The 216,353-nt window shown below is 38.7% G+C and overlaps 1 protein-coding gene across 1 annotated transcript; it reads left to right on the top strand.

Annotated features, from left to right (window-relative positions):
- The first annotated feature begins 47,553 nt into the window (after positions 1-47,553).
- Positions 47,554-181,363, top strand: LOC120443076 (transmembrane protein 132D-like). The gene is made up of 4 exons (XM_039620831.1): positions 47,554-47,635; positions 137,761-138,179; positions 139,066-139,643; positions 181,219-181,363. The coding sequence occupies exons 1-4, from the start codon at positions 47,554-47,556 to the stop codon at positions 181,361-181,363; spliced, it is 1,224 nt and encodes a 407-aa protein (XP_039476765.1).
- The last annotated feature ends 34,990 nt before the right edge of the window (positions 181,364-216,353 follow it).

Genomic DNA, 216,353 nt, shown 5'->3' with positions numbered 1-216,353 from the left:
TAAAGCTGTTTAACACAGGGATTTTGTTGTATGCATTTTCTGGCTGGAAACTGTCAGCTAACCAATAAAGTGAGGCCAGTCTGAGAGCAAAGAAAAAGTTTTGTGTTCCAAAATGTAAGCCTTTCATGCTTATTGTAAATTTACAGTACGCATCCACATTGCTTTCCTAAGATAAACTGGGAAGCTCTTCATCCGAGGCTTTCTAGGCACAGCACACATGTATGAAGTAAACAGGAGTGTGAATCAACATTTATGTTTAACAGCTTAACTAAAATATTTACCTCTGAGCTCTGACACAAAAACTACCAGCAACTAATAAGTAGTTGCCAAACGTTTATAGACCTAAATATTCTGAGCTGAGGTATACAGCTTATTTGAGTTTTATCTTCATCCACAGCCAATATGATATTACTAAATTAGCACTGGTGCTATAGCTTTCGATGTGAGATGAACAACTCAGCATACGAACTGTGGAAAAAAAACACCATAAAACAAACTGACACACTCATTGAAAAACAAAAAAATGTGTGTGCACGTGTGTGTTTGAGTAACTGTGTCTCAGCTTGTGTGTTTTGATCTGTGTAAAGCCAGTCATTTTGACAGACAGCTCCTTTAGAAATAAACTTGGCAGTTTAAAAGCTCCCTATAACCTTTATAAGTGTGAATGCTCAGCCCTGCCAGTCAGCCAAACTTCAAAATGTAGCAGTGAGAAAAATAGAAACAGGGAGGCTTGGTTAGACTCCAGTTCCTCAGCGTAGAAAGGCTAACAAACATCAGTGCTGAGGCTAATCAACAACAGTGCTAAGTACCATACAGTCCCCCAAGGGGCTCTGAGTTGTTTGATTTATCCCAACAGTCTCATAAGAGAGCACATCACAAACCAGGAAATGACTGTTTACCACCTGATGTTGCGCTTTACAGAGGTTGACTGTTAATTACCATCCACGAACCTTGTGAGTCTGTGTATCAGCTTGTTTGTGCTTCAAATAATGTGGTTGTAAAGTCTACTGTAGTGGGAACTAACACAAAGGTAGTTTTGAGTCCATTGGCTGGCGTTTACTGCTGGTTTGTGAGCAATTTTTGACAAAATTATAACAGCTTGATCATGTAAGGACATATTCATAAAACTTTGCATGTGTGAGATCAAAATGCAGGTCACCCTCATTGATGGGCCAGGCATGCATGTGGCAGTAAAACGTGTTTAAAATCCCACTATAAGCTTGACACACCTATGAAGGTTGCCCGCAGTATGTTATAGTTCTGAAGTTTACACAACAGATTCTAAGCTTTCTATCTTACTTTGGTATCGAGCTTAGACGTTCCATGCAACCGCTCATAGGTTTGCCGATATCATTGGATTTGACAAACATGAAGTTTAGTGGTGATCATAAGCTGATATTGTTAACTTAGAGCATAGTTTCTTGTTATTATGCTAAAGAGAGCTAACCACTGGGTCAAGTAACATATTTACTTTTTACAGTCAGGTCCACAAGTATTTGGACAATAAAGAAGAAATGATACTAATACTGACCTGGAGGAAGTCCTGGGTTGCTTTTGCAGTATGCTTTCGGTTATTATCCATTTGCACTGTGAAGTGCTATCCAGCCAGCTTTCCATCATTTAGCTCATTGTGAGCAGACAGTGTGCAATTCTCTGTATTTTTTATTATCTGTACAATTCACAATTCATCCTGCTACTTACAACAAGAGTCACATGATCAGTAAATACTAATGAATCAGTTCACTTTGGAGCCATGCATACCCATGCCACAACATTACCTCCACCATGTTTGACAGATGATGTGGTATACTTCAGATCACAAGCTATTCCCTTCCTTCTCAATACTTTCCTCTTCCCATCTTTCAGGAGCAAGTTAATTGTCAGCCCCCAAATTTTATAGTTATCATTATCTTCAGAAGTGTACAGGCTGTTAAGTTTTCTGACAAAACCTAATCAGGCCTTCCGGTTCTTTAGTGTAACATCATGATTTGTACCTGATAAACCTTGGCGGTGATTGCCTTCCTTCTTGTCATCCGCTGTCGTTATCTTCAGTGGACCTTCAGGCCTTTTGATATTGCTGAGCTGGCCAGTGCGTTTATTCTTTTTAAGAATCTAACATGTACCGCATTGTTGATTTGGTCACTCCTAAGGCTGATAGCTTTATTTTGGTGTTTCAGCCTAATGACTTCATCACATCAACATCTCTACATTGCAGTTGAACAGTGTTTCAGTGAACAGCTAGCAAATACGACTGGAACACCTGGAATGAACTGCAGATATTTTACCTGCTAAATTTGTCATGAAATAATGAGGGAATAGGACTCGCCTGTACACAAACTGCTTGTCAGTTAATTGTCCAATTATTTTTGAGCCTCAGAAAATGGGTGAGTATGTACAAAAATGACTGTAATTCCTAAACAATGAATACAATACTTTTGTTAAACCTCTTGAATTAAAGCTTAAAGTCTGCACTTCAGTCGCACATTGATTGTTCAGTTTAAAATCAAATGTGGTGATGTACAGAGGTGAAATTGTGTCATTGTGCAAATACTAACGGGGACTAACTGTATGACACTGAAATTAACTTTCAGCTGTAACTCTTAGAAAGAAAGCAACTCAGGTTGTTCTCCGGTCACAATACTGATTTATTTAAATGATAATGTTTAAATTTAATACTGATATATTATTTATGGTGTTAGAAGAAGATCCAATCTTCTGTGGGGCTTAGCTGCAGTATGTGTGTAGTTGATGTTTATGTGGTTACAGATTTACAGACAACATACATTATGAAAATCACAAAGATATGCTTTGTAAATGGTAAATGTTTGCACAAAGATTTGCAAACATTTACCTTGGTTTATTACATTTCTGAGGTTACATGACGAATATCACACAAAATGTTAGATCAATCACGCTATACGAAAGAAGAGCATACATTACAAAAATGGCCGTGTCTTACTTGGGAGGTCCACGTTTACTTTGTCATCCCATCTCACTTAATTTGTCTAGTCTATTCTAGTCTATTCTATTGTCTATATTCCCAATTATCCTCAGGTGACTTTGTTCATCCCTTGCTTCTCACCCCCACTGGAGACTTGTTAAATCTAAACTGCTCCAAAGGGACTTTCTCCTGAAAGGCTGATCACAACATCAATGAATATTCCACATGCTTGCACACGCATACTTCTGAACAGACTTTGTGGTGACAGAAATGTAGCAGAGACATGTTTGTTCTTGAAGTGAAAATGAAGCACCTCACCCAGTTTCTGTCATATTCATATATAAGGAATGGAAAGGAGCCGCCGTTTTAGGCTGATCAAAGGACAGAGGATCACCACGGGGAGTTGAGGAGAAAGGGAGAGTTTTATTTATTCTAAGTGCCTACTGTAATTCAGAAGAAATCTGGCAAGCAGGGATTCTGGAGGAAATGAATATTTCTTCATGTCCCGTCATCAAAACGACTCCATAGGTTGTTTTTTCAAGCTTGATGGGGAGCAAGTGAGGTGACATAGTTACAGAGTCACAAAGTCTTCATATCATAATAATAATAATAATAATATGATAATTATACCCATATGTTTCTGTGCCTTAAACCAAACCAAACTATATTGTCGCCCAGGTTGAAAGGTTGCTGTAAATCTGAGGTAGTTCTAAGCAGGGGGTGGATGAGGCTTCCTGTTTTCAGTTAATAATGTCAAAATATGACCAAATCACTGCTCAGCTAAACAAATGAATGAAACAAATAAGTGAAACACAGCTAGCCTTGAACTTGCAAACTTTTGATTTATCTTTAGACGCACGAGGAATATAGTTCTGGGAATGGCAATGTAGGTCAGGTGGTGGTAAATCCACCAGTCTGGTCCAGAGTGAAATATTGCAACAGCTATTTAATAGATTGCAATAAGATGCTATAGAAGATGAAGCTTTTAAACTGCTGAGATCTGCTTTTGTCCTTTCTAGCAGCAGAAATTGGATGGCTTTGATATTTATTTGTTTTAGTGTTTCTGTGGCATAACATTGAAGATGGGTGTAGTAATTTTGTAAAAGCTACTGCACATTTGGTCAACATGTTGGCAGGGTTAGGAGCTGGTGTAATCCCATTATAAGTGGTCTTTATACAGCTGCTAATGTGTTTAATGGGTATATACATTATAATTGCATTTAGATATCTTATAGGTGGAGCATAAAACCAGCAGGAGGCAGAAAGTATAACTGACTGGAAATCAGAACATGAACATTGATGATTTACAAAAACGGATGTGAATAAATCATGTTCAACACCTAAAACCACAACATTGATTATGTATGGCACAGCATACGTAATTCATACACAACAAAAAAACAAAGTATGGTTATAACCATATAATGAAAAGGAGAATTCACAATAGCCATCCATTAGTTACACAGTAAAAGTGACTTTGGCAATTAGTCTGCTTTCTTCCTGCTTCCTTTCCTGTTTGATCTTTAGATTTGTTTTCTCGCAGGAACACACTGAGCATGACTTTTATTTCATATTCACAGTCAATAATTTGTTCTAGAGGAGTCCCTCTTCCCTTCACTCTGTTATCTCCAAAAGTAATACTTTCATATCCCCCTGCAAGCAATTGAATTTCAATTTGTTTTATATGGTCAATCAATTGAGTTTGACACAGGAAGCAGCTAAAATGTAAAAGTGTCTCTTTTGAGACTCGTGGCTGTATAGAGTGGCTCAGATTGAGCTGAGCAGTTTTGCAAATTGCTTTCATATATTTTCTGATTTCAGATTGTCACATAGGAAATTTTTTTCTTATGTCCCCTAAAATAGTAATTTCTTTTAAAATGTTTAAAGGATATTTAATTAAATGTTACAGTCTCCATGGAACCTGGGACCTGTGAATCGCAATTTCCTTGTTCTCAAACTGTTCAAAAGCCGACTAGACACAATTTATTTTGTGCTAGAAAGGCCACAGGCATGAGTGTATATGACAGAGTGGGTAGGGGATTGTGGATGAAACAAAGTCCCAAATCAAACAACAGTAAAGGGGAAATGTATAATTTAGTTCAACCTATTTTAACCCGAAAGCTTATATTTCACTGTAACTGCCACCTTCATTTATTCTGAATAATCAATAAAGAAGTTAAAGGACAATAAGGTAGAATTATGCAGATGCAAAGCATGATGGAAGCAAAATGCCAAATGTTGATGGATTGATACATATTCTGTCTGCCCATCATGATGGATCGGTGCAACGTGGGGAACAACCGTGCAACATACAATGAATTGACAAATTTAACCTCTGTACATGACAACAGGACTAAGCATGGAGGACATTTGGTGGCAACAGGTCTAAGTAATGTTCATAATTTGTCACTTTCATTCCAAATGTTCATTTGACACAAAATGTGGTGTTTATTAAAAGTTTCTCTCTTTTTTTTGGTAATAATTAAGCTGATCAGGTCAGGGTAACCAAGACAGGCTGATATTGTTTTTGTGACAATGAATTCTATATTTAGGATTCTGTATAACAAAACTGCTTTTAAAAATCTATACAATGGTATATGGTGTATTGTTATTTTACTGAAAAACAGATGAAACATGTACATGTATCCTTAAACCTGATAACCTTTAGAGTTATTGATTTTTTTCCTCCCATGTCGGATCACATCTGCAAATCCAGAGAGAGAATACTGAGCTCTAAATGTGCTACGGAGCCGAGTATGTTATTACAAAAATGTGACATAATTTTTCAAGTTGTTTACTGTTAAAACGTTGAACAAAGTAAAGCTTTTTGTCTGCTAACTGAATCCTCTTGTCCAAGAACTCTGGCCTGCACTTGCTTTCAGCTTTTTGTGCCCTCACTGGCACTCAGCATTGACCTCTACCTCTACACCTGGTATCGTCTTCTTCATCAGCTCCTAAATTTGCATCGTGTTCCTTTCCATGAGTCACGTGACTAATTTTCTTTTGCACTACAGCTCTTGTAAGGATTTACAGAGCCTGGCAGTAGCCACAGAGGCACAAACATATTTTGAGGCAACTATAGCAAGTGGAAAAAAAATGCTGCTGTGTGCATATGATATAATTAGTTCCCAAGTTTTGATTAACTGATGAGCATGTTTTACACAGGCACGGTTTCTAATATAATGACAATGTGTTGTAAAGATTCCTATTTTATTTACTCTTTCTCGCTTCCTTCTCTTCCTCCTCCAGCTCCTGTAAGTCAGTTCTTGTCCTCATTTTCTTATCACCGACTGGCTCCTGTGTTACTTTGTCAATTAATGGAAATCACCTGGCACAAATGATTAAAGAACTGCGTTCCCTTCCACTCTCTTCATGTGGGGTGGCTTAGCTGAGCTTAGTAGTCCATGTAGTTAAAAGTGCCTTTATCTAAAAATAAAATGAGCACTGGAGCAACACTGGTGACTGTAGTCTTTACATTCTGATCAGACTGCCATGGTGATAATAACAATCACTTATTCTGAACTTCCTGTTTAACACTGTATTTGCCATACAGTGCACAGTCCTTTTCCTTTTCTGTCCATGTCTTTATATTATCAATTTACTGTCAATAAAAATAATTTTTAAAAATTGTTAAAAATCTGGTTCACACTCATTTTGTATGCACAGTGTGGTAAAATGTATTTCCCTTTTATTTAGTGTTATTCATATGATCCATTAAGATCTTTCTCAAGTCATGCTTTTGAAAATCATCAGTCATATTGCTTTTACCTTAAGTGTTCATTCAAGTCCTCTAGTTATTTATCTGAGTCATTACAAGGTGTATATTTGATAGTTTTTGCCTTTTGTTGTCTTTTCAAAACACTGACTGGGAAATTGTGAAAATGCATTCTCAACTTTAGCCGAGCAGTGTCCTTTTGACTATTAAAGAGACTGCAGCAGTTACTTTAGGTTACCTGAGGAGTAACTTTTTCTTACTGTCGCCTGACAAGTGCCTGACAGATAAAAGTATTCAATTTAAGTAGAAAACATCAAGGTATCCCCATAAGCGCTCTCAAGCGAACGCTGTCTGAGGAATCAGGCTTCCCGATGTTTCACTGCTGTTTTCAAGAGTTTCTGTTTTGCTCCCCTGCATCACTTTTAGTAATTTTAGTTGCCTGTGGAGCAGTGTTATTATTCTGGAGTCTTTGCACTTGTCTGCTGCAACTGCAAAGACTTTTGGTACCACCCACACCCTCGCTTGGTTTGTGTTAAGTACAATTTGCTAATACATAGTGCATTCATTTAAGCACCACATTTCAGTTTGCTTACTAAAATCAAAACCTCACAATGAAGTGAAAGGGGCAAAAAGAAAAACAATTAAGAAAGACGTCAGTGTGACCTTATTCCAAAATTAAATCAATTTTGAGAAATATTGAAATGTCTTTCATTCACTTATTGTTAATTTTATTAGGTAATAGTCACTGAATAGCATGAAAAAAATTCAGTGACTGCACTTTCTGCTCATGTATCCAAAGAGATCTTGTTTCTCTAAGGTGTCATGTAGCACTTGTGCTCAAATAAATTTAAATGGGATTTGAGATTCTTTTGGGCTATTTGGGTTGACTATCACAGGGCTGACACAGAGAGACACCTATAGCCAATAATCAATGAACCTAAAATGCAAGTCTTTGGACTGTTGGAGGAAAGTGGAGCTAATCCATCTTGATGCAAAATGATGGTGTAAAGAAACATAAATACAAACCAAACACAGGGAGACTGTAAAGGCAAAAAGGGGAAGAAATGAAAGAGAAAAAGATGAATCATATATGAAGTCACAAATATAAGTCAGGCAGGCTGAACGCCATGAACATTTTGATTTTTTTCCAATTCTACCCGTCAATCTTGCCGTCTTTTTGTGTGGGATTGTTCATCTGTAGGTGTCTTCCTGCTTTGTGAAAATAACCAGTACTCACTCTCTTCCTCTCACAGCATGATTTTTGTTATTTGAGTGCAGTTTGGGAGTGTGTATTTCTACCAAGTTTCCTCTCCTGGAGACATCATTGACTTTCTAAGTGCATCAGTTTAACTGCCTGAAAAATCTTGGCTCTCCCCTATGCCACAACAAAATCTGAAACTCAGTGTTAAGTGAGAGACTGATTGTTGGAGAAGATACAGCTCTGTTCTCTTTTGTGTATTGGAATTAGTTTGGTGAAAAATGGATAACGAGTCGGATGCATTTTAAATAGTTTTGCTAAACATTGGAAAACACTGTCAGTCTGTTTTTATTTCTGTGTGTGTGTGTGTGTGTGTGTTTACACTCATTGTACAATAATGCAAGATGGATGCATGCTTGAGGAATTATGATTATGCTTAATTACAGTTTCTCTTGTTCTGGGTAGGTTCATGAATGCTCAAAGCTAATTGAGCATTCAGCTTCAAAGGAAGTGAAGATTAGCAAAGTGAGATTAGTTTACGTGCCCATATTTGGTAAATGAAAAAGCAACCCCACACCATAACCTCCCCTCCACCAAACTTTACACTTGGCACAATGCAGTCAGACAAGTACCGTTCTCCTGGCAACCATCAAACCCAGACTTGTCCATCGTGTTTCCAGATTGACAAGCGGGATTTGTCACTCCAGAGAACACATCTCTTCTATTCTAGAGTCCAGTGGCAGTGTGTTTTCCACTACTGCATCTGACAGTTTGCATTGAAATAACGCTTGGATGCAGTTGTTAAACCATGGAAACTTATTTCATGAAGCTCATTATGCACTGTTCTTGCACTAATCTGAAGGCCACATGAAGTTTGGAGGTCTATAGCGATTGATCCTGCAGAAAGTTGGTGACCTCTGCACATTATGAGCCTCAGCATCCGCAGACGCCACTCTATGTAGCCTATCTCTTTGCAGCTGAGTTGCTGTCATTCCTAATTCCTGTGGACTATTTAGTAAGGAATTTTCATGACTGGATTTATTGCATAGGTGGCGTCCTATCACGGTACCACACTGGAAATCACTGTGCTCCTGAAAGTGACCCATTCTTTCACTGTGTCTCACCAGCTGTTTTGAGTTAATACACCTGGAATCTCAGAAAAAACAGAAATATGGCTGTTATGAGTTTTGCCAAAACTGGATCACTGACTTCTAAGATTTCACATTTGACTGACAGACAGATACAGATCTATTCAAGGGAGACAGCAGAAAACATGAATGAATTAAAAAATGAATGGCACGGGAGATGACAAAATGCAAATGATAGAAAGGCAGTGCTGAAGGAGCTTTCTGAGCTGCAAGTTACTTCATGTTGGAAGAAATTCAGGCAGAGTGAAGATACGCATCACTGCAGAAAAAAATCTTTCCAAAAGTGATGAAGAAAGTAGTCCATTATGTTTTTTTTTTTAAATGTACCCTTTTTATTTTGTTATGTAATACAAATCAGACTGTTACAAAAGTACCATATAAGCCTTGATATAATTGTATACATTATGGTTTGAGAGTAGGTGTCAACAAAAACCCTGAAAATAACATTTTATGGTTTGTCATTAGGCAAACTTTAATATGTCAGCAAAATTTAAGCACACCCACTCCACTTCTTGATAAGGTTTCTATTTCTGTGCAGATTAGTGTAAGTTACAATCAGATTATTATCATATTATTTGCCTCTTGTAACAAAGTCACTGGTCACTCCACATTTTCAGGACCTAGAGTAGATATAAGCAGCTTTCTCATAGTTAAGTTATGATCAATTCAATTCAATTCAATTCAATTTTATTTATATAGCGCCAAATCACAACAAAAGTCGCCTCAAGGCGCTTTATATTGTACAGTAGATAGCACAATAATAAATACAGAGAAAAACCCAACAATCATATGATCCCCTATGAGCAAGCACTTTGGCGACAGTGGGAAGGAAAAACTCCCTTTTAACAGGAAGAAACCTCCGGCAGAACCAGGCTCAGGGAGGGGCGGCCATCTGCTGCGACCGGTTGGGGTGAAAGAAGGAAAACAGGATGAAAGGCATGCTGTGGAAGATCTATCCAACTAGATTTTTTGTGGAAAAATACTATTTTTAATTTTGATTTCAGCTGGAGTAACCAGAAATGCCTTAATTATTAGCCCGAATTGGAAACATCAATAAACAAAATATATAACATACAAGACACTAATCTGCTGAAGATCGAGCAACCAGGCAGGAGGAAAAGCAGATGATCTCAGGGGAGGTTCATGAGTGTAGTGAAAGAGGACATGCAGAGGGGTGTTGTGCCTAAAGATGATACCAGGGATAGGGTGGGAGGCAGATGAACCCCTGTGGCAACGCCTAAAGGGAGCAACTGAAAGAAGATGAAGACAAAAGAATACATAATCTTTATTATAGTCATGTAAAAGATTTAATAAACAGACAAACTAGAGCTAGATACAAGACAAAAGACAATTGTTGTCTTTATTTGAAGAGTTTCAGTCAGGATTCAGAATTCCTAAAGTTTAGAAACAGCACAAATGAAGGTGATGAATGGTTTTTATTGGTGGACTCGTCTCATCTCAGGTTGGCTAGCTGTGGTGAATGTTTTTTTAGTAAACTGTGCACTGTGTTGGACTGGTGCTCAGTGGCTGCGATGCTCATGGTCAGAGTTAGGTTACATCAAGTGTAGCAGACAATATGCATAGAAGCTGATTATGCTTCAAATTATTAACTAAACCTTTGTACCAACTTTACACTCTCTAGTATAAAGGTAATATAGTATAAAGATAGTATACTGTGGGGGATGGAAATCAGCCAAGTTAGCATATAGGTTGCTGAATTCACTTGTGTTAATCCACAGAGACCAGGTCAGCTGATCACAGCCTTTACTGGAGCTCACATTTGAAATTTTTTATTTTTTACAACAGATATTAGGGTTCCCCCAACTGCCAAATCTCACTTTAACCCTTGACTGTATTCATTTTTTTCTGTTTAGGTGTGGAGGCAAAGTCACCCTCTACAATGCAGATAAGAAAATGGTTATTTTTTAAAAGCTTGTCTTTTACTTACTTGTGCCATACATAACAGATTCGAGGTGAGATTTTGAATGTAGATGGGATTAACATTTGCGTTCTCATGTACTAACATTATTTTATTATTATAATAATGCAATATTATTATATTATATTATATTATATTATATTATATTATATTATATTATATTATATTATATTATATTATATTATATTATATTATATTATATAAGGTTCAGTTACCTTTTCATAGAAATAGATGGTAGAATTGTCTAATTGTCTTTCAAGGACCTACTTTTTATTTACTCTTCTGTGGAACCAGTTTGGATTCAGGAGACAGACCCTCTCTACTTGTAAGATTTGGATTCTGTTTGATAAAGGTTATAATTAAGGGTTGACCAGATGACCCTGTACCCTCACCACAAACACATGCCCACCCCCACGCCCTCCCCTCGATTATGCTGAATAAAGGCCTGAGCTGCTGGGGGCTTCCCATGATATATTCAGTATTTCTTCTTCTACACCATTTTGAAGTTAATCATTACTCATTAATAAACTATGGCTCTCTTCCACAGTGTGGCTTTTGTCCTGTCTCCTACGCATAAACACCAACAAGTTACAGCACATGGCTGCCCCTCCCTGAAGCTGGTTCTTCTGGAGGTTTCTTCCCATTAAAAGTGAGATTTTTCTTGACAATGTCACCAAGTTCTTGCTCATAGAGAGTCCTCTGATTGTTGGGGTTTTCTCTCAATTTCTCTCTATTATTGCTTTACCTTGCAGGGTCTTTATCTTATAATATGATGTGACTGTTATTGTGACTGTTGTTGCTATATTAATAAAACTGTTTGGAATTTAATGAATCTATAAACACATTTGGTTCACACATGGAATATATGTTAAAACTTTTTTAGGATTGGTGTATCATAGAAAAGGACAAACATGACTCATATCAAGACAATCGTGATGACCTTCAGTGCTCGGGAACCAGCAGAAGTCTCTGAATGTGATGTTTTGGCTTAAAGCAGACTCGGAGAACAGACTCAAACAACAGTTGGTAGTTTTAAAAGGATTATTGAATGAAAGACAAGTGTTTGCAAAAAAACTGGTGAATGGCTGGTTGAGGTTGTATATTTTACAGGGCAGAGACTGGAAATCCTGCCAGAGAGGAGAGAGGATGTTAGCAACTGCCAAAGTGAGTACAGTAGAATATTGCTTAGAATTAAGTGTGTTTTCACTTGTTTGTTTCCTCAATAGGGGCTCTAGAGACGTACACAAATGGCAGGTGGGAATCCTTGAGAATGCAGGTGGAGAGTGGGCAGGCAGGTGGAGCACAGGTAAGTCCTTTCCTTGGCTGGGAATGGGAGAAACAGAATGAAGTGGGTAGATTTGGCTTGAGGTTCTTGTAAGACTCCTCAGTTAAGTGGAGAGCCAGATGGACAGGTTTCAGGTTGGGTTCCAAGTGGAAAAGATGGATACATGACGTTACAGACCAAAAGCCACAACCATTAGTAGTACAACCATATTCATGAGGACAGTCTGGTGGAGACTGGGTACACCATCCAGCCTTTAAACACCAGAAACTTGACTACACAATATAGAAATAGTGTGGAAGAGATGGCTCAAACAGGTGGACCTGCAAGACAGAGCCAGCCCAATAACCACCTAGAAAGGGTTAGAGAAGGCAAGAGAGAGAGAGAGAGAAATAAGGAGGAAAAAAAGAAGACCCAAACTATACTCTCTAAGGACCATATCAATGTCTACCTGTTATTAGTCTGGATAAAATGAATCATGTTGATTTTTCCCACGGTCCATTAGTGCAAATGCTCATTAGTCTGTGTCCTTGGTTATGAGATCACACTCCCAAGGAGATATAATTGAAAAAGAAACACTGAGAAAGGATTTCATCATACAAACAAACCTATTTGAAGTATCATTTTCCATTCATGATCATCAAGTTCAGTGGATTACACTAGGATAAAACATGCATCCTCAACATGTGTGTGTGTGTGTGTGTGTGTGTGTGTGTGTGTGTGTGTGTGTGTGTGTGTGTGTGTGTATATACACCTTCAGATAGATACACACAGAAAAAAAAGCTTTATCGGGGTAGCTGGATTACACAGGGATAAGGCTTGACTCTTGATATTGACCCAAAGACTAAACACACACACTGCATTTGCTCACCTTGTGTACACACAGCAAATACACACCCAGATATAGAAATAGGTGTGTATTCTTGTATACATTACGCAGTTCATCCAGATGCAGGTTATGTTGTATTCGATTATTCCATTGTCTCATCTGTCTGTCCTTGTCTTTTACTTTTCAGAGCTAAAACTTTCTGCACTTTTGCTACATCAGTTGTGTGCCACAGCATGCATCATAAAATAATGATGATTTGTTACATGTCTGGGTTTAAGGAAATTATTTATGTTTGGAGTTATTTGCAATTTTCACATGTTATTAGCAAGAAGTGGGACCCACAAATGCAAAAAAAACCAAAAATACATTTTTTCAGTGTAAGGGAATTGCAGAATTTAGGACTTAAACACAAGACTCTGATGTGGTCTGTTAGGGTTAAGGACAGGCTAGGGCTCGTTCTCTGTTTTCTGTTCTTTCTCCATCTCTTGATCTTGCCCTAGCGCTCTCTTTCTCCCTTTCTTTTTCACTCTAAGGTGGAGAGGTGGGTGGAGCATCTTTTTTCCCAAGCTTGCTTCTTTACACCTGCAGCTCATATCCCTCATCTGTACGTGCTACTTTAGGATCAGTTGTGGCAACTGTTCTCTCACAGATTGTTGGTCACTTTAGTGTTACTCCAGCCAACCTCCTGTGACTAAGACTTCTGTAACATTCTAAAAGTAATTCCTGGTTCTCAAAGTAATTCTTTGCTTCCTGGTAATTCCTTGAAGTTTCTGACTCACTCTGTGAGAAAGAGTTAAATGCAACAACTGGACCAGCAATGCCACAGCATATATGTTTGAGGTGAACAGAGTCTAGTTCTAGGGGGAAATAAACCAACAGATACACAGACTAACCACAAAGATACACAGTCTCGCAACACTAAGGGAGGTCTGGGAATAAACCAAGGCACATGGAATGAGATAAAAAACAATCCAAAGAGACAATAGATCAAACCTTAATTATTATTGTAAAAAAAAAATAAAGAAAATGCTAAACTGAAGGATATAAATTGAGAACTTAAAATCCTGGGTCCAAACCCTAGGATGATTATACTTTTTTTTTTCAAAAATATGAAATTTTCTAAGTAATACATTGCAGACAACTGCCTTACCTCAGCAGGAAGAGCGTGATGTGGTGTAGCACCAACAGGGGCTGCATATGTGTGCAATACTGATAAAACACTGTGTAAAAAATTCATGTGACTTGTGATTTATAATGCTGGAAATAAAGTCAAACAATTGAGATCTAACTGGACAAGCAAGGCAGGTTAATGCTTGTCCAATGAAATCTAAAATTAGCTGTGAGTAAAAGTCAAAGCAATTTCTCTCCTTGTATTTCAAAATAGCATTCTGTCATAAAGCATGCATCCTTTGCATCCTTTAAATTATTGCCAATTTGTGGTTAGTGTTTCTAGAAGCATGTTAAACTCTTTACTGCTTTACTCCAATTTCACTGAAATCGGTAGCGCTTGTAATTTTGAGAGGCAAGTCCATATTCTGATAACAAAAGCAGCTCTTTTTGATTGTTTACACATGCATGTGGACCAGCTCCTTGATGGTGATGGGAACCTTCATTGCTCCGGGATCAGTTATCAGAGCCGTTCCAAGCAAACATCTCCTTCCATGTCCAGTTTAATTAAACAGGTTAATATAAAATATATTTATGAACATGTTTATAGATTTATAAATATAGAGAATATGATGCATTACTGGTGATTAAACTGAATATTAAAAATATTTAAAATAAGCTCAGCCATAAAAATCTACACCAGTGATATAGATTCATATAACACTAACATTTTTCTAACTTTTATTTTTGATACAGTTTGCCAATTTTAAATGTGCCAATGCCAATTTTTCACGGCGTGGTATTGCTACATTAGCTAATGGTAAGTATTTTACAATTCTTCAGCCAGGAAGGAGTGGAGAAAAGTAAAGACATCCATACAAAGAATGTGGCAAGATGCATGAAGCTGTCAGTATATATAAAAATGAATAGGGAGCACATAATTATAAAGAGGTGTGTTTTTTCTCTGGTCCAAATTCTTGTTAAGCAATGAAGGAAACTGTGGTCTACACATTTAAAGTTGACAAACCTGGATTACTGTATCACTGGATACTAGATCACTACTTTTTGCTCTGCTAACAAATAAAAAAAATGAAAAAAATATCAATCTTGTCATCAAACTCCTTTTAAGAAATGTAAGTTTCTAAAGATATCAAACTCCTCTTTTCAAACCATGTTAGCTTTGGCTAAATTAGCACACTTTTACCGTTGCTTTATTCTTTCTCTACCAGTAAATAGGCAGGTGGAGACAGACCCTTCCGGGGTCAGAGTAATGGTGCAGCTCCACTGCCATTTTTTTTCTTTTTGCATTTTTGTCCTTTTATGCTTTCCATTTGTTTGCCTGTGAGCGCATGTAGGTTTGCAGTATGGGGATTACATCCATATTTGGTCTCTGAGCTGAGCAGGATGTGCATATTTGCATGAAATTGAAGGGAAGCATCAATGAGAAACATGATTTTTCACAGGTCTGCTTCTGCTTTAACCAGCATGTAAAATGCAGATATGGCAAAAAACATGCTACTCACTGAGGCATAGAAGTCTTATTAGCTTGCAAAATTGTGTTTTTAATGAAAATTTATGTGCAGCGAATATACTTTAAACTTGCCTTTTCACCCTTTTCTGTGGTTATTACTCAAGTTTTCACATCAGTAACCCAGTTTTATATAAATATTTATAAATAAAGAAATGTTGTGCAGCAGAAAATAGGAAATGCAGTACAGAACTTCAGCAATAAATAAAAAACAAAAATTTCTTTTAATTTTAAATAATAAACAAACACTGGTTTTAATGTTTTGGCTTAAGACAGTCTGTTTGTCTTTCTTCCTTATCAGCTACATGCACTTTCATCAGACATGCAAACTTTATTTTATTAGTGTTCAGATGCATTCAGTGCAGCATTTACAATCTTGTAAATTAAGTTGAGGAATAATTATTGGAGGTCTAAATATGGCAGCGATATTAATCTGCTTTATATAACACATCGTGAGCTCACTGTGGGAAGATCCTCACCTCAGCACTCCGAATGGGATTGTGGATCGATTTCATCTCCATTTAAGATATTAAAGAGGGCTAAAGAACCCTCACCTGGGAGTGTTTTCTCATCCTAATCAGTGTCTCTAGGGAGCATGGATATCTTTATGAATATCTAATATCTTGGCTGATGCTAATACGTCCAATGATGACAGAAACTAATTAAAGGCCAGAAAAATAGTTGAATAGTTGAAGGGTAACAGGGCATGTTGTTGTGCAATAGCACCATTGTAACACAAAACTACATTTTTTGGTCTTTTGATTGTCTTTGAGTTTTCCATACAGACCTCACTGATGATGTCTCATAACAGTTTCAGTGACTCCCATCGAGTAAAATGAAATATGCTCCCCCTCACAAACCCACATTGGTAGCAAATGCATTAAAAACAACAACAACTAAATAATATAATATTAATACTACTACTAGTGGCCACAATAATTCACTTTACATGTTTTATAGTCTACAGTTCTCATACAAATCAGTGATATTTCCAGACTGGCTTTAGGTACAGTATGTTTCAGTCGTAATGTTTAGGCTATGCTGATTCTACACTTTTTAAGAATTTAAAGAGTTGAGATTTTGTGGAAAAGCTTTCTTTTCTTTTCTTTTCTTTTCTTTTCTTTCGGTCTGTCTCTACCTGCCTCACTCACAGACTACCACACAGTTCTTGTGTCGTTTTCCTCAGTGACCTGCTACAAATGTATCCTTCTGCCCCCTCTCTAGGATTATCCTGAAGGCCATCCACTCCATTTTACCATTCACAGGCTGGGTAAAGGAACATGTTTAATTGCCTCAGAAATAACAAAGTAGACTAGGTCAGGTCTAAAGGGGCAAAGTTAGGAAGAGAAGCACCAGGAGGAGCCCAAGGAGAGGGTTTAAGGTTTTTATGGGATTTTACTGTTTAACACTCCTGTTCCCATGCCTATTAGAGAATGTGGACTTTTTCTGTCTCTCTTTTTTCCTCTACAAATGTGAATTATGTGTATTATTAGTATTTGGGATATAGACATACACTACATAGTGTAAAGATATGTAATAAATCATGTCAAACACAAGTGTTAGTGTTACTGCTGTCATCTGAACATTGTGTAAAGTATTAGAAACTTACTTTTAAGCACACTCATGTGAAAGGAAATTTTAAAATTAAAATTAAATTATGCACAAATTCCAATTTTTAAGTATGAGGACTAGAGCGATACTGAATGACAGCAAGATCAGGAAGAAGGAACACGAGAAGCTTGAGAAGGGCTCAGAGAAGAGGTGGAGAGGATGTGGAGGGTGAAGGTAACAGTGGTCCTAGTATTAATCGGAGCACTAGGTGCAGTGACTCCCAAGCTAGCATGGCAAGCATAGCAGGCAAGTGGCTCCGGCAGATCCCAGGAAGATCGGAGATCTCTGTCCAGAAGAGCGCAGTCCTAGGAACAGCTAAGATACTGCACAGGACCCTCAAGCTCCCAAGCCTCTGGTAGAGGACCTGAGCTTGAAAGATAGACCGCCTGCAGGGGTGAGAGGGGAATTTTTTTTTAATTAATTTTTTTATAGTAGTTGTACAGCTTTATGAATTATCCAACAAATTCCTCGTAATTTCCCCTGCAGTTTGAGAAGACTCACCTTCTGCAGTGGCTGCTAATCAACATTCATTGCAACTGCTAGATCTCAGTTACAAGAGCTCTTTAAATGTCAGCTGCCCAGGTTGATTGAAATATGCTGAAGGAAGTGCAGGACTTTTAAATACTATGTACCCCATGTTAAGATCAAGATCAGGAAAGAATAGCTACATTACATCTAGTTTAACCATATATAAACACCATAAATTCAGCCAAAAATACAAAGTCAAAGAAGTAATTTGTCACGCCCGGTGTGGCAGGCGTGTGGAGATTATAGAGAGGACCCAAAAGGCGGCAGCTCTGGTGCAGGTGAGTCTTTATTTACACGCGTGGGTACAAACAACAAAGGCAGGTGAACAAGAACTGAAAAACCTAAACTGGGAAGAGCTAACAAACAAACCTGAAACCTTGGGTCGAGAAACGGAGAAGCAGGGAGAAAACACGAGAACACGGAGGGGAGCAACACAGACGAACCAGCAACTAACAGAGGCAGACACGAGGTTTAAATACACAGAAGGATAACGAGGGAATGAGACACAAAAGGAGGGCACAGCTGGGAGTAATCAGACCTGACGAGACAGGGGAAAAGTAAACTGAACACACTGAGATAAGACAGAGACTTTTAAAGTAAAACAGGAAACACATACACGTAATGACAGACTCAAAACGCAGACTAAACACAGGGATACACTGGTAGAAAAGAATGAACACTAACCGAGGAAGAACAGAACCAAAATTACAATAATAGAAAACACAAAACGCTAGGTCAAAAGGACCCAGGATCATGACATAATTACAGCCACAGCCATAGCTTTAAACCAGGGGTCCCCAATCCCAGTCCGCGAGGGCCGGTGTCCCTGCAGGTTTTAGATCTCACCCTGGGTCAACACACCTGAATCACATGATTAGTTCATTACCAGGCCTCTGGAGAACTCCAAGACATGTTGAGGAGGTAATTTATCCATTTAAATCAGCTGTGATGGATCAAGGACACATCTAAAACCTGCAGGGACACCGGCCCCCGTGGACTGGGATTGGGGACCCCTGCTTTAAACCTTTACTGTGCTGTGCTCCCAGTAGGTGGATGTGTTGGCAACCTTTTGAAAATGGTAATGAGTAATGCATCATGAATACTGTTTCCTTAAACTAGTGTAATATATTTGAATTTAAATAGCACCACTTCAAGTGTTTTAATCATACAATCATACAATGATCTTAAGCATTTTATCTTCCTCACATCCACAGCCAGTTTAGAATCACCAGTAACCCTAACATGCAGACCTTTGGAGTTTGAGAGCAAGCCAGAAGGAAGGAGGAAACCCATTCAGGCAAACTTCATATTGTGATCCAAAGCACAACCATGCCACCCAAAGTAGACCAGGCCTACATATTTGTTTGGATAAGGGGAATGAAAGTTAATGTATGCCTATGTAAAATGTAATGCAGGGTAAATTTTGCAAGGGCAAAATGATATTCTTCTATGACAATTCAAATCATTCCCATAGAAAATCAATCTATCTATCTATCTATCTATCTATCTATCTATCTATCTATCTATCTATCTATCTATCTATCTATCTATCTATCTATCTATCTATCCATCCATCCATCCATCCATCCATCCATCCATCCATCCATCCATCCATCCATCCATCCATCCATCCATCCATCCATCTATCTATCTATCTATCTATCTATCTATCTATCTATCTATCTATCTATCCATCCATCCATCCATCCATCCATCCATCCATCCATCCATCCATCCCCTACTTGGTTATTTAGGGTTGCCAGGGGGCTGGAGGCTATCCCAGCTGTCACTGGGCAAGAGTACACCCTGTACAGGTTGCCAGTCTGTTGTAGGGCAAGAAAATTATAGTGTGAGCAGTATTTCTGTAGGAAATGCAACAGTTGAAGAGTACTTTGTGACTCTGTTTATAAACAGAGCTCAAAGGGTTAGTCATTCATGTTTCAGTAAAGATGACAAAAAGTCAGAAGTCTGACATATAAGTAAATAAGTAAAATACTGAACTTGTGTACATTTTTCTCTTCATATCTGAAGTCAGATTTGAAAAAAAAAAGCATAATTTCAAAATACAAAACCTAACAGCTTAAATTACTAAGCTAAGCACTAAACCATTCAAAGAAGCTAATAGCAGAGCAATAATAGTTCTTTATTTTGTATTACAAGTGCACACCAGCAGAGAATTTGCTCCTTCCTTTACCTTTTTCTGTGAAGTCAAGACTTGTTGAATTGCTATGTGCTGCACACTATTTTAATTTCCCAACTATCTAAAAGGGTGGTGATAGTGGAGGTAGATGGGGTGATGAGAGGTAAAAACTCTTTGAGGAATTAACTAATTACAGTATGATTGGTTGGTTGATTAACCAACTGCTGTTTAACTGATTAATTAACCTGATATTGGATTCACTGACTGAATAACAGATGGAACAACTAGCTGATAAAATGATCCTGCTGTCAATTTATCCAATCACATCTCATCAGCACATTAATCATCCAATTTGTTTTCTGCACCAAACAAGCTATGAAACTACATGCATCTAATTAGACACACAAATGCTACCTAAAGTGTCTTAATAAAGACTGATGAACATCTCATCTCCTAATGCATGCATAAAGTCTGACTGAATGTCTGTTATTAACACTAGGCAGAATCATATCGTCAGTGTTTACTGACATACACTGTAAAAAAAAAAAATTGTAATATAAAAGTATTGTACTGTGTATTTTACAGTTTTGTACTGTTTTTCTAGAATATCATTAAATTTACATAAATAGGCTGTGATTTCACATTTCAAATGTAAAATAACATAAAATCACTGTAAATGTAATAAAACATAATTTTCTTGTTTTTTAAATATATTTGTCTGTACATATGCATATTTAGATTGTTAAAATACATTCACAAATGTATCATAATTTCATAAATATTTGTCCGTTATTTGAAAGATTGAACTGTTAAATTGAAATGTAATCCTATGGAAAAATATATAAAATGATTCTTATAAACTTTTGTTACATCAAATACTTAGGGCGATCGTGGCTCAAGAGTTGGCAGTTTGTCTTGTATTCAGAAGGTTGCCGGTTCGAGCCCCGGCTCGGACAGTCTCGGTCGTTGTGTCCTTGGCTAAGACACTTCACCTACCACCTACTGGTGATGGCCAGAGGGGCCGATGGGATGATATGGCAGCCTCGCTTCTGTCAGCCTGCCCCAGGGCAGCTGTGGCTACAACTGTAGCTTGCCTCCACCAGTGTGAGAGTGAATGAATAGTGGAATTGTAAGGCGCTTTGAGGGTCTCGAAAAGCGCTATATAAATGCAATCCATTATTATTATTTAAACCAACTGTTAACTGTATATTTCTGTACATTTAAGTATTATTATTCATATTGCCACATTCATTGACCTTGTTTATAGGTAATTTCATTGTTTAATCACATTAAAATGTTCCTAATTTAATGTTTAAAAGCACTTGAAAAAGGCAAAATCCCATGTAAAATTAGGGCAACAAACTGTATTGTCATTACTGAAAATAACTGTATTTTTATGAGAGTTATTTTCTGTTATTTTCTGGTATTATTTTGGCGCCCCAGCTGCTGGAATATTACTGTTTTTTTAGGATTTTTTTTTTTACAGTGTAGTATAATATATATAATACATACGTACTGCTTTTACTTCAGGTATATGTCATTAGATACGACACTTTCTTTTTAACTAGCCATATGTTAGCCATAATTAGAAAGACAACGTGATTCACAAGTATTTTTTTTTTGACTATTCACATGTAAAGAGCAGTAGATTATAGAAGTAGTCCTCTACATGTGGAGATTCCTAAAGCATAGTAGAATATCATCTTATATTCCAATTTTCTTTTTGTTTTGTTTATGCATATGCTTGGAGAGCCATCTAGTTCATGCTTTAGGTGTTTAATTGTTCCCAATGTAAAAGCTGGCCTGTAGCAAAGCACGCAAGCCATAATTACATATAAAATGACACACAATGCAGAATTGTACACAACAGTTTAAATAAAAAATGAGAGCAGCCGAGAGCTAAAGATGTGTTTGCATGTGTCTGTGTTCTGTTTAGCCTAACCTTTTGTATTTCGCTGTGCTGATTTCCTACTTAACTCAGAAACACGAGTACCCCCATGTCCCTAAAGCACTTCACTGTGAGAGCTAACACACAGACACACATAGACACACAGCAGACAAAATGTCCTGTCCCAGGAGTGTAGGTTTCCTGTTGAGTGGGATTATACAAGGCGGTAACCATACTTCCATATTAATCTCTCTCTCTCTCTTTCGCACGCACACACACACGCGGGCATGCACACACACACATACAATATTATTCACTGAATATTCATTGCAAGCTGTTTCACCCGTGGTCTGTCCAAATGTGTGTCAGTTCGTGTGTGCGTGTAGACCCTAAATGAATAAATAAACAGGTAAGCCCCTTTCGCCAGATTCTCAAACCTACCCATTTAATTGTCTTTTGTTTTATTATTCTCTTTTTGCTTCATGTACACAAACAACACACAAACACACACTGGGATAATTAAGACAGAGGGCTAAGCTCCTGCATGTATGTTTTACCGTGTAAAACACAGAAAAAGGCAAAACCATGAGCTCTGTCCTGCTGTGTTTTCTTTTCTTTTTCGGTCTTTTTGGCTGTCTGTCTCTGTCTTTTTATACACATGCACATATACACAGACAAATATCACACAGCTGACCCTGTGCGTATCCAGCCACCTAAGACGCATACAAATACAAACTGTCAGCAGGGATTAAACGAGAGGAAAACTGCGGTGTCTTTGTCTGACATTCTACTGTATATGATGTACATCACTGAGTTTGTGTGTGCGTTTGAGTCTATCCCTATGTGTGTGGCTTGAGACAGTCCAGTTGGCTTCAGGTGGCAGACTGCCTGCCGCAGCTGTAGTGGTTTAACGGCTCTTACTGGAGGATTAGCGGCTCAGTCTGAGCCAGGCTAGCGGCCTTGTCAGCAGCAAACGTTTCACGACAGCAGGCAGATGACAGAACGGTCTGTTTTACTCCAGTAAGCACTCTCTAAAAAACAAAAACAAACAAAAAAGATAAGTTCGCCTATGGATTAGTGCAAAAGTTTAACCAACTTCTCTGACTTATTGTCAGAAGCCAACAAAAGGGCAAAAGAGATTGAGTACATAAATTAACAATATTTTAGTTAATTTATTTTAATGTTGCTTCTAAGGAATATCCACCTGAATACTGACTAGATATATGTAGGCGACACGCTTCTAATAATGTTTGAAATAATTAACAGTTTAATCAGCTTTGAATGATTAAGTGTGTCTTGGCAGGCTAGAAATTCAGCATTTTGTTATGAGGAAATGTCAGTTGAATATTAACAAGGTCATGGTTTAGCAACTTTTCTGGCCTTTTTTTATTGAGGCTGAAAAGATCCAGTGTTTCTGCTATGTGAGGAACATTTTACTGCCTTAATTTAGATCCACTGTTCCTTTAGATGCACAAAGAAGAGATGATTTTGTTGATTTTGTAGTATAGCTGTCAGCTGTCTATGTGACAATTTATCTATTATTGCTCATTTATTGAACAATAATATGCAGAAACTCAGAGATGTACAATAATTAACCCAAGAGGCAAAAGCCCAAGAGAAAGACAAAATGGGGCGAACATCATATACAGTGGTATATTGCTGTGAAACCAAGGACAGATTAGCACACAGCACACACAATAGACCAATATAAACTCCAATTTAAACCAAAAATAATTATATATTAAAAATGTGTTTCAATTGTCTTGAACAAATTGTTCTGATTTATGTATGCTAGCCTGAAAATATTATTTAGGCAGTCAATGCATAAAGTGCTAATGACTGTTAGTACTCTCTGAATTTTTCTCACATTAAAATTGCAGTAACTGTGGAGGTCCAAACAAAAGTTTGTTTCACAAGGACTCAAAGAATGAGGTGCTTATTTTTGCACTGCAAAGACTTTCACCCACAAGGCTAGAGTTAATGTCCTGTTTTGATACTGTCACTTTTTGTGCAATTTCTGGATTACTGGTTTGACAATATTTCATTAAAAAATATTCCTGTTTGATTAGGTTTAATTAAAAGAACTATTTGTTTAGGGTTTCATAATGTGGACTAAAATAAACCTTTTTCACAAAATTACCAGCATAAATGCTGACTACAAGCATGGCTGCTATTAAAATCTAGTTTTAAACATTGATGGTCATAATGACTGAGTTGATCAGTTATCCTGTTATGGTCATCTAGTTCCATTTCACATGTTAATTTAATTTTTTAAGTAAGCTTTTTATTGGGAATAACTGAAGTGTGGATGAACAATTTTTCTTACAGTAAACCCAAACTATTCTGATAGGCATACAAAAAATAGGCCACTGCAAAAAAGGTCAAATCAATCACTTTTTCATGGCATAGAAAAAAAGCCTAACTTGAAAAATTACTTTATTAAAAAAATAACATAAGGTCAAGTCCAATAAGTGCTGCAGGAAGGCATGGTAAAGAATCAATATCAGTAACTGCAGGGCATTGAATGTAGCCATCATTATTACCTGTGTTTTTCCTGCTTTGATGTACGAAAATGCCTGCAGTAAAAAACTGAAGAATTTGTTCAAAATAATTCACATTTTACCCAACTTTTTCAATTACCAAAGTATGAAAAAATCCAAATAAAGTCTAGGTGATAAAAACAGAAAAATAAGCAACACAAGACAAAAACTGAAACTAACGGAACATCTGGTGCCCGTTACCTTGTTTTGTATGGCTGCCTGATGAGGCGCAACCAGACGCCAAGGTAACGACAGACACCAACACCTCGTTAGGCCCTCGTTAAGCTCGTTAAGACCCCACTCGTTATGTTTCCCTGATAATGAGGCTGCTTGGAGGTGACTGAGCTGTGAAGGGATGTGGGAATGTATCGGGTGGCTCGCTAATGCAACAAGCTTACACATGGCCTTGAATAGAGAAGGAAAGCAATAAGGAAGGGGGACTCACGAGGCAGACAGAAGGGAGATCAAGTTAGAGTTCCAGTTCCAGTTGCTCATCTAAACTAAACTGTCTTTTACTCTTGAGCTTAATCTTTTTGGTGGTGCTTAATTTCACCAAAACTGAAATTCCACATCAATTCACAAGTCCTAATGAGTATGCTGCATTGCTCCGCCCCAGCTTTACCCATAGCAGCGGTTTATAGTTTATAGTTAAAAAACATCCATAATTCTGATGGCAAAAGAACCAAACGGGACAGGTTAAAAAAAATAAAAAAAAATAAAATAAAAAAACATCCATGTATGTGGCTATAGTCATGGTCCCTGGTCCTGTTTTGCTTATATTTCGTGTAGCTTCTTTATGATTTATAGTCCAATGCTGTGTTTTGAGTCTTCTGTTTAAGTTACTTTGACTTTCTGGTTTTATTTAGGTTGTATCAAGTTAATCCCTTTCCCCTCTTTAGTTATATTTTTTTCCCCAGTTTTATTTTAGTAGCCTTTTGTGCCTTGCCCTTTGTATTTAATTAAACTTCCCTTGTCTCATCATCTTTGATTAGTTTAACCCGTGTTAGTTCCCCACCTGTTCGCACTTAGCAGTATGTCTCCTAAACCTGTATGTCCTGTGTGCTTTATATTTTTTTCTTTATTGAATTCTTGATTCATTGGGTTCCCTGGTTTGATCCTTTTTTTTTCTTTCTTTTTACTCAGAGATGTTAAGAAAACTACCTTTTCTCTTGATATAAGAACTTTCATTTTCCCACCAGAATTAAGTGTTTTCCTAGAAAATTCTTGGGGCTCATAATCTAAGTAGGGAGTAAGTGCAATCTTTTTTTCATTTCTGTCCTATTATGAATAGCATAATTGGCATAATAATCTTATCATAATAATTATATCACACGGGGCATTAATGCTCTGTTGCATGGGTTTCAAAAATATCAACCCTAATAAATTAATCCACATATACCTGTTTTCATCTTGGTGAAGGAAAGAAAGATTGAATTTTCATAGTTCCTTGGTTTATAATTGTGTGCTTCTATCATTTCAGTTAAGTTGTTGGCTTGTGTTATGTGTCTGAAATACATATAATTGTTTCAACATGATCCATTTTACATAATTGGGCAAATGGGAATATACGTACACGCAGTGGTGTCCTTTGGAATGACTTGCAGGGTTTTGGGTATAAAGTCTCCTTTATACTTTTTAAAATTATTTCTGCAGTGCTGTGGTGTATTTTCTGCTGCTGGAACATTTTTATGGAAAATAGCCATTTTATTGTGTTTGTGTTTTTCTTCACAGATAAAAGTGAGGTAGAGACAGTCTGTTGTCTCATAGGTTATTCTTTTTATTTTGGCTAGTGTGGAGAGGTTTAAGTGTCCCCCTGTAAGTCACAGATGCATTCAATTATAAAGGCAAAAAGCAAACAAACAAACAAACACATCTTGAACAGACTACAAACAAAAGATTTTATGCCAGTGAAAAATCACTGCAGCTCGAGTAAACCAAACAGATGTCCTCTTCCAGGACTCACTGATTATACATGCTTAAGCAGGATGGTTACTTGGAAGTGAAAAAAAAGGGCAAAAAAACAAAAGCTTAACACCCATTGTATCTTTAATATGAATGTTGTTTTAATTTCTCAAATATTGGCTAATAGCATTTATTACGGTGGTGCACAGAGCCATAGAAGGAGTGTAGTCAGCTGACTCAGATGTCAACAAAGCCTCCTGTCAGTGCTTGGAAACAGTTCTCACATGTGATTGACATTTCTATTATTAGCCCTTATAGATAGGATTTATTTTAGGACTAGTGTTTAAATCTAGAAAACAAACATACTTTGTGTAATAAGAATGAATTCTTTAGAAAATAGTTTTAAAAAAATACCTATTAAAATTTCTAGATCCACATGTTTATTTTGCTTCGTAAATTTAGACCAGTTGGGCCACAAATACACAGGAAGCAACAAATTCTAATGTTTACAATATTTATAATATATTTTACAGTGTGCCCTGCATTGCCTTGCCTGAATGGGTTCACTTCAGGTACTCTAACTTCCTTCCACAGTTCAAATACATGTCAAGTCAATGTATTTTCACGCACATTTAAAAACAGCACAGATTGACCAAAGCGATATAGATATAGATGTCTATCTCTATCCCTAGAGATATACCTATTTATAGAGAAAGAGATATCTAAAGAGAAAGATCTATCTATATATATATATATATAGATACAGCTTAATCCATGACAACTGCTATGCTCCAGCATCCCACCATAACCCTGGATTAGAAAAATGGAAGACATGGATGGATGGATTCCCATATACAAAAGAAACAGGAAAAGAAAAAACAAATCTCTGCATTCTCTCTCAAGCGAATCCCATTCTGCTTCAAAAATGTTGAGATCCTGGCTCTGGAAAGGCCAATCCACCAGTGTTTTTCTATGTAAGTATACTTTACTGCATTAGCAGTCCATTTGGGATCCTTGTCTTTCTGAAAAGTAAAGCCATAGCCAATCAGATGCTTTCCAGATGGTATTGCACTCTGGATCAAAGCCTGATGATATTTGTCTGTGGTCATAATACTATCAGTTTTGACAGGATCCCCCAACACCACTCTGTGAAATCCAGCCCCAAACTGTGACAGAACTTCCACTGTATTTTACAAATAGCTGTAGATACTGTTGTACCTCTTCCCCTGACCTTTTATTTTTTAAGACCCGGTGGACTGATTTTTGCTCCAGTTCTTGTGTAAATTGCCATACCTCAACCCTTGTTTCGCTTCCTTAAGAATGCCTTGTTGACCAACCTTCAAATGAAAATTTCTGATGAGGCTTTTTTGGACAGTTGATGGATCAACATGGTCGGGTACAAGGACTGGAATGAAAATGAATGAAAAAGCACTGATATTCAAAGAAAAAAGATGTTCAGAAAGCCTGAAGAATTACTGGTCAAGCCCACTTTAAAAATATGAAAAAAGTTGGCTCCCTGGAGGCAAAATATGAAGAAATAAGAGGTGAGTCAGCACTGCAGTTTATGTTCATAATGAGCCTTGGAGAAATATGAATCAGTTAAATATTATGTTGTATGAGAGAAATTCATGAGGAAATTGTAGTATAAAATATGTCTCCCTGCTTGTGTATGTTAAACATCCATCCGTCCGTCCATTCCTCTATTCCAAAAATCCACCCAATCCATCCAAAATTTCAAAACATATTTAGCTTTAAAAAAAAAAAAAGCAAAAGCAAAACAAAAACAGAAGATAAAAGGTTTGTGTTATTCAGTTGTCATCCTGCACTTTTGGACAGTGTGGCAATTCAGTTGAGTAGTGCATAGTACATTTGTGATAAGAGTGTTTTCAGTGCAGGTCTCACTTTGGGCCTCGGCGTAAGTATTAATGTGAGTTTCTGTGTATTTGCCTGTGCCACTCTGTGGCATTGCAAACTGTTTTCATTGGTGTTTAATGTGTATATAAGTGTCTTTTTTCTGTGTGCATGCCTATGTGTGGGTGAAGCTGAACAAACAAAGCTAGTTTCCTCTTTGATTGTGTTCACAGTGTCAAGCACTCAGTCTGTAATTAGCACACAGACAGCCATCTGTCCAAACAACCAGCTCAACAATTTCTGTCCTGCTTACTTTCACTGATATCACAGCATCCATCCATCCCAAACTCTCTCTTATTTGCTCACTCTTCTCTCCATCTGCCTGTCTGCCTCACTCACTATACCTTCATCTCTCAGTTTCCTTGTCCCTCTACCTTGTTGTTGTTTGTTCGCTTTATAATTCCATCTGTATGTCTTCTTTTTCTAATTTCCAATCTTTACCAATCTTCCATTTGGATTAAAGAGAGCGAGAGAGAGAACTTTATCCAAAACATTAAATCAAACTTAATAGATTGATCCTTTCCTGCTCTACAGACTCTTTTCTCAACAGACTCTTCTCTGTATGAGGTTGCCGTCTTACAGCGAAGCTAAAAATCTGAAGAAAATCTAATTTATATTCAAGCTTAGCAATCTGAAAAATCACTGATATATTTCTTTCCAACCTTCTACATCAAACAACCTGCTTTGCACATTTAGAATTTCTGTGGCCTATGTAGATAGGAAATCAACAAAGACATAAAACATCTATTTTATCTAAGAGGTATTCTTGACTTTCGTTTTTTCAGAATGAAATGTTACATCTGTGGGGCTTATTTTAAAGGCACTTTGGAAAATGCTGTCAGCCCAATGCAAACTCTGTTCTTACTGCTGAAGGTAATCACTACATTCCCAGCTTACCTTTATCTTTGTTTTGCATTGTTTTTGCATTTGTGGACACTGCTGTGGTTTAGTTAAATCAAAACTACTCTGTTAGTCTTCAACCTGGATTTCTTTTTTGTATTATCTTTTCCTAAAGAAAACTGTTACAAGTTGTTTTGTTGTTGTTGTTGTTGTTAAAGGGACAGTTGAGGCTGAATATTTATCTCTCTGATCTAGGCAGTTTCATTTTACAGTGATTTCATTGTTTGAGCTGCAATTTTACACTTTTTGTTCACTCTCCATGCTCTCCTTCAAAGGTCATTTTACACAGATTAAAATGACATAGCTCAAGTTCATGGTTTAGAAGTGTATAGTAAAATTAACAAGCTCAACTCACATCGGTTTTATTTATATAGTGCCAGTGATCTCAAGAAACCTTATCTTACCTATAATGTAAAGACCCTACAATATCCCCATGATGCTGCAGTTCAAAATCACTTTTTGAATGTTTTTTAAATAGACTGCTCTGAACTCTTTCCTTTGTAGAACTCTTCTCTTAGTACTCTGCCTCCAAAACACTGATCATAAACTAAAGCAAATTATAACCAGTGTGTAAAAAGAAGAAGAAAAAGCTTCATATATCAATGCAATCTTGAAAACTAGTTTTCAAAAAGTAACATATTATAATAAATTGCAGTACTTTGTGAAATTACTTTGGGAATGATACTATAAAATGTACTTTTAACTTTGAATCAAAGATTTAAATAACCAGATAAAAACTATAGAAACTAATTTCCCTGCAATCTTCCTCACTGTGTTACTCTAATGACTTTAAATTAGAAGACAACCTTTGTTTAAATTTGCTCGACAAGCTTTTTTCATTTTTGTCTTAATTATGAGATATATTATCATTCTGTGATTGCTGCACCAATTTAGGACATCTGTTGTCAGCATATTCTCTACAGCAAGTCAATGTATATCATTGTGGAGGAAACTTTGAGAGATTTGTATAAAATGTGAAATAAATCACAGCAAACAGAAGGCAAAGAAAAAATCTGGCCGAATAATGTTGTGCCGATGCAGTTAGTAATTGCAGCTTTGGGTTCCTATTGCACACAAGAGCGCAAGCTCGCATAGAAACACACACAAATGCACACACTCATAGGGGAAATGATCCAATATGACAATAATGTGTTAGTCTGTGTTTCTGTGCTCCTGTGGGAGACAATCACAGCGAAATGAGTGTAATTAAGTTGCCAGTCGCTGTGTGCTTCTGTTGAGAATTAATATTTACTGGCCATGTTTGTGTGTGTGCTGTGTGTGCATGTGTGTGTTGGTGCGTATGTGTGCAGGTAAAAATTCATATTAGCATCTTCCCGATGAGTCACCTCCCACTCCCTCTCAGGTGGCAAACATCGGCGGCCTCCTGGGTAATCTGCCCAGCAAATTGGATGTTTGAATCACTATCCAGTTCAGGACACTGTGTGCCTGCGTGTGTGCGTTTGTGTGTGTTTGTTCAGATAAGTGAAAGCTTTCCAGCAGAATGTGTACATCTGTGATACATTGAAATTTGTGGTACCTTTCTCTCAGACTGATTTTCTCTTTTTGGTTCTTAACCCTTTTTTCATGCGTCTGGATCTATTTATGTGTAAGACTTTAATTGTGCGCCCGTGTTGTGTGCTTAAAAATCAATAGAGTGCTATTTACTAACACTGAGAGAAAGCAGTCATTATTAAAGTTATTTACTACTGTTTTTACAGAGCCTCTGCCTCGTACAAGATAAAGTCAAACTTTATACAGACTTTTGTTGTTTAGTGTCCAAGACACCCACATTATTGACTATCAATAGGATTTCCTTTAATATAAATGGTACAAAACTTTGCCTAACTACTAACATCTTGGTAGCTCGATTTTCACTATAAATAACTACAATATTTAACTATCTAAAAACAAACTTTTGAGAGTAAGTTATATGGTAACAGTTACTTGGCAACTTTAGATTCATAATAAAAATATACACTACTGTTCTCATTATAAATTATGGGTTAAGCACTTTCAGCAGAACATAGAGAAATTGAAATGACCTTTTCCAGTTCCAACAGCATACAGATGTATTTAATAATGCATGAATAATCATGATCCCAGCTCTCGCAGGGCGAAAGGCAGGATACACCCTGGACAGGTTGCCAGTCTATTGCAGGACTAACAAAGAAACAGATCACAATTCATGTTCAGATACCTTTTGCCAGTTTAGAATCACCAAGTAACCTAACAAGCATGTCTTTGGACTGTGAGAGGAATACTTGGAAAAAAAACTCATGCAGGCACAGGGAGGATATGCAAACTCCACACAGAAAGAGCCCAGCCAGCCAGTGGATTGAAACTCCACCAACACCTTCTTTGTTTAGATTAGTTTAGATTAGATTTGTTTGGAAGTTTTTATGTTAGTAGAGAGTGGAAGTAAATTTATTCACTTTCACTGATATCACAGCACCCATCCCAAACCGGGAATAAAATGCAGTGGTTTACACTGCATTTTACGAATTCCACTCTCCTTTCACTCAAATCAATAAAAAAAATCTATATTATCTATATCTTTATCTATATTTTCTTCTGTTTATCCATTTTATTCATATTTAGTTTGATAAGAGACACAGAGCAATCCTAATAATCCTAATATATTGCTACTTTTGGAAATGGTGTTTTCATAGAGTCACAAGTATGAAGCGTTCACTTAGAGGTCAGCGAAGGAAAATAAACCATCAATCCTTTTTTGCGGTATCTATTTAAAATGGCATTCATCGCAGGCCAAGTGGAGTTGAAGGACACTAATTTCTAAGGTTTTAAAAGGCCACTCAGCACAAGTTGTGCAAAGCTTGAAAATAGAAACTTAATCCCAATATTTAGTGAATTTACTTGTATACATAGAATCAGATGGCTGCAAAACATAACAGTAATTTATGTATTCATAGATGAGTAAAAACAACTTAAAAACACTGATTCTTCAATGAAGAGTGTTGTTACAGATTTCTGTTATTCTTTCAGTAAACAATATCAGCATGCCTTTGTGGTTTATGAGCATATACTACATGAAACATGCAGAGCTTAGGATGGCATAAAGAGAAATATTTAGAAAACCTTCTATGATATTGCTCTAAATCTCTTGCCCACCAAATGCACATTCGTGAAGTACTTCACACACACACACATACACAAACAGGCTTTCATTCAAAGAGTCGGGCCAACAGAGAGAATAGTGTAAAGACAGACAGACAGACACAGATTGAAATCAAAAACCCGCAATGGTGAATATCAACATTTGCTGACAGCAGGGCCTGGGAGCATTTTCTAAGGCTTTAAGCACAGAAATATCCTTAAAATGATATTGTGAATCTGGAGGGATTGCTCATTGAAGTGGTGAAAAGCCTCTCATAGTGGCTCCTCTCTGTGGTGCAGTCAAAATCTGGTGTCAAGATCTGAAAAAAAAAAAGCAGGAAGAAGACTTGGTGCATGTAAACTGCACCACACTGCACACAGTCTGAGACCTGTGTTTTAAAAGACTGGGGTTCTGGTGTTACGGGTACCTGCCATATGTTGATTTACTAACCACTTAGTAAATTTAGTAAATTTATTTTAATACTCTTTCACACTCCTGAGGCACTTCCATGAATTCTATATATATATTGTTACTGTGTTATTGTGGATGTATTAAGCCTGACTTGCGGCTGATTGGTTAGTTTTTGTGCTAAAAAGGATGGCATAATTTACATCTTTATAAATATTAAGGTGTGGGAGTTTGACAAATCTAAATGTTTGTGCTGAAACATGAGAGAAGAGGAAACTAATGTTGAGTATAAAAGCTTTTCATCAATTTCCTCAGAGCAAATGAAACCATCAGAGGAGCAGAACAGAGCATCTTAGTGAGTCATTTGAAGATTAACAGACAAATAAGTCTTTTATGCAATAAAGACATTTAAAATGAATGTATCGGAAAACATATCAGTGGGATTGTCATCTTGAATCAGCAACCACTTGAGTGTATCAGGCACTGTATAATGGTTTGTAAAAATAGCACCACTCAATAAAGACTTTCAGAGCCTGTTATATACGATGGAGATAGGTTTGAGGAACATTTTGAGAATTTAACCTTAATTCTGTACCGATAAAGTGTGTTGTAATATAAAGTATATAAAAATATAAAGCAGTCTGTTTGGAAGAATGCAGATCTCCAACACTTTAGCCATGACTTCATGATACAGTAGCTATCAGTGCTGGTCAGCTGGACTCTTTCTTTGTGGTGTTTGCTTGTTTTCTATGTACCTAGCTGGGACATGAAGGTAAAATAAACTAGGAGTTCATGAGGTTCTGGCATGCTTGCAACATATTTGTTTAAACATTTATTCTATTATCCTGAAATTTATTATCTGGCAACCTAGTTTATAGAATACCATATCATCACAGTGGAATAGGATATAATGTAATTGCATGCATACATGGATATAACTGAGAATAACATACAGAAATTGTAGATTATTAATAAAATAGAAAACAGAGGTAGTCCTATAGTATGACCTTGATTCACAGCTCAACATCTTCTGCCTGAGGAGAAAACCCCTGTTTTGTGCACTAGCACTCAACAAGCTTTTGTTTGCTTGGTCGGGATGTACTTTCCTGATAACATAAAGTGTCTATTGAAACCTAGAAAGATAGAACGAAAAGCCGAGGTAGTATTACCCTTGTTTTTCCTTTTCTTTTTTCCATACCTCAGTTCACAGATCTTGGTCAGATAACTTGTCCTCAGTTTTGGCCTCTTATGCACAGGTAGTAAATCTATCTCTCACTTTGGCGGTAATCTGCTGTCTCTCATCTTGTTACTCCCCTCTACTCTCCAGCTCTTTCTTCCCACCTATCACTTTCTCTCCTCCATTCCCAGCCTCCTCATCATTCCCTCCCCATCATCCTTACCTCCCTCCTTTTCCTGCACTCTAGTCTCACTTACAGTAATTGATAGTGCCTGGTGCTGTTATTTCATCCAAAGGGCCCTGTAAACAAAATCGTCACTGACAGAACCAATATGGAAATCGTGGGCAGTGAGACCACGAGTTATGGCCCGCATCATGGCGTGTGTGTGTGTGTGTGTCAATGTTAGCGTGTGCATGACACAGGAAGAAGAGTTGTTTTGTGCTTTTATGTTCATGAGTGTGAGTGTGTGTCTGTGTGTGCTTGCCAGTGACACTGAAGGGTAGTTCTTAGTTCTGCGTAATAAACTCTAGTGCAGGGAGTCATCAAGCAAGCGTGTATGTGTGTGTGTATGCTTTTGTGTGTGTGATGGGGAGGGGTCAAGGCCAAATTGACATCAAGTGGTCTAAATTAGCCCCACTTGTCTTCATTGATTTACGGTGGGTGAGTAAATTGCATCTGTAGTGGGAGAGAGAAAGTGGGGAGGAGCTCGGGGTTTCTTTGTAATTGATCTTGCCCTGTGTTTGTGGTGACAGATGCTGTACAGGAGACACAAGTGTTCCATTCTCTCATCATGGCCACAACACTCACATCTAACCTTTTGCTTGCTTGGAACATATACTTGGACAGGGGTTAAGGGATCTCTAAAGCAATTTAATTTATTACCAGTTGTAGCAAAAAGGCTGGTATTGTTTTCACCTTGTGAGTGTGTGTGTCTGAGTTTGCACAATCATAGCAAAATGTGGATTTGAGGACACCTTAAGCAATGGGAAAATGTATCTGTTGAAATTATCTTCAAGACAATAAAAAAAAAAAAAATCCACCCTCAACACTTTACAGGTGTGTAGCTGGAATGTAATTGTTTGAATTTTGAACAAGACTGGCCCATGGGTACTAATTGAAGAGCTCAGTGGGATAGCAGAAATAAACATGGTTAAAGCTTGGTTTCCATCAGTAATTTTTCCTTTTTATGACAACTGCACGACCACAAGTTGTATAACATTCCAATTTAAGTTGAATTAAGGCCCAAACTAAAGCATTATTAGACCTATGGTCACTAGCTGTCCTCTAAGCATCACCTCAGTTAATTCAAGCTGCTGAACCAGACTAGTGTAGGTACCATAGGGTGAGAAGCAGGGTACACCCTGGACAGGTTGCCAGACTGTGACAGAGCCAACACAGAGACACAGACAATCATTTACACTCACATTAACACCTATGGACAATTTAGAATGACCACTTAACCTAACCTAACCTAACTTAACCTAACCCCACTAACTGCAACTCTTTGGACTGTGGGAGGAAGCTGGAGCCCCCACAGAGAAACCACGCAGACACGGGTGGTTGCAAACTCCAGGAACTCCGGACTTTCTTGCTTTGAGGCAACAGTGCTAACCACTGTGCCACCGTGCTGCCCTAGTATATATTTATATACCATGTTTATAAACTGTATATATAGTATTATAGATACACTACTAACATGCAATGGCTGGCACCGCATCCATCTTTGAATGTGTCTTCAGTTGTAATCAGCACAGTTTTGTGAGTGTTTCTTGCATGGTTGTAACAAATAACTCTAATGAAAGACAGACATACACCTGCCAATGTACAAAAAGCACTTGATCCAGCTACAGCAGCCATCTCACTGATCACATTTTGCTGTGATTTAACGCATGCAATCACACAAAGTGAAAACAATACCCACAACTGGTAGCAGATGTTTATGAAGTTTTTTGTTAAAATCTGGAAAGGTACAATTAATGTTCCCTCTTCACAGTAAATGATATGCTACTGAACTGCTGAAGTGTACAAATGATCTTACTACACAAAGAATTATGTAGCCATTTAAAAGATATATTGCAGTAGACAGATCCTTTGTGTGAACGTGTGCACCTTTACTATATTAAAGCAAATTACTTTTGACAAGTGCACAGATTTTGGCCCCTTTTCTTAAAATCCACAAACATTTACAAAGACAGTTTAGCAATATAAACCATGTCTTTCCAATATAATTAATGTATTTTGTTTAAATAAGAAAACTATATTGTTATAGGGAAGGTGTTCTAAAGAATAATCTACAACCAATGACTATTATGTCGTTTTTCAATTTGTTGTGTACCATTTCTTTTTGTAGGGTCTTCTTCATAAAGTCCATAAGAAGAAAAGCTAGTCAGAGTAGCTGTACAAAGGAAAATGAACAAGGAAAATAGGATACTTTATATATGTATATTTGTAAAAGTAGAGTAAGAAAGTAGAAAAAATTAACTTATGGTGAGACTATTCGTGGCATAAAAGTATGCAGATAATGTGTTAGATTTGTGTTAGATGTTTCTAGCATGAATCAGTGCCAAATACCACATTACTTGAGCAACTTTACAATGTGCTTTAAAATACATAAATTTAAATAAGATACAAATGATAAAATGGAGACGTCAACAATACATAAATAGTACAAAACGGCAAACTTGAAATACAGGACAGCACAAACAGCACATAACAACAAATTTTCTAATAATAGTGCAATAAAATATCATTAAATATCAAACACTAGATATATGTGGAAGAAGTTCACTTTGTTATATATACTGGCTCAGAAATAAGTGCACTCATGCCTATATAACTGACAGTTTTTAGGCACTGGATGGTGAACCTAGAAAAAAGGTATTTTTAAATTAAAATTAAGACAAAAATTATATGACTAACATAGGAAATGATCTGTGAAACGATCTTTCCCTAGTCTCAACCTTAAATACTGTAAATCCAGATTACCATGGAAGAAATAGAGTATAGCAATAGCCATTACAAGCTGATACAATCAGATATTTTCACCAAAATAAAATAATAAAAAAAGTTGTGTCACTTATAGGTTTACTATCTATATATTTGCGACCTTCCAAATACATTAACTAAGACATTTTCTTCATTTTGTTGCTCTGAAACTTGATCTGCAATTAACTTGCAGCATTTTTAGCTACGATTTAATTGAAAATAAAAATAACTCTTGGGAGATAGGATCACTGTAACCTCTGCACAGTTGTTACTAAACTTTTCAGTTTATTCTTTGCGTGTTTTATTTTCCACATTTCAGGAGGCCATTTTTGTGCATGTGTATTGTGTATGTGTACAACTCTGTCCCATTTCAAAATGAACATGAGCGTTATGTCATGCATCACAGAGTTATTGATTTCTTACAGCACACACGTGTGAGCATGCTCAGACACATTACTGCTCTGATTTACCATGCCTGAAAGTCATCTTCCTAGGCATAAACGGAGCAATAGAAACTGGATGAGCTGAGACAGAAAGACATTCTAGGTGTCTATTAGTGCACCATGACAAGACACATATTAGCAACATACACAAATACACATACATACTCATTCCTCACCCCATCATCTCATCTCTTCCCTGACCTTACCTGAATAAAAGAAAAAAACAAACAACAGCGAAAAAAAATGTAAATTTCCAACACACTTCCTCACACTTTGTCTGAGCCTAAGCTATCACCACATATAGGCCCATGAGCTTACAAACACACACAGAGACACACACATGGCTGCACAACTCTAAGCTTGAACAATTCTCTTCACCAGCTTTAATTGGATTCTAATGTATTCAGTTTGGTCCAATGAGCAAAGTGATGGCTATGGTTTTCTGACTGGAGAGAGAGAGAGAGAGCAAGAGAGAGGAAAGGAGAAAGTGAGGATATTAGAAGTAAATAGGAAGCTTTGTCAGTTGTGGTCATCTTCCTCCACCCGCCAAGTGGAGTGTATCGTCTGAACAAGCTGTCGACAGGATTTCTACAAGAGCCATTTGACCTGAGAAAGAAGAGCACTCTCTGTATCAATCTCCTTTCTCTCATTGTCTCTGTCAGCCATTGAATAAAAGGAGGCAGGTTATGTCTACTGCAACAAACAAACCACCTTTACTGATACGCTCTAAAAAATACATTATTCTAACCCAAGATCAGCATATCGATTATAATATGAGCGTCTCCTCTTATTCTCAGTGCTTATTTATGTCTTTCGATTTGCTTTTAAGTAAATGGACTAGAGTTTGTACAATCTGGCCATTTGGTTCATAGAATAGTTTTAACTATTAACTCCAGAAAGAATTTTTCTTATAACACATCTATATAAATTGTATTTGGGCTAACAGTTAAAGATTATAAGGGATGTGGCTGCTTTGACTAACACGTGTGTAGCAGCACAGGTGGCTATAAATGAAAGCTGTCTACCATTAGTAGTTGCCTGTTGTGTCTCACCTTTACCATCTTTGTGATGTTGGTGCCTTGTGGAGCATTTTAAATGTAATTATAATAATATGGCTTACTATGTAGTTTCACAGATCATGAGTTGGAGAGGCCCAGCTATTTAACCCATGCTTGTAAGGGGTTGTCCCCTTTTGGAGATCATCCTGTGGGTCATTGACCTGCCATTGATCATGTGAGTCATCACAAGAGCCAAAGTGTTGACCCGCACTCAACCTTGTCTTGACCTCAGCAGGTTACATTGCAAGGTCTCCCACTGTTTCCATCCCTAAACCTTGGTGACGGCAATTACCCACAACTATTTTCACACCTTGCGTCACGTGATGACTCACATAAAAGGCTCTTGGATGAGAGGAGGAATGTATTTATTACAAACTTTAAGAAGTCTAGATGCCTTCTTTTTCTCAAGCTCATAAAGCAATACATGCTTCTTTTGACTACTAGGATCATGTGCCTCTATCTTACCCTATCCCTAGCATCCTGTTCTATCACACCAACTCTCTGCATGTCCTTGTCAGGGACCAAGCAGTAAGGCATAAAGGACACAGGTGTTTAATTTAAAAAAAAAGGGTTTATTGTACGGTTGCCCTGAGAGGCTAAACAGACTGCAACTTAAAAAAACACCAGCATTAGAAAAACGCTGCAAAAGCACACAAAACACAACGGAAAGAGGAAAAACGAAAACAGAAATAGGAAAAAACTGATTTCCAAAAGCACAAGGGACGTGTTTCTGGGGAGACAATAACCCGACGGACCAGTTGCAGGAACCAAAATATGCTAAGAATTGCACTGGGAGACACTTAAAAGAAGTGGAGGATGTATCGGTTTTGTGAGGAAAGAAATTATGAGAGGTAAGTGTGTTAGCCCAAGTATTAGCCTAAAAATCCATCATCAGTATTATATGAATCATGATAAAACACGCCTACCATTGTTTTGGGTTCCTGCAACTGGTCCGTCAGGTTATTGTCTTCCCAGAAACACTTCCCTTGTGTTTTTTCCTATTTCTGTTTTCTTTTTTCCTATTTCTGTTTTGGTTTTTCCTATTTCCTTGTGTTTTGTGTGCTTTTGCAGCATTTTTCTTATTGCTGGTGTTTTCTTAAGTATTCTTAAGTTCTTAAGTAGCAGTCCGTTTGGCCTCTCAGGGCCACCGTATTATTGACCCAAAAATATAAACGATAATTAACAAAGCCAAAAAACTTAAACAGTCAGACCAATAAAAGAGGTCAACTCAATAAACTAATCTCAAGATAACAATTAACGAAAACTCAAACAAACATAAGACAAACTGACCTCCTGGAGGGAACTTAAAATACTGGCTTAGCTAAACCAAATGACACACAAGGGGGAAAACAAAATGGCTGCCATATAACCAACTAATACAAAACAATTAAACAAACTTGAAACACCCCCCCAAGCAGTGAATGATGTGGTTTCATCCAATTAGGCTGTCAGCAGTACTTCAGCTCTCCCAGCCCTTTGCCACACCTTTTACCAGCCAGGAAGGAGAAGCCAAACCCCAGGTAACTCAAACAAACATAAAACAGAACTTTGACCTTGCAGTGTTACTATGTGTGCACGCCATATAAACATTGGAAGGTGTAATGAAAAATAAATAAATTTAATAAAGAAACAATATTGGACAATAAGTAGAATATATTTAAAGTAGTGACTGCAAAGCAAACTAAAGTGAAGCAACTAATGATGAGGTGTGGCGATTACCCTGTGTGGCTTCCACCACAGTCCTTCTTAATTATGTCTTGATGCACGCTTAATAATCCAGGTAAGGAAATCCCTGAATGCTGATTCTATTCATCTGGACATAAGTGGTTGAAGGGATCCCAGTGGTTTCTTTAGTCACAGGCTTAAGAAGTCAGTTGGATAAGTGATGAAACGCTTCCCTCACTAAAGACATTATGTCCAGATGAAAGGAATCAACTGTGTGGGTCCTCCTTCACGCCATCCATCAATCTTCCATTATCCCTCCTCTATACATTACCGAACCCTCTCAGACTTACTAAAATACATTACCATTTCTAAATCCTGCAGTTATTTGTAACCCATGTTACATACAGTGCTGCTAATCCCCTTATTATTATTTACAGTTATTGCTTATTATTGTCTATCTCTTCCTGGTAAGATCTGTCCCGGTAATGGGTCAAGTGTGTTGCAGCAAGACAAAGATATCCATTCAGTGCTACAAACCAGAAAATGTTGTGCATTGTTTTTACTTATCTTGTTGTTCCTTGTAGTGTAACATAAGTATTTAAAACGTTGTAGTGCTAGGAGTGACATTTGTAATACTAGATGCGATGCTAGCTGCTACCCTTACATACTTGGTTATACATGATGGATAATAGTTAATTTTATCCTTTTGGAGGAAAAGAAGTTGATCATCTCATGTTGAGAGCAGAAGATAGAATAAAAGTTCATTGTTCTGCACTGTTTGTGTAGATTGGTTTTTTTGAACCACTAGAAAGGATTCTGGATTACCACTGATGCCGAGCCCAGCCTAATGAGATTCTGGATGATTGTGAAATGGTGTGGCCAGCCATGCAATCGGATTATGGGAAATCTCTATAAAACTGAATCAAGCCATTTTTGGGATTTTGGATAAACCTGTGCACTGTTAGTCCTACCCGGGTAGTAGACAAAAAGGACTGCACATTGACAATTTCTTTTCAAATACAGCTGTTTGGGTCTCAACGAACAATAAAGGACAATTCAGACTGGGATTTTCTTATTTCAAGACAAGAAATGTCATGGTGAAAGGCAAATGTCCTGTGTATAGCCTCAGTATCTGCATATGGGTGGGAATGTAGGTCCACAAGTTGGCAGTGGACGAGTTAAATATCTATTTTGAGAAAAGCTGTTAGTGTAGCATATTCATGCTATTGATTCGGATATTAGTAGCATATCTGCAATATTATAGATAACAACCATGACTAAGAAAGACACTGACCTCACTGGTGCTAAGTGGCTGATGGAGATTGACAAGAAAAACTTCCTTTTAAAAAGAAGAAACATCTGGCACAACCGGGCTCAGGGAGGGGCAGCCATCTGCCATGACAATTTGGGGGTGATGGGAGGAAGACAAGACAAAAGACACAGTATGAGAAAAGAGTCAGAGATTATTAATAACTAGTGATTAAATACAAAGAATAAACACAGAGAGTGAAAAGAGGTGAGGGAAGAAGAAATAGTGCATCATGGAAAGCGCCCAGCAGCCTGTCAAGTGTTGGGGTGATATGACACTATGAAATCTTAAGATAAGATGGGACCTGGTTATTCAAGGTCTTTTATATGAAGCGAATATTTTAAATTTGATTCTGGATAAAACAGAGAGTCACAGATGATGACTCGGTGCTAAGATAGAAACTGATTTCACTTTTTGCCCAAAAAGTGATTTTACATTGTAGTACCGGATTAATTATCAGGGTCTGTATAAATAAAATTGAATTGAATTAAATTTAATGGATTGAACTTTGATATTGGCCCTTCAGTTCTAACAATAATCTTTAGTAGATATATACTGTATTGCCAATTATTCACTCGTCCGCTTTCACATGCATATGAGCTTGAGTGCCATCCTATTCTTAAACAATGGGGTTTAATATGATGCAGGCTGACCCTTTGCACCACCGAATGGCTTCAGCTCTTCTGGGAAGGCTTTCCACACGGCTTTTGTTTTTTGGAATTCTTAACTGAATTCTTAACCAGTGCACCAGGAGTGCATTGTTAGGTCAGATGCCAGTGTTGGACGAGAAGTCCTGGCTCCCACAATCCCAGTTCTAATTCATCCCAAAGGTGTTCTTTCAAATTGAGGTCAGGACTCTGTCCAGGCTAGTCAAGTTCTTCCAAACCAAACTCATTCATCCATGTTTTTATGGACCTTGCTTTGTGTACTGCTGAATAGTAACTTTGAAACAGGAAAGGACCATCTAAATTGTTCCCACAAAGTTTGGAACATTACATTTTACAAAATGTCTTGGTATACTGAAGCATTAAGAGTTCCTTTAACTGGAACTAAGAGGTCAAGCCCAGCACCTAAAAGGGAACCTCACACCATACCTCCCCTCCACCAAACTTTATACTTGGCACAATGCAGTCAGACAAACCCTTCTCGTGGCAGCTGCAAAACTCGGACTTGTCCATCACATTGCCAGATTTAGAAACAGAATTTGTCACTCTAGAGAACACATCTCCTCTGCTCTAGAGTCCAGTGGCAGTGTGTTTTACATCACTGCATCTGACGGTTTGCATTGCAAACAAGGCTTGGGTGCACTTGCTCAGCCATGGAAACCATATGAAATTTGGAGGTCTGTAACATTGACTCTGCAGAAAGTTGGTGACCGCTCTCATTATACAGCTCAGCATCTGCTGACCCCGCTCTATTTGGGTCAGTGTCATTACAGTCACTTTCATTTTGTTTTAGTATCACTAACAGTGGACTTTGGAATATTTAGTAGTGAGGAAAGTTCAATGGACTTTTTGCACAGGTGTCATCCTATCACAGTACCAAGCTGAAATTCACTGCACTCCTGAGAGTGGCCTGTTCTTTCAAAAGTATTTGTAGAAGCAGTCTGCTTGTCTAGGTATTGATTTTATATATGTATGGCCAAGGAAGTGATTGGAATACCTGCATTTAATTATTTGGATGGGTAAGTGAATACTTTTGGCATTATACTGTATATATTGTAAATCCATTGAATGGAAAAAAAAAAAGTGTTTAGGATTAAATGTGGGACTTCTATAATCCACAATGCCGGAACTCCAGCAACACTTTAGGGAAGAGGAACAACTTTATTGACTGACCAACGCGTTTCGGCTTGTGGGCTTCATCAGGGTCATAGTAAAACATTGTAGAAATTTGCTTAAATAAAAGACAGGAAACAGAAAAAAAAATCAAATTAACTCATCACATCTTCATAGATAGACCAGCTGATATATAACAGGTTGGTATTGGTAAATTGGTTAAGTCACGCCCAAGTAAATACTGGACGAGATCATTAATGATGGGGAAGACATAATCCTCACCTGTCTCAAAATAACACATGCGTGAAATACATAAAAAGAATATTGTGAATATACAAAAAAACAAACAAACAAAAAAAAACCCAAAACAAAACAAAAAAACAAACAAACGACCAAACAAAAAAACATAAAATGATTACAAAGGACAGCATTTAATTAATTAATTTATTTTTTAAAAAGAAGGTTGGTGCAGCAGCTACATTAAAAACAATAGGACATCATAACATGGAAACACATTTGTGGAAAGGTCCTCATTGCTGGAGTTCCTGAATTGTGAATTGTTTCATCCTCTCCATGCACCTTGGAAGTAGGTGAAGTTGTGCCAGAAATTTTTGCAGTGATTTCTGGACTTCTATAATCCAGAAATTTGACTGAGTGAGATACCTCATAAAAAAAAGCATGCTAATTTTGAATTTTATCCTGGATTCACAAGGGTTGCGACAGCAGCAACCATAGTCCATTTTACCTCTGTATTGCAAAAACTCTTATGTTAATGAAACTGTAATAGTGAGCAAACCAATTGCTGTACTTTTGAAAGCAAAACCTTTCCCGTGCTTGATACAAAGTTTAATCTGCTCAACAGTACATTGCCTCTTTGGATCTCTTTGTTTCATAATGCACCAAATGGCTGAAGGGTCTTGGCATCTGAACTCTGTTGCTGTAATATGTGCAGAATTTGAGCTGACTTTGTCTTGTTGAAATAAGCAAACCCTGTCACGATAAAGGCAATGAACCTTGTTCACTACGGCATCCTGCCATACTTCCATTTTTGTATATGAGATAACTCATTTACCTAACCCAAAAGTATAAGAGGAGGACGCCAGAAAAGGCATACCCTTTAAAGTATTTCCTCAGGACACCAGTTTAGAAAAACTCTTTTAAAAATACTGGTTTAATTTGCTTAATTTGAATTAGCAGTCCACGATCTCCAACAATAATTTCAAATTTGAGTTAAGTCAAAACCAGTATTGTCAAAACATGATTATTTTAATAATATGATAACTTTATTTTTGAGATATCTCTTTTGTGGTGGAGCACTTCTCTATGATCTTTCATTTATATACACGGAAAGCAGTTGGGAGATGAACAGCGAGACCCCCAGCATAAAAAAGAGCTATCATCAACACCAAAAGAAACATGATAGAAAGGAAGAGTTACAGATGAGGTGGGTTGCAAAGTGGCTTGCAGATGGAGAGAAACTGTAGGTAAGGCTAAAGCCGCTTAGTACAGTGCTACCTAACAACCTGAAGACAACAGTCATTAGTACTCATCTACTGTACTGGCCATGATTTGTAAATTTACACGAAGAAATGGAGTTCTTAAAATGATGAGCAAATTTTTAACCATCCTTCATATCAGTAAAATTCAGTCCTATATATGTATATATATGTATATGTATATATGTATATATGTGTATATGTATGTATGTGTATATGTATATATATATGTGTATATGTATACATACATATAGGCATATACATACATATAGGCATATATGTATGTATGTATGTGTGTATATATATATATATAATTGTACTGTTTAGGTGGTTTGCAAATCATTGCATTGTTTTACAATAGTACCACATTTTTGCAAACAGCAGTTGAAGTATAGTTAGTTAGTAATTACCCTTAATAATTACAGTGCAGTCTTGGTGATGAATGCCTTCCTTTTAGTGAATATTTCCTTCTCTTCCTAGATTTTATTTGTAATAGTGACAACTGAAATGAAGGAGAAGAGAAAAGTATTAATTTGCTCTCAAATTGCCCTGTGTGGGTGCTTTTTTTTATCAGAACACATTAAGATGATCCATCTTTCGTTATTTCTACAGAATGATCTTTTTAAACAGATTTTCTAAATTCTATATATTTCTTGTCACATCTGAGTTTATTATTCAGTATCAAATTTACTTTCTACAACCAGTGGGGGCCTCACTGGTATCCAGACATTGCATTTGTAAAAATATTACTTGTTTCTACCATATGCTTGCTGGGCTAATTATTTGCTTCAGCTGTAGCCCCAAGATGAATAGTTTAGCTGGAAAAAAAACAAACATAACTTGACACTATAACAGTAATTTAAAATGCACTGATTCAGTTCTGCACTAGAATGTAGCTTGGTTGGCAGTTGCTTGAATGCTGTGGATGTTACTGCCTTGTGACTGAGAGGCCAGAAAAATGTGTTTGGTTAAAGTGAGGGAGCAAGGAAAAGGACAAGTGGAAAAAGAGCATGTCGGATCAATGAAGCACACATGGGTAAGCACTGTGAAAGGAACAGACAGAAGTGACAGAGCGATATTTTATATCAGCAGCAGGGCTTCTTCAGTGATAATCACATGTAGGCCCACTGCTAATTAAAGACAGGTTAATGATGAATGGACAGCGGGGTCTTCCACTTGGACTTTCTTCTTTAAATGCGACACTAGGGGGGGCTGTCGCTCCTTCTTAGCGTATTGGCGTGTCGCTGGACAGACAAGCAGATAGACGGGCAGGGAGGCAGTAAGGCTCACGTAGGACTATCTCCGTCTCCGGAAATCCTCCCATCCTCTCCCTGACTGATTTGCAATTCAATAAGTCACAATGTCATCTCTTTAGCTTTTACACGTTTAGCTGACAAAGGGAACCAGGGATGCTGCCGTATGAAATATCATCTCGGACTCAAAGAAGACCCTAATGTTCTTTCTCTTCTCACTTGTTCATCCCTCCGTCCCGCCCGCCACACACACACACACACACACACACACACATAGTGGTCCTATCAATATAAAGTGAATGAGTTTTATCACAAGGTGCTTGATGGATCACATTCTGCAGTTGTACAAGCTGCCAGTTAAAGTGGTTGGTGCGCGCGCGTGCGTGCGTATAGGTGGGCGCTCGTGCGAAGTTGTCTTCTATCGATTACGGAGAGAACAGGTGTAGCGTGTGTCTTTGTATGAATAATGCAGGGAGAGACTTTGTGCACGCACTTGGCTGACACCAATACACACAAACAACGCGGAGAAATAGGCCTCTTCTTATGGGACATATTCATATTGTAAACTTTTTTTTCTTAGTCTCGTTAACATCAAAAGCGCCATTACTCTCGGATATAGCCTTAACCTGTTTCCTCCACACTGATGTGTTATTGTAGCTCACTTGCAGCTAGTTTTCCCGTGTTTTCATTATTATTGTAAGAGCAGCCAAATCTATGATCTTAAAGAGTTCCTGTGGTTGCAATGTGGGTATTTGTTCTTTACCACAATGACCCAGTATTAAGAAAATAAAGAAAAAACAGATTAATGCATCTTATAAAACAGTTCAGCAAAAAAATCTAAATAAAGTTCTATACACTCGATTGGTTACTTTACTGTCATTCAAATCTCCAAATCCCGCCCTTATCCCTCACCCTCCTCTGCCCCAGTCGCTGTTAGCCCCCCTTCTCCTCCTCTTCCTCCTCCTACCTCTGCCGGCTGGTGGAAGCTTCAGACCTCCTCTTCTGTCCTCTCCTCACTCCATCCCACGGACGAGTGTACACAGACTCTCAAGTTGAACCCAGACGCGCACACACAGACAACACTTACAGCAAGAGGACGATAGTCGGAGGAAAGGCAGAGAGGGAAAAGGAGAGCGGACGGAGCTGCTGCCGAGCGAGCAGAATTTGGATTTTAATTTAATAAGAGAACCCTAAATGACAGAGTTGTCTTTGCTTTTTACTGTTTCAAAGTCGACTGTGAAGTGCACTTTTTTATTTTTTTTCGGGACTTCGTGTGACCCTCTGGTGATTTTTTTTTTAAAAACTTTGCAAGAAAGAAAACTGCGAAAAAGGCAAAGAGAACAGCGCTTTAACCCTCAGCTTTAACCGTCCCGTTTGGATAAATAAGGCAGAGAAGCGCACTGGTGGAAAAAAGATCACTACGGGGAATTTCATTCATTCATCGGTTCTGGCTTGAAGGAGAGAGTTTTTTGGGGGAGGCGGATTAAAAAAAGAAGCCAGCTTGCACCGGAATTGCCCATTGGGGTGTTCCTCTTTATTACTGACTGAAGAAGGATTTATAGTTTACTCCAAATCTCATCTGCTCGGTGTCTTAGGTCAAGCACAGCGGGAGCGCAGTTTGGTGAAAATGAGATTGATGGCACCAATGCGATAGTAATCTTTCTGCGGGAACAAAAGGAGAAAGAAATATAGAAATTAAAATATTGCCCTGTGAATCCTTATTGAGAACAGTCGCTGGGGTTTTTATCGACTGGAGGGATGGAGACGATCGGGAGAAAGGGAGGCGCGCCGTTGGGGTGTCGCCTCTGGAAGACGCTGCTTCTTCTTCTGCTGTGGAAAGGTAAGAAATGGAAGTGCGAACAAAAACTTGTTGCCAGCTTTACTTACTGTCATTTCATTGTTCTGGGCTGGAAAACGGAATTTCCCGCTCGCTATTATTTACCTAGATATTTTATTTGTGGTCTCATCTTTGAAATACGACATTATAGGCAAAACAGCTAACTTTTTGTAGTATTTACAACAAGGGCATACATTATAATTGTATTTATATGAACTCTTTTTGTTAAAATGTTTCCTAGGGCGAGTAGATACCCTGAAGACGGTTAGAAATTGAGCTATAACAGTGAGGTGAAGTGAAACCAAACACAAAACTTAGTTACCCAGCTTTCTATCCTGCAAGGAAACAATATTAATAATAACTTAAGTATATTACAAGTGTCACACTGGACCAAATTAAAGTAATTCACACCATTTTTTGCTTTTTTACTGAGATGGTAACCAACGACAGGGGGTTATAGCAACATCACGATACTTGCCTAAAAATTCCCTGAAAAGGCAATTTCTCCTCTCCTAAATAACAACCGAATAGCCAATATTCACCTTGACGCCTCATGTATCCGCGCATGTGTGTAGAATAATAAGTAATTGAGTCCAAGCTCAAATGACAGATGCATTCTAACTGGTGCCACCTGAGACACGCGAACCCTGGCTAGTTGCTGACTTGCTCATGTGCCAGTTTGAGTTCTCTGAGAGGAAAGACCTGATGACTGAGTGTTTCCTGGACAAAACTATACTTGCTTTTCTATACTGGGGGGCGGGCGGGATCAGCACTGACTGTTTGCAAACATTTTCTGCTGCACACTTGAAACAAGTTGTAGAGGTTGTCCCTTGTTAAAAAAAAAGAAAGAAAGAAAAAAGATCTAAAGGTTTTTTTAATGACACGAAGTCCCTCAAACGGAAAGAAAATCAACCCCTCTGCCCCTTATAAAATGTACCCGAGTGTCGACGAACAGAGAAAACGACTAGTAATTGCCTTGCTCGCCTATGTTAAGTAATTGAAGTAAAAAGAGGCTATAATAAGATTCTGTCTTTGTCGGGAATTGGACACATTAAGAAAGAAGAGAGCAGTTAATATTTCCATTATCCAGTTAAGTGAATAACTGACTTATTTGCAGAACTCTTAAAAGCCCCTTTTTATAAATCTGACCTGACTCATAAATACCACGACACCCCACTTTAACTGGTCTTATAAGATCAACTGAATCCACATCGGAGGGTTCTTATCCACAGCGCCCGAAGTGCGCAAAGGATTTTCACTCTCGTGCTCAAGAGCACTTGTAAAATAGAGCTGAGGTATTATTAATTTCGCTCAGGTAACACCACCTGACTCAGAGGAGGGGAAAAAGGCAAGAAGCACAATCGGAACGAGGCTTTAGAATATTTTGCATTTAAAGCGTGGGCGCGATTTTACGCCTCCGTTTTAAAGACAAATGACAACTCATCGGCATTAGTATCACGTTTCCTCTGAGTGTCTTCTGTGTTTGTGCGCGCGGTCGTATCTGTGTGTTTTAATCAGCTCCGATCACTCACGGCTCACTTAGCAGTTAACAGTGACTGCGTTGTGCGCTCCCGAGCACGGTGGTCGCTGTGCTCGCGGCGCAAGGCGCACGGACTGGAGATGGCGAGCAGGGTCGACGCGCCGGAAAACAGCTGTGTCCCGCAAAACGGCTGAGTAACCAAACACTGAAATTATCTTAAAATTTTCTCCCCTCTTCTCCTGTAACATTCTCCCTTCTTCTCTTAGGGGAATGAAACGCAAAATAGTGTAGGGACAGGGACTGTCTGTGACTTTTGTCTGACAGTGCACGTTGCTCTTTGACTGCTTTTTAGTAGCTCTGTTGCTGGTTTGGATGGTCGTCAGTATTGCTCCCCCCCCCTCTCTCCCTTTCTCTCTCACTCTCTCTGTACAGGTTAAGGTCCACTGCAGCTCGGCTGTGGTTAAACAGTTTTCATTGGGCACATGGGGAAATCTGGCTCTAATGGTGTAATAACACACCTAAGGCTGTTTAAAAAGCAAAAGATTAACCTTGCCTTCACTCTATCTCTTTCTGCCAGTGCATTCTGCAGTTTCAGTACACAGTCAAAGTGGTTCCTTGGTGCAAGTGTTCCCTGTTCATTTGTTGCTACATTGGCTGTGTCAGCCTATGCTCGCATTTACAGTAGGTGTATGTCTGTGCCCTCCATTAGTCACATAGGCCCTGAGTCATCTGCATTTGTGTGTATGCCGCTGTCTGTCATACAGTAGCTGTGATCTGTAATACTTCACAATTTTCCACCTCCTCACTTCAGTCCCAGAATTAACAACTTTAAAAGACATTTTGCTCAGATGTGAGATAGTTTTCTGTTTTGTTCTAAGCACTACATGTCACATCACCTCCTAATTAGGGATATTTATTGTACCCAGATCTTCCAATATATCACTGTTTGTGTCACCCTTATGACTGACATTTCTATTTTCATGTCACTCAGTTTCACTGTAATTACATCATTGTGGTATTTCATCATCCAGGTCATCTCTAGGATGACATTGTAGGTTTGTTCAAACACCAAGGATCTGACAAGTGCCAGTTCAGAGGCAAACAGTTAGTTTGTTCTGGAAGATTCAGAGGCTGAAAAGTCACTGGGGGTAATGTCTCAGGTCTGTAATCTTAGCAGGAGGTCATGGGTGGGTGGTTTAGAAGCCTTACACCCTCTCATGCAGTGAGATATGGCTGATATTTTCTTTTTTTGGTACTTAGTTTGATGGGTTTTTTTTTTTAAAAATTTAGCTGCAAAAGCGACTGACGCTTGCATATAGTTTCACTGAATTAGCTTATGGTTTGTCGTAACTGTTTGGTGTAAAACTGAAACAGCTATGACAGCTGTGCTGAGAAAAACATTCAACTCCTAATACCACTTTCATATGAAATAACAGAAATCTTTTTTTTCTTTAATTACTCTTCCTATGCACTGTGCATGAGTTTGGGACGTCAAATCCAAAACTCCTTTAAAAAAATTAGTATAATTTGGTTTTGTGGTCTACTTCCTTACTGACTGAAATTTGTACTCAAATAGGTTTACTGTAGATGTAATGTATCATACAAATGCATAATTATTATTACACTGAGTTGGTAACTGCCCCACACTAATAAAAATAAAAAGAATTTATTAAATCTAAATATTTTACTTGGTCTTTTTGAAACTCTTCAATATCAGTATATGCATGGGCCCTGGGTTATACTGTTGATGCGTATTGAAGGAATATGCTTGTTTCTAATTGCCAGGCTGGGGCCATTTAAAAAGTGTAAATCAGGAAATCTCATCAGTCTCGCTCCACAGTTTCACTGACGTTAATGACAGCGAACTGCTCCTTTTCAGCACTAGTCGCTGGAATAGCTATGTGGCAGATTGTACTTTATTTGTCAAAGATGGGAGAAGGGGGGGCACTGTTCAGTATATATATGTGTGTGTGTATGTATGTATGTGTGTGTGTGTGTTTTGCCCAGTGTGTTTCACCCTGTGTACTTGAGTGTGTTTCGTGCTACACCGTTAACCTGTAGCAGAGTGTCAGCACTACGCACCATTACTCATGGAATACGGAGCATCAATAATTACTGACATAAAATCACTGACACATACGCACACCTACATGCACAAACACATTTGTTTTACTATCCCTATGGGAACTCTAATTCCCCAGCATTCCCTGCCACCTTAATTCTAACCCCAACCTAACCACAAGCTAAAACTACACCTTAAACCATTGAAACGCAGAATGGACCAGTCTGTCACAGAAGACACCAACACTGAGGTCCCCATAGTGACTCAGAGTCTGCATGGTTTGGTGTGCAGTCAGTGTAAAGACCCCACTTGCATATAAAAAACAGTCACGGGACTTCTCACCTTGGCCTTTCTATATGCTGCCTGGGTTCTTTGTGTCTCATTGTTGGTTTCATTCACTGACTGAATCATTCAGGCACGCACTCGCATCACTCTTTGCTGTGCACACAGAGACACTGTCACGCATATACAGCACATTCAAACACACCCGCACACAGAGGCTGCTTATTCTGTGAAAAATAAGCGACAGAGAAGATTGTAAATCAGACAAGGGGCATTTCAGAGATAGGAAATGTGAACTTGTAACATTTACTCATGAAAGCAAAAGGGTATATGTGGAAGGAAAAGAAAGCGTGAGATGTGAGTGCTACTTCTAAACGCCACATTGTTAGAAAATCATGCCACTTCAGTTTGAGCCTTTTTCACTTTGCCTCTCTGTCATACACATATGCACATGCTCACATAGCCTTTTTGTCATGGTGACAGTGAGAGGGTAGAGCACACACATACAGAGCGAGAGAGCGCAGAGAAGGTCACACAGACACTGAAAAACAAAAAAAGGGGTGTATTCGATGGAGTGGACACAAGACACTCTCCACTGACTGCCTCCTTTTTCTCAGCATTCATGAATTTAACTTTTTGGAGCTTTGTTTTTTTTGGAGGTGTCTTGCATGCTACAGATTTACTGAATCACTGCAGGGCTGCTGGTGTTGTTCACTTGCCTGTCATCCAGAAAGTACAGAATCAGTTAATATAACAACATATAGGATTTAATATATATATTTTTTGCACTAAGAAAAAAGATTGTTGGGTTGAACATTAATCAAATGCCAGTTTATGAAGCTGCTGAAACTTCAGATATACCGGGTGAAGGTTTTATTAATTCACTGTTTTGTTTCTTGAGTTGTCAGCAAAGACGTGTCACTACTATCTACATTTTATTTTCACCTTCTATTAGTTGTGAATATTTCTTACAATATATTGGGCCAACAATATTCAACACCACACAAAAAATAGACAGACTTCTGCCAGCTGGCAGGTTCAAGTGTTATTCGTCTTGTCATGTTTCCAGCATGAAACAAAAGCGAAAAGCTTAAGAATATTTGAATACTTGATGCCCTTTAAGCTTATTTTACTTTTACTTTTTGAACCCGATTTTATCACCGTTCATTCATATTTTGTTAATTATCCAAAGCCTAGAATGTTACTGAAGTGTGTGGGTTTGTTTTGTTTTCATCTTTGTCTTTCACAAAAGTCTTTCATTTGTTGGAGTTCGAGAGCATCCTCTCTGTGACAGACAGGGAGATAGGATCTTACCTTGTGAGTGTATTCACCTTTTATGTCACTTCATTCTGTATCAGCAAATCTCACCAAGAAGGATGCTGTTCTCTGCAAAGGGTATAGATATTTACACCTATCACTTACATGCACATGGCCACACACAATAAGACACACAATGTTTTTACGTTAGGCTTCTTGGTTACAGTATCTGTCTACCTGTCCGGTTCTCTTGAACTTCAAATTTGGGAGAACTGTTTAATAGGACCAGAAGAACAGACTGATTTCTCAGAGATACAAGCGGTCAAAGGGTTTGAAAACACAATATATGAAGAATAATGTGAAAAAACAACACTTAATAGGATAACTAATGAAATTAGAATATTTTATATCCAAAAGGGAGTAATTAGAGTTTCTTTCTAATGTACACAGATCCAACAGAATGTCTTATTACAAATAGAGTATCGCTGCCAAGATCAGCACTAGAAAATACCTTAAATACAATTTCTTCCTCAGTGTAACTCGCAGCATCATCTCTCTTCACATTAATATTTGTGTATGTGTCAGAGATGTCATACTTTGGTAGGCTGTAGAGAGAACGATGAAATTACTAAGACTAATTAGTGTCATAGCTTAGAAGGAAATTCTTAGAGCATGTTATTTCAGTTATTTGAATCAATTTACATTTATAATTAAATTTACAGCCTCTTAGTTTTTAGTTTCATGCATTAATGTCAGAAAGAGTATAGTGCAATCTCGTTGCTAGTATTCATCTTTTTTTGCAGCTTGTCTATTTTAATGTGAATGATAAGTAAATGTAATTCAACACAGAGACTGATGAATGCCGGAGTTTTGCTGATTGTATTTCACAAAACTCTTGCTGGGGTCAAAAAAAGCTTCAAAACTGCTTGAATTCAATCAGGATCAGTGCTTTTAGTTCAACTTTGGGAGACAGACACACACTCTACTTTTAAGATTATGCTTGAAAATGTTGTTTTTGATAAAGTGTATAGTTAGAGCAGAATTGTGTGACTCTGGAACATCCTTTAGTTATGCCTCTGTTGGATAAGGCTGCTGGGGAACACCATGATGCACTGAACTTTTTCTTTCTTTTACTTCCTTTTTTTAAATCCTCATGTAATTATATGCCAACACTGCATGTCATTAACTTTCATTTACTCTCTTCCATAGTTTGTGTAGTGTTTTCTCCCTCCCTGACCCTGGTTCTACTGGAGGTTTCTGCTTGTTAAAAGGGAGTTCGTCCTTTCTATTGTAGCCAAGTGCTCACAGAGGATATTCTGATTGTTGGGTTTTAGATTGTTGGGTTTTTTCTGTAATATTGCAGTGTCTCTATCCTACAATAAAACATCAACTGGAAGTGGCTGTTGTTGTGAATTAGTGCTGTATAAATAAAGTTGAGGCTTACATTCATTAAGGTCCTATAATTAAAAAATGGTTGAAACAAAGTTATGTAATATGTACATGTAATATGTATGTAAATACTATACTTGGCACTGGAGCAAAAATAATTTAAAAATTCTCCAGCTTTTGTTTGTTTTAAAGAATCAATTTAAAGCTCAGAAGGACCTATTGAATGGTCGAATAGTTTCTGACGCATCCCTTATTCACACCTATATTCAATATTACATCAGTTAAATCAAGAAAGAAAAATCACGTTTCTTCTTCACGCATCTATTTCTGTTTTATCAACTGCAAAACAATTAATGCAGGTGTTCCACATGCTTTCCTCATACCTAAATGATACTGCTAGTATGTGACAGCACAACAAGTCACTCTTGGCCTCAGCGTGGCTGTTTGAATCAGCTAAAATACGTTTAGCTTCCGATGTGGTTGGGAAACACTTCATCAAAAGTAGTTCTTTTCTAGTGTAACCCGGCCCTTATGGTGTCAGTGTGATGACTCATACAAAACAGCAGACCATTTCAAAGGAAACACTGATGGAAATAGCTGTGTGGGAAATGAAAAGAGAGTGAGAAGTTAAAATCCTTCGCACAATTTACTGATTGTCCCTTCAAAAAGTTGAAAAAAAGGAAAGATCAGAACCAGACCTCTTAAATCTGGCTTCTGAGATGTGTCTGTGTGTGTGTATACATTTAGAATGTAAACGCTGAAAGTAATACTGCTAAATAGAACTGGAGAAGGAATAAAAACTGAGGATTTGTTTAATGAAAACACACTAAGTTTTTTTTTTTTCTACTGATTTTTTTGTAATGATAGAATACAGATCATTGCCCATTCACCAAATCTTGAGGACTTATGTAATTGATTTTATTTGGCACAAGTTTTAAGCATCCGCTCTGTAAATTCAGCTCTGTACTTTCTATCGTCATTGGTAAATTCTGCTCTGCTGTTTATATTTTTGCTATTAATAGAATCCACTCTAACACTTATTGAAAGTCAGCTAATGAGCCTAAGTAGTTTTGAATAGTCCAACTTCCTCTGTAGAGGCCAGTGTGTGCTTGGTGAGCCTGCATTTCTGTGTATGCTCTGTGACCATGAGACGGCATGGGTTTCAAAGGCCTGTCGAGAGGTTTAAGGGTCTTGCTAATGAGCAAGTCATTTTCCCTCAGATTAGCATGAATAGCTGGACTAATTTTGTGTGTGCATTCCTGTGTGCATGTCTGTTTGTGTGTATGTGTGCGACAGCTAGTGTAGGTCTGGAAGTCATGTCTTGGGGTTTAAGGTTGAACTAATCAGCAACACATTTCCCCCTGCATTAGCTTCACTTGGCTGATTAGCTGCACACTCTGAGTGTGAAAATGTGCACATAAGAGAAGCTGGCTGATCATTATCCCCATGACACAATGACTCAGAGCAATCTAACAATGGATTAACATTAGCTCTCATTTCTCTCATTGAATTTTGATTGAATGTAATTTATTGGTATGTGCTGTATGGGTATGTGTGTTTGGGGCTTTGAAGGAAATTAAGTGCTAAAGTATGATAAATACGAGCAGCTGAACAGGTAGCCTTTCATTTCTCCGTTACGCTGACTGCAGCTTGTAGAATACAATCACGGTATGAGAAATTGGGTATGTCTTGAAGTACACTGGCATTCTAGGTTCTTTTAACTGCAATGATTCAGATGTGTGGCGTGCAGAGTTTGTCCTGTGTGTGCACGTCTTTGTAAAAATCTACTCCACAAATGTGCCTAAGAAGTGTAGCTAATGCTAGCTGATCACTGCTTAATAATTAAATGAAAACATGACTTTAATTAGTTGCTTGCTTTGACATAATCCCTATACTAGTAACATAAATAGCAGGACGTCTGATCGCTGCTAAAGATAACATAAACTCCAGTGGGCTAATATCGAGGGAGCTCCTCCAGAGAGGTTTCTCACTGAGATGTCATTGCAGATCATCCATTGGTCGTTTAAGCGGGAGGGGGTTGCGGTTGCTGTGGTTGCCACATTTTGAGCCATTGCTCCGAAGTAAAGGTTTTCAGCCCTTGGGAATGCTCTAATGGCCTTCGTCTGTTGCCTGTCTTGCCTGTTAAAAAGCTGCCTGTCTAACTGTTGTGAAAGTGTAACAGAAAAAAGTTTTAACCAATGCTGGAATTCCTTGGTTCCCTCGTAAAGCACCCCCAAAGTGTGACGTAGATTGGATTGCTGAGATGTCATGAAAAGTAAAGGGTAGAGAAACACAAACACACATTATGATATAAATCATGTGCCATCAGAGACTTTGCTTTGCCGTTTGCAATACCATCTCTGTGAGTTTTCTGGGAGCATTTGGAAATGGTAAATAACATTGCAAGTCAATAATCTGGATTTCTTATCAGTTTAATTTACTGCATGTTTTTGAATGAGGCATTGTTTAGGTAATTAACAGGCTGGATTTGACAGGTAATAGACATTTTATTGACTATGTTATAATGTTTGCTGATTTCAAATTTCATACTGTGTTAAAAGCTTCTGTGAGTAATCCTTCATGCTAGTACTTTGGAAGGCAAACTGAAATGAAAAAGTGTCGAAATTAACACCTTAACTGTGTTTTTTATGTTTGCATTCCTTCTACGTTTCTGCTTTCAATCAGAAAGCTGTATGTAGTTTTTCTTTGCAGCACTTTTGCAGCACCGTGCCACTACTAACACAACATTTACCTTAGGGAGCAATAAAGTTTTTCTAGAAATAACTTTTTTCATAAGGCAGGCAAGAAGCAGTACAATAATTTTCTGTTTTTCTCTTTTACTTTCCTTCCAACATCCAGTCTGTAAATCCATCATTCTTTCGTAGTCTCCTCTCAGTTTGTCAGATTTCTGCTTCGGCTCTGCAGTCCTCTGCTGTATTACTTATTCTAGTGATTGATTTCCTATCGCTTTTTCCTTCACTGAAGTGGTAGTATTTAGCTGGTGGTCCGCTACAGGCCCGAGTCTTTTGATGGCTAATCGTTTATTTATGTTCTTTCATCACAGCATTAATTTTCTGACAAACATCTGAGGAGCAATAATAGGAGTTTAATGGGGCAATACTTACATGAGGGGAAGAGACAAATTTCCTTGACTTCCTTGCTCTTTTTCATCTTTGCATTCTGTTTCTTCGCAGGCTTTAACGTGCAATTTTTGCTCATTTAAACATTTCCATAAGGTCATCAATCACTCTAACATTTTATCTTTTGGTTTCTTTCTATCTTTTGCTGCAGCCGTCTTAGATTTCTCCTGCCTTTGTCACATTCATCTTTTTTACTTTCTCTCTTACACTGCATTTTCCGTCATTACTGTTCTCTATTTCTTATCTTTCTCACTCCATCACATCATCTTTTGCTTCTGAGTTTTAGACATCATCTCCCCTTTTCTCCACCTTTTTCTCCCACCTTCTTTTTCACACTTTTGCACTTTTTTTTCTCGCGCTGTCTCCTGTCAATATTTTCCCTAGTGTCACCCTCTTTTTCTCCTGTTCCCTTTCTCCCTCCCTCTCCAGTTCTATATCTCCCTTTTTGAGTACCTCTTAACCAGTCCTTTGAGAGTGTGTGAGCTGCTCGGCCTAAATGATTTTCTATTACCGCCGCTTGTTAACAGTGCTCTATTTGATAAAGCTAATGAAATTGAAAACTTTCATCTAAGCCAAATTGATTTCGAACCTGAAACTGCATGTGGTGGGAAAAAAAACCCCCAGAAAGTGAGAAAGCGAGTGCATTGTGTTAGTGGAGCATGACAATCACTTTAGAGAGGGCACAGAAATCAATTAGCCTGTCTGTTGTTTTACTCTTGTCCTTGGGGAGACTAAAAGACCAAAAAGCGCCATCTTCAGATGTGTGTTGTGTATGAAACCAAGTACAGTGCTGGAGGTTTGACAGAGATTGAGAGAGTGTGTTGTTTTGTGCTTAAAGGGGTAATTCAATGAGCTTAAACATATTAACTGTGCTAATATGTTTGGATTTCATTTTACTCTTTTGTGTCTCCATCCAGACAGTCGACCAAGAGGTGATTGCTAATCCAAAGTATTCTAAACAGCAATGATTTGAAGTTGCAATTTTAATTAAAGGCATGAATGAAAATTACAGTTGTGAAACCACGATTAGATGGATCATATCCATTAGCTGGTGGTTAGCTCAATTCATTTAGGATATACAGCACCAGTTCACAACAACATCCTCATAACCCTTAAATGTTTAGAGCGCGCATGAATGCTCAACACCTGGATCAGCTACATCATAGTCATTGACAGATGAACTAAATAACGTTAATCATCTTGTTAAATGCAGTGCAATGTTCTTCATGAAAACCTGGTGATTTAGACATGTTATTTGACATGTATCACCAGTCCTCGCTGTTGCAAATACCAAGCCTCCTCCAGTGGCAACAGCAGTCTTCAACAGAATCAGTTTCCCACATTAGGAAAATGTTCCATTAAAAAATCTTTAATAATAGAACAAAGAGCCGAAGACTTTGACTTCCAAGCTTTCCAAATCTCGCTTTGATTGAGCGTCTGAAAAAAATTGCCCAAAAAAGACAGTATAACCCCCCAAACCCAAAAGCATTTGGTGAACACATCCCAGTTCTAGAAACCACAAGAGATCCCTGGAAACCCAGTGTCCACACCCTGATGGGACAGAGTTGTTTTGGCCTCTTAATGGGAACCCACTAAATAGATGTTTTCGAAAGTTATGTCTGATGGGTGCATTTTCCTTTGTGCCTATCCAGTCTCTCTTCCTGCATCACTGTGGATTATCCCTCTACATCCTCCACATAAAATGGTAAATAGCACTTTATGTGGAATGGCAAATGCCATAAGGCTGCCTCACCAGCTCGTGGGTCTGTAGCTGGCATGTCAACGGCTGTCTCAGCTGTATCGGGTGGGGAAATGTGCTCGTTAAACTGATAGATAACAGACTTACTTGAAATGGCTCTCTATAATTAGTTGTTCACCACAATTGAAAGTGTTCTTCTTACCAAATTTTCACACTAGGGGACTAATCAAGGAGATTCAAGGTTGTCACTAATCAAGGACAATCAAATTTGTATTCTTTTGTTGTAAAGAATTTCCCCTTTTACTGTAGGTCATTGTCAGAGCTAAAAAGAGCACGAGGCACAAAGTGAGTAAAATATAAAATTAGACATTCAAATGAAATGTCAATGTAAGTGATTATGTGCGTGTTTGTCTGTTTGTGCTGATAGCTTTTTGACAGCTCTTTACAGCGTGTGTGATTGCACAAACATTTTTTAATAAGTTTGTGTTCACAGGTGTTTATTTCTTTATTTGTTATTGTACGTAGAGTTAGAATGTTTGGCTCAGGGCGGCTGCAAACACTTGATGGGATTAGCTACAGTCTGAGAAAAAGGGAGGGAGAGAGAATGGAAATGGTTTGGAGGAGAGAGAAGCAAAGGGGGACATTAAAAGGCCGGGCCAGGCCACGATCTGGGCGCTGTGAAAAAATAGGACGCAGAGATGAAGAGAGTGAGTGAGAGAGAAATGAAAAGAGGATGAAAATCTAGCAGTGTGAAATAAGAGTTTTAGGGGGAAGAGAGTAAGATTGGAGTTAGATGAGGTGAGAAGAACAGAAAAGCAGTAAATAAGTGGAGAAAGAAGGAGGATTGAAGTAACAAACAAATTATGGGTCAAAGAAAAGGGGGAAAAACAGATGGAGCAGAGGTTAAAGAAACAAGGAGATGAACATACCTGGAAAACAAAGGGATAGAAGATGTGTTTGTTGAAGAAAAAGCTGTGGTTTGAGTGCAAGGGACAGCAAGATATTTAATATTTCATTCAGTGTTTCTCTTAGCCTGTAGGCCAGCATTACAGTGGAGATTTTCACTATTTACAAAACTCCCAGTGGCTTCAGGACTCCATCTGCATAATGTTTAACATGATCAACTCGGCTGCACTCTGCCTGTCAAAGAGAGACGTTGTAAGGACTTTGGGCATCAATCCCTAAGGCCTACTAAGAGGCTAGGGAGAGGGATCCAGAGATGGTGTAGTGGCAAGACTACACAGAGTAATTGAATAAAAAAGCTCATAAAATAAGTTACCCAAATGAGACTGCAGCTTTGTTTTCAAAACTGTAACCACTCGATCGTATGTACCTGTTCTTTTTAGAACATTAGCTGAACTCTGTCTTAATTTAACTATTTCTTACTGAAGTAAAAGATTACAGTTACTTGTGCATTAGCTATGATTGACAGAGCAGCCTACATGTTCATCAAGATGCAAACAAATGCCAGTGGTTTTGCTAAAAAAATCGCTGCATGAAAATTACTTAGAAGAGAACACTGACATCTCAGTGAGATTTGGCATCAGGCTGCGCTTAAGAAATGAACAATTAAAGCCGCATCTGTTGAAGATCACAGTGACAGCTTAGTGATTACAGACAGTGACTCACTAAGAGAGACTATACTTAGTGAATACTACACAGTCCTAGAAAATGTCTTGTTCAGGCTTTCTGGAGAGAATTATAAACCACCAATCTGACCTTTTTCCTATTTCCTATTGTTTCAGTGTCACATGAATTTCGGTTTCCTCATCGTTTTAATTTCCTTATGTTGTTAAAGTTCAGAAATTTCTTTCTAATGCCTGTTGCTTGTTAAACTTTTCACTTTAATGCGGGCTTTTCTGCCAGTCTTTTAGCATTCAGCCTTTTCTATTTGTTTGGATAAATTATGCACTGGACTTCAAGAAAGTGACAGTGACTAAATTAAAGGGAGAACTTCAATGTCCACTCTTTTTCTCTTCAGGCTTGCGTTAATTAACAAGGGGTTTTCATAGTACTGATAAAAATTATGTCTGGGTGGCATTATATTTCCTTCTAAGTGTATTTAATCTTGTAAATTAGAGGTATACATAACTCATTTTCAGGCATTGTGGTCGATTTTTCAGGCATAAATGAGATAATGAGATAATATGAAGGAGATGGCAATAAATTATTTTTTATGTAACTGTCTTCCTCAGTCATTTCTGTATTTGGACTTGCTTTTTTGTGTGTATTCTAATCTAGGAATACAATTATAGAAAAAGGTTGACAGGCACGATTTTCTTTGAATTCTTCATGAAACGATGGGTTGGAATGCCACTCTGACCCCTCTCCCTGAAACACAGTTGAGTTTGAGCGAAATCAATTAATACGTTTCTATTGAGGGTTAGCCAAAGTAATTGTTACCAGCTTTGATTTGTTTCCTATTTTTTTTATTTTTACCTAAATGGATGCCATTCGAAATGTCTGATCATTCACTCTCTACTCTACTGGTGGGCTTTGTCTTCTCTCTTTATTTGGAAATAACACTGGCTTTTGGTGTGTCTTTGGTTGTTTGGTTGTTAGGAGTTTCCTTAATACATTTTTCTAATAGAGTGACTGCCACCTTTAACCATCAAGGCCTTGTTGATCTTGTGGGAGCTTCTGTGTGTGTGTGTGTGTGTCTATGTGTGTCTATTGTTTGCTCCTTTAAAAGCATGGATTACCTTATTTGAATCCGAAGTCCCCATAGACAGAGTGTGTGAGTGGTTTTACCCTGAGTAAACTCCTGTGTGTAAAGGAAATGTCTTCAATACATTGACCAGCTCTTTGGTCTCTTGACTACTGAGCAAATGTATGTGTGCATGTGTGCGTAGCATGTTTGGAAGGAAGTTGTGTATCTGTGAGTGTGTTTGCTTTTCAAAGCTGTGTGTATGTGTGTCGGTGTCTCTTTTAAACCAACATTGCTGTGTGCTTAGTGGGAGTCTTTTCAGGACTTTCAGACTCCACTATTTGCTCAAGAGGGAGGAAGCGATTAGCACTGCCCGTTAACAAACCTCTTAACGAACCCCACTAATGAAACCTGAGGGCAGCTCTGGGACAGCCTCGGCATACCACCGTAATTAGACTGGCAAATAAGAGCTCGTTATGCAAACGAGTTAAAGTTAATCTGCATATCTTTACCTGAGACACTTGTGTTACACTGACAAATGTTTACCCAAAGGCACCGAGGAGAAAAAGAAGAGGGAGTGAAGAGTGGTGGGAGAAAAGGTGAGAGGACACGGAGGTCACAGGGATTACATAACAAACACGTTTAATGTACAATCAAGGATATGTTGGGGGAAGCCGTTCTGGAAAACAGTGGGGGAATTGTTAAGGAGTGAACGGCAGGTGGGGAGAGGGCAGGAGTTAGGAGAAAATAAATAAGTCAGTTTTCTATATTGCCAATTTATTGCCTATCTCAAGTAATGAACTGTTTATACAAAAGGTTGCACATGCATCCTTGTACAAAGATCGCTTGTGATTAATAGCTTGCTCAAATTCCCAAAAGAGCAGTTGTGTGGTTCTAGGTGACCAAATAATAAATGGCCATACAACTTTACATAAATTTCACACATTATGCAGCACGGTATTACATAAGCTTGGACTGAAACTTAGTTCAGACTCCATCCTGTCCTGCATTGGGTTGACCTATGGTGTGCTTTGAGGCATGCAAGACTTGTTGTGATTGGTTCTTGGCTGAAGTGCGCATTGTCCTGGCAGTGGTCTCTGGGGTTGATGGGTTTGACCTCTGCATGGCAGCAGGGTTCCTGATGGATCACTCGCTAAAGCCAATGCACACAAGACTGCTGTGGATTAGACACACTATATAATGTTCCATGAGTGTGGCCATCTGCTTCTGCGTATGGAAGTTTGAGTTAACTGAGAGTGTGTTCATGTCATCTGATACAAGATATATTTGAGGCCGTTTTTGTGAAATAATTTAGTCTATTCCAACAGGTCAGAGAATAAACAGTGAGGACCATGGTGTGTGAGATAGTATGATAGGTGCGCATTTCTGCCCATTTGTGTGTATTTGTGTGTCCAAGTGTGTGTATTTGTGCATTTGCTCATTAGTGCAGTGGTTCAGAGGCGATTACTTATCGTCATGTTTCCCAGCCTGCTGAGTTGTGGCACAGTCAGCAGCCATCTTTATTCCTCTCTCTGTCTCCACACACACACACACACACACACACACACACACACACACACACACACACACACACACACACACACACACACACCAAGCTACAGGACTTGTAGAAGTTATTACATGTCCCCCTGTGCTTTGTACACACAAAAACACAGTCACATGAACGCACCTTTATACCTTATCTTAAACCCCTTATGCCTTAACACAAACACACTGGCATGAACACACTGACCATTGCACACAAAGCACACATCTCTCCAACCAGCACACACAGATACACGCGTTCTCTGGCTGTCTCTTCCTCTCCTCTACCCCTGACTTTGTCCTTGTGACCTTGGGCGAACGTTGCCAGTGGCTGCTGCTGAGATTTCTGCATAGGGGGTTGGAGGGCGGATGGAGAAAGGCTTGGCCAGGGATCACACAACTTTCATCCCTCTATCCATCCGTTCGTGTGGCTGATGAATGGGAGAAAAGTTTTCCCTCCTCTGTTGACAGATGGCTGTGGAGTTTTTGGGGACTCATGAGGAGTTCATTTATAATGAAGCTCCTCTTTGGATTCCAGCCCCATCAACAACATCATTTATTTTCAAATTGTGCGTAAATGCAGTTTTCAAATAGTGACTATGACTGATTGCATACAAAGCAATTGTCGGTGTTCCAATTTTTGCTACAGTGCTGCTGAACTCCTACTGTGTTTAAGCACTGTCCAAAAGACGATTCAACTTTTCTCACTTTTTAGCTTTGTCGCTGCAGTGAATAATCTGGTAACTAGATAGTCATTAGTGGACAGTAATCAGAGAAGTGGAGGGTAATGGCAAATGAAAACAATATTCACAAAGGCTGCACATCACAAAAGGAAAACCACTTGCCATATGTTTGTTATATGCCATATAACTAATGTTGTTATTAGGTATATGGCATTTGTAATTTGCCATAATTTTTACATTACTTTCAGATCAAAATGGTTTAAAATACCAATAGGGAGAAGTTACATAGTTACACAATATTTGAAATTTTTGGTTTGGGGAAAAGTCTTTTAAATGCCTGCTCAGTGAAACATTGGGCCAGGTTTAGCCAAGTAAAGCTAAGTCATTCTCATTCTGATGGTATCAAGTACTACAGTCTGTCTCATTAAAATTCACTGCCTACTTTATAGCACAAATATGCACAGATATGATACGCAAATCTTTACAAAATAACAATGTGTTTTTTTACTTAACTAAGTATTTTGGTGCTTAAAAGCAAACAGCAAATGGAAAAAATGAATAAAATATACACAAAAGAAGTGAAAACAAAGCAGAACACAGTGAAAAGTCCAGAGCTCTCAAAAATTGACAAGACCTGCTGTCTCCTAAAATAAAATCAAATAAAAATGAGAAGTAATTTATGCCAGAGTTACCCTTCTCTCACCTTATGCAGAGTTTACCTCTCTTTCAAGCACAAATATTAACTGTTGACATCTAATATTGCCATGGCCAATGTGCCAAGCCGCAGAGGACACCGTGTGCCTGTGTCCAATGCCAGCAGAGTGTAAGAGAACGGCAGGGATGATAACACGTTGGTTAAGACAGAACATGTATCACTTTTTATTATTTTATCATTTATTCTTTGTTTGCAACCCTTACTGACCTAATGAATCTGTTACAATATGAAGAAGGGGCAGCTGCTGACAGTCTCAGTGAGACATTTTTTTTCCACTAATAAGGAAATGTTAGTGGAAACCAACAACCCCCAGTTGACAGCCAACATTTTTGAATAAGTCTAAGATGGCACGAACTGCAGAATCTGTGTCAAAATAGTTTGTTTTATTTTACTCTGCTAATCACATCGAAAGTTTAAGCCAGTGTACTCCTATTGCTGGTCACAAGCCTGGATAAATAGAGAGTGTTGTTTCAGGAAGGGCATGTGTAAAATCTTGGCTGAATATAAACATGCTGATTATAAAGAAAGTAATTTCCATACTGGATCGGTCAGGTCCCGAGTTAACAATGGCTGCTTCCAGTGCTGTTGGCTAACAGGGTGCCGTTGGAAACTGTGCTAGTGTTGGCCGAAGATAAAGGAAAAGGGGAAGGCATGTTAGAAGGTCAGGAGAGGGAGCGAAAGGCAGGAGTTGGTGGGTGAGAGTAGGAACTTAAATGTAGGGATCATGACTGGTAAAGGGAGAGAACTAGCTGATATGGGCAGGATGCACAAGAGTAGAAATGAGTACATCAGAGGGACAGCTCATGTTGAGCGTTTTAAAGACAAAGTTACAAAGGAAAAGCTGAGATGGTTTGGACATGTGCACAGGCGGGATAGAGGATAAATTCGACAAAGGATGCTGAATATGGAGCTGCTAGACAGGATGAAAAAAGAAGTCCACAGAGAAGATTTGTGCATGTAGTGAAGGTGGACATGCAGAGGGTTGGTCTGACAGAGGATGCTAGAGATAGACTGAGATGGAGGCAGATGATCTACTGTGGTGACCCCTTAAGGGTGCTGTCAAAAGAGGAACTCATCAAAACTGGTGGTAGTAGATGGAAAAAGTGCACTGTAAAGAAAAAGATGACGATTTTGTGTACAATAAAGGAACACCTAACCATCCCCATTGCAAGCAAGAAATTTTGATCATGTTATTGCAATTAAGAGAAGACGTCATTGTTGTGTTTTAATACAGCGAAATTTGATTGGGAAGTCTGACTAACCTTTACCATTGAGGTTATGTTTTTGGTGCCGTTTGTGTGCGTGTGTGTGAGTCTTTGTATAAAAATGACAGCTGGAAAAGTTTTTAATGGATTTTGATAAAACTTTGTGGGCAGATGTTAACGGTCCATTAAAAATTTGGCTTACATCCACCAAGGTCTTCAAGGGCAGCTCAATAATTTATTGGTTGAAAACTGACAAAAAGCCTTATGACTTCAAAACTATGATTCTTACAGGTGTGGTGTGTATGGCCAACATAAAGCAAGTACCACATAAATGTTTAAAATATCATGTCATATTTGACCTCTGAGCTCTCTAAGGTTATAGGGTGATCTGAAGGTCAGCACGATAATAATGCTATATAGAGCTATTTTTTAATATATAAGGAATAATATATGTCTATCCTAAATATCGTGTCCCTTTGGACCTCTGGCCTCTTCTTCAAGGTCAAATACTTTCATAAAAATGTCTTTTTTAGACAGCTGCTCAACATAACCAAACTAGGTAGTATTATTATTCATCAAATATAAACAGCATGTTTATGTCATTGCTGTGTATACATATTTGCATATGTAAAGTCTGCCTCATGTGTTGCATGGTGAATTTACTTACTTGCCATGCCAACTCTATGCCCCCTGACGTCTGCATTACTGAACTGTGGAAGGGGCTGTTACCGCACTGATCAGTTAGTTATGAAGTCAGGGCCTCAAGAGCAAGAAGTAGGATGGTATACTAACTTTTCATATTTCTTACTCTTCTCACAAGTGTCATTATTTTGTTTCACTTTGTTCTAACAACGAGGATAATATATGCCATCATTAACCACTTGTGTCATGCAAGCTTTTGCTCTGTTCATGTGAAATAATTTGCCTAATATTTCAATATGGAAGATTTTTATGCCACAAGCCTCATAGTATTTGGTTCCCTCTGTGCTCAGTTTAACATGGAGACAATTCATTGAAGTAAATATGCGACGCTACACATACACCAACTCAAACTGATATGCTGCCCGTATGTCTGGCAGCATCAGTCCACAGCCACAGCCTTATAGCCCACACAGCTGCTGGCTGCCATTTTGAGGAACAGCTGACATTTGCCTTCTCTCTCCATCAGATACATTACTGGGCATGGGCCTCTGACATTTCTGACTGTGTGTGTCTGTGTGTATGCACATGTATGTGTGTGTGATGAGTTACTTGGGCATGGCCCACTGACATTTTATTGGATGCTAATGGCATTCATCGTCGTGGCAGCTGGAGGGGAGGCGGGCACGGCTGTCCGTGTGTAAATGGCGCTTGTCGCTCACCTGTAGGAGTTGTGTGTTTGTTGTTAAATGTGTGTGTTTTTGTTCAGTCGTGGGGGAGGGCGCCGTGAGAAACGGATGGTACTGGATAGAGTCAGCATTTAGTGTATGTTTATGTGAATACAGGTTGTGTCTGTTGACAGGGCAATGTCTGTTTGCTTGTGTTTGTACCTTTGGGTGTGTAGTTATGTGTCCATGTGTGCTTGTGTGGGCAGTTAGTTGTGTGTGTGTGTGTGTGTGTGTGTGTGTGTGTGTGTGTGTGTGTGTGTGTGTGTGTGTGTGTGTGTGTGTGTGTGTCTGGAGGGCGGGGAGATAAAGGCGTCTGCTTTTTTCTGATAAGGACTCCCACCTCCACCTCTCTATCACTCTACTGTTCTACCTTTCTCCTCTCCATCCTTTCACAATTCTTCTCTATCTGCAGCTGTGGAGACATCACCACCTCTCTCTCACTTTGTGCACCTCTTCTATCTGTCGGCATACGTCTCTTCCAATACTCTAAACATGCATGAATGAAATGAAGAAACATCCACCCAGGAAAAAAAAAACGTAGCTGATTGGCAGAAATCAGAATGAATTTTATTGGTGCACCCACGTTTGCCACAAACCTCCAAATAAAATAATTTATGCAATATACGTGGTTTAAAATTCCAGCTTTTTAAAAGCTTCCACTTTGTAGAATTAGTTTTATAATAACATTAAGTTATGATGGTGAATACCGAGAGGCAGGTTTTATAAAGCTGAGCTAACTGTCTTAAAAATGTACCATCTGGTTTTCTGTTTCTCTTTTCTCTCTTCTCTCAGAGGTCAGGATCAGATGTAGTAATAGCTGATAAGGATTCAGCTGGAGATCTAAGTCAAGCAGGAGGGGTTGAACTCTGGCCCTCCTCTTTAAAAAAACAAAACAAAACCCCAAACCCTTCCTGTTCGCCCTTCCTTCCTTCAAGTTAATGACTCTAAATCTGACATACATATAGATAGACCACTGAAGGATTATGTTGTAAGTGTTGCTCTGCGGGGCACCAGACTGAGCCTGTGGTTCTACTGTCTGATCTCATGCTTTCTGCTTACTTTCACCTTAAACTATCTCATTGCCCTTCTGCTTAGTTTAAAATGTTACGTTAAAGCCCAGAAAGAAACGCATACGTCGGCTGTAATGTGTTTTCTGAGAACATGATTCATCAGTGTTTTTTCACAGGTTGGTGTAATTGAAATAAGTGCATTAAAAATATCTGTTTTTCTTGCTCATCCTGAGTAACACACTTAACAGCTCACTGCCTCTCTCTTTGCGTCGTTATACATTTTCTCCCCTCTCCTCTGCCGGGCATCTGTTCATTCCCTGCTCATTGCTGGAGGAGAGGAGGATCCCTCCATATGCACCTCCTTTCTTCCCTCCTCACTCTCCTGCCCTACATACAGAATTTTTCTTCTCCCTCAGTTTGTCCACTGTTTCAACTTTTATATTCCTTTTCATTTATGTACTCATCCTCACTCAAGCCACAGGCTTTCCCTCATTTTGACTTGTCCCTTTTTCTTTGATCATCTTATTGGCTGGATTTGTACCCATTTTATTTCTCTTTCTCTAGTTTCTTTCTTTCTTTCTTTCTTGCTATTGTTTATATTCCCATATCCCTTTCTCAGTCTTTCTTTCTGTCTCCCAGCTGGCTGTTTAAGAACTGTTTGCCATCTGATGTTCCTGTGAGAGGTAATTAAAGCCTGAATCACAGACTGTATGTGTGTATGTACGGCTGTGTTTGTGGGTAGATATGAATTAATTTAATAAGTTTTCTCCAGGCTGGCTGCAAAACTTTTGGGACAACCCACACCCCCAAAACCCCACTACATCACACATCCATACCATCAAGGGCTTTTCAGGTGTCACATCATACCTGAATTAATCATTATCCTTTTAAATTAAGCTGTACTTCATCTGCTTATTTAATTGTTCTTCTAAATTGTGTTAGTATGTTTATCAAATATATATCTTGAGCTAAAAATTACCCTAATATTACTAGTTCTTCTTACTAATCTTCTTTTTTTTAAGTTGTTTTTTACTTGACAGAAGTTGCCCTTAAATAATCACTTTTTTAACCAGTTGACTTTCCATCCGGGGCTTTTTGAGCGGCATCATCTCTTACAGTACATGTAGAATAATTAAATGTGTTGACAGTGGAAATGAAACAGTGTGAATCTAAATTTGAATTCTATTACGGCACTGCATGCAAAATGTAAACAAAGCTCCACAGACTTCTTTTAGACGTCTTTTAGACATGAATTTATTTAGATATAATTTTAATATTTCTAAAATTGAGAAATGAATTTTCATGCTGTTCTGCGAAACCAGAACTTAAATTACATTAAATTAACATGACTACATTTGCAATATTTGCGAGTTTGAGTTACACTGCCTAAATAATAAAAATGTAGGAACCACAGCAGAATAGTTGAATGTATTGCTGTAAAGAGAGCTGTATTGATGTATATATTGGTATACTGGAGGTATACCAGTGTATAGAGGTCTAAGTGAATGAGAATAGAGATAAGCTTTTTTGTTTTAGTTGCAGATGTTGGTAGAACTTACTGTCTTCTTGACTGGCATTATGCATAGTTTTGTTAGGTGAGTAATGACTACACTGAAGTACATTTGCATGCCCATGACACAAGCGTTTACTTTGAGTTTTGGACTCTTTTTATTATTTGCTTTTGTGCTTGTGTTTTCTAAATGGATGGCTTATGAAGACCAGACAGTTAGTATGTTTCAATAACTGGGGGCCATGACTTAATTCAGGACTTAACACTTAATTTAAAATTGTTAACCATGAACATGAATGGGATTATTTTTATCTATTTGAACTGAACTGGCTGAACTTGATGACACTGGCTGTCATTAATTTTTTTGTGTCTGACTCTTTCTATTCATCTCTGCCTCTCGTCATCTTTATTTCTTTGTATCTCCTAATCTCTGTTGCTGTCTCATCTCCCACATGTTTTCTTGTTTTCTCAGTTGCTTGTCTTTCTGTCATTAGTTCCATTTCAGCCACACCCACATAGCCGCTTTCCTCATCCATCACTCCTTGGCATTGGTTTTCTCCCTGAGTGTGTGTGTGTGTGTGTGAGAGAGAGACAATGAGTCAGAGGAGGATAGGCTGAGACAGAATGTGTCTGTGTTTTGTGATTCATCTGTTTGATGGCCGCTTTAGGTTTACTTTGAGATGAGAGTGAGTGAGGAAGAGAAACAGAGACAGTCATTTGAAGTGCGGGTTCCCCCATAGGATTATCTGATGGACTTCAAATGTGAAACTAATTTCACTTCTACATCACTGTATTTGCTAAACATGAATTAACAAGCTAATTAATGGCTGTTTTTCACCACCACTTTTAATCTTGTCCTTTATTTATCGCCCTTATTGTTGACTGAGCATTTTGAGCAATGCCGCGCTTCACATTCATCCAATTACACATGTTCACACCTGGGAGCTGCCCACAAGAACCATCGTGTCTGACTGTTCAACACAGAGCAGCTCCACTGGAACAACTGGTGTTAATTGCTCTAGTCAAGGATTTATCACTGGTAATTGTGCAGAGAGTTAAAGAGTCAGTCTCTTTCTCCCTTCAGTTATTTTTCAGCTGCTCTAGGTTTCAAACCAGCCAGCTTCAAGTCACGAGCTTGCTTTTAATGACTGATCTGTTTTATCTAAATTAAAAAAACAAAACAAACAAAACAAGTACTGTCATTTTGTCAGAAGGCATAGAGATCACAGAGTGACCACCAGCTATGTCAATTATGGGTGTCAAGATCTAACAGGCATTTTTTAAAGAGTGACAAAGTTAACATAAAGAGGCACAAGATGTGGTGGTGGGGCAAATCACAAGTTTGGCCACCAGAAAACTGACATCTCTCTATAACCAGTGGCTTTGCCGGAACAGGAATTGACCAATCCAACAGAACACCTAAGCAATTAATGTACTATGAACCAAGAATGCAGATCACTGATTAACTAAAATTTTGCTTCAAATAAATATGTTAAATCACTTGTGTCAAGTTATTTTTTCACTGCACGAAAAACTCCAAACTCCAAACTGCAGCCAAGTGTCTGCTGTTGTTTTGCCAAGCCATTAATGTGCTATTCAGTCTTAGCCACAATACATGTCTTAGTGCCCAATGTTTCCTTTCTACGCCCAAGCAAACAAAACAAAACAAAACAATACAGACATAACTCAGATAAAAGACACTGGGTATGCCAAAGAGCCAGGATGTGTAGACGTACCTGTACAGTATAGAAGGGACACATAGAGAGTGGGTGACACTTCCGTTGCACACTTTGATTGGGTTTTAAGTATGCGTGGTGATGAAAAGATGTTGCTGGAGGCTTTTCTCCACTGCAATATCAATCTATGTTGAAAGATTATATCCCTCTAAAATATTAGTATGAAAAATATTTAGAGATTTACAAAACTGTTGCAATTCCCAACTGCCGTTTGTTGAACCCTAGATGGAATCATTTTAGAGTCACTGACGATTGCAAAAGTAAGCAAAGACGAGAGAAGTCATGTAGAGAGGGAGACATAAAGAAGGAGAAATGAAAGAGGGATATGACTATTGAGATTTTAAGTGCAAAAAGAAGCTTGAGTATCAAGTGTCAAGGATTGAGGAAAGTAGGGGATAAGAGACAAGTAGAGGTGAATGGAAATATTCATAGTTTATTAATGTGATGTTCCTGCATTTGTTGGGAATATTTGAAGACCAAATAGCTTCTTTGACTACAAGGTTAGATGGATATAAAGCTGCCAACTTTTCAGCATCATGATATGAGAGTGGAAACATTCAACAGAGGAGAAATGGGTGATGGGAAGAAAAAGAAATGCAAAAACACAGGGGCTTGATTGACGAAGGGACTAGATAACGATAGACTATATACTGTATGAAGAAATAGAAATAAAAGCCTGACTTTCTTTTCTTTTTTTTACAAAAAGCACATAAGTACATCTATTCAAACACAAAACGTCCATCAGAGAGTCGACTACTGCAGACAAGTATCAGCACCATGGACAGCTCCAGGATCCTGGAACCTTCAGGGATAAAGGCCTATAATGCTTTAACATTATTATAGGCCAATATTGTTCTGAAAGCATTCGACCTACATTGTGTAAATGCATTGTCTTTTTTCTATGCTTGAATGAAACAAAAAACAAGACAAAACAAACAAAGAAAATCCGTCTGAAATGGTCAGGTTCAAGGACTGGACTAAAAATAGATGAAAAATCAGCCAGTGTCCAAAGAAAACTTTCAAAGACCTTCAGAAAGCCTAGAGAACTATTGCTCAACTTCAAATAAATAAATAAAAATAATAGAAACTCAGGCTCAGTAGAAGTAAAATGTAAAGAAATGAAAGTTGTCTCAAAACCTTTGCACATGTATATATAGTTCTTTGAATGTATGTGGGTTACATTTTGTAGATAAGAAACAGTTTGGATGCTCGTGTACAACGTGTTTAATATAATTGTTGAGAGGATCTGAAACTGCAGGAGACTCAGGCAGGGGAGGATGAAGAAAGGAGAAAGCAAAGGGAAGAAGCAATACAAAGAACAGAAGGTAGGGAGAATGAGATTAAGTGAGAGAGAAAAAAAATCTAGAGATACACTCAAGAACTGAGCGGGTGATATTAGCCATGGGTGAAAGTGAGGACAAGTACTTTTTCTCTCTACCCTTCTGTCGTTTACTTGGCAGAGCAGCTCCTCTGATTGTTCCAGTTTGGCAGTATCACTTTGTACTCAACCTCTCTTTTTCACTCTATCTCCAAGTTAATGTGGAAAAATAAAAGAGCACTTAGTGTTTGAAATTTATGACCAGACGAGAAAACACTTTATTTTTTTGGTTGCATTCGGCTCATGTGCACAGTAAGAGACTGGTGCCAGCAGGGATAGTGTTACATAATCAATGTGATAAATGTCAGACAACCAATGTCTGTTATTATGTTGATTATCTTTAATGTGTCTTTGGCACATTTTATGTGTGTGCTTTTGAAAACATTTCATTTCTTTAATTACTTCTTATTTTTCCCTTGCAGGACAGTAAAAAAACAACTGTTCCTTCACGGGCACACATATGTTGATGTATAGCATTATTGTAAATATGCTGAATTTTTAAAACATACATAGTTTTATTTCAGCCCATTTAAATTAAGGTCCTGCAAATAACACATTTTCTGACTTAATTCTCTCATTGTAAGTGGCCTCATCTGCTATTCAGTCTCCTATGTGTTTTCATAAAATTCAGTTGACTGTTACAACGTTTTCAAAGAGCTCCATGTCAAAGTCAACTGATCAAACCCACAGAAGTAACACAAGGTCAAACGTTGCTTTAGTATCACACACGGGAAAATGACTGCAGGCTATGACTTTTTGTAGATTTTTTTTTAATGGAGAGTATTTACTGTACATGTTTATGACAGTATGTGTTTGTACTTTTGACCTCTCCAGTGATTAACATGTTGGGCCTGTACTCTCAGTGGGGTGGAGAGATTGTGTGCGGATATGTGTGTAGTAAAGTACAACTGCAGGGAGCTGTGTTGAGGGAGCAGCTGTCAAGGAAGGATTGTGGGTAATGATGGCCATGCATCACTGTGTGTGTTCTATGTATGTATGTGTGTGCACATGAAAGAATCAGAGTGTGATGGCTTGGAAACGTTGTCTGCTCATACGTCATTCTTCCATGTATGCGTGTAAGCTGCTGGGTGCCTCCGGTTGTGTGTGGGCTTTGTGTCTGTGTGTATGTGTGCCTTTGTTTGTGTGTTTGTGAACCTTGAGTCTGACAGTCTGTCAGAAAAGCTTTCTAATTGTGGTTAAAAGATGGCAGGCCAGAGTCAGCCTAATTTATCATTCACCTAGTACACACAGACCTGCACACACAGATGCACACACACCAAAGTAGGTTATATGATTTGGCAGGTTTTTAAGCTGTTATCAGACAGCACACTGGTGTCAGAGGTGACTGACTTAGAGAAACACGCTATATGCATGTAAATTACCATTTATGGATCGAAATTTTTAGTCAGTTTAGATTTTTTTCTGCAAGACGAGAGGGTTAAGACAGACAGAGTGAGTGGAAAATAGAAATGGAAGAAATGGAAAAGGAGAGGAGAAAGCAATAAGAAATGGGGAATTGAAAAGAGGGTAAAGTTGATAGACTGGACAGAGTGAACTGAGAAATTAAAGCCTATAACTGGGAGAGAGAAAAAGACAGAAAGTATGAGTGGAAAACAAGACTATTAAGTAAAGAGAGTGAGAAAGAAAGTAAAGAGGCAAGGGAAACAGGAAAAAAAGGAAGAAATCATGGAAGAAGAGGTAGGACTGAAATGACATTTAGAAACAATAAAGAGGTAGAGAGGGGGAAACGTGTGAAGATGGAGGAAAGATAAGAAAGCAAGAAAAGAAAAAAGAGGGTGAAGAAGGGAAGAACAGGAATGAGAAGGAGTGTTAATTTGTGATGACAGTCTGAAAGCCCAAAGGAAAAAAAAAGTCTGTTTCTGACCCTTTCTTTTACTCTTTTGTCCTGCTACCCTTCTTCCATTTCAATGATTTGTTCCCTTATTTCTCCTCCAGTTTTCAGGCCTGTTGCTTTCTTTTTGTATATTTATACATTAATTTCTTCCGGGATCTGTCCGTGCATTTAGTTCCTATATGTTTGCCTGTCTGGGTTTTTGTGCTTTTTCATGTTTGTCCCTGCATTTTCATTATTTTTTATGCATGTGCATGTTTCCACTGGTGAAAGCTCTATGCGAGACAATTGAATTTCAGCACCTTACATTCACACTCTGTCTGCATCCAGATCACTGAGTTCCCTGCATAAAATGGGTCACATCAACTGAACACATGCATAAGTTCAAAGTTAGAGATAGCCAGTTTGTGTCTCTAGGTCACCACTACAGCATGGGTCAAGATTAAAGACTTCATGCTGGTGAGAGTTGTTCATCCCTGTGGCAGGGAAGAGAAGAGAGCAAGAAAGTTGTATGGCAGAGTTACTTTAAAGTCCTGACAATGGAGACATCCACAGGTCTGACTGGATACCTGCTGGGGACAACAAACTAATGGCACTATCTGTCTTTCTTTATCAGAGAGCAATAGAAAGTTACACCGGATACAGAACAACGTGTTTGCTGTCTGCATCTTATAATTACAGGTTCCCTCTCCCTAGATAGTTTTGGCTTTATTTGTCTAGGTTGTCAGATATTTATGTCCTAGATTTCTGCCTTGCCTCCAATAAAGTGGAGCTAAATGGAGTTTGCTTGCGGTGCTCAGGGCACTGAAAAATGACATTTGTAAAACGAAATGCACAGTCTCTTTCTAGCAGTGTGCTTGTAACTCTGGATAATTTACTAATAACAATTTTCATTGCGAGTGTAGGCATTGATGGATTATGTAGTAACACTGGGACGTTGTTATATGGTGGTGTTTAATTATTTCTATTGCATGCTTTCATTTCTGCCAAAGAAACAGTTCATTTAAAGTGACATTAAATAAGTTTTTTTGCATTAACTTATAATTGTGAGGTATAAAAGTTGATTGCACCATGTAATTGCTGTAGAATAATGACGTTGTTGTCCTTATGATTGGTTCGCTATAAGCCCAACTTTCACTCTGCAGTTCTACCTGCCCCCAGGTAAGAGGCCTTCTGGGATAAAGACACAAATAAATGAGTGTCCTCTGTTGGCACTGGAGATGTTTACAGCATATGTTCAGTCAGCTGATATGAACATGCATCTGCCATCATTTAAAACTCTGAAGAATGCAGAAAACATGACGTGACATAGGTTTTCTGAAAACACACAAAGCATCTCTCCCATTGAGACAAATACAGCATGTGAATTTGCAGAATCTGTAGGCAAGAGACAAGACTTTTGGTGTTGGAATCATTCCAGTTTCGATTTGTAGTCCACGTGTAGTGCATTTAATATTGACCAGTCACAACTGAGCAGACTCTTCATACATACAGGTGCACAGTCCCTGTGGAGTGCAACAGAGGGAAACTGTTGTTGCTACTGCTATTTTTTTAAGCTCTTACATATTTTTCTTCATTGACTATCCAGATATTCTAACTACACTGCAACCCCCAAAACATTGATTGTGTTCCCCAGAGCTAAGTTATCAGATGGTATTGTATGGATTTTTTAACTTTCACTAACCCCTGCTGCAATCACATATTTTCATTTTACAGCTATTGTAAAACCATTTTATGTGTATAAGAGTGTTTCCTATTTTTATCATTTTGGGCTTCAAACCTCATTGGAACAGGTGCAGCTATCATTTTGACAGAAAAACAGAGCCACCAGATACAGAACTGAAGAGAATTAGCTTTATTCTTGCCTTATTCAGATTCTCACAGTTGGACTGTTGTGTGTTGCCACTAGAGGAGGTCAGCTAATCCCCCGAGTGTGTGTGTGCGTGCTCCTTGTTTGTGTGTGTAAGATTTACCTGCCAAACTCTTGTCGTTATCCTTCTGTAGCAAAAAAGAAAATGACTAAATATATGGACAAAAAGAGGATGTTCACTGAAAAAGTGTGTGAGAGGCAAAATGCCCACAGTGAGACAGCAGAGATCTGGAAAAACAACAAGAGGAGTGAAGTGAATAGAGATGGATGGTAATAGAAGAGGAAAATGTGTTGATGTCAGTTATAAAGGGAATGCCCTGAGGTTGAAAAGGGGGTAGGTGGATAGGGAGAGAGCTTTAAGTGTCTGTGCTGACCACATGGGCTCAAAATGTCTGTCAAACTGTTTTTTTTCCCTAAAATGTGTAGTTGTGTGTGTCAGGGGTTAGTGGTGCTAGCGCAATCAGACTCGGATGCTATAGTGTGTTTACACATGTGTGTACTTGTGTGCAGATTGCTACAATCGCGGAGAGCTGCTGGACATGCCAGTGGACTGTTGTACATTGCTGCTAGATGAGGTTAACTAAACCCACACACGCGTGTGTAGGCTTGTGTGTGTAAGACAGGCAGCACTGTAGGGCATCACCTTGGCAGAGGTATTAAATCTTTTTCATCCTTGCCACAGGCTGTGGGGAGAACTTGGAGACGGATTTGCTCACACATAAACACACACATGCACATAATTGCTTTGTAGAACACATGCACACATGCTGAAACAGACTGAAACGTTTTGCGTACTATGAGACATACAAGCTTACTCACATGCCCAGTGACATTATTACAGTCACACAGAGACACTGTCTAACAGTCTTATGCTTTCAAACATAACATGCTTCCTAAGCTGTCACTATGTCAATGAGTCATCCACTCTGACTCACACAGCCAGTTGCTAGAATCCAGCCTTCCCTGTGTATCATTTGCAATATGAGACATGGGGATCTGGTTAAAAGAAAAAAAAAAAGTCTAAGTCTTATGTGGTTCTTCCTCAGATTTTATTAGCCTGCCTCTGGTTATTTGTGCTCATCAGTGTTGTAAACAGATTCACAGATGTTGTCATCATTGGAAGTGAAGATACTGAATGCTGCTTTACTACAAGAATAACTGTGTTGTTGTTTTCAGTTTATTCAGTTGTAAAAGTTTACAAGAGCCGGTCTGGTATTCTGTTTAAAAATAGTAGTTTTGATTGTCTTCATTAGTGCACATTGCTTACAGATACAACTATGGTGCATTCTGAACCTGACGAAGGCAACATATTTCAATTATGCTCAGTCGTGCATTTTATGTTGTGTAATAAGAGATAACTAGAAAATACTGCACATCGATTAAAAAAAATGTATGTGGAATGATCCCGCTGGGTTGGGGGAAAGAAGCTGCCTCAAAGGAAGCCAGTTCAAGTATTTGGTGTGATGGGATGGTGGAGCGGTATACTGGTACGGTGTCAGCAGCAATGCAGGCGTTGTACCAGATTGTCGTGGTGAAGAGAGAGCTGAGCCGAAAGGCAAAGCTTTTAATTTGCCAAACCCATCTACGTTCCAAACCTCACCCGTGGTCATGAAATGTGGGTAATGACTGAGGAAGTAAGGTTATGAATACAAGTGGTCATAATGAGTGGGCTCAATCTCAGACTTCTGGAGGAATCGCAGAGTTTGACCGCTGCTTCTGCATGTCAAAAGGAGCCAGTTGAGGTGGTTCAGACATCTGGTTAGGAAGCCTCTCTGGCGCCTCCCTTTGGAGGTGTTCCTGGCATGCCTAAACAGGAAGAGACCCAGGGCTAGAGCTAGAACATGCTCAAAAGAGTATAGTTCTTCTCTGGGCTGGGAATGCCTCCTTCCTTAAGGAGTAACTGGAAAGTGTGGTTGGGGAGGAGGATTCCTGGAATACCCTTCTTAGCCTGCTGCCACCAGAGCCTGACTTCAGCCAATTGGAAGTTGATGGATGGATGGATGGATGCACGGCTGTTTAAAAAAACATTTATATAACAATGTGCACACTTACGTGTTACATCCTATCAGGTCAGCATGGATTACTTCATATAAATAAATGAGAGCTGCATAGAAATTAATTAATTTGTGTTTTTGACATTCTTGGGATCACCTTAGTTACTCACAATGGGTGTTTTCTGGTTTTTCATATGGTTGTTGGGAAGAAGGTACTACTAACAAAGAAATGATGGCTATGTAAAATATCAGCATTTGTAACAAGACGGTAGAAAAACTGTGTTGCTCAAAGGACTCCCCAACATTCTCGGCAAAACCCCATTGCTCCAGTATTGTGTCATTTCTTGGATTACTGCTGAAGCTATGTGCGTGAATGACAGCAAGATGACATGACATTGCAAAGAAGCTTAGGCAGAGATTATGTCTCATATCCCCACACATCAAGATTATTCCCAGATATACAAAGTCATGTTATCTCCAGGTGCTGGCAGATCTTTTGTAGAAGTTTTTCTGCAAAAAAAAAAAAAGACATTTAAAAACTAAATCGAAAACTTTAAAACAAGTTTGAATCCTCTCTCCTATTCTGTTTTCTTTAACTATTTGTGCACATAAATCAGAACTGAATGATCAGCTTCTAGCCTGAAGCAGTGGTTAAAGTCTAACACTGAGGAAATACACAGCTTACTGCTGGATCCATTGGAATCATTTAACTGTTTAAATTCTTCCATTCAAACCAACTGCAAGGAAGAGCACCAATAGCTTGGCTTGGGTGCAACGGTATTTTTATTTCTTTATCATGTAATACATTAATAAGATAAATATTTCAAAGTAAGCTGAGGGTAAAGTTGTATTGTCTGTCATACAAAATGAAGTTTAAACCCAAATGTGATCCAGCAGTCATGACAAACAATCAAAACTTTCACTCTGCTTTAATCCTTTTCTCTGTTTTCACTATGCATATTAAAGACTGTTTAATGAGACAAACATTATGAGTGTCAAGTTTACACAGCTGTGCTAATAAATGCTGGATAAAGGCTTAGGATTTGGACGTTTACTGAGGATCCGCTAGGTCTTTAGCCAAATTTCTGTTAATTTGAGATAAAAATGCACATTTGTATTGGGGGAGAATTAATTTATTTCTGGGTATTTTCATATTAGTTTATTTATTAGTGTCCTGGTTAGCTGTCATGAAGCAATGGAATATATTAATATATTTTAGATGTTATTTGGAAAGAATGAGCTTGTTAGGATTTCTCAAATATGCATGCACACTCACATCCTGAATCCCTAGATATAGGATGTGGGTGCTGAGCTCACCAAACTGAAACAGAATGTCTCTCACCCTCTCTCTCACCCACTCTCTCTCTCTCTCTCACTCACACACACACACACACACACACACACACACACACACACACACACGCAAACAAACACACAGTCTCAAGAGCCAAAACACTGATGGATTTTAAGGATTTTCCATCAACTGAGCTTCCTGAGCTTCCTCCTACGCCTAGATGCTACTGTGTTTGTGTACGCTTGTGTGAAGCTTGACAGTTTGTTGGTATTATTTGGAGCAGTAGTGGAACCGAGTCGCATTGTTGCAGGGTCCCTTAGGAATGCATGTCCCTACCAGCACGCACATGCACATGCTCACACGCGTTCACACAGCGTCCTTGCTAACTGTCCCTGCTAACTGAAATGGCATCAAGAAAATTAAGAGACTGTTGAAATAATGAGAGATATTAATACAGTGACAGTAATCATTCTTTGGGGTCGTTTGGGCACTGTACACCACCGCAGTAGATTTTAAATCAAACCTTAATCATGTCAAACTGTGACGTGATTGAAGTATTTTAAAAAGTATTAGATTAACTATTTGCGAATTTCAACAATTTTATACATATTTCCACATTTTCAGCGGCTCAAAGTAATTGGATAATTGAATGAAAAGCGATGTATGCACATATAAAAATATGGAGTTGATTCCAAGCTTTAATGTGCATTTGGTAGCTGTGCAGTCCTCAATTTGAAGCCCAAAGACATGTTGATGCAAGTGAAGAAAGCTGAAAAACAAAAAACAAAAAACCTATCAGAGAGATAACACAAACATTTGGGTTCCTTACTTTTGGCCAAATCAAGAATCTAGTGCATTCTAAAAAAGGAGAAATGTGCAGTGCAATGAAAGTGGATGTCTGCAAACTCTTTTCATTCATTAAGAGTCCAGATTTGACTTTGCCAGAAAATATGTAAAAGAGCCCGCACAGTTCTGAAAACAACCAACCAACCAACCAACCAACCAGCCAACCAGACAACCAGACAAACAGACAGGAAGACATTCATTGACTGAATTTTTGTTTTTGGTTCGTCTAGTTACTAATGAGCCTCTAAAACTGGGGGACTACATCTAAAGTTTTGTTAAAGTCTTGAAAAATTCAGTCTGTACTTCAATCTCATTGTGATTGTTTGATTTATAATCCACTGTGGTGGTGGTGTCTTCCTCTTTTGGCTGCTCCCCTTATTAGTCGCCATGGTGGATCATCAAACCTCCGTCTCACCCTGTCCATATCCATCCTCCTCTGTCACATCTACCCTCTACACATCCTTCTTCACTACATCCATGAATCTTCTCTGTGGGATTTTATTTTCTCGCCTCGTGTTGCTGAAAATCTTTTTCTCTTTTTCTTAATGCCCTTTGCCTCAGTCCAAGTTTCAGCATGCTAACAAGTGGGGGGGTTGAGAAAGATTAAAAGGTGATTAAGACAACATTGCAGATAGTTTCTACCTGCTGGGTCTCCTCCTGTGTTATCAGAACTCACCTTCTTGTCTCCGCCTTTCCTCTCTGTTGCTATTTTTTCTCTTAGCACCTTTTTTTTTTCTTGCCTAATGTCTTCTTCCTCCACTTTTTTCTCATTTTCTTTCATCTCCACTTCCCTTTAGTCCCTTTTTTCATTTATTCTCATTTCCCTTTTCTTGTCGCCTCCTGTCATATGCTTTACTTAACTTTTTTCTCTCCTTTTTATATTCTACCTCCCTATCATAATTTCCTCTCACGCAAAGGCAGTGGTTAAAAAGGGAGGAGACACCACCTTTGTATATTTTAGTATGCTGAGCTGCTGTTGATGCTGCTGAGATTTTCTCTGACGCTTGTGGATGCTGGAAATAAGAAGAAGCCAGGAGATCCTGTTACGTACAAAAAGAAAAAATGGCAACGGTTGGTTTCAAACTACCAGTGAGCCTTTGACACTGTGATGGTACTGGCAGTAAACACTGTTAGAAACACTGTTAAATGTTAAAAAAGTCAGGTCACAAATTACAAAGTGTCCTAGTTGAGCACTCATTTAAATGAATTGCACACACTTTGAACAGGGTAACCATTTTATTAATGAGTTTGCATCTTTAGTAGCTGGCCTTTTACTGCTTGTTGTATTGCTAGCTTTTGCTCAGGAGGTCTGAAAGAAATGTGACAACGAGAGAAAATCAGACAGAAATGAGAGCCAACAGGAAGATAATCCCAGTAACAGACAACGGTGAATTAAATTATTACTACCTGTGCTACCTTTGTGTAAAAATTAAAAAAGGCAAATTAATGCAACTTACAAAAAAGAATTTTACCAAGGTTAGTATGAAGTGGCTGACCCAAGCTCATGGATATACAGTGCAATATTTAGCTGCCCTTCACATCTCTGCTTTCACTGCATGTTGAATATCTCTTTGTTTGGACTACACCTGGCAGCTATAGAATTCTGATGGTTCTTTTCTATTTTTAAGTATTTATAGGGAATATATATAACATTGGGTACTCATCAGAAAATTTAGAGATGTATAAGGTTACAACAGCCGCTGGCTAAGGCGCTACTTTGTTTGTTTATGAGAATATTTGTAGTAGTTCTTTGGATGAACAGTGAGGAAAGACAGCTTCTGAGAAAACTGACTGACAAACTCCATGAGATGCTGAGAAGAGATTATGAGTGAAAGGGGAACTTAGTCCTGAGAGAGGCAGATATGTGGATGCAAACACCGAACAACTTATCTCCGAGCAGAAGGAGATAGGGACAGGAAGACAGACAGTGGGTGAGAGACACAATCAGATTGCTGGAAAGAAAAAGGGGAGACAAATCCTGATGAGGGCAGTCAGAGCAATATAAAACAGATTTAGAAAGACAGAACTATAAGAGGCTGTGATGAATGAAAAGGAGCGGCGCTAACCAGTGAGGCATGTTGCTAATGTGTCCTGTGTTTTAGTGGTGTGCAGCAGTGTTCATGTGTGTATATTTGCTCCCACATGCATGTGTGCTCGTGTATATTTTTAGCACTGATGATGAAGCTCAGTGCATCTGGTACCCCTAGCCCTAGGGAGGCCAGAGGAGCTCCACACACTCTCTCACACATACTGTTTTACTTTATTTCTCTCACTTTGAGTCTTACAATTGCAATTATGACAAACACACACATGCATACATCCACCAGTGTCTAGCCTACATGTACACTATATACACTTAGATGGTTACAAACACATTTGCAAATAATACAATCATGTAGGCGAGCCATGCTTGCTCACACATGCAGCAGTATTCACAAAGTGCACAAAAATACAAAATACAAACACACACAGAGACAGTAACCCAGATTCACCAAGACAAAACATTCTAAAGGTGGAACAATATCGCTTTGTTCTCACTACTTTTGGTGGCCTTGTTGTCTTTTCTGGCCAATACAAGTTCTTTTTCTCTCTTTCTGAGAAATTCTTTGACCACAAGAAAACAACTTTTACAGGTTGGCTTCAAGGTCATCCTCAGTATCAGTAAAAAGCAGTGACTTTGGGCTTTAATGCTATGTTAAAATATTTCTGTTGACTAAAGTTATAATTAATATGACTTTCAGTATAACCCCTACCTGACTGGCTCTTTTGGATGGGTAAGCCAACCACCCGGAGTTGGTTTGTAGCCGAGCATCTCTCTGCTGCACTTATATTTCCTTGCACAACACTTGCAACATCTAGCTGATCATTATGCAGGTTCGTTGTCGGAGGGAATTTATGGCTTAGTAAGTGTCTGCTGCTTTGTAGACACATACGTCGCCTCCTCTGATCTGTAAGACAAGCTGGCTAAAAAACAAGAATGGAAACAATTAGCATCTGTAGCAGCCACCACATGCTGTTGCAAAACAAGAGCAACCCCTTCTAGAATAAGGTGTTCTACACGCTGAACCTTAAAACACTCACAAAGTGACGTTCAGAAATAGTTCCAGCTCATGATATTTTGATTTTATTTTGAAACAGGAAAGCTAAACATCACACAAAACTTTTGTTCTACAGTTTCTGAAGAACTTGCCATTCAAAAAGAATCTGTGACACACGAATATCTATGTCTGTCTCCACTTTGTCTAGGCCTTTTTCCACAGGAGTCATTCCTTATTCCTCTTTCCTGTTTCATTTTCCTTTGCTCTTCAGATTCAAAAATTAAAAATCTGTACAGTTTTGGACTCTCTGCTACAGAATATTGCAAAAATAGCTACATTACATATCGTACATTCATCATTGCAAGGATGCCAACATATTTAGGAAAGAAATTAATATTACTGCTCATTGTTTTACAGTTTATTCTGAAACTGCAATATGTGACAGCGAGGGGGATCGGCTCTCACACTACAGAAAATGTACTTGTCTCGTCAGCAAATTAGAAGCGCCGCACGCTTTCTCTTAGTTTCTCTAAAAGTGTCTCCTTTGCTTCACTTTTCCTCTGCTCTTCTGTCCCGAGTTGTTCCACCTTCACCCCGGCTTCTCTCACTTTTAGCTGTTAGCATCATCCCAAAGGAGGCAGTGAGAGAGAAACGGGAAGAAGTGGCGGTTGTAGGGAGTGTTGGTGTAAAAAGCAAACTGTCCCCGAGTGGTCCACACATCCACACACATGCGCACACACACACACACAAACATGAACACGTGCACTCGATATTGTATGTGTGCTTATTGCACTCTTTTCCCTTTGTGCTTTCGGTTCACTTGGGCTTTGAACATAGCAATGCTGTGACCTTCACACTGCAGCTTTTTAACTAAAAATTACAATGGGCCCTGCACCTTTTGTAAGGAACCCAAAATAGAGTGTTTTTTGAATGGTCTTAGAAAAACGGTTATGTTGGTGACTCTTAAGAATACACAGTTGATCTATAGGCTATCAGACATTTATGCTAGTCAGTGCCCACAATCAGGCAAAATAATGGCCAAAGCCCTAACTGCTGATTTATATGACTGAAGTTTTAGAAGTATTTAGACATTTTGGATAAAACACCAATTACCTGAGCTTATCACTTCAGTATCCATCCATGCATCTACCAAGCAGTGTTGGCTCATTAAAAACGCTGGTCTATGGGGCTTCAGTGATCCACTTTTATGTTCACTGAAGTACAATTTGTTGTTAAGCCAGCAAACCACCTACAGACTGTGGTTTGGCAATTCCGGCTCATTAAACTCTTTCAGTTCTATGCCACAAAATTAACTCTGCAGGACAGCTCTGCTTCATGTAATCAACACAGACTACCACTCTTCTTTTCACATATAAATTTCTACGTTCCAATCACTGTTTGTTTTTGTGACTTTGTCTTTGTGTGTGTGCCTTACCAGCATTTTTTCACTTGTCTGTAATGGTTTTGTGCTAGAGAGTGCTTACTGAATGAACAAACCCTTTAGGTTCATTTCGTTCAGGTGTGTAATATCTCTAGATTGTTGTTTGTTTGTTCCAGTTTCCAAAGTGAACATATAATCTTTTTCAAGAACATCCTGAAAACCCTATACTCACATTTTCATACCTTGTGTTACTGCATTTGTTTGAGCACATTTTAGTTACCTTAAAGTCTTGGCAGGCACACTGTTGGAGTAACTATAGCACATTAGGGTCAAATACTGCCCTTGGGTCAGATTCCACATGTGTCACAGGCATACTCAAAAGGAGTCATTTGGGTGCAACAGCAGAAGCACTAGATGCCAAGAAATAACAAAACTCTTTAAAGAGTGATAAAGTGGCTGGAGGGCTGACAGGTTTGTCAGCCAGGGGACTATGATCCATGTCAGGTTTAGGCACCAAAAAATATTTGATAAGGTTTAGGAAAAGATTTGGTTTGGGTTGTAATATGCCCCTTTTCGGCAATAATCCCGCACACTGCAACATTAGTGTGTTTAAATGGGATGCTAGAGGGTCCTTTTAAGCCTTCTGTGTGTGCGTCTCAGCAGACAGACCAAAGGACACTTTGTGTGTATTTCTTAGGCACCAGCAGCTTTGACAAAACACTAGTATTTGATGTCCTGGGAATGAAGACGGGCTCGTAATTGACAAAGAAACAAATCTAATCTTGATATGTGACAGAATTCAATGATTCAATGTAGATTATCCATGTGCATGTACTTGATACTTGTGCGTGCAAGAACGAGTTTATCCAGACATTTACTTCCAGTTTCTCTCAGTCTGTATCAGTATTGCTCCATGTCTCAGTGTGCCTGTGTGTTCACGTTTGTCAGTCTGTCTGTTTAGATGGATGTCTCAGCTGGCATAGCAGCGCAACATCACGGATGAGTCAGACAGGGCTGAGCGTCATTTTGACAGAGGGAGATGGATGAGGGTGGGGAGGGAGAAAAATTGTTGAACAGGACGCTGCCCTAAAATGAAATCATTAGTACTACTGTGTGATTTTAAAAGATGATTAGAACTCTGAGGTGTCATATTAACAAACAGTATGTTATTGAATGATGCAAAATATATATTTTTTAAATATTATTAATGACACTACTGCAAGCTACACATCGTCACACATTTTAGCAGCCTTAGAAATATGACTTAATGCTGCATCTTTGCTCAGCTCCTGCTGCACTTTAGTCTCATCCCTCAGAGGATGTACTTGGAAAAGTAATTTTTGCTTCTTCTCTGCTGTCACAAGTTATAAAATAATATCCAGTAACTACCTTGTGCTTACAAGGATTTCTTTTTAAAATATACCATCCTCCTTTGCAGCCTAATGTTTAAAACAGTCTTGTCTGCACTAGTAGAAGGTAGATGATAGATGCACATGATAAATGCAAGCGACCTCTACAGTGACTACCACTTAAAGAGAAGGACTTAAATTTCTCCTCAGGGGTTAAATGAATGTACATTTAAGTAACAAAGTATGTAAATAAAAATTGCCAAGAGTATTTGCTCGCTGAGGTCAAAACTGTGCATTAGTACTATATTTAGCAGTTTCTCATTTAAGTGCTGATTTCTATGCAACAAAAGAAAAAAAAATGTTACTAAAAGCAAGGAAAATGCTTGAGAGTGAATGGCAAAAAAGCTTTGTAGTGTTCACTGAGCTCACTGGGGAATCCATTTACAAAACCTAACATATACACCGACAACACGTACTGAGTTCAAATTTCCCAAACACACATGCGGTTTTCCCTCTGAGCTCTACCCTCCTTATCCCAGTGTTCCTCCTCCCCACCCATACATTACATCAGCTCTGGGAGGAGTGCCTGGTCCAATCTGGACCTCATATGGTGTGTGTGTGTGTGTGTGTGTGTGTGTGTGTGTGTGTGTGTGTGTGTGTGTGTGTGTGTGTGTGTGTGTGTGTGTGTGTGTGTGTGTGTGTGTGTGTGTGTGTGTGTGTGTGTGTGTGTGTGTGTGTGTGTGTATGACTGTGAAAATAGAAGAGGTGAGAGGAAGAAAGGAGAGGCTAAGAGCCAGATTTTAACACAACAGAGTGGATCTTTTGGAAGGTATTCTTTTACTTTGCAACATTACTGCAAGACTAGCTGGAGCTTCAGATCACACAAACATATTACTATGGCATTACAAATATGCACATCCAGAAGTAATAGTTTTTCTTTCTGACACGCTGCTGCTCTTGGGCTTAATGCCCGAGAGGTTCAAAGACTTCCCTGGTTGTTAAAAAAAAAATAACAAAAATATGTTTGTATACAAATGAACAGGACAAATGCATGAACGAGGACTACAGCGAACGCCCACAGAGTAAATGCTGAAAGAGCAGTGGGGCCCTGCTTGTAATGATATAGTAGATTCTGATATATTTTTCCAGCACGGGTGTCTTGTAAGCCTGTTTCAGCGATGCACTCTTAAAGCTAATATTTCCAGAGGGGGCTCTTTGGAAGTTTAAATGGAATAAATGCGTCTCATGGATCACTGAGGAATTGTTAGGGCCCAGGCTTATTTAAAAATGGGGACCAAGGGACTGCTCTGGAGTTCATAGTGAAAATCTGATAACAGCTTCTCACAGTTAACTGCGCCAAGCTGGTTTCTATTGTAAAATACTGGTACCAGTGGTATTACTGTTTACTTAAAAATTTGCTCTGTGAAAATATGATCTTTGTTTACAGTGTACTGTACAGCAGTGGATACAGTGATTCCACCGTGATTTAAATGAATGTAAGTGCAGTGTTTCTCAACCCAACAGCATTGCATTTGTTCTTATTTTTCTTAAAACTGTTTAGGTTTACTAAAAGTAGGGCCAGTGTGCTGTTATAGCTTGTAACAGCAGTCTGGTGAGGAGGAAGCGGCTAGCAGGTCCAGCGGGCATGTGGTGTGGAGGGTTAGGCAGTCGCCGGCGCCAGCCCGTTACAATGGTACGGTTTCTCTCAGAACAGATACACGAGCATCATGTAACGGCTGCCACTACACTCATGACTCAGCGATGCCATACCACAATATTAAGGGCTGTTACAAGCTCACCTGTTTAAGCTTTATTACAGGTTTTGCAGGAGCCTGCATTTTAGTCTGCCCCAAACCATTTCCAGTCTTTTTCTTAACTGTCTTATCAAAAAAAAGCTAGAACTGCCCTGAAAAACTTTTATTAAAAAAAAATAGAGAACCAAAAGTATTAACTCACTGTTACAAAAGTCATTTTATCCCTTCGTTACTGTGATTCAAAGCTTCTGAATTTTTTGTTGTAGTAACAGAGCTAAGATGCTAAAGTTGTGTTGCTTAATAAGCAAAGAGTGTTCTAAAAGTGTTCTGTTAGATTCAAGTCAGGGGAGCTATTCAGCCAGGTCACAGTTTGTACTGTTTGTTTCTTTGGAAAATCTATACTCCTCTTCTGCCAGGCTTCTGGAGACTGGGAATCATTACGTCAGCCAGTATTTTGGTGTATTCACAGGCATTTATGGTCCCATCTGTAAATGTCATCTCTCCACAACACCTTTTGCACTTAGCCCCACATCATCACACTCCACCTCCATGCTTCACCGTTTTTTTTTTTCCCCCTTGGCCACCATCCACAGAGGTCCTTCACACTGTCTGAGCTGTCACAAGAAACTCAGATTTCCATTGATAACCCCTGTGCCAAGTCTGAAGCACTTGCCTGTCTGCTTTCCAGTGTTATATTGTGCAATTGTCTGTGGCATCATTCTGGGAGGACATTCTTTGATTATAGAAACTATAGCTCATCCCGTACCTCCCGACTACAGCTGTGTTTTCATTCATGCGTTTTGGTAAAGTCTCAGTGACTTTTAAAAAATTTTTCTGGCAATGTCCATATGGCATATGACCAGATGGTATATGCACATATACAGACACTACAACTGAGAACGTTTTAGTTTGGTTCTTCACATCTCATTTTAAAAGAGTTCACTTGGGATTAGGATAACTTGAAATGTATGTATACTTCGTTTTGTTTCCGTAATGACAGACTTTCCAACTTGTGTTTTACTGACTATATTATATATATATCATTCTACTTATCAAGAGCTCATACCATTTTGAATCGTTTTATTTCAGTGACAGGGGTGTACTCACTTCCTTTGACTTGTTCTTCCCCCAAATGTAAATGTGACTCAAAAGTCCTCACTGATGTCACTTGTGAATTATAACCCACATTATCACAGTTATATATGCTGCCTTTCCGCTAACCCTCCCAAAACTATTAAAAAAAACACATAAATACTGTGTAGGTATGAATCTGAGATAAACCACCTTAAGAGCACGTCTCCAGATACAAAATAAGCTTGAGCCAAACAAATTTCCTCTTACTCGAAACCTAGAATTTGACCCCAAACAGGGTGATTCCAGGGTGCAAGTGAGCTCAGTATACTCATGTGAACACCTATAGTGTGAATTACTTTTTTACAGTGAGGAACCGAGCCATGGTATTGACAGAGAGGAAATAGAGTGCAGAGAAGGCCTTATACTGTCTCAGCATTATTTATGCATTCCACTTCTTTCACTGGGAGAGAAATATCTTCTCACATGTAAAGGCACAATGTCATATGATGCAGTTTTATGTATGATGCTCATTTTTCAGATCATTATAAATAAAACTAAGGCTATATTACTCTAAAAGGTGAGGTACTGACCTGCTTGTCATTTGCTTTTTAGTATTTAACATACCTATAAATTGGATTGATAGCGTATGTGCGCGTGTGTGTGTGTGTGTGTGTGTGTGTGTGTGTGTGTGTGTGTGTGTGTGTGTGTGTGTGTGTGTGTGTGTGTGTGTGTGTGTGTGTGTGTGTGTGTGTGTGTGTGTGTGTGTGTGTGTGTGTGTGTGTGTGTGTGTGTGTGTGTGTGTGCGCGCGCGTGTGTGTGCGCGTGTGTGTCTGTCTGATACATTGATGATGAGCTATAATTGGATAGAGTGTTTGATTTGTGGTGGCTGGGTGTTTCAGAGGAAGTCCCTTTCATCTTTTCATCACTCATCTAGCACATCTCTCTCCTCTTATATTGTCTGTCACTCTTTTGTTTTCCTTTCACTTTGTTTCTCCCCTTTCTATCACCCCCTCCCTCTCTCCCATCTCTCTCTCTCTCTTGCTGTCCCTTATACTCTTTCTCTCTTCTTCCTTCCTCTCCCTCTCATTCACTCCTCTCCTCATTCCCCCCACCTCCATCTCTCTCCTTCTCTCCCTCTCTCTTTGCAGCTTGCCTATGTGGGCGCGATCCTGTCAAAACCTACTGTGTGTTTGTGTGTGTTTATGCGTGTGTGTTTGAACAAATGTGTCAGCATGCCTTTTTGCTTTACGTGTGCATCTGTGTATTTGTGTTTGTTCTGTTTGCTGTGCATGTGCAATTTGATTTTGGTGATCTTTGCGTTTGTTCTCTGTAAGTATGTCAGCGTGCATTTATTCTCAGGTTTGGTTTGTCTGTTGCTGCTTATTATATGTACGTCTGTGGGTGAGTGTACATATTTATAGGAAAAGAAGATGAGGAAAAAAAGCAATCTATATATGCACTTTTTTCTTTTTCAGTTTCTGTACTCCACCCGATTTAAAAAATTATAATCAAAAACTTATTTTCTCAAAAATATATATATATTTTTTATCTTTATCTGGGAAAGAGGGAAAAGGAAGATAAAGGTGGCTTTTCTGATCAGTTTTTCTCTCAAAGCTTTGACTTCACTACACATAATCAGTGGATTCTTACATGCTTGTGCTTACTGACACACACAGACGAATACACAAAAACAGCTTTGAGATTTTCTTAGCTGCAGGTTCAGCTTTTCAAACAGAGACAAGTCAAGAGTGTGCCATCAAGTGCTTCTCACCCCACTCCCAACTGTTCCCTCCTCCTCTTCACTGTGGTGGAAAACTTTCTAAGAAGCACTTTTCACTTGGCATAAGAGTGCTTTGCCCTTAAAAGAAAGCTTTGTAGGAATTGTATTATTTTTTTTATGTGTGGTTTTTAACAGGGTGTCTCCTGTGTTTCAAAACACCCTCTTTCAACCTTTACAGCCCTAAAAATTACAGGAGAGCTATGCCCAATGGGGTCATATCATGCACATTTGCAGGCCTATTTCTTTTAGAGCTCTCGCCTCATATCTTTAAAAAATCTTGTCCATAATGAAGCTCTACGGTTCAACATCTGTTTGAAACAGGTTGGTTTAACTACAGCCTCTTAACTCCTTCTGCTCTTAAAATCACTCTGTTAAGACCAAGCTGTGTCTTCTACGTACAAAATGCAGCTAAAATTCATCATTCTTGGGGCATTTTAAAATCACACTGTACCTGTGGGATGAGGATAAAGTGAATTGTTTCATTTCAGATTTCTCACAGCTGTCCTATATCCTGAAAACCCAAGGTCGTTCTTTTCAGCCTTACAGCTTTGCAGCTGTTACTGGTTAAATTTTCAGTCTCTGTTTTTTCTTTCTTTCCCGGTGGTGTAAAACACAAATACATAAATAAATAATAATGAAATAAAAAATAAGTAATCATAACAAAGTACCGGTGTTTAAAGGCTGGAGCTTGATCTTTTCTGATTAGCCAGTGCATGGAAGCTGCTCCTTATAAGACTTCCATTAGTTATGACTATGGTATTTGATTTATTATTCTTGTTTTTACTTGAAATGCCAAATTAAATAAATATTTTATAGTAAAAACCTGATGTTAAATATACAATGTTCTGCTCTCAGCTGCCATCTTTAATAAGGACTCCAGTTGTTCAAACATATCTGCCTGTCAGTATCACTCAGCGTAGGCACGTACATGCAGCCGGCAAACCAGACCACCATCTAACACTTTCCTAACTGTTTACAAATCAGCTCTTTCTGCTCTGCTCCTTATGACCAAGTCAACATAAATGAAACATTTTCTCTGTATTGTCATAGTAACTTTATAAGTTTAGCTTGAGAGTGTAGTAAAATCACCAAGTGGGTTACAACTTTCATATGCTTAAACTCTTGTGTAAACAGTTGTTTTAATACTTTTTTTTACCTCTGAGTAACATCAGCAACAATCATCAGTGTGGCTGAAAAGTCCTATAGTAATATTACAAGCTAATAACAGTGACACGAATATCACTGCATTACTTCAGTATCTGATGTGATGAGGGAACTCCAAACTCCAAGAATACAAAAGAAAAGAAGAAAGAAATCACACCACTTTACCTTAACTCTTAATTCTAAATTGTTTTGTAAATCCTGCTTATCGAGACGGTATCCTAGAGTTACTTCAGTTCAGTTTCTCAGCAACATGTGTGATAGTAAAACTGCTCCACTATGCCAACTGTAGTAATATTTTAGATAATAAATGCTGTAAAACTAGTAAATGCCTGAGGGCTATATTATTTAGTTTCTTTTTTATAGGGACAAGTTTACAGTTCCCATCCCCAGTTGAGCTATTATAAGGGTGTGACTGGAAAACGGGGTTCTGTAACATGTAATTAATGTTGGTAAAGGCCTATTTTGAGAATGATAATCTTTTCCTGAACTTAATTGAATAGTTTAAGGTAAGTAAGTCAAATCGTTTCAAATTTAACAACAGAAGGGGGGGGGGGCACTTCAGTATTATATGCAGATTGCTTGGTAAAAAAACTACTTATCAAGTGAAAATGAAACAAAAGATGAAAATAAATGGTAAATGGCCTGTATTTATATAGCGCTTTACTAGTCCCTAAGGACCCCAAAGCGCTTTACATATCCAGTCATCCACCCATTCACACACACATTCACACACTGGTGATGGCAAGCTACATTGTAGCCACAACCACCCTGGGGCACACTGACAGAGGCGAGGCTGCCGGACACTGGCGCCACCGGGCCCTCTGACCACCACCAGTAGGCAACGGGTGAAGTGTCTTGCCCGAGGACACAACAACCGAGACTGTCCGCGCCAGGGCTCGAACCGGCAACCTTCCGATTACAAGACGAACTCCCAACTCTTGAGCCACGATCGCCCCTAATATAAAATAAGCCTAAAAAACTACCACCAGGCTAGACTCTGTGTGTCTTTATATCTTTGATGAGAAAGAAAGTCTGTGACACTGACACAGGCTAACATAGAAGATGAATTTTATGCATCTCCCAATTTTATAACCTTATCATAAAAAAGTGAAAGTAGTGTGGGAATAGTGTTGAAACTGTAGTGATAAAACACTACTTCCACCTGTTACTGCTTTTACTCAAAGAGAGACAGAGAGCGAGAGAGCTAATCACTAACCATGTGTTAGTAATAATGTGGTAATAGTTGGGTAATGTCTTGGATTTTATCAAACTGTACTACCAATCGGCAAGTAGTTAGCGAGTATTTGCAGACAAAAGGCAATCCTGGCAATCTTCTAAACCAGGAGCAGCACTTTGTTTCGCAACCAATTTGCAACCTCCTGAAACAGGGAATATACATGTTTTCCTTTGTGTGTGTGCGTGTTGCAATAAAATGCAATCTACCACAGTACCATCACTAACATAATGGCCATTTTATATTACAGAATAGATAATTAAGACACTTAAACAAAAGTTGTGTAATCAGAATAAAGCTAAGTCAAGTGAAGTAGCTTTCATTACTCAGCACTTAGATTCTTTTGGTCTTTTTTCTGATTACTCCCCATATTATTTTACTCCTTACATACAATGCAATGATTTAATTCGCCTAATTCAGACAATGTTAAGTGTGGAGACCAATTTTGGGTAAACAGGGCAAAATGATCCATTGTTTTATCCATCCATCCATCCGTCCATCCCCTTAATCTTGTATCCAATTCCAGGTAGTGGGGGCTGTAGCCTATCACAGCTGTCACAGGAGGAGAGGTGGCCAATTTACAATCACAAGTAACCTAAGCAAACCATGAATCTTATTTGTTGTAGTCAACCTTCATTTATATTAATATTTCAGCATACAGTATGTTGCGTCATGCTGCAATGTCACATGGTCATACAGAAAAAGCGATCAGGGGGCGAAAGGGAGAAAATCTGGTGGGATATGATTTTAATCCAGTGAGAATACAGAAGCTACTTCAGCTACAATCTTTAGGCACAGAAGTCTCATTTTTAAGAGTATTCAAAACTGCTACACCCACTACACATAGCCTCATCCAGAAGATAGGTTGTTCGGAAAGCTCAGGTTGTGCTCTTTTGAACTGCTACAAAAAAATGGATGTGGTTACTGGTGAATATTCTAAAGTACATCCTGAAATTATAATTACTTAGCTCTCCTCCATGTCCTTTCCTTCCCTGGCTGAATAAGTGGCTGAGCTCTTACATTAAAGCGTGCAGTGAGAGGATTCATTTCGCAAACAAAAAACCTCGTGACCTTCTCTCCACCTCTCACCATGCCTTCCTCTGTCACTGCACCATTCAGACTCTCATCCCTCCTTCCCCTCTTCCACTCTCATCTGGCTCGTATTCTGTCTATTTGTCTCACTCTCTTCCTTTTTTCGTGCTCTTGGATAATGTCACTTAAGCGGCCATGAATCAGTTATCTCTGTTTTATTCAACTGTGAGTGACCACTCATTTTGCTGAATGTGTTTGTGTATGCAGTACATATGTTTTTATCTATGTTAACATATTGCACATGTTGAATGAACTTCTAATTTGAGCAAAGAAACTGACAGACTGCTTTCTAAAGGAAAGGGCGAAGCTAAAAGTAGATATATATGCTGCATCATTTTGTTTTTAATGCCACAGAAATTATTTTAGCAAAATGTGTTTAGCTCAACAGGACAAAGGTATATTTAGGAACTATTTATATAAAAATGATATGAAAGAACTTGTGTTTGGATTGTAAATGATATGCACACAGCTACTTAGAGATAATTTCAAGAATACTCAGAAATCATAATAAACATAATCCTGCCAGTCTTACACACTATATGGACAAAAGTACTGAGCCACCTGCACATTACATGTATAGCATCCGTTCGGCAATGGAAACACTTAGCATGAAGCTCCCAGTGCACAGTTTTTGTGCGGATGTTAATGCCAGAGAGGGTTTGGAACTCTGCAGTTACTGAGACAGCAGAGCACTGGGAACTTACACACTATGAGCTTCAGCATTTTCTGTAAATTCAAATACTTTGTCACTGTCCGTCTAATGCTTTCACTTTGCAATAATACCATTTACTACCTGACTTGTTGCAACGATAGCATCCTGTTACAGTACCCCGCTCAAGCCCCTGAGAGCCATTCTGTCACAAATGTTTGTAAAAGCAGACTGCGTGACTAGGTTCTTCATTTTCAGCTGAAAAGACCTGAATTTAAAGATTAAGACATGTGGTGCAATACTTTTATCCATACTGTGTATGCACATTTAACATGTAACAATAAATAAATAAAGGGTCCAAAACAGTGAGAGAGAATGGAAAGAGAAATAGGCAAATAGTGAGACAGAATAAGGGAGAAGAGACATTTTTTTCTAGAGAACATAGAGATGAGAAGGATGGCCACTTGTGAAAAATAAGAACTGACAAAGATTCATTTTTAAACAGTGGCATAAAATGAAAGGAAAAGAGAGTGAGACCTTAAAATTAATATTTATTTTATAAGGACAAAAAAACAAGGGGGAGACAGGAGGTGCAGAAGGGGCTCCATGAACGATGTGACACACAGAAACTGGAATGGATCCAATTATATGGGATTGAGTGCAGGTTTATCAAATCAAGCAATTGATTTAGATAAGTGTGGAAGTGGTGGTTTTCACATAGGAGGGGGTGGGTGGTTGGGAGTCGATACAGAGAGTGAAAACTGTGAAAGGGGGAAAGGAGAGGAATAAGAGTGAATACCATAAGAGGAGCTAAAGCCATGCATAAACCACACCATTGTGACTTTAGAACTAAAGGATTTCTCTTAATATGTTTGTTACTTTTTTACACTTGCAATCACAATCATTTTTTAAAAAACACATACATTTCTGACAATATCAGAAGAATCGTGTACCTGTGCAAGAATCAGTCATTTCCCACGTTTGCTGTTTTCTGTCCCTTTCTGCTATAGGTTAAGGAGAGAGTGCTCACATGCCAATTTCTGGACATCACACAGACAGCACGAGGGAACTAGCAGGTTGACAAAAAAAGAGCTTAATTAAGTCATAACTTTATTAAAGATTCTCACATGCATCATTTTGCTGCCCATGCTATTGCATAAGTTGCATAAGTTCTGTATTTTAGATGAGTCAATTATATGTAATTTCCTTAAAAAAAGGCAACATATGATAAAAACCCTACAAGGATATGCCAGCATGAGGAAATAAAGAGAACTGGTAAATTAATCCGTGAAACTAACATAAATGACAGCTGGGAAGTAGAAATGAAGCAGCATCATTTACAAAGATTATGGATGTGTTGCTGGTATGATTTGATTATGTAATCCTATTGCACTACACTTAAATTTGCATAAAAGCAATTCAAGAAAACACGGCACTGATTCACTCTTCCTCTATTGCCAGCTGTTCAAAATGTTGCTAAAATTTTTCCACAATCTTGGATGGCAACATGACAAAACTCAGCAAGGAGGTGAGAGCCAGAAAGGGAATGAGACGCAGTAACTGAGAAGTGAAGTGGGAGGTAATTCTGTATAAATTTACTCTTGTAGAAAAAAGAGATCCTTCAAGAAAAAAGAGAGGGAATAGAGAAACTGATTAAACCCATTTTAGAGCTAACGACAGTATGACAAAGAATCTGTCTGAGATATACAAGAATCTGACATGAGAAACTAGTGACAGCAAGATCATTTATACGGATCTGTGGAGAAAAAAGTGGAAAAGTTGGCAAAAGTAATAATATGGAATGAATAAAAGTGATGATTTCTTCAGAGAAACCTATGTTGAATCGACTTGTTGGCCTTCTTAACTGCTTGTTCCTATACAACATTTCTATTATTAAAAAAATGTTTACTGTCTGTTTTAACTTAAACCGCTATTACTTTGCATGCACAGTGTGGACTGTCTGCTCTTGAGTGTTACTATTACAGTGTAATGTTCAAGAAGCAACATGAATAGTATTGTAAGTTTCTTCAGCTTTGCAAGTAACAAAAAAGAGAAGTGTAGGATCACGCTGAAGAGTCAACACACATTTTTAAAAACCCAGGGATGTGTTCTTGCCACTTCTCTCCCAAAGCATTTGTTGCCTTTATTCAAATACAGATCACAGCTTACAGGTGCCACAAATTATAAGCTAAATCTATATATACTTTTAAAAACTAAAATTAAATGGTTTTCCTACGTTTTTCACAAGAAATTACAATAACCTTAGCTAGTGAGTGAGATATGCTCTAAAACTGTTATCAAAGACAGAGCAGACTGCTCTCCTGCTAGGATGTGAACAACCTGCTGATAATCCACAACTTCATCCAGTTCAGTTTTAAGTCTACTATTTTGTCCTACTTAGGTTACACTTGGGCTCAGATTGAAAAGGCTGAGCAGGAGACATGCCTCGCTGTAGGGTATCAAGATTGGGACCAAGACTGTTGCAAACATTTGACATCACTACCTAGATAGCATTATGGCATAAACAAGTGCAGTCAACAAGTGAGATGGTGCTAGCTCTTTCTACACAGCTTAGTAATAATGTGGTAATAGCTGGGTAATGAGGTGGAAACAATATGGATGTGACAAGGTATCAACAATGATTAAAGCTGAGTAACATTACACTGAAATATGTGTAGCTCAGTAATGATGATCCAGAAAATATTTGTAATAACAACTGTATGCCCATGAGGCAACACCTATTAGTGATAATGGTAGCAGTATATAAAATAGTAAAAATGTTTATAAACACACTTTAAAGAGATGGTAACCTGTTGATAATAAGGTGATGCTGGGTAACGCTTAAGCATATTTGGATCATGTTACCATAGTATAATGTGGAACTTATTCTTATGTTCCCATGATTCTGCTTTGTTTGCAGGTACAGAAAAACTCCCATCTAGGATATATAATCATATCACATTTAACCATACAAGTATTCAAAGTTGTAGTACCTTCTAACAAGTAATCGGGCAGTGAACCTAAAGAAAAAATAAAGTAAAATTAAGAGAAGCCTCAAGGTCTCCATCAAAGACAACCTCCTGGTTAGAATGTAATATTACTGTAGTGTATTAACACAAACCTAAAAATTCTACATTACATAGTTTGCCATTTATATTTCTCTTCGCTCTGCTATTAAGCATTCATGAGGCTGCTTGAAGCTTGCGTGTCACATTGAGTATTTTCATATCTTGCAAACGGGGACAGTTGCTTGTCAGATTATGTCATACACTGATTGATGTATGAATGTGTTTGCTGCTGATTCTCCACTTTTAGCTGAGCAAGAGGTCTTTACGGTTCATGGAAAGAACTATTATCACTGAACCTGTGTAAATTCAATTGGACAATGACTTTACTTGATATTTCAAAGGTTAGATACACAGCATTTATGTGGTCAGTATAAATCAGAACGTGATTTATGTAAATAGAGATTGCTGAATACTTAATTGTATTCATTCCTTTGGGGTTAGAGGAATGTGCAAACTGCCCAAAGCCCCACAAACGCAACTCCTGCCCTTGTCATGGAATTGTAATGCTTTCTTTTGTTAGGCACAACAGTTTAAAAAAATTTGTGTCAACACTGTTACATTTATTATTATCCTGCCGTGATGCCGGGAAGTCAGGACTCAAAACTCAGACTAAGGAAAATTGCTCAGCAGTTAACAGAAAGTTTATTTAACAATGTGACAGTCAGAAAAAAACAAGGAAACTCAGGGTCTGGTTGGGGATTCTGGAAAGAAGGAGAAAAGAAAGTTAATAGGGGTGTTCCAAGCTGTAGGTAAAGATGGAGGATGACACAGTTACTTTTTTCAGTGCTGGCGGGGAGGGGGGCATTTACCTGTTCTCATTCCAGAGAACAGGTACATGGCAATGGTGGAGAGTGGGCAGTCAAGATGTGATTTGAAGATGACGGATTTACAGGATCCAAAATAGGGCTGAAGCAGTTTGCGCAGGAGGCAGTGCAGACGCTCAACGGAGGAGACAAACTGGAGGCGTGGAACTGAGCTGGCAGCAGGTGAGATGAACCGGAGAAGAAAAGGAATTATTCACAGAACAGGAACTAAAAAAAACAGCTGTTAACAGAGAGGCCTGATTACCGCCGCAGGGGTGAAGACGATCTGGCAGATATCTGCTGCGTACACTGCCCTTAAAAACAGCCAGCTTGACAAGGCAATGCAGGCCAGGTGTGAGGGGAAGTGATCAAACCTGAACTCCGCCCAAAAAGTGGACCCACTGTTGCCAACTTAAGGAAAAAAAAATGCTGGCCATGACATATCCTCTAGATCACGCAGGGTTAATAATGACTCACTATGGTGACTGCTTTTAGTTGACATGGTTGCATTCAAAAGACAGTATTTTAGGTTAGGATATATTGTCTAATTTGTCCCTACATATATTTTTCTACAAATCATCACTCTGTTGTATATTACTTCTGATTTGCTACAGGCCCATGCTGCCTTACGTCTGATTGACAGGCTATAGGCTGGAGGCGAGTGTTACGTCTAATCGTTGTAGATGACTACAGGCTCTTGATGGATGTCACTCTGAATTATTGCACCCAAGGTGATGCAGCAGGGCCAAGATATAGTAGAGAGGCAGCATAGTGAAAGCACTGATACAAATGCTTCAGTAACAAGAGACTGTTTGTGTTTGATTTAAGAGTGGTGTCTGTGACCAATCAGCAGCATGATTTAACCAAATGATTCTCAACACTTGCCTCCTCCTTACAGTGTGATACAGTATATGGGCCACTGTTGGCAGTTTATCTGGTTGCATTGCGTTAATCAGCTTATTTGCTGCTATCCAAAAGGGAGACAGCGGGCCTTTTGTCCAATAACAGTGCTGGGAAATCACAGCAGTACGCACCAGATTCCTCATTCTTTTTTTTTCCATCTCACTCTTTGCTTCTCTCTCAAGTTCTCCCAGCTCAACAAGAGAGAAGCAGCTCTTTTGCTACTTTTCTGTAGCGAGAAAGCTGCTGCTGAAAAGTAGATTTTGGAAGACCAATTGTGAAGAAATACGATGGATGGGCCCCCCCCCCCAAAAAAACGAAGGAAGGATAGCGGGATAATGATGAAAGCTAAAGCGTTAGTTAAGAGATGGAATGTTAAAAGTCCGGATAAAAGTGTAAAGAGAGGGTAAGTCGTCATTATGCATGTGTGTGAAGATGGTGGGTAACTCTACTTCTATGTGATTCAGCTGGCTCATTAGTCTAGACATAGGCACAATATTACATATTTGTGTGTGTGTGTGTGTGTGTGTGTGTGTGTGTGTGTGTGTGTGTGTGTGAGAGAGTGAGAGAGAAGAGGTGCACATGTAGGGAAATGAGATGAAAAGCCTTTACAAGCCATATTAGCAAGTGCCTTGAAAGCTAAGTGGCAGCTTTTGTACTCCTTTTTGAGCATATGCACGCTTACTCACACAGACACACACACATGCACACACACTCTCATACACATTAACCACGTTAGTCAGCTTTAATCACACAGCATGATAGGGATTGCGTGCATGTCTGCGTGCTTCCGCTAGGCCTCTTAATGTTGATAATAATGGACTCCTTTGCAGTAATAGATCTGTCAGTCAACACAATTAAAGAACCACACACACTTCTGTTTGCCACTTCGCATATTGCACTGGCACATGAACATGCACTGGAAAGCCAACACCATTGTGTCTTTATCAAGTCATCACATTTCCAAACTGAAGTGTGTGTTTGCAGCACTGTCACATTTAGTTTAATTGGTATAGTCAAATTACACACCCTGACACTTGCACATGCACATTTCTCTTGGAATTGTGCAAATGTAATGCTTGTATTAAGGATTAGGTCACAAGCTGTCACATTTTCTCCCGAGTTATAATTAAGGGTTATGTAATACAATGCTGTCAGACACACTATTAGGCTCACAAACTCAAAGAGGCATGCACATATAGGTAACCATACACTTTCACGCATAAGCATACATACTCCACAGAGCTGAAAGTAGACGTTCATGCAAAAACACATGCACAAGTTGTTGAATAGAGAGCGGATGTAACGCATGCTGCCTCTGGACAAGAGAAGATTGTGAATTATTGAGACGATGCCCCGAAACAAGTGATCACACAGTGCCTTGCACACAAACACTAATTAAAAGGGGGGAAAAACCACACATGTATTGTAACATGTACATCTTGTCCTTTAGTAAAACAAGCCCTCTGGTAACAGAGAAAACAAGCATGGGTTAACAGCTCAACAGTTGTCAGCTGTGCTAAAAGAGCTGCAGTAGGTTTTTCTTTTTTTTAATTATCCATTTGAATTTTAACACAATAAACTTGCATTACTTAACACTAATGTGTGAATAGAGCACAACAGTGATGGTGGCTGAAAATGGAAATTTGTACATATTGCATTCAAAGGCGCACATAGAGAAATAGATAACATCCTTTTCAGCCATAGGATGAAAAAGACCCAAATGGTTTGTCGGAGAACAAGAGTGAAATAGTGTAGGGGAAAAAAGATAGATGTATGAATAAATGGGATTTCGGTCCAAGCCATGGGAATATCGGGGAAGAGGGAAAAATGATGAAATGAGACAGACATGGAAATAGAAGCAGACATGGATAGATGATAATGGCTTTCCCCCTCAAAACTATAGCAATGAAAGAGAGAGGGAGATGAAAATGGATAGATAAATGATAATGTGACTTCTGTCTACTTTTAAGCCACGGGACTGAGCTTCATGTTTGCTGTGTAATGACTGACTGAAAGCTGCTTAAAGTATGCTAAGCCTAAAGCTACATCAGCTATTTACATTAACCCTGCCCATTAATGTGTCATTGTAAGTTAATATGTAGTCTTACAGCACACTAATCTGAATAATATCTGATTAAATAAACTCTTTAGTAGAGTTAAAACTGCAAATGCTACAGCAATTGCTAACATAAAATAATATCTAGTATGTCCAACTCAAACCTGTATAAGCCCAAAAGTTTGTAATATTGTTTTCTTTGGTCAAGTTTTGGAGGTGAAATCACATCCCTTCCACTGACCTTTTCTTCTAAGCTGTGAAATAAAACCTTTTTTGTGATTGTCAGTGACCTTCCAGCTCCAACTGCTTTCCTCACCATATGGTCTGAGAGAGACAGCAGAGTATGTAATAAATGCAGGAAATCCCACATTCAAAGTAAATATATCTGTATATTAAGAATGCATGGTCCTTTATTCATAAATGTTCAAGTTACATGCTTGCATGCCCTGTATTATTGAGGTTGATAGATATGTGATGTGTGTGAGGTGTGGTGTGTTGAAATCAGAAGTTAGAGGACAGTGAATTTACAACCTTCAGAATCCAGAATAACACTGATCCAGATATGCAGAGAAAGTAGTTGGAGAGATTTTTCAGACCTTTGTTGTACAGCCAGCTTTGCAGCTTTCCAAAATGACACTAAAACAGTAATGAAAAGCTTTCTACATTTAATTTTCTTTGAAACATTAAAGTCCTCATAACCAAACAACATGGTTAAGACACTGCCAGCGACTCCAAAATATATGTATAGCATGTACAAGTGATTTTACATATGCAACTTTTATACATCTATAGCAGGAAAACACAGAAATTGAGGATAGAATCAGTTCTACACCCAGTACATTCTCTGGTGGAAGAGTTTTAACACTTAACTTTTATCTCTTAAATCAGTTAGTTTTCAGTTCAAATGAAGGACAAGACAGCTATCCCTGCCTCTCTCTTAGTCTCACTACAAAAGAGAAATAAATTGCTTTTGAATCATTTAACAGAACCAATGGCTAACCTTAATTTTCTCTCTCAGATCCTTAGTGTTAATAATTTAAGTCTGTGTGTGTGGGTTGGGAGGATATAGCCTAGTATATCTTTGTCTCTCTGTCTCGTTTCATCTCTCCTATCTACAGTAACAAGTCATAAAGTTGATTTTTAAGTGGACAAATACTCATGTACTGCAGTGCTTTCCAATATATTCTATTAATATTTACAGATATTCATAGATTACTAATAAAACCCTTTCTGAGCAAACGTTCCTTTGTGAGCCAAAAGATAAACTTGTTTCATGTCGTGTCTGTTTTCACAGTTCACATCATTAAAAGGATTTAAAGGCATTTCTGCCTGACAACAGATTAAACATTTTAGATACAGCTAAACCTGCCTCATCATTTCTTGCTCCAGCCTGACGATGATCACACACATACGAGAGCAGTATTGATCGCCCCATTTAACACTTAGTAAGAAAATGGCTTTGTAAGATGCAGTAATCCATACAATTTTATCACCTTTAAATATTTACCAAATTGTACAATATAGATCTGTATTCATAATACTTTGGATCATCCAGAACTCTGGTGAAAAACAATTTACTGACACTCTCGAGAGGCCTGTGAGGTTTTGAATAAACAAGAAGAAACCCAAATAGGTCAATGCCCTAATTGTTTTTAAACAAGAGGAATGATATTCGAGCTACACTGAGCCAAAGGTTTACCACTTCATACACACACTCTTAAACAAGCACAGGCTTTTATGCGGCTTGACCGATCTCCGATTACCTTAATTAATGTTAGCTAGTTTCCCGTTTCTCACTCCACCGGGCTCAGAGCCAATCAGAAATCATGTTTCTTCCAAGTATATCTGATGAGTTGACAACACAATAGCGCTGCATTTGAGCTGTGTGTGCATTTTTCTGTTAGCGCGTGCATACCATGTGTGATTTTGCGTGTAGGTGTGAGCGTTTTTGTGTTGTTGTGACAGTATCTAACTGAGTATTTGTCCTTTGTGCCAGCACGCGAGGATGTGTTATGTGCATGTGTTTGTGTGTCTCCTTCCTTTTGTATTGCGTGAGCGTACATAAAACGAAGGGTAGGATTACCAGCTTGTTGTTGCATGATAGGATAGGATTACATGAGAAAGAAACAGGGGAAGGAGGAGAGTGAAGGCAGGAGGTGTGACAGGAGCTGAGATAGAGAAAGAATGAGATAGCTGGTGTGATAGTTAGTGGGATGAAGTTGAGTTTAAAAAGAGGTTGGGAGGCACTTTAGAATTAGAAAAAAGAAAACGGTGAAGCGAAGGGAATGCGACTTGAGCAAGGGAATAAATGTATATACAGCATGTGGCCAAGTTTTGAGGATGTGGTTTAGCTGTGCTAATACAGACGCAAGCAATAAAAGCCAAAAGGAGCTTCTCTAGATAAAAGCTATAAAGGCTGGGGAAGTGATTATCTTAGTGCGCAGCTTTTTCTTAGCTCCAGTTTAATGAACTCCAAGTAACAAACACTGAATTTTGGCTTTGGATTATCAGTGATTACAGAAGGTATAGACATCGCTTTAAAAGGCATACTGAGACTCACTTTAATTAGAATGACAACCAAATAGTGGGTATAACATTACTTAAAGTCCATCATGAAACAAAACAGCAATAGTAAAGGAAACGGTTGCACACCAACCCAAACTTTCACAAAACAGTGTGCACACATTAAATAACTGAATCATGATTTGCTTGAATCATTCAGTGTTTTCCAAAGTGAGCTGCATTGTTACTTGTTTCTTTTAACTCTTCCTTACTTTTCATATTTTATTCCTTCACAGTGTTGTTGACCCAGGCCCAAATTTCCTCATAATAAGTGTTTGTGTTGAATTTTGAACTAAATGTCTATTAATTAATCCTTAATTAATTCACCAATTTTAAAATATCTAGATTTTTCTGTTTTTTGGGTCACTTTTGGAAAAGTAACCAAATTTAAGACAAAAAGAATGACATTTAGGATATTTTACTGCTGTCAAATGTTTAAAAAAGGTCATATTTGACCTCAACAGTATTTAAGGATTAAGAGCATATTGGTAAAAAGTAGATGCCCATTTAGAAAACCTAAATGAAATCATAGTTTTACGATGGCATAGTTCAAAACTTAAGCTTCTTGCCAAATTTTAAACAACATACTTTACCTATACACGGTTGCCTATGAGATCTGTAAACAAATAATAATATGAGTCAAACAAAAAGCTAGTAATACACTGACTTATATTCAAAATATTAGACATATTGAAACCATCCAACTATTAATATCATATTCCCTAGTGTTGTGTAACCTGTAAGTAAAAGAGCAGCTATTGTGTGTTGACAGTTGTCTGTCTGGCTGCCTCAAAGGTTGATCTTGTTGTATAGGTCTATTAAATTAGGCTCTCTCCCAAAGAGAAACATGGATAACAAAATTAATTTAGACATATCGACCACTGCTTGGATCTTTTCTTTGTAATGCCAGAACATTTCTTGGCTGTATGCAATCTTTCCTTTCCTTTCCTTTCCTTTCCTTTCCTTTCCTTTCCTTTCCTTTCCTTTCCACACTGGAAGAACTTGAGCTTCATATGTTTCCCATCCCCACACATAAAATTTGGCATTTTGAAGTACAAACTTTTTACTCACGCTCTCTGTTCAAGAATAAATATTGTTGTGAAGAATTACAGAGTATGGCATTATTAAAATAAGGGTGAAAAAGCCTTTGGGTTATTAATGTTTGTTTATATTTGGGTGCACACGGGTTTCTGTTGGAGTGAAATGAATGCAGAGTGAAGCAATAAAGGTAGAGACGGCTGGTTTCCTGAGCGTTATGCTAATCAGTCACTTATACATTCATTCCACTGCCACTGTCTGCTCAGTGTCACATCCCAACTCACACACAATCAGACATAAATGCACATAAACACGTGGACTACCTCCGTTTTCATCAGTCTCTCACTTTGTTTCAGTTGTTTTTTTTTTATGTTAGTACATTAAACTATTAACTTCATGAGTTATTGAACAAACTCTTGCGGTCGATGACCCGAATCGCCACCTAGTCTCACGATCTCTTAAAAGAAAATATTTTCCACCAACGCTTGACAAAAAAGTGCAACTCAAATAATATAAATAAATAAATGTTAGCGATATTTGTTCGTACAAATGGGAGAAATGCTGTGAGGTTTCAAGTTGGTGTCCACGTCTACAATAACAGGACTAAAACAATCAACACCAGAGAAGCGTTAACAAGTAGGCTGACACACTAACATGCACTGAGCTTCACTTAATAATCAAACAGCTGTTACTTCTAAGTGACATCATTGCACCTGCAGGTGAGACACTGTAGTGACAAGTGAGACCGATCACTGCCTTTGTCACATACAGGAAAAGGTGAGACGTTAGAAAGAGCAACGTGTGATTGAAAGGAGTGCTTTGGGTGTGCATATGTGCCTGTGAGCTTTTTCTGTTGTTGCCATATTTACACATTTATCTGTGACTATGTGTCGGTCTTTAAAAGAATAAAACCGTTTGAATAATCTAAATCTAATAATCTAAAAAATACGCTCCGAAGATAAAGATGTCAGATAATTATATACTTTTGGCCCACAGTACTTAGCAAACCTAAATTAAAGATGAGGACAATAAACACTAGCAATGGCTACAGTGAGCAGGGAAACGTATCAATAAAACAAGAAAAAACGTGTTTACAGTAGTAAGAGTAGTAAAATTAAGGCTATCATTTAACCTGTAATAGTTTTATGGCCGGTGAGTTGTCATTTATGAAGCCAAAAAGCTCCTCCAGGATTAGTTTTTCTTTGTTACATCTCCTGATGGAAATTCTATGAAGGTCCAGGCTAGAGACTACCTGGATTGATAAGGTGCAAGTGCATATTTAAAGAGTATATATACACATAGAGTTTATTTGGGGTGTGGCACATGGGCATGAGCTTCTGTCTAATTTGAACCATTTGGATTTTTTAACATCTAGAAGATGTGTTGTGTCATAACAGCTATTCCCTCACTGACAAGGACAGCCACTACAATACACATGCAAAGTCCAAAGATCAATGCTAGTAACCCAAAGATTACCAGTTAGATGCTTATGAAGTTGTTTTTGCAAAGCAATTTAACTATTAGGGTCAAACAGTGTATATGTAGCACAGTAAACACACACTTGTAACAATGCAGCAAGCATTAGTGTGCTTGTTTTGTTTTGTTTGTTTGTTTTTCCTGCAAATGCATTAATATGAATGTGTGTGTGTGCTGACTACAGTAAAGTGCAAGTGGCATCCCATCCTTCACTCTGACCCCCCATCCACCACCCAGTACACACACATGAATACACTTCTGTGTAAGCACCGAGTGTCCCTGTAATGAAGTTTAATGACTGTAATGTTGGGCCAAAAAAGAAGGGGAAGGGGTGGGAAAAGGTACAACAACATTACCTGTCTGAACGTCTGGAATGGTTGTGTATTCAGGAAATAATACAGTTTGCAAACTATAGCAGCTGATGCAACTATTTCAGCATACGGCAGCCACAAATTGCAGGAAAACAAAAAGACCAACTAAGGGAACAGCTACTAAAAAAAATAACTTACAGCATTTTTCAAACAGTTTTAATTGATTTGATATATCATTGTGGAAGCATTGTGAAGCACCATTCCTTAGCACTTAAGAGAATTTAGCAATTCATTTTCTTGTGATTTTACATATTCAGTTGTTTTATTGAGTCTGATAATATGTAACTGTACTATCAATTTCTTAAATGAGCTGAGGAATCCTTCCTGGCTTAACACTGCACAGTCAGCAAGTCCAAAGAGCAACAACAACAATATTTTATCAAGCTAAATTACCGAAAGGTGAGCTGCACAGCGGGGAGTCTGATGTTAATGTGTATCTGCACAGTGGACACAGGAGAGAACAAGAAGTAGGTTAAAAACTCCCTTGCAGTAGCAAAGAGCCACAACTAACAGTGATGCTAATTAAATGAACATCAGTTAGAAGGGTAATTATGTGGGTTATAATTTAAAACATCTCAGTGTAACTTGTGGGAGAGAGAGCCTTTTTTTTTATTATCACTTTTTTCAGCTAAATAAAACCTTTAATCAAGTGAATTGGTTCTAGCATACTTTAGATGTACTGCCTATGCTAATACATTACTTCAAATGATACAGTAAGTGCTACTGACCAAAATATTGTGAGTGGAGAAGCAAAAAATGCATGAAAGTAGGGAAAGTGCTTTAGGGATAGACGGCAAACACTGCAACTATTTGACATGTATCACCTGGTGACAGGCAACCGAGGTCATTATTAGTATGCCAACCCATGATGTCTTGAATTTATTCATAGGTATGACCTCTTTATGAATGTGTATGTATGAATAAGTGAATCCCTCAAAATGATTGAGGTGCGACAACAGGTAGCAATGATTTTGATGGATGCATTAGTCCGCTGAGACTGTTTACAAATTGTTCTCAAACTGGATGACCTCAAAGAATAAAAAATAACTCTTTTTGGTAGTCTTCAAAAAGTTCAGTGATATATGTAAAATATACTTTGGGAAAAGGTAAAATAATTTCTCCTTGTTGAGGCTGAAGAAAAAGAAAATCATGCTTTCAGAGGTTTCCACTTTGATCCGTATGTGCCAGTGTGCTATAGCCCGAGGGACAGGGACAATGACAGAATGTCCTGCATTGCTATGAAACACTCTTGCCTAAATCATTACTGATCATGATAATTTTTTAAACTCAGTATTTTTTTGCAACGATTGATCATTTATGTGGTTTTGTTATGATATTGTCATAGTGTACTGTTTTATCAGCTTTATTTATAGAATCTAGAGGGGTAATTACATTAATATCCTTTTCACTGTGTCATTATATTTAGAGATGGGAGAGTGTGTGAACAAATAAAGCTAAATGTTCATAAGCAATAGAGAAAAAATGTTTTAAAAGAGGAAAATAAAGGGAGTCTGCATTGTGTGCCCTTCTGCCCCTCCTTTCTCATGTCCTGGTTGGAGGCTGCTTGTGTTTAACCTTTAGAAAGAAGCCAGTTAAAAGTGAGTCCCACAGGAAGCAGTGTGGGTGTGCACCACTAAAAGCAGTTTATTCCACATGCAGTCCACTCCTTTCATGAGTTTAGGCAGACCTTTTGTTTTCTGTGCTATTCTTTTCTTTGTCTGCTGGAATTGGTCCTGTTTTGCAAAGATTTGGCAGGAAACCAATTTAAATAAACAAACAAAAAGAAAACCTTAAAAATACTTGAGAAGCATCATAGTATATACTTGCCATTTTATTCCATTCTTCTATTATAACCTTCTCACTGTCAGTCTCTATTTTGCACTTTTAGTTTGCTCATGGGCTAAAGTGGTAGCCCAAAGTCACTCTTTAACCAGCTACTTATATTATTTCATCTCAACATGTGCCGCCTTTAAAATAGTGCTTGGCTGCCTGCCAAAGTCACTAGTTGAGTAGACAAGGTTTTTTTTACACCCACATCTCACCATCTGGTGGGTGTTCACTTCTAATTTCAATGGTTAATTAAAATCACAAACAAAAACACAATCTAAAAATTGTATAATAAGTAAAAGCGTGTCATTTGTTAAGGATCACATCTAATGTGTCATCCAATTACATGCTCACAAGATTTTGTGGTTTTGGTTTTATTAAATCAAAACCTATCATGCTGAGAAAGAATTGATTTTTATTTCAGTTTTTATTAAGAACACACCATAAAAAAGAGTTAATGAAACACAAAACCCCACTATAATCACTGAACAGAGCACAGTGCCAACATGCTTCAGTTCAGTAAGATAAAGCACAGAATCCGGAGTTTCTCATTCAAAGCAGTCACCAATGTTTCAGTATTTATAGGTAGAGTAAAGAGATGCTACATTATATGAGCACAGATGTTATATGGATAAATGAATCCTTAAATAAATCAGTAAATCAAGAGATAGAAAGAATGTGGATAAGTAACAGCTAAGATGACTATATGTCAAATATATATATATATTTGTGTGTGTGTGTGGTGGTTTGTGGCTCAGCTGCAGGTGAGGGGTGGAGCAGTGGGTTTAAGGTGTGGTGTCAGGGGAGGCTGACCCACACTGCTGTTCTTCATCACCTGGTCATGTCTTCCCTATTTCAGTAGGATGCCGGGACCTGACCACGGAGCTGTGCGTAATGAAAAAAGCATTCAGCATTCAGTCAACATAAGAGGAAGTAGACCTTCATAGATATTTGCTTTTCTTTTATACAGTCTGTCATGACCACCATGTTAATTCACATGTCTTGTCAATAAATGAAGCCGTAATGTAAGAATAGCTGAAACTCTGTGCAGCCATAGAAAATCAGGATTAAAAGGAGACAACTTGCCAATGGTGTTTGCTTTGAGCCTTACCATTCTCTCCTTATTCTTCAATCAAGGGTGAGGCTGTCTTGCTACTGTCTTTACAGTAAGCCAGGACTGTGAGAGTCATGCAGGTTTTGTACCACTGTTTATTGGTATATCATTTAAGCTAGTATTAAAGCACATACATTGCATTTGTTGTCTCTTTCTAACAATCATAAAAAGTTTAAGATACAGTATAGAAGCACACACATGAAAATCTTTTTAACGCACCTACTTCAACATACCTGCTACATAAAGACAATCACAACAACATGTGACAACAAACATTACAAAAATTACAATCAGGCCACATAATTAGGGTGACATGTATAAGCTAACAGCCTCAGCTACTGCAATAACACAAGGGTAACAGCAAGATGGGATAATAGTAAGCAGCAGACTTACTATTATGTGCTGGGGAAAGGTTGATGAATCGGCAAGTCTGTCTGTTCTGTCTCCCATAGATAATAATAATATTGTACATTAAGACGAAAGTGGCATCAGTATCATAGAACTTCAACAGCAGCTCTTTAAGACTGTTTTCTTGACTTCTGTTTAAATAAACAAGCCTCAAATTAAACAAGGTTATGTCAACCTTCCTTTACTGTAGACAGTGTTTAATTTCATGGTTTTGTTCAAATTAGAATTATTATAAACACTTACTTTTTATGTAAATAAATATGCATTATCCCTTCTATTAGATACCGTATTACCACTGATATATTCAACATTGCACAAACGGAGCAAACATCACGTTTAATGGTAAATATGCAAATTGAGATTGCAGTCTCCTTTTTTGTCATTTGTGTTTTACTACTGATCCTGTGATAAGTATCTTCAGCCTAATAATCAAATTCTTACATTACATTATTACTGTCATGCCACTGTATTTCTCCTTAGTAGCATTGTTATGAAAAATACTCAAATTAAAACAATGGACATAGAGGAAAGAAATGTGTGAAAAAGAAGGAGGAAAAACTGAATAGAGACACTCAAAGACAATGGATGGTTGATGAGAGAGAAGATTCAAACATTGGTTTAAAGTTGAATGATACTATTGAGTACATAGGATGCTCAAATATGACAATAGTCATGAAGATAATTTGTATGTAATCCATACAGGGACACGAGGAGCTTAGGAGCCAAACCAACTGATCTCTATTGATATATCAATAATTTCAAAGACAGCCTGGTTAAACTCTATTAGGTTTTTAATAATGTACATGCCCTTTCTCCTACTTTCACACCGCTTGCTGTGCATATATGGACACATCTCCCTGTGGCTCACCTAATTTTTTCCATTTTTATTCTTCTAAAATAAACAGAAGAATAAAAAATGAGTAAATTGGGAACATTAAAAGGTAGATTTGAAAAGATTAACGTTAACGTGAAAATGTTAGCCATACAAAAAAGACAAAAGGGTCAGCAAGACAGAATCTCAACATCTGACAGGCTAATGTGAGCTGTTAGTTCACACCTCTGCATAAACAGCTCGCACTTTGACACAGCTGTGTGCTTGATAGATGACCTTAGGTGAGATGATGATGAAGACTGAAGTGTCAACATGCAAGTTTGCAAGTGTCGACAAGTGAGTGTGCATCCATAATTTCACAGGGATGGAAAGATGAAAAAAAATGCAATGAGTCAAGATATTCATTTATTAATCAGCCACTTTGTAAATGTGTATTTTGAGTGGAAGTTAATATCTCTTAAAAGTTGATTGCTGAGATCTGTGTGTGTGTTCCATGTAGGGTTGATCTGAATTGTCCAATTTTACACCAACTTCCAAAATTTAGGTGATGAACAATTTTGAAATTCCTACTAAAGACTTTTTTTTAATCCTCCCCACCATAAGAAACAAACAAAAAAAGAAATAGTGGAGTTTTGAAATACTTTTAAGTGGGTGTGTGGATAGGTGTGGGTGATTTTGATGCAAGTGTGCATGAGTAGATGGATACAGCGATAAAAATAACTGCCGTTGTCAGAGTTAATTAAGTTTGTCCTCGTGTGGCTTCTGTAGCGATCGATGCTATAAGACAGAGAATGACTGATAAACAGGAATGTGAGACTGATGACAGCGGAGTGATGTGGGACAGAGAGGGACGAGTGCAGATAGAGAGAGGAAGGCAGATAAAGAGTCACCGTGAAACAACAGTGAAAACACGCCAGCAAAACTGAGAATAAATGAGGTAAAAACTGTCTGCATACACAGAGTGGGATCTCAGGGAGAGACGGAGAAGGAGGTAACTGTCAACTGTGTAATAATCCTCTGATTAGTACATCAGTCAGATTACTCGCACTCCATTCCGGTAATTAACTGTTGAACATTAATCAGATTGGCAAAACCAGATTAGAGTTGTAAACAGATTAGTGGGGGATTACAAGAGCATGCTGCACAATAGTTGGAAGACAGGACATTTTTCACATTGTATCTTTTTGAGTCACAGCCAGTTTTGTCATTAGACTATTCTAATCTATGTTTCTAGAAAGGTGTTAATCAAAATACATGAGCTGTTTGATCTATAAAGTTAGAGTTCGTGAATAATAAATGTGCATACAATTACATTGGAAATGCTCAGTTTTTCTTAGTGTAGTAACTTTTCTACATGAAAACTACAGTACTCTTGGTAGATGAAACTAAAGGACTATGAAGGTATGTCAGTTTACATTTCATTACTTCAAATGGAAAAATGGATAAAGATATAAAAATACATACTTAAACATGAGAAATTCTTGATTCTCGCATCAGAGACAGAGGTTTGCATCTGGATGTCAGTTTGCAGTTGTGGTTATGTGAATCCACATTTTTTTCTGTATTAAAGCAGAACATGTTTGTTCAAACGCTAACCAAGAGCTGCCACTGCCCAAACACAACCAAACAAAGATGGAAAAGTCATCCGATGTTAATATTACACTGCCAAATTGTGTGTGTATATATATATATATATATAGATATATAGATAGATAGATAGATAGATAGTCTGGCTAAAAAATGTATTGTATGTGAACATGATACTAATTTGTTAAATATTGATGTGACTTTTTGAATAGGCTACATTAACTATATGCATTTTTCTGTGTCTATAGAAAATGTAATCCAGTCACAGACACATTTCCAGCAAAAAAAAAAAAAAAAAAAGCTGTTGACATTCATTTGTATAGAAATGTAATTTTGAGAAAAAAAAGAGTTCAACAAAAAGTATCTACTACTACTAAAGCCATGGTCTAAAAATTGGATGCCTCAGTTACTTGTCAAGGGATCCGAGAGGAAAATAGTGACTCAGGGACCTTTTTTTTCCTGCTTTTTGAAAATCTTGTCTGTTCTTGTAGAGAACCAGTTCCCCTTAGTTCAGTTCCTTGGAATTGATAGTCTGCTTGCCTATTGATCCCGCTTATTGGTTCTCAGTGTATTAACAATCAGCTGATATCAGTTTGTCTGTCAGCGCAGTGAAGAGTCTACTGCATGGATATGGAAATTTTATTCATATTTTACTACAAAAAAGGAAAAGACTGCACTGGTAACGTGGAAACTGCATCCAGGACATAAACAACCACATTATGAAACTAATGTAAAGAGTAGTGACGTTACTTTCTCCTGGGAGTAATTAAGTAAGTGCATTACTTTTAAGAAAAGTGTTCTGTGTAATATCTGTCCTTGCCCATCTGGTGGGTTAGGACAGATAAGGAGTAGCTATCTGTTGTCCAGTTCTAATGTTTTTTTTCTCCCAGATTTTTGCCTACTGTAGCTGTAACACAGCAATTAATCCTCAACCTTTTAAATAAAGTTTTATTTTAACAGGTGTAAGGAGTAGTGGCACTTTGCGGAAAGCAGAAATCAATGGGCTTCAATTACATGGCCACTGAATGCTCTGCACTGCAACAGGATATAACACTATGTATTGATTTACTTCAAAGGTACATGTGATTTTTTTATTGCAAATCAAGTTGCATGGTGGTTATCATTAAGGCAAAAGAAGCACTCTGAGGATGCCTATATTGTTGCTTAACTCATCTTCAGTATTGTTATGTAGTTCATGATTTTTTTGCCCTTCCCATCTTCACACCGAGTAAATCTGTTGTAAACTGTTTTGTACCAAGCAAAAAAAAAAAGGCAGATAATCAAATGGAAAGTCATGCATGTGACAAGCAGAGTCATGTTTTGGTCAAATACAATACAAACTATTCTTTTTTTTAATTCAGTTGAAAATATATTTCATACAAAGCATAACTGTTTCTTAAACTTAACCATGTAGTCTTGAGTTTTTGCCCCCCCAAAATAAAATAAAACATTTTTTTTATGTAAAATAGGTTGTGTGTGGAAGTAAATGCTCTTAGATGAAAAGCTTACATTTATGCCCCAGCCACCATCACTTCAGGGATGCCTTTATGCATTTACAAAACAGAATTTTGTGATCATGCCTCAGATTATATTGCAACAGTTTTCTGTCTCCAGACACAAAAAAACCACAATGATTATTGTGTCCTTAAACACAAATAAATAAATGCAATGTTGGCACTAATTCTCCAACTGCTGTAATTCTGCGCTGGCTTGGAAATGATACGAGACTCCTGCGACTAAATCAAATTATCTGTGTCATTTTCAAACTCTGCCAGTTTGGAAATCCTGTTACTGTCTGGTTTTATCTTTAGATGAGACAGTTAATGTTTAGAAACCAGTATAGATCAGACAGTCTGGAACGATATTTACTGAACACCCAGAGAACAATTTAGATGAAGAACCGTCATTAATCCTGGAACTGTATCATTCCTGTTGAAAACAACAACGCATATTTCTGACTGATTATGGGTCATGTTATCCACATTACATTCACAGGTGGTAAAGTTAAGTTATATTTTTAAACATGTTCATTGCTGGTTATTGTTCCTCATTTGTCGTAGCAACGTTACGCTTTTTCATTTTTATGTTTGCAGAACTTTGTTCATAAACCAATTTTAGCTTTTTCGAAAAACCTGTAATGTCAGATAATATTGCTGGTAGACACATAAGGTTTGTGAAAGAACAAAGTTTCTTATCAATGGCAGCACAAAAGCTCAGATAAATGAACAAAGGAGGCTTTGGATAGCTGAGGATACTTCTGCTGATTAGAAGCTGCAGAGTCTGATTTCTTTTCATAGAAATCAGACTCTGCAGTCTTGGTCTGCACAAGACTGCAGTGATTAGTTTACTTCCTCATTCATCTGTCTTTGACCCTTTCTTTGTATTTTTTTGATAAGAATGTAAAATATTTTGTTACACCAATCTTGAATTTTTACTTTTGTTTTTTTTTTCTATCATGAAAAGCAGTCCATATTTGTGTTATTGTTTTTTATGATGATAAGACATGTTTTTTTTTATCACCTTAAAGCTGTGATCATTTTTCCCCTTTCCCACCTTAACTTTTCTTCAGTTCGTCAGGTCATATTGTTGTCTTGCCATCATGCTTGTCCTTCCTTTTCTTTTCTTCCCCTCATTAACTGACATTCAGCTTCCCCTCATTGTTGGTGTTCTCTTTTCCAAAGACCTCGACTCACCTTACCTCACTGCACACACACACACACTTACACAGAGAGTGAGTGTGTGTGTGGGACTGCTAAGCAAATTTGGGACATTAAGATGTTTTTTTTCTATACAAAAAGTTAAGACAAGTTCAAGAGATTTTTATTTCATTTATTTGCAAGTTTAACAAACAAACCTGTGCTTGCTGTTTGTTTTCTTCAAATTAGGGTTTGCCTATGCTGCCAGTTAGACATGAGGCTAAACTGGTGGCTCCCCCTAAAGTTATCTGTAAAGCAGGTCTGTTGGGTGCTGCCCATGAAAAGATCATATATGGCTTTCAAATGAATGAGCCTATTGTTGTATTTTTTTGAGAGGAACGTGTAGTTCACTTGTTGGTAAACCTCTTGGATGCTTTGTTTGTGCCTTCATTGCAGAATACAATGTCTAGTGTCTCCCATTCACACACCCCCACCCCCACCCCACCCAAAACAACTGTTGGAAAAACTACTGACCTACTTCAGAAAGTTCTGAAAGACACCAGATATAGCTAGCATGTTTTCAGAAACTTATGGAAGTTATATACTTGAATGAGAAGCTTGGGCAACATGAAATGTTGTGACAGTTTTCAAGTCAGCCACAGACTTTTATCTCCATTAAAATCCACGGTGTGGACAACGATGCAGGTGAGCAGCAGGCTGAAGCGAGTGATGCAGGTGAGCAGCGGCAGGCTGCTCACAGTGGTGCTGTTGACCACCAGCTCACTGTCAGTGATGCAGACGAACAGTAGGCCAGGAGTAGTTCTGGCAACAGCAACCTCCAAATAGCATGGCAACAAACAGTGGGGGACACAACCAGCATCTGGCACCTCAAATAACTGTAGGCTGTTTGATCTCCATAAATGTTGAAAATGGACATTTATGGAGATCAAACGGGATAAATGCTCAAAGATTACTCTTTGTCACAGTTCTCAGATATCAAATCACAGTATGAGCATCAGGAGTCATGTTCCTTATAGGAAAACCATTACATTTTAAATGAGTCCTTTTGGAAGTCAAGACCTTTCCATTTTTAATTCTGTTTTAAAGATGAAGGAGAGTAAATAAAGTAAGTAAACAAAAAGGCTTTTTGTAAAGAAGATATTGACTAAATTCAGAAAAGAAAAATCAATGAAAGCTCCTCTAAAAGCACACGCACAGTGACATGGGTGAAGCACAGAAGGTAATCTTCTCTTGGAAGGTTTTCACTGCCCTCTTTTCCTTCTTTCACTGGTCTGTATGAAAAATTTGAGAGTAGAAAATGTAAATATCAGAATGGAAAGAGATGGAGAAAGGGAAGCAGAGCTAATAGATAATAAACATTCTGATGTGTTCCTTTCACAGGAAACACACAGCTCAACAGACAATGAAGCCAAATCGGGAATAAGCTGGACAGGGCAGTTCTTTCTTAAGCAGAAAAAAATGTGTCTGTCTTTGTACACATTTCTGTTTGTACTACTTTACTTCTTTTATAGAAAATACATTTTCGTTATGAACTGAATTTTAACTCTGCAAATATTTACACAGTTATTTTACATTCCAAAGTCTTGACATTTTTTCTGAAAAGTTTTGATGGGGGAGAGGCATGCTAGGAAATACATTGTACATTGTACAAAATGCCCAGGACCCTGCTGACGTCAACTATCAAAAACAAGTGCTGTTTGGGTTTAGGCAAGCTTTCTTAGATGTAATTGTGCTAGAATTATGTTAAAGTGGCACGACGACTGAGTCTGCATGTTCGTTTGAGGCTTCAGGCAGGGACGTCCCCTTTCTTGAATGCTATATACGCCTCTTAAACCAGCTCAGGCAGGGTTGATCTTTGTGGAAGAAGAAAGAAGCACAGTGAGACTGTCAGCATATGCTAATAATGTTATAGTTTTTATAACTTGCTAAATTGACATTAAAACTCTTAAACAGAAACTATACTCTGCTAAGGTCAGCTGGTCAAAATGTGAATGTTTCATGTTGGGCGAATAGAGCAATAAAGAGGAACTACCATTACCAGCTGGGCTACAGAGAAGGGATGAAATATTTGAGTGTTTCAGAGAAGTGATAATTTCTAGAAAGGTCTATCTGAAAAACTCAGTGCTAGATTGTCTTGATAGACTGAGGTTGAGCTCCAGTTTAGGACTTTGACTGTTAACAACCTGGCTGTTTCTGTAAACTGGCACCATCTGAGTTTTGTAGAACCTCCAGCGACTCAAATCAAGAAAATGGAGAAAAAAAGGTTAATTTCTTCTGAGGAGGATGCCCCTGGACTATGTCTACTGTGCTCTTTCTACTTATATCAGAGGGGATCTAGGACCTGGTCGAGATTCAAAGACGCATGACATTATTTTGACTCCAAACCACACAGTACAATCTCTGTCAGCAGCAACACCCTGGTTTAAAATGGCTTCCATGCTACTTCACAGAGTAAAGGGCCAAGCAAATCACAGGCTCCTTTTTATTCTAGACCTTACTGTCATAGACTTTTCACCCACTTTGAGAACTATTTTAAAGAGACTGTTCTCAGTTCGATGGTAATATTGATGAGGAACCTCTACTCTCTGCGATGTCTGGAGAAGCTGCTGGAAGAAGGTCTTCCTGATCTCTTTAATGAAGCATTGGGGACTCATTCTGAAGGGGGCCAATCTGTTTTATTATCATTGTCCATTTGTGCCACATGTAGGAGCAGGATGAGGAAGAAAAAATTGTTATCTTTTCAAACACCTGAATTGTGTGCATTGTCAGAGGTGATGAAGAAGGCTCTGTACACTGTGGCTGTGCAAGTCTTCAACAAAAGCATCATTGGCTGGTGTCCAGGAGTCAAGGTGGTTTGGTGTGTTGGCGCTGTGTTTGTCTCCTAGGGGCAGCTGGAGGTCTTTGTACAAACCTCCCACAGAAAAACGCAATGCACATCTCCATGGGAGAGTAGTGATACATGACTGTTGAAGCTACAAGCAAGTGTGTGACACATACAGATTTAAAATAACAGTTCCTTTTTTGCCCAGTCAGGCTAAGAAAACATTCCAGCAACTGTGGATTGGCTGTCCCTAACTAGCTAACCATTTTTTCTTTGCTACGGCAGTGCTTACTGGTTTAGCAGCTACATTAGAAGACAGTGTTTGTATTTTTGGTCCAAAGTACTCTGCAACAGAACATAGGATGGTTTGTCTGATTAACTTTCTAATAGGCTGGGCTCACAGGAGCATCTGGGTCACTAGGAGAAATGAAATGATGGGGACAGCTATAAAAGCTGAACTTAGATTCAAGAGACTGGTGGGTGCAAACCTTAAAATAGAATTTGTAAACTATGAAATGGTCTAACATTGAAGAATTTGTTTATGAATTTGTTTCAGTTATGTTGTGTGCAATGTAATTGGAGATAGACATATTTTGTTTTGTGCATATTTTTTCTTGTGTGCATGTCAGATAGTCGTTGGGTTTGGTATTGGATTGTAATTAAGTTAAACTTTCCTCTTAGTTATGTTTGTAAGTTGAAAAATGTAACCAGTGATGGGTTTGTCAAAGGTCTGCTCTCCTCTCCTTTCCTCTCTTTTCTTCTCCAGTCCACTCTTATCCTCTACTCTCCCTTGCTACTTTGTTCCTATTGGTCCATTAAGTCAGTTGATGCTGCAAGTCCTTTAGCTCTTTTATAAGCAGCTTTTACAAGTTGGCTCACTGACTGTGGACCACTGAAGGATAGAATTGAATGGCACCAAGGCCCAATGGATTTATCCCTTTCTTATATTCACAGCCAGAAGATCCTGGCCTGACACACACAGACGCTTTTCTTCATAGCGCTGTTTTGCTTGAAATAACTTTTACTTTATTTGTTTATCACGCTAACTGGCTTCCGTGATTTGGAAACTCTACAGGTGAAAAAACAAAATCAGTTTTGTATTACTGTACAGCTTGTTTCAAATAAACAAAAGAGCCACCAAAACGAACAGTTCATTTATCTGCTCGTATACTATCTCTGCCACCTGTCTTAGAAGCTCATTACAGTAGCTCAGACAACTTTAAACCACGCCATATCCATAGCCATATCCACCCATCTTGAGTAAGCTTGGGTTTCCCACTGTGGTTGAATAAACCATTTGCTTTAATTTTGTATATCTGCTACTAGCAGACAAATACTTGTCATTGTTCAATAAGAAATGCCCATCTGAAATAAAATTAGTTGTTCAAAGCACAATGATCCACTGTGTATTTGGGAACTACTGTTTTACTGCCTATTATTGATAAGTGTTTTTCATTTTTTCCTGAAAGAAAGATGGCAGTCCATCTTTCCACTTGGAGAACATGCACACATTAACTTTATTAGAAAAAAATACTGTTCACATAAGGGTTTCATAGGCCCAAAAAACATCGACCCAATGTACAGCGTATTTCCTAGATAATATTGATAACATTTTAACAGACATAGCATCTGGTAGTTTCGATACCTTGTGTGTGGGAATGTAAGTCAGAATGAGTCTTGGATTTCCTACATGCCTTTCCTCCATTTCCGTCGGTGCTGCTGACTTCCTTTCTAAGAGGTCCTTTCTTTATTTTCCTCAGTCTCTCTTTTTCAGTTGTAGGGTGACCATTTGAAATTGCTCTTCACACCTTCCTGCTTCTTATTCCACACACTCACATTTACAGTGTGAAAGACAGAATACCCCCCCCCCCCTCCCCCACACACACACACACACACTCATCGACCACCCCCAAATCAATCCACTGCCCACCTGCAACTACCCAGCTCCCACACCTTTCACACAAGCAGGCAAAAACCCACAAACATGCACAGAAAAATAAATTCTCTGGCATGACAGTCGCAAAATTTACATTCACAATTCCCAAAGTCCTCTTCCCATCATCTTATCCATCCTTCACTGAATCTTTCATTCACTCAATCTCCCCCTGTTTCTCTTACTCCTCAAGGAGAGGCTGGCTGTACAGAGTGAAGGAAAGTGATAAGGAAATTGGAGAGGGGTGACTGTGTAAGTATAGTGAGAGTGGAACATGCTTTATGAACATGGAAGAGAATGGTGGCTAAGTCGTATTTCAGTTCAACTTTGACCAGTCATCTACTAAGAACTGCAGATACCATGATAACCACAGCTTTCACAACAGTCAAATACACCCAGATACACCATGTAGACTTCACATAGTAGTATGTATAATAGTACCTTATTAGTATTTGGAAAATAATTTTCCCTGCTGTAAAACTAACAGAAAAAATGTAATAAGGCTTGGTTATGTTATGATGATTAACCCACATATGACAGAATCAGTCTTTCTCCTGCTATCTATCTCTTTTCTAACCTGAAGGCCATTTTATAGCCACTGTTGTCTTCCTCCCTGGTAGTGCAAACTAAAGGTGACAATACAACTGCTGGACCTGTTTTGGTGTTATTTCAACTTGTTATGCACCTCTCAATTTCTCTAACCTGGCTAAGGTAATGCGGTCTCATTAAAAGTACTGCTGTCCGTTTTTGCTGCTGTTTCAATGTAACTAAACTAAGGCTCAGAGAATTTCAGATTGTACAAAGGGAGATGTTGTGACAGCTTTAAAAGATGCGATTTTGTTGTAGAAAACCTGGAAAAAAATCTCCACAATTTCTTTGCTTCTGATTTCGGCTACTTCTCCTCCTACACCAGAGCTGATGTGGAGGTTGCAGGTGTGTCTGAATGGTGACACATAAACTTCATGAAAATATTGCAGAATATTGTTTGGAAAGCTCTCACCACCGACATAAATGCTATGATGACATCATTGCATACGACTTGACCAATGCAGTGACCATAAGTAGGCCATAAAACATTGTATGGGCTATTTCACAGCAATCTGATATCACGCCAAAGCTTAAAATGGACACGCATGCTGAAGTTTCAGTACCAGCAGGGGGAGATAATATATTTAAATCCAAGAAGTCGTTAGGGACCAAGGAACGTATGAAGTACATTCCAGGATTCTTAATAGCTAGAAACTAATAAGCTACGCTGCTTATGTATATTTATATGTAAATGTGTTAGCAATGTCTGTTTAAATGCTTACCCGTGATTTATTTTAATGTTGGCTTGAAATAAAATATCTCCGTCTGTTGGTCCTGCAGCTTACTACAACGTCTACTTGCGTGTCCATTTCACGCTCTGGAGAGGCAAAGTGTGAAATGGACACGTTGGACCGACGTCTCTGCTACACGTTTTGTCATGATACTGGATTGTTCACAGAAGTATCTGAGAAGTAGTCCCAGGAAACAGCTTGGAAAAGGACAGATGCCTTCAAAAAGTATTTGCCAGGCGATTGGTTGAACCTTCTGTTTATTTATGTAAACTCACTTCAGTTTTTTTTTTTTTCTTTGTTACTGTGAATTGGCTGCATATCTTAAAGCCTGGCAAGATTCTCTTATAATCCTATACTATGGATCTTGTGAGAATCTATGTCTATAAAAAGGGCTAATGACAAAGACAGAGAAACGTGAAAACAAACTGAGAGGAGAAAAGTGATGCTGGGAGGTATACAGGATAAAAAAAAAAAAGTAAGTAAAAAAGAAGCAGGCAGAAAGTGAAAGGGGGTTACTGGATCCAAGCAAGTTGGATGGAAGGGTAGGGAAAGGGATTAGTGGTGGTGGAAAGAGATAGTAGTCAGACCATACCTGGGGAAATGTGACTCCACTGATCCTATGACAGGGACATCAATCAACAGGTGGTGTGCATGGGTGTGTTTGAAAATTGTGGGGTAGACAAATTCAGCAAACACACCAACGGGCAAGGACAAACTGAAAGGTAACTTAATCACAATAAAAAAGAGGTTGGACTGAAGCAATAATTCAAGGCAGGAATATGACTCTATCCACGACCACCTTGTTCATGTAAAACAACGTGTTTGGGGTAGCCTGCTACCTGTGGTAGGCTAATACTATGTGCAGATGTTGAGGGTCTGGGCACCTATGACCATCTTGAAGGAAAGATATCCAAACTGCAAAATACAAAAACATTTGATTGACCAACAACCCCACAATATTGTTTTAAAGGTGTTCGTTTCTATGGGTACACCTGCAAAAACAATCAGTACAACTACAAATGGACAAGTCAGGACAGCAGCCTGCACTTTAAAAAAATGAATGACTTTCAAAGTTAGCACAATAGTTTAATTGATTATCTTTTCCATCTAAACATTTGTATATAGTGTGGTGGACCACTGGAGGGCTCCACTCACACCCAGTCCTCAGGAAGTGTTGTTGTTATGTTTTGGAGGGAAAAGAGTTCAGTTCTGTGGTGATGAGAATAAACGACGAGTGATAATCGAGAGCTCTCGTGTCGTCTGTGTTTACCTCCACATTGGTGACCCCTGACTCGAACATGCTGCAGTCCGATGGTGGCACCGACTTCGCTCTGGATGCATCAGCAGCCGCCAGCCCTCTGCCTCCAGCTGCGGCTGCGTTTGCTGTGCCGCTCGAGCTGCCGGACTTTTGGCTTCACGATCCCCTGTCGTGGTTCGTGCACGTGGAGGCTCAGTTCGCCCTTCGTGGCATCTCGGCTGACGACACGAAATATCACCAGGTGGTGGCCTCTCTCGACCCGCTAGCCACCCGTCGTGCGTTGCCTCTCCTCCGGGACCCACCTGCCCGAGGGAAGTACGCCGCCCTTAAGGAGCTGCTTCTTCAGCGCTATGCCCTCTCCGACGCAGAGCGAGCTGAGAAGCTCCTCTCCCTCTCAGGCCTGGGTGGCGGTACGGCTCTCGAACTGATGGAGTGCATGCTGTCCTTTCTCGGTCCGGACGACGGGGGATTCCTGTTCGCCCACATCTTCCTCCGACAGCTGCCGGCGGCCGTGAGAGCCGGCCTCGCCAACTCTCCACTTCTGGGCACGAAGGATTATCGCTCCCTGGCGGAGGACGCGGATCGTATTCTCTTGGCTACCCGTGCTTTCCACGATCACGACCTAGTTCCAGCCTCGCCTCCTACTTCCCCGCTGACCTGCCCGACGTGTCCGCTCCTTCGCTGGCGGCAAAGGTCGCGGGCGCAGCCACACCGCGGACGGGACCTCTGTTTCTACCATCAGCGTTTTGGCCCCAGAGCGCGCTGTTTGCTGCCTTGTGTTTTTCCTACCCTGGGACACGGGACCCGACAGCGCGCTGTAGCGGCGCGACCGCTGGCGACAAGGAAAAGCTGCTCTTCATAGAAGACTCGCGCTCGGGAGACGTTTCCTGGTCGACTCGCTCACAGAAGAGCCTCCTTCCCCGTCCGGCGCCAACAGTTTAGCAGCGGGCTGCGGACCGCAGCTCATTGCGGCTAATGGCTCTCCCATCGCAACGCTCGGGAAAGGTTCGTGACTGTTTGTTTTCATGGTCGGGATTTCCAATGGACCTTTGTTGTTGCCGCTAGCTCTGTTCCTATTTTGGGCGCTGATTTTCTTTGTGCTCACGGACTGCTGGTCGATGTCGCTAACAGACGCTTAATCGACGCCCAGTCTTTTTCTTCAGTACCCTGTTTCACTCGCGCCATCGAGCCCCTGAATCGGGCTAATTTGGTGACTTCTGGGAATGTTTTTCAGCGTTTGCTCTCTGAGTTCCCTTCACTGACTGTTCCTAATTTCTCAAACATGGCAACGAAGCACGGGTTGAACATTATATTCTGACGGTCGGTCCCCGGTGTTCGCAGCACGCTGCCGCCGCTCGACCCCGCCGAAACTCTCCGTCGCTTGGGAAGAGTTTGCCGCCATGGAGCGCCTTGGCATTGTGCAGCGTTCGAATAGTGCCTGGGCCTCTCCGCTACACATGTTGCCCAAGTCCGACGGTCAGTGGCGGCTGTGTGGGGATTTTCGTTGTTTGAATAATGTCACGGAGAACGACCGTTACCCCATTCCCCACATACAGGATTTTTCCGCCCACCTTGCCGGCACCTCGATTTTTCTAAAATTGACTTAGTGCGGGGGTATCACCAGGTTCCCGTCTTGCTACCAAGACGTCCCGAAGACTGCCATTATTACCCCTTTCGGCCTGTTTGAATTTTTGCGCATGCCGTTCGGCCTGAAAGGCGCCGCCCAGACTTTTCAGCGGTTGATGGACTCTGTCTTGCGCGGGCTGCCTTTCGTCTTCGTGTACCTTGACGATATATTGGTGGCCAGCTGTTCTGAGAGTCAGCACGCGTCACATTTGCGTCAGGTTTTCCAGCGCTTGGTGGCACACGGCCTGATCGTCAACCCCTCCAAGTGCCAGTTCGGCTTGCCGGTTCTGGATTTCTTGGGCCACCGCATTTCCGCTGACGGTGTGGTTCCGTTGCCGGACAAGGTCCGGGCCGTTTCGGCTTTTCATCGGCGGAGATCGCGTTGACCACCGATGCGTCGGACGTGGCGGTGGGCGCAGTTTTGGAGCAGCGGGTCTCCGGTGTCTGGCAACCGCTTGCCTTTTTCAGTCGCACGCTTAGGGACAGTGAGCGCAAATATAGCGTTTTTGACAGGGAGTTGCTGGCCCTGCACCTTGCGACCCGGCATTTTCGTTTTTTTCTCGAGGGTCGGAGTTTCACCGCGTCGTTGATCATAAACCCTTGACATTCGCGATGTCCAAGGTCTCTGACCCGTGGGCGTGCTGGAGGACAGACCCGACATTCAGCACGTGGCTGGTAAGTCCAACTGCGTGGGCGACTATCCCGCCTGGTTTCTCCCATTTATGTTGGCATAGACTTTGTTGGTCCATCAACGGGCGGACCGGACGCCCTGTAGGTTCGAGCAAACGGGCCTTGTGCTGGAGGACAGACCCGTGGGAACGGCGGGCCTAGCCTGCTTTGATGCCGACCACCACGCCCTGTAGTTCATCCAGGCGCGCCGCGACCGCACCGTGCATGCCCTCTCTCATCCAGGCGTCCGGGCCTCGGTCAAGCTGGTCAGCTCTAGGTTCGTTTGGCCGGGCCTTCGTGAATCGGTGAAAGAATGGGCAGCGGCGTGCATCCCATGCCAACGCTAAGATCCATAGGCACACACAGGCGCCCTCGAATCCTTCCGCGTTCCAGGGAGGCGTTTTGATCATGTGCATGTGGATCTGGTTGGTCCCCTGCCGCAGTCACAGGGTTTCACGCACCTTTTGACTGTGGTGGACCGCACAACCCGTTGGCCTGAGGCAGTGCCTCTGGCGTCCACTACAGCTGCAGCAGTGGCCAGGGCATTTTTGTCAACGTGGGTTTCGCGTTTGGTCCCCCGCCGACATCACCTCAGACAGGGGCCCCAGTTTGTTTCCGAGCTTTGGTCTGCCATGGCTGACGGCCTGGGTGTCAAGGTCCACCGAACCACTGCGTACCACCCGCAGGCCAACGGGATGTCGCGGCGTTTCCACCGGTCGCTTAAGGCGCGTTCGTGCTTCTCTCACGGATGGCAACTGGGTTGACCGCCTCCCATGGGTTTTACTGGGGTTGCGCTGCGGGTTAAAGAAGACCTCGGGGTTTCCCGGCTGAACTTGTCCTCGGTCAGCCCCTCCGGGTCCCCGGGAATTCTTGCCCGAGAGCCCACCCCGTGCTTCGCTCCCTCTGTGCTGTCTCTCCGTCCCCCAAGAGACTCGTTTTCTCTTCCTGGCCCAGTGCACCATTGTCTGCCCAACACCTTTGTTCCGAGGTTGTTTTCGTCAGGCATGACGCTCATAGGCCTCCGCTGCGTCCACTGTATGACGGCCCCTTTAGGGTTATTCAACCGGGCCGGAAGCATTTCCTTTTGGACTTTGGGGGTCGTCAGGAGACTGTTTCTATTGACAGACTTAAGCCGGCACATGTGCTGCAGGATGATCAGTTGGTGCCGGCTCAGGCCCCCCGCTGTGGCCGCCCGCCTTCCACTGGACTGGACAACCCTGCTTCTTCCTCTGGGAGCACCCCCCACCTGGCAGGGCCCGAGCTATCTTCAGCTTCTCCTGGCCGCCCATGCCAGCCTGGTCCTCAGGCACGTTTCCCCTCAGCCAGCTCTCCACCTCCCCGGTTCAGCCGTTCTGGACGTTTGATTAAGGCAAGGGTTCTGGACTAGGGGATGACCCTACTGGGTGTTCGGGGGGGGCATGTGTGGTGGACCACTGGAGGGCTCCACTCACACCCAGTCCTCAGGAAGTGTTGTTGTTATGTTTTGGAGGGAAAAGAGTTCAGTTCTGTGGTGGTGATGAGAATAAACGACGAGTGATAATCGAGAGCTCTCGTGTCGTCTGTGTTTACCTCCACAATAGTAATATTATTTTTTAAAAATAATATTCTGTTTGCTGGCTAGTCTTTTTGAGTGATCTGCTACATCCATCCATCCATCCATTTTCTTCCACTTTTCTGGGGCTGGGTTGCGGTGGCAGTAGTCTAAGCAGAGAAGTCCAGACCTGCCTCTCCCTGGGCACCTCCTCCAGCTTGTCGGGGGGAACACCAAGGCGTTCCCAGGCCAGCCAAGAGATAGAATCTGTCCAGCATGTCCTGGATGTGCCTTGGGGCCTCCTACCGGTGGGACATACCTGGAACACCTCACCCAGGAGGCACCCAAGAGGCATCCTTGTCAGATGTCCGAACCACCTTAACTGGCTCCTTTCGATGTAGAGGAGCAGGGTTAGGGGGCTCTACTCTGAGCCCCTTCTGGACGGCTGAACTCCTTTCCCTATCTCTAAGGGAGAAGTCAGCCACTTTTTGGAAAAACCTCGCTTTTGCTTCTTGTATCTGTGATCTCAATCTTTCGGTCACTACCTAAAGCTACCCAAAGGGGTGTAGATTGACTGGTAAACTGTGAGCTTCGCTTTTACCCTCAGCTCTCTCTTCACTGCAACGGACCTGTACAGCATCCACATGCAGCCGCAGCACCAATCCATCTGTTGATTTCCCGCTCCATTCTCCCCTCACTTTTGAACAATACCCCAAGATACTTAATCTCCTCCACTTGGGGCAGTAACTCATCCCTGACCCAGAGTGGGCACTCCACCCTTTACCAGCTGAGGACCATCACCACAGACTTGGAGGTGATGATTCACATCTGGTACCTGACACCATAAATTGCATCTACACCTCGTCATCTATCCCTCTCACCTATCCCTGTCTTCTGACTGTTTGTTTTGCTCTGCACAAATCTTATCCGTAGAAATGCAGATAGACTTTGTATACATTGCTAAGACACTCCAATAGTTGCCAGAAGGTGAAAGTCACACCTAATGCATAAGTTCTTTAGACTTAATCCTGTTTGGCATATTATCACTAAACAGTTTGCAGGTCAAAAAGACTCTCAGGCCATAAGAAAAGGATGTCCAATAAGTAATAACTTGTCACATTAGGATAAATTCCAACTTTTAACATTACTTGGGTCTGGCATTCAGCACATTTAGACACAGTTTAAACCACTCAAAATGAGAACTTCAAAAACAGAAAAATCATCTGTTGTACAAGTGTGAGGCAACTGACCTGAAATAATATTTAGTTTTTCTGCAGGACAAACTTTAGTTTTAGAGCCCTGGTGTTTTAGAGTTTTGATGCCTAAACAAAACAGTACCTAAAAACAAAAGCCCTTTAAATCTGGTTCTATACTTAAAGAAAAGAAAATTAAAGTGCATGCCAGTAAAGCACATCAGAGATGCAAAAAACCCAAGGGCAATTTATTGAAGTTAACTGACGGTCCAAATTCCCAACTAGTAAAAGTTTTATTAGACCCTTTGGCTTTGGAGGGGTCTTTCTGCAGCTTTTTACAACTAATACTACAGCCCCGTTTTATAATATAAGGTTTGTCTCCCAGATCCAAATAAGATAGTCATAATTTCCTTAGGGATTATTAAAGTATTCTGATTCTGATGACATCATCAGGGGTTATTTCTTGCTCTTGACATTATTTCTCCACAGCCACAGAAGACCTTTTACAACTTTTCACATGTTGATCAGTTGTCCCTATGAGAATCACAGCTACATTAACAATTACAACCAATGGAGTTCCCCTAGAAGATTAAAAGTATATTTAATACTAGTGATAAGAGATCACGCAGGACAGTATAAGGAGAGACAGACAGCAAGAGAAAAAGAGAGAGAGAGAGACCACCAAAATAAACTCTATGCTCATGATGAATGGGCTGCTCAGAAATAGAAACCTCATCCCTCTCTCATCCCCTCCATCCTCATTCTCCCTGTTATCTCTCCTCCTTAACCACTCTTTCCTTCCTTTCTTCCATAACTCACACCATCTCTATTTATCTCGCTGTATGTGTCTGCAGCTCTTTCAGTCTCCGTATTTCTTTCCGTCTCGCTTTCTCAGATAGTGTGCCATCTGTGTGATCAATGGAGTTCATTCTTTTCAGAAAATTCTACCATGATAGATTTTCTTTCCTGTGTTGTGTCTGCACTGAATGAAGCAAAAGCAACCTGATGTTTTGATGCTTTTATCAAACACTTAAATTTGGACATTTGGTGGATTTTAACAATTCCCAAATATGTAACTGCTTTACTAGAAATATTAACTTTTTAATACAATCACAATTACTTTTCTAGCCATGCCTAAGAATTTATAAAGAATAGCTATTTGTTTAAGTCTAGAACAAAAACAGACAAAAGCACACGCGCAATAAAAACAATAATAAGACTGGCAAAGAGGAACAGACGAGTGAGACCAAAGAGGAAAGATGACAGAATTAGTTGGCTGATGACTGTCACACATGAAAGGAAATCGCGAGTAATGGGCAGCATGGTTTTCTCCTGTGGTCACAAGATAAGACTCCTATCAGCTTTTCAATAGTATTTTAATTTTGCCACCAGAGATTACAAAGTACTACATCTACTACTACATCATACATTGTAACCCTAAGAGTTGTTACAGGATGGAAAATTGAAGCAATCAGGGAATTGCAGCATTGAAGGATTTTAGAAGTGGGACTGGCTGCATCACAGAGTATATCACATTCTGTGAAAATACCATCTTACCGGCTAACACTGTATGCTGCTTTGTGAACAACAAACCGTGGATTGCTAGTGACCTGAAAGAACTACTTAATAAAAAAAAAGAAAGAAAAAAGAAGAAAAAAGCCTTAAGGTCTGGGGACAGAAAAGAACTGAAAAGGGTGTAGAATGACCTAAGGGTGAAAGGGAGGAAATGCAAGAACTCCTACAGGTGGAGGCTGGAGGGCAAACTCTAGCAGAACAACATGAAGGGTATGTGGAGTGGAATTAATAAAATCATTGGGTTCAAGGGGACTGAGAGACGAGCACGTGCAGCCTGGAGAGAGCAAATGAGCTAAACAATATCTTCAGCAAGTTTAGTTCAAAGGCCTATGCTGCCTCCTCCATCACACACACCCTAACTTCCACACAACCCCCCAATACCTTCCATTATTTACCCTTCTCTTTTGCTTTTCCCCAAGAGATCTTACCCACCTGTGATAAAACACCCCCTACTTGACTTTGAGTTCTAGTGAGGTTGCAAGACATCTGGAGAAACTACATCAGGATAAGGCTACAGGTCCTGGGGCTCTAAGGGCCTGTGCTAGCTAGCAGTCTGTGATCCTGATTCACATTTGCATCCTGTCTGCAACCTGAAGCAGGAGAAGATACCAGTGTTTTGGAAAACATATCAGAAACTGAGACCTCTACTACCATCAGCGGTAAAGTCACACTCTAGCATAAGCTCACACACAGGAAAAACGGTGATTGGAGAACATGTAAAGGAGCGACCAACAAACCACCAGCTATAGCAACCATATGCCATGAAGTTTTCATTGCCTTTGAAGTGGTTGCTTCAAAGACACTGACCAGGTCTATATCTACTTGCAGTCAGTGGCACCTTGAAAGTGACTCTGATGGTTCAAGATGGCAATAAAACAGCAATAGACTCAGACTGCTATCAGCTTGCAGTCAAGTTGGCAGGCAAAAAATCAGTGTAATAACCAGGTAAACACCTATCTTTCTTAGTCACAAAGAGGTTGCCATCCTATTTTTGCTGTAGTGTTACTGAACCATTAACAACTGTTGACCAGGCGCCATCACATGACATCTGATTAAGGTGCTGGAGAGACTAGTTTGAGTCATTCTGAAATTGCAGGTGAAAATATCTCCAGTTTACAAATAGACCAAATCTGCAAATGGATGACACATTAATCTACATACTGCAGAGAGCATGCTCCTATTTTGGTAGTACCAGCTGCTTTGTGAAGATCGCCTTCTTTGATTTGTCAGGTGCATTTAACACCATTCAGCCAGCTACTGAGCGAGAAGCTACAGGAAATGGCAGTAAACACATCCACCATCTCGTGGATTACAGAGTGCCTGACAGACAGGCCATAGTATGCGAGGCAGTCCTCTGTCTGACTTGGTGATGTGCTCCACAGGAAGATGTGCTGTCTATTCGTGTTCACCTTTTTTACACCTCAGACTGAGATGTATGAGGTACTGAAGCGGACATCCTTCAATGTGTACAGCAAAATGTTGGCAATTTTCTACCAGTCAGTTATGGGGTACACAGCGTTATTTAGAATCATTCTTGTAGAATAAGTCAATGAATTGGTAAATGTGTGTTTTGAGTGGTCAGTAAGTAGAAGCCAGTCCAGTCCATTCCATAGTAAACCAGGAACAACATTTTAAAACAATTTGACACATTCTGCTTTGGCAGTGAATGGCAACCCTGAATCATACCAGATACATAAAGATGTTGACTCAAGGATTATGCATCTCGAAATGTTTCCATATTAAAGTTCTTCTTTCTCCATTTTTATGTATAACAATTTACTTTAATATACACTCTAGTCTTTTACTAAGCTGTCTAAACATTCATCATTCATCCACACAGTAGCCGGCACATTTTCAAACAAGGCTGACAATGAAAGATAGTCTTTGTGTGTATGCATGCCTGTGTGTGTTTATGTGTGCACCTCTCTCTAATTAAATTTAAGAATCAGACTCAATATTTAACCAACACAATATCGGGCACTGCTGATAACATTATCAAATCTTGGTATCTGTCCTTTTCACTCATACCCATCTGGCTTTTCTCTTGCTCTCTTTCTTCCTTTCTCGCTTTTCCTGTCCTACACGCTCCACTGTGTTTTGATTACTGGCTGAATTTGTGTCTTTGTACTTGGAAATAGAGCAGGATGGGCATTTTGAGAGGGGGAAGAAGGATCACAGATGGGCCTTGTCAAATCTCTGTACATCTGGCCTTCTCCCTGGCCAGTTTTCTACAGAGAGACACAGAATGATCTATACTTATATTTCATGACCTTTTCATTAATTATGATCATGCATACACAAAGATGAATAAGGGACAGGGATAGTTTTGAATGTCATATAAACACATACGCATAGTTAACCATGCATGCCCATGAATGAAACACGCACACTCGAGTGCTCATAAATACACACACACAAAGACAAACTGTGCAGCAGGACACAGTGGGTATGGACTCCTGTTGTGGTTTATGGTTGCCAAATAATGATGGCAGGGAATCAGGATCATGCCAGGTTTAAAGGTAGCCAATAGCATATCAGTATAAGGATGACAGAGGGCCAACTCTGACTTGTTGTATAGCGCCACCAATTGAGCTCAAATTGATGAGTCTCTTTCCACTGAAAGCCCTTTTTATAGTAATGCATCTTTAAAAAAATATAGATTTCCTGTATTTTGGCATTTATATAATTTGTAACTAAGGTTTATTAAATTGCCCCCAACGCTGTGTTTTTTGGGGTGCAAGGCTGCTAACAATCACATTGCAATCAAACAGTGATCAGTGCAACATTACTATAATAAAGGACAATATTTCATTAATATGCAGAGGAACTTTTTTTCCCAATTTGTTTCTCATATTTTGATGATGTTAATGACTCCATCCAAGGGTCAACTTTTGCCTGCATGAAAACGCTCTGCATGCACGCATGTTTATCAGCTGTTCAAGGTCCCTTTCCTGGATTGGGACATATGCTTCATAGAGTCCTGTGGACACACACACACACACACCATACATGCAGCAATATGAACCTCAAAGGTATTCAATGATAGAATAAGAATAAAGAAAAAGGAAACCTGGAGCTTACTAAGAAAATGTACTGATTATATGACCACATGACCTATCTGCCAGACAGCATGATTATTTCGAGCTATATCAGAAAACCAACTGCATGTACATTTCAAAGGAGCTTCTTTCCGCCAATGACTCTCAACCTCCAAGAATAATAGGTACCAAAATATGAAGTGCTTATCTCCATGCTGCAGCCATAAATCTGCATAATGTTGATCTCTAATACTACATGAAGTTTCATATCAAGTAATAAATATGACATCACCTTCACGGGTTATTTTTTTATGGAATAAACCAAAGCACTAAAGATCAATGAAATAAATATTTTTACATATTCTAAAAGCCTCTTACATTACACAGCCAACGACTCAAGACTGAATAGGTCAAATCTCCTGCATCGTTTGTAATATACTGAAGAAAAAGGTGTTGGGTAAGCAATAAAGTTCTATATTCAACAAAGTTTGCATGGTTTGGGCAGTTTTCCGACTTTCTCCTTTCCTCCATGCACCTTTGAAGCAGTTCTACCAGAAACCTCTACTCCTCTTCTGTACTCTCAAAAGATAAAGCTTTTAACTGTACCTTTAGTGGTACTAAGGCTTATCTGTAGGTACGTACCATCTAAGGTACTGCCATTGTACTCTCGACAAGAGTACTTAAGTCCTAAGCCTAAAGTGACCCACCTTTAACCTCTGGTGATACCTTATGTATTGGTGCAAGATCTGACCTTTTTAAAAAAAAAAAAGGTACAAAAAAAAACTGGGTACCCACTAATTTCTATGACATATTTTATTTTTTTTATTTTTATATTTAAGGACAGAATTTCTAGGTGTAGTCAAGTGGCAGAAGGCTTCCACTCAGGTGAATCTCCTGTCTGCTTATGGCAAATGATGTGGTTCTGTTGGCTTCATCAGGTGGTGGCCTCCAGCTCGCACTAGAGTGTTTCACAGGCAGCAGGACTGTGAGGCAGTGTGAGGCAGCAGGACTGAGAAACAGCACCTCCAAGTCTGTGGCCATGGTCCTCAGCTGGAAAAGGTCAGGGTCAGGGATGAGTTATTGCCTCAAGTAGAAGAGATTAAGTATCTAGGGGCCTTGTTTATGAGTGAGGGGATCATGGGAGCGGGAGATCGACAAATGGATTGGTGCTGTGACTGTGGTGATGTGGACGCTGTACCAGTCCATCATGGACGTCTATATTCTCACCTATGGTCACAAGCTTTGGGTAGTGCTTTGGGTAGTGACCGAAATAAAGAGGTTGTCTCACCCCCCAAAAACTGGGTTTTTTTTTGGAGCTTTTCCTTTAGAGAGAGGGTGAGTGCTTTGGATGGGGCTCAGTGACTTTTACTTGTCCACATAAAGAGGTTGAGGTTGTTCGGGCATCTGACATTTCCTGGGCGCCTCCTGGGTAAGCTTTGGGTAGTGCTTTGGGTAGTGACCGAAATAAAGAGGTTGTGGACTCATTTCCCCCCCCCAAAAAACTGGGTTTTTTTGGAAGGGGGGTGGCCTTTCCTTTAGAGAGAGGGTGAGGAGGGCCTTCCGGATGGGGCTCAGAGTAGAGCTTTTACTTGTCCACATCAAACGTAGCGAGTTGAGGTTGTTCGGGCATCTGACAAGGATGCCTCCTGGGCGCCTCCTGGGTAAGGTGTTCCGGGCATGTTCCAGTGGGAGGAGGCCCTGGGGCACACACATGGCCTGTGAATGCATTGGTATCCCCCAGACAAGCTGGAGTAGGTGGCCAGGGAGAGGGAAGTCTGGGCTTCTCTGCTTATGTTGTTGCCCCCACAACCCGGCAGCGGATAAGCAGAAGAAAATGGATGGATATTTTAATTTTATGTTTTTATTGTGTAAACTTAGCAATGGAAAGTAAAGAGATTTGTGTTTGGCTGATTATTTTTCTGTTGTAACAATATCTCTTGGCAGTATACCATCAGAATTTAGGTGCTTGGTGCCAAGCATGGCACATTTCACTGACTTGGTATTGTGCAAAATGAAGTTGCAGCATTAGAGTAGCCCTAATGTCATCTCCAAATTGAAGGCCAAATTCCATGTAACAGGGGAGACGGACTGGGAAAGGGGCATCCCAAGAATAGGACCGGCATCCCTAGGAGAAAACAGTTTCCTCACCCTGTCAGCACTTAGGAATCATAGGCAGTCTTCTACAGATTTGCAGTCAAGGTTTGCAGGACGGTATGTCTGATGGCTCTCTACCCAGACAATTTGCAACACACTGCACGCAGCTAATGAGAGCCAACAAGAGTCAATAGCAGAATAAGTTGTTTGGCATTGGGAGAGAAAATTTGGCAAGTTTTTCATGGGTGCAACACACATACTTAACTCTGACTTGCTTACAAATGTGGAGCAATTTAAGGGAATAAAAACAGACTTTCAAATAGTATAATATTTATTGCCAAGAAGCACTGTTACGTCAACAAAATAATCAAGCAAACACAAATTTCTTTAGTTTGCAAATTTTACTGCTTTGCTGCTTTACTTTCCTTATGTCACTTTGCTAAGTTAATTTTATATGTATTATATATAATTTTTCTTTTATTTTATCCATTAATTCACCTGACTTGCATATTTATAACAATTTCCAGTCTTACCCACCATTCAAGACTTGAGAATCCACAATTAATTCCACATGCCTGAAGGGAAGAAATGCTGGAGGCACAGTGAGAAAACATGGCACCATCATCAGATGAAGAATAAAGAGAGTAACCTATAGAGGGTAGATTTTTAGGGACAAAACTTCAGTTTGAGATTGTACAGTAATACACAGTCATGACCATTATGAATTTGAAAAAGAAGTTATAGTTTTAGAATAATTTTTCTCTACAGATTTTAATTTGGTAGCAGCCATATTAATCTTCACTCCAAAGCTTTAGTGATACAGAAAACTATCCATCTGTTCCAAACATCTGACCTGAGACAAGATTTTGTCTTATGTGGTGAAGTGTAATGTAAAGCATATTAGCATCTTCAATCAGTAAAATGCTTTGTCTGCTCATTTTTCCAGATATGTTTCAGTTTTTGTCATCATTTTCTCTTTTCTTATGTTTAGTCATCTTCCTCTACTTCAGTCTTCTTCCCTTTATTCTATTGCTCTCTTACTGTTCTCTTTTCCCTCTGCTTGTCTCTCTCCCTTTAAACTGTTCCCTATGTGCCCACGCACCATAACCAAACCAGCCTGCTTATTCATGTTTCACTGAGGTATCACTTTATTTCTGTGCTATTATTTTTTCTGTGTAGTCGCCTCAGTATGACTTGCCCCAGACAGCGCTACGCTGTCCCACCCTCATTATATTTTCACACTTCACTTCCCTAGGACACAAAATGCGCACACATTTCCACACACACCAAATGCATTATGTGTGTCTTTTGTTTATGCCAGCTTGGGTTCAATGGAAATCCATCTGCATGTGGGGTTTTTTTTTTGTACGTGTGTGTGTATAGGGAAATGTAATAATTTATTCTTTTTTTGGTGTTTTTACCATAGTAGGTTGCCATGTAGGCTATTCAATCATGATAGTTTCCCAGTATGCTTATTGCTATCATCAGGAACTGTCATCACTACAAAAACACTGCACTATAGACATAAAACTTTAGTAAGTAGGTTAAAATTTGGTTATCTTTTAAAATTGGATAAACTTTGGTATATATTGATAGCAAATCAAACTTAACTTTTATTTTATATATTATATTGGCAGGTTAGCAATATTATATATCGCTAACCTGCCAAAGCTTAGCTTAAACAGACAATAAAACAACCTACTGTCACCCAACTCAATCCTGCTAAATCCAAATTGATGGAAAGAAGGAGGCACTTTTCTTAAAGTGTGCAATGTCCACTTTAAACCAGAAATAAATAATAAGAATCACAGAATATAGTGAAATTAGATAATCTAGAAAGACCCTACACAGTATAAGCAAAACATTCGGTGAAAAAGTTCTTTTGTAGAATCTGGTAAGCAGGGATTTATCAAAATAGGTTGCATACATCTGAATCTCTGGCAACATTTATGGTACTGTAACCGAAGACCAAAGCTAGCTTAAAAAAAGAACCATACTCTCCCTTGACTTTACTAAGTTGTAACTTAATTAAATATTTATGGTGGTGGCATTTAGCTTACATTCACAATTAAACAGGTTACAGTAAGTGATCAATTCTGTGCTTCAGTGCCTTACATAATAAAAATCTGACAAGCCAAACAGATGAAGGTTTAAGGTTAGAAATAAAAAAAACCCTCCCAACACAGCGCTGTCATCAGAATTCCTTGCCCTCTTTGGAACTGAGATACTGCATCAAAACCACAGTAATCTGAGGCTACAAACTCCCAATGTTTATGAAATGTCTGGCAAATATGCTGGAAGATGGATAAAAATTGAATGTAAATATATGGAAATAAACTGCAAAGGAGCAATATGTCATTTTTGATATATGCCTGTGTAAGGCCTTTAGAATAGGGATGAAAAACAGCGATGCATTAATGTAACCTGTGATGCTCAGTCTAACACTAATATATAAAACTGTGAGCTAATGTGTTCGCACATATTTTGTCTTGTAGAAAAACTATAGAGAAATACTGTGTATTTTGATCTGTGTTGGTGGGTTTTAACACAAGTGTGATTTATTTAGAAAAGCTAATTGATGTGTGCATATGTTTATATCAGTATATGTAAAAATGAATAAATAACACAGCCCAGTGAGCCTTGCATTCAAACACTTGAGTTTATGTTGGCAGATGATTAGCTGCTTCGGATTTCTGTAAAAATTGAGACTGTAAACAGCAAACATTAGATATTTGTTTTATGGAAGGAGTGTTTTTATAATTCTAATGTTGTTAATTATTTTCTTTTCATTTTTCTTGTCCCCATCCTTTTTGTCTCTTTAACAACTACTGCTTTTTTATGCTTTTTTCCCCTTATTTCTTATTATCCTCATTTATCACCCATCTCTCATCAGTGTCTGACAGGCCATCAGTAGCAGCGAGCGGTGGACCAGGCGGAGGGCCGGACATCTCCCAGTCCCACTTCTCCTCCTCTCTTCCAACCTACCTCCCTGTCCAATGCCAACTAAGTGGCGCTGATTCCGCCTTCTTCCTGCGAGAAGCCAATCAGGAGGTTATGCGAAATGGCAGCCTTTCATCACGGACTGAGCCATTCTTTCTCCACCAGCTAGAACCAGGCATTTCTGCCCCACACTCTCTGCCAAGTGTGAACTGCAGTTATGGAAATCTGAGCACTGAGCAGCCAATCCCTGTGGAATTGCTTCAAGGTCCACCACCACACCTGCTGCTTTCAACAAACCGTGTGACGTTGAACTGGAAGGTCAAAGGTCAGGTAGTGGTGCCTAAAGTGGGATCAACGAGGCCCTGGATACAGGTATTGTGTTGTTTTGCATTGTTTGGATTTTTTTTCAAACATATACTGACTTAACTTTGAGGCTTCACATACAATTCAGTTACCTGTTCAAGAATCAAGAAGCACTAAATGCATCATTTGGTAATTTATTTGCCTGTATGTGCATGTATTCAGCTTTACTGACTACTTAAAAATTGTTTTTTATATTTGGCAGGAATCCATTTATTATTTAATGAAAACCATGTAAATGCACCTGCTCTTAGAGACATGTTTTTTTAATCCTGTAAAACCTGTTTCAAATTATTTTTGGCCACTAGGGGTGGTAGGGAGTAAAGTTGAACTATAAAGCATCTCAGCGTGATTGTATATTTGGGAGAAATGAAGGATATTAGTATTTATCATATTTATATCCATCTGATTGGAGAAGCTCCCATATTCAATTTCTATCATCTGTTATGGTTTCCTCAAATTCTGAAAGGAAACAGTACAGTTCTGTAGCAGCTAAATTCTCCATTATGTTCACAGGCTAGTTGCCCATTTTTTGTGCCATACAGCAGGGAAATGTAAGAGCAGTGAGAGTAAGCCAAAACAATAAAGCTGTGGTTCAGAAAATTAAACCAATGAGCTGTAAAGCTAAGAGGCTGCAGAGTCAGGTGATAATTCTTTATCGCTTTATCACCAGGAGAAATACCCTTTACACACATTAATTTGGTCCAGTGCTTATACAACATAAAAATATTAAGTTGCCCAGCTTTAATGAATATACGAATATCTGAGATCTGTAAATGACAGGAAAGAAAATGGTTTTATAAGACAGAGAGATAGATAATTTATAGTCTTTGATTGTATCTTACTAGCGGTCCAGATTTTTCCATTATGACATTATAGGCTTTTGTTTCCTCTTCAGGTACTATTTTACTTGGTAGGGCGGCGTTGGGATGAGCCTGAACCACCTCCATCATCCCTCCTCCCATGCATCAGGGCCCTGGCCATCCGTGACACTAGTGAAGCAGCACCCTCGGCAGGCTGCCGACTCATGGGACCATCTGGTATCTGTGTTGTCCGTCTGGAGATTCCCCCAGCTTGGTTTACACCACCACAAGTGAGAAAAAGACCTCCTGAAGTGGCTCTACCATCAGTGGATGTGTATTACTCAATTATACCAGTGGAAGGTGCTGGTCAAGAGTGTCCCTCCATTGTTAATGAGCCATGGAAAGCTCCAAGTGCAAACCCTGGGCCACATGGTGGTCTGGCTATGGGCCTCGGGGGGCAGTGGAGCACCCTAGTGGATGAAGGTCTTCAAGACATGCTGAAAGTCGGTTCTGTTGCAATGAGCATGGGCCCTGTTTCTGCCAAAGGAGAAAGACTACAATTAGATGACAATGTGGAAGTTTTGGAGCCTCCCAGTCCTGTTCGGCTCGGCAGAACAGTGGCTTTTGCCATCTACATGAAGACAACTTCAAATACGGAACAGTTTACATTGAGGTGGGAATGCATACACTTTCACTTTATCGACTGGCTTCGTTTTTATTTGTCATTCTGATATGCATTTCAGTTTCACTCTGGTTCGTTTTCTCTGTCATCTTCACTTATTTCTTTCCTTCCCATCCGCACTCTCTCTTCTTTCAACACCGCCGCCTCCTGAGGTTGATGGCTGTCACCTTTGTGTACTCAGCCTCTTTCAGGAGCCAGCAATGCAAATAACAACTTCATGAATATTCATGTGTGATCCAAGGAGGAAAGAAAACACTGAAAATGAAAAGCAGGAAAGGGAAAGGGTAACACTGAGGGACTTAAGGTTGGGAAGAGAGAGAATTATAAGAAAAGGTAAAAAAAAGTCATGCAAGGTCAGCTACATTACGTTTGTTCTGACATAAGCAGCAGGATATTTTCAGGTGGCTGTTTGTAGGGGGAATACAATCTTTTCTGGTGACATAACGTTTATAACCCCTGATCTTGAGCTATTATGGAGATCTGCATTCAGTCTCTGCCTCATCATTTCACTGTCTTTAGGGATTTCAGGCTGACAAATGATGGATGTGCAAATGTATCATTCTATTTAATGTACATCCCAACACACATTGGTGTGGATTGCTGTGGTATTACCATAAAATTGTACTCCTACAAGGGTTAAAACAATTTAGGATATTTTGGGGAGCTTTACAATTATTCAAAGAGAACCTGACACAGTGAACCATGCTATGACTCTCTTTGTCACATTAGGCTTGGCTTACTGTTTTTGAACATTTGCAAAGGATTTCATTTGATTTTAGCTAGTGAAGGCTGGACAGCAAAAAGTACTTGGAACAGCTTTAGCTGATGCACATTTCCAAAGGATGTGTTGCCTCAAGATATTTTCTGGTAAGTAAGGTGTCTTGAGCTGTTTCCACACATCTATCAGGAGAATATCAGGATAGTCAAACATTTGTAGTTGTGCTTTCTCACATGTAACACATAGCAAGAGATAGTCAGCCTCAGAATCCTACAACTGGAAACAATCAGTTTGCTTTAGACAGGGCTGCTGCCTGAGTAGAGCTTTCAGGAGGCAACATGTGTGACATCCATTTACTCGTTCCAAATTCACTGGACAATTATCTGCTGTATTTTCACATGGTGCAATAATGTCTGCACGGCGTAGTGGTTTGCACATTTGCCTTTGTATGCAAAAAATCCTCAGTTCAAAATCAGAACAAGACATAAACGTACCCTCAGTGGGTCATAAGGTATTGTACTCTCAATGTTAGTCCCAAGCTTCCAAAAAAGAATCTGTGTTAAATCAAAAATGTGGTTCCAGCTGCAGTGGAGAGCCTTGGGAGACAAGTAAACAGCCAGAAGAACCTTTATTCTTACATGTGTGCAGTTGGACATAACTCGGACTTGGGAACTGCCAAGTTTAAGACAGCCAGACTAATTGATTATTCATATATACTTCCAACAGGTGATCTAACTTGATGCCTAATTCTTTTTTTTTTTTGTACTGTACATTTGGACCATTTATGTTAAGTAAACTGATTTATGTAATCAAGGGACATATTTACTACCACAGACAGTCAATTAAAAATTAAGATTGATATTAAGCAAGTCAAAAATCCTTTTACCATCAGTTTACACTTAATGTGATAGTTCATTTTTGACAACCACCAAAGTTTATTGTTGTTTACTTGCGCTATTAAGAGAGATTTTGGAATGGTTGGCATATACAACTGAGTAATTTACACTACATGAACAGTTGCAACAAGGCTAGCAGGGGAGTCGGTAAAACGCTGGTTATACACATTCAGAGTCACCATAAGGAGGCAGGACACAGAGTTGTGTTGCTGGGGTTTTATGCATTAACTAAGGGACATAAAAGCCCTGGCTAGTTGGCTCAACAATAACAGCTTGCAAAGCTGGTAATGACAGAACTGTTTATGATCACTTTACTGTTACCATCTGATTCTAGTCAAAATGAATGGTCAGCCCCCTAAATATTATTTATTTTAACTAAATTAACTGGCAGTTGGTATTGGCAGTTTGGCATCATGAAATGGCATCCCAAATCATTTTGCACCTTATTGTTATGCATTTTTTACTTTTCACGTCTCATTCTATGTCGTCAATATCCTAACTCTGAGATGCATGCTAACCCTAACCTTTTCACATGTCATTTGACAGCATCAAATAACACCAGATAAAGGTTATGGCTAGGGTAAACGCCAGGGTTAGGACCGATAGTTGAAGAGAAAGATAGAAAATCAGTGAAAAATGCATTAAGATGACAGGTGAAATATAGTCGCATGCTAATCATATGCAAATTCATAATATCACATTATTCGCATTGTGTAAAAATACACTTTCTGAGGTTATTTTATGATGAAAAGATGTTATAAATCAGTGTTCTTATATCTTCAAACAAATCAATACATTTAGAATTAATCAATTAAAAATACATAACCACCTGCACCAGTTTGTGGAAGCTATCCTGTTGCTTTTTTAATACAACTTTCTGCCCAATTGTGTTTTATGTATGTGACTAAAGACTGTCCACTTACGTAGTACATCAAATGCAAAGTGGACAAGAACTCCTAGGTTTACTTGCTCGTCTGCAAATTTAGTCTCAAGATTTACATTGACAGGTAAACAGAGAAGTGACAGCCTACACTCACCACAGATGAACAGCAGTCAGAGTTGTTTCTCTTATATTTAGATTATGCACTTGAATTTGGTGTAAGAAAACAGATTTCAGTTGACTGCAGTCTGCAATCTAGTGGTGAGATTTTACACACTGTACCTTTAAGACTATAATCTATGTCAGTTTGACGAATGTTCCTTACAGATACAACTATATCTAGAGTTGTGCATTTCTTTGTGCACATCAAATGTGAAGTTGATCTCAGGACACAGAAACAAGAAGCGGCCAGACTGCACTGCAACCTGTCTTGCTACCTGCTGACAAACACACACAGACACAGAGGGAAATAAATATTCCACCAACATCCAGTGTTATTTCTCTCTGCCATGAACACACGCATACATCATATGAACATTCACGCATACTGACGATGTTTGTTTTATGTGTGTGTATTAAAAATACACACCCAAACACAAAAAACACACACTTACCTGTTGAAGTGATGAGATGTGATGTTTTGGTTCCCCCTACAGACACTTTGTCTCTGCCTTCATTGTGGAACACCATTGTTGTGTGTATGTTTATACATTGTCTTGTGGGTATGCAGTTGTGCCTGATACTGCTATGGAAAGAAAGTGTATGGAATAAAAATCATCCTTTCCTTTTTTCATGCCAGGCCCGTTATTTATTGTGGCTATCTCGAATTATGCTTTGTTTCTGCTTCCGTTCAGTGTTTTTTCTTTCCTAGGTTTGTCCACTCATTTTTCCACGTTTGAAAAACATCCAACTTCTATTTTACATATTCCACTTATCTCCTATCTTTATGTCTCTGTTGAGAAATGTGTCTGTTTATATGTGTGTGTGTCCTACCTGCAAGTCTTGCCCTTTGCCCAAGCAAACAGTTCAATGGATAATCTCCCATGTTAGACGCAGAGTCAGACATGTAATAAGGCTTAAGTGGATTTCACTCCTGTGTGTGAGCGTGAGCGGGTGTGTGAGTATGTATGTGTATGACACATAATAAGCCTTAAGTGTGCTCCATTACGCTGAGGTGATGTGATTATGATAAACTGCTGAAGAGATGGAGGGACACGGAGAGAAAACGAGTGAGAGAGACATACAAGAGTGAGAAATATTAGAAAATGGAAGAAATGAAAAAGAAAATTATTAGAAAAGTCTTAATAAGAGAAATGGGTAAGATGGTAAAGTATTTCACTTGCCTTTCTTACTCGTACTTCTGAAAAATTAATTAAGAATAAGATGGAAGGACCAATGACAAGAGGCAGCATACGTTAACTAAATTGGACTGGGCATCCTTCCTGTATCACCTGCCCCTGAGCTTGTAGTCTCACATTACCATACATGATTCTGTCAGTTTGGGAAGAAACTACATCTATAGACAATGAGCTCAAACTGTCTAAAAGTGTGGTACTGATTAAGTTACACTGCCAAGTCTTCCTCCTCCAGTTCTTTTTTCCAGCTTTTACTCTGGTTATTTTAAATGTTTCATTTTTCTACTACTTTGACTACATTTAAACAAAGTCAACGGTTTCACCAGATACATCTCTGTCATAGCTCAACTTCTCTTTGAACATCCAATGTGGTTTTAAAGTAGATAGCTCTCCGTGTGTGATGTTGTTACTACCACGCTGCTTTGAGTTCATTAATTTCCTTTTATGGACTAAGAAGAAAATTAGAAGTAAAAATCCATCCATCCGTCCATTTTCTTCCACTTATCCAATTCAGGGTCACCAGGGGGCTGGAACCCAGTCGGCTCTCGCTCATGTTTTAAACATAACTAGCAGCCTCTTTCTCATCATTCAATTTTCAAGTAGTCATTTTTTTTTAATATTAATTTCTTTTTTTCAAAATATAAAAAATACTGTTGTGTAGAAACAGACATTAATTTGACAAATGTTTTTCTCGAACTCCCCTTCACAGAGCAACTGTCTGCTCATTAACCATGTGACTGAGTGAAACGAAACATCATCAATTAACAGAACAGACATGCTAGATGAATTTCTAATTAGTTTTTGACACGCACAAGCTTGGGCTTTTATAAACAATCAAAGAACTCTGTGATAATGGGTCAAGCATAAATTGACTCTTGGACTCTTTGTGCCTTAGCTTGTATTTCTGAAAGGCAAAGAGGAGAACATGGGAAGGAGAAAACACCTGAGAAAAGAAGCCAGTCTGTTTTTGTGCTCATTGTGTTATTCTTTTCACAAATTAGAGATGGGTTGTTTTTTTTTCTCTATCTTGTTATGTAACTATTTTTCACTTCCATCTTATTAGCTGCACATTCATTTAGGTAACTCATCTTCAATACTGTGTTCGCTGACAGGTTTCATTTCCTTACTCAGGGTTTTTACTTCTTTCTTCCAACATGCTTTTTGTTAAATGGCACATCTATAAATGATACAATGAGGAGACTAAGGTCATATGTATCAGATCAGAAAAAAAGAGAGTGTTATGTAGAAAGCAGAGGTGAACATTGTCTGTTTTTGACCACGCAATCTGCGCTTTGGTGTTTCTATGGTTGACTAACTAAAAGTGGCTTTACAGTGTCTAGTTGTCTTCAAGTTTGTTTCAAGTTGTCTTTTGTTTTCATTTCCTTTACCTGATGAAACTGGTCTAGTAAAGTGGCTGTTACTTCCTTAGAATTATAGTCTATGTTCTTCCCATGAGTGAGAAAGACAAATATCTGTTAAAAAAAATGTTTTTTGTATATGGCGCTGGAAAAAAATTGCATTTGTTCTTAAAAAATCTATACCCCAGTCATGTTGATAATGGTTGACCTTGTATGCTATGTTTTTTTCAAGGGTAGTCCCATGTTACAAACCTAATTTTCCCAGTTTCTGTGACGCCAAGTTCCATCCTCCTCTGTGCCAGCTCCAGAACACATTGTTCTCTGTTCTTTGTTAGAGGTTGCTCAACTTTAAAATATAATTATAGGTTGTGATAAAAGCTTGCACATTCTATCTGGCCATTTCCTTGGGATGGATGCTCTTTCACAGCCTTGTTTCTGCTTGTTCTGTTGCCTTTTGCATAAAGGCAATTAGTGTTATTGGACAAACTCTTGAACCAACCCAGAGTATATTTTGTTAATCTAAGCTATTGTTGCAGTCTCTACAATATGGTATGCACCCTTAAGTAACAAATGATAAAAATCAAGAACTTAGGTTTTTAATTGATTAAATCTGAGATCAGCAGAGCAGAAAATTGCTCAAATAAAAAATAAAACAAAAACAGGCAAATTAGTTAGAATCTCTTAGCTCACTAATCAGTGACAGCATTGCCTGTAACTTCAAAAGGTGGAAAATCAGGGCAACACTTGATGACGAATTCATGTTCGGCGCAGCTCCAATTCAGTCAGCAGTCAGCGAAAAGTATTTAATATCGTCTAAATCTGTAGAAACCCTTGCCATAGCATTTTGATGCTTTGAATCAATGATTAGTTGAGCATTTCAGCATTTTTCATCAGTGGGAATGTTGACAGGCTGAGGGTCAAAGTGATTAGTATCTCCCTCATTAAAAAGCTGTCATCTTGAACTGTGCTATCGTTGTTTGGTTAGCTAATTAGTGAGATGATTACTGATGAGGGGATAAATGCCTTGTGTGCGCGCGTGTGTGTGAAATGTAGATAGACAGCGATAGATTACTGAAAGGGAAAGAAGTTTTCTTTCTGCTTCTGTTGTCTGTATATTGTTTATTTTATCTTAATCCATAGACCAATTCAAAAGTGTGCTTTTCTGGAAATTTGAAAGGAAGCACCCTGACTACTTTTACTTTAAAGTGAAAAAGGTAACAATGAAAGTCTGATCTAGAAACATTTCAGGGTTTTTCACACTGTTAGTCCCTTTGGTCTTATTTTGAAAGTTCAACCAGCTAGAAAGTTCAAACTTAATCTAGTTTCTTCTCACAAAACAATCCTAGTCCTGTGGTTGGACACACTCCAGCTCCACCGTCTTGTACAACAGCTGGGAATCAAGCAAGCATTCACTTGATTTAATTGTTCAGGTGAAGAAATGTTCAAGTAAGCGATCTGGAACTCAGTATGGGCGATGGGGGTTTTTCGTGTCGTAATTATAATCCACAATAATACAATGTGTAAAATGTACACATTTTTTAACCTGTAGTATGCTCACCAATTATAACAGTGCTGAAACTGACACTTAAAGCTGCACCATCAGCCCACACATCCTAAGAAAATGTCAGGTTTAAGCAGCTTTCAAGAAAAACAAAATCCTTTTTTTAATGGCTCAGAATATCGTATAATGGCTGCAAATTTGATTTCAAGAAGATAAATGTTCTCTTCCTTTGTGCTAAGTTTGATATAAGTATGCAGCTTAACTGGACCTTAAGGGTCATATATTATATGTAATATCTAGTGCCAAAGAAAACAAGCATTGCTTCTTCACTGTGATTACTTTTCTTTCAGCCCTGTTATAGTGACATTGAATAAGGTTTGGACATAAGGAAATCAGTTATGTCTGACGGACATAAAACTGTCACTTTAATGGCTTGAGAAAACCAACATGCACTATATTCCATCTCTGCATAAATCTTATCTATTTTTATTGTGTATGTTTTTATATTTTTTACTGTTTCCTGTTTCCTACATTACTTGCTGGTTTAATTATTTTCCCATTTGTTGTTTCTGTGTGTGCTTGCTTGTGTATGTGTAGGGATTAGTGGATTTTTCCTAGGATCAGAGGGGAGATGTAGTTCTAAGGACCAGCTTGTCCTCTCTGGTGGTTACACTGCACATACACACCATACCCTCTGTATCGCTCTCTCACATAGACACACACACACACACACACACACACACACACACACACACACACACACACACACACACACACACACACACACAGAATGCCGAGCATGCCTTTATTCCATCGATTTCACCTCAAAGGCTCTCTCACCAGGATGAAGGCAGAATCAGTTGTATTTTTTGAACTGTGTATATTTCTGTGAGTGTGTGCATGCTTTTGAGTAAATATAAAGCATATGATTAGTATGGCAAATACTAATAAAATTACTCAGTCACGTTATGAAGACCCACCTCTCTTCTGGGGACAAAAAGAATGAAATATAAAAATCTGAATATGATATAAATAATTTAAGATTTAAGGTTGCTTGCTTACAGTGGGTAGCTTTTTCACCTCTGTTTGTGTTGGTCCTGTGATAAAGTAACAACCTGTCCAGGCTGTACCCCGTCTTCCACTATATAATAAGCAATAAGTTCCAGCCATGATAAACAGTTAACAAACAGATACATAATTAATTAGTTAAAAAGTCACTTTAGTTCTCCAACTACGTTAAATTTTATTACGAAATCACTTTTTTGTATTCAGTGAGAGTGAAGTAAAATGAAAATCATATACTCGCTAAGACATCTGCACCTATAAGTTTAATATGTTAAACATTTTACTACACCCGAGTATCTCCCATTTTTCCCCCCGCAGTGTCTCTGTATTGTTGTCTTCCTTTGTGCTTAGATCTTTTTTTAGTCTATTTATCATATTCGCTAAAGGAAATCTTTTACATCCCTTAGATCAGAGATCACTTTTGTTGTCCATTCTCTATTTCAGTCTGTGCTTCTGCAGAGGCAGCACAGCACTCTAAATAATCACCTTAGCCATTAAATTGGGCTCCAGACAGCATGTACCTGCACTTGGATACAGTATATCTCTCTTTAGCCTATTCTCTGCTTGAATTGCCATGTGCTCATGCATACCGTGAGAAGAAAAAAATCCTTCATGTATTCAAACTGACTGAAGGAAAATGTATCACATTAGAGGTCACAAGTCTAATTCTCCATAGTCACTTGGATATATTTCTTGTCCCTATATATATATATCTTTTTTCATATATAATCATTAACTGTCTTGTTGCATTACTGACTGGATAATTAGACATGAACAAGTGTTAAAAGGTCTGTGAGTTAGGACTGAACAAAAACAGCTTCCTTTCAAGAGATCGGACTTCCTGATCCTCTGTGCCAAGTTTTCGGGTTATTTTTAGACTTTGAATTATTTTTGATCATATTTTAATCTTACATGAATTTTCAGTCATTACTTAGCTTTCATTTTTTCTTTTAGGTAACACCACTACTTTGTTACGCTTAGATAAAGGTTATGGTTGGATAAAATATGAACTTCATATTGCTAAATGCCTTTTAACAAGATCGATTCTATATTTAGTCTCAACCTTGATTAGTACCACCCCTACAATTTACTCAATATGGATATACTTTGATTACGTTTTAGTGCTCCTAATACTCGTACTTATTGCATGGACACTGCTATGGTACTAATATGTGTATATGTGTTAGTCTGTGTCAGTCAGTCAATCATTCTTACAAATTTACACACAGGCATATTAACATATTTGCCAGGCTAATGTCAAAAAATAAACATAGTTAAAAAAAATTCCTGTCCAAAACCTACAAGTGAGTGCTGAAGACAGCTTTCATCATGTTTATCTAAAGGATCAAAATTTTCCCACACTGATGGATGTGTAAGGAAGCTATTCTTTGCTAAGTCTTTAATCTTAACAACATAAAGTCAAGGTTGACTGCTTTGACTAGTAGTCAGAAAAACACATTGCAGCTTTGATCTGCTGTGAGTTGAAAGAATAAGGAACACAATGCTCCTCAGATGAAAAATAAATCCCACTTTTTTTTATTCTCTCTAAAGCAACATGTCATTTTCATCTCCATAACCAGGAGTGGCAATAGATTTGTTAGGGTGCAGACGCAGAAAGAGATCTGTCAGTGTTGTTTCAGTAGCACATCACTGGGTGTGTCTGTTGCAAGAGGTCACCACAATGACTTGCTGAGCGACCTCAGGAGTTATGCTACAGTACCAAGGTGACAAGGTGCATTCAATAAAGATGCATATGTGAAAGATTGCGAGTGTCAGTACACAGTGGTGATTTATAAAACGTTGCCAGGAAAGTCTGGAAATTAAGTGAAGTTTATGTAGTCATAAACGCCAGATGCCCTTTCTGACACAACCCCAAAGGGACTTGTGTTTCCTTCCAGAATTGAACCAGACATCTTTTGCTACGGAGCCACTTTAACTGTTCAACTGTTGTAACTGTTAAATATGTTTCCCTTCATTGCAACAGCCATTGCCACCTTTTCACTTTCTCAAATCCCCCTGAGACGTAGGAAAGATGGTAAACTGGTTAACAGTCCATGACCAACACATACACACATCAAACACCTACTCTGTTCTATTTAACCCACACTGTCAATCACTGTGTGTTTATTCCCCTAATCCAGCCCCTGCTATCATTCTGTCTACAGCATTCGTCCTTACTTTCTCTCCATAGTTTACCTGTCATCACTTAGCTTTCCTCCTTCTCCTTACTCTCTCTCTCTCGCTCCCTCTCTTTCTCTCCCCCTCTCTCTACGTCTTTCTATCTTTTTCTGTCCTGAATATTCATGAGGCTGTTATTTGCATTGCTGGCTCCTGAAAGAGGCTGAATACACAAAGGTGACAGCCATCAGCCTCGAGATAGCGCCAGTGTTTGTGCATTATGGGACTGTGCATGTGTGTCAGGGCAAGGAAAATAGACAGAGGTAGACATGGAAGAGAAGAAAAAATTCAGAGGGAGAGAAGGAAGGAATAGACTCAGGGAGAAGGAGATAGCACCCTATTTTGGCAGTATCACTTCCAAAGTGATTGACATTGTCACTGACATTGTAATTAACGTGTTTGTGTACCAGTGTGTGTTTGAACTGAAACTTAAACATTGTTGACCTTTAAGCTCAGTTACTGATATGATGATGATCCTTTCTGCACACGTACATGTGTCCGTGTCTTAGTTTAGCTCTCTCTTCAAACAAAATATCCCTCCTGTCTCTTTTCTTCGTGTTGTTTCGTTGGCTCTATCACTCTTTGAGTTTGGTTCTGCCAGTGCCGACTTAGGGATGCTTATAATGGAAATGCGTGGCCGGTTATTGTGTTGTGTTTATTGTTCATGCTACTCCTTGTTGCAGGATAGAAGAGCCCCATTTAGAAATAGGGCTCCTCTATGCTGCTCTTGTATTCCTCTGTGCTGAGGATGTACCAGTTGCATGAGTAGCTTCTTTTAAACCAAGTGCTGTGTGTGTGTGTGTGTGTGTGTGGTCGTGTGTGTTTTTCTGTATGCTTGAGCATTTACCTCTAAGTTACCCCAGGAGATAAAAAGGATATTGGGATAAGTTTGTTTTTATTTTAACAAGATGGGGGAGAAGAAGTTGATATTTTTATTCATGAAAAATCTGAAGCTATTTTTTTTCCTTCCACTTTTTTTAGTATCTTGGCCTGGGACCCAGGCTCATGAAAACATATTGTCTGTTTTATTATTCTGGGACCCACTTGAAATAAACTACAGATGTTCCCATTGTAGAAGTCGCGGGTTTTACTGCATGCTGGCTGAACTGCGGCTGCACTTTGGCTCCTACTCCAAAAGGGAATTATTGTGGAACACATTATGTGTTGTGTAGCAGGATAAATGTGATGCATGTATATGCATAAATGTGTATATATATGTATATATATTAGTGCTGTCAATAGATTCAAAAAAATTAACTAATTAATCTCACAATTTTGTGTAATTAATCGCGATTAATCGCAATTACTTGATCAATAGCCTGGTTGCAATTACATTTTTTCAACTTTATATTTAAGCTTGTTAGTGCTGTCATATAATTAAAATGTTTAATCAGATTCATCACGGGGTTACTGTGGATTAATTTTGATTAATCACAATTAAATATCATTCATTTTTATTCTATATTAATCGGAATTCATTTTGCATGAGCAAACAGACTCGAGAAAAAAAGGGAAAATATACGCACTTAACATGTTTATTGAACATCTTGAACATTCATGTTAACAAAAAACTCAGTAAACATTTATCCACTCTCTCTCTGTCACTCTTGGGGAGGCACTTCAAGTCCTTGAAACGAGGAACCAAAGCTATGTAAAGCGCGTGTTCTCAACGATATTAACAAGTCTGCAGTTTGTTGCAATCCACTTGGCAAATGTGTCAGTCATTATCTCTGGCGTTAGCCAAGGTCCTAGCAGCATCCCTGACTAACATCAATGCGTCAATGTGATATTTTAAGCTGGAAGTGCTTCGGTGAAAAGAGAAATTTCTTCTTGCACAATATGCATAATACTTCGGTCGACTGTTCCATCTTGTTACTTTTTTTAATACTCAAATTACCCATCAAGAGAGCCAATATGCATTTATCATCTTCCATATTGAGTTGATTGTTCAGCTGCCCGTCACTACCAGATCAACTGCCCATCTGCGGATGTGTGAAGGTAACTCTATTTGGACAAACTGCCTGAAATGCATTGACAGAAACATTTCAGTGATTTTGAGTCATTCTGCACTAATTGCGTTAAAAATTTGATTTGGCATTGATTAAAAACAGCACAGTGTCAAAGCCCCTTTTCAAAAACCAAAACCCCCCCAAAAAAAGCAGGTCGTCATTGCTTTTTAGTAAACAAGAAAGACAACGGGAAGAAAAAATATGAAAGCCAGTGGGTACTAATTTGGTGAAATGTGGGCCAAAGGCACTCTTGATATCCACACTCATTTGATATTGGTACAGCTTTTGCTTCACTAGTTTTTGCAAGCTTTAATTGGGACTGAGCTTCAATAATTTGTCTCTCATGCTCTCACCTGTCTAAGATATTTGCAAAACTTCTTCAAATAATACGACCCACCCTGGTACTCTGCCACAAAGATACAATGCAAAAGCCAAAAGTCACTACATTTCCAGTAATCCTTTAAGGACCTCTGCCAGGTAGGCCTATTGTTATAAATCTTTTTTGCTGTTTTCTTTACTCACTTTACTCATGCAATGAAGAAAGCTTTAAACTGGATCTATGAATGCATTTTTATCAGAAAAGTGTACTTCTTTCTCTAAGCTGTTATCTACAAGGTCCTCCATTGTTGTGGAATCATTCCATGCTTCAGAGACTTTCTGGTGTAAATAGTGTGCTTATCTGGTCAACATTTCATATGTATTTTCTTTCTAATCATTTTTAATTTATACAAACAGTATTGATTTCCCTTTTAGTCTACCTTCCTTTTCTTTCTGCACTCTCATCTTGCAGGCTACTGTTTTGTGTGCGTGTGTGTGTAAAATATATAAACATGTTTACACTGCCACACTAAGGGGACACACCTCCTTTTCAGTAGCAAAAAATAATTCCCTGCACTGAGACTTTGCCCCGCAGTCCAAAGACATGCAATTAGCAAGGTTAGACTAACTGGTGATTCTAAATTGCCCATATGTGTGAATCTCAGTATGAATGGTTATCTGTCTCTGTTTGTTACCCCTCTCACATAAATGAACCTGTGTTACATAGAGTATGTAATCCTGGACCCAATGTTGTATTTAATGGGTCTTCATTTGCTGATATTTTACTTGTTATTTTCTCTTTTTCACTACATCTTCTAAAACAACACAGTAGCAACATACTGTATATTCCATATGTGGAAACAGTGTTCTCCAGAACAGATTTTGGTGAAATAACCAACTCTTAAACATATACCTCAAGGGTATCATTTATAAATATAGTGTATGCACAAAACAAAGTTAGAAAGATGTGCACATCTAAAAACAAAAGATGGGAAAATGTGCACAATTGTACAGACAGTCTTACCTATAAGCATAAACCTCTTTGGAGATGTAAAAACTGGCAATGTTGATGCTGAGGTGATGAATTGAAGTCAAACTGTAAAATTAATTTTGAGGAATTGTTTTACATAATGCCTTAACTAACACACATGTCACGCTTTTACTTGTAGATCCATGTTATCATAAACATTCAAATCAGCAGCACAGACCTATTAAATTCTGTGCACCATTTCGCTCTCTCCTTATCACATTCCCAGCCCTGGAGGGCAGAGGAGAAATCTGGACTGTATGCTGCCGACACTCTTGGTCCGTATCTCCCTGCAGCTGAAATGCAGGATGTGGCAGTATTCAGGAAAATCTGGCTTGCCATTTTCTGATGTTAAATGACCATTGGACATCATAAATATCAGTTGAAATCCGAAGTGAAAAAACAACCAAGAGTTGCAGAGCAGAGCATGTTGTAATTGTTTTCAACATCATATATTCTACTTCTTTCAGCTGTGCCTGTTAGGGCTCATCACAGTGGATCACATGGCACCATCTGACACTATCTCTAGCATCCTTTTCTGTCACACCAACTCTCTGCATGTGTTCCTTTACTTCATTCATGAACCTCCTTTAGTTCGTCCTCTTTTGCTTCTCGTTGGTAGCTCCATCTTCAACATCCTTTGTCCAACACACCCACCCTTCCCTGCCCTACATTTAGAGTTCGTGTTCTAAACCCTTTTCTTCTATCTATCCATAAAACCAAGCACAATCTTAGTTTTCATATATATTTTTTGTTTCATTTTAGTTTTTAGTTAATTTATTGAGTAAAATCTATGCTGCGAACATGACTGCTGTCATGCATATGACCTTCCAGACACCATGATGACTGCCACAGGACTATGTGAATTACAGACTTGAAATAAAATCAGTGACAGCTTTCATGCAAAAATTATACTGCAAATTTTCATGACAGCAGTCATAAAAGCTTGCGTTGTTTATTGATTAGTCTGATGTAAGTAGTGCACAGACTCACATGTGTAGTGCAGCAGGGCTGCTGCATCACCAGAGAACAAAGCAACTGGAAGAGCCATCAATCACTGACTTTCTTTGTTACGTTTCCTGTTGTTATCTTATTCATCTTTGGTGTGGCTGTAGCTCAGGACGTACAGCAGGTCATCTACTAATCGGAAATATCCTCGGGCAAGATAATAAACCAAAGGTTTTGTGAATTAGATAGAACACACTTAAGCATAAAACAGTACTTGTATGAATAGGTGAATAAGACATGTTGTATAAATCACTTTGAGTGCTAAGGTAGAAAAATGCTATATAAGAATCAGTCCATTTATTTCTGTGCATCAGTATCCACATGATGCTTTAAACCGACAGTCTAAGGTTGAACGAGTGTGGGTCATGAGACTGATCCATTGCTCAGGTAGACTGAGGAGATTTCTCCCATACTGGCTTTTCCTCGTTGGCTTCCTGTTAATCAAATTTAAAATCCTTCTACTCTCATGCAAAATCTTGAATAATGAAGTCCCAACTTATCTTAAAGACGTTAAAGTAACATTTCACTCCAAAAGAGCACATAGGCTTTCAGCTTCAGCTTTCAGGCCCCTGTCGAACACTCCGTGGAACCAGCTCCCAGTTTGAATTTGGAAGACAAACACCTTCTCTACTTTTTTTAGACTAGACTTAAAACTTTCCTTTTTGATAAAAATATATAGTTAGGGTTGGATCAGATGACTCCCTTAGTCACAGCGCAATAGGCCTAGGCTCCCGGGGCCTTCCCATGATGCACTCAGTGTTTCTTCTTCACTCACCTTTTTTCACTCACTATGTCTTTATACATCACTCTGCATTTAATAATTAGTTATTATTCATCTTTGGCTCTCTTCCAGAGCGTCTTTTGTCCCATCTTTCTCTCCGCACCGGAGCCAGTCACAGCAGATGGCTGCCCCTCCCTGAGTCTGGCTGTACTGGAGGTTTCTTCCTGTTTAAAGGAAGTTTTTCCTTCCTGTTGTCGTCAATTGCTTTCTCATAGGGGGTTGACTGATTTTTAGGGTTTTCTCTCTATTGCTGTAGGGTCTTTACCTTACAGTATAAAAGAACATCAGGTAACTATTTAGATTACCTACATTATATAGCTTTTATATTATAAAAAACAAAAAGGCCAAGAACTTCTCCTACAAAGGCTACAATTGTGAACACATGCTCTCTTTCTTTTTATTTCTTTACTTTTATTTTTAAATTCTTGTATTTCAGAATTTCAAAACATGTACTTGGGAAATAAAAAGACAAGTTTTGACCCCTTTTTTCCTCACAGAAGAACCCTATTTGTGCTTGATCAAGTGTGACTGTGCCCCTCTTTCCTTTTCAGTAGCAATTCAGCTATTGAATGGCTGTCGTACTTACCCACTGAGCCAGTGAACACCATCAAAACTACAGCATTTTTTTTTCACACATATGATTGCTTACCTACCATGGCAGTAATAGGCTATGTGTTGTTGCAGAAAATATATTTCCAACACAGCAGACAAAAATAAACCTGCCGAAATGTTTTCCGTCTTGGTTGTAGTGACACATGTTTTTTTGAGATGTCTCTCCAAAGAAGAAGCTATTATTTCAGGCAAAAAATTCAATAAATAAAGTGATGGTTGAGTGCTTAAAGTTCAGCTAATCTGGACTCAAAATTTCCCATCAAACTTCTCCAGTGATGTGTATGAGTTTGATTCTGAGCTGTGCAATCACTGAAGATGCCCGCCCTGAAAATAAGGCTGTTACTCTTTATTCCAGGCATGTTCCACCCCTATAGATTAGATACAGTTTGATGGACCTTCACAATAAACAATTCCTTGATCCTCCAAGATCACACAGTAAAAAGTACTGTTTTTCTATTCTTTCTTGACTTTAAACTTCTGTATGCTATCTTTGTAAGGCCTCAAGAATAATGTGTCCCAGGTTACTGTTGCTGTGACCCTTATAATCCAGGAATGGCTTGTAATATTGTGATCGGGGAAATTCAAGCTTGCTCTACTATTCCACTCATTGTCAAATCACTCTGGATAAGAGCTTCACCCACTGTAAATGTGTAAAACTTTAATGATCATGTTACTTATTAATGAAGGAATTGAAGAGCCTCTGAAGTCGCTTTACATTTCAGAATGAGCTGGTTCCTCAGGGAACAGCAGACTGTCGTAACTCTTTCCACGCTCCACACTTTAGATTCTTCTGTCAAACCTGGTAGTACAGCATGTCATACCTAAATGCAACATGAAACTAATTTTAGAATTTGTAAAGCAATAATAATTTAGTAAATACGTAGCAGATTTAGCATTTCAAAGAACCATTAGAACTGCTTCATTAATGTCATTATTTTCTTTATGCATTTTTCTATGCATTTCCAATCCATGTCATTTAAAGTTCAAAGTAGGGAGAGCAAAGATGTTAGTTCATGTTATTGTTGTACAGCTGGTTATTTTGGTGCCTGTCTACATCTCTATCCATTGCTATTATACTGCACGTTTATTGCAAGGCAGTGTGACCGTTAAGGGCAGTTAATTGCTGAACTCGAACTAAAAACACATTTTAAACAGATGCTTCTCATTGCTGTAGTATGGTATGAATACATGGCTGGCTCTATGATTGACCACCGTGATTCATGTTTGCTCGTTTATCAGTGCTAATTTGCCAGGCTAATCTCCCCATTAAGCTCAGTGAGAACATTAGCCTAGCAAATTAGCACTGATGAATAGGCTATTATTCAAAGCAAAATCCCCACTTCTACCCACTTGTCTCATTTTTTTTTATTTCTTCCTCTTCAATTCCTCCCTCTTTCCTGTCATTTTTTATTTTTTATTTTATTTGTTATGCTTCATCTTTTCCCTTCAGTTTTTTCAGGCTTTCCCTTTGGTGCCTAGTGCACTATTTGCTTTACAACTCAGTATACTGTATAGATTTTTAAAAAAAGATTTCCAAAACTGGCTAAGACGCAGAATGAATAAATAGGATGTTCTACAATTTCATTTTAGGCCATGTGTATGAAAGGGATATAACACTGTAAATGGATGTTAAACACATTTGTTGGAGCAGCTTGTTGGAAAAACAAAGGCATCAGAGATGCCTCCAGTCTTTACTCCATTTTCTGCTGTCTTTTCTTCTCCCCTGTAAAACCCCCCTCAGTTCTAATCTTAGCAGTACTTAACGAAAAATGTTCCAGCTTACACACATTCTTCCAAACACACACACACACACACACACACACACACACACACACACACACACACACACACACACACACACACACACACACACACACAAAAACCACAGTGAATTTTTTAAAGTAGTGTGTGTTACATGGTTTGATCTCCTTTATGTTCTTTGGCTCTGAAGGTAGTCTCAATTCTGCGTTGTATTCCAACCCCTATAGAGGAAAACCACAGAGCTCCAGGGCTTGAAAAGCTTTGTTTGCTTGTATCTCTCAGGGACAAGAAGGAATGAGTGAGAAAAGACAAAAATTAAAGAATGGAAAACGATAAATAATTTGCCGTCTCTCCTGTTTATTTTGTTGTCTATACTTAATCTGTATCTCACTTTCTGTCTTTCTCATGTTATTGACTGTTTCAACCTAATTTATCCCCTTTTCCCTTGTACATCTCGCTCTCGCTCCTACTCTGTTTCACTTAATAATAAGAGTTTATTATTTGTGTTATAGAGTCAGATAATTAATTTAAGAAGCCATATTGTGATTAGTTGCCAGACAGCTTTCCTGCAAGGCCTCTTTATCTGCCCATAAAACACAATATGCAAAGACACCTTACACACACAGTTAGGCACAGATGTTCTTGCACTCACACATACATGCACATATGTGCACACACAGATTTGCAAGTATTTCGATGAGTGGCCTATAAAGGGTTAAAGATTGTGCACTATGATTTGATCTCAATATCAGTTCCCTAATTTAGACTTGTGGCTTTCAATGGATTTTAAGTCTTAAAAAATGCCCTCTGTATTTCTCAGTTGTATAACATTCCCAGATGTCACCGAGGGCCACAAAATGTCCAAATGTAGAACAATGCAGTAGGTAATAAAACAATCTGAGGCAATCTGATGAATTTAATTTGTACTTGATACAAAATCACTGTGCTTGATCTCTGCCAGCATGAAGTAAATGCCTGAAATAATGCAAGTTAATTGCTTCAGGTCAGAGGGAACTCTCTAAACTGAGTGCTAAGGAGTGTGAGCAAAATCACTTTGCAGAAATAACAGAAGGAGTGAAGAGGCTGACTTTTGTTGAATTCCTGAAGGAGGGAAATGTAATGGCGTGCCTGTTAAATCTCTTCTGGTGTCTTCAAACCTAGTATCCAACAAAAGCATGAAGCAGAGCTGTCAGGCCACCGCAGGACACCGTAATATTGTCACATTATACCTAATCTGTTCAAAAAGAGGGTTTCTTAATCAATTTTATCCAACTCATGGTGTTTTCCTCACACTAGAAAAGTCATTTTGGTGTTTAAGCCTATAATCAACACTGATTAATAACACAATTGGAAAATAATGAAAAAAAACCAAACAAGAATACAATAATCATAAAAGACCCACATGAGATAATAACCCCAGTCTCCGGGGTTAAACAAACACTCTCATATATGTGATCTGTCATCTACTAGCCATATCTATCGTGTGATATCAAACATTTATACAACAATTTATACAAATCAACATGCAATATTAAACATAAATTTCACACAATTTATGTTTGTTAGAGTTTTATTTATTGTATTTCTCATAGTTAAGTCATCTCTGGCGATGTGACAGAGGGTTAGTGAATGTTTGGGGTATTTTAACATCACCCATCCATTTTTGACAACCTGGCAGGGGGTATTCTTGAGTCCAAGCTGTATGTCTGGCCTGTGGGTCACACCTCTTGATCACAGCCCCCTGATGGCTTTCTTCGTGTGCAGTCTTGTGTCACCGAGAAATTGAAGGCCCTACAAACTGGCAGGCAAAGACCAAGTTTTATAGGTACAGAATGCACTCATCATCCTTTGCTATTGCCTACCAGGCTCGTGTTCTTGGCTCTGCGTCTTCTCTGAAGCCTCCTCTATCATTGTATATTTCTGCAGAATCACTTGCCAAGATGTTTTAGACTTGCTGAGTGGAGTATCTGTGCATTGTTTTGAGAAGATGAGATGCATCTGTAGATCTTAGTAAAGTCAAATTCTCAAAAAAGTTACTAATACAGTATGGAATTTTGCCATTTTTAAAAGTCTGTAAATAATAACTTTAACTCAAGGACAGGCAAGGTACGTTTTTGTTCTCGGTTTTGCACAAAGAACAGAAGTTACGGTGCACATTACAGTGTACCTCTATGTGAGTATGTTATACAGACATTAAGATATAAAGGAAGAGATAGAAGGAGACACAGAGAAGTGAGGGACATAGAAACAGTAATGAGTACTCCAGTAGAGAGTGATAAGAGAGATAGAGAGAGAGTTGGTCTGCATAATGAGTCCTCCAGCATGGAGGTGGCATGTGGGAGGAATGGAGAGAAAGAGAGAGGGAGGGATAGACTGAAATATTCCAATGGAGAATAGAGAAAGCAACAGAGGCGTATTAGATCACAGAGAACTGTCTGTATAATGAGTATTTCAGGGGACAGCTAGAAAAGTAGAAGGCATAGACGGGGTATAACACAATACAAACTGAACAGAGAGTTGAAAACTGGATTTAAAATCCAGAGATAAAAAAAAGAACAATGTCCTTCTAGTTAATGGTCCATACAGCATGTTTTAAAGCCGCTGTATGTACGCTCATTTTAAATCCCATTCACAATCTTATTGTAGCCAGAAACAACATTTGCAACGACATAGTCCAATATTGTAATATATTTTTTTGTGTTGCTGTATTTTGAGCTTCTTTTGTGGAGATATTATTGGTAATTATGCTGAGTGTCACTACTGGAAATTGCTACCCAGCCCTTCTTCTTTTTACATCAAAACAGTCTATTCAGTACGGAGTGCTTCAGTTTAGTGTTTCGCTTCATGTGGTTTGAGTGTTCAGAGTAGAAAAGCACTATATAAGAACCAGTCCATTTACCAGTCCATAAAGACCCGTTGCTAGAAAGTATCAGATGTAAATCTTACATGACTACCAATTACAAGTGCTGATTATTGTATTCATCAGAGAAACAATATCAAAAGTGTAATTATTTTATAATACTGATTATTATTGTATGTATTTGTTTAAATGGCCTAATGTAGTGCTAGAATTTTGTAATTTATTAGTACTTTGCACTTGTGTTGCCTCTAAAACATTTTAAGCACTCTGATTTCTGCGTGTAAACAGAAGTGACTTTCATGACTCCTGTGAGCGCGGCGTATGTGTGACTGATGTGTGCAGAAAACATAAAAATTCGCTAACTCACTTTCCCACAGTCTCTCTTTCAAATGCAATGTCAGTTTTAACAGATAGATGAGGCTAAGCTGCCAGGACCCCAGTGGTGCTTTAAGAATTAAGCTACAGGATATGATGCCATGTGCTGTTTTTGTGTATTTGTTCCCAGAAGCTGTCATAATATGAGAAGTAGTGGGTGGCATCACAGGAGACCTGTCACCAAAATATCTACAGTTACTGATGGGTTATAATGAGCAGCATAGGAAAATGGAAAAAAAAAGTTGGAATAATGTACTATATACATACATACACACATTTTGAGTCTATAGACATGGAAAATTACTCAACCTCCTCTTCTCTCCCCCACTCAGAACGAAGTGTTTAGGAAGTTTAGGAAATAATTTATATGAAAATTAAACAGATCGAGCAACCAGCATGCAGACAGACAGACAAGCAGCAGTTGCACTAGATATGCACAAATAACCTCCTATACGCACACATATGCATGGATACACATCTGTGTATAAGCAATCCTGACAATGTATACATGCACTGAGCCAGACAGACTGATAGCTATCCAGTCAAGAGTTTGCCGGTGAACCTGCCAATCAATTTTTCAGCTATCCAGTCATCCATCAAAAAAAAAAAAAAAAAGTATATATATTACCCATCCGTGTCTGCTGTCCACAAGACAGTTGTCTAACACTTAACCTATTTGATCAGTTAGAGACATAGATAGAGACACAGACCTCAGTTTTAGTAGATATTAGTATACCCATAATCACAAAATATTCTGCGATGGAGACATGGAGGAGATGAAAATTGAAGACACCTATAGAGTTCAATGTGGAGTTACATAAGAGCTTCAGTCAGATAGTCTAATGGGAGAGAGGAAAAGATGGAGGTAGATGCAACAAAGCCAGCAGAGGGAGTTTGTTAGAAACGTGGGGGAAGAAAAAGTGAAGAGGATGAGAGGAAAGAGTAGGCACTGATAGGAATTAAATGTAAAAAGTTAAGGCAGCAAGAAGGGAACCAAGAACCTGGATGACGGAGGGAAGTGTGGAAGTATGGGAGTAGATAGGTGATTGAAAATGCAGTGGGAAGTGCTATGATGTGTGTATATTCTCACTGGAATAATGTGATATGAGTGACCTATAAGTTATGGATTTATTTATAATAGGGTATTTTTGTTTTGTTTTGTTTTTTAGAAAAAAATGCATACATATAGACTATTTTGCAGTCTTGCTAACAAATAAATGTCTGTTTAAACACTGCAAAGAACTGTGGCGCTATTTGTCCTGCTCAGCGCTGTGTGCAGCCTCTTTCACATATGGGCAGTCATATCCAGTCTTAGTCAGAAACCACTCAGGCACATAGACTAAAGGTGTTTCTCTGAGCGCCGAAGAGAAAAGATAAGTTATGCGTTTACTTTTTGCTTGTTTTTTGTTTTGCTCTTATTTTGTGTCTTTAACATTCTCTCTTCCCATTGTCATGCATTTATTACCGTTTTCTTTTCCCTTTCCTTTGGATTGGCTCTGTATCTGCTGCACTCTTTGCTTTTCTCACTTTTCAATCCTCTTCTCTTCACCAGAAATCTTTGCTATTGACAGGGGGCAGGGGAGGAGAAAGGGAGGAGAAGAGGAGGAGAAAAGGAGGATAACAGCAGGCTCTATCCATCATGGCAAAACCAAGGGGTGGAGAAGGAGATGCACTGAGCTTGTGCTGACTACTTGCATAAGCAAGAATGTGACAGGATATAACATTTAAGTATCCAGTTTATGAACAATCAGTTCAGGGCCTCTTGTGAAATTAAAATGTATAGCACTGGCTTTAAAGAATACAAATAACAATGTGTTTGTATAATTCATATAAGCTACACATACTACATATTTTAATGTTCATCCCCAAAAGTATCACAACCTCTAATTTAAATTAATGGTTATGATCATTGGTCCAGCAACTTACATGGCAGTTCTGCACACCATTGGTGTGGTGAAGTGGCAGAATAACCTTTATTTAACCTTTATTTAACCAGAAAGTCCCTTAATATTCAAATCTTTTTTTCAAGGCAAACAAAATGGATCAAAAGTACAGCTTAAAGCAGTCCAACTGGATTGCATAAATCAGAATAAATAAGGTCAGCTCACAATCTTTTTTTTCCAGTCATGAACCAGTAATTTTCTCCATAGTATAACTTGGGGTTCAAGAAAATATCAAGTGTTATTTTCACTTTCATTTGGCTGATTAAGGCATTCTAGCATTGGCTTTACTGTTGAGTAAAGTAATTATGAGGGACAAGCACTCATGAACACACAAAAGCAGAGTATCTAAACTCTTTTTTTAAAGCAATTTTTGGGATTTAATCTGGAACTAATAAGCTCCAAAAAGATATGCTTTGTAAGAATCAACCAGGTGCCTAAATGAAAGTAATAATAGCAACTGCAAAACATTTTTTTTTAAATCCAGTATCCAAGCATTCCCACCTGGGAGCTGCTCAGTACAACATTAGTCCTGTGCAGATGTCAGGCTTGGTGCCTCAGCACCTCTGACATACTTTTCCTTCTCATTAAGTCTATGTGACCCTCCTTCCGACCAGCAGCTCTGTTCTCTCCCCATTAGGCTTTCGCCGTCTCTATTTTTCATTCTGATTGTAACTCCATACTGCAGTGTAGATGAGTCAGCTGTGGCAAATAAATTCAGATAGCCACACTGAATGAGCTCCGAAAACTCTACCCTGGATGTTTTTGTTGAATGAGCTCCAAAGACCTGACTGTTGAAGCAAAAACAAGCTTTTCATTGGTAGCGTGTTGAATTAGTAGACTTAGTCAGGCCAGGATAGAGGAGAGCAGAGGTGAAGGAAGCGAGGAGAGGTGGGGGGTAGAGCTGTTATCACACGGCAGCACCTGGACCAAAGACAGACAGGATGGGACAGAGACGTCTGTCAAATACACGCAGTGAAGCAGAGACAAACGCATGCATGAAGCCACACTCAGCCCATACAATATACATGTCAGTGTATTTGTTTATCCACTTTTTCTGTAGTTCTTAAAGGTCATTGTGGCTGTCTTGTCATTTCCATTTCTCTGTTTTTCATCTCTCTGTCATTTGCTCCTGTCCCTGCAATTTCTGACTTTTTAATCATACAACACATTACTTTTAATAATTAAAAAAGCTGATGAGATGCTAACACCGTGTGGGAAAAATTACTGCAGTTTTTGTTTCAAGATTATTCACTTTCCTTGTGGATTAACTGGCTTGAGATATGATCTTACTTTTTAGCAGATAGCGTCATCCTAAACATGATATTTTTCTATTCCTGATTCCTTGGATTGTACTCTGTTTCCACCCCCATTTCACCCACATCGTTTTGCATCTCATTCCTCATAGTGATGTTTCTAATCTTTTACCTCAAAATTCATGCAATTTTTCTCTCAGTCTCCCTTTTGTAAAAGTTGATTCTTCTCTCTTCCTTCCAGACACTTAGATTTTACACAGAAACACACCTGATGTATTTGTAGTAAATAAATAAAATAACATTTTAAAAGAGGCCTTTATTATTAGCATGTTTGCTGCTGCATACCAAGCAGTGTTGTGTGTAAATTGGCATGTGACTCCACATCTTAGTAGAATTAGTGGAGCATGAAAGAAAATAAAGGATTTGAAGGCTTTAAAGTGCACCCCTGTGCTGAGTTTTTTTTAATTTCGCTGATGGCAATTGGAACCCTTAGGTGTTGCTTCTCTATCACAGCGGGCGACTCTTTTAACCTTTTGGCTTTGTTTAGCATTGGAACAACATTAAGCACATTTAAATTTGCATAACAGGGCTCATTTTTCACTTTCTCTTGTGTCTTGATTTTTATGAAGATAGAAATTCCCAAAGTATTACATGATGATTGATTGTAGGCACTGTTAAAATAGTTTTACTTATTCTACAGTCTGCTGAGAGGCACGTAGAGTTTTGATGAGTCACTTTAACATTATTCAGTGCAGGAACTGTCCTTTCAACTGTTCTTTCACCTTAATTAGGAAAATCATAGTGTAGCAGCAGTAATGGGCAAAATTTCAGCCTATAGTTTTACTGCATACTTGCTAAGCAATTGCAGCAGTTTAGCTCCATCAAAGAGATTTATGTTTATGTTTATTTTCCATCATATTGATTGGATGGAAGTAAAAGTGACACATTTCCTCCTTGGGGAAGAATATTCTACTGATTATTTTAAAAAGTAAAAAGAATTCAAACACACCCTTCTTTTCCAAGCATTCAGATACATTATTATTTGCTTTGCTGGTTGCAGAGAAGGCAAAGATCTCATTTCCAGAGTACTTTGTTTATAATTATTATTGGATGAAGTAACTTTCAAGTTGATTATCTAAAGCAAAAATCTTTAAATTTTGATTGTTATTAATTTGGATTATTTTCTGTCAATTTTAAGGTTTGACATGTCAGGACATAAAAAAATGACTTACTAGAGATGGACCGATCCAATATTACCTATCGGTATCGGTCCGATACTGACCTAAATTACTGGATCGGATATCGGAGAGAAATAAAAAATGTAATCCGATCCACTAACTATCACAAAAGCACCTCACAAAACTTGCGACATGGCGTAAACCAGCTCATAACCTTAGCATGTCGGAGCAGTATGCATCACGTGATAGAGCGGCTGTGGTGTGCCAGACCTGTCGGCGGTCTGGTTGAGCATTTGGAGCCTCGCTACGAAACCGGCATTTCATCTCCGAGAAAGTTATCCCAGCGAGAAGTAAAGCAAGTGTGTAAGTTCAACTCTGAATGTTTGTAAAGCATTCCCACGTTAAGCTTAACAACCGATATATGGAGCGACTGCCTCTTCTCTCTCCCTCCCTCTCCTTCAATCATAAAACTGATCAATGATCAGCTGATAGGCTTTTCTGTCGCGAGTCCGTCTCTCTTGTTTGTTTATCGCCCACTTTGCGCCAGAAAGAAGAAAGCAGCGGATAAACAATAGCAGCACATTTAAGCTTGATAAGCTGTTGTTAGAATTTATTTAATATTATTTTCTACACCAGGATCATTTTATACTTAGCTGACAGCTGGTAACTGTGCAGGGGCGGGTCTAGCAAAGTTTTGCCAGGGGGTCAGGTAGGGCATTAACAGGGAAAATTCTGTTGAAGAAAAATGTTGAATGTATTTAATTATTGTAGCAAAATAATTGATTTCTTGTGCATTTGTTTTACACGTGCATTAAATTAAAGTTGATTACGTCGATTAAGCATCATGAGGCGGAGGGTGGGGGATGTTTTTTGTCTTTGTTTTGCTGGGAGTTGGCAACCCTATTTGTTAAGGTTGTTTAATATTTCCGCTAAGTACTCTTTAAAATACCAGAATAAGGAGGATGGTGTAGGTTTGTTTATTAGATTGATCAGTATTGCTGAACTATGAAATATTTTGGATGCAGTGTATTTTTTGCATAAAGGTATAACAGAATAGATTTAGTGCTTTGTTTTTTAAAACTTGAGCATGAACTTATACAAAATGCAGCAAAGTATTAAAAAAACAGTTTTATTGATTATAAAATACACTATATCGGATTCATATCGGTATAGGCAGATATCCAAATTTATTATAACGGTATCGGACATTAAAAAAAAGTGGTATTGTGCCATCTGTAGTCCTTACCAGAGCTTAAATAAAAGCCAATCTGCTATACTGTAGACTTGTCGGTGTGATTGGGATGACTATGCTGCTATGCTTGCATGGCTCATTTTAAGCCACACTTTAGATGTTGGACGGATGGACTCACTTTTGACTCTTGAAACATTTTGTATAGAGGTGGTGCATTCGATTATCAGCACCTGATTGGTACTTATCCTCTTAATTTATATGGAAGTAGTAAGGGTGTACTGGTCCTTAGTACTTAGTGTACTAGGGAACAGATTATTTTTCCTATGCCCTGTAATGTAAAACCCTATAGTTTAAAAAGAGGGTGTGTGTTTTTTTTCTTTTTTTTCCCATGCCCATTTACCCTGATTTCAAGTTTTTTGGGGGTTTTCTTAAATCCAACTGCCCAACCAGACTCAAGACAGACAGTGTTCACTGTGTACAGTGTGTGTAAAAGTGTCCTGACAGCTCACAGATCAAGTGAGACCAATATCCACCTCACCTGTTTATGTCGAGCTGTGTGTGAATGAGTGGGTGGGTGAGCGATCTGCCTGACAGCATTCTCCTCCTCGGACAACAAACTGTTATGACATGTAGCATTGTTTCATTCACTCCCAGAAACACACTTCAGACTCCAGTTGCCCTTGTATCATTGAGTCTCTTCTCCCAGCTTTGTTTGTTGGTCTAACCTGTTGTTTGCTGATTTTGTTGACATGTTTGTTTGGTTTTTTTCCCCCTGCCAAATTATACCTTTGCTACCACTGGTATAGCCTATTGACACATGGGATTTTCTTTTTTGGCTGAGAAAATGCCTGTGTTTGCGGATGTTCAAATGCGTCTGTGCTTATTATTGTATAATATTTCTTTAGTTTGACATGTTTTACATTTCAATTTAAATTAATCAGAGCTGAGCTAGAATAGATGCAGTAGTAGAGACAGTGAGTTTGGTACACCTTAATGTCAGTGGGCAGCTTTATCAGTGAAGTTTTACACAAACACACACACTTACGCACACACACGTATGAACTTCTCATCAAGAGCCTCTTTCTTGGAAAGGAAGCTTGGACTCTTAAATGTCTGACTCTTCTTTTTGCAGATTTAGTGATTGGGTTCCCATCAATGGAATGGAAAAAGGGGCATTTTACTGACCATTACACATGCTATCAATACTACATTTAAGTTAAACTATTCATGTTAGAATTAATTTATTACAGCAGTAGAATAAAAGCATGCAGGCTTCCAGCTTATTGCTCCCTGCAAATACTGCTTCATACAAAAGTTGAAGACTGATGACTAAATGGTCGTGTCCAAATTCATGGGCTGCATCCTCCTGAGGACGCATTTGTAGACCGATTATGTCACAGCGACGCGCCGAAGGCTGTCCAAATTCGTAGACTCCTCCGAATGCAGCCGACAAATGCGTCCTCCTTTTCCCTGAATTTGAAGGATGGGTCGGGTGTGTCCTTCGTGGCCCACCATATCCCAGAATTCATAGCGCGGCCCAGCCAAACTCCAGTTTCCGGCAATGGCGGCCGCTACTAAGTTTTAAAATTACTCTTATTAATCTTTCTGGGTCACAAAATAAACTTTTAACATATTTTCAGGCGAGAATGTAGCTGTGTAAACTTCAAATATCTGCTTGGTTTATCAAGATATCACATATTTGCAAAGGTGCTTCAACGTTTTCGGAGACGTCTGTTACCCACCAGCTCGATAGCTAGCCGAGAGCTCGAGGGTCACTGAAGCCGCCAAGAACGGCACAACTCCCGGCACATCATCTTCAGATCACCGCGGACTTTCGCTAGTCAGGTTAAACATAATATATAAGTCACTTAGACAACATAAAAATGTAATTGTTTGGCTTTTTTCAGTGTTTTATTTGTTCGTGAGTAAATTGGTTTGGCTGAGATTAAAGTTATTAGATTAGATTAGATAAAATAAAACTTTATTAATCCCTCGGGTGGGTTCCTCCTTGGTTTTCACACAGCTGAATAAACGTCAAAAAGAAAACTGATTAAACAGAAGTGTGAGATGGTCGAGAATTTACGCCAGTGTCCTGTTATATTTTAAATAGCAAGGAGCAGACGGCCGAGTTTATTAAACTCCACCGAGACAGCGGTGACACAGATCTGAAGGCTAGACCGTCCAATTTCACAGCCGTTTACTTCCGGCCTACCCGACCTTCTGAGGACCCCGCCCACGTAGACCGCGAAGGCCGGGTCCTCAGGAGGATGCAGCCCATGAATTTGGACACGACCAATATCTCTCCATAGCCTACAGATGGATGATGGGATGCTTGGAAAGGTTGAAACAGCAGGTGGCTTCTAGAGCAGTAGATCTCTGCAATCCTTCTTGTCAAGGTTTTCAGCCATTACTTGTGTTCCTTATATTTCCTTTGCTCTCCCATTGAATGACCTTTTGCCTTCATACCTTGGTGAATGACCTGCCATGTGTGACCTTGTAAGAACCTTTACTTGGAGGTCATTATATCTTGTTCTGGAGTAGTGGGTGACCATCCAATTTACTGGTTATGTCCAGCCAGCTGCAAACTAGTGCTTTTCTCTATGATGTCTTCAAACCTTCAGCCACCATGTAAGAAAGAACCAACTACACATGGGTAGGGTATTTTTTTTTATACCTCAGCAGCTTCCTTTCTGCTTTTCCTTTTACAAAATACAAATATAAACTGTCCCCAGGTATGGGGAAATAAACAAGGAAGTAAAAACAGCAAATCATATTAATGATGGAACAAAAACCCTTCCTGCTGATCAGATTTAATATATTGCTGAAAGTCCTTCCTCAGCCTTTCAGTCTCTGCCTGCTAGTGATCTGTGGTTGAGTAGCTGGTAGCTACACTGCTAATCTGGGATGGCAGCCCAGAGGACTATCTTGAACCTACTACAGAAGCCAGCTACCCACCACTATTGTCTGTGCCTTTGTTTACAGAAAAATATGTCGTTCTAATCCCATGTGTGGTGGGAAGTGGAGTGGGCGGTTTGATTCCATGTGTGAGGGTTTTTATTTGAAAGAAATCCAGTATCCAAACATCAAGCTCTGCAGATTACATTATCGATGTCCTGTACAAAAATGTGTACGAAAGAAGCAGTTGTTAAAGTCCCACACATTGCTGCATATATACTGAACTGCTGCTGCACTTGGCTTCATCCACCAAGAAAAGACTGTAACAATGAAGAAATGGTCACTAAGAAATTGGTGTTTGTTTAGTGTTACAATCAGTGCTGTGTTAATCAGTTAGAGCTGTAATCTTTACAATAAAACTCCAAAATGGTTGTTTTATAGCAATCAATATACTTGACATTTTCCTGTTTATTGATCATTGCTTAAACTTGCTAATACATTGCAGGATAGTTGTACGGTGCAGCTGTGATTCCAATAATGGTAATGTATGCATGGATACGGGAGCTGAATCTTATACTGAACACAGGTGTTAAAAAATCACCAGGCCCTTTGCGATACATAAACTATTTACAGTTTATCATTCACAAACATCTTTGTGAATAATTTAGTGGATACCAAATTTTTATTAGGCTTCATAATTTTTTGCTGCAGCTGTGCATATACGAGCATTTGTTCATTTATTTTTTATCTCTGCAGTGGTCCTTTGCACTGAGCTTAGATGTGATAGCCTCCATACTTTTTTAAATTTAGTGATTCCAATGAAGCCACACACAAAAAAACCCCCACAAAGCAAACAGAAAATGATTAAATTACAATTTCTCAGTTGAAACCTTGTTCGGACGGAGGGAGGGAGGGAGGGAGGGAGTGCTCTACCTACCTACCTACCTACCTGCCTGCCTACCTACCTACCTGCCTACCTGCCTGCCTACCTGCCTACCTGCCTGCTTGTCCACCACTACTATCCTGTTGGTTAGCCCTCACCACTTGATCTTTCTGGATCTGTAAATCCTACAGGGTCTTAGCTTGGTCATTGTCAACCACCCTAGGGGGTGTATTTCATTTTGACCTTGGGACTTCCAGGCCAAATTTGGCATTCCAGTATACTACCTTCTGCCAGATACTCTTCCAGTATAGCTTCATCTCCGCCCTAGGTGGGACTGTTCTCTTATGGTTTCCCTGCCACCGAGAATGCATCTTGAATGGTTCAGTGGAGAACATCTGGGTGATTCTCCTGGCTTCTGTCTGTCTGGTATATCTCTTCAAGCAGTCAGAAACTGACAAGGAAAGATTCACAGCATTGGCTAAGGTCTCGGATATAGCAGCTGGTTGTATTTCTTAGGCACCCCTTTCTTCATCACACCACCTGGTGGGGCTCGTTGTGGCTGTTCAGCAAGCATTACCCTCCATGGAGAAGGATAATAAATGGAAGGGAAGTTAGTCAACTATCTGCAGAAAGTTGTAATGTGTGACTCCCTTATCTGCAATTCTGGCAAATCAGCTGATCTCAGTGACATCCCACATTTTGTCCAAAAAATCCAAACATTTATGATGTGCTGTTTAAGCTGATTAAGCTTGCAGACATTTGCACCTTTGCCGACCTACCTAAGTACACAACATCTCCCCTTTTTCATGCTCTGTTTAACTTACTCAGTGTCAGATCCTTTGAGATACCAGTTCTGTATAGAATTTTTTAATGTTTTCCTTGTGTCTAATTTTTTTTTTTAAATTTATATAGATGGAATGGTGCTGCATGCATGTTATTTAAATTAGGTGCCACCATTTTACTGTGCAGCAGTGAATTCTAAAAATGTATTGGACAAAGAACCTATTTTTGGACTGCTTCTTTATGCCACAACAGTGTATTTTAAATCAAGCAGTCAATATGGAATTGAACTGTAATTTTAAAATCATTATATTTTTGCAAATTTTACAAATGAAAATGAACATTAAAGCTGATAGATGCCTTGACTGGCATTATTCAATGCCTATAAACTATGAAACGTGAACATTATGAATTTGCGACTTCTGAAGTTATGGTTTGTCATGATTTATGCCTGAATTAGACTTCAGTGGAAAATCTACATCATAACTTACAATGTAACTGGAAGACTCTCTTAACCCTATGTCGTAACTTATGATGCAGCTGCAGAAGTCTAAATCAGGCATCAGCAGCAACGGCAACATTGTTCAACAGTTCTGAAACAGAGGGCCATATTGGGTTCCTGTAGAAAAGGATGATACTGGCTTCTTTAGATGAAGCAAATATTAAAAATAATCATAAAAAAATCCCATTCAGTAGCAACAACAGGGATGAAAAACAAAAGAATAAAAAGACAACAAAGGCAGCGACCACACACGAAAGAATAAGTAAGTAAAAGGCAAGACAAAGTGAAAGATTCCCAATAGCATGATAAAACAGATGTTCCACCAGAAAGACACATTTGACCTGTGACCAACATAACAGGGCTCTTTTACATCAAGCTTTGAATTTCTTAACACATGTTTAGTATAAACGTCCAAACTTGCAGTCTCTCCATCTGTCTCACCATGTCTTAAAAAATTACCCCCATCTGTTTATTCTAAAGTATAAACCTCTTAAAACCAATCTGTCCATGTAACTTAAACAATGAAAAAATGACATTCAAGGTCTTAAACACCTAAAATGTTCAAAACTGAACTATGAATTTAATACTTACAAAGATTTTTTAGAAGGTAATTGAAAAATGTGTACGTAATTGTCAATTTTACAATAATCTCATGACCTAAGAATTATGTATAAGCTTGCTCAAAAATAAATAAATAAATAAAAGATTCTCTCAGGATTCCAATTTCTTGACAGCTTGTCACACTTAAAAAAAAGTAACCCCGCTTCATTTTAGTGTTGGGATCACAACAACAGATTGTTTTCCTTCTGCCTCTCAAAAAGCAGGAGAAGCAGCAAACAAGATTTTAATGATTTGACAGTTGACTCATTTAAATGCCACTCATGTCCATTGAAGGCATCTTTTACAGAATGTGTTGAAGAATATGCAGGTGGTGGGTTGAATTTTGTTTAACATCTGTCTTCTCTTGTTTTTCTGCCATTTTAGTTACCATTGGCAGCGATATTTCTTTAAGTTTTCACTGAATGTACCATTTCACACTTTAGGCAATCTTGGCAAACTTTTGTGCAATGAATAATATTTTCCATGAGAAATCATGTTTGGGATTCCCACGTCTTGAGAAGCACAGGTTTTAGGTTTGAGCAGTTGTTTGAGCACATTTGGATAATATAAATTTACATAAAATTCTTGAGAAAGTTTTGCTCTGTGTTCACTCGCCAGGTTTACAGAGCCATGATGAGATTTGAAATAAAATGTGGTGTACTGGACTGGTTTACTTACACAAAAGCTTCAGTTTATCTATAAGATGAGGGCATTACAATACACTTTTACAGTGCTTCTTTCTAATATCTTTTTGCTGTTCTAACAACTTCAGACCCAACAAAAACTATTTCCTTTTAGTCATGTCTCTTGGACACATCTGCTAAACATGCAGCAAGTTTGTTTTGACACATAGCATATGGCTTTTGTTTTGAGAAGAATTCCTTTTGGGTTCACATTTACATTTTTAGCACTTAACTGACACTTTCAACTGGCAACTATTGAATAAGCATCATTTGCTTACAATAATTATTGCATGTTAAGCACATTGATATAGATCACTGTAAATATAGTATGAAGCCCCTTTCAGGTGTTCTTAACTTTCCACAGCATTTGAATGTGTCTTCACTTCACTCTGGTCACATCTTTCAAAGGTTAGAATAACAATATTACAACGGTCAGATCTCCATTTTAATGCAACATGTTAAAACTGCGTTTAGCCACATTAATAGATAAGTATGAACAAGATCATGATACCCTGACATAAGAAAGACACAACCAAGAATGCATTTCAGCCATCAGCAGACATTCTAGGAACTGAACAGTCTTTTGGTCAACTTGAAGAATTTAAAGAGTAGCTCTCTGCATCCAAGAGCAGCGGGAATGTGAAAGCATGGTGTGAAAGGAGATAAAAGCTCAGAACATCTTCTTTTGAGCCATACGTCTCTTGTTATTCCACTATGTCTGTAATAAAGAAGGAACTTCAAACAAGAACGTGACAGTAACATGAGCTGACTGTGGTTCTGGCCCTCAAGCCAGCCTGAACAAAGGCATTATAGGTCACTTGGTGTAGAGTCCAGTCTCACATGTACAGCAAATACCACTCATGCAGTGGCTCACTCCTGTACATTTCACTCTGTTGGCATCTTAAACAGCTCGGGCTAAATCATCCTGAAGATCATCTATAGGATAAATTTAGTTGACAGGAGGGTGTGTAGCAACAATGATCAATGCCTCACAGGCTTTCACTTTCTCCTAATGCTTTAGACCTTGGTAAAATTGAAATTTTCTGGTGAACAATGGATGTTCCTGGTATGTTCAGCACACTTTGAGACACTAGAGAAAAACAACTTGGTCTTTTTGTTCTTTGTCTTTGTATCTATATACAGCCTTTTAAAGGAATCTATTTTTTCAGCTAAGAAATTATTACTTGCGTCATGACAGCAGGAAGAAATTATGCCTTGAACCAGATTTAGATAGTAGTTACTTTTCAGTGCAGTTCCTGAGCAGTTATACACCATAGTGATGACCACAGTGACTAACATCGTCTAAAAGCTCATCTTTTTGCCAGATTAAGTGTCAGTTTAATGAACTTGAAAATATTACTTTTGATCTGTTGAAAAATCAATGATTTACAAAAAATGGAATAAAAATGTAAATTTAAATAACATCAGCGGAACACATAAACCTTGAGGTCTTAAAATCTTCTTTTCTGTCCTAAAACATTTATTAACTTGATGCTTGTTGGCATAACATGTCCAAATCACTTTTAATCCTGGGTAGACTTACTAAGCCCTTTGAGTAACTTTCATGCTGAGGAGATCTGTCATTTTATAGCCTTTTAAAGCCTCTGAGCTTTAAACACACAGAATTTCCAAGTAGTCCAATTTTATCAAAGGAAGATACCTAGAGTCAATACACAGAGGAATTTACACTGCTTACATTGTTCCAAGGACAAGCTGTTCATATATAGTTCATTTAATGAACCTGGCTAACTGACTGATATTAAGGCATTGCTCGTAACTTCTGATTGAGAAAAGCCCAAAACCCAAAAGCAAGACAAAAGAAATGCGTAGGTTACTGGTATCTTCCTGGCACGAAGACGTGAGCTAAAGTATTACCAATAAAACAGATATTAACATAAAGCTGGAAAGCTTAGGTGAATCAGTTGATTGAACTGGATGAATTGTGAACCAGTTGTACACAGTGTTATTAGTCTGCCTTCTGAAAACAGCATGGTGACCTTTCAGAACCTCAGCACCTGTAATTCTGAAATCTCATGTGAACACAGTAATGTTTACAAAAAAAGGTGTGGATCGAAGAGTCAGACTCCTGAAAAGCGTATATCTGCATCTGAGATCTCGAGTGTGGTGTGAATTTGTAGTAGCTATCTTACTTGGCTGGTGTTTCTCTCCCTTTCCGTCTTCTTCCCCCTATTTCCCCCATTCCCCCAGCCTTGTTGTTGCCTCCGTGTCACACTTCTGTCTCTAGTTACTTTCTTCTGTCTCTTTCTTTCTCTCCGAATCTTTTCATCTCTTTGGTAACTGTTAATATGCTCTCCTATTATCAGATCCACTTCAAGGAATTCCAAACAAACACAGGACTTATGCCTTCATGACACCGTGGGGCAGATCTCCTAAACAGGGCAAAATAGCGTGTGAGTGCAACCCCCAAATAGCGCTGATAGGTGTGGTTAAATTTACGGGTGATTTACAAAAGTTGCGCTTTTTTCATAAATAGGTGCAGTCAGTTCATTTCAATACGACATGCCCAATCTGCCAAGAACCATGCAAGGTGATATTCAGCTAAGAGTAATTTACTAACACTACAGGCACAGCTCATTACTTGCTGTGAGAAAAGCATATAATTATAGGTCCATGTTCATGTCCATGTGTACATTAAATGTACGCCTACAGTGGCAGTCTGGCAGAGAGAGTTGTTATGATGGAAACAGGCTTCAGTCATTACCAGACACTCAATGTAGGACTGTAAGCTGTACAACAATATTTTTTACATTGTGTTCATGTATTAAGACAACTTACATCTCTTTAAGAGATAAACCAGAACCGGAAATACCCGACTGATAAAAGTTTATTTCTATACTCTGCAACTGGTGGTGTTACCACAATTTTTCTATGCTAGATTTGTTTAGTTTAAAAAAATGGATTTGGAGATTTGATGTGAGAGTCTTCTGTGCATCTGTGATCGATATCTCAGCTATTGTCAAAGTGCATACAGCTGAATTTCTGTAGCTCCACTACTAAAAACAGTCATGAGACACAGCTCACGAGAGCAGTGTGTGCGCTGTCCATGGTTCTGAAATCTTTTTTTTTTTAAATGAAAAATGTAGGTTTAAAGTTTATTAACATAAATGCATTGATCAGAAGAAAAACAAATATTACCTTCAGACCTTCAAACCAAATCAAACAGGAAAAGTGACTTTTTCTCTCAAGCACAGACTTACTGTGCTAGAGGTCAAAGGCCTGATTATTTTTAGAATTGGTTCAACATCATTATCCATCTATTCTCTCTGTTCTTCAGCTATTTCACTTTGAACCTCGTTGTGAAATTCCTGCCACAGAAGTGTCAGTATGTTGTGTTGCTCCTTTTGACTGGTGGTTCCAGGTCATTTATGGAGCAAATTTACATTTAGGTGGCTTAGAAATTTGTATGTTTTTATCAGATCTTCAACTGGCATTTCGAATACATTTACACAAGTTGAGAAATGTCTCATTCTTTTAGGATGTGCTCTTAAATCTCTGCAATGCAACAATAATTACCACTGTATGAAGTGCTTAAAATAATACATGCTTTTTTTTTCAGCATTAGATATCAGTCCAATAAATTGCATGTTCCAGTTGTTAGTCAGTGTGTTTGTGTACACGATTTAAATATTCTCCCCCCTATATTTTGTACTTGAGAAAGGAACTCCCAAAAACGCATATGGAAGGCGGTTGGTCACAAAAATTCACAAATGAATTCTCTCCTCTTAATCACAGTCATGTCGCTGTGGTCTCTTTGTAAATAATAACAGTACATTTAATTATGGCAAAAACCACTTAACCCTGGTGCAACACATTTGTAAATCTGGCTTTATATCTGCGCTGATGGCACTACTAAGAAGGTATGGTGGTTTCAGACACAACTTTACATCCCTATTTCCTGGCGAAGGCTTTAAGATTTAACAGTTAAATAGAGGACTTTTTTTTTCTTCGTCAGTCTGAAAATGGAACTGATGTTACAGGATTAAATTAGGTGTAAAGGGAATTAATTGGATTTAAGCGAGTCTCTTGTCTCACAGAGCAAATTGTTATCTTGTTCCTGCACCTATTGTTTGGTTTCCTGGGTCAGCATTCCTTTGAGGAAGGCATCTACATTTTCTCATTAGACAACATAGTCTTTGTTAGCGTTAGTGCATTTCCATAGGTGAAGCCTAAGTTTCTTTGGTAAAATAAACAGTAAGTGTGGGTGAAATATGCATAAGGTAATGATTAAAATATAAGGTGGTTTTGAAAAAAGTTGCACTCAACAAAGTCAATCGAGTTTGATTATTTTGACTTGATTTGATGCTTCGACAAGGTATATTCTCTTTCATATTCAATCAGGATTTTTTTTTTAAATCAAGTAGCAAATATGTAATAAAACCTGAGTTTGCTCAATATATTACAGGGAAGGCAGTCTGCATAAGTAAAGTAAACATGTACCAAAAAAGGAAAAGGAGACATAATCATATTGACAGAAACACATTTTTCATTTTAAAAATTGCATTTGTGATGTTAAAAAAGCATAGGGGAAATTTATTTATAGTGTAGGTTCTTGGCACGATGCCCCATTGCCTTTTCTCTTTACTTACTCTTTATTTCTCCACGTAGAAAACTAATGTTGAGATGCCAATAAACAAGGCACTGCTCCAGAAAAAACAGGAGAAAAAATCTATTGTAATGCTCTGTGAGCTACCTGTGACCCATTGGCGCACACTCTAATTCTTAATGAGTAAAACTTTTTTTTATACAGTTAAAGGTAAGGTCAAGTTATGTGTGTAATTCTGAGTTGTTGGGCTTTGTTCATTTTTAATGCACTACTGATTAGTAATCTATTTTCACGACAGAGCTGCATGGGGTGCACAAAAAATATAAATAATCCCGAATAATAAAGAAGTAGGCGAATTAGACAAAGGCAAACAAACTGAAAGACACAATGCATTGAAGTTTTGCTTGTCTTCCTGCATTACACTGAAAAGTAGACCTAGAGAGGAAGAGCGTCACATAGAGACTTGTCAGTCTTGGCTGCTATACACAGATCTGGCAGAAGCAGCTTAGGGACGCAGCCTTGTCCATCATCCTCCTTGCTGACAGACATGGACAAAGGCACATACGACCAAAGACCTGACAGATGCAGGACATAGTGTCTTTCTATCTCCTTACATATGTGACAGTCTGTTTTTTATGCATGTTCAGAATTTCCTATCAGGTGAGCAAAATTGTGCATTTTTTCATGCATTTAATTTCAAGGGTAAACCGTCAATACACAGTACTCTACTTTCTTGATTGAAACCCCATGCTGCTTTAAATTCACCATTTTCACTTTTTATTGAATCAATGCTGATTTTTGGTATGAGGACTTTAGAAACTTGACAATTAGCATTTTGATGACTGTACAGAGATCACAGACTGTTTATGGCGAGTGTAATGCAGCAGGTGGTTCAGTTAATGAACAAGTTATGAAAAAGGTATGTGAAAGACAATCCACTGGACTAATATTTCCACATAAAACCTAGTTCAGAGTGGTGATTTTTGCCTCTCTCCCCTCTCCACTAATTTGTATTACCCTGTTGCACATGTGAACATAGTGTTTCATGCCAAAGGTCATTTCATTAAAATGCAGAAATATGTCTTGAGTTCTTCTGCGTGGCAGCTACCAATAAACACATCTTTGTCATACAAAATATACTTTGAAACTTAAAATGATAATAGTAAGAACAAAAAAGTAGCATATAACCAACTGCATCAGTCATCAGTAGGTGTGTTATTAAAGTAGATAACTACAATTTATTGAGAAACTATAGGATTAAAAAATTGCAGCAGTTTAGTATTATTGTTTGTGTCAGAAATCTATAAGAGGACGGTTCCATTTGTATCACTGGAAAATATAGAAATATAATAATAGACACAGAGCATACTCAGAGTAACACTAGTACTGCAACTGGGTCCATTGTGATAAATACAAATTAAATAATCATCCTCTTTCAACCACTTTAATATCCATCCATCCATGGTCTGCCCTTTGTCTGGGTCCAGATTGCGAGGGACTTCCCTATCTCCAGCCAACTCCTTCAGCTCTTCCAGGGGATCACTGATGCAATGCCAAGCCAGCCGAGAGATGTAATCTGCCCTGGGATGTCCTCTCGGTAGGACATGCTCAAAACTCCTCACCTAGGAGACATCCAGGTCAAATGCCTAAACCACCTCAACTGGCTCCTCGCAGAGGACCAGACATCAGGATCTCCACCTTTATCAGTGACCCTATTTTGTCTGGTACTACCCAGGGCTGAGGACCATTGGTGAGAGTTGGAATGCAGATTGAGCAGTACATTGAAGCCCTCTAACATAGCTAATCCATGACCTCTCACATCACTGCAAGGTCAGGGCACTTACTGTAATGGCACATGTCGAGACGACAGAGACATGAGCTTCATAAAAAAGGAAACACCACAATGGTGACATGGTTCTCACTCTGATCTGTACTTGAAACTAAAGTAATTTAAACACTCAAGCAAAAGGCATTTTTTCTCCCTTTTGACATAACTGTTACACTGCTTGGTTGTTTATGTGTATGAATTGTAGGTACTACAAGATTTTGCATGGTTTTATACTATGAAGATGCAAATTATGTTTCTGTAGAGTGCTTAAGAAGGTGCTTTATTTGATATTATATCATGGGATCTGTTACATTACAATATGTTGAATTACAAGAAGACTGAGGTTTGTGCTCTCACATGAGACTGTTATTCTATTTTATTGCATTGCATTCACTTCACAATTTTAGCATTTTGTTTTATTTTATTGCCGGTGGAGTGCTGGGGAAATTTTGTTTTTAAATTCATTTTTCCGCCTAAATGTTTTATTTATGATTTGTCTTTGCCACAACCTTGTCCTTTAAAAATCACTCCAATGATTTTTGTTTTTCTCAGCGAATGTTCAAATGTACATTTCTACTCCCTCATATTCCATTCCTGTCATTCTGTCATTCACAGAATATCCTGACTCTTTCGCCAAACTTGTTTTGCTTTACATGCGTTTGCTGCCATTGTACGTGTAGTAACTTTACTTTGAAGTGGCTTGAACTGTGTGTTGGTTGAAGATGGGAGACGGCGAGAGAAAGAAGTGAATGAGAAAGGCAGATAGAAGAGATCGAAGAAAGGAAAGGAGTGGAGACAGAACCAGAAAATGCAGAATGATGGCACAGTTTTTCTTCCCACATTCAGCTGTTGAATTATAAAATAGGAGTTTTCATTTTACACTGCACTACAGCGAACTCATAAATAAATATTCACTGTATTTTATTTGCATAGACAATGAACAAAGTACACTTCCTTTATTGCAAAATGCAACTTTTGCTCTTCTTTTCTCCTTCATGTTTCCTGATTGCAGCAACACATAAAATGATCAGCAGGGAATGTTTTCACTTTTCAAATACACCAAGAAAAAAATACTTTAGAGTGAAAAAGAAAAAGTAGGTTTTCAGGTTGTTACAAGAGCGTCACTATTTTGTGCCAAACACAAAAACACACCTTGATTAGATTATTACTGACATACGCAGGTGTTTTTATACATACACACTCACAAGAATATCATGTACAGAGAGCTTATCAAGGGAAGGGTATGGCATGTTTGCAGGCAGTTTTGGCAAGACATAAAGCAAGAGAAACCCAAGAAAGTAATAATGAGAAAGAAGTAAAATGTGGATTTTTTTTCCTCCTACTTCTGTGTTGAGGAAAACTTTTTTTTACTTCAGAGTGCGTTTTTGTCAGTGTTTGTTGTTGTTTGCGTATGTGTGTTAATAAGAAGAGGCGTAAACACAATAGTGTGCATGTGTATGCATGCTTATAAAGTGTGTTAATAAACTGAGGGAGGGTCTCGTCAAGGTGATAAATAGAACAAAGCACACCGGGACAGATTAGAGAGAGAGAGAGCGAACAAGAAAAAGAAAATAAAGAGATTAACTATAGGATGCCTTGAGAGTGAAGGATTGAGGAGGGGCAGAGAGAGGGATGAAGCAATGTATACTGGGAAGGAAGGGAAAGAAATCACTGAGGAATGGATGAAAGGGTGAACAGAAGCTTTATAGGAGGAGGTGAAGAAAAAGAAATGGGACTGAGAGATGAAAGAGTGGACCTGGCTGGAAAAAAATAAAGGAACTGGGGAATGATCGTGAAGAAGGAATAGAGATTAGAACATCTAGAAGGGAACAATGGAGTAACAGGAAGAGGATGGGAGGGGCGGGTGAGGAGGAAATTGTCTAGATTAAAGAGAAACATGGATTTAAAAAAAGATGCCAGTGCTATAGTAAAAGAAGGTTAACATAAGGAAAACAAGACTGGAAGAAAAGAAAAGAGTTGGGATGAGTGGAGAAAGGTGACAAAAATTGAGCGTCAGAAAGATAAAGAGAAAGAAAAGTGGTGAAGCATACTGAATGGGAGCATAGAAGGAAAATGGAAGCAAAATTCCTAATCATGTCCCTGAAAAATTACTAATTCATTGTGGCCTTTGTCATAAGCAGAGCTGCATTCTCTGAATTAGACATAATCTCCACCTCAACACACATCTGATTCAGCCTGCTTGCAGCAATTATTCCGGTAAAACTCTTAACTTTCTTAAGAGCCTTTGCTGTCACTCCTTTGTCTTCTCCCACCAAAACATACCGTGGGAGTCGGCACCATGCTGCGTGAATCAATTTTAAAAGGCGTTCTATACAAAGAGAGTATGGCACGTATCAGAGATTAAAGAAAATCAGTGAGAAAATCGGGGCAGGGAAATTCCAAGCGATGCAGATTGAATTTTTAAGCAAATTGTACCTTAACTGTCACTGTAACAACTCAGCTTTCTTTTCTCTTCGGTTTATAATGTGCTCGTGTGAACTTTAGATTAACCTTGCCTTCTCTTTTTTTCTTACTTTGTCTCGTTCTACATTCTTCTCTGCAGGGTGTGGTTCCAGTCAGGTATCAACTTCCTGGCTGTGAAACCCAGCAACCTTGTCGCATGGGAGATCAAACAGGAAATGGCACCGGGAAGCAGTTCGTTGGCAGTGATGTGCCAGAGAAAAGCCTCCTCCACAGCAGAGAGGTAGGACTCAAATTCTCATATCTATTCTTTTTTAACTGCTACCTCTGCCATCCAGCAGCTCTTTAACGTATCCCTTTTATAATGAGTAGTTGTGGGTGAGTAGCTGTTGGAAATGGTCTTTGATCTTTGTGCTTCAGGGCCATAAGGATGATAGTGCCAGAAATTTCTTAAAGCAGTGTTAGTTGTCACTACAGTGACAGTAAAAGTGTCAGTTAATTTGAGAAAAGAAATTATTACAAGGTCATTTTTTTGACAATAACAATAACCATAACTTGTGTACTCTATACATTAGCTTTGAGTTTAAAAGGTATAGGATTCAATGGCTCTTTTAGATTCTTACTGTTTTTTTTTTGTTTTTTTTATTGAACACAATAATCTGTAAGCCTTCTTTGAATAAGCAACTGAAGAAATCAGAAATTAAACATAGTGTAATTGTGTTGCCAGTAAAGAAGTTTTGTCTTATTGCCTATGGACTTATTGGTGATATGTGTGTATCACAGAATAAATACATACATGCATGTAGTACACAAAGGCTGGCAAGTGTAGACATCAGTGACTCACAACTCATGCTAAATTTGCCATGCATGTGTGAGTGTTTAGTTGGTGTCATCAGGGTAAAACCAGCAACGACATAGTAAGTACAGTCTCTTTTTTTGTTTGTTTTTTGTCGCTAATGTAGCAGTCAATTAGTACTTAACCTCAGTGCGCGCTTACACTGATTTTGTTGTTGTATGGCGTTGATGGAGAAAGCAAATATAATCACTGTGGGTGAGATCTAAAACCCCAATCTCCCAAAAAACGTCTCACTTAAAAAGATAGCAGAAGTTAATTGGATGGAACAGAAAATGTATTTGTGTTTAATTCGCATATTGTTACAGCTCAAAGCAAGCTCCAGGAATCAGTAATACAATTTTATTCCAAATCAACAAATCCCCAGTTTAAACTATATGGATATTATAAGAGTGGCCATTTACAAAGTAGTTGGCTTATTACAGTTCTTACTCAGTCACTTTCACACTATCAAGAGCAAAGCAAGTCATTCAGTGTGCTGTTGAATTGTTGAGTAATGTATTCTTGTACATATTTTCAAAGGGATTGATCGCATTTTGGAAACACTATAGTTACAAGTGTCAAATATAAAATACACTGCACTAAAGAGGCTTTTATAATTATAATCTATACTGATGCAACCATATACTAGTTTGATTAATCAACTTTAAATACTTCTTTCCTCTTATTCTCTTGTTGCTTTAAAGCAGTGCTGATGAATGACTTTCCATCTTCAAATCATTATTACATGGCCCCAGCTCAATTTGCACCACTTAGCTAGCTGTTAGCCACACCTTAACTCAACTGACAGACAGCTTCAGCACCAAGGAATGAGCCAAAGTGAGCATTAAAAGATGTATAAGTGATGACACATCAGCTTTGAGCTTTCAAATTAAGAGCGTCAGAGTTAAAAGTGTTTTTTTTTTTTTTTTAATCAGATATTTGTCTTTGAAGTGTATAGTACAGAAAGTATCTACCATGGACAATCATACTTACAACTGGCAGGTACTGTAATACATTTACTGGGAAATGGTTCACTGCTGTGAAGTTATGTACCAGGGATTTACATTTACCAATACCATTTCCTCAAATAATTGGTCTATGATTTCTAATCTGCACCAGTTTCCTCAATGGTTGCTGCTGAGGTGTTGCACCTGACTAACATTCCTCGTGTCTTCAATCCCTGCCCATCCCAGTGTTAGAATTTTAAATATGGAAAGTATTCTTTGGAGCTGTTGCATGGTATCATACCAAAACTGAGGGGTAGAGGATTTACACATAAAACAAACAGGAGCTCCTATGCATCATGTTGTGAAGTTTTTTGCTTAATCTAAGCAGCTTTTATTTATTTATTTTTTGTTTGAGCCCAGCATGGACTGTTACCACTGGCTGGCAGCTAGCTATGCTATTATCACTAGCATCTTCTGAAAAAACCTCCTGGCAATCTGGGATGAGAATGCTGTGTTTCATAATGGGCTTAAACTCATTTGCACTTTCAAACATTTCAGATTTAAAGAGAGAGAGGCATTTATGGAATTTGGTATTTATATCATGTCGAGTCGTTGGATGGAGTTCTGGTGTGTATTCCAGAAATCTAATAAAAAGCAAGATGAAGCTGCTTACTGTGAATAATAAAATCATCACTGACTGGTTTTCACACAGTGGTTAAGCTAGTTGTTAACTGTTCTTTTATTGTAATGTTATATGTGAGTTCTGTTAAAACTCACACTCTTTTTTTCTCATATTTTATTAGGACTCCATAAGGATTTTTTTGTTTGGGTTATTACAACCAAAATGACCAAGCCTGGGGGACGGAAAATAAAATAAAAGAAAGAAAGTGAAGTTGGGGAGAAAGTTAACAGAAGGAGAGGGAGAGAAAAATAGAGGATAGAAATGGAAAAAACACTGAGATGCTGCTTTAACACAGATAACAGATAAACAACAGCAACAACCAACATATGCATAAATAACAGTGACAATGTTACTGAACAGCACACAGTACTAATAAGATATTTTTAGAGGCAGCAGCAGCCCAAGATAGCGTGTGCCTGTGAGTACCTGTGTGTACACCTGTGTGTGTAAGCAAGCTTGTGTTCATAAGGTTTCTCTGTGTAAGTGTATAATAGTTGGGAGCCAAAGCCCTGCCCCCCAGGACCTGAAGCAGGCATGGAGGAGACCCAAGCACACAGTCCCAGACACAGAGAACCACCAATGCACTGGCGGGTGGGGGCACCAGCCACTGGCAGGGAGTGTGGTGGGGGGAAATAGGCCCACCACACCTGGGGGAGCCTGAGATGTTCCAAGAGGAAGGAGGAGTCTAAGACCTGACCTGACACAAAGACAGGCAAAAAGGCATACACAGACACAAGCATGCATTCCAGGAGATGGTTCCCTTCACTCTGGGGTGGAGACAAGCAGACCGCCCTGGTCCCACAGCAGTAGAGCAGCGCACCAGTCCAGACCCCGACCAGAAGGCCAGCTCCTCCTCCTCTTCCCGGCCTCCAGCCCTGGATGAAAAGAGGGTTGAACAGAGAACAAGGATATAAAAAGACCCTGCCCGTTCATACGTGGTGTTGATGCGAGGTGTTCTAAAGTGTATTTAAAGCAGAGGGGCCATGGCACAGACGACCCTCGGCCAGACAACAGCTGGTGTCAGCACAGCCTGTCCTCAGAACCCTTAATGTCTACATGCAATTTAAAATTGAGGAGTGGGCATCAGCACCAGAGGTGAGGCTCAATAAACAGACCCCCCTCTGGATGCCATTCAGTGTGCCCACCGCCAAGGCCCTATATGTACGTGGCTTGAAGTGTTTAATGTAAGTAATGAGAGTGTCGTTGTGGAAAAAACTGAGAGACAAGACCCCCCAAGAACCCACCCCAAGGGAACCCCCACATACCTCAAGCCCATTCACCTCCCCACACCAACAACAACAGCTAGTGGGACAAAACCACAACCCCCCATCCCTACTAGCTGATGGAGCCCAGAGAGACTGATCTGATGTGGCGGCAGAGGCTTTCTTAAGACTGATATATGGTCCAACAAAAGGTCTCTATATTGGTGAATACTAAGATTTACTTATTTTTCCAGATGATGGGGACAGTCTTATTTGCAATGCATGAGGTGGTGAGAGTCATGTGGCGTGTATTCATCTCCATAGTGACATAATCTAGAAACTCACACATGTTGTCAGAGACTCTTTGACAGCGGAGCTGATATTAAGGCTTTTAAAGCATACGTGTCATTTGATGTTTTAGCTAATGAGATCTGAAATTTCTATGTTATTGCATAGTGCCTGTTCTATGTGTAGCCAGGTCTCAACTAAGTTTTAACCATCCTGAAATGTATTGTAGCCCGTTGGCTAAGAAGTAGTGGTGAAAGTTAAGCACATCTAGTCCTCCTCTATCCTTGGTGCTCTGTAGCATTTTTAAGCTTATACACAGGGGTTTCTTTCCAAAGGAATTCAGAGATTGAAGAATCCAGAGATCTAAACCAGTCAGGTAATGGTTTACTCTGGATCAGTGAGAACAAATAACTGATTCTTGGGAAAACCATCATTTTTATTGAAGTGACCCTTCCCGTGAGAGATATGGGTACAGACTTCCAGCTAGGCAGATCATCTTCCACCTTCTTTAAAAGTGGGATATGGTTCAGGTTAGTTAAATCTGCAAGCTTAGGAGAAAAATTAATGCTTAAATATTTAATATATCGAGACTGCAATGATGCCAAAGAAGAATTATGGAAGAAACAATTAATCAGAGGAATTGATGATTTTAACCAGCTTATCCAATAATCTGAAACTCAAGGAAGACAAATTCAGTGTAACTACCTCAAAGAGTGGCTTGTGAATGTTGGAGAAAAATCAATACGTCATCCGCATAAAGGCTGATTTTATGTTCTACATTCTTGCATTTTATGAGCTTAATCACTATAGCCTGCTAGTAGTTCAATAAAGATTGCAAATAGTGAGGGACAGAGTAGGTATCCCTGCCTGGTGCCCCTCTGGAGAAGATGTTTGGTCACATCCTTTTGGAGAACTGCATACTATTTTTAACCAATTTATGAAAGTGGGCTTCCTGGCTTCCATTTACTGTGTTCCCAATTAAGCAGTTAACAACATATACAGTTGTAATAATGTACCTGATTTGTCACTGTGTTCAAAATTTTGCAAGCAAGGTCTTTGTACTAAGAATTGAGGGTTCTTTTTAATCAATTATTTCATTTAATGTTTTGCATAAAATGTTTTGCTTTACGTATTTTGTTCATCACTTTCTGTTCCTGGGAAGACATGTAGGCTTCTTCTAAGGATTTAATGGTTTCTTCTAATTCCTCAACACATTTTCTCTTTTCTCCTTATGTGATGAGAATGAAATTATTTTACCTCTCATCACAGCTTTCCCTCCTTTCCAGAGAACAGATGCTGATGTTTCAGGCAAACTCACTTTCTATTTGTTTTCATGTTAATGGTCCTTGGATCTGGAATTACAGAGTTTGGTGATCTTCAAATAATTTTACCCTAGATAGAGGAGAATGCAATGATTGACTTTTGCTTTGGGAAAAGCTGAAACTTCACAGTTGCAACTGTGATTGGAGAGCCAGTGTTTGTGTAAGCACAATAGCTAACAGTTTGTGGTTGGGTTTAGAGGAATTAAATGGAAAATTATATAATGTTTTTCAAATAATATTTTGATCCTGTGGTGAAATTCAACTTAAACTTGAACTGGACACAGATTCATATTCCTGTGGTTATCTTGGCAAAATGGCTGGTATAATACTAAAGGTGTTTTTGGGGATATGTCAGCCATTGTAGCCTCAAGGCAGAGAAGTCATTTTCCAGGCCCATTGTCATCCATCAGGAAAGTGTTGTTTGAGGTGTTTAGATGGGGTTGATTTCAAATGACTACTAATTTCCTCGAGCTTTGGGACATATCCATGTCTGGTAGAGGCAGTTTTTTAAAATAATTATTTGATTTTATTTTGCCCTGAAGGAAAAAACTCATTAAATTAATGTGAAAAAGTGGTGCTTTAGAATTTAAATTATAATATGACTTTCAGAGACGCATACAAAAAAAAAAAAAAATCACAGATGCACGCACATACTCATTCAGATTCTTCTAAACACACATTTTCAAAGTGATCCTGTAAACAAATTTGTGCCTCAAAGCACAGATTATGACTCGGCAAACACAAATATATACAAGTGTTTTGATGTACACAGATAGATAAATGTATAAGCAGCTACCCCCTAAATGAAACAGCAATGTTTTTTTTTTGTTGTTGTTGTTTTTTATTTTAATTACAGAAAAGACATACACATATCCCATACCAGCATGCCAAGCGTTGCCAGCATACAACAGGCAGATCACATACTTTTATCAGTGACGGTGTAGGCGGGATGGCTAATTGAAGGAGCTGATCTCTATAAAGCTCTAATGAGATATTACTGGTTGGGACATGGAATTTTTGAGTATGCTTTTTATGAATGAGACGGTGGGAGTGATTACTACCTCTGACAATTAATCTTGTGAAGTGATTCGTGTTACGCCATTGTTATCCTAATTATATAATATGATCTGACACGATACAGTATTCATTGTATAATAGGAAATGCTTGGTGAGTGGTTGCAGTAATTAGAACCATAGAGTAGGCTATGCTGTGTGTAGGTGTATTTTTGTGTGCGACTGCATGTGTTTATGCTTGTGTGCATCTTTGAGGTAGGAGTATTTATGCTTTTTAAAATATAGCACACGTTTGTAGCTTATAAAAAAAGAAACCAGTTGTTGAGGATGTGATTCTGTTCCATCATCGTAACTCCCAATTTTTTTTCATTAATGCATTCTTTTGGGACTTGGAGGTTTGGATCAAAGTTCTCATTATTTTCTTTATTGATTTTTATTATAAAGTAATTATTCATTATTTGTGCATTTCTCACTATTTGACAATTCTGTTATCATTTACTTTTAATTATACACCACCGCCATACTGTGTTATTGACAGTCTGCTTAGTTCTGCCTCCCTGCCTATGTGCCTCTGCATACCAGTGCTCCGAATGAAACATAATGAGATTTTTGGAGGCTGTTGCCATTGAAGCGCCTCAAGCAAGATTTGTTTCTTGTTGGAAATTCATTTTGATTATCATTTCAAGTTATATTTCATTTATTCATGCTATGTAATATAATTTTATTATAATATATTTTTCTGCTGTGTGTAATATTTCTAGTAAATGTTTTGTTTGTGTCATTTTCTGTTTATATATGGTGTTGCTGTAGCTTTTTTTTTTTGTTTTCTGTCTCATTTATATGATCTCATTTGAACTCCACAGAAGCGGACCAGCCTCAGGATGACCTTAGCTTTGTGTTGGAGGTTACATGAGGAAAATGTTCCATAGTTTATGATGATTCTGCCAGAATGGGAGCAGTGCTGTATTTTGTGATCGTGGTTATGTGTATAGATTAACACTGCTAATGGGCTTCATTCAATACCAAAACTGGGGTAATGCACTTTCAACACACCATACGGGGACATGCTATTTATGTTTGGGGTTTTTTTGCTTTTTTTTATTCTGTGCTAGTTGTTTGCTGATGCAGTCACAGGGAAAAACATTTCACTCTATGATTTTGAAGTATTTCTTGCAGTTGTTAAATATATTACAGCATTAGCAAGTTACTTTAACGAGTGACCACCGGGCTGTTCGTTGCAACTTGTGACATTGAAAGATGGTGAAACTGTTTTTTCTCGTTCTTTTTTAATTTATTTTGGAATGGAACAAAGAAGCAATTTTCGTAGGAAATATGTGAAATTATATAATTTAAAAGTAGACGCTCATTGTCTTTCAGTAGCTAAATGAATACTTTGCACTGAAAGCATCTATCTTTGTTGGGCATTACCACAGCTAAAGTTCAACCAGTCTAATTCAGATACGAACATTTAACTTAATTAATATATCCGTCTTAAACATCAGCATTTAACAGTGGACACTGCTTCAATTAGTGTTAAGCTATTATGACTTTTATCTCTTGTTAAATAGAAAAGCAATACTTTTTTCAGTTTCTATAATTATGCATACAGATAAATTCATTAAGCTCTGCATAACTGAATTATTATCACCCTGTCTATATGCCAGAGCCACTCTTCCAGTTTCAAGGTTACAGCTCCTAATGCTCCTATTACCACTGGGATCGCTTTGGTGTTTATTTTCCACATCTGTCCAGTTATTTCTTCAGGCCCTGGTAATTCTCAATTTTCTTGTTCTTTTTCTTTCTGCTGATCAACCCAGTATGACTGCAAAGCATGCAATAGACACGCTGGTCGACTGTGAAAAAGTTGCAGGAAATTGCAGTAAGCTGCAGTACCACCAGAGGGAGATGTTTTATTTCGACCCAGTATGAAAATAATTCTGGGAAAACATTTAAACAGGCATTACTAACACATTCACATGTAAATACATATGCATAGAAGGGCCCTGGGATGTACTTGATACCTTCCATGGCCACTAGTGACATCTTGGCTTTACATGGTACTGGTACTGCAACATCTGCATGGGGTACTGCAACTTCTGCATGCATGTACCACTATATCTGGTTGGATTACCAGCATTTCCTTGTATGTCTGCAAATGGAAGTCCCACAGGACCTTAGCCATGTTGTTCTCAACCAACTTTGGTGGTGTCTCCCATTGGGAGTTGGGGACTCCTAGTCCATATGCGGCACAGAAGTTTCTGCACACTATCCGAGCCACTTGCCTCTCAGCATCGATGGTACATCCCACACAGGAGCTTGGTCATCCATTAGTTTGTTCTCCTGTTCCTATTCGTCATCCTTCTTCAGGCACTCTTGGAGCTGCTAATCTTGGGATGCCATCTTCCTGATGTATTTTTTGGATGCTCCATGCTTTTCCTGAATTGTGGCTCTGACACTCACTAATCACCCGCCCTCTTTCTGCTCCTTGGAAAACCTCAGGGTGTTAGATCTCAGTTGGAGACCTCCTCCCTGTGCATTGTGAGGAGTTTTTGTGTATCACCATCAGTGGCATATATTTCTACCTGTGGCCAGCTTATTATTCTAGCTGGGTATCTGACGACTGGCAGGGGGTATGTGGATCTTATTCCTTGCATTCAGCTGTCTTCTTAGCACATGTCTTATACTCTGGAGGTATTTGGTTGTGGCTGACCTTTGCACATCTTTATCAAGGCTCCATTTGGCATTGTGTATATCAGTTTTTCTGCCTTCTGGTAGCTCCACCCCATCAATCCAGATCACTTTCACTGTCTTTCTGAACATCTGACCACACTTGTCCCGTTCGAATGACATCCTGATATCCTCACTGTAGATCCCGGTGAAGTGGATCACTGAATAGATGTCTCGCTCACCCCCGGCATACAGCTGTATGCATGTACAGGAGGTGGCTGACGAGGAGCTTGCAGAAAAGCAGTGGGGACAGCGCATCAGCTTGGTATATTCTGCACTTAGTGACATGTGTGATTGCCTCTGAGTAGGCCTCCAGTGCTCTCGTCCGCATCCATTGAGTTCTTGTGTGATTAATGCACTATTATCTGTGTACAGTGCCAAAAACACCAGTATCTATGTGTCAATCCAGATCTTATTTCATACATAACTCTATACCCCAACAGAATTCTAGTTGAATTTTCCAGATTCCTGAAAATTCTGAAAGTGTGGGTCACTGATCTGATAGTCACTCTAAATACCTAAATATAACAAAAAAAATTGGAAAAGTCTATATTTTCATCTTTAATTTAAAGATCATAAAATTTCCAACCATGACCGTTTAAGACCGTTGAACTACCGTTTACAAATCTTACAGGTACATGCTACCTCCTCCATCGCTTCTCTCTCCTCCCTCATCTTATGTCAGTAGATTAGACATACGACTTCTCTGTCTCTGGAGAGCTGACAACGAGGAAGTCATAACAACAGCAGCTGGTTATAATCTAACATTATGCTAGAAAACATTGGGTGGTAGTGTCCAAAAAAAAGAATAAATAAAATAATATTTAAAAAATCACACTTTCCCTCTTGAATCTTGAAATAGTTTGATTACACTCTCACATCATAGAGAGTTTATTTGCTAATTGTCTCAGTCTGACAACATTAGATGCACTTCAAAGAAACGTTGAGAAACGCAAGCTAACAGTAGCAGGATATCATGAAAAACTCACCTCGGTATCACTCACAGTCACAAGTGAACATTTCAGTTTTTGAGAGTTTTTCAGCCTTCTCAAGAGTTAAGACATATGGATTCGTCACACCCTGTCGTGGTCTTGGATCTTGGACCCAGGAGTTTGACTTTTGGACTTTTAGGCTCTTGTTGATCGGTGTGGTTCTCAGTTTGTTTATTATTTAGGGATTTATTTCTGTTTAACCACCAGTGTTCCTAACTCTGTGTTCCTGTTAGCAAATGTTGATGAGGTAACTCAATCGCAATTGCCTTCACTGAATAAAATCCCTCATCCCATTTGTTCTTTATTTAATATGGTTCCAGAAAAACTGTCTTGCCAGTGTCTCTTTTATTCATTAGTGGGCTTATAATCCACCCATACATAACAATTTCAGGCATTTTTAAAGTAATGTTAGCCCACAACAAAACAAAAACGGGTATTATCGAGCCTGACCGTTGATATATGTTGGTAGGGTGTCTGGTACTTATGCACTGTGTTTCATAGGATAGCCTCTCATATCAGATTTGATGTATTTGATGTGATTTGTGGTTTTTTTGTTTCTTTTGTTTGTTTGTTTGTTTGTTTTACATTTAATCAGCAGTCAAATCAGACCAAATGTATTTGGAGTTGTAGTTTAGCTAACTAGAAAAACACAGCTGATCGATTCTTTGTACTGGTTTAAATCCAAGCAATAAGAAGGAAATATGTAGGGCATAAGGTTAAGTAATGTACAGTTTTAGACAAACTAACTTAACAGAGAGCCTTTGTTGGAGTGCTGACAGTCTGCCTGGGATACCCATACAAACACACAAACACATAACATGGGGCCAAGATGTTGGCTGTCTTAGTTGGCACCCTCGGGGACTGAAAACACAGCAAGAAGAAGAAACGATAAAAAGAGAGAGGGATGCCTGCCAACAAGTGAATGAAGAGAGTGAGTGAGTTGAAGGGAGAGAGAGTTCACAGAAATGAACTGGAAAAAGAAGTCCTAATAGTGTGGCACTGTTGTGTCCCAAACTGCTTTTGTCAGGGTCCCTGGGTTTTGGACCCATGGTTTGGGGTTTTTTTTGTAAAGGTTTTTCAGAAAGGATTTCTATTTAGCTCTTTAGTCTTCTGATAGTGCTTTGATCACCTGTCCCTTTGTATTTTGAGATTTATTATTTTGGCCTTTGCCTTGCTTTTGTTTATTAGTTTGTTAATTACCTTTTGTGTTCCCTGTCTTTTTTCTAGTAGTGTCCCTGTATCTGTCTGGTCTCCCTGTTTGGTTTTGTTTATCTTGTCTGTGATTGAATTCAACGTCAGCAACACTACTCAGAAAAGTTAGGACGTGGCACAGTTCTCAGAAGGAAAAATGGGCAAAGGTTTACCAGTCTGCAAATAGCTAAACAAAATGTGTCCTCAAATTGTGGAACAATGTGAGAATAATGTTCCTTGATGTACAACTGTGAAGACTTTCAATATCTCATCATCTACAGTACATAATAACATCAAAAGATTCCAAGAATCTGAAGAAATCTGTACAAGAGACAAGGTTGAAACTCAACACTGGATGTTCATGATTTGCATTGAAAATAGGAACACTTTGAGAAATCACTGTCTGTGAACACGGTTCACCTTAACATCCACAAATGCAGGTTAAAGCTCTATTATGCAAGGAAAAAAGTCATATGTAAACATGATCCAAAGATTCTGCCATGATCTCTTGGCCACAAATCATTTACAATAGAGTGAGGCAAAGTGGCAAACTGTTCTTGTGTCACACAAATCAAAATTTTACAGTCTAAATAAAGAGGACAAAGACTGTTCAGGTTGTCATCAGCACTCAATTAAAATGTCAAACATTTAGCTTCTTGTGTATTAATGGTGACTTTTGGGAGTTTTTCCCTAAAAATAATCCAAAAACACAAGAAATAACCACCACGGTGAGAAAAGTCGCTCCTTAGCACTCTTTTTTTTTTATTTTCCTCAACCAAAAGTTTTCCACGCACACAAAAAAAACATGTGCTTTAACTTGTACTGAAGCATCACCGACCCATATTCCACTTTTGTGTTTACTTTGCTGTTTTTAAGTTGTCTGCCAACACCTCACCGCCACATACTATTCTGTTTTTCTATTTCTATTTAAATTCTGCTCATGCCCATTTGGCTTATAAAAGTTTGACAGTGCCATATTATCTTTGCACTTTTGTTGCTTGTTGTTCGGTTGCAAGCAAACACTCAATGCTCCACACGTGTTCCTTTTAGCCTTTTTAAAATGTGGATAAGAGATTTAAAGATGTCTGACTTTTAAAGCTGATAAACATTCAGAGGACTTTGACAAGAGAGGCAAGGGAAGGAAGAACTGAGAGGGAGATTATGTGTATGCATGGACAGACAAAATGACAGAGAAAGGGAAAGACGAGGATGGAGGGAGGAGGCAACAGAAAATATGTCATGAACTGAAAGGCCAGGGAGTTAATAAATAATCCAAAGAAAGACTACTAATGCTAGTTAAACCTTTTGCATCCTGCTTAGATCTGATTGACATAATATTAATAATGCTGATTTGAATGTTCACGTGCCCTGCACACCTAGTACCTTTAAAAAGGTAGAAGGACACATTTTTAACCAGTCAAAGAGAAAGTCTCTTGATGCATGCTCAGGTAAGGAGAAAAGATAAAGTTCACATCTAAAGATCTTCAGCATCTGGCTTAAACCATTTAACACCTGCACTACAGAGTTTCCTTTGCTCCACTTTTAAAAGCTTTGTTCCCAATGAGACCCCGGGTAAACCTGTAAGTGAATAAACAGTTTTTAAATAAACCTGTCCTCCTTCAAGGTTGGACCATTTGGGAACAGAGGTAATCAGAATGTATTTAAGTCCTTGTAATGGGCTCCATCAGCTTGTCTCTCACTTGAGGCCTCACAGTTATCCAATAAAGAAAGTTAACCATGCAATAGGCATTTTTTCCAAATTATTTAAAAACACATATATAGAGAAAAGTGACAAGGATACTCCTGTTTTTTTTGTTTAAAGATAGTTGGGATAAAGTAGGATTTAGTAGGATAAAGAAAAAACTTGTGTTCATTGCTTGTGGTATGATGAGTTCTGCAATACTTTGCCACTCTGTCATAGCCCTGAACAATGACCTAGGCTGGCTAATTAGGACTCCTAGATATGGATGGGGTTTATATGTACAGCTTTGCCTAGCATCATTCTGTCACTCACTAAAATGACCCTGGCCACCTGGGCAAACTCAGTCACTGAGCAAGATTCATAGGAATACACATATGCAATTGAAAATGTATGTAGATATTCTTGTTCATTCGATTATACGACTCATCCTGATCATAGCTCACATTTCATGGATGCACTCAAATCTAAACACACCAACTTCCATGCAAACACACACGCTGGACTTTTTTGAATGTTTTTGTAGGCCATGCTTTAAATAACCTTCCAATCCCATTGGCTTATTCCCCTTGCTCCTACTCCCTCTTCTCTCCCTCCCTTCTCTCTCCCCCATTCTTCGGCTTCTCACCCTCTATGCCCCTGTTAAACCCCGTGGGAGCCTGCGTAGCCGGATGTGTGGCTAATTAAGGCGACCTACGTGGACCCTTGCGTGTTTGAGTCGCTCTCCTTAGAGATGTACAGTGTCATAGAGCGAGCGGCTGTGCCGATGCTTACACTAACTCCTTGTCTCTTGTGTGTATGTGTTTACGTATGTGTATCGAGGAAGAGGTGTCAAATGTTGGAGATATCCCAGTCCCTTTTCATTCATCTTTTTCTCCCTTTTTCCTCAGTTTGTTCTATTATTCCCATTCCTTCTTTCATTGTGTCCCTCATGCCCTCCCACTCTTTTGCACTGTATAACTTGTTCGCTTTCCCTTCCAGTCTCACCCACCTCTCATTTCTTTCCCCTTTTGTCCTTTCTTTCCCTCCTTTTTCCAGTCAATTTCACTTTTTCATTCTGCCCTCCTACTTTTGCCTTTCTCCCCTCCATAGGTGATAGAAACCCTAGGGCTCCATTGCTGCTGTTTAATTAATTCTTTTTATCATGTAAATCAAAAACCAGGCTTGTGTCCTTGACTTGAGAGCTCTCGAGCATGCACAAGAGAAAGAATGACACAAACAAACTGAGGAGACCGAAAGCCTCCGTCTCCCAGGAGGAGTCTAAAAGGATCTGCTGAAAGAAGAAGAGGAAAGGAAGAAGATTAAAAGTCGCTTTACTTTGTTTGAATGTGGGACAGAAGATTGTCTTTCAGTGAGCAAGGAGTGGATAGAAAAGGAAAAGATGGAAAAAAGCTTTGGATAAACTAGTGTAGCCTCGGCTTTAGCAGATTGGTGATTATTGTTTAAATGGCAAACTTAGGGAGGTAGTGTAAGGACAGTGGAGTTAAAGGTAACAGGAGACTGTTATCCTCCACCATCGTTTTTACTAAGGGTTTGTTTCAAAAGCAAGACTTTTGGTCATAGTGGATTGCTGTCTTTTGGTTACAAAGGGATAAACAGTGCACCATTATTATAAAGTAATCAGCAGACAAGGAGGGGCGGAGCATTTGGACAGCATTTGCATGAAAAATTGTTGGTTGGTTGTTGGTGTTTGTTTAGAGGACCAGATTTATGGGGCCAATTAGTGCAAATCTGGACATCACAAACATGCCCTGCTGAAAGTTTAGAGATAATAGTCTTTCATATTGACCAACATAATCTACCAAGGGCAGCAAAAATTAGCAAGTTCATAACAAGGAAAGCTGATGTGGGAGAGACTAGCAACAAAAACTGTACACCTTTAGGCATGATTTAGTTTTAGGCTTTCCATAAAAACAATTGTCAGAATGAATAATTACAGAATGATCAAGTTTTACACATCCCAGAAACACCGCCACCTGACCTGATTGTACATTAATGAATAAACACTCCTTTTCACTACATAGCAGCCCATAAAGTACAGCAAAACAAATTCAGCACAAACTAATTCGAACTGTATTACTGAAACACAAAGTTAACAGAGAAATTACACATATTTCTGTGGATCCAGTTAGAAAATATCATAACCCTCAGGCTTCTTTAATTTATAAGTTATGCCCATTCTTTTTGCAGCGTCCTTTTTCCTATCCTCATACACAGGAGCACCTGGCATGTTGTTTCTTCAGACTGGTGTATGTCATGGTGGGGGTGTCTGTGCAGCAGCAGATATTTAGGTTGGTCAGAGGGAAACGGTCCTCCTATGCTCCTGTTTCTCCCACACCACCTTGTCAGCATTCAGCTATGACATTATGAAAATGCATAAATAAAACTACTTTTTCCACACAGAACAATGTAACCTTTCCCACATGTTCAGTATACCCAAAGGCAGACTTCTGGAGAAACTGACTTGTGGGCTTATTTTTCACATTTTTTACTTAGACTTTACATATTTATTTATCATAATATATTACTAATAGAGAAACACAGCATTATCATCATTATCATTCCAAATGATCCGTTGGGCTCTCTATTTAGCTTGCTGGGCAAGTGGTATTCTAAGTGTTACAAAAAGGAAGAGGATGCTTGAGATCTGCTGTTCAAACCACAACATTTCTTAAAGAAAAACCCCGCTGAGACAAGAGAGGATACAGTACAAGGAGGAAAGGATCATCATCGTTGCTTTGATTGAATGGTTTTCACTTTAATAGCCAGCTTACAGAAAAGGAAAGATGAAGAGGGCAATGGGAAGGACATGGAAGGTGAACCCAAATGTGAGAAAGATTTTACGCCCTTTTCTTTCATTGCTCTGGAGAATGCCTATATTTTTAGCAGTTAACATAAAGAGGAGAGGATTGTTACAGAGGGAATAAAGGGTAGAGAAAAAGGAGATGAGTGGCTGCATGTTTTGCCTGGTTGTCTTTTCATGCTTAAACACAGAGGGAAGAAATGGACAAGAAAGACAGAGGGAGGGTAAGATGGGGATTGAAGAAAAGAAGGGAGTCAGTGAGACAACATTCTTTGCTTTGAGGCTTCAGTGAATACTTTTCTTCTTAACATTTAGCCACCAGCAGGGAAATGATAGAGAAAGAAAATGAGACACAGAGAGGGAATGACAAAGGTTAAGAGTTGATGTATTATGGTTTTCTTTGAGAGCTGCAGGGAGTTGAAATAAGATAGGATCAGAGTCAAGGTTGCATCTTAAAATCTGTTTATATAATGCTTACAGGAGAAGACATGTCGATCAAATGTCACAGCATTGTGGCATCTAATCCCTGGCATTTCTGTTGATAAAATCACATGTTTCTGGTAGCACGCTTAGTTACATTATAAAAGATATATAATATAGCAGACATTAGAAACGATGGTTGTAGACAGCGTGATGTCACTCATCAGTTTTGGATCCCGCATTCTGAACCAGCAGCTTTGCTGTGGAACCAGAACTTACCTTAAATGGATGAAAGAGTCAGGTGCTAATTTATCAGCTAATGCTAATGCAAGCTGCATTCATAAACTGTAGGATTGCAATCCCCTGATATCTGAAGGCCAGCCTCAAGTAGTACCTAGAGGAGCAGTTTTTGCCACTTGTGCAGATTTGGAGGTTTCTTTTATTCCAGACAAACTTCTGTTACTAGGGGCTATGTTTAAAAAGTACTATACTTCTTAAACATTGCTACAAAATATAACTTTAAAGCCCATGGAAGCTGAGCATCTGCATTTCAGTCACATCATGATTGTTTGATTTACAGTAAAACCCACTGTAATGGCGAAGTTACACAAAACATGAATATAGCCAGCACTACATATATGTATATACCTAAACAGTTGTTTATATAATAGAGATTGTCCATATCATCACCATGTGAACATAGAAGTGGCATCTGGCAATACAGTGTTGTACTGCAGTCATGGTTACTGGGAAGTGTGCATTGCTAAACAGCCACAGTAAATTTATTCAAAGTTTTGATTTCCCTGAGTGCAGGTTTTAAAAGTTGGATAAATGATATTAGTCTGAAAAAAGGACTAATGTTAAGAACTTGTTCAATCAACCATTTATTCATTCAGTGCTCTAGTTACTTATCTTGATCTTTTGACAACCATCATAGCCTTATCAGCTCTTTTTTGAACTGTTTTGTACTGTTTTGATATAATCTAAATGCTTTTTACTAGTTGAATGGATGTAGAGAGCACAGAGAAATGGTGTGCTTTGAGTGAAGCAAATCCTTGTCTGTGTATTCACACACAGTAGAAAAGGAATATTTTACCTAAGCCCTCTTTAATGTTTCTTCCTGCTGTAAAGTGCTGTTGTGCAGTTCACAGCTTATATGCAGTCTGTTTCTCAACACCCCCCCCATATGGACTTTCATATGGAATAAAAGTCTAAATATATAGATTAAAACTCAAATGTATGGAATGAAAGTTTGAATAAATATCGAATTAGATGTGGAATTTATGTGGAATGAAATTTGATTTCCTCTCCTTTGTATAAATGTGTAAAGTGAACGTGGAAGTAAAAAATGAATTAGAATGAGTCGAATCACTAAGTCAAATAAAATACAAAATATAAAGGTCGAAAGAGGATACTGAAACAAATATAATTTATTAAAATTGCTTAAAAAATATGAAAAGAAGGGCTAGATGGGTTAGAAACTATTTAAAGCCAGATCTTCCCCAATGTAAAGATGCCCCTGAGACAATCCAGCACATAACAGTAGGGTGTAAGATGCTAGCAGGCAGGGCATACATGGAACGCCATAACCAAGTGGTCGGCATGGTATACAGGAACATCAGTGCCGAGTATGGTCTGGAAGTCCCGAGGTCAAAATGGGAGATGCCCCCAAGGGTGGTTGAGAATGGCCGTGCTGAGATCCTGTGGGACTTTCAGATACAGACGGACAAACTGGTGGTGGCTAACCAACTCGAAAAGATGTGGAGGGTGAAGGTAACAGGGGTCCCAGTAGTAATCGGAGCACTGAGGGCAGTGACTCCCAAACTAGGCGAGTGGCTCCAGCAGATCCCAGGAACAACACTGGAGATCTGTCCAGAAGAACGCAGTCCTAGGAACAGCTAAGATACTGCGCAGGACTCTCAAGCTCCCAGGCCTCTGGTAGAGGACCCGAGTTTCTTCTTCAGAAAACATGTAAAAATGACCTTTGGGTAATTACCTTTTAACGTGTAATAACGTTTCACCAACATCATCTTTAACGAAGTCAATACAAACATAATTAGTTATAACATATTTATATTTATATTCATCTGTATATTTTTTTTTAGATGTAGCATATTTCTTATTGACAATTCCTCAACTTTGGAATCAAACCAGTGACCTTTCTGCCTACAGCTATAGCTTTCACTCTCTTGAGTGTTCTTATCTATAAACGCGGTTCATCATCCCGCCCACAGTGGGACACATTAGGGGTCTAACAAAGAAAAAAAGCAAAAAGGCAAAGAAAAAGAAAGCTTCTCCATGTAAGTTTGTTTGTGTTTCCTGGTGTGACAGTGAAAAACTTCCTTCCCTTCAAGCTGTCAGTAATTGGTTCCTCCTGTCAATAAAAGGTTTACATGTGTTTTAGAGCTGACAACAGCACCTGTCCTCACATCTGATGCATCTACTGCATATCCTTGTTCTGTCTTAGTATCTTGTATTTTCCCATCATTCTCTCAGTCTCTGTCTCCCTCAGCTTCTGCACCCTTTCTCCTTTCTCCTGCTGTGATCCTTTCCATCAGCTGTTTCTCTCTTTCTGTTTATATGTTGCCCATTCTACCTATCTTTTCTCTCATTATCTATTTCCATCTCCATTTCACTTTCTTAACAAGCTGCTTCCTGCCTGTCTGGCACAGCTGTTGATTACCTAATTACCTTAACTTTCACACACCCACACAAACACACACAATCTCCCTTTCACAAACACAAAAAGAGAAACACTGCTAGGCCTAAAGCTATTGCAAAAATTAGTGAAAAATGCTATTGCAAAAATTGTATATGTTCTTTTAGCTCATTTCAACCATGTAACGCCACATATTATGTTTACAACAACAGATCTGTATTTTAAGAGAGACACCATTAAAATATTTAAATACATATTTTTTTTATATCACCAAATAATAATGCAGAAATATTATTTCATGCAGAATAATGTTATATTATTCTGCAATTCCAGTACATTTATGAGTAATGTAGGTTAAAAACTATTTCATTTACATGAACAACTGCTAAAATCTTAAACACTCTTTAGAAAAAATGAACACTTAAAACCTTAAATGTGTGCAGATGAGACATTAACGCTCTAAATGCTTTTGCAAAAAAGCTGAACACCTGAGATAAAATAAAATACTTATAACTAAAACTTATAACATGAAAATATACAAATATTCTACCATGTAGGAATAAAGAAATGAATTAGCACTGAAGCTGTTGAGAACCTGAGCTTTTCACTTCTGATATACAATGTTCAATGTATACTAAACATTTTTAAAAACTGCATGTTCCATTACACCCCTGGTGTTAGGGTTAGGACGTATTCAAAAAGCCCTTATCATCTGACAGGTATATTTTCAAGTTAACAAATGTTGGTTTTACAACTACACAGTTACTTTATTTTAATCCTGATCGCAGTTTTGGCTTCCCACAGTTAAATGAACATGATCCAGCAATAATGAAATGGGTGCTTCGCAACAGCATACACACACAAATGCACACATACGCACACGAACTCACATCTTCATTTTCTTGTGTCCTTACCAATCTCCTTTCACCTTTCCCTATTAAATCAAATTCAGCATTTTTTTGGAGGGGAGGGCAACAGAAGAAGTGCAGATGTGGTTACTGCCAAAGGAAAAAAAACATAACAGATGAAATGGGTCACATAACAAATGAAATGACAACCCAGTCCCATTTTATCCTTCCACTCCCTCCCTTTCTACCACTATTGACTTCTGAACCTCTTTCTCTGACTCCTTGCCAGCTCATTTTATCATAGGTGGAATCCTCTTTTTCTTTTTCTTAATCTATCTCTCTCTCTCTCTCTCTCTTCTCTCTGTGATTAACGGTTCTGATTATGTGTGCCAGGATACCCATTAGCTTGGACACATGCAAAGGCCTCTGCCCTCTTTTCCATTACACACAAATACACTTGCAGTCAAATGTGTGCGCACACACACACACACACAGACAGAGAGAGAGTGTTAGGTTTTCTCTCTAATCCACAAACACTCACACAAATACTCACAGACCTGCATTTACAGATGCTTCCACACATATTGTCTCTTACACACAGAGGCACTAATGCTCTTGAGACTAATTATCAGTCAGGTGTGTCATTGTATAGTTACTTGGGCCAGTAAGGTGCTAACAAGCACTTCTTTTTCCCTTTCTTTTGCTTTTTCTATGCAGCCTGGTGTTTCATGCTCTACAATTTTCCCCCTGTCTCACCATTTTTTTCCTTCTCTCGTCGCCTTCCTCCCTATCTACCCGACATCGCTGAGGCAAGGGTTTTACAGGTTATGTTCAGTGTCAGATCTAGTGAAAAACTGTCGAAGAAAGGGGGGTGGAAAAGAAGCACCCTGCATTAAGATTAGACAGAAACAAAGGTGTGGTTTTGTGGCAGGACATTACTGCAATTTTTGCTCACAGACCGTGGTCTCTGCAGTCTTGCCATAGTCTAGGTGATGTAGTGGCAAACAAAAAGGTGTGTGAACTACGCTCTCCAGTTGGTGGCTTTCACAAGACAAATAACCACATTAACAAGACTCAGCAAATTCTTAGAAAAGTGAGTCCCTCTCAAAACTTTCCAATATGAAGCTGTGATCCGGATCACACAGATTTGGTGGGTATTGCTGTTGCTAGACAACCAGATAATCATTTGTAAATCTGTGTCTGCTGCCATTAGTGATAGCTGTCTCAGATATCAATAGTTCTGTCTGACATTTTGTTTTTGGGCATACTTAGAAGTCATTCAAAGCAAAGTGCATGTGCTATAAAAGAAACAAAAGGAAACCCCCAGGAACCCCTTGCAAATGCAGAATTAGCACCAAAACATACTAAAATATCTGTTGCCCATCTGGTAAGAAATGTTGGAATTTTATTTATGGACTATAAACTGCTGTGTGTATTTCTACATAATCTTCTTCATAATCATGATGGGTAAGTGTGCTTGCTGAGCAAAGAGATGTGCAGAACCAACACCACCATCCCACATAGATTTTTATATGTAGCATCAGCTCTCTGTTACATTGCACTACTTTGTAGGTTTGCCTTTTTTATTAACCTACAGGAAAACAATAATGCTAATAATACCTTTACATGATGTAGCAGTAAATTTAGTGTGGTGCACCATCAGCATCTTATGCTGCTTTCATTTGAAATTCTGAATCAATGCAAATGCTTCCATTACTCATGAATGGTGTAATTAGGTAGTTTGCCATAAAAAATAAATAGATAAATACACAAGAGCAACAACAATAATATCTCAACCCATAAAAACACATTTGGGTTTTGAACATTTTACAGTTACAATACAAACAGCTGAAATTTGTGGATTCAAAAGAAAACCACTTATAAAGTATCCTAGTGGTTCAATGAAATTGAGTTCTAAGTGGCACAACTGCAGTGGAGGAGATACAGCCTTCAATCACTAGCTGCTCAAAGAGTCTTTAACAAGAAACTAAATCCCAGCTTGCTCCTAGCAGGAAGACCATGACTAGTTATTTGTCCTCAATGTAGAAAAGTAGCTCCTACACATGATCCAATGAGAATTTCCAGCACTTTTATCTAGTTACCAAGCTACACTCTTTTGCACTCTTGAGACCTTCCAGCTGTGGAAAACTGCAGTGATGTATTGTTGCTAAGGGAAATTGGTGAGAAAGAGTTAATTCTGTCAGTGATGCTTTGGAGGATCAAGGCAACCCCTGAGGGAGTTGTAAGTTGAGTTAATGTCAGTTGTTAATACAATTTGTGGAATCAAATAATGTAATTAAAGAAAGTGTCTATCTGTGTGTGTGTTAGTTGAGCTAGATGGCAGAGAGCCACAGTGTAGACAAAACTTCAACACCCTAAAGCTAAACATTTCTTCTGCTCTGATTAGCACATTAGCAAGTACCAACAAATGGCCATGGACATTAGCAGGACAGCTAACAAAAAGGGCATCAACCAGGGCATTTGGTGACATTTCATGCTAGTTCATTGTCAATCAGTGCTATGCTAAATGGATGTCAGTGGTCAATGTGCTTTTAGAGAGAGTGGGGTTTGAGGGAGGTGGGTGATGGCAATGCCACACAGGAAATTAGCTAAAATAAGAGGTTTCAGCGGTGTTTTGTTAGCTGAGTGCTTACAGTGCAAGCCACATAATTGCAGTGTTCCCAGTCTGATTGTAGCTGGCAACCTGTTTTGACGTAATTACCTTAGCATGTTATACTGTCATCTCTCACCCTGTAAGGCCTGTCTACCTATTCACTGTTTGCTGACACATATAAAGTTTCAGGTTACAGTTTGCTAAAAGTGTGTAGGTTATAGAAAGGGAAAAAGACTTCCTTCTTTTGAATGTTGTTAAATCCAAAGCAGCTGTAATGTATGTCCACACATTTGCATCCATTCCTTATAAATCATTTGAAGGTATTTTGAATGTTTTCAATTCTGCCATTAGAGATGTTCCTGGCTACTAATTTCTTGGTTGACTAAACAAGGAAAAGAAACTAGACTAACCAACTAGTCTAAAATAAAGACACACATCTATTAAGTTAAATTTGAGAACCATTTAATGTAAAATTTCAATAACTTACAACAAAAGTATTTTAAACCATTATTCACATTCTTCAGTTATGAATCATGCTGCTCTCCAGCTGGGCCTGGGTCTAAGCTGGGGGCCTCCTCCCAGTAGAACATGCTCAACTGGAACACCTTACCCAGGAGGCGGCAGCCTTGGCATTCTCCTTTTAATGTGGAGGAGTAGTAGCTCTACTCGGAGCCCCTTCTGAATGACTGAACTCGTCACCCTATAGCTAAGGCAGAGGTCATCCACCTTTCAGAGAAAGCTAATTTCCGTCGCTTCTATCTTCAACCTCGTTCCAGTAGTGTTAACAAACGTTGAGGCCTAGCTTAAAAAATGTATGCGGTTTCTTCACAACAATGCACCATCTGGTGGCTGTTGGCTGCATAACATTTATTACAAAATAATTGTCTCCACTAATGACAACAGCGACAATTAGCCGGCTAGTATATCTCTATCTGCAACATAGTCATTGTTCTTTGATTCCAATCTCCAAATTTTTGGGGGGAAACTATTCATGTATCTTTCAGTAATACACTAATATTACATCTTTGTAAAAGGTAAGAGCGCAAGAAGAGGAAGAAACAATGGTGCTGCTTCTTTTTTAATGCTGACAGGGTCCATGGTGATGAAAAGTGGATTTATGTTGATACTTTTAATCCTTCATGCCGATGTGTTGGGTTAGTATGCCCTCGAGCAAGGCATACGGCCCAGATTAATTACATGTGATCCAGACAGACCATCTCTTCAGCTTTCCTCTTGTGCACAGAGTGAATGGATGACACACACACACACACACACACACACACACATGCGGAGACACTGCCAGACCCATGCACAAGCATTCAATTGTTCCACCGTTACACTTTGATTTAAAGGTTCATAGAAGATTTATCCTCCTAGAGTTTCCTCTGTCTCCCTCTCTTTCTTACACACACACACACACACACACACAAAACACACAAACTTGCTCAACCTTTACAACCTGTACTTATAGGTTCATAGGAGATTAATTCTCTTACTTTTTTCTGTCACACACATGGATGCTTCCTTTTAGCTTCCTTCTTTCTTTTTCTGTCATCTCTTAATATATAGTATATGTCCATGTACATCCAGTAAGAGTGCAAACAAGGATTTATTCATGGGTATAAAATATGGACAAGTGTCTTTGGTTTTTACACAAAATTATCAAACATTGGGTAATTTTACACTCACCCATTAATATAACATCAGCACAAAATCCCACTGACCTAACTTTTTACCAGGGTTTCTAAATGCTGAAGCCAAATTGCTTTGTTCCGGTTAACCCATTTTCAGAAACATGCTTTTCAAGTACCCTTGATTTTTCTGCAGCCTAATATAGTTTGTAAACCTCGAAGTGATTGGTGGTTATATTGGTTTTAGTGGTTAAATTGCAAGTATGTATCAAATGATGTAATTTATTTTCACTCTACGTACTATATTCTTTCTTCCATTACAACACCTCTTCAATGTCTCTGGATTTTCTTAGGAACAAATCAATTTAAAAGTTGCCTCAAGGGATACAAAATGCTTGAAGCAGTCACTTTCTTTGGTGTTGTTAGTTTTTTAAAAACGTAGCTTGATAATTCTTTGGAAACATCAGGTATTGAAATTCAAAGTTCTTATTCCCCATTTTTGAATGTAGGTGAAATTCCTGGATTTCTTAAAAAATAAAGAGCTATATTAGAGAGATAGATATACAAACATACATTGCTATTATTAAATGACCTTGATAGTAGGTGTGGTTATACTGTCACAGCACATATTACAAAAAGTATGCTGTTTTGATGATGGGAAGTGATGGGAAGTGTATTTGTGCTGATATAGCTATGTCCACAGATGTTGCACGTTTAGTACTGGTCTTCAACTTCAGCAGTCAGAAACATGTCACGAAGTCCTGCCAGAATTGTTTTGTTTTTATACCTTGGATCTCTGTGTCACTTTTCATGGATCTTTTAGTATTCAACTGGTTTCATTCTCTGTTTGATTGTGACCATTTTCTCCGTCACTGCTCATCAGCAAAAATATAAAATACAGGAAAATATAAAAATACAGTATCATCATTGTATGTAAGGTTAGCCGTAGTCAAATGATGAGCTTGCCTGACATTCTATGAAAAGAATTTCATTTTGACATGTCACAACATTCATTCCTTCATTCATTATCTTTCACATTTATGAAGTCAGGTCACAGTGGCAATAGGTTAACTAGGATATTCCAGGTATCCTTCTCCCTGCTACTCTTTTCAATAACTCCTGGGGGATCCTGAGGTCTTCCCAAGCCACTTGATATATAATCTCGCCAATGGATTCTGGATATACCCTGGGGTCTCCTTGCACTTGTGTGCTTTTAAAATGTCCAAAGGGAGGCACCCATGTGATATCCTACCCGTGCACGTCCCCTTCCCATCACTTGTGATTAAAATCCTGTGGTGTATCTTCAGAACAGCAAAACTGTTTCCTCATTCTCCATGAATTCTTTACACTTGGCAAACTACAAGCAACCTGCTTTTGCTTGCCTGCAATCTGGCTTTTACATTGCGTCTGTCATAAAGGCCTGATACAGGGGAGTGATGCCACTGGTTATCTTTTCATCAGGTTTTATCAACTGTGCAAAAGACTTCTAATATTAAGGTGGAATGAAACACTGAGCCTGTGCAACACTTTTTAGTTACAATAGAATAAATAAAACAGTTTATTTTGCAAAATGTGGAAAAACTCTGAATACATTCTGACACAACTGTACAATAATACAGAGCAGTGTATTCAAATGTGTGCTAATTGGAGAGTGAAATGGTCCTTTTACATAGTTAACATAGTTTGGGCAGCGTAGACCACAGAAATACAGGACAACACACACACAAACATATACATGCAGACTTAACTGTAGATATAAAATATGGCAGGACTGTGATGACATATACCTATTCTTGTCTTTCTGCCTCTTACTTTCATGTTAACATTCTGTTAATTGACTTCTCCCTCTCTCTCTCTCTCACCCTTGCTCTCTTTTTTAAGACTTCTCTTATACTTTTTCTGCTATTTAGTTTCTCACTGCAACCAAGTCCCTGACTCGTCATTTACCAATTTTTTTGTTGTCTCTTGTCTTCCTTTTCTTTCCCCTCTCTTCTGACTCACATCCAGATTTGCAAAGAGCTCTCTGTTGCATCTCCTAATTTCCTCTCTTTCCTCCCCTCTCACTCAGACTGCCCCTGCACTCTGCTCTCCTCACTCTCTCTTCTCTAACAGTTATCCTGCCTGCCCTCATTTTTCATCAGTAACTAATAGTGCTGGACTTGCCACTTAGGCTCAGCAGAACTGTGTGAATGTTGGTGTGTATGCGTTTGTCACATTTGTTTCTTGACTTTTTTTTTTTTCAAATGAATAATGCTTTTCTCGACACTAAGCCTTATGCCAGCAAATCAGTTAAAATGCCACTGTTAAGTGCTACACTCTCTCTACATAAAAAAGCTTGAGGAGGAGGATTTTACAAAAATGGGAAAACCCAAGAAAGGGACATATATAATCTCTTAAGAATTCATGTTGAGCACTCGACCTATTCAGTTCATCTTGATACTCTTATATGATATCCTCTCAACTTACCTTAAATCTGTCTTCCACTATTTTTCTAAATTTTAGAACTTTGAGTGAGAAAAATTCAAACTAGAGAAGGAACATTTAATAATGTTCAAAAGGCAGTGGACAGGGGTGTATGAAGTTCTCAAAGTTGCAGGTTCAAATCCTAACTGATTAGTCTAAGCCAGGGGTGTCCAACTCCAGGCCTCAGGGGCCGGTGTCCTGCAGGTTTTAGTTATCACCCTGGGTTAACACACCTGAATCAAATGATTAGTTCATTAACAGGCCTCTGGAGACATGATGAGGAGGTAATTTAGCCATTTAAATCAGCTGTGTTGGATCAAGGACACATCTAAAACCTGCAGGACACCGGCCCTTGAGGCCTGAAGTTGGACACCCCTGGTCTAAGCTATTCATACAGGTGAAATTAAACTATCCTTTTTTAAAATACTGTCAACAAACAAAAATATGTTTTGTTTTTTATTCAAATTCATTTTGTTTCCCAGACTGAAAAATGTGCATAAGAAGTTGGTGAAAAAGTCGCTGCTTAGTCAACAATGAATAAATTAGGTCTAAAAAGGATAGACTGTGCTGCTCCTTTTCACTCCTACTAATTCTTCAGAAGTCAGGAGGAAGTGAGGTATTGATGGACAACAAATCTGCTTCCAGCATGCATTTTCCCCCTCAGTGTGTGTGTGTGGCATTGATCTAGGGAAGCAGCTCCTATAAATTCAATCAGTCCTATCCATTCTTCGGCTGTTGACTTTTAGCTGCTCAGCTCCCACCTTGAGAAGCATGGCTACTTTTATGGAGATAGGCCATTCGTTTTCATCTTTCTTTCCCTTCTCTCTGTATTCATCCCCTTCCTTCTTTTTTTCCTACTGCACACTGACTTTTCATTTTCTGCCTCCCTCTGTATGTCAATGATTTGTTATTTTCTCTTTCTATTTTTCTCTGTCTGAATACACGGTTATTGGAACACAGTTCTTCTTGGTATCTTGAAACTTCAAAACTAAGAAACACCAACAGAAGTTATCATATTACAAAGTAAATATAGCAAAAAACATATACACCTGTGTAAATAATCAGGGAGGAATTAAAAAAATAAATTAAACATAACAAATTTAATTTCAAATTTGTATGTATCTGCAAATTAATTCAAATGCATGCAGTTCAGTCATTTACTGCACCATAAACTCATTACATTAAAAATACATCATCAGTGTTTTGCATTGGTATATGCACCAAGCGTATATGTCTGAGCGTCTGGCCGCATGCTGCGCAGCACAGCACACAGACACTCATGTCTCAGACATGTAGAAACAATTAAAGCTCTATTTTAAAATTATCTACACTTGGGGACAGAAAGGTCTGTTTGTCCTCTTTCTACCATTTTCTTTCTTTTTCACATACTCAGACAGAAACACACACACAAACACACCATCCGCAATGTGATAAGGAAACGCCTCGCTGCTTTCGCTCTCTTCCTCTGCAACCACAATAACAGCATTCAATCACTGTCTCTGTCTCTACCGTTTTCTCTCTTTCCTCCTCCTTCTTCCATCTTTTCTTACATCTTCATTTATTCCTTTCATTACCCAATACCTCTTCCAACTTCAACTTTCTAGCCTCAATAAACCTTTGTGCTCACGACTTATCTTATGCTGATCTTATCTGCTCCATTTAGGTTTCTGTTCAGCTATTCTGGTACCTGAACCATCCTACATGATCTCAATAGAACCCTGTAACGTGACTGTGCTTCAAATCTTCACTTTTTTTCACATTAAGAAACAACAGCTGTCTACTGTTAAAGCAGTCGTGTTTATAAGTACTGTGTAAAAGTCTCGATTCACGCCTTGATTTAAAGTTCACTTCCAAATAGTCAGCCTTTCTTGGAATTTTTAAAGTGCTCTTCTTTCTAAAGGTCTTCTAACGTTTTTTCTTTGGACATTGGCTGTTTTTTCACATAATTTCAGTCTGGTTTTCTTTAGTTAGCTTTATTTAAAAATCCCCAAAATAACACAGTATGACTGGCATAAAATAGTATTTTTTTTTTTACCAACAATGTGATTCCCAAAGTTCCCAAAGCTGAAAACGTGGAACATCTTGTCATGCTGTGCAGTTTGTCCTTAAACAAATCTGAGGAAACTAGACAAGTGGAGGAGAAAAGTAGACGTGGCAGACCTATAACACTATCTACAGCAGATGAACAGTATCTAAAAGTCACATTCTTAATAAACTCAGCAAACACATGAGCTAAGAGACGCATCTGGTCATTCAGCTGTTTGCTAAAACCTCAGTGTACTCAGTTAAAGGTTGATTGTTGTGAAGCTATTTTTATGGAAGGAAAAAAGGGGAGAAAAAGCTTGAGGTACGCCAAACTGCACAAGAACTGAAAATCAGTGGCAACAGGTCTTTTTCAATTCAATTCATTTTTTTCTTTTCAATTTAATTTTTTTTTGTATAGCGCCAAATCATTGCAAACAGTTGCCTCAAGACTCTTTATTTCGTAAGATAATGACCATACAATAATAAAGAGAAAACAGAAAACCACAACAATCACATGACCCCCATATGAGAGAACACTTGGCAATTGATGGAATTGATGGAATTATGGATGCAGAAATTTTGGGCGCAGAAAAGAAACATCAGATTTTGGTCCATCATGTTATACCAACTGAAAAGTGTATGATGGGCAATGGCTTCTTTCAGCTTGGCAAAGATTCCAAACACACAACAAATACAGTAAGACTATACCTGAAACACATACAATGGAACACTATGTCTGGGATTGACCTCCTCAGCACGAAAATCTCAAATTTATTGAAGCAGTTTGGGATCATCATTACACAGAACAAAACAAAAGGTTTTCAGCATCTGAAGAAGAGCTTTGAATGTCCTGCAAGAAGCCTGGATAACTATATCTGAAGACTATTTAAAGAAATTACAGGAAAGCTTTCCTAAGAGATTTCAGGCTGTGTTCAAAAATAAAAGTGGTCATACCAAATATTGACTTTGAAGCCTGTTAGAAGTGTGCAAACTCTGTTTTTGCCTTACAAACTGTATTTCCATGTATCTTTACTGATGTTTCAACAAATTGCCTTACTTATTTCCTAGCAAAATATAAAGAAATCAAGGCTGACTTAAGACTTGCTTTGCTTTTAGGTACAGATTAGTAAATGGATTAACTTTTAAACTCTGTTAGAGTTTTATCCCTTTGGTAGTAGCATTTTCAGAATGATCAGGAACTTCTGAGATGTAGCTTGCAGCACTGCATATTTCTACATTTTTGCATGTGCAGTTCATGTTGTTAATCTATCTGTGTAAAATGAGAGGATATCAGGACACCTGTTGTTCCTAAGTGTGCTATCTGAAACTGTGCCCCTCTGCTATTTTAAGCTCAGCTTGAAATTAAACTAAAGGGCCATAACAGAAATATCACAGTTGTACAAGTTGGACAGCCTGTGGGTTTGTTTCCTAAGTAAGGATACTGACTCTTTTTTTTTTTGTACTGTGTCTGGCTGGGATTTTGCACATCTGGATTTAAACAACAACAACAAAAAAAACAACTAAAAAAACTGAACATCTGTATGTCTGCAATATCTGACTGCAAACCAAATGTCCTGAGGGGTAATAATAAAGGCAAAGTTAAACATAGCTCTTCTGTGAATCCGACTTTTTGAAAGTGTTTTTCGATGCTTTCAGTCTACATGAATAGCTTGTATAAGAGCTGAATCCTCGCAGGAACATGGTGAGATCCGTCTCCTTTGTGGCAGACTTAATGGCAATACTTAAATTTAGGTATGGGCTGGAGGATAAATACATTATGTCAGTCTCATGAATATTTGCGAGCTGAAAAATATACAGTGGGAAAGGATGTTCTGGCTATTTGTATTTAAATGCCATTCATGGCAGTCTCAAAGCATTCACGTGCTATTCACAGCTGCTGTTTTTGCTGTCTATTATGTTAGTATGCATGTGTGTTTGCGCGCACGCTTGTGAGGGCAGCTAAAATTGTGTTTTTCTCTTATGCTTTTTCTGAAAGACTTTTCATCATAGGAAATCAAAAGTCTAAACCTCTTTTGACACTCTGTCTTCACTCTTTGTCACTGTCTCCTCCTCAGAATGACCTGTCTACCTGCCACTCTAATTGACATTAAGTGTTCTAATGCCAGAAGTGTCAACACGCACAAAATGTCCTAGCATTTACTTGCCAATTGATTCCAAGAACACCGTAGAGAAAGGTGTATGTGTGTGTGTAAAGTGACCTTTCTGAAAGTCGATGTCATTTAAGATTCTTTAATGCAAACACACAAACGTGTACAAGTAACGGTCCATTCAAAGATTATTTTATTGCCCTTTTCTCTTAAATTATCTTTTATTTGGGGTTTTTTCACCCCATTTTTTATTCTTTTCTGTTCCATTGTCTCTTCACCCACTCCATCCCATTCTCTCTTAGTCTGACCCTGTTTGATTGGCAGGGCCACTGGTATGAACAGAGGAATTGAACCCAGAGGCTTGTTTCACTTTGCAACTAGACCATTTACCATCTGACATAAGTGGCTTCAGGCATGGAAGGAGCCTGACATTTGGCCTCCAAAATGGTCTCAAAGATATGCATGAACACATACACATTCGTGTGCAGTGCAAACCTAGACATAGATGCTCCCTATAAGTGACTCCAGAAATTCTCTCTGTTTTTCTGCTGTGGCCTTGTTGAGGGAACAGTGGAACACTACTGCACTTTTCTTCTCTCTCTACCTATTTTCCAGGTTCCTGCTGCTTTCCCAACTCATATTCAGCATTTTTCTCACTCCATCACTCCCTCTTCCCTGCTTCTTCTATGAATTCTGCCTTCCTACACATACATGCATTTGCACACACCGTCGCCCCACCTCCCTCTGAGCTGTCAGGGAGAGGAGGTGGAGAGGCAAAGAGCTCAGCCTTCTGGGAGTTGGTGTTTTATTTTTTTAAAGGCCTGAGTGGGCTCGTGGTCTGCATGGCTGACGGTCTGGATTTGATACCTGGCCTGATTCAGTCACTCTTTCAGATCAGCCTAGTCCAGCATGCCATGGCACAGCTCAGATGCCCCTGTGTATATTATTAGTGGCTAAATATACGCAAGGCTAAATATCAAAAGTCATACAGTCTGGGAGGAAAAAAACCTCTCACTCTTCTACTCACTCTTCTACTTACAATAAAAGCAGGAAATCCAGTGAGTAAAATGAAGAACTGCTTGGCTAAGTTGTTGGGCAGGTTACTCAATATGAACCTGTACTCTTTTCTTTTTCATTCCATCTATATATTTAATCCTTGTTTTGGAAAATGAAATTTATTGTGATGTAAACCCCGTTTTGACGCTGTTATGGGCTTTAGTTTCCCTTGAGCATCTCCTAATTTAGTATTTTAGACTCTCCTTTTACCCTTCCTCTTGCCTCCCTATCCTTGCATCTCCTTAGCATATTTTAATAGTAGAATCTGATAGCACAGTTGGCCTTCTTTGCTCTGCTCTTGCTCTCTCTTCTTCTCCCTAGTTTCCTCTGCTCTCTCTTCTCCTCTAACCAGTGTTTTTCACTCTATTTGTTGTGATAAATGACTGTTAGATGTGATTTCCCCAGGATCATATCTCTCTCAGGGCCACACACCATAATTAGACGGCATGATTAATAATTCATTCTTTCTCTTTTTCTCTTTTGGAGTCTCTGTCAGAGTGTGTATGTGTAAATTTGAGCACGGCAAGTGTGTGTGTGTGTGTGTGTGTGTGTGTGTGGGCGTGCAGAAATCCATCATACTGTAAAAAGCCAGCGATTGAGTCATTTTCCCTTCTGAAACCAAAACAATGAAAACGGTACAATAAAAAACAATGACAATTAGTTCACTGTAGAGACTTCATAGATTTTACACATCACTGTGTAACACAAAGAAGATACATTTAGTGCAATAAAAACAGAGGAGTTCCCTCAAACATGACAATGGCTGCACACATGCAGAAATCCGTGCTATTGCTTACATTTCATTTTGCACAGATGTATAAAATACAGTCTGTGTGTGTGTTCAGAATGTGAGAGAATATTTTATCATCTTCACCTTTGTCCATTTTTTTTCTTGCTTTCAAGATTGTGGACTGTTGATAAATATCAGTGTCTTATCTTTTATATGCACCATCAAGCTTTGATAAAGTGGCTTTAAGATAAGCCTTTATGCTGTTTTGGGCAGTTTCAAGGAAACTGGTGTTGTTATACAACAGAAAACAAGACATACAGCAAAGAAACACAATAGTAATAAAAGAAATCACTTAGATATATCATATGCATGATATACATTTAAATAATACTGATCATTAACCACTAATGGATCCAAATGTAACTTTGTCACTGATTCTTGCTTATTGTCATTCATTCCCAGGTCTTAAGTGTCTTAATTGTCTGTGAACCTTTTTCTTTCTGTTATCTGCTCTGCATTTCCACGCTAATGAGAATATTCAGGTGTGCAGTGAATATTTCTTGTCATAGTTGAAGCATAGCACAGCTGAAAGCTGCAGAGCATTCGGGACACTAAAACAAGCAAAATATATCAGGTGCTTTCTTGTACTTTTGTTTTCAAATGTTTTTATAACTATTTTCCACGCACAATGAGTTTCTTTCCTGTTTTCCCGTTTTTCTCCCTTGTACTGCTTGTTAGGTTGACATGTCTTAGCTCCTTCTCTCTCCTTTATTCTCACCACCCCTATTTTCTTTGTTTAGTTTATTTTTTTTATAGCACAAATATCAGCTAGACTAATTGATCTCTTTACAACACTCCCCACATCTAAAATAAATTAGATTCTTCCACAGAGGGACTGGCATATAGTTGTTTTCCAGAGTTCACAAAGTCTTATAGATAGACACAACAGGAAATTAAACTGCGGGAAATCCACTAAAATTCTGTAGTCGTTTAGTGCTATTGCAGACAAAATAATTTCAGGACTTTTTGCAGGCTATTTTGCATATGCCACGGTTAATATTCACAGTGGGAGCAGTGTCCTATTCAAGCCACAAGCTAGCGATTACTTAAAACCCTCCTGGCTTTCCTTATGGTTTGTAAATCACGACATGGAGTGCACTGTAAACCCGGATAAGTTCAATACACTTAAATCGTTTGAGGAAACCGATTCCCTTCAAATGATTTGAGTAATCAACCCAAAACAAAAAATTAACTGATTTAGTCAAGTAAACTTAAAAGTAAAATTGTCACAATTTACTATATTGAGTCATCGCTACCTAAAGTGTTTAAGTATTCAATATTTCAAAAATAATTTGTTTAAGTACAGTTAACTTAATACTAATAGAAAAAACTAAATTGTTTAAGTGGTGCTAATATTACAAAACTCACTTTTTTGCGTAGTGTTTAATTAAAAGCGTCTTTTAATTAAATGTATTATTATTGCTAAAACTTAATATGTCAAGGCAAACACACTCAAAACCAAAGACCACTAAAGTGTTTCTTGTTTTTTTTTTTTACTTTATTTATAACAAAACAAGACTTTTGTTTTCCTTTGAACAGTATTCCAATTTTTACACATGGCGCTTCTAAGAAGACATTTCTTTCAGAAACAAACACAATATTTCAGTTGTTCCTAGCCACTTTTTGACAAGAATTTATTTGTGGTCTCTGAGGTAGTTTTTTTTTTGAACAGTAAGTTTTTGTTTGCACAATTGGACTTCCAATAAAACATTTTCTTTAAAACAATCCTTTTAAACAGATAAAACTGTGTATCACAAATAAAGAACTTTGGTGCGACACTCTGGGTAACAAGTTGTAACAGTAAAACTTATTTTCACAAATATTTTAACTTGGAAAAATAAAACTATGGAATAAGGAATGGCCCCAGCGAGACAATGAAATTAAAGGAATAGTTCACTGATTTTACATAATAAGATATGTTCTTACCTTAGATTTGACGAGTTGATGTGTACCAGTCTTGTCTTTGTGTGTGCCCTCAGTCATGCAAATGGAGCAAAGCCTCTCCCATATATTCCAAATACCTCCAAGGGGTACTATATTACAAGGTGTAATAACACTGTAGGAGCACTTCTTCATCCCCCCAGTAACTCAGTCTATGCTCCAGAGTGCACTAGGGTTACTGCGCACTTGTAATATAGTGCCCCTTTTATCGGCTTAAAAATCTATACGTTAAATTTAGTGAAACTAAACTTAGATAGTGTAACTTTTCATGTAATTTTACATAAATAGGGAAAACGTGGAGGAGCTCGGTAGCTTCTAAAAGGAGCAAAACGTGGAGGTAGTTGGAATATATGGGAGAGCCTTTCTCTCGCACAAAAAGACAAGACAGGTATGCATCAACTCTTCAAAGCTAAGGTAAGAACATATCTCAGTATGTAAAATCAGTGAACTACTCCTTTAAGCCCTGGTTTTGCCATCCACTAAAAACAAAAAAAAGACAATTACAAACACAATAATGACTTCCTGAACTTGAGAAAAGCTGCTCAATGAAGAGTGAACATTCAATGTATCTATGCACACATTGAAAGCTCATTTTTAGCCTTTGGAGTTTTGGAGGAGGATCGTTTTCGTCCCAGATTCAGCATAATCTGCTGGATAAACAGGAATGTATTCTTCATGCACTTTGGGTACTCCAAGCGGAGTGCATAAGTCAGTCCAAACAGGAGACACATTGCCAAAGGAAGACTGCAGATGGAATCCATTACCACATTGCCCTCTAGAAGGATCTCCAGCTGGGAGGGGTTCAGTTCTTGCTCTGGACTTCCGTTTTCACCATTGAAGATGATTCCTATTGGGATTTCAAGGTCACCATCAGCAGCATTCTACAGAGGGGGGGAAAACTGTGAGTTAACCTGTTGGTGGAGAGTAACACAAGTATAAAAGGTCAAAGTATTGTATTTCTATAAATGCTCTTTATTATTTAAGTACAAGTTAATTGTCCAAATAAAAAAAAAAAAAACA

This window comes from Oreochromis aureus, linkage group 12 (genome assembly GCF_013358895.1).
Source record: "Oreochromis aureus strain Israel breed Guangdong linkage group 12, ZZ_aureus, whole genome shotgun sequence".
Classification (NCBI taxonomy): domain Eukaryota; kingdom Metazoa; phylum Chordata; class Actinopteri; order Cichliformes; family Cichlidae; genus Oreochromis; species Oreochromis aureus.
The sequence above is the reverse complement of the archived record's forward strand: the minus strand, read 5'-3'. Positions and strand labels throughout refer to the sequence as shown.

Excerpts from the sequence above, each read along its gene's own strand:
- LOC120443076 (XM_039620831.1), top strand. The coding sequence starts at position 47,554 with ATGGAGACGATCGGGAGAAAGGGAGGCGCGCCGTTGGGGTGTCGCCTC. Across the intron at positions 138,180-139,065 it reads CAACGAGGCCCTGGATACAG|GTACTATTTTACTTGGTAGG; the intron begins GTATTGTGTTGT and ends TTTCCTCTTCAG. Across the intron at positions 139,644-181,218 it reads ACGGAACAGTTTACATTGAG|GGTGTGGTTCCAGTCAGGTA; the intron begins GTGGGAATGCAT and ends TCTTCTCTGCAG.